The sequence below is a fragment of the Aphelocoma coerulescens genome, chromosome 2, assembly GCF_041296385.1.
Source record: "Aphelocoma coerulescens isolate FSJ_1873_10779 chromosome 2, UR_Acoe_1.0, whole genome shotgun sequence".
Lineage (NCBI taxonomy): Eukaryota > Metazoa > Chordata > Aves > Passeriformes > Corvidae > Aphelocoma > Aphelocoma coerulescens.
Window position 1 is genome coordinate 24,260,992 of NC_091015.1, and position 288,358 is coordinate 24,549,349.

Sequence of the window (288,358 nt, forward strand, 5' to 3'; positions counted from 1 at the left end):
ACTACGAAGATTCTAAAATGTCTAGTCTCCTAGCTGAACAAACAAGTCCAAGAATGTAGGCAAAAAGCACTAAGAATACAGAAGTTGTAAAAAAGGTGTAATGAGTATAAAAGAAAAGGCAAAAAATCTTCGTGGCATCAGTGCGTTGTGCTCTTTGCTTGTTATTGTGTCACAAAATGCACAAAATTATAAGGATCCCCTCTTCTTACTATGAAAGTGATTGATCTATTTGGGGTCTTTCCCTGTGTAAGACCTGCTATATTGTAAATGACACAAATGGAGGTGGACAAAAATTGCAGATTTATTGTGGTTTTGATGGTATCTATTTTTTTATAACCACTGCTTGAAACAGCATAGCATAAAGGCTAAATGTACCAACAGTGGGATTATGGTGCAAATATGGAAATAATGCAGTTTGCAAGCAGCGAGGTTTATGTGCTTGCTGGCTATTTAAGGATATTTGTGAGTGTGTTGTTTTTGCACTGCCAGAGCCGGTTTTCATCACAGCAGAGACTTGATTTTTAAGGATCTTCTGCTCATCCATGAGATCATGAAGTGTTATGTGGAGCAGCATCTTTAAGTAATACTCAGGACTTCACAAACACGTGTTGTGTTTTGGTTTTTTTGAAGTAGGCAGAAGTCAGTACCATGCCATATGATAAAATACATGCTTGAGAAACAAATGATGACATGAGTAACCTTGGTTTTTGTGTTGTGACTCCACTGCTTAATTTTGTGGAGTATTCTGTCCAGTCCCAAAGAGTTTACACATATAAGCTAAATTAAAAATAGTTGTATGTGAACTAAACTCGAGTCTACTTGGCTATTCTGCTAAACAAAATCTCTACAGTATCTCTCAGCTGTGCTGGTTTGGTCTGAAACTCTGGATCTGGATACATATGTGAGAAAAATCTACTTTCAGAGTGGAGATGTACAGATATGTGTTTGTAGATTATCTTGCACAGATTTCAATATTGCCAGATTTAAAGTTGTCAAATAACTGTCTAAATGTGTTGAGCTTTGAAAAACAAAGTATACGAGCAAGTTGAAGATCCAGGGGAAGAGATGCAGTGAGGTACCTCTTGTCACTAAGCACAAAATGAATGATCAGATGTGCAAAATGACTGCAGGTATTTCTGAAGATCTTTTTTTGGTTTGTACCTGTATGTATTTCCTACCCTATATCACTAGTAATTTTTATTCATACATAAAAAGTCATCCCATTCATTGCATTTCAGTAAACAATAAAAAAGAAATGTCACTTGAGCCTTAAAATAAAAAGGATCCTTGTACAGAATAATCATCCTGGGGCTGCTGTCTGAGAGCTGCAGGGGTGGCACGTGAGATATGCACCATAAAATTGTGTTCCTTGAAATTCATCCATACAATATAGCATAAATATGTACACACACAGAGCTTTGTGTGCAATGTAAGGAACTACCAAAAAAGAATGGCAAAACTGAACAGGCCACATGCTATTGATTTCTTTGCCATCATTGACACTGACCCTAAAGCCTGGGTAGGTAGAGCAGAAGTGTTTCTTTGTGGGAGTAATGGGTGTTCATTGAGGATAAGGTCATAATCTGGGTTTGAATTCTGAGCTTTGAGTGCACCTGAGCTACCATTCTGCTCCTGCTGCCACTGCCTGTGTGTGCTGCTGCTGTGTGCTCTACAGGAAGCACCATGCGTGAGCTGGCTGAAGAGGAGCTCCAGCACAGCCCAAAACATTGAAAGCAGCAGGTTGGACACTTGGTGGAGCAGGTTGCTCCTGCCCTGAAGGAAAGCTCATGGATAGTCATGCTTGCTGTCCTGGCTGCTCGGGGAGGATACTTGTTTGAGATGCACAGCACTCCTGGGTCAGGGCATGGGCAGATCGAGCTGAAATACAGTGGAAGGGCACCCTGGTGAAAATGTAGCTTGCTCTGGGGCAGCTTGCTGTTCTCTTGAAACCTCAGACCCCAATAAATGCAGGAATTTAGACGCCTGATGCAGTTATTAGTGCAGTACTAAGCATCTGTGATTTTTCAGGACCATTTATTTCTAGAAGTGTAGGAAAATGTCATTTATGTAAATGAATTTGACCTGGGGCTGATTCCTGGCCCTGAGCAGCTAGTTCAGCTGTCTCCTCCAGCACAGTTAGAATATTTAAGCAGCCAAATAGTCTAACCAGCTGGGTGGTCGTGGTTGGTTTATAACGTGCTACATTTCACTAGAGAAAATTTTTGCCATGAATAGTAGTGGTGCATCATGGCTGTAATGCCATTAGCCCTTCCTTCCCCCTTGCAGACGCAGCCCAGCACTGGGCTGCTGTCTCTGCTGTTCAAAAAGGCATCTCCTTCTCAGACCTTTATGCTGAGTTCTATGTATTTTTAGTGAGGTGTTTACTTCTGCCTTCAATTGCTCAAAATACCTGCAGTGAGATGCAGGGCTCTGGGTGATGCACAAGTGCTTTTGCCTCGTGTGCTAGGAGAGCTCTTGGCGTTCATGGCTACCCTGGCCGGGAGGAAGGATGCCCCCGTGGGTGGCACATCAGGGAACATGTTAGAACTGCTGCATACCACAGCAGCCGGGTCACAGACTCGTCCTGAGCTTTGATTCAGGTTCTGCTGTGTCTCAGCGCCTGATGTAGGGAAGTTTGTTATATTTTCCTGTTCTTTACTCTCCTACACATAGAAGAAATGACATTATCTGTCATGTTTTGTGAGGTGCTGTCAGGCTCTGGTTCATTAGGCACGAGCTGTACTTTTAGCGGCCATTGGTGACTTAACCCCAGGGAAGATGAACTGATTCTTTTCACGGGGTAACAACAGGCGAACAGCCAGTGTGGATCACCTTTTTGTTTTTCCTGAAACTCAAGTTAGTTTTCTTAAGGTACTGAGTTAAGACCTAAGTACCAGAATTAATATGCAAAAAAGCTAGACCGGGAGGTACGAAGAGAGTGTAGATGAGATTTAAGATCTTGTTCGCTCACAAGAAAACTAAGACATAAAATTACTGGGCATTTATTTTTTTCTTAAAAATAATATTTTTTTGTGAAGCCCAAATCTGAGACTCTTACAAATAAAATAATCAGGTAAAGAGGTTGGGGAACATTTTTTCAATGCTTATCCATGCTTTTTTAGATCTATGTCTTCAATAATGGGAAATGATGGGATATCTCTAGGGGCTTTTTTTTTTGATGCTGTAAATTGATTAGCTTTGGTTGCCTGGGTGAGTATGCAGACTCTGAGCTGGTAGGTTCTGTTTAAGATTCTGTATGATTAGTTCCCATGAACTCTGGTGCTCTTATCTCATCTCTTTAGGTTGAGACTCATTTCTGTATTAAGTTTCAGTTTTCTGCATTTGAAAGGAGGGAATAGTGTGAATAATTAAAACACATTTATTAACCTCTAATGAATGGTCAGTAAAGCTGGGAACTGGACTGAGTGGCACTCATGCAGAACGCTTTGAACCATGCTCTTTGTAGGAATGAGAAGAAAAATCTTGAAGTAGATAAATAATTTTCTGGAGGTCAGTATGTGCCTGTATCACAACCTGAAAAATAGAAATATAGTATTCTCTGGGGTTATCCAGTACTTCATGATGAACCTTTCTGCTCTCACTATTTCGTGAGGTCAGTGAAGGATTTTCAGACTGGGCTCTTCTACTTTGTACTCTCACGTTTTCCTGAAAGTGGGGTAGTGTTCATATTTGCTCTTTTATAAACATTGATTTCTTAGGAAAAGAAAATTACAAAAAATGCAGAACACTGGGCTTCTTTAAATATTTTAGTAATATGTTTACCTTGCTTATACAGTATGGAGGAGAATAGAGATTAAAGCATTAGCTTCTTTTGCACACAATTGACAGGTGAATTTTTGGCATTTTTTTTCTTTTGCATTCTACTACACACTGCAAGACCAAAAATAGCATACTAATGGTCAGTGGCAGCCTGGGGGGAAGCCCTTTCCCTGTGCTTTACTTCCAACTTATATGAGTCCTGCCAGCAGCACTCGGGAGCTCTGTTCATGGGCCCCATCATCACCCTGCTGGGGTTTCAGTTAAAATATGGAATTAATGATTTCTGTTGCCTCAGTAGGGCTTGAATCTAAGAATAATATAGGTTGCAGCTGAGTTTGGCTAGTCTCTGCTAGCTTGTGTATGCCCACAGCACAGAATTCTACCTCATTTCTCCTTCCAAAGGGATGCAAAGTCACCCAGTGGAGACACTTCTCTCCCCTGTCCCCAGAGACTAACCCTGAGAACACCTTCTGTCGAGATACCCAGGTGAGCAGTGGTGTCAGCGAGGCTGGAGACATCAGCCCTTGGAGTGGAAAGCAGAATCCAGCCCTCCAATTGTCGAGGTGTTGGGCCACACCTTCATGGGACCTCTGTGACCTGCATTTTGCCACCCATCCTGGCTGTGTGGATCTTCCAAGGAGAGGGCTGGAAGTTGTGGTGGCAGCCAGCCAAAGAAACCTTGGGAGAAACTGGGCAAAACCCCCAGGCTGGATGACAAGGACCCAGGGGCTATTGGCAAGAGAAGACCTGCCTGCCAAGAGAAAGTAATCTGGTTTGTTTTACTGCCTTCCCCATGCTGTTGAAGCAGGGGAGCGGCCTGGGGGACCACACAGAGGGCTGCCTCTCTCTCTTGGGGTCACAGCTCTCGGTCACAGTGCCCAGGGAGGACATTCCTCCTAATGAAATCACCAGCCAGTCTCTGCTGCCTGCCCTTTGTATTAGTGGAGTTTGAATTAGGCCATCACTCTGAAACACCAGCCTTTCTTTGGTAGTGATGGATGAGGAGGTGCAAGTACAATCAGAGGAGGAAATTAATCTGATCTGATTCATCTAATCTTGGTTTTAATGGAACGTTCCACGGAGACAATAGGGACCTGTCTTTCAGCACATGTTGGAACTTGGGCTCTGGTTACAGAAGAATTCCCATGCCAGCCCTGGAGGGAGGCTGATGGAGGGTATCAGCAGGGTCTAGGATACAGACTGAGAAGAGTAGCTAGGCTGCAGGCTGAACAGTCACCACCTTGCAGAGACCATATTTTCAATGTGTTCCTGGGCTGAAGAGAGGAACAAATGGTAAAAATCCCACTACAAAATGGATGACTTTTTATATAGATTTTGTGGTGATCAGATTCAGGACTAAAACAATGAGGGACCAGAGAAATGCAAAATGCTCTGCACTTTTGACGGAATCTCCCATTGTCTACCCCAATATATGGAGAGGAGTAGGAGGACAAATGAGCAAAGTGGCCTCTGTCACCTGCCATGGAGAGGGAACAATAGCCCTTCTAACTCCTCCCCTCTGACCTGTTAAGCCAGCCTAATACCTAGTTTTTCCTGTTCATCTCAAATCATTATTTTGTATTCAAACCTACTGAATGAAAATGACGAATATGTTGAACAGTTTCTTCTAGAAGATACAGAAAACATTGTGTTTATATAAGCAGTCATTCTTCACCGTTCATTAAATACCTGTCTGGGTGTCAGTGAAAAGTCATTTGCAGAATTGGTGTATATGTATTGCCTATTGTTTAGAATGCCTATTTTGTGAAAATTAGGCTGGTCCAAATAATTGGGTGTAATGAAGAGGAAGCATATTGGTGCTACAAAAAGGCTGAATGTGCTTTTGAAGAAAAGTTAGAGTTTCATTACTCCTCCTGCAGTCTCTAAGAGCAAGATAATCTGAAAAAGAAAGGGACTACTCTGACAAATCACTTTTATTTTTGCTTCTCACAATAGCTCACGGACAAAAGACAGACTGGGTTTTTTATGCATTGTGCCAGATCATTCTCTCTTCTGACTCAGCCACCCTCCCCCAACCTTCATTTTACCCAAATGTCAGTTTGGTTGTACATGTATACATCCCACCATCTTCCTTAATGTGATCTCAAGGTTTATCTGAAGCACCATGGCCTGTATTTTCCCTGTGAAATTTAAAGGTCCCAAACAGTTCTATGAGTACAGGAGGAGAGGTGGGATCAAGTAGGTGGTGTTGCCCTTGCAACCAGCAGGAACCAGGCCATTGCCAGTGTCCCCTCATGTTCCAATCACGTGCCCTTAACTGGAAGGGCTGAGGAAGAAACCTGAGCAAGGTATAAAGCGTCTGAAAACAGGAGGTTTTTAGAACATTGGGGCATTTCTTTCAATATAAAAATGCACAAAGGCAGCTAGAAGTTAAATAATTCCATCAGCCAGCTTGGAAGACAAATTCCCACTGTAAGGGATAGGAAGGCCCACAAATGTGAAGGCCAGAGGAAATGCTGAGGGTCTCTGTTTCCAGCAATCTTGTAAACAAGGTTATCAGGTTTTCTTCACAGAGATTTCCTGTGATGTTAACCATCTGCTGGGATACAGTATAGCCTCAGTGTCACTGTGCTGGTTTAGGCTAGAAAGGAATATGAAGCTTTTGCAGTTTCTCAAAGGTAGGAAGGAATAAATCCCAAAAGACAGAGGATACTGTCATGACTGAGGTAAAGGGAAGAGGACTGAAGCAATGGAAGTCCAAAATTGTTTCTCCATAACACCAATGGATCACAGAAGGAGTAGGAAGGTGGCAGAGCCTGGCTTCAGCCACCAAAAAGGCAGTGAGGGAAAAACTGACAGTGCAAGGAAGGATTGGTGAGAAACACCCTGAACAAAATGCTGAGATCCAACCTTCCATAAAAATATGCTTTGAAATAGTAAATCAAACACGGAGTTCCAATTAGATACAAAAAACTCTGAAATAAGCTTTTGAGATGAAACCCATTAGTAAAGTGAGAAGTAAATAGTTTCTTCCATGGAAAGTGAAATGTACTTTTTATTCCATAGAGACATGTATGTGCTCAGGGCCACTGCTATGTGTGAACTCTGTCAGAAAGACACTTTTCTCCATCATCATCCATTTGCAAATCGGGTTAGTGAAGTACCAATTAACCTTAGGTCATTAATTTTAAATACACTATCAATTTTCTTTCTTTTTTTTTCCCTTGCTTTTTCTTTTTTTTTAACTTATGTAATGACCTGTGGGGAGTCTCGGGTCCTTAGCCTTCAATAAATCTTTTTTAATGTACCAGTATCATGGCTAAGATTACCATTATCCTTGGCCTTAGAGCTGCTGAAGACATTTCTATACCTTTAGTTTCAGTCTCTCTCCATCCTCTACTTCCCCAGGTGGGGTGTTTCGTGAAGGGCAGGAATTAGTTCCAGCCCTTTTATTGGTTGAGAATATGAGTCTATTTTGGGTTTTTTTGGGAAACACAGAAGGAGCAAGAGTTCAGGATCCATAAAAAAACCCTGCTTTTGTTTCTTTGGTTTCATTACTTCATTTTATTTGATTTTTCTTCTTATTACTTGAAAGTAATTTCCTTATTGTTAGGTTTTATATTTCACTTTTACTTTCAGATTTTTTTAAATTTTAATTGAAGGCTCAAAAGAACAGGGTGTGTGTTGTTTTTTATAATTTGCCAAGAGATCCTCTGCTGCGAGTTTCTTAGGCAGATTTGGAAGATTTGGCCATGGCTAAGTTTGCTCTAGGAGGGGCTTCATGAGACTGACCTGGCTGTTCTGCCTATGTTAAGCCATACTTAACAGCACCTTTAGTAGTGCTGGTAGAGGAATTGCTGAATATTATGGGAAACTACACACTCCTTTGATTAGGCAGGAGCTCTATTTATTACCCTTAGGAGACCATCCAGTGGGTTTCTAAGTGCTCAGCTCAGTTGCATGCATATCTAACATCATGAGGAGTTTCATTATGCATCTCCTGAGCACAGTCAAACATAAACCCTGTGACTGAAGAGCTTCCCTGGAATGGATCCTGATTTTATGCTACCTGATTTTACTCATTTTCAAAGCAGCTATTTAAAAAGCCCAGGTATTTAATCTTTAAAATTGACCACATCAAAAACTGGAAAAATACTAAAACTCCAAAGCCCCTCCAGAATAGACAAAACCCATATATTTATTCTGAAATTTTACCTGCATTCAATTTAGTAGAATAAACCATTCATGGAACAATGTCATAGGAATTGAAACGTATGATGTCTAAAAAGGTGGGGTCAAAATGATTAAATTCACTACACCAAGTGGGAGTTGGGGGTCCTAAGCTTCTGGAAGGTGCTGGACTTAGCATGCACAAGATTTCTAAAATATACATGTCTACATGGGGGCTTTGGCAACCCTGTGCAAATCAAAATGACTCCCTGTGAGCTAAACTACATGCTAACCTTCAATGACTCTTCCATGGCTGTGAAAGAGAGCTGGCTCAGACCTGCCAGCCTTGCATACACATTTCCTGAAACTATCAGCAAAACTTCTGGGTGATCTAGAATGTGTAGTTGTTTCTAAATGAATTTATGTTAGCAGAAAGAGCATATGGAACCGATCTACCCTTTGATTTAGGAGCTTACAAGGTTGTTCCTCAGAAATGTATCTTTCTTAGAACTGTTGGTGTTGTTCTACCTGGCGTGGGAAGGATTCCTACTTACAATACTTCAAGGAATTACTGCTTGTCTAATTCCAGACTTACATTAGGAACTGTATCATGTTGTCTCAGTCTAAAATTGTTAAAACACTTCTGAATATAAATAGTTCATCAATACTTTGAAATAAGCAGTGCTTTAAAAAAAGCCCAAACCACTTAATTTATGCATATTTCTCTGCTTCCTGCTTACAGTTCAAACCCCTAACTTTTATGGTGGTATTTTTACATTTTTATTAATTCATATTATAGTTTCCAGTTGCTTGGAAACGGGTGACAGGCTTATGCTTGTCAAATTCATGAAGAATGTAGGAGAATACATAATACCAGCACTAGTCAAATGTACTGCCATCTACTCAAGACATGCTGTCCAGGGCAATTTGTCAAACTGCTCTACAGTTTATTTCTCTATTGTATTTTTCCTACCCCCTTTTCTGGATTCTACTTCCATGCTCTGCTCCTCTTATCTTTCTCCTTTTCTCTCCACTTTGTTTACCAGGAATAAAACTCCTGAAATGGCTGATTGCACTCAGGTCCTGTGTGCGTAGTGAGTAATTCTTAACTCTGACTTTGACTGCAGTGTGACAAAAGCTTCGCTTGCCCAGTGCCTGCCAACACGCACCTTTGGCTTTTTCAGACACATTTGCTATGCAGTGCAAATGAGTCATTCTCTGCAATACAGTGACATTTGAGAGTCTGAGACAACACAAAATTGATCCAATAACAATCTAATAACAGATTACTATTTGTAAGACATGCTGTATAATTTGCCTGGATGGGAGATCAACTAAGGTAAGCAACTCGGTGGCCAGGAGGGAAGCATTTAGGAAGATTTTATGCTTACACTCAAGTTCCTTTTATAGGCAAAAAGGAGAATATAACCACATGAGAAAATAAGAATTTGTTGTTGCTTTAATGATAAGGTTTTAGCGTTTAATAATAAAATAACATTATTAGTCTAGTTACAATATTATATCTTCATATTCCATATATCTAATTCAAATTAGCACTTGATAATAAAGCTAAAATGTGATAAAATAAAATCTCCTTCCTAGTACATTTCTTATATTCACCCTTGCAGTGCTTCTCCAGTTGACAGGCCTTAAATTTCAGTGTGTGTACCTGTGGGTGGGTTATAAAGAGCTGCCAGTACCCTGCAGCATTCACCAGGGAAGAGAAAGGTGTCCTGTCTCCCTCCTCTTTGCCAGGACAAACACAGTGGTAAGGTTTCGTGCACAATTCTCTTGGGTTCTACTTGGGTTTATTTTGTTTGCTTTTTGTAGCAGTTTGTTTCTGTGCTCTGTTCACTGCTTTCCATTTACTTAGTTTTTCTATTTTTTTTCTTACTGCTAGAATGTTTTTTACCAGAGCAATGCAAGGTTGCACTCCTGTAGGGACTGCTGACTTTATCCACATGATTTGTTTTATAATCTGTGACCTCCAGTATGATCCTGCACCTGCCATCTTCCACACCAATTTCATGCCAGGCACTTCTGAGGCACTTTGGTCCACACAATACAGGTATTCATCAAACTATAAGTCAACCAAAATAAGCTTAGGCCACAAGTACCAGACATTGGACTGTTGTCATAGTTAAACAGCTAAATTCAGGCCTGACCAAGTCAAGGCCTCAGGCTATGCATTTTCAGTCATATAGGCCTTCAGTATAGAGCCTGTAAGTTGTAATGGCAAAAATCCCATTTACTGCCCTGTGTTACTTGGATTCTTGTTCAGTCTTAGCAAAATACATTGATTTTGTTAGAAACTACATTGGAAGGCTTAGGTAGATCCAGCTGTGGCTTTCAGGCAGGCCACAGTAAATAGACTGACTAGTTTTTATTGATGTTTGGAGGGGCTTTTTAGTTGTGCATGATATATTGCACAGGATAATTAGCTGTCAGATGGATAAGAATGGCATGTTCTGGAGTCCTGTGCAACATCTCCATACTCACACAACAGACACATTCTCTTTTACCAGAGAAAAACAATTAGTTTTTTGTATTTCAGCCATTCTTCTCACAAAACCAGCAAGTTTTAGTAGAGTATGGGCTCTGAATGTTCCAGTGTCCAGGGCTGAGTAAAGAAAGGAGCCTTGAAATGTCCTGGTCCTCACATCTTGGTTGATTCCTCAGCATTGTTGGAAATCACAAAATCAGTTAGGTTGGAAAAGACCTCTGAGATCATTGTGTCCAACCTAAAGTCAAACACCACCATGTCGATTAGACCATGGCACTCAGTGCTACGTCCAGGCTTTCCTTGAACACCTCCAGGGACTGTGACTTCACCACCTCCCTGGTCAGCCCATTCTGAAGCCCAATCACCCTTCCTGTAAAGAAATTCTTCTTGTCCAACTTAAACCTCACCTGGCACAGCTTAAGACTGTGTCCTCTTTCCTCTCGCTGGTTGTCTGGGAGGAGGCCAACCCTCACCTTGCCAACCCTCCTTTAATGCAGTTGTAGAGAGTGATAAGGTCTCCCCTGAGCCTCCTCTTCTCCAGGCTAAACATCCCCAGCTCCGGCAGCTGCTCCTTGCAAGACTTGTGCTCCTTCACCATCTTCACTGCTCTTCTCTAGACATGCTCCAGCACCTCGGTGTCCTTCGTGAAGTGAGGGGTCCAGAACTGAACACAGGACTCAAAGTGCTTCACCAGTCCTGAGTACAGGGAGAATCACCTCCCTGGTCCTGCTGGCCACAATAATGCTCATCCAGGCCAGGATGCCCTTGGCCTTCTTGGCCACCTGGGCACATGCTGGCTTGTGTTCAGCTGCTGTTGTCCAGCACCCCCTGGTTCTTTTCCACTGGGACATTTTCCAGCCACTTTTCCCCCAGCCTGTAGCACTGCATGGGGTTGTGACCCAAGAGCAGGACATGGCACTTGGCCCTTGTTGAATCTTACACAATTAGCCTTGGCCCATGCAGGCAGCCAGTCCAGGTCCTTCTGCAGAGCATTCCTACCCTCCAGCAGATCAACACTTCTGCCCAGTTTGGTGTTGTCCACAAGTTTACCAAGAGTAAACTAGATGCCCTCACCCAGATCATTGATAAAAATATTGAATAGTACTGGGCCGAACACTGATCCCTGGAGAACACCACGAGTGACCACATGTCAACTGGATGTAGCACCATTCACCGCCGCTCTCTGGGCCTGGACGTCCAGCCAAGGGTGGAATTGAGGGAATTCAGAAAAGGAGAAAATTGTTGCAAAAATTTGGTGCCAGTGCTGCTAGAAACTGGGACATTGTTATGTCAAATTCATTAGAAGTCCATTTTGCTCCTGGCAGCAGGGGCCATTCAGGTCTGGAGAAGGTTGGTATGAAGTAATTTTCTAGGAATGATCTTCAGTATAATGTGACTACTGCACAGGGCTCATATTTACCTTTTAAAGTATGGATATTTTATCTCTTTCAAGCACAGGTTGACAGTTTCCATCCTCTTGGGTCAGTCCAAGTCAGTCTGAAATTTGAGGGTAAATTTGTATGTGCATAGTGGATTGCATAATTCTATGGGCTACTGTTGCATTTCTTCCAAAAATGGTTATTTATGTGTGCAAGCTGCATGGTAGCATTGAAATAGGCCCAGTCCCTTGAGTACATAATACCATTAAATCTTTGTGTTGGTGGTGTTTTAGATAACCACTGCTTAGGTTGGTCTAAAATACATGGAGTCAATGGACTTCAAATCTTAAATCCTTAAATCCTCAAAGTCTTTGCCTTTGCCTGTAGAAGTCAGGTTCTGCGCACTGTTTCACTTAGGGGAGTAATACAGGGAGTTCATACAAAGGAAGAACAATACACCCAGAGCAAGCTCTTGTGAGCAGTGGTGTCTAGAGCTGACTCTTATTTCCCATTCTGCAATCCCAATTGCTTCTGCTGAAGCAGATAGATTGATTCATTTTCTTATGTAAAGGCATGCTTACTCTTCTGGGTCCATTTCCCTGACAAGTTGTTTGGGTGTTTTGTGTGTGTTTACTGAGAGTAAATAAGTTGGGACCAGACAGACCATAAGATGCTTTATGTTTCTGCTAGCAATGCAACTCTTGTTGGATTTCAGACTGGAACCTCCTGTGGAGCCCCAGAGAGAGAAACTAACTCTGGCAGCTCAGGCATGGCAAAGGCATCAGGCAAAAAACCAAACCACAAAGCAGCAGATTTGTGGGAAAAAGCCTTCCCAGAAACCTTCCTTATATTAAAGACAACATAGCTTCATATTGCTTATTTCTCAAATAAAAAATGGTTCCTTTTAAGACAAAAATTCAGAAGTATAAATTAGTTCCAATTTTTTTTTTTATGCTTTGTGTGAAAGTGCTTCAAGTACACACATTTGTATAAAATGTGAATGTTTCATATCATACTATTTCCCTCACTATAGGAGTACATTCTTCTCTGTTTCCAGTTCATGGAAAGAACGAGTAGCTCTGATGGACACCAGCAGAGAAGCGGCTTTTGTTATTCATTTGCACTTAGCCACAAATTATTGCAGTGTTTGTTTCAAAATCTTTTGACATTGGGCTGAAAGACATGCAATCATTCAAGCAATGAAATGTTTCTTTAGGTCCTTTGCTGAATCAGAGTATAGTTTGAATGAGAAAATGTTATGTAATGATTGATCTTTGCTGCAAAATATGTAGGCAGTATAAAGCACTGGTATATTAAACACAGGTAACCGGTGACCTAGGGTGAGTCAGGAGGCAAAACTGAGTGAGGGCAGTGGCAGCAGCCCAGGACTTAGGCACTGCTGGGCAGAAGCAGCTTCCCTAGTCCTCTACTATGAGTTTTATCTGTAAAATGCTACATGGACACAGGATGCCTTAATGCCCCATATGGCTAAGCCAGGCAGGAGTAAAATGTCCTGGAAGAGGGCTGGACTCAGATTGTAAGCCCTGGGGCCAGTCTGTGCTGTCCTCTTTTTCTTATTGCTGTGCTCCTCTCCTGGTGTTATGTACCTAATCCAAATCTTTCTGTTTATGAAGGACAAATGCAGAGTGTGTTGCATTAAAGGACCCAAATATCAATATGCATTGTATACAAAAGCCTACAGTAATTTATCAGAGAGCACCCCTGAGGAACAGACAGCAGCTCCCCGTTCAGGTGAGAGCAGGTCCCTGTTCCACCTGCTTCAACCCAAGGACTCGAAGGTGCTGCTGCCAGCACCTGCTCTCAGGCAGGGTTTCTGATGCTGTGGTAGCAGGTAACATACAGGGAAAGGCCTGGCTGAAGTAATTGTGGGTAAAAATTGGGTGTAGATTTATCCTGTGAAACACAATGGCAGCAAATAGCGTCAGAGTCCTCTAATAGTAGCTTCCATTGGAATGCTTACCGTGGGGAATGGACTTACATGATGCATTTTGATGACAATTTTCTGAGGTCATCTCTCATATAGAAATGCAACCTTTTCAGTTTTGCTAGGAGTTAGAAAGATAATTTCTGCAAACAATGGCCGTTTTTCAACTCATCCTGCATATCCAGAGCGTCCTTCCCCTAATGTTGTTTGTTGTCATTCACAGATGCCCTTAAAATATTCTCATTTCATATCTAGGAGTTGTGGGTGTCTTAAAACTAGCCTCATCTATTTTGTCAGTCAACAGCAGGAATGAGGCTCTGGGGTCTTGGAGTGTAATTATGGGTGAGATTAGCCCAGCAAATGAAAAACATGCACATGCTTTCTGTAAAGAGGCGCTGCTTTTCTGTGGCAACTTGGATCATAATTTCAATAATGAATCTCCTGTCATCTAACCAGAGTTTTGTTTACTGCATTTCATCTCTTTATTTTCAAGGAGATTTTAAAATGATGATTTGTTGGTGTCTCTGAGACCAGGTTGAGCATTTTTCATTCAGTTTTTCTCAATAGCAGCTGTTAAGGACCAAAATAAAGAGACTTTAACTACATTTAATACATAACTGACAGTAAATGATATCTGAAATAAATTACTCTGAACAATCTAAATAATAGCAAAATCCATCAGGTTCTGTAGTACTAAATACAGACTCAGCACAGAAGTAAAGGGAACTTGTCTGAAAGGGTCAGACACAGTTAGCCTACAACCCATGTTCAGAAATTAGTGAAAGTGAATGAATAAGGACCAACTCCAAATCTTTCAAATATATCAACAGCAGTTTTTCCTTGATGTGCTTGGAGGTCATAATTTTTGATTTTCTTCTGGCCCTCCTAAAATCTGCATCAGAAACCTTTCTGAGTCAGTGACTCAGAAACTTGTGGCAGAGGTCCTGTTCAAAAATTAAACACAAACTCTTGCCATTTAATTTAGAGTAAAATATCCAGAACTAGATGGACAATGAGGATGTAAGATCATGACCACAGCCTTTAGCTTTTAGCAGTTCTTCTGCTCTGTTTAATTCACAGCCCTGAAGTGTTGGAAAGGTTTGCTTGTCTGGCTCCTGGGTTACTGTGCACATAAATACTTGAAGAAATTTAAGCTTTTAAAATCATTTGCTGCCAACAATTCAGCGTGTAATCATGAAGAATCTTCAGGACAAGATGGGTTTTCAGGTTCTGCTCTTTGAACTTAGGTGCTTAAAGTGGAGCTTAAAGAGCTGCAGCAAGTTTTATAATTGATGCTTTCTTTTCTTACTGATAGTGACAATAATATAGTCCTTAGTTAGTTCATATGCCTGAAGAAATGCTAATGTATTACAACTCAAAGAATTACATGATGTGTTTATGTAGAACACTACATTGCACTGTTTTGCACATCCTGAGATTCATATTGTAAATATAAATGCTTCTGTCATTAAACCCATTAAATTTCAAACCTACGGCAATAAAAATAATCAACAATTTTTATGAGTCATAACATTCATAGTTGCTACGAATATTAATGAAAAAATGGAATGAAGAAACTGCATCAGTGATGAAATTCATAACTTTTACCAGATTTAATTTGTGCATTCACTATAAACACAGCCTTTTATGGATCCATCAGTTCTGTCTGCTCTGTTCTGAGAAACATCTTCAGATGTTGGCAGTATTGCCATACTGCTGCTCCAAACACTGCTACTGCCATTGTGGGGCCACTCTCTGTGGACATAAATAGCTTGGCTCAGACCTGAAGCTGTTAGCAACTGATTAACAAAACTAGAAATCTAAGGGCTTGTGCTGTTGGAACTGAGACTTCCCTGGGGATAAAAGCTGCCCAGAGATTTGGGTTGTGTTTGCAGATTTGTGGGTTTTTGAAGACTGCCTTGTGCTATGATCCTGAAACATGAACTAATGAGGGCTGGAAGAAATATCTTGCCAATTTAGCCAAATTTTGAATCAAATGACTGGTAAAAGCTCTTTGAGAACACCATCAGGCTCAGATTTTTCTTTTCATGGAGCTGAGAATGAAGGAGATGACTGATGAGGCTTTGGGGTGAAATTACCAAAGGTGTGTCTCCTGTCTTCTGGAACACTTCCAGAGGAACTTTAGAGATGATTTACATGCCCAGAAGTTTTTAAAAGGAAAAATATTCCCAAATCAAGAGAAAATGCCACAGTGTCAGAAGTGAAATGGAACTATAGGCAATGTTTTCATGATGTGGAATAAAGGGTATTGATCCAGACTCATACAGTAAAATTCACATATAATCTATTTCTGAGAGGTGTGAGTGCCACATCCTCACATGGAGGAAGAGTAGTTTCCCTACATAAATGTGAAGTAACATTCACAGATTTTTTTCTGTGAAAAGGACTTAACACCAACTACTAAAACTCTGGTATTTTACAATGACCATAATTTTTTGGATGCACAGGGAGTTCACTGGCAGATTAGAGGTACCAGCTCAAAGAAAATGTGGAAGATTTCTCTTTGTTACCTTGCCAGTCAAATGAAAATTTCATGCCAGACTTGTAACTTCAGTGGGAGATCTAATATTTGTGATTTTGATATTTTTTGATGTTCTCTCTATTTAAAGGACTGTGCTGAAAAGAGACAATCTGGGTTGAAAGCAAATCTCTCCCAGCTCAAAAATGGAATATTTTCTAGTTCAAATACATTTGTACGCTTTATTGATATAAATTGGGGAGAACAGGTGTGACTAAACATTAAAAAAGTTAACTAAGTTGTTTTTCCATAAGCTAAAGCATATTTGGACTCTGGCATATCACGTTTATTAACAGCTTAAGACCTACCAATTACCCCAACTCTCACAAAATTGCCCTTGAGGTACTGTATTTGAAAGTCTGATAGGTAAGTATTTAGCTAATCTAAGTGAAAATAACCAAAAAGGAGAAGTGCTGTTTCCAGGAGTTTTGAATGCTTTTGAAACCTCAGGGCTACTTTATGATTAAATATTGAGGAAAAATACTTCTAGAAAACTTCTCCATAAATCACTGTGGTATGAGAGCTGGCAAGGACTGCTGGCTCTCAGGCACTGAGTTATTTCATGGCTCCCCAGCTTACCCACCACAGTGCTGCGTTCACTCTGGTTTCATGTGGTGTTTCCATAGGTCACTGCTCTGTTTCTCTGGCTGTAAAGCACCTCAGCAGTGAGCACCAGCCTTGTGTGAGAACTGGTGCATGCAGAAATGTCTAAGAAAGTCCTTATCAGTACATGCAGCCTACCACTGGGCTGCCAGCGCAGTTTTTAGACATGCTATCCTGCATCAAAACACATCAGCAGTGGCCTTTCTTTCATGAAATCCCTTTATCCCTTCAGCAGAGGTCTCCAGGACAGACCCTGCCTTATTTTTTCTGTGAGCTGTATCCTCACTTCAGAGTTCAGTCCGTGTAGCTGTGTGAGTCAGGACAGCAGGACAGGGTATGTGCAGAATGAGACCCCCACAGCTGTGTCCTAGACCTTGCCTCCGGTGCCAACATTTACATATGCAAAGAGCTGCATGGAGGATCTGCACTGAGCAGGCAACTTCTCTCTGTCTCCATACTTTGCTGTGTCCCAGTCCTCTAAAACATCAAATCTGAATTGTCTGTCTTCTCTTTGAGCCCAAGAAGCTCTCCCTGGCCTACATCCTGCCCACAGTGCCAACTGTCCTACTCATACTGACTGAATTTCAAATGACAATCGTTGTGCTTTCTCCTATTCTGTGCCTCATGTCTAGGGAAAAATGACTTACCAATAACACCCTCCTGCTGACCACGCTGCTCTTCTGCAAATCACTCCTTAAAATTCTTTCCTTTGCTTTGACATTTTCAAACATAAGAATTGTATGAAGTTCTTTATATGCCAAGACTAGTGTCTGTCATGGTGACCAGCACTGGCTCCCTGGCTTCCTGAACTCCTTTTCTGCCTGTATTTGCCTTTCTATAGCATTGAGAGCAGTGAATTCTTGTGGCACCTACAAAACACAACAACACAGAGACACTAACGATTGTAAAAACTAGTAATTCACTAAAACATTATAAAATAATGAAAGAGCAGTTAAGATAAAAGCAGCTATTAAGGAAGTTGAAGAAAAAAATGGAAGAGCTTAGGTGTTTGGCGTGATTCAATAGCAAGTGGATAATACAGAGAAGAGGACAAACAACTTGAGAACATTTATGGAAGAATGACCATGTGATGCACATTAAAGGCATGTACTTTTCTGGGACAACTGTCACAGATTTTTCTGGAGGAAGGCAAGTTCTTAAGAATGCTGGGAGCCTTGTTGAGTAAGTTCAGTCTTTGTATACCATCCTTTTGCTACAGCTTAGTCACCATTTCTGACTATAAATCTCACACTTGAGTACCTTGTGGAAGCCCTTTTCTAGGTAGACGCTGCTACAAGCCCACCTCTGTGCCATGAGCATGATTATGCACTGTGGTCCCTTCACCACAGGGACAGGGTAGAGATAAAATGGAGATGCTTCATGTCAAGCTGTGCAATTGAAGGCTGAGGTCTGTGGATACAAAAATGCTGTTAGCAAGGAATTTTCCTGCTGCTTTCTAAGCCGTGGGATACTTTTTCTCTTTCATGAAGAGATTAGCAGAAGTTCTGTAAACCCTGAACACCTGCGACCTTGTAGAACTATGTTTATGGTATGGTAGAAAAATATTTTGACAATGGATGTTTAGGATTTTTAGCCAATCCACCCAGGGGGTTGCTGATCCTTTGTCCAATTAGACTATGAAGAAAAAAGTCTATAAAAGAGTTTGTAAAATAATTAAATAAATCAGTCTTGCTGCACAATTCCTGCCTGCTGGATTTCTCTCCTTCTCCCTACGGCTGTGGGATATGGTGATATTTACTGTGCTACTAGAGGTCAATCTGTAAAAATGGAATTGTAGATAGAAAAGAAAAAACCCATATGGCTGAAAAGGCATGAATGAAATGTATCATTAGAGAGATTTGTGGAACCCCAGCAAAACTGAGATGTCTGACTGGGCCTGGCAGCGGGGGACATGGAATCTACAGAAAATCCTTGTCTTTCAGGGAGGAGCACCCCTGACCACCAGGGTGTCTAACTTAGTGCTAGGTATGACTCATGCAATGAACAATAGACTTGCTTTCTTTTTTCTAGACCTCAGTTTTGGGTTTTAAGCAAACAGGAGGTTTTACAGAAAAAACCCAGATCTTTCTGTGAAATTGCCTTGGCAGTAAGGTTTTCAATCCACCAATATCTGCATGTTATTGTCATCTTTGATGAATACTGTTTTCATGTGCCAATCATTAAAAGGCAATTTCAGGATGTTGTGATTTTTAGCTGAACAAAATATGTATGATACTGAACATTGCTTCCTATGTGTGTATGCCCAGTTAAAAAATGCTTGCTGTCACTTTTTGAATCCCTCTATATCCCCTTAGGTTTTTCTCAACTTTTTTTTTTTTTTTAATATTATTTTACTATTGGATAATTATTTAAAACACTTCACTGAATCTGCTGAACGTGATAAATGACTTCCAGGACAAATCATAGGTCTATTAAATGCCTGATTTAGCAATAGCTGTAATAATGGGAAGCTTAGTTTCACGCAGGTTTAGGCAGGGAATTAGGCAGCTGATTGAAAAGATTCCTCTAGGACCCTGACACAGAATAAAAGGGCAATTTATATTTCGGTTTATTTTACTCTGTGTGTATCAGTGTGTACAGAAGTGGCAGAAGAAGCAGAGAAATGGTAAGAAGACATACAGAGCAGATGCATTGATGGCAACCTGGAAGCATTGACTGAGAGAGTAAGGGACTAACTAACTTTTTGGGATAAGATGTTGTTGAAAGAGACATAGAATTAGGCAGCAAGGATATTGCCATGTCCATGAAAAGAGGGGTAGTCAGTCATCTTGCTTTATGAGAATGAATAGAAATTCTTCTTAAACCACATAAGCTGAGGCTGGTGCTTTCTAAAGGGAGTGAGGGAATGAATTCTGATCTTCTGGTAATATAAGGAAAAAAAAAAAAGCAGCATCAATATCCTCTAACTTTAGCCATGTGACTTTAGGGGCCATGAGTAACCTCTAGTAACCTCTAGAAATATCTTTTCACTCACTGTGAATGAAAGCTAGGTGGTTAATTTAGATTAGGTACAAAATGAAGTGAACAGAGAGCTACTGTGAGGTGAAGATAGATCTCACATATGCCTCTTGCATATGTGAAAGGATGATGTAAATCAGTAAGATCCTCTGGGTGGAGGAGTTTTATTCTCTCCAGCAAGGTCTGAAGGATTATTTTTCTGTGTAAAGAAACATCACTTTGAATGTTTGTTTTCTTTTCAAGTTTCACTGTTCTATTTGCAAGGTAAATATATATGATGAAGTCTATCAGACTAGGCACTGCTTGCTTCTGCATTGCCATGCTTTGTTTGTTCCTGAGGGGAGGGAAAACTGAGTTATGATGGTACATCCTAAGGCTGTCTTCAATATTTGTGAAAATGTACTCAGGAAAATGAATTTTTAAGAGCTGGTGGCCATCAGACTGTATACACTTCAACCTGACCAAGTCAGGCAAACACTTGCCACTGTCTGTATGCTGTGTGTGATGCTCTGACAGCTGTGGCAAATTAATCTGCAGAAAAGATTATCGCTAGGAGCCATGGGGGACTGGCCAAGGTGAGCCAGAGATACGCCCTGACTGCCACTTCTGCCATGAAGGATTTCCCTAGATTGCATATTGGTGAAAGCAGGGTCTGGCTTTGTGGAATTTTCAAATAAACATTTTTATTTGAATGTACATTAAAATACTGATAAATGTCCAGTCATGTGGCCGTGTCATGCCGGTTTGAGACAAAATTTGGAGAAACATCCAAATTTGAACGTCCTCCAATAAAAGGCAGGTTACAGTTGCCCCTCCTCCACCAGGTTTGGGAAAAAATACTCCTTGGAAGAAAGTGAATGGGGAAAAAAACCCTATTTATTTAACAAACACACAGGAAAAGAATAATAACCATTAAATAATAAAACCTCTCAGTGTGGAGAGAAACCTGGGAAGATTTAAAGTCCTTTCTGTGGGTGTGGTCTCTCTCCTCCTCTTCAGAGCTGGGTTTTCTGTGGAGCCCCCCCAGGCCGGAGATGTAAGGTCTCCCAGGTAAGTTTTGGTGTTGCCAAACAGTTCCAGAAGAAAAGAAGAAGAAGAAGAAGAAGAAGAACCCAAAGTCCCAGAGAAACAAAGGAGTTTAACTCTCTGTCTCCCTCTTTCCAAGAAAAGGAGCCAAGAGCTGGGAAAAAGCCAGAAGCTGCTTTTCTCTGCTCTGCCACAGAAGCTGCTATCGCTGTGGCCTTGAACACAAACTGCCCTGAAAAGTTCATCTGGCTTTTTTTTTCTTTCTCTTGCAGCCAGTTTTAAAGACACAGAAAGGCACAGAATTCATTTCTGGGCAAGCGATACACATCATAAAGTCACCCCAAGACAGGTGTGCAAGGCTGTAATTCTGTGAGACATTAACAACCACTTTTGCACGCAGGAGTGACCCACAACTGGTACAATTTATTTCTGAGAGGAAAGTGCATTGCTTTCCCAGGTTTTACAGTTACATACTCAGCAGCCTGTGCCCCATGATGTGCTGCTTAATTGCAGGGAGGAAGGTGACCAAATAAATGCCAGACCTGTTGGCAAGGAGGATGCAGCACCTGCATGACCTGCTGGAGTCACACCTTGTTCCCGCCCAAACTGTTGCTGCCTTTGCAAACAGCTGCTGGGTCAGGCATGGCTTTTGTGAATAAGGGCACAAAAATTAATTTCATATTTGAGGCAGTCATGTTGGAAGAGTGTCCTCTATCAGCCCTGAGAGGCAGAGAAGAGTTTAGGCAGCTTCTTCTTTTCCTCTGGCCACATGGCACAGAAATGGACTTGCTGCATTAGATAAGTCCAAACTGGAGTGGCTGTCCTGTTGAATGGCAGCCCTCAGGAGGAAAGAGTTATAAGCAAATAATGATAACTTTTAGGATATTCCCAGTTTAAGTGGTGGAACCAATGAGAGGAAGGCAGATCTAATGGAAAATTAGAAAATGCATTATTTGGCCCTGAGATAGAAGGAATAGTAAAAGATTTCTCTTAACAAACCAGAAGCACCTGGGATTTCTTTTCTCCTACATTTAAAAATAATTATTCCTTCTAAGCCTTTCATCATATGGTGAAAAAATGAAATTAGTAAATATTGCTTTTCACATCAAATTTCAACCTTTCAACCCATTTTTATAGGAAAAATATTTGCTAGGGTAAGCAGTTCTGGCTGACAGTTGCATGATTTATATTTCCTTTGTTTTATCCAGCATTTCTGCTCTGCAGATGTCAGATAGATGAAGTAAAATTGTCTCTCCTTTCAGCAAATATCTTGTGACAATGCAATGATGAAGAAGACAATTCACAAGAGTAATATCACTGTAAAAACCTCTATAGTTTCAGCAGAGTCCCTGTAGATTTACCAGATGAGTCTTTGGACAGTTCCAGAGGTCTTCACCTGTTTACTAAATATTTTTTTACTGTTAATTTTGGGAACATTTTATGTGAACCATATGGGCTGTACCCATATGTACGGCCACACAGGACCACTGCTGAAGTTAAGGGTGACTTAGTCCCTTCTTGGAATAAGTAAACATTTCAGGGCATGAACAACAGCAATTTCTTTCACTTGCCTGTAGGCAGGAAAACTTAGCACATTTTACAGTACAACCAGTCTATTTTGAAAAATAGTCATGAGAGCTTCACTTTATTGGAGCACTTGGGAAAATGCTTAGCTAAGCTTTAAACAGAGAAAAAAAAAAGATTGTTTAAGGGCCACAACATTTTTTATCTGAACCAAACTATTAAATGAGCACCTTCTTTGAGTGGCAGGGTCAGTTTTCAAACCTGTGGCTTCAGATATATTGAATGAAGAACCAAACTGGGTGGGTGTTCAAAGGAACAATTCAGATAATTGAAGTCTTTTTCATCAACTACCTATTTTTTTTTTAGGTCAATGAGTATTATTCAGCTTAAGGATTGCAGCTCTATCATTTTTCCTTACAGTCTTGCTGCACCAAGGGAACTGCCTTCCCAGGGCTTAACAGCTCTGGAAGCTGGAATGTGTCCCCTTGTGCTCTTTGTTGCTAGAGCTATCAATCGTGATCAGAGCTGGCAAACACACCAGGCCTTTGTACAACTGTCTGAAATAATATTCTGCACTGATTCAGTAACAGAGCCACCCGGGAAAATTTCTTGGGGACAAAATAATTTGATTTTTATTATTATCATTTATTATTATTTATAATTTATTATCATTATTTATCATTTATTATCATTTGTTATTATTAATTAATATTGTCACATTCTGCCTGTTAAGATGCTCTTTGAAGGCAATGGAAAATGGAAAGCTGATTTTTGTCTAAGGATGTATTCGATCCAACACAATGTATTTCTGCAATTGCAGAGTGTTTCAGTCCTAAGGGTCTGTCCACTTGGCTGATTGTACAGTCAGGAAATAGAAACATTTTTCCTACACCTTGTCACTGAGTTTATCTATAAATGATCCAAAGACAGTAAACTTTCCCTATTCTTGGTAACTTTTGTGAAGCATATAAATTTTGCAAAGTTTCAGGGAAAGCCATAGCTTGTCCTTAAAATGCTCTTCTGTTTTCATTTATCCTGTTGGTTATGGAATAGTTATTAAGGCTGTTTGTCCTGGTATGATGTGTTTTTTACATAGGCACCAGAAGATATATTATCCCCTCCTGTAAGCAAGAAAATAAAAGCAATAAAACAGGCAGTTGGATATAAAGCCAATGTAAAAAGGAATTTTTTCGCTTTTCACTGGTGTCATTCCCACTTGGTGCTTTATCCCACTCCACTCCGGTGCCTGTGTTCCTGCACTCCTTTGCTTTAGGGAAACCTGTGGTCTGACTACAGATGAGGGTGAACACGGCCATATTATCTTCAAGCAGATCCCAGGTCAGAAGGAAACAGCAGGGGATGCTGCCATAGAAGCAGCTGTAGCACGGTCTGCTCGTGTGTCTGGTGTTTTAGTTACAGTCACAGTTTTGGGAAAGAATTGGCACAGCAAGAGCTCCACTGAACTAGTTAGATAGCTCCCATAATCATTGTTTTTTTCCTGACACTAATGAACGCTAACATTTGGTGCTGAATCTAGTGGATTTTTGAAGTGCGTTGCCAGGAGCGGAGCTAATTCTGCTTGGTAAGACTCCTGTGTTTGCACCACTCTTAAGCCCCCCCTGGTGTTTGGCCAAATAAAACCTTCAAAAGTGTATGTTTCTCTCTTCTTAGGTATCCGCTTTCATTCTGTCTTTTTTGCGGGATAACATGTTAATTTCTCTTAAAGGTGGGGAAATATTGTCAAGATTTTCTTAAGAATAATTGAGCTCTTGAAGTAATGTTAAGTAGTCACAGAAGATTTTTTTTGCAGGCACAAATGTTCTACTTCTCCTTGATACAAAGAAAATCAGTTAATTGTTAAAGCAGATTTAAACCTGTTCTGCTGAAGAAAGGGTAGCATAGGTGTTACTGCCATGAAACCTGCACTGACAATTTGGTCATCTCATCCATCTGGTTTTCTGCTCACACTGCTGCACCAAACTCCCTCTATGTCTGTGGCTCCTAAAACCTTGTCAGGTTTATGAGGAGATATTTGCTCAAGGTGCATCCAAGAGCTTTCTAGAGATTTTGAATAAAGCCACTGGGATCCTATGGGGATGTTACACTGAAAAGATGTCTCGCCTGCTTTCAGACAAGAGATAGTATGTGTTCTTCAACTTAAATAAAGCTGCAAAGACCTGCAATAGCAGGGTGAGAGTTTAAGTAGTAAGAATTGTGAATCCAGAGAGTCCATCACTTTTATTACTTACTCCTTGAAGCCTGAGATGAAAGCCCCTTTGCTGAGGTGGAACAATGGGCTCCTGGACTTCTCTAACTCCCAGGCAGGGACCTCTTAGCTCTGGACAGCTTTGCAGCCCATTGGGTAAAAGATCAAATGTGCTCTTCCTCTTCTGTCAGCCCCATCCCCAAAGCAGGAGATACCACTACCACTTCTATGTGCCTGTGTGACACTGTGTGTCTCTCCTGTAGGGCTAAGCGCTCTGAGTCTCAGCAAAGATAACTTCCTGTGTTTTTACTGCCCTTTCCTATTTTTCCCACCAGATTTCAGAGGCACTCACTTTTGCCATGGACTAGCTGGCATAATGTGTATGGGTCAGCAGGGATGGGAACAACTGCTGGCAGTCAAAGATGGACTGGCTTGTTTGTAAATCACAGTGAGCTGATACGAGTTGCCTGTGACCATGAAGCAGTTTTGGAGGGTTGTGGAGCATTGCACGCAAGCTGCTTTGCCATGTCCCCTGATGGGATGTGTTTCCAGCTCCATACCTGTCTCCGAGTCAGTGCAGCCATCCTAGCTGTGCTCCCTAGTCTCCCATATGTTGGATTGAGTCAGGAATCTGCTTGCTCTGCTTTGTTGTAATAAAGCTTTAAGCTCCTGTGAGACGCGACTTTCATCTCAGGTGCAGTGCTGCTATCCAAACCTCTTTTTTCCTCTCTTACTGAACTCAGTGCATTGCGGTACAGCTGTAGATATTGGATCCTAATCTAACAATCTCCTTTCAAGCATGTGGAATACTCACACTCTATCCTTTCTCAGCTTGTTGGAAAACAGGAGTCCAAGCAAGGAAGTTCATCTCCAAAGGCCTAGGTGGGTACAGGCAAAGGGAAAGTGGCTTGGACACAATACTCCTCTTCATGTGTTTGAAGTGGATTTCTTTTCTATGGGCAATTTATCCCAGATTATTTTACAACACTTCTGCTTCCTGTTCTACTGACTCGACACTTTGAGGCCATGCCTGTGAAATAAAATACTCTAATTTTTATGCGTGTTTTCATTTCCCCATAAAAACTGCAATACAGATTTATGGACTTTTTTCCTCCTCAATATCATTTGTGATACTTTTCCCTGATGGTAGCCAGAAGCCTTACATAAGGCAGCAAACCCTCCAGGCTTCAGCAACCAAGTAAAGTGCTGGTGCTTATTTTCACCTGCCCAGAAACAGCTCAGAAATTGCTCATGGATACACTTGCCCCACATGCAGCAAAGCAGGATTTGAGCAGGGAGCTGCTGAGAATGTTGCCAGCTTGCTGAGAGAGCTGCTTGGGCAGAGAGGCTTGGGGGGGCACTGTGGCAAGGTTGGATGGGGCCCTGAGCAACCTGGTCTAGTGAAAGGGAGGTGGGAGCTAGGTGATCTCTAAAGTCCCTTCCCACCCAACCATTCCATGATTCTGTGATTCCGAGGAAATCCTGATTCTCACTTTAATTGCAGCTGCTGTTCCTCTCCCTTGGTAGCATGGTGAATTACTCTGCAGTTCTTTTCCTTACCTTATCCTAGCTCTCTCTCTGGATATCGTCCTCCAAAGTGAAATTCTTGCTGGAATTTGATGAGGGTTTTTTCCACTGGTTTTGCAAATGTTTGTTCCAAATATTATAGCATATTGTAATTACAAATTATGTTATTATAATACATAATAATACCATATTCATACATAGTATATTGAAAATTTATATTATATTATATTGTATTGTATTATATTATATTATATTATATTATATTATATTATATATATTATTTATATTATATTATATTATATTATATTATATTATATTATATTATATTATATTATATTATATTAATGTTTATATTATATCTTCCTTAAGACACCCTTCAAAGCAGATGTACTCAACCTAGACCCTGTTGAGAATTTGACATATGAAAACTGTAGTTCTTTTAAGGTAAAATCCAAGTCTGGGAATTCTAATTGCAGTAATCCAAAGTCACTAATAACTTCTGGAAAAAAACCCTTTCTTGTTCTTCTTTCTAAGACCTGCACAAATATTTTCCCTTTATTTACATAAGGCAATCACACAAGAATTTTCATTTGTTGTTTAGCTTCATGGTAAGCACATTTTTGTGGTGAATACTGTGTGTTTTGTTACCAAGGATAAAATACTGTTTATTGGCTTCCTTAGAAATATTTTTTAGTAAGAGTAGTTGCTACTATTTATTTTCCAAATTATAGAGTTTTGGACCATATGACCAAAATAATTATTGTATCAGCCTTCTGGCACAGGATTAAGAGTTTTCCAGTTTGGTAAAATGATTAAAAATACATTCATAGAATATTATTCTCTCATAGCATATACTAAACAATGTACGTTTTTATTTCTAAAATTACATATTTTGTGTATGCTATTTGTACCTGTAGCAAAATGACTGAAAAAAATATAATTACACATGTACATAGCTTCAGTTTTCTTGAACCTCATTTGACAGAAAATTCATAGAATACAATTTTATCCCAGGTATCACTTAGAGTGCTGACAATAAATTTTCAGACCTGAAGGGTGCAGTCCCTAAATCAAAGAAAGTTCTTGCAACTCAGCCTGAGACCTGAAATTGATAGCAGTTTGATTTAATGGTGACCAGGAAAAGGATATATTGATGTATCAGCTGTGGGGGCAGCCACATCTGGCAGAAGGAGGGGTAGGCAACATGGGAATAATAATTTATAGGGCTCTTCCAACAATTTCCTTGGTTTCAGTGCTTGAAAGCTGAACTAATTTTGGTCCTGTCTGTTCTGAATCTTCAGTGAACTTATAACATGGCTCTTACAGGGAGACATGTTTCAGTTAACTTGGACTCCTGAAAATGGAGAGAGCAGCAAGCTGCAGACAGCCAATCAATCAAGAGGATAATTGAGAGGGTCATTCAGACTGAGTCTCAGCCTTTCAGTCCTGATGGATCCTCACTGTTTCAGCCTTCAGTTGCAGAGATGTAAAATTCCTGTGCATCACTGTTATGGGAACCAATAGTTTTTTATCTCTGAGGCTTACTTTGCTGAGATTGGCAGCCATAAGTGTTTGGAAGCATAGATTTGAAGGCATAACTAAGAGATTTTTAATTAGAACAATTGCTGAAGTTTTCATGTCATAGTGAAATTCTGGAGAGTGAGGCCTTTTGCCATAAAGCGTAGAACATTTATGTTAGAAATTAATCTTGGAACATCTATGTAGAAATTTATGTTAGAAATCAACCTAGACAGCATCCAGACTTCATGCTAGTGGGAAATGGAGAATGAGTGGTCTGCTGGGGTTTTCAACTGGACAAGAAATTAAAAGAGAAAGCTTAGAAAAAACAACACATTTTATTTTTGGGGAGAAAAACTAGTTTCCAAGTCCTTAGTGCTAAATTTATAACCCTGTCTTCCTGATGACCATGTAACAGGTGCTCCCTTCCTCTTTGCTACATGGGTTTTCAGTGCCGAGAGCCTGTGAAACTCCTTTTCTCTTTGTAACCTGTATGATTAGAGTATGAAATATCTTCAGAATCTGAGCTGGAGGATTAGAGTATTAAACACTAAACAAAATGCCTTAACAGAAGCAGAGGTTTCAATTTACCATGCATTTTTCTTCATGCTCATCTTCTGTGACCCCATCTTCCCTTTCACAGGTGGAATCAGCTCTTCTCTTGCTGCCATTCCCCTTGGATCTATTGGTGTGAAGTGTTTTTTCCTCACCATAACTGAGTAAAGATGTTCACCAGTTCATTACTCAGTACAAAGGAAATTAAACACAAGAAGTGGATCTATTTTGCATTTTCTCTGGAAGCAAAGCCAAAGCCAGGGTCTTCCTCTTTCCCCTCCTTTCCCTTTTACATTGCCTTTTACCACCTCCTCATTGCACTGTCCTCAATCAAATCTATCAAATGACTGAGATAGATAAAGGAAAAAAAAAATACCATTTTTGGAGTGTGAAATTTATCTATTTATTTATTTGTAGTTAGGGAAAGTAGTCAAATTTCTATGAATAAAACTGGATGTGTAGAAATGGCTATCTAACATGCAGAGAGAGGAGAGGAAGCACTTTACAAACTTTTATAATTGCCTTTGATCTGTGTATTAACAAATGATGTTATTTCTAGATAAGAAATCTTGCCTAAGAGGAGGGTGGACTAGTTTAACACAAACCAGAATTAAATATCCAATATACCTGGAGCCCTAAGACAAAAATAAGATGTTGTTTAATACATTAAAGACTATACTCCCCTGGCTGAGGCACTGTGAAAAAAAGATGACAGAGAAATTAATTAGGAAGTGAGAGATCTTAGAAAATAACCAAAATGCTTCGTAAAGAAGATGTGGAATATGTTAATGAGGTGTTAACATCTGCTGGCACTTTTGTGAAACAAATCGTGTCCGGTGGAAAAACACCAAGCCTCGTGCAGGGTGGGAAGGCTCTCCTCCTTCCACTGCAGGGGCTCTGAGCTCCTTGATCCCAAGGTGCAGAACAAGTAAGAACAGTCCCAAACAAAACCAACAGAAACAAACAAACAAACCTCTCCTAAAATAGTTATTGTCAAAAAAAAAAAAAAATATATTCATTACACTGAAATACTGTTTTAGTCAAACCAAAGCTGGCTGCTCATTCTGAGGATAGTTGGCTGCATAGCAGCCTAATTGCCTCCTGGTTTCTTTGCCTGCTACAAACACAGCAGGTTCCTGACATCTATTATCATTGGTGTGCATGCAGAGAATAGTTTACATGGGGCCTCAATGAAATTTGCTCAAGTCTTAAGAGGCACACACATTTACAACTAAATATACATATATTTGTAACAAAACATATCCTTTTTCTTTTTTTCACCTGCATTACTCCTGCATTTTGCAAGCTGAATTCCTCAAAGTAGGAAGTACCCCATGCCCAGGCATCAGCCCTTTGCTCACTTGCCCTGTATAATTTCAGCATGTGGTGTGAAAACAGTGTCTGTGGGCAGACCCCTGAGCTCTTCATAGAGCAGACTCTCCTCTTGACTTTGCCTTGCTGTACCCAGATAACAGCATTTTAGCCATTGCTGAGGACCTTTTGGCAATGAAAACCCTTAAATAAGTAAGAATCATAATAAAGACTATTGAGATTGTCTCAATTACATCTTAGATGGAACCTGAAAGATTTGCTGTGAAGGGCTCTGTGAGCTCCATGTTTGGGAGGAGCACAGCAAATTTTATAATTTTCTGTTCCAACTGGCCATCAGTATAAAGACCGAAACCAAAGCAGTTAAGTTGAGAGTAAACATGAATAACTCTGCTAAAAAATTTGGATGCACAGAAGTGTTTTCTGGATTCTTCAGAGACATTTCTAACTCAAACAAAAGAGAAACAGAACAACACAAGCTTTGTCAACACTGTTTTCACGCAAGCCAAATTGTCTCTAGACAGCAGTAATGCTACTGGGACTTGAGAGCTTTCTAGCCTGGCTTTTTTATATATAGGAAACAGGCTCCATTTGAAGCCCATGTGTTTTCAAAGGTAGATTAATTCAAACAGGCTACCTCCTATATGTTCAGTTACAGCTGGATTGTCAGAAAAATTATAACCTTCCAAATCCCTCTGCATCTGGCTCAGTGAGGTTTCCTCAGATTTAGGGAGACTACTTATGATGCCTGCTTGGGCTCTGATGCTTTTTTTATGAAACCCTTCCAAGCCTAAGAAAGGAAGTAACCTCATAACACACAATATGCTGCCCCACAGCACGTATTTAAGAGCTAGAAAAGCTAGAAAAGTTGTTTGCAATAGTTTCTTTCTTGTTTTGTGGTTCTGTAATTAAAGGGGCATATACCATCTCTAGAGAAAACTTGTAGCTTGCAGGGATTTCATATACATCCCCAGCTTTTTTTTTTTTTTGGCCTAGTCACTCTAATCTGTGTTGTTTGGGGCTGTGAGGGAAACTTTCTGCCTTTCACATTTTGCTCTACAGCTAAGACCAGAACCATCACCAGCAAAGAAATAACAGCAATCCCAACCCAACCCTTCCCTTAGGGCAGTGAGAACCTGAAACCAGAACCAAGCCAACAGGAAGACACGTTTCCTCCACTATCAACACCTTCTTTCAATATCAGAAGAAAAATGAAGCTAATATGAACATGCTCAGCAAGAAATCTGAGGAGTGAGGTGACCCTACTCATGTACAAGGCCTCCGGAAATCCCGGCACTTTCAAACCACATTTTGAGAGAGTCAGTTGTAGCAGAGAATTAGAATGAGAATGAAAGTTTTCTGAAAGACAGAGATGAAGGAATGAAAAATTATTCTGTAAGAAAAATGTCTGAAGTGTGATTCTAGTATGAATTTTGCATTTTGAATTCTTTGCAAAAATGGAACTAGAATACATATATTCTACCACCACAGTGCATCGTGGCTCCTCTTTAATTCCAGTTTCTTCTTAGTATCAAGGGCAGCATTGTATTTTGCGTATTGTAATTTCCATCTTGGAAACTTAGGTTTAATATTTCAGCTGCTTCTAATTTGACCACACCAAACCTTGGCTTTAATCAGCTATGTTTCCTAAGGAATCCAGTGAGCTGTGTTTTTTGAAGTGCAACAATAATAGCAAAACTCTGTTGATTTCAGATATATTTTCCAAGGTGCTACATCCAGCACAACTTGGTTTTGAGAAAACAGAGAAGTGCAAGAAAATTTCTCTTAGTCCATGTCTATTCTGGATCTCTCACAACACAAAAACAGTGGAGACAGACTCTAAACCTAAAGAAAGCTGATGGACATTAACCAAAATTTTACTGCTGGGGTTCTTGCCAGCAAAGGACAAAACCACACTTTCCATCAGAGATAAAATGCCCCATTCATTTCACGTTAAATTAGCCAGAGAATGGCAATGGGATGGAGACTTTCCAGCATGAAGCAGTGGGAATTTTCAAGGCTTTCATGAAAAGGAATAGTTTAGGCTTTTAGGAGAAATAAGGTGGCTATTTGGGGGCAGTGGGCAATGGCTGCAGTCACAACAGGAGTATGGATCTATTATGAATACATCTTGCTATAGCAGATTATTTGGGGTGTGTAAAATTTAGTCTTGCAGAAGTATTCACTGCTTTGCTCCTACACCATTAATGACCAGAGTCTTGGTTTGGAATTTATTACTCTGACATAACGTTGATAACCTTTTCAAGCTGTGCCACGTGGCATTGTGAAATTATGTAATACTTAGCATAAGAATACAGATATTTGACCTACCAGAGGCAGAGGGAAAATTTTCTAAGATTGAGACTATCCTTAAAAGAATCTTAGAAATCCATGGTACTAAAACACCTTTGAATATCTAGGCTTTCTCTGTTGCTGAAAGACTTCATGTCCATTCTAAATATCAGTGTCATACAGTCTGAACACAAACCATTCCTTACCTGTGTTCTTGAAATTCATATGAGTGAAAATACTTGGTAGCGATTCTTTGTCATTACAAAATCCATTCACACTCAAGAGCCATGCAGAGAAGAATCTCACAGCAATATCTGAAAACAGCAGAAAAATGTACAAAATTCTGTGTGAAGCAGAGTGGTTTTTGATTTGTAAATGGAGCAATCATTTTTGGCTGTTACTTTTAAACTGCATAGACACACACCATTATTCTGCTTTTCAGCTCAGAACTACAAGCAACATTATGAAAAAGTATCCTTAGGCATGAAACCTGTTTTGATGGGCAGTGAGTGCTTTGCTACCAGGAGAAATAAGCACCCCTCCAGAAGTAAAGTAAGTGTCTGAAGAGTTGGAGGAGAGTTCCCACACAAAAAATGGAATATTGTTAACAAGCAATTAGTTTTTACCACAATATTATCAAAGTTTGGTACTTGTCTATCAGACCTAAGTTTGTTCATCTGATGTCCTTAAACACCTCCCAAGACAGACACTCAGGTCTCTCTTGGACTATTGTCCCCCAGATGAGGAAGACTTCTATTTCTAAGATAGATAATGAGTAACTGCAAATGCTTTAGTCTTGTAATTTGTTCAAGGAATATGAAAATAAAAAGGTTTCTCCCCTATTTCCTTGCAGATGTTGTTTAGGTACAGAAGGTTCCATTAAATAGATATACACTTGATGCCAAAAAAACATGTATCTATGAAATAAATTTGCCAGCCCAGTGAATCTGATGGGTAGCAATGGTCCAGACTCTCCTGGGCAGCTTTTTAATGCACTGAGCAAAATAACAAATGCAACTATATTTGGGAAGCGCCACTGAAAGGTTTTGTGCCTTGGCTGAATGAAAATATTCTTAGGATACATTTGAACACCACAGTGCCCCATGCAGGTAGAATTGCTTAACATTATTTGGCTACATTGCTAATCACCTCCCTGCCCAGCAACACTTGGAATTGCATCACTTAAACCCCAATCAGATGACTGGAATTATAGGTGTAGAGTCTATGTAGGTATTTTGCATTATATGTGAATGTATAAATATATGTTTGTGTGTGGTCTCTACATCAGGGTGTGCTAGAGGGTTCTCTAAGACAGGGCTCTTTCAGAAGAAATTGTTGAACGTATTTCCTTCTAACTCTTTAAAATGTTTTAAATATTTCACAAAATTCACTAACCAGAGGGAAGAAACTAATTAGAGCTCATGAGTGAGCACTATGGCAAAGGAGGAGATTTTGGTACAAAAATCCCATCAGAAAGTAGAAACCCAGGTCAGTCAGGAATACGTTGTTTGCAGCTATGAAGGGCCAGCTTTTCCCCACTGACCTTTATGGGAATATTGGTTAGGAGTTAGAGACAGTTTAGATGCATCTACGATAAAATTATCTGACAGGCTGGGAATTCTCACCAACAAAAACATGCTTGGAGGAAAAGTCTCAATTTTGAGTGTAGGCACCTAAATCTGTCAGTGGAAGTTTCAGCAGATTCAGTGAGTCTGGCACTTGGTTCGCAATCATTTTCTCAGGACCACACAGTGAGTCTGTGGCAGGGACATGACCCAAATGTAAGTCTGCTGAGTCCATGCAGTCCAGTACCTTAACCACAGGTTTTTGCTTGATTTTAGTAGGTATTTCTGTGACCTGTAATGCTATTATTCTACTAGCTCATAGCTGTCAGAGATTTTAAGAAAGCTTTTGAGGGAGTGAGGGTTATTCAACTGTTTAAGAACCAGTGGTTTGGTATTCATTTATATCAGAACATCTTAAGAGAAGAAGACATCCCAACAGTTTTAAAATGAATTTGACTTTAATTGCAAAAAATAGAAGCCTCTCACAAAGCCAAGATTTCCCAAAGGTTCTACACCAAAGGAATTTCATCTAAACCACTGCTGTGCAACATGTAAAATAAACTAAGAAAGGGTGATTGACTGGCACTCAGCTCAACATGGATCCCACCAGGCAGTGCCTGACCCAAGGGCTGGAGCAGACCAAGCTTTGCAGAGTATCTGAAAATCCTTTCCAGAGCTACATCTTTGTGTATCTGCTGTGAAAGGAAATGTCAGAGCAAGGCTTAACTTCTGCATTGTTCCCTCCAGCCTTGCTCTCTGATCAGCCTCCTCTTTGAGGGGAAGGAGCGGCAAAGACAACAGCAGCCCCCACTTATTTGCAGTCCCTGTGGGTGACATGGGTTTTACAGAGTCGGTACCAAGCACCCCTTTCCCTGATCCCTCCATAGCCATTAACACTGGGAAAATAGAATCTGTAAACAATGGAATCCTCGTTACCACAGAACTAATTTAGCTGATACTTTTGATTTCAGTAAGGTCGAGATTTCACTCACATCTTTGGTCAGTGTTTCTTTGTAAGAAGGTTTTCTACATGTGGTGGATTCCTTACAGCAAAGTGCAGCTTATGTACAGCACACAAGGCAACAGAACAATTGGTTTACAATCAAAAATATACATCTCCTGGTGTAGATAATCATCAGGATATTTTTTACACCATAAAAACACATGTAACAAATACTAAACCAGGCAATTAATTTCTTGGCTTGTATAAAAAGAAAGGGGTAATTCAATTATAACTGTCTTTTCATTCATATCAGTCATGAACAATGAATTTGTGACTTATGAATGTGCCTCAAATCTGCCAACATGGGAAGTCTTACTACATTTTCAAGCCTTTTCAATTCTGTGAACCATGCATTTCAAACATCATCCAATAAAACTTTATTGCATAACACTTTCCTGCCATGAACATACAGTAATAGTCTATCTAGACAATATTACAAAAAAGTGAAAACTTCTTATGTCTCATGGAATTGTTTAAATTATACCCAGATTTTATTGTATATGTTTTGATTACTGGAGGTACATTGCTAATTTATGGTGACTGTATATGCTGATTATCAAATATAATTATTTTGTTTCTTTGTCCTGATCGCATTTATTTCTTTTGCTGAAGTGCATTGTCGGTAACTGATGCACCATTCTGCACTGAAGAGTGCTAGTGCTTGTGTAAAGTAAAACAAATGTCTGAAAAACAAAGATCTTCGTTCAGGCTATCCTGATGTATAAGAAAAGTTGATATCAAATTTCTTATGCATGGGCTATACTTACAAAGGAGAAACATGATCTATTTTTTGGTTTGGGTTTTTTTTTTGCATTTACCAAAACTTGACAAGTCATAACAAACTGTTTGTCATGTAAGTGGCAGTGATGGCACATGTGGAGTGATCTGTTGTCCTTCCACATCCTTTCTAACTCTGACTTCCCATGGAATCTGCCATAGGGAAGAAATTTTACAGCAGAGGATTAAAATGAAAAATCTCTGAAGTTTCTTCTTTCACAATTGAAGGCTACTTTATGTTGGATACACTTTCACCATAATTCTTATGAAGACTTCAAATTGCTGCCAGTTCAAAGCTGCAGCCTCCCCAGAGGGGCACGTCCCTTCTGCTGCTGGAGGGGCAATTCTGAGCTCAGTGGCTGGGTCCTTGGGAGTTAAATATTTGCTATATGCCAAAAGAATAAAAGAAAAAAGCCTGTAGCATAATGTAATAAGAAGAAACTTTTCTTAAGCTATGTCCTCTTCCTTTATTGTGGACCTGAACTTGTTAAACTTGCCTACACAGCCTGCAGCAAGCAGAATATGGGCTCTGACCATTTGTAGAGTGACACTCATTAAAGGCAGTTATGTTATGTAACTTCCTTCCCTGTGGAAGCCTATAGGTGCAATGCTGTCTCTGAACCTGAGATACAGCCTTTCTTCTTGAATCTTATTTCACAGACTGTTTAAATTCTGCAGAACTCTCTCCCACCCCTTCTTAGCAGGGATGTGAATTGTGACGGTACATATACCTAAAGGTATCTTGCATGCATGTGCACACACACTGGGAGAAGTTCATCTCCTTGCAATGATGAGTGGGAAAAGCTGTACATCTCCTTGTGTACCTCCCAGAAGTGCTTATCCATACAACACAGTGCTGATCGCCCTCGTGCTGCCATCTGGACTGAGGCATGTTGGCCTTCTTGCTCAAAAGTAAAGAAATAACTAGGAGACAAGTGAGGAGAGTAGGATACAAGGGGTTCCTACCTCTCAGGTTTTTCTGTATGGTCAGCATGAACTGGGAGGGCCTTTTACATGCTTTTTATTTTGATCTTCTAGAACTGCTATATAATAAGCCTTTCATATAAGCGACTGTACTTATAAATAAAACAAGTAAAATATATGTTAGTGGCCAAGTAATCTGTGAAGTTTGTCAAATACATGTAACACATATAAACATGGTGCTAATAGAGATCACACATTTTACTAAAAAAACCCAGGCAGATATGAAAATAGTATCTTGTTACCTTAAGGCATCTCTATGTAGCGTAATACAAATGAACTGAGACTTTGATGTCAGATATGCAGGTGATACTCTATTACACCAAGCATTTTTCAGTGTTTGCTTGATATTTAGATAACCTCTAAAGTTGGAGAAGGAGAAGTCCTGCCTTTAGCCACACTGCTAAAGTCAGTGAGAATTACAGGCGTGTTACCCAGGGTAAAGTGAAATTAAAAGGTTTTCCATACCAAGGAGCTGTCTGGTCAAAGGTCAGTCTTCTCCACAACAGTGGGTCTTATGCTAGTGAGATAACCCAGCATCACCATGCAACTGGGAAAGAGGTTGCTCCTGCTCACCTCCCAGCTGGTCCCTTTTGTCAGCTCAGTGTTGGTCTATGAAGCTGAGAAATGCAGAGTAGCCAATGTCCCAGTCATTCCCATCATGAACACATCTGGTATGGGAGTGGGATGATGGGTGACCTTGGTTGTCTGTGTTCCATATGGAGCCTCCAGAAAGCGTTAAGGCACTTAATGGAGGCTACAAATCTTCTCTGCCCCACAGTCTCTCCTGCTCATGACTTAGATTTTGTGCATTTTGGAATGATAGGTCACTTTCTACCTGAACACAGCTCTCATAATAATTCACTGTACATATATTCATATGCATGTATGCCGTCTAGGCTTTCCAGATGGTTGGGTTTTGGTGCCTTTTGTATAAATTTCAACTTCTCAAGATCTTTTTAGATTTTTTCTATTTTTTTTTATTTTTAATTTTTTTTCATAACAGGATTGTATTCTGTCAAAAGTAGAAAGGTAATGTTACTCTGCTTCTAAAGATACTTGGTTTGTGTGCTCAGAATTTTGTTCTTAACTTAGCTTTAAATCAGCACCTACCATTTCTGTAATTCCAGTGGGTAGTTTTAAAAAACGTGTGGGCCAAGCACCTAAATTCTATAATCTGGTTTGGAACAAATGCACATTTTCCAGTCTGGTTTCAGTGAATACATCTTGGGCCAAGAGCAAGTCAACATAAGTTGCAAACTGTAAAGAAAAAAATGTTTCTCCTGAAAATGTGTAGAATGCACAGTTTGGGAAATATACACTTCTTATGGTGGTGATACTGAGGGGGAGAAAAATGCAAAGCATATGAGGGAAGGAGCTGTATCTATTTGACCATATTATGCAAACCAACATCACCAGCATTTGGGAATGGGGGGCATGTTGTCACACATCAGCACACATTGCACGTTGCACGTTTTAACTTCCTGTAGTGTGCTCACTGCTCAGAGTTGCTTTTGCTTGCAGTGAGAGAAAAAGGACCAGGTTCTTAAAATCAGTGCTGATGTCCTTTAAAAATTGGCTGAAGATAATTGTTTCTTTTAAAGAGAGGCTTGTGAGGTTCTGAAGTTGGATTATGAAGAAAATGTTACATGGCATATAAGTACCTTCCTGCCCCAGCAGAGCACAGCGCCCATCTTTGCTGCTGTGAAATCCTAGAAAATAAATTTCGACAGGAATTCAACAGGTCATCTAAATGGTCCCTAAGCCAAGGCAGGTGAGCCAGGCCTAAATCATCCCCAGTACTGACTGTGCCAATTTGTGTTTCCTGAGACTCACAACAGCACATCTTGGTTAGTCATTTTACTACAATGCTTCCTTTCCCTGCAGCACTATGACATGGTCAGCAATGGGAGCCTGCTCAGCACTTAATTTCACTGGTTAAAACAGCTGGTTAAAACAGCTGGCCTTTATTAGGATGAGGGCAACATCGTGATCTGTATTTGTGATGCTGAGAATTAATTTATTTTCTCAATTATTCTCTGAATGCTCAATAAAGGAGTTCTTAAATACAGATTTGGAATCCATATGGAAGTACGTGAGAAGTTCTGTAGGGGGCAGAGAGGGCATGTTCACACTGCAGAATCTCACTGGCTTGGGATCAACTACTGTTTCAGTGCAAATGACTTTTAGGTTACAAATCCTCATATTTTTAAGCAGTATTTAGCTTCACAAAGACACACCAAACTTTTAAGATTCCAAGCAGTGGAAATATAGGTACCTTTTTAGTGTTTCAGATTTCCATCTTTGGATGTCTGCTCATATTTTGTTTATTGAGGCTGGCAAAGGATGGGAGAAGAGAACAGAAATTCATCACATTTGCAGAATTGTTCTTATTGCAAAGCAGTTATTTTGCTACATGAGCACTCTGTAGCGTTTTAATTAAGGTAGCATAATTGCTAAGAATTTTAATACAGATAAAATTGTCTGTTCTGCTTTTGTTGCTGTTTTATTTCAGATAAAATATATTTATTAAGTAAATAAAATAAAAATAAAGTCTTACTTTCAACATCCCATGCCACAAAAGTTATTTTAATTTGTGCTGTGTTTCTGTACCTCGTAAAGAATAACAACCAGCATCCATCTAAATCTATCTTCCTGATAGATTTGGTTGCTCAGAGCAACGACACAAAACCTTCTGCCAGAGCAAATACTCACTAAACTGGGTTTTCATGTGTTGGGTGTTGTGTTTGAGAGGAAACAGATACTGCAGATGTGATAAATGGAAGGTTGGTTTCCTCTTAAAATACACCTCGAATCCACTGCTTCAAGTGTCATCTTCCTCCCTACTTTTTGATACACTGATACATTAATTATGTGTTTCTGCTGTTCTTGTGAAATCTATTAGAGTCAAACCACTTTCATAATTAAAATTATTGAGGTTGTAGCAGCATTCCCAATATTGCTGTCACTAGTGTAAGGTGATATTTATAAAATAGAGAATGAAATGTACCTTATGTGTGCAATGATGACATTTCAAACCATCTTAAGATGAAGAAAAATAGCATTTCCCATGGGAAATTATTTTGATTAGAAATTACTCAGTAAGTGCCTTTAAAACTCAACCTTTCCTACAAAACCCAAGTGTGATGACAGCCCTAAACTCAGTATGTATGTTAGACCAAATTTTTTGTGGCTGCAAATCATCATCCCTTGACTGAAACCAAAGCTTCCATAAAGACTGACACAAACACACTGAAGCTGCAAACAATATCCTAAACCTCAGATCCTGAATTTGACTTTTCAGAGTACTCTACTAAACAGAGCAAGAAAATATCATTAGCGAAGGAAGAAAACAATCAATATAACGGCAAAGCATTTCCATTTTGTACATCCACATGAACATAACTGACTGTGAAACAACTTGCACTTACATGTTGTAAACATGTACATTATTAAAACCATCATGTTCATTATTAAACTCTCTATATTATGCACACTTCTTTTACGATCAGCTCATCTGTGCCTTTAGAAACCAGGAATGCCTTCTGCAGCACTCCTGGGAAGTGCAGTGTGCCCCAAAGCTATTCAGAATAATGCAGACTCATAGCAGAGCCACTTTATTGTCTTTAGCAACTGACTCCTGCATTTCCTATTGTTCACAGGTGAAAGTAGAAATAGCAATATGAGAAATACTGTTGTTTGAAAAAATAACTGTCTTTGTATTCCTTGAAGTCTGAAAAATAGGTATGTGGCTTGAACAAACACATATGATGGTATTTTCTTGTAAGTGTTCCGCTGGATTGACCATGTGATGATCTGCACCGCCAGCAGACAATTCCTTCTTGTTCCCCAGCTCCTCTTTTGTTCCATGGTGGCAGAGCCAGCAGCTCCCTCCTCGCCCTGGGGACACGTGTTGTGGTGCACAGCTGGTGTGTGTGCTGGTGGTGAACACAGAGCAGCTCGCTTCCCTGCAAGGCATTGACTCATGTATGGATAGTGGGAATCTGGTCCTTTCTCATAGTGCTGGGTTTACAGCTATTCGTCATGAACTCATTCCTGGAAGGGACTTTTCCAGTGAGATGGTGACTAATGTAGGTAGACATGTACATTATATCTCCATTTAAAATCTACAGATTGAGAGTAAAGCTTAGGGTCTGGTTATGTCAGGGAAGGAAAATCAGCCTGTCTGGACACAATTTTAAAAAATGGTTTCAATTCACTGTGGAGGAAATGGCCTCATGTTTTTGAAGTCTACACTGAACTGTATTGTATAACTCATTCCTGAACACTGAAGAGAGTTGTTCAGTGCTTATCCAAATTAACAGGGATTCGTCTGCTAATTTCAGTATAAACTGAAATAGCTTATAAAGGTTTTTGGAGGAATATCTAATGATTAGGAACTCAGGAGAGCAACCAGATTCTAAAAGTAGGTTCTTCCTGTGCTAAGACATTAGTTTCTGATTTCTTTCATGGAAACATTTACTGCCACAATTTTGTAACAGAGAGAAGCTTTCATCTAGCATTCATCTCAGAATGTCTATTAAATAAAACCATAGTTTCCAAACAAATACCACAGTTTATTCAGGGTGAGAGAACTGTGATTTAATTATGAGTTTCTGGGCAGAGTAGTAGGGTGACAATTTTTCCTACTAAATAAATATTCTTGAACTACCAGTATTGTTAAATGAAATCTCTTTTGAGATGCCTTCAGGACTTGTGTCATTAAGCCCGAAGGGTTGATCTGTTTTTCTGAGGGTATTTGAGATCTTGGCATGCAATGGCTATTTCACCTTGGTTTGCTTTATGCACCTGCTAATGGGTAATATTTTGATATTAATTTGGGGTATCCTTTGGGGATGGTAATATTTTGTGGCATTCTTTGGAAAGCATCAAGATTTCAATATTTTGGAATGACTTTCTGCTGTTCATATGTTTGATCTGTCTTGCAATGTGTGAAATCTTTTAAGCAGTCATCAAGCTCATTAAAAGGGAAAAATAAAGGACTCCAAGTCAGTTACACTTTGTGAAAGTTGATGGTTTAAAATCTAGTGTTAAGGAAAAGTACCAAAAGCAAAAAGTGCCGAAAGTTTCCAATTGCCACATACTGGTTCTTTCTTTCCTATTTGCTCTTGGCTACCTGGGGTTGTTACAGATGTCAGATGGTCACTTCACACATGAGATACAGAGATTACACAGCCTGGTGAGCAGGTCTCTGTTCACTCTCTGTTGCAGTGCTCAGGAAGAAATGCTACTCCAGGTCTGCATCACACTCCCTCTACATCGTTGCTGTCAGAGGTTGATGTGGTTCAAGCAGGTTGTGTCCTTCCAACTGGGCCTGCACTCTGACACAACATCTTGGATTTCCACACTCCCACCCTTCTCCCCAATTTTTTCACAAGCAGAACATGAAACGATGTGTTTGCAATGGCTGGTGCTGAGCTAAGCAGATGTCTCTCCAGATTTTAATGCAACGAGTTCAGAGTCCTCTGCATATCTTCCATTTAACTGTTCATTGTTGGTGTCATGGGGGTACAGGTAAACAGGGACCTCTGTGATTGACGTGGCGGTGTAGGAGGTAGATCGAGTGGAACAGTGCTCTCGGCGCCTTTGGCCCCACTGCGTTTTGTACTGTGCCCATTGCCTCTTCAAAGCTCCTTGTACCTGTTAGAGAAACACACAGCTAGGGTGAGACATGATGTACATACACCCTTGTGACAGGGAAGGGAAGGGAAGGGAAGGGAAGGGAAGGGAAGGGAAGGGAAGGGAAGGGAAGGGAAGGGAAGGGAAGGGAAGGGAAGGGAAGGGAAGGGAAGGGAAGGGAAGGGAAGGGAAGGGAAGGGAAGGGAAGGGAAGGGAAGGGAAGGGAAGGGAAGGGAAGGGAAGGGAAGGGAAGGGAAGGGAAGGGAAGGGAAGGGAAGGGAAGGGAAGGGAAGGGAAGGGAAGGGAAGGGAAGGGAAGGGAAATATCCAGGTCTAATTCCATCAGAATCTGACATCCAGTCAGCCTCTCTCCTCCTGTCTGTTCCAGAAGCAGTTCAGCTCTCAGTCTAAACTTCCTCCCTGCCTACACTAGGGCAGTTGCCTATAGGTTAGCTAAATGTGAAAGAGATTGCTGCACAGGGACACAGCATGATGCTATGGTGGAAGAGGAGAGGAGAATGGGGACTAAAACCCACCTGATGCTGCAGCTGGATTCTTGTCCCTGAAATACCCGATGCATTTTGATATCTGAAGAAGCTCAGCCTTGAGTAATGAGCCTTTGCCATGAAGGGTAAAGGGTAAATACACTTCAAGAGCTTGCCAGGACTAATGTAGAAAGAGTTAGAGGATTAGGATATCTAAATAGGGATTTTGTTCTGGTAATTTAAAAACAGGTTCCGTGCTCACAAAATGTAACATTGGTCATAGCCCTCTGCATGGCAGAGGATTCCAACCTTTGAACATTCATCTGCTAGGAATAAGACATTTTATTCTACATTCACATTAAGAGTGATGTTATACATGGCACTAGGAAATGATTTAAACTGTTGAGTCTTGCCAGGGAATAAGAACCACTTCTCCAGCTGCATTTCCATGCATGGCAGCTCTTGATAGCACTGTGACATGAGCAGGAATTGGGCAAATCCAGGCTCTTTTTGTTTGGATCAGTGATTCTGAGCAACACAAAGTGGGAATAGGAGCAGTTTGACAGAATAATCTGATGTAAATGACCCTCTCCTCCAGAGGAAGGCAGGTGCATGTGAGGCACCGTGATCACAGGAGTCCGCAAGTTTCTGTCCACAGGTTTCAGGAAACCTCCTGCTGAGGTGGGCACTGTTTGTTATTTGGAGAATGTATTGCTATTCACCTTGTCCTAACACATGAGGAAAAGAAAACAAATGACTGTGCACAGGCTAATTAGATATTGAGCACAGGAAAGGCATACAGTCACAATGGAACTTCAAGTACTTGGGCTATGAGCAAGGTTTACGATGCCCATATTGAGAATTAAAGTGAAATTGCTGCATGCAGGGATGTTTTATCACACTATCCCAAGTTTATTAGTGAGAAAGAGTTACTGGGTCAAAGACTAATGCAGTGGCAGCACTTGATACAGAAATATTACACCAGTTAAACTTTGTAAAGATTTTAGTCACTCTAAAATTGCCTTTTGATGTTACAGTATGAATATTGTAGCTTAGTCACCCCAGAAGCTATGGGGAGGGACTGGAAGAAGAAATCTTCAGAAGTACTAGGACAGTGACTTTCCCCATATCTCACTGGGGTGGTGGCATCTAGGGCAGACACAGTGAGGACAATGGAGAAACCTGGGCTGTGCACAGGGGCTCTGCCTGCCTGCAGCCACCTCTCCCCCACCACACCATGGTCACCAGCCATTGCACACCCCTGGTCTTCACCTCTGCCCCAAGCTGACCATGTTCGCATTTCACAGCACGTCATCCATCTGGATTCATGTCAGCATCTTTAGTGAAGGCAGCAAGAGCCTGCTCTTAGAGTCCTGTTCCTCTCCTAGCCCTCTCCTTCCCCTACCCCCTACACAGACCCCAAGGCTTTGATCACTCTTGCATGGGGAGAAGAGCTGCTGCGCAGGTGAGAAGCTCCTGACAAGCTCCCCAACTGCTCTCAGCTGAACTGGAGTCTGACAGTCCACCAGGGCAACCACAGATCTGGAGATGATAGATGGTTAACTGGAGAGGGAAGAACAATGTCCCTGAGTCTTACAGAGTCTGTCATGAGGAGCTTATCATTTTCTTCTTCAGAGGGAGTGGCGCTTACATTGTATGTATGATGGGTAGACAACAGACACATCCCTTCCAGTTCAGCCCATGATTAGAAGTGCCATTATACAGGTCTAAAAGGCTCCACAGAGCAGTGAGAACACAAGGTCAAAGCATCTTTGTTTTTGTTCTCTGCTGAACTGCTTGTCTGTACAAGGATCTGGCTACAAATGGATAATGGATTGTACAAGTTGCTGCATTTGAGAAAAACTCGCTGATCTAGTTTTCTTCCGTGATTCCAAGAATCTCAGATGATCATAGCTCAGTGCCAACTAAAACCATTTAGGCATGGATTTTAAATATGTAAGCAGCATTACTGAAAGTCACATGCACAGCCACGACACATTAATGACTGAGGAGGTGCCTGGGGACCAGGAGGTGCAGAGCGATGCCTGCCATGTTTTCCACTGTGATGGCAGGTAAAAAAAGCAAAGACTGAAGCAATGAAGAGCCCAAGTTTATTTACTCTGCTCTTCAAGACTTTAAAGGTTTTTTTGTTCACTGTTAGCCATTCACGCCTCATTGGCACATAAGATACATGGCTGTTTTTTTCCCCAAATAGACTTTCCATTCTGTTGTCCAGCCTTTCAGTCTAGAAGCAATCCCAGGCCTGAAAATGTGGTCTGGTGAGCAGATTATTGCAGAGGCCTTGTATCATCTGTACTACACTATTGCTGTTGGACAGAGAAACTACAGCACTGCTGGACACCAAGATTTTATATGAGTATGTACAAGAAGACTTGTCATTTTAAAAGTAGAAAAAACACCCCATTGTTTATGTGTTCTTCCCCATGAATGCAGACATTGGTACAGCTTCTTCTTATTATTTTTAGATTTCTTTCTATATATGGGCTCATGGTACTAAAGTGAGGTTAGTGAGGCTGCAGTTATGAATGCTCTATAAAGCACAGTCAAGTGCTCCTGAGATTAGCATTGTTTGCCCTGGCTAAGTTTCATGTATTTCAGTCTTGAAGTTAAATATTCCAGTAGGAAAAAAATCTCAGATTAGCCAAGCTTCTGCAGTAGTAAAATTAATCTCCTTGCTCCACAATGAATTTTCTCATGAGAAAATTCTGGCCTCTATTGCAGCAGATGTAGGCAGCAGCTTGGAAACAATCTTATATCACAACTGAAGACCAGACTGTGTCTTTGCTCTGTGTTCTTCTGCACACACCAGGACCGGGGGAAGTTATCTCAGCTCAGTTTTGTTGGTCAAACTCAGACTAGTGCTCCCTTTGGAAGGCCCCAATACAAGTTTACCCTTAGTCCGTTGTTGCTCTTCTATAGGTTTTGTGCCTTATATATCTACAGATTGTGTAACTGCAGAAATAAAGGGGAAGAAGGGGTCATAATCCTTTCATCCTCTCCTGGCCTAGCTCAGCTCAGCCCAGCTACTCTAGTGCATAAACTTTGCTGGATGTTTATGGGTAACGTGCTATTGCAAGTAGCACCAAAATGTCTTGATTCTGTATTAGAGAGGTGTCATCATTGACACTGTTCACCTTAACGGGAAGCTCTAAAAAAAGCTTCCGTATATAAAATTCCGTATATAAAATAGAAGAAAATAATGAGATGGTTTTTCAGCACTCCTGCCACTGACAGTCTGTAAATCTGAAGCAGATGCAATAATTTTGAAAAGGGGTGTAATGGTGAAAAGTACCCAAGCACCAACAAAATCACTCTCAACCTGTCCGAGAAACCTGCATCCTCACAGTCATTTGTTCTTACTGCCTGACATTGATCCATGCTTCTGATCAGCCTCTCCACCAAGGAATCATCAATTATACATATTGGCAAGCAGATGCTTCAGATATATTCAGTAGTGCATAACTTGAGAATTGTATTCCTGGGGTTGTAAGGATAGATATGCTCTTCTGACACTGTAGCATTGCCAAAAGTACTTTGGAATTAGAGCTAGTTGACGAAATTAAGAAACTAATAGCCTTTAAGATACTTAATGCTTTCAGTGCATTTTATTGTGACCTTTCCTAATTTTTAACATTGCTACAACCTTTAATCTAGACATAAATCCAGGTGTTCTCATTAGAGCTGGAGAATTAACCTTTTGCACTAAAGCTATAAAATATTAAGGGAATTTGTTTTGCAAAATCTAATCTGAAAACAATGGAAGGTGACACTGGGGAGAATGAAGAAGGCAATGTTCAAGACCAGGATTCTGGGGTAACACATTGTTTGGAGGCCAGTGAGGAGACACTGGAGTACTGCTTGCACACAGCAATGCAGCCATTCTTACAGGGAGAGGATGCTTCAGAAACTGCCTGACTGGTCTCTACTTTCTTCACAGCAGGTCCCCCATACTAGGGAGTACCAGAAGTTTTTCTTTGTTTCCAGGGCATGGATATTCAGCTGTGTCAGAGTGATGACAGTGAGACAGATGGAGAAAGGTGATAGTAGCCTGCAGATACCGGGGACAGAATTGTGTTAGGAAAAGATCTGTTCATGTCTTCAGCTTCGTTTAGTTGGATGCATGAAACTGTGAACTTCTGTAGCATGATCTTTACAGCTCTCATTTCATGTTAGGTTCTGATATCATTAGCTGCTCACATTTTGCCATTCTCTTTCATGTCTCCTGAGGAGCCATGCTACAGAACTGTGGTGGGATGCCTCTCATCTTTTTATTCTTGAGTTTCTCTGTACATTTACACAGGGAGCCAGCCAGAGGCAAATGTACAGAGATGTTGACAAGTGGTGGCAGAATTTAACACTCTCTGCTATCCTGAATGTTATCAAATGAGCCAGTAACACCTTATCAATAAGATAACTTGCTTTCAGTCTCTATCAAAACATCAGTGTGGTCACATCATTGTATGGAATTTTCTGTTTTCTAATGATATACAGGGATAAACAGGACCACAAATATCTCTCTAGGTTGAAATGCTGAGCGTTGGCATCACCAAGTTTGTTCTGTATCTAATTCACCTGCTCTGGATTGAAAATGAACTTCTTAATGGATTTCTCAGCTTTGCTAAGATATATGGTGTTTTATTTTGCTACAGTTGAATGCTCTTGATGTGTTGAAAAAGCTTTTTTCTGCCAACCATCTCTGGAAAACGGCTTGCTGTAGGAATTTAAATGGTTCTTGACATATTTTAACGTGCTACTTTTTGGAAAAAAACCCCAAAAAAGTAAAGTGGATCTAAAACCTGCTGTACGTGTATATACATATATATGATCCAGATGTAAGAGAATGGGAGAGATCTCTGCCTCAAAGGTTTTTATTTCTCAATTACTAGATAAGAAACATTGACTGTAAAAAGGCCAGTGGTAATCCTCAAAGGGGTGCAAGTAACTGCACTATTCCACCTCTGACAATGCTACCAGGGATGGATTTGCCATGGCTCTGGCCTGAGCTCAGCACAGCATTCTCCAAACAGATCCCTGAATGTCCCCTCTGCTTCTTATGGAGTATTGTGGTCGTTCCTGCTGTTCTGGGGCAGGAAGGGGAGTAAAGCATTTCTCTCCTTTACTTAGACTTCCATCTCAAGCTTGCAGGTTGTAGGGGGAGAGTGTCATGCCTGTACCTCGTTAAGTGCCATCTGCTTTGTAATGGCAACACACCTGATTTATCTGCTCAGAGATATTCCAGTCACACTCTGCACAGAGCTGTCAGAAATGCACACCACTGCTTGTGTGTAGAGAGTAAAAGTGACTTTGTGTAGCTTCAAAGTTTGTAGTGTGACATGCTTCACATCTGCATTAATGAACAGCAGAATGACTGTTTTTCAAGTTCTGCTCATTTTCTGCATTCCATGTACTTACCTCACCATTGAAGAAGCAGAATATGGTAGCCACAAGCAAGCCCTAAGAGAAGGAAAAAGAGTTTAGGGATCAGAATATATAGACTTCAACATATTTTGGAAATTCAGACTTGATGGATATAAGGTAAAAACATTAATCCACTTCCTCTGCATCACAGACACTCCCCATCTTTCATAGGTGTGCTATTAAATGGATTTTTTTGTCTTTTCATAATGTTTCACCATTTTCCCCCCCTATATTACTAGATTTTCTAGATTATCTGTTATGGCTATGAAGTTATTTATATACAAGAGATGTAGAGAAGGAAAATGAAAGGTAGATATATATTTTGCTTACAGAGGAGAGCCACACTGCCACTGAATTTGCTGAAGAGTATTTGTGTCCTATATGTTGCTACTCATTCATCAGAGTGTAGCTATCCAATCAAAACTGTCAGCCACAGAGAATCCAGCTGTCCCAAGAAGGCTTTAAATTGAACTGTATGTCAGGATAAGTGAACTGGTATGCTGGGCATCATGATGGATGGACAGGATGTGAGAAGAGGTGTAAGTGGTCAGAAAAAGAAAAAAACCCACCCAGCACATGAGTTAGAAGGTAGGGAGGAAGAAAAAAGAGATGCTGCAGATCATAGCTTGGTCATAAATGGTTTTAAATTAATTTAATCATCACCACAGTTGTTCAGATAGCATTTCACTACTGCTATAAGATTAAACAGGGCCAAGGCAGGAATATGAGATGAGAAAGTGTGAAATTAATAAGAGAGAAAATTCTTGCACATACAGCCTGCCATTCAGGATTATGTAGTTACACTGGTCCATGTCCTAACTGCACTCACTCTTATTAAAACAGCATTACAAAGCATCACTGGGAGCCAAATGCCTCCATTTTAAATGAGTTAAAGCATTTATTATAAACTAAATGTATGGCAGTTTGTGAAATTGAGGGGAAAACTGCAATGCAGCTTATGTTCCCAAGGGCTGCTTTGAAGAACTTTACAGCTGTATCTTTTCTATAAAACCTTTATTTAAATGATTACCAGTTGAGTTGTAGATAATGCTTTGCAAAATGTCTTTGCCTCTCAGATGTATGTTTTGGGCCACAAACGTGATAAGCAATAACTTTTTAACAAAATGCTCATATAGAGATACACAGGCTGGTTTGGACAAGTGCTGACAGCTTCAATTTTAACAATTATTTTTCTCTAACAGATTTTCTCTGATGCAGAATTTGTAATTTGACACAAATTCAAATATAAACACAGGAAAGCATGTAGGAGGAAGATGAAGGGTAGACATAGTGAGAAAAAAACTTTCTTTTCCCATTTTGACAAAGCAATGAATATTCTCAAAAAACTCAAATCCCAGTGTGCAGTAAGCAACACACAATAACTTGTCCATAAGTTTTGGGCTGAGAAGCACCACAAGTCAAACAAAACCTTACAACTCTAAAGCAGGACTTTTCCAGATCAGACACTTCTAAACCAAAATTTTTGCAAGGGTAGAAAGTTCTCCAGTTCCGCATAGTTCTCCACACAGAAACGTGTGTAGTCGTGCAAAACCTCTGCTCTTGAGCTGTAATGTAAATTTCAGCAGGGGCCTTGCTATTGTGCTAAATGTGTTTTCACTAACAGCAGTCAGCCATAATGGCAAATGAGATGGATCTTGATCTCCTCTGGGAGCAGGGATGCTCAATGGACAGTCTACATGAGGCACGGCAAATCAGAAGACAGCAGGGGGAGAGAAAGAAGCAGAGAAATTTTTTTCCAAGTCTGCTCTTCTGTGAGAGTGTTTAGGGGGAATTTGGGAACCTCAGTTCCCCTAAAGACAGGAATTGAACCTGAACTACTGAAGTGAAGCCATTTTTCATTTCAGTTCCTCTATGGTATTGGAATTCTGCTGTTACATCCTGCAATAGCTCCAGTTTTCTGCTATTCAAGAGTGTAGTTCCCTTACCTAATGTTTTCTCCAGACAATTTCTGGCAGAAAAGCTAAAGAGGAAGCTGTGGTGATGCCTCATATCCCTTCCAGGTTCTCTTCTAGTTCAGAGTGAGCTGAAAGCACACCTGGCTTCTTGTTATTTTGAGACCATGCATGTTGTACATGTTCTGGCTGAAGAAATTATTTTCTCTAGTCCGTTCCATGTATATCCCATTGCTCTTCTTCCACCTGCCATGGTCCTCTGGACTCTGCCATCTGTATTTTAATTTCTTCCATTTTATACATAAAGTTTGGCCCATTGTTCAGAGGGCTATTGTTATCTTCAGTTGTAAAGCTACAGAGATATGAGTAGCAGACACCAGCTTTGTCTGTTTGGAGCCAGGAGGGCTTGGAATGACCATAATTCTACAGTGGATCTATTAAAACCTGTGATAGACTACATGTAGGTTAATTATTTAAGTTCAGGCCCATGGTTTATTTCTCATATCTCTTTGATGTTTATCTTCCAAATTCTGACTGCTGCTGATTTTTGCTGGGGATACAGTTCTCGCTGAGGACGAAATGTCTAGGTCAATTATATCTCTCTGCCACTGTGTGGAGTTGCTAAACTAACCTGTGATATATTGCCTGCTCCCAGCAAGATAATGTTGGCAGTGGTATTGAAAGAAGAAATGAAGAACATATTTATTTTAAGATTCAGGCCTTTAATGACTTTTGAAATTCTTTACTTCTGAAACTATGTGAAGAACAAATGAATGTGCCTTTCAGCTGAATCATGCCATAGGGATTGTCCAGAGTCAGCAGCTCTCAGACCTTCACGTACCTTAGTAACACTGTGGTGAGTTTTTCCTGTGTTTTAGTGACTATACTGGTCTAAATAAATTCTTTGCTTGACAGGTATTTAATTTGTATCTCACTTTCCTAGAAGACATGAGTGTCTTGAACAGAAGTTTGAGTAATTTGCTCACATTAAAGAGAAACAAAAGAAAAATGCAGATACTGCAAATTTACATAGATTTCTCATATCTCTTTTTACTTTTTTATTTGAGGTTATGTCTCCATTAAACCAAAAAAACATAAATAGATATACTTATTCCTGCTATTCCTGACTGTGTCCAGGGCCTTAATTTGTGCCCTAATCAAATACAGACTGTGTTGCTGTTCAGACTTTAGTGGTATGATATATTCATTATTGATGCTAGAAGATGATGTCATATGTAATTGTACAGATGGTCATAACAAAAAAATCAGTTTTTGGTTCTCTATGTGGGCTTTGTTCCATGTCCATTCACTTCTCACTTCTGGATCTGAATGGACAGCAAAAAAAAGGAAAGCATGGCTGAGGTTGTTCTTAGAAGTACATCTCATTCCCACCTCTTTCATTTTGGCAAAGATAAAAAAGCTTTGAGGAAAACAGCAGTGTGTTTCTCACCATCTTCATTCACTGCACACTCATACAGAATCTCTGCGGTAAATTACTGGGTTATCAATTGTTCATTTAAGTTACATAAAAAAAAAAAAAAAAAACAAAGAATGTGTCTGTGCAGTTTCTGCTGCCACTGAGGTGGGGAGATTGCCAGGAGAGGGCTGAAGACAGCAGCCCACCTGCTGCAAAATGATAGAGACATCCCATCAGCCAAAGCTCATGCTTTGCTTCTTCTCCTGCTCTCTATGGAGGTTTCATTACTGTCTTTTTTTTTTGCATGTATTTTTCATACAAAAATGGTACTTTATTATATCTGGCTTGCAAAAAAGTATTTTCCATAGCTTTAATTGGTTCAAAATATTAAAAAGTTTTTAAAGTACTAACAATCCAAAGAGAAATAAAAAGAACAGAAAATATAAAAAAAGAACACTTATGTTGTCAAAAGCAGTCCTAAAACCTTGACTCTGAACAGAAGGAGAAAATATTTCTGCCTGGTTTGGCATTACAAAAGATATTTATTTCCTTTTAAAGTGAGAAACAGATGGAATGAATACCTTCTGAAATACCTTGAAATATCTCATTATGTTTAAGAGGCTACTTTTAAATGGGTTAATTGTGTTCTGTGTAAGGCTGCATAGACAGCTAAATTTAAAACTTGGAGGCAGTGTAGATATATATGCAGTCCAAACCCAGGCCTAAAAGATTCAATATATCCTTGTACCAGACATGGTCCCTCTGAGCTGCATCCTCCTGCCTGGCAGGGTGCTGCAGTCCTGAGGGTGCTGCTTGGAAGCTGCTGGATGGCACACAAGGGATCTCACTTGTGGAGAAAAAAACCCGTGATTATTCTCTGTTCAGCAGAAAAAACCCTTTTCATTTGCCAATAAAAACTAAGGCCCTTATGCTGAATCGCTTTTTATCTTCTCATTAGAGGGAGACTTATACATTTAGAGCCACAGTCCCCAAGGTATTGAGAAGAGCAGCTTTACCTGCTTGTGTATTGCTGCTGATTCTGGGGCTGATCCTCCACCCCTCCCTCACAGACCTTCATGGCTCTCTCTTCTCTGGAACAGCAACAGTGCTATTTTATGTAAACTGACAGCCTCTAAAAACCCAGCTTGAAGGTGCTGGAGATAGAATTCAGTGAGATAGAATTCAGGTGGAGGGAGCTTGAAAGCAGAGGCTTGTTCATCCCTAGGCTGGTTTGAGAGCTCTGGGAGGACTGTGTGTAGGTCAGTTAGTGGGACTAATTGGTGCATCACGCAGGTTTTTTTCTACTCTTCCTTTTTTCTTGTGAGGAATTTGCTATGGGCTACTGTCAGAAATCAGAGGTTAGGGTAGTGGTTTTTTGTAGCAGAACCTCTGACAGAAGCACAGCACCCCAATCTCTTTACAGCCTGGGATTTCTCAAAAGATTTTCAATGGTTCCAAGGATGGAGGAAGTGTCAGCTGCAGCCCCAGCACCAGCAGAGGTGCAGGAGGCTGTGCCAGGTTGTCAGGCAGAGGCCACATCTCTTGCTCTATCTTGGAATGGAGATCTGAGTGCAGCTACGTGCAGGACCGAGGACTGTTGCTGTCCACTCCTTCACAGGAGGCATTCCCTTTGCCCAGGTGTACAGTTTTGTCTTCACTGGGCAGCATGATGGGGTTTTCAGGCTTTTGACATGTGTGTTTTAATGCCAGAGATGTGCAAGGAGTCAGCATATCCTGTACCCTAATGCTTGACAACCCAAGGAAGTTTGCATCTTCCATCTGCTTTCAGCATCACCTACCAGGTTCTGAAAGTCAGGCCCTTTAATGTAGATCTGCAACTCACTGGCTCTTCTGGAGTGAAAACGTTTGCTTTGTGGTGCCTAATTTAGGAGCTCTTTTAGATAAGATAGCTGTGTGTGTTCAGCAATGCGCCTACAGCATCCCAATCTATGCATGTCTTTCCAATTAAGGTGTGCTGGTTTTGTATAGAGTAGAGTTAATTTTCTTCATAGTGGCTAGTATGAGGCTCTCATTTGGATGTGGGCTGGAAACAGTGTTGATAATGCAGGGATGTTTTAGCTGTGGCTGAGCAGGGCTTCCAAAAATCATGGCCTTTGCTGCTTTTCATCTCACCCCACCATGAGCGGGCAGGGAGCGCACAAGGAGCTGGGAGGGAACACAGCCAGGATAGCTGAACCCAGCTGATCCAAGGAATATCCCAGATCATATGGCACCATGATCAGCATATAAAGTGGGAGAAGAAGAAAAAGGGGGCTGTTTGGAGCACTGGCTTTTTCAGTCACAGGTAATTTTTATGTATGATGGAGCCCTACTTCCCGGAGGATAGCTGAACACCTGCCTGGCCACGAGAAGGTGTGAATGGATTATGTATTTTGCTTTTCTTGTGTATGTGGCTTTTGCTTTATCTACTGAACTGTCTTTATCTCAGCCCATGAGTTTTCCCAATTTTACCCTTCCAATTCTCTTCTTCATCCCACTGTGGGGAGTGCGCAAGTGGCTCTGTGGGGCTGAGTCACCAGCTGGGGTTAAACCACAACATAAGGGTTGAAATGTCTTTCTTTTGCTTGGTGTACTTTTCATTTCAACCTTCTGGAGACTAAAGAGCTGATATTGGTGGTGGTGAGAAGAGATATGAACCTCTTCATTTAGAGGATTAATGGGAAGTTGGCTAGGTGGGCTGGAAAAGTATATGCATTCCCATTTGCAGCACAAAATCCAGCCTTCCATTTTTTTTATCATTTACGTATCTTTTCTTCAGATCTGTTAAGAAGAATCTGGTGTATTGTGTGAAATATACATGCAGTAGACATACAGTGTTCTTACAGGCATATTTGAAAAACCACTTCCACTTAAAATGGTGAACATTGATGATACCATCACAAAAAGAGTGGGACAGGTCAAAACCAGACTTCTGCTGTTATTCAAAAGTGACTGCAGCAGAGGAAACCTAGCTTGTTGATAAATAAAATAAAATACTGACATGTTGTTTTTCAACTGGGAAAACCATTCTCTGAAAGAAATACCATTACATGATTTCTTTTGGGAACAGATTCTTTATCTTCAATCCTCTGAGTTTTACAATAGAATGCATTGCTTGTTTGCACTATTTCTATGTACAAGAACTATACAATTAATGTACCAATCCTTCACATTCACTTAAAGCAGTGATGTACTGTGAGAACCTGTCTCTGTTCTAGAAAAGGCATAAAAATTACTCATTTAAGCAGTGCAGAAATGAAGAATTTATTACATTTTCCACCAAAAAAAGATTGGTAATTGTTCCCACGATGCCTGCTTGTATACAACTGACATGCCCTGAGCTGCAAAACCCCACAGACTCTTGCTGGTGTCTGCATAGGCTGGCTGTGCTGTGGGTCACAGGAGTGCAATAACTAGAGGGAAACACAGACATTAAACAAACGAGTAGAGTATCTGCTAATTACAGAACTAGCCCTAGAAGAAAATGAGCACCAGAGGAGTGATTGTATGGCTGGCAGTCTTAAATATGCCTACAAGAAATCTTTGGGAAAGGATTAAGAATGTTTATTTTAGGTTTCAATTAAAAATCCACTCCAAGTGGAAAAGGGAGGATTGCAGTCGGCTGCAGCCAGCAGGACAACTGCACAGTCCGTCCAAAAGACCAAATTTTAGCAGGAAGCACACCAAGATTATACTGCAGAGTTGTCAAGAGCTCTTCTGTGAGAGCAGAAGGAACCCATCAGGGATGAAACTTTCCTGCCTTGGATCCCTCCCTCACCCAGCCCCCTTCATCAGTACAGACTCCATTTTAACCTCAGTTTGGTGATTTTCTATTCCATACTGATCACAATTAGAATTTTTAATTGAGAAAATTATAATTGGTTTTGCAATTCTGAAACAGCTGCACAGGATTTAAAAGGTATTTTAATAGTAAATTGGTTATTGTAACAGTGTGTCTTATCCTAACTTACTAAAACTGTAAGCAAATAACTTGTCTCCTAAAAGCTAATTTGGAGATATTCCTTTATAGCTCTTGTGAATGAAAAAGTTACAATACAGGCAACAATAGAAGAAACAAGGCTCTCATTCCTTTTAAGCAGAACTGTAATATAAGATGGCATACACTTCAAAAGCAGACCTGTAAGTTCAGTTATTCTATCCATGAAGCAGCAAGAACAACTGCAGTTATGAAGGGGTAAGGGTGATAAGCAGGATATATAATCTGACAGAATACATAGATTTTGGTAGCCTTGTTTATAACTTCATTTAAGGAAAAAGCACTACCGATTTTTTAAGCTCTCTTCTTATTATGGCATTAAAATGATTTCTTCACTTAGCTTCCATATGAAAGGAAGCAAGAAGTAGGTTACCTTATTCACTTGTGTTGACCACTATTCACAAATGCATTGTAAAACTTAGGACTGGATATATTCCAGTCAGTAAACCAGATAACCCAGCATTTAAAGTTATTTAGGTTCGGCTTGTTTTGTTTCAAAAGAAAATAAACTAGACTTACTGAATGATGTAAAAGCATTTTTGAAATCAAAATGTTAGTCTTGTAATTTAAACTGCCTAATAATGGAATTCTAACTCCTAAATGAAGCTTAGTTGTCTCTGTTTTTTCGTTTGTGTGTTGGCATTCTCTCTGTAAAACAGTTTGTGAACACTGCTAATTTTAATATTAAGGTCACAGCACTAGTTTCAGTCAATTTGAGCATGTCAACAGAAATTGTGTTGGAACATAAAAGCCCTCTGTGAACTCATTTTTCTCTCCATAGTTTAGAAATAGCATAAACTGATAATTACATGTTTCCCCTATCTTGTCTCTGTTCTTTACACAGTGGTGCTGCTTGTGTAAATGCAGATAATCAAATAGTGTGAAATGGTTGGAAAAGAACTGAAAACCCAGCTTTTTTCAGTTTCAGGGCAAAACCCCTGGCAACAGTATCTTTGAGCAAATTAGCTTAACATCAAACAATTCAACTTCTCTGAAGCTGTTACTATTTAACATACCTGGTAATGCATTAATATATGCATGATGTAATCGTATATTTCTCCAGCAAGTCGGTTTTCTGGTCTCCAGGGAATAATAACAAACTGAATTCCTAGTAAGGGCACCAGGATTAAAGTGGCTCTGACAGCTTTCATATACATGTTGGACTCAGCACGGTGGGTATCTCTCAGCTTTGTCACCAAAACTCGGACAATGTTAAGCAAAAAGAAAAAATTGACCTGCAAAACCAAAGCTATTGTAGGTGAAAGCATTCAAATTAAACAGACTTTCAAAATACAAATACGGAGCACATCAATGGCAGTAAAGTGTAGCTTTCTAGCTTTATTGTATCTCATAATGGGCAGCTCCTGGGCAGTCAGGTCTTGGAAAGTATCTTGACTATTTTCAGAAAAGATAAGTGAAGCAGCTCTTTACTGTGGGGTATGCCCAGCCCCTGCCCTGGAGGGGCATCTGCTGAGATAAGGAGAGTGCCTACACCTCCCAGCAGATCTCCCCTGGAAAGGGAGCTACTCTTCAGTTACGGCGAGAAGACAAACCCAGAATCCTCTGGGAAACCCTGTGCAGATCCTCTGTAACCCATTGGCCCTTACCTTCTGATACCCACCCCCTGTATCCCTATAAAGCCAGCCCCCTGCCCCTGCGAGGGCAGAGAGTTGCTCATCCCTGGTTCCCCTCAGCCGGAGTACGGACCAATAAAGCTGCCTCATGTGGAACAGCCACACGAGCCTCTCGTCTCTCTCCCTGCTCTGCCCTGGAGGTGCCCTGCAGAGCTGAGCTGAAATCACGAGCTGACAATCACTAAAGAGCTGACAGGCTCTGCACGGGCCCTCCTGCCAGCAGCTGAGGGAAGACACCAGGCCTCGGGAAGACGATCCTCCATGGGACCGTCTCTCCGGATCGGTCACAGCTTCCTCAGTCAGAGCTACTCACCCCTCACCAGCTGCCATACTCTACATGCTTTGGAGTCTGCATGGGTGTTTCAGGTGGGCAGGGGTCAGTTCTAGGATGAACTGTCTCTTTTGACACTGATGTGGGCAAATTTAGGGTTTCCAGGGAACATTTAATATTATTTTTATGTCTGAAGTTTATACGGGGTGGACGAATTGTCCCCTAGAAATAACCATGTCTTTGTGCTGAGTCTGACAGTTGCCAAGCTATCTTGCCAGGTGAGACAAACCCTGGCATGTCCCCTGGGCATGTGGGACCTATGGGAGCACACAATTTCCCCAAGGAATCTGCTCCATGGACTAATGCTTCAGGCTTGTGTGTGATCAGGTGTGTAAGGTTGCTCTTGAGGAAAACCTAGGCCACTCCTCGCCTCCACCAGACTGCAGGGACCCCGTGGTACTCTACCCACAGGGAACAGGTAACAGTCGCTGTCCCAGGGCAGAAACTCCAGACACCAGAAAATTTTGCCCCTGACCCTTATGATCAGTGATGCTAAGTAGTTCAGCACCTTCTCTCCTCAATTATTTCTGGAAATCTGATCCCAGAATCAAGTAACCTGCCCTTGGCTGTGGCTTCACAGAGAGCTCCTTGTGGGATATGCTGAGAACCTGCAGGAAGAGGGAGGGCAGACCCAGGCTGATGATGAGCTCAGTGGTTACCCTGTGGACATCCCTGACATCACAGACCTCCTCCGTCTCCAGTGTACCCAGATCACTCTTTTCTAGTCTGCTACAGTAAAATCAGGCTTGGAGCTTTGGAGCTTTAACAGACTTTCTTTTTCCTGCTAATTTTTTGAAATAAGTATGTAAGTTGTATAACTTCCATAGATATTTCAAGAGCTCAAATCACATCTATGTACCAGAAATTTCAGCTGATTTTTTCAGAACGGTGAATCAGAAAGCTCTGGTAAAGCATTTTACCACTTCTAAACTACACTGGGAGACCTTTCAACTGTTTTACATTTGTGCTCTACTGGAAAAGAGGAGTAATAAATTACTTCTGAGGTCCCATTCAGCATTAAATGTAAACCTTATTCTCCCTCCAATTCTGACTTCACTCACTCTGTTTAACCTCCACTTCTAGATTTTCTAAAAGTAACTGTGAAAACTCAAAGAAAGACTTAAAAAAGCTAAAAATCCTCAACTCTTCTGAATCAAACTGTCACTATGGGATTTTTGTAGCAAATCAAGCAGGACTTTCTGTAGACATTGACATCTTCACAAGAAAGATGACTGGAAATGACATAAATACGATACAGAAATTATAATGTCTTACTTTGAAAACAGCTAAAGATTGCTCTTTTTCCATTAAAAAACAGTTGCTTCTTTTTTCTTTGTGGCAAATATGGGATCACAATGACAAAAATAAAGGCTAAATGGCCTCTCTCAGATGGTAATTGGCATTACAATAGGAGATACAATCAAGATTGAACCAAAAAACCCACAATAAATGTGCTTCTATGGGACCAACAAACAACCTATATGGCAGGGAAGGATGCTTCACATAGCTAATGTTAGACTGCTGCTCCAGAAAGGGTGGAAAGGTTTTTGTTTTTTTAAACTATTAGATGGCAGGTCGTTTATTCAAAGGCGTTCCCACTACTCACTGCGCTACTCTTTGATTTCTGAGGGAATAATTGCAGATATGTCCACACAGTTGTTTGCAAGTAAGAGGCAGATCAAAAGCTGAAAGTGCATCTTGGATGACACACTGAGATGAGCTTGGGGCTTGGGTTGACTAAAACCCTTTCTGCACCTTTCAGGAAGGTCAGGGTTACCACGCCAAACTGCACGACTGGCATACCAGATGTTATACGTGTGCACATTGCCAAGCTGCATTTTGAATCTTGTCCTCCTACTCAGACAGCCCAGTCCAGTTCTTCCCCTGGACTCTTTTAGCTCCCTGCCTTTGGACATACCAGGTCAGTGACCGGCAAAACTTATGCTGAGCCACAGCTAAGACACAGCTAAATAATTGATGTCACATAAATGCAGTGTATTCAGTCCCAAATAAGTCTCACTGGAATAAAGTGTTGTGAGCCTGTCCTTTGTAAGACTGAAGAGAGAAAACCTCTAGTTTCTTCTGAGTTTTGACCAAAATACTTATAGTACAGAAGCTTCTATTTTGTTCAGGTTAGCATCACTTCTAAAATAATTATTATACTGCTGATAGCAAATAATATTCTTACCAATAAAGCTGCCATTACAGGTCCATGAACAATATAAAGCAAGTATGTGTCTACACTCATCCAGCAGCTGGAGGAGAAATACAACATTAGCATTTATTATTGACTTGAATAAAATTTTCTGCACAGTTAAATAATGCTAAGTTCCTTCAAAAACAGACATGCTACTCACTTATCATTGAAGTATCTGGCTCTTGCAACTGCATGAATGGATGCTGGCACTAAAGGGAACCCTGAAATGATTAAAGTTATAGATCAGTCTTGGTGTTTGTTTAGCTTGAATTTCATGTGTCTCACACACTAAAAAGTCTCTTGTTCACAAAACATATGGATGTGAAATCACATGTTTCAGGGAAGAACTGTTAGTCCATCACACTCAGACCATGGCAGCACCTCAGTGGTGAGATGCAAAAGGGATTAACACTCAAGGCAGGCCAAAAGGAGAAGAAAAGCCCACAGACCATGCTCTCCTTGAATGTCTCAAAGCTGCTGCCAGGCTCCCCTGCATTGCTGTGGCTTGTGTAGGGAAGGGTGTGAGCAGGCAGTGTGGGAAGGCTGTAGAGATCATTCTGTTCTCAGAGCAGTATTCCCTCAGGAAACCGGGGACACTTGTTAAAATCATGTAAATAACTGTTGAGCAAGAGAGAGGTACACTGACTTGCATGCCAGATTATGGAGCAATAAAAAACAGAGTGAGGAGTTTCTCTTTTGGAGCCAATGGCATGAGAAAGTGTTTGGAACCAGGAGGTTTTTGGGGGATGGAGATTTGTGATATCTCCTGTAGGTTCCCAGCCTTTGTGCAGCCAAGCCCACTCCATGCAGCTTTATCTCTGCAGGGAGAGGAGCTGTGAATACCATAAATTCACACATCCTGACTTATTTGTGACACCTCAGAGGAGGCTTTGACAGGGAGCTGATGGGAGTAAATTTGCACTGGGCTTGGCAACATGCCATGCTTAACAAAGTGGAAAGCTCAAGTTCTTATTTCCAGCCTGACACTGAGAGTGACAGTCTGGTCCACTCCTGTTCATTTCCCTTCAGCTTGCTTAACTGCCATGTCCCTCTCTGACAGGTTAGAAACCTGGAACTGGGGAGCCTGCACCGCAGTGCTGACCCCAGTTTGTACTGCCTTGCACATACAGAGAGCTGGACATGATCTACTGCCTTGTCTGTCCTGTGCAGAGAGCTTGGTGCACACCTTTGGTGCTACTGCTGCCTGTTCCCTCTAAACCATGGACCTTTCTACTGAGCTTTGGATATTCTATAATTGTAAATGAAAACGTGTGAAAATATCCTGTCAATACCATGATTAATCACAGAGGGAAGAACACAGCTCCTGTTTTTTTCATGTCAGTGATTTTATAAAAATGTTTAGAAGAGATGGATGATCCTTAGTCACATTGTGGGGAGTGAGAATAAGGTCCAAAAATACATAAATAGGGCACTCTTATGTCTCCAGGTATCTTTAAGCAATAGCTACTTACTCTACTGCCAAAAAAAAAAAGTTCTTGTAGCAGTTTACCTTGGGAGGACAATGCAGCTGTGGGAGAACAAACTGGATTGCCTTCTCCTTTATATGTTTTTAGAAAATGATGACTTGGCCTCTGTCTGAAGAATGCGTTTTTTGGTTGATGATGCACAGCAAAACAAAAAAAAAGCTCAGAATAAAAAAGAAAGGAGCTTATGACCTCAGGGTGAGCCGATGGGGTTGACAGCTTGAAAACATAGTTTTGATGGGGAAATGGAGCAAGTCTGGGTCAGTTTTGTTAAAAGATTGAAATGCAATTTTTAAGGGGCCTTTCTGATACAGCAAAAATGCTTCAGCTGAAAACTGTGGCCTGAAGTATTGCAAGTAGAGCATGCCACATGGTGCAAAAAGAGCTTTTTTCTTCTGTTAAATGCATTAGCCTAGGATATTTGGCTCAACAAACCCAAAGCAAATCCCAAGAATGCAATGGAAAGTCTTCATTAGCCAGTTACAGGCTAAGAAGCTCATGACTCTGTATGGCTCAGATTTCCAGCTGCAGGCTGGATGGACTCTTCTAGGGCTAAATGTTGCTCTTCTCTTGTAAAGGGCCAAAAGGCAAAGAGTTACTGAGAAGTGGAGCATCAAGGACTGTGTGGTCATGGTGACAGGTGTCACTACAGAGTCCCAGCTACACATGGTGAGCAGTGAATAACGCAGGGCAGTGTTACCCCAGCTGTCCCAGGAGCAGATATAACATATCCCTTTAGGTCATGCCAGGTCCTTTACAGCATAAACTAGCAACTAGGTCAGTATTCCCAGTACAACTTGGAAGGCACTCAGCTCCAGCACTGTCCAAATTAATGATTCTCCCTTTTCACTTTTATGTGGGTGAAGCTGCCTGAAGCAGCCAGAACAGACTATATTGTTGCACACAGTTGATACTGTTTTATTGTCCTGACTGATGGTGATTTCCTGACCTGGTGAAATAATAACAAACAAGAAATGACATCCCCAGCAGCAGTTCCCAGAGAAGGGGTCAACTGATGGCATCAGCCTTGAAATACATCTGCCCATGTCAGATTCCATTCAGTCACCTCAAACCTTTTGTAGATGTTTTTATATTTGCTCAGATTTTATTTTTTTTAATAAAGCTATTTTACAATTATCATTAGTGATTTTTCCAAATAAAATAAGCCAGATCTTCTTGCATAGGGATTAGCAATAGCAATGAATAATGAATAACTCTATCTTGTACGTTTGCCTTTATCTCTTGAATTGTAATTCAGAGCACAGACTGCCCTGGTTCCTTTGTCTTGCACTTTGGAGAAGCATATCTCTCTCCACTGATTAACATAGCTGGATGTTTAAAGTTAGATTGTGTTACTACTCCTTCTGGAATCAGTGGAATTACACTGATTCATGCTGACTTAAGGGGTCACCAGATAGTCCTAACTAGACCATTTTGCTATTAATAATATTTCTACTATAGTTAGGAGGTGCTAACCATTACCTTTTTTTTTGTGGAAGTATTCACATGGTTTCATTAAAAAGGCTGCAGACACCATTGTCAAGAGTTATGCTCATTTAAAATAACTTTTTCCTTCTCAAGATATCAAGGCCCTATTACCATAGCCACTACCCTCTTCATTTTTTGGGCAGTGCTGCAGATACGGATGTGTGTCTTATCAGGTAACTTCACTGAATTACCCATCACGCTGCTGGTGTCATTCTCAGCACTACTACTGCTTTCATTGCAGGCTGGATGCCAGAGTTGCATTAAATTGCACTGCCTAAATTGAATGTCACGAGGAAAAAAAATGTCTATGACCATATTCCTCTTGCAAATTGGATATGGAGTGACACTATTTTGGGAAGCCTTGTTCTGCAAGACATGAAATGGAAAAAGCTTTGTCTGGAAGCAAATGTTTAAAATGACTCTTCATATCAGGCTACTGTTTCAGAGCCCTATGAGACTTTTTATATTCAAATATTCTGAGCAATGAGATTTTTGTGATAACACAGTTCCTCTCTCCAAGAGGACTCAGCTATTTGGATTGACGAAGTCTAGAAACTTTAACTTGATTTAGAATTCTTCAGGAAGGTTGTCTTCATTTAAGAGCTGATAATGTTCTACATACTTTTAATTCCAAAAGCATGACAGGTGCCCCTCTTCTTAGAAAAGATGCCATTCTCATTAGAAAAAAGAGTGCATGCTGGTGTTGTCATTAAAAAACCCCAAGAACCCCAGCAAAACCAGCCAAAGACAAATTCTTACATGCCTGGAGACGGCTGTCTGGCACTACAATCTATATAAACTAGAAAATCATGCTAATTTTCTTGGTATCTAATGTAGGTATCCAGAGAGCACTAAGCCTTGTATCAGAAAAGAAAAATAAATTACCAGACTTTAAAATGAAAATCCAAATAGGGGATAACTTTGCTGTTACTGCCTATTTAGGATCAACTATTGGATGCTTAATTTGTGTTTGAAGATAGTGTTTTAAGTTTTTTCAGAACATGTAGAATTGGGTAATTTTCCTCTCATCTAATTACTTAATTATCTGATTATCTGTTAATCTAATCTAAAAATTCCTAATTTTTCTTGGTTTAAGCAATAGGGCTATGTTTCTGTTTTCCTGCTGTAAATGAAATAATCTTGAAAAAGTACAACTTCACCAAAAAGGATGGCAAATATAGAATAAATTGTATCTGCTTCAGACAGGGATTGCAAGAACATCCCTATGTGCAGTGGGCCAATGGATAAAGGTCCATCATTTGCTGCTTTGCTGCACCAGTGGTTTCAAGACATGGGAACTGCCTTACCAGAAATTGGAATGAGGCCAGAGATTCATGGTTGCCAAATTGGAAAAAAGCTCTTGATATTGATTTTCTGTCAACACTGATGTGGACTGGATTTACAGTAGTGATTTAAATGTAAAAGAAACTTCATTGTAATATACTGGTTATATTTATATGGTCTTCTATTGGACCAGACAGTCCAAAGGAAAAATATCTGCTGCTGCTACCCATTAAAAAGGCAAGGGGCCCCTTAGTGAAAAAAGAAGAGTTTGCATATCTGGAGATGAAGAACCAGACCTAGTCATCGTTCCTTGGGCAATATGCATGTGACCACATGCAGTTTGTATCCATTGTGCACAAATTTGTAACCACTCTCGTAGAACATCATTGAGATTTGCTTTTTGACACCTGTATGTTTCTCTGAAATGCTTTAGAGATCTCTTGTCTCTTGTTGGACAAAAACAGTCCTGACAGCAAAGCCACTATTTATGCAGTAGGCAAAATCAAATTTTTTCCTCTAAAACAACATATTCTAAAATATATATGATACTGCATTCACTTCCAGAGAAATTGTGGTTCCTCTTTTTGTATGCTGTGTTTGCTTCACTTTGTGAGACATAGATATTGATCCTTCCTCTTGATTCTAGGAAAATTTTACTTTCTAGGAACTGTCACACATCCCTGTTTTTGCATATAAGTGACAAAAAGAAACAACTTTTTTTTAGACAAGAGATATATTTGAATAGAAACATATTTTCTCCCATGGCTTTTCTTAATAGAACATAAGCATTTCTTTCTGCAAATCCCAAGATGCAGCAAATAAAAAACACACTTCTTTCTGTTTTTTGTAAGTCTCTAAGCCTGTGCAACTATATGCAGTCAAATTTAGGATCCAATAACTCAATCTTAAGCTGTGATCTAGTGATATAAACTAGAAGATATAAACTGTAAGTGATAGAAGAATTTAAAGATCTGAAAGTATTGACCCTCTTGCTACAAATGGTGACATACATACCCCAGCCCAAGAGGTAATACCAGTGCAAACGCTGTTCCTCAGCAAACACTGCCACCACGATCAGCGTGTGAAGATAAATGCCTTCGCAGAGCATCCAGAAGTAGTTGCAGCCCAGCATGTACTGATGAAAGAATTGCAGCACCTTGCAGCTTACCTGTCAGATAAATGAGAGAAAGTCACACACTTGACCAGCATTTTGCATTTAAGTAGGCAATGACAAATGTTACTAGTATGCTATAAAAAAGCAAAGGGGAACAAAAATTCCCAGGTCTTTCTGTTTTTCGGGGCTTTTTTTTCAGCACCCACCAGTGAGAGGGATTTTTAACTTTTATAAAAGATGAATTAAAGGAAGACCCTCACAATGTAGAAGAGAATTATGATAACAGCACTCCAAAAGGTACCAAAAAATAAAAAAATTCCTTCAAAAGTCAGTAATCTGATGGTTTCTTTAGAACTGAAACAAACAACTTGTTCAAGAGGTCAAAGGAGGGCTGTGAAAAAGACTATAAGATCGAGCTCCAATTTGGGTGATTTCCTTTTGACCAAACTTAGAAAAGTTTTTTTTCAGGTCTGTCTTCTAAGCCAGAGTCATTTATGCTTTAAACAGCCCCCAGCTCTGAAATAATTCCTTTGGAAAGTGCAAGTTTTGGTGTCAGCAGAGATTCTTTTTGTAGGGTACCAGGGGTACTGTCTTTGCTGCTTTGTGAGGTGAGAGCTTTGCTCTATTTTTATGAACTAACGAACTGACACGTGGAGCTAAATGGAGCTGGTGAAGTGGTTGCCACGCACGGTTCAGACGAGGTTGCAGACTTAGACCTTGACAAGGGATTGTGTCTTCAAATTGCTGGGAAGCAGTGGGCAGATGCTGGACGGAAGCATGTTGTGTCCACTACTGGAGTGCCAGCTGGTGAGGGATAGTGCTGCTGCTCTTCTGAATGGTTCTCATGTCCATTTGCTTTCTTAGGGAGGGGCAGTGAGGTCCTCTACTTGGACTTCCTTGCCACCACCACCCAGGAGGGCCAGGAGGAGTGGGCAGGCATTGCTGTGCTGACACAGACCCACTGCTTCTGAGGAGCGCCACATGCTACCTGGAAACCTGAGGTCACAGCAGTGATGGCAAACTAACAGTCATCATCTGTGGCCAAAGGTAAATACTCCTTTCCCTTAACTTCTGAAGATGTTTTTCAAGCTGACTACCTAGGCTCCACAAGATGTTATTGGGATTCACTTGTCTCTTGCAAGAGACATTTCAGCAGTTCAGCAGACAGGGGACTGCATGTTCTGCATCTGTCTGGGCCGCCCCTCTGGATCAGAAAAGCTTCTTAGCCATCCAGTCCACCAACTTCAGCTGCTGAAAAACATTCCCAGTTGCCTGAACATGTGTATTAACTCTGTTTCAATATTTACAATGCAGCTTGGTGTTCATGAAAATATAGGTTTATTGATAGGTTAGGATATAGGATTCTGACAAGATTAGTGCAAAGAACTGATTTTTATTTTCTGGTAATTCATTTTTTCTGCTCACCACATAAGACAGAACAGACTGTTCTTTCTTCCACACTGTACCTGAACAGTTCTTAAAAATGTGTCCAAAAAGGGTTGTATACTGAACCCAACCCAACCAACCACCACCACAACCACCAAAACAAGTGAAAAGGGAAGATATATTTGCTCCTTCTTCTGTAGGCAAAAGTATTCATTAAGGCTCTTATATCATGGACTGTTTTCCACAGGTCTGGGTCAATATGTTTCCTTCCTTGTTCCCTTGCCCATGCTCAGTGCAGCCTCCTAGCTGATAGCTTACCTTTCTCCCTTCTCCCCTTATGGATCACCCATGCCTGCAAGGACTGCCTTGCCTGACAGGAAGTTTTCTCAGTCTGCACAGAGATTCAGGTGACACCCTCCCTGGCATCAGCCAGCCACCCTGGCCTCTAAAATGTAAGCAACTTCCTGAACCATCACAGAAGTTTTCTGTGTCTGAGATTTGGGCTGGTCCAGCAACATGTCCCTTGTGGAGGTCTCCTGTCCCTTGCAGGAGGAGCTGCAGGTCAGGGGGGCCACCTGAGGGCTCAAGGCATCATTTTCCTGGTGGCTTCAGTGCGAGTGACTCAGGGTGCCTGCATGTCGCACACAGGCTGGTCCCGCTCCTGCCAGGGCCAAATTGTCCCAGTGTTCCATCCAGTCACCTGGGCTCTAGGAACAACTTTGCCTTCAGCTTGGCAGGTGGAGGGGAGCTGAGCACAGATGGTGAGTTCTGCAATAAAATCCATGGTACTTCTCAAATCTGTCATTTTGACTTAATGCTTTCCCTGTTTCAACTGAAAGGAAGGTTACTGTGGATGATCCTTGCTTCTCTTTGCCAGCTGTATGCACTGCTCACCAACCCTCTGAGCAGACACTGACTGAACTTGCCTTCCACAAGAATCAAGTCAGTCTTTGCTGGAACTTTTATCTGTAGCTCAAAGAAATGCACACATAGAAACACATTCCCTGACAGCTGCAGAGCTGAGCTCCCTTTGCTTCATTTCCCAACATTTCTTTCTTCCGTGTACCCCCCATCTGAACTATGACTTTTGGCTTTAAAAATGAAATCTTTTACTTATCCTTTTGGAGCAATGGACATGCAGACAACACATGACTCTTGAGGAATGTAATCACTTCTGATGTAATAAGTTAAAGAAGTAAGAAAACCCTTGGCAAAGAATAAAGGACTGGTGTGACAAGTACTTTGATACACATCACATTAATTTGAGAATTTATCTGCAAAAGTTATTATAAGGAGTTTAAGCACAACAGTGCATTAAGATAAATTATGTTAAATTCATATTATTCAAAGGGAAAAAAGAATCAGTCTTTGCTTTGCATGAGCTAACAAATGCAGCCTGTTTCAGCTGGGGCTAAGTGATGCAATGGAAGTATTTTCCTACTATAAAGAAACTGTTTTTCTAAGGTCAGAGCAAGAAAAAGAGATGACCCTTTTACTGATAAGAATTGGATTGGTACAAATAAAATATGACAAATGTAACCAACACCTTGGTGTACATTAGTCTTAACTGAGAAAATTGCAAAAATAGTAAGTTTTATATATTGTTTATTCTTACAGAAACAAGTAAAATAAAACAGCAAGATGATACAGAAGGAAATCTTCCGCCTGCTTACTGCTTGATAACTGATTGTTTTCTTTACTATAATTGATAAATCTTTACTGTAATATATAAAGACTGGTATCTATAATTTATAAAGACTGATATTTTTACTATAAGGGTGGTGAGGCACTGGAACAGGTTGCCCAGAGACGTTGTAGACTCCTTGCTCCTGGAAGTGCTCAAGACCACGTTGGATGGGGCTCTGAGTAGCCTGGTCTAAGAGAAGGTGTCCATGCCCACAACAGGGCTGTTGGAACTAGATGATCTTTAAGGTCCCTTCCAACCAAACCATTCCATGATTCTATAATTTTATGACTGTTAACTTTGAGATAAAAACATGTGTAGGGAGTTTGTTTTCTGCTGAAGACAAAAGTTTTGTTGTAAGTTCTTTGAGGCAGAGGCTCTGTTCTGCCGTGTCTTGTACAATAAGCAGCACAGTCAAACCCAGGAAAGGATTATTGCAGTACCTTCACATTCTGAAGCAGAGTTAAAAGTCATGAGCTTTTCAGTCTGAAGGTGTGCAGGTGACTGAAGCTAGTGGGTTTTAACTCACGAGCAGCACAGGCTGAGACGAAACAGCAGGTCCTTTGTAGTGCAGTCCCATTACTGCTGCGCCGGTTGGTGTGCCTGTCTCCTGAGCAAAGGAATAAACAAATGCTCCTCTTTTTGAGAGTCTGGAAACAGATAGCACTGTCCTGCACAAGTTGGTGGCTACAGAAAGAGGAAGTGTGAAAAAACTATCAGGAAAAAACTACCAGCCCTCGGGGTCAGGTAGCCACCTGAGAAAGCAGCTCCTTTTGTGCTTCTGGAAGGATGTCCTAGAATTAACTATTTTTTTTGGCAGAATGCAACGTAGAAAAGAAACTCAACCTGCAAGCAAAGAGGCTGCTTCTGGCCATGTGTTTGCATTGCATTGATGGACACAGAAGATGAGAAAGGTTCTTTACAGATCTGCAGGACAGCACCCAAGAAAAAAGATCTCAATCTTCCTCATAAAAACAACCTGCAATGACCTTAAATTGTGGCCTAACTACTCAGGGGCTAAAGGGGTCAATAGGAATACAGCCAGTCATATTCTTCTCACTTGCAAATCTTGCAGAGAGTTATGGAACTCTTGTAAACACCACAGCTGCAGTATGCAACAAAAGCACTTCAAAAGGATTCTGGAACATTTCCCAGAGGAGAAATAAAACAATTTACTCTCCTTTTACAAGAAAGAGCTAGAAACGGTGTCTGTGATGTTTTGCAGGATATATTGGCATATTGTAAACATAGTTAATGTTCCAGTCCTGCCAAAAGAGTCCCAAAGGTCCATCTGCCTATGCAGGACCCTGCAATTGCACAATAATGTAATTGGCATAGTGCTCTCCTCAGCTAATCTCATCAGCAGCCTCTCATCATATGTGCTTGTCATTTCTCTGTTCAGGCTCTCCTTGGTTATTGGTTAATAGCTTATGGACAGAAAACTGCACCGTTATTTACCATCATTACTCATCAGGGCAATTCAAGACAAAACTCTCGAACTCCATAAACCCCAGAAGTTCACTTTCAATAGTAACAAAATGTAATATGAAATAAACCTGCTAATTGTTTGAGGAGGTTGTCCTAGTAATTCAGCCAGAGCAAAAGGCCTGACTCTCTTTTGGCATAGTAAAGTCGTACGGATTCCCATGTGTGCTCATTCTTGCAGTGCTTTCCTCGGTAAAGGAACTCAGGTTGGCAGGTTGGGAGGTCTGTGTTTTACACCAGTCCTTGTCAACCCCAGAGAGCCTGCTCTATGGAAAGCAAGTGTGGGAAAGTCTCTCAGCATGCATAATGAAATGTGTCTTCTCCTGTGCTCTCTGTCCATTGAAATGCCCCCGACTGGCATTTCAAATAAATTGCTGAGAAAAGGCCAGTCAAGGTTATCGATTTTAAACCAAGCCAGCTATATGAGCCTTCACTACAGCTGTACACTTTGTTTAAAGGGAAATAAACATATTTGACCTTACTATTCTAGTTCCTCTTCACCTCTGGGAAACCTCACCAGTGCATGGCAGCAAAGGACCCCCCTCCAAGAGATTCCTGCTTGCCATGGAGGCCAGACATGATTTATTCAAATTCAGCTTGAAGGCAATACAGTATATTCTCAAACATTCTAAACTTAGCATTTTAAAGGAGTAGCTTCAAGTTTGATTAGTGCTCTGCCATTAAACGTTTTGGGTTTTTTTTCTGATTATTAGAACACTATTCTATGAAAATATTCTTAAATTCCGAGTATCCATATGTTACACAAATAAGCAATAAAAGGATTTTCCAAAGCAGGACAGTGCTAAGTATTGCAGCTGTAAATCACTGGCTATCAGAACATCACACCATTATACAATGTATCTGCAATGAGTCATCCATTAAGCTGTGTTCTAGTCAGAAACCTGGCATACTGGGGCTTGGAAGAAGATTAATGCTTTAATATACTTTTAAACAATTTACAGAACGAAATGTACAGAGTTGCTCAGAGGGCTCTTAGGTTTTGTGTTACAAGAAAGGAAAATTTGAAATTAAAATAGAGGATATTCTTAACAGCATGTGTGTCCATGTCTATGCTATAGCAAAGCAGCCAGCCCTGATTTACATATTCAGGACAGTAATTAATACAGCTACATCTGCACATACTTGAGTCCTGGCTGCTGTAGCAGTAGTTCTCCCTGGACTGCAGCTTTGAGCTCTGCAGAGCCCGAGGGGTTATTGTGTCACATCTGGCACTGTCTCAGTGTGCAGAAGCCACTGGCTCCTCACCTGCAGGATGCACCATGGCAAGTGTGATGCAGGGTGTGAGGCAAAGCAAAACAGCCTCATCATTCCCAAGGGGTTTTATCAGCCTGGTTTCTGAGTGGTGCTGCCACTTGCCAGAGGGAGGCAGCTTTTCAGGGAGTCATTGTAGATATGAGCCTGACTGATGGAGGAGAGCAGAGAGGCCAGCAAAGAGGGAGAGAAAACAAGGGTTTCGTAAAAATAACACAAAATGGTGTGACCTGCTCTTCATTTGAACAGGATCTGCTGCCACCTTCTCACCGTGGAGGGAGGTAATTGCTGATAAAAATCCTGTTATTCCAGGCACCGGTCCTCCACCATCACCCCAGGAGGAAGAGCCATCAGGCACAGGAGGATAGAACAAGGCAGAGGTTACTCAAATCTATATCCAGGCATAGCCAGGGTAGTTTAAGTTTACATGAAATATATCTAACAGCCATGTGTACCTACCTTATGTTTGAGGTGCAAGATCTAGACCTGCAAAAGGATTTCCTGGGGACTAGGTACACATATAGCTTTGATGACATGGATATATCCACTCCACGATTCAGTTAAATGCTCCAAGAGTTTTCTAATGATATGACTGGGATTTGCGATACTAAATATAGACACCCAATCTGTCTCTCCAGTAATCAAAAGATAACAAGAGAGGTGATGGAGATTATAGTAAAAATTACCTCATCCTAAGGGATATATCTTAAATAAGCCAGATGGATAGCACCCTGAATGTAACTTTGTCTATCTTTAGCATGGGGTGACTAGGTCGGCTGTATGTGTCTACAAAACAGGTGTGCAAATGTAAGACATGTCTGACTTTAAATGTTTATGAGTGTTTTAATTCTCTAGATGTACTCAGATGCTGTTCCAGTGTCTTTCCCAGGGTAACCTGCTGCTAGGTAGAGCTCCCAGCCCTTCAAAGGATGTTGGGCCAAGGGGACGCCAGAGAATTCTGAAGTCAGTCGGTTTGGTGTATGCAAGCATAAGCCACTCAGAGGTGAAATGGTGAGCAAAGGAGCTCAATTATCCAAACAACTGGCCTATTATTGGCCAATAGCTCATTCTGCCAGCTAAATTTAAAGGTCATGTACATAACTAACCCAAGCCTCTTGATTTTTAACTCCTGATGGAAGTCATTACTGTTTCTTCTTCCATACCCTTATTTCACATGTTTGGCTGTCATCTGTAAAGGCACTTTGATATTCTTTCATTTTTTTCTCATCTGATTCAGGCTACTTCTAGTCTTAGATACCTCCAAGAAGCACAGGGTAGCAGGATCATGGCTGAAAATGGGCAATACCTCTGGTCTGCACAGCAGTCATTGAAGGGCAGGTCTGATTTCATAGTATAGGTGTGCAGCATGATGTAGTCCCTGGAGAAGAATGGGCACTCTGCATTTAATTCACCTGGCCTGATTTAGACACCTGCTTTAGAGTGAGGTAAGTGGTCTCTTGGACTGAGATGCAGCTGCCTCCACAGGAAGCACTGCCATTTAATCAGACAAATCCCAGTGAGGAAAATAGCTGTGGCAGCATGGTACCAGGGAGAATACCGTGTTTTGGAAATATTATGGTACTGTCCTTCTGAGGGTAATTCCTTTACAAAGAATTCATGTTTTGAAAAATTTTCAAAAATCTTTTTGGGCAATTCATACTCAAATTTCTCACATTTCAGTTAGACCCTTTCAAAGACATGTGGCAAGGAAAACTTGGAGAGACACCTTGGGAAAATGATGGGAGTTACTGCTCTGCTTCATGCCATTTAGACACTGAGAGGTCTGTCTTAAATGAATCCAGGTATTCTTTAAGCCTGAAAATTTGTGAGAATTTATTGAATTTGTCTGGTTCTGAATTCACAACCTGCCTTACTCTGCACTAATCTCACTGAACTTGGTAGGAGGGGAAAGACTTGATCTTTCCTAGGATGGAGGAAGATATTCTGATTTACAGCTGTATTACCACAGTGTTTGCTAGTGCAACCCAGTGATTTCAGTGAGAGTGAAACTGGTGCAGCACAGTCCTGGTGTTGGTCATGAGCCATGAGCTTACTGTTGGCAAAAACTTCATTTGCAAATGATTCACCAGCATAAAACAAATTCTGACTCTGAAAGGTGAACACATGTTCCTGAATCAAAGTGACAGTCAGTCCTTGCGTCCAAGGAAGGTCACACAGCTCTCTGCTCACAGGCATAGGACTCTGTCAGTGATTCCACACTGGTTGTGCCTGGGTGCCAGAGCTGGACAGTAGGATATCCTATGCCTGTGCATCCTGTACAGTACTGCTCCATTTTCCTCACCCCTGCAGCTTAGAAGGACTGGACAGGTCTGGTAAGGGAGAGTCTAGACAGCAAATACTGTTAGGCAAAGAATTACACCCTGAGAAGTGTGATTGTGCTGATACGAGAGGAGTGCAATGGCAGCACTGTCCTCTCCATATATCAGTTTTCCTTTATGGATGGGGGCATAGACAGATAGAGTAGGAATTTCCTTTCCCTGTCACCTCCTGTGGTCACCCCTCCGTACACACATGAACACCAGGAATTGTGCTTGCTTGCACCTCACAGGCTCAGCCACCCTACCTGTGAACCTCAGAAATATGATATGGTGCTTTGTTCAATTCAGAAATTCTTCTTAGAGGGGACAACTTCTCTCAAACTCTCAACATTAGTGCCAAATCTTCATGTTCTCTCTCTCATTCTATTGATTTCACAATTGCCCAGGCTCTGTGTCACCTCTTTGTGGCTAAATTGGCTGCTGAGGCTCCTACAACTAATCTAATGGAAGCGGGATGGAGGAGGAGATGTACTAAGATAAAAGGTTTCAGAGACGCTTTGAGAGCCACAGGAAAGTTCTGGAAATAGCCACATTAAAAAAAAAATCAAATTATTTAAGAAAAATGGCACCTCTTGAAGCTCTACCCCAAGTATAATACGTGAAACCACTCAGAAGATCGAAGTGTCCCTTTCCTTTGTGGATTTCCACCTTTGCTGTTTCCACCTTTGCTGCTCTATGCGGGGGACTGCTGGGGCAACTAAGGAAGATAAGTCACATGGAGCAGCAGTTTTGCCATTTATCTTCACTGGTATTATCTATGACCACCACGTTTGATAAAAATATGTTTTAAACCCCCCAGGCTCTGCCAGGCTAGATCAGCAAGAACTGAAAGCAAGAAGAGACGAGAAGGTAGCATTGGTATGGTAAAAAAATCCTAAAATTGACACTCTTTCTGAAATGCTGCGAATCTCCTTTGTTTTCTTGTCTTACATTGTCTCTCTATTCCTTTAGCAACAGGGGAATACCAATACTGGAACCCCTGGAACCCCATAAATCACAGTAACTGTGCTTTATGCACTCCTCATCTGCCCACACAGCTCAATGTTATATTTCTACTGTTTTGCTGTAACTGTGATAGGGAGGAAAACCTAACACAATTGGGCAGTCACAGTTTTCACTTGAATTTTTTAATGGAGAGATTATTTATAGTGTTCTAGTGTCCATGAGAAAGCTAGGTTTTTTAATATTGCTACTACCATGGCCTTGTTTTAAAAATTTTAATGTTAGTGGGCACCAGCCTTTGTGCTCTCTTGCTCTAACTAGTAATGCTGAATGGGAAGGGTCTTACTGGTTAGAAGGCTTGCTTGTTCCAGGAGGTGGGTTTTGGGCAGTTCAGATAACAAAGTGCCCCTTGTTCATCATCCCACCTCATACCCACAGCATCAGCAACCTTAGTGAAACACAAAGGGAAAGGGACTACGTGCTCCTGCCAGAGACACAGAGTGCATGTTGCACCATCAGCTAGAGTGGCAAAATAGCTCAAGATCTTTAAAATATATCTACATCTACACAAGGAGGGAAAAACAGCCTCCATTCTCTCATCCCCATGTTCAAGAGCTAAGTTAGTTACAGATGCTGCCAGGAGGAAAAGAAATCACTCTGTGTGTAATTAAACAGGGATTGCTTTGGGTTCTTCCTTACCAGCTCTGCTACTGAACCCATCCATATAAGAGAGTGTACAGATTGTTTATGCAGTAAGGCCTAAAGAAGCTGTGTGGAAATGAGATGGGACTTGACAGTGAGATTGGAGTGTTCCTGAATAGATGCTGTGTCCTTACTCTCTGACATAACATGGCCAAGCATGAGACCCCACACAGGGCTCCTAGGAACTACCAGTGGAGGACTGGCCCTTGCCATAGCCTCTATAAAACTGCAATTGAAATATAAACTTTCACACCATACAATGACAGAAGCAAGGGTGAAACTACTACATAAAATGTGAAGAGGCTACAGAAGAACTCGCAGAAAGAAGAGAACAGGTATCTCTAGTAGAACAGGAAAGTGAACAAAATTCAGTAAAATCTCTAAAAGCTTTTGTGGAAGAGGTTCTAATTACTGAGACATTACAAATTGGTGACCAAACTTAGCCTCACCTAAAAGCATATTTATATTGGTGCCCATGGAGCTGATGAATTTGCTGTTTCTCATTGGCAGAGCTGCCCCTTCAGGCATTAACTGTAGCTTCCTTTTACCCTCATCAATACTTAGTATTAAAATTACTAGCCTTGTGGAATACAGAAAATGAAAAATACAAATCTGATGAGTAAGATTATATTGAGGGATTTGGCAGCAAGAGTTTTATTTATATTTCTGGAGGTTTTAATGGAAAACATGAAGTGCTGTCCACAGATCACCCTTCTACTGTGGGTCAGTCTCATTTAGGAAGGTGATGGATGATACGTCTTCCTATAAACACTGTTTCCAGTAAGAGCATAATTCCTAATTCAGATACAACAATCAAAATTTTCAGTATATGTAAATAAGTGTTTATTCACGTGTCCTGTTTATTTTTGTTTAAATATCTTTGAACCTCATCCATTGCTTCTTCATTTCTTGTATGGCCACGTGGACTAGGATCTTTCTTTTCCATGATTTCAGATCCAGATAAATCCGACAGAAAGAGAGAGAGAAAGAGAGAGAGAAAATTGTATAACCAGAAAACATGAAGTAAATAAGCAAATTAAGATTATCATAAAAGCAGCTTGACTTACCATTTTACATGAGCAGAACGATCATCAAAGGATTTAACTCTTAGCAGCAGTGTGAGTAAGGATGCGGTACAGACTCTCCTCATGTAAATGATGCTTTGGATTGTCTCACATCGTTTCTCCCTGGGTCACAGGGAGAATGGGGGTCTCTTGGTGTTAGGAAGGAATTTCCTCTCTTGATCCTCCTGACTTTTCTCCTTGTTATTAACAGACCATTCTTTCTTCCTTCAAAATTATGTGGATTTGTTGATATCCTCATAAATTATGCATCACTGAAAGTATTTTCCCATGGCATTTCATATTTAAAATCTATTGTGAAACTTTAGGTAGGAAAAAAAAAAGGCAGGAACTATTGGGGTGGAAACACATTTATTATTTTTCAGAATAAATACCACCAACTTCATCTCTGTATATGGCTGTTACCTGAGTGGTATCTGTGATTGCTTGAAATTCAATCTTCAATATCTTGAAATTCACTTCAATATTTCTGTGTGTGCTAAAGGTGAGAGCCATACATACATGAGCCTGTGAAGCTCCAAAGATGCACATGTGGAAAGTGGACAAATGCAGCGAACTACTGGAAGTCAGAAGCAGTAATCTTCAAATGGACTTATTAAAACAGAGGGTGCAGTAGGAGTAGAAAAAAACCAAGCTGTAAAACTGTCATTTGCTCTGTTAATACGCATCAGCATAAAAATATTATGGGAATTTTTGTATATTTTTTTAACATTTTAAACATAAATCCCTATAGTTTTCATATACTCACATAGAGATTTTCTGTAATTTCATCATATGTTAAAAATGTGCTCCTGTCTGTTCATTTTCTTTTCGCAATCACGAACTTGTAAGTTTATTATGTTACTAAGGTAGCATGGTACACTTTCTAGTAATGTCAGGAGACTTTAAACAGATTAACAGGTCACCTCACCTCCTTTTTATTCTTTTTCAGTTTTTTGGAAGGGAAATCTAGAACATGAGGCAGTGAGTTTACCCTCGTGCCATACTTGATGGTGGAACAAAAATGAAAGACCCAAGATCTTTTGGCCTTGTTCCTCTTCTATAGACAGCCTTTCACTGCTGTGTCAAAGACCAATCTGGTTTGGAAGAAGAAATTGCAAAACAGAGGCTTTGCTCATCAAAACATCTGCTTAGCCAATAGCTGGAGCCAGTTTTGTTAACAGGACATCAGCTGGGTCATTTCCATGACTATATTGAGCACTTAGGCTCCTCTTCATTTTCTGACCAGAGGCCTGAGAGCTATGTGCAGTACATGAACCTCTGTAGCACTTTGGGCTCCATGGCCTCCAAAGGTAACCACCAGTGTCAGTTTTATACTGTCTGTGCCATAGCAGTGGAGGTTGGGGTTTTCATCAGGTGATGCTCAGTGGGCTGGTACCTGTTCTGTGGCTACATGGCTCTATGGGAGCCCCTGAGAGCTTTGTCATTGGTGTCAAGATTTCATTTCAAATAAAGATCAGGCCAAAAGGCACTAGATACAGTTTTTTAGAGAAATCTTACAACACAAGACTCCTTCCCGTGTCCTCAAATTTTAGTTTAAACCATTTCAGATAGTTTATTTGCGCTGTCAGAAAGAACCATTCTTAACCCTGAGGTAATGATTTTAGTTCAATTTAGATGCCTGATACCATCTGCCAGATTTTTATCTTCAAATATCAAGTGAATTTTCATTGCATCTCTTGCACAGGCTATGTACGCATTATGCTATGCAATGAGGAGAAACAAAATGTGTGATTTTAAAATTATTCTTCTGCTCTCCTATTTTTTAATCTCCAGATGGTCCCTGAGACTGGTGATGTCTTCTTTAGGCTATATATTTTCTGCTTTAATTAACTTAATCAGCACACATTTGAGAGACACACATGTGATCAGATAATATCAGGTGCTAATATTTAATTGCTTTCATGAAATTAGAAGCAGATAAATGGCTGAATCATAATTGAACGATCTTATTAGGCTACAGGGTGATCAGTGTTAAAATGAAACTTGAGATTACCACGTTTGCATTAATTTCACATTGGCTGGGGCTGCTGTTAGGACTGAGCACAATGTGATTGCTGGGTTAGGGAGCAAGATCAGAGCTGGATGAGATCTGCCGTACATATTTATCAGCTGAGGGAATGGCACAATTCGTATCACTACGTGATAAGGAAAGTGAAGGAAACTAATTCTTTGATTTACCACCTCCCAAGTTAAAAAATGCAGCAAATAGACCTTTTTGTGTGTAACATTGAAATAAGCTGTCTCTCTCTCCACCCTGTCCCTCCCCAGTGGGTGTGCTTGTGAAGAAGGACAGGCATCTACCACCTCAGGGGCTTTGCTGGGAATCATCAGGTGCTTATGGCCGGGAGCAGTAGAGGTCTGACACATAGTTTTATGGATGGGCTGGCTGGAACAAGTCTGGGGCTTGTACAAGATTCAAAGAGTTTTATTGCTTGGTAACAGAACTGAGCAAGGTTGAGTGAAATTCTCAGAATCTGCACCCTCTGTGTGTGTTTTCCCAGATGGCTATCATTAGCTGCTGAATGGGAATTCTTGGTTCATTGGCCATAGTAATTTTACTTGGGTGTTAAGATGGAGAGAAGTCATGCAGTACTTACAGGATCCCTTTTTACAAGGCCCGGGTTAGGGACAACAGCAATGAGGTGGGCAATTGTAAACATGGAGTTCAGCACATAGGAAAAAAACAAATTCTTATGCAGTGTTATCCTTTGACAGCTGAGGCTCCTGAAAAATATACAACACATGTTGTAAATTAGTGTTTTTCTTCTGATGTCACTTTAACAAGCTCTTTCTGGCGAGAGTCTCTCAAAAATGTCTTTTGGCAAGGCATAATTGGAAAATACATGCCTTGCATTGCAGCCATAACCTCTGAAAAATTTGTGGGTTTGTTTTTACACCTGTTTAGCACCACATGCTTTTTAAACCATGCTGTAAAGACCTATCCAGCTGCATTCTTAGCTCTTGATGCTTTTCTTTATTTCATGGTAATTGAGATATTTAGTGGTGAAGCAGAACCCTGAGAATTATTGGATGCGCATGATACAAGTAATGAATATCAGGAATACAGCTTTCTTTATAAGTAACTGTTTCCTGGAGACTCAATTTCTCAAATACTCAGATGAAAATTATTTTCTACTTCAGGATTAGTAGTGAGACAGGATGGGAATTTGGGCAGGAATCTCCTTAAATTACAGGGGGATTTGGGTTGGTATCCTGCATATTTCTAACTCCAGCTGAGATTCTAAAGCAGAGGAGGTTGTTTTCCTGCTCAAAAGAAGACAAATCTATTGAAATGGCTGGTTTTGGGGAGGGTAGGAGTTATGCTATTGTGGGTGGCAGTTTCACAAGAGAAGTTTTCAGAATTCTTGTGAAACCAAATCACGACTACTGTTTCCAACCCAAACCATCTTCCCCATTTCTAATTCATGCCCAAATCCTCATATCACCTCCTCATACATCTCTGAGGCAGAGAAAAAAGCCCCTGCAGCCCTCCATGCCCTGGAGCATAGCAACAGGCTGACAGAAGGTGTCTGCAGAAAGGCCCTCATGGAGCTGTTGGATAATGCTGTGATGTCCAGTGATCACTGAGAGCAAGAAGGCAAAACTGCTAGGTAAAGAACAGCCAAGAAATACTGCTGTCTTGGTGGGGTAAGCTCAGCACTAGGAGTCTTTTGCAGTCTGGAATGGAGCACAGGCTGTGGCTTTCTGTTCCTCTGCATGTGGAGGCCAATGCAGAATGCATTGTCTTCAATAAGAAAGAGCTAATCTAGCTAGTTGAACCCTTTTCTGCTTATTTTGCTTGCTTGCTTGCTTATTTCCCTTCTTTAGCTCTTTGGTCACCTGCCATTTATTCTTTGTTTTCTTACACCTGCTTTCTGAGTCATTGCATGGAATTCTTTCTTTAGCTTGAGCTCATCTTTCTGGTTATGGTTATCACCATCCAGCAATGCTTATCACTTCTTTTCACCTTCTTATTTATCAAGGCACCTTCTTTGGTTCAGGGTGTCCTTGAGATGCAGATCCTGGTGTCTAGGAACAAGAGTGTTTCTGTACACTTGCCCTGATTTTATTGTCTTCTTTTAGCGTCAGCTATTGGCAAATATTGAGCACCAGATACAGGGCTGGGTTCATGAACTTCCAGTTTGATTCACTGTAGGACAGGGTATTGAGAAAATGGACCATTCTTTGGAGCTATTTTTGCTACACTATGTACCTGTGCGTACCCCACCTCTATTTGTCCCCATCACAAATCTAGTCTGACATTCCTTTTCTTCTCCTAAGCTCTGGTGACATTTATTCAGTCCTGAGTCTTCCTTTCTCCCCATACTCCATCACAATACTTTGCCTATGCTACTTAACCCCACTGTTCTTGGGACACTATGACATGCTTATCACTCTCTGTCTTTCTTTTGCAGCCCTGGGAACAGGACTGGTGTGACATCAATGTTGTTCCCAAGAAATAAAAAATTCCGTATTACCAGAAGCAGTCTCTTCAGCTCCTGGCCAAAGAAGTGCAGATGCTTTTCTTTTCAGCTGCCTTTCTATGTGGTTTCTGGTACAGAGAATCTTTAGTGATGATCTCAGCCAGGTACATGTCTCTCAACTCCCATTCCTGTCCTCCCTAATAGCTCTGCTTGACTTTTGGCAGTCTTATTCATCTATAAAATTGGACTGTCCCTCACTGCATGTTGCCTTTTTCTGCTGTCCAGCCTCCTTTATCTGCCTGACTTCCCCTCTTAGTTTTACTCTCTCCTCCTTTTCCCTTAGTGTTCCCCATCTTTTTTCCTTGATTCTGGCTTTCATGTTAAAGATCCACCTGTACCATTCAGCATGTATTTCCATATCCTCACTTTCTAATTTCACCTTCATTTTCTCATTTTTGAGTACTGAGAATACTGAATTTCACCCCTAGCCACTTATTTTCCTCTCCTACCCTGTTGTTTAGTTTTCAAATTATTTTCATGCTTTGTGCCATGTTCTCCCTTGCACCTGAGGAAAACCCCCCCAAATTTTCACAAATTATCCTTCCACCCATTACCCTTCAACTCCTTTTAAAATCCTTGGCAGCAATTAGACTGCAGGTGCATTCATAACACACCATCTATTATTTTGGCAAATCTAGATTTGTTGTACTCCCCATCTGGATTTATGCAAATGTCTTTGTTTTAATAATTCAATTGGAGTGATTTGGAGCTAGGAGTACCTCTTTTCTTTTGTGTTTTATTAAATAAGATAATGGGGTCTCAGTCTGCAAATATAGGAATACTGAAATAATGTAACGATGCATGTAGCTGTTAGACACACTACTCTGTGAATACTTTCTCCTGTTATGAGTTTGCAGTGCTTAGTGATGCTCACCACTACTGATTTATTATTCCATTCTGAATGTACTGCAGCATCTGTGATGCCAGATCATTATGAATCCTGATACCCAAAACTGAACCAAAAATAAATCTCTGCCGCAAAAACTTATATGTGGGAAACTGCAATCCCTCCAAGCTGCCTCTAAAGTCAAAGGCTATTATACAGTCCTGAAATCATCTCTTGCTATCTGATAGACTGTCTGACTGACAGCTTCCCTTCAGCTGAAGGTCAAATAATCTATTGCTGTCATAGCGAGATGATAGAAAACAAGTGAAGGTAACATGAGCCCTGCTCCCACACAGCTTCATTCTCACTTTCCTATGATTGTAGTTTGGTTTCCTCTTTTTCCTCCCATTATGAAGCCCTTTGGTTTAATTCCTTTCTCTCTTCTCCCTGTAACCTTTGTGTCATGGCTTAGTCATGGAAGGGGAAGGAGAAGTGGAGGAGGAAAGAGAGGAAGAGGTGTGTTACTGCCTGGAAGGCTGCTGCAAAGACCAGTCTTTCAGTGCGGCCTAGGACCAGTCAAGATCACGCGTTGTCCGTGACTCAGAGCTCAGAGTGAGTCAGACAGGCTGATCCTGACTCGCTTGCTGCAAGGAGTCACCTTTCTGATCCATTTAGCATACATAATTTGACCAGATCCCGTCTTTACTGGCCCAAAGAACTCAAACCAGCTTATGGGGTTCAAAATCAGATTAAATTGTGCTCTTTCAAGTCTTCTCAAAGCTTTACTGTGGCTATGGTTTTGTACTGTTTATCTACTTAGCTGGGAAGGGAATTCATCAGTCCATTGGGCAGAGTTTCTAGCTATCTCTGTATCTCATTAAGATGTGTTATCACAGGCACTCATCAAATTGCCTCTTTGGAAATTACCAGAATTCACATCCTGTATTTTGGATCCACCTGTGTGGAGTTTGCAATCTTACAGACTCTTATAATTGATGAAAAGTCCAACCATTTTGTTTTCCTGTGTTTCCTAGTCTTATTCTTGGTGGTGGTGATGTTGGGTGCTTGATCTTTTACTACTCTTCCCGTTTGACAGTTGAGGCAGAGGCATCTAACTGAGAGCAGACAGGTTCACGACAGAACAAGACTGAAATGCACTAGTGAAGCTGCCATACAGTAGCTGTAGTGCTTTCAGTGAATATCAGTTTAGTCTCCCTTAAAATACAGCACATCACTGTTTTCCTTTTAATGAGGGGAATAGGCCACACACTAATGCCCAATTCACTCTTAGGGCAGAGTCCTGTAAGCACCTACTCAGATTAATAGCTCAATCCTTCAGTCTCAGATGCAAGTAGTCTTGTTCTTCAGGAGCTTGGAGCTCTCAGCCACTGCCCCATACAGTCACTGTGCCTGGCAAGCTCTGGACATGCTCTTCAAGGAACATAAGGCAATAGGTAAATGAAAGGCCTTACTGCATCCCTAGTTGCATCATTTCCCCATGGGCTGCACTTTCACACCAGTCCTGACAACATAATAACATGGTCTTGGTTACATGCCACTGGGAGAGGTCCCAATAGTGAGAGGAGCCTGTGCTCAGACTTCTTTATCAGGATTATATAAAAAGACACTCAGAAGAGCTGCTTCTCACTGCCATGATGCCTTTCAAGATTTTCTTTGGTTGAGATGCCTCAGGGAAAGAAGAGAGAGTGTCTGTAAGAAACACTTACTTGAAATAGAAGAAAATTGCCAAGGAAATCAACAGGGATGTAATAGACAAAGCATGGCCAACGATTGCCATATAATAAAGTATGAACGCCATCTGCAATTTAACAAAAAGAAAAGGCAAGCATGAACAATTTGCAGGCACTTGGTTTGTTTTCTCATTAAGGAACAATCTACAAAAGCAACCTCCTATTTATATTTTTTTTCTTTCATTCTTTTTCTATATATTTTTAATATCAGCAATCTCTTAAATAGCATGACTCATGGTCTAAAGATAAAGTGTTTCTTACATATGTAGATCTGTTCCTGATGTACTGAAGTAACTGGTGAGATCCCTGCTCACACCATGTCACTAACATTCCCAAGCTCTAGGAGAGTGCAGCAGACTTAATACATTCAGATTTTCAGTACACCCATGACAAGTTTTCACATATATGCAAAAAATTGTTAAATAATAATAATTTAATAAAAAAATATTCAATAACATAGGTTACTGCAGGATTAGCAGAAAACTTTTATGGGTTGAAAGCAGCTTAAGCAACAAGGATTGAAAGCTTAATGGTCACTTTTGGAGATGAGTCAGTAGTTAACTGCCTTCAGGACTTGTATTAGGGCTCAGTTTTTTTCAGTGTATTCATCAATTCATGATGCAGAGAAACTTCTAAATTTCCAGGTGATACTTAGGTCTTCCAGACAATAGTGAGGCACTTACAGAGGTCCTCATTTAACTGAGAGGACAAGAAGATGCCGTATGAGCTTTAATACAAAAAGAAGTGGGCTGAAAAACCTAGGACAAGTGATCTAAATCCTGTCTACACAATGCTTAACTTAGGAAACCAAACTCAGGACAGGGATCTTGGAGTCATCCAGGCCACTTCTCTGAATCATTGTTTCACCGTGTAATGATAGCAAAAAAGCCAGCAAAATGCTGATTATGACCAAAAAAGGCACTGAGGGTAGAACATCAACATATGTTTGAAATTTACACCACAAGCCTTAAATGCACATGTGCTTCTGGTCTCCATACCCTATGGGCATAGCAGAGCAAGGAAAGGTGCAAAGAAGGCAACTAAAAGAGGTGAGGTTGGGTATCTGTGGGTAAATAGGCTGGGATTCTCCTCTTTGGAGAGGAGAAATCAGAGGGGGTTTATGACCAAGGTCTTCAGAGTCATGGGAGCAGCAGATGTGGTGAGCATTATCAACTCCCACCACACAAGAATAGCACACCCAGAGACACATTCTGGTTCTCATTAGTGTGAGCCTCGGTACTGGGCAACTCAATGATCTGACAGTGCCGTGAATCCAGTACCCATGGACAGATAACTGGGCTTTCAACTGTGACTTGTGGCAGTGAAATTTAAGAGCGGCTGATCCACATTTTTTAAGCCAGTTGTAAAATAAAATTGCAGGGCAGCACCTGGGCTTCAGAATGTTGAGGTATTTAAATGTCACACTTTGGTGTCAGCCAAGCTCTTAAGCATCAGCAATCTGTCAGAGGAGTGCAGGAGGCTAAATGTCATGCCAGGCTTCACCACTGTCTCTTTTCTTAAAGCAAGGACATAGTAGCAGCCCGTGCTGATAAAAAAGACTGGAAGTCTTAGTTTCTCTGCTGGGTTTATTTTCTTCTCAGCTCTACTTCATCCTTTTTTTTTTTTTTTCTTTTTTTTTTTTTTTTTTTTTTTTTTCGCTATGCATGAGCAATTTTCCATTTCTCAGTGATTAGATGAATTCCTTTTTGTAGCCTGAAGTTTTGACACCCACATCTTTTTGGTGGTACCAAGTAATTCTAAACTTTCACTTGAGAACAAATACAAACACAGCTCAGAAAGCAAAGTCATTCCTCTTAGTAAAGTTGCACATCTTATATAATTTGGTCTCGAGACATTTTACAGCTTTCAAATAAACTTCTGCATTCATTAACTTAGGTGGTGGTGGCCTGATCCAGATTTAAACCAAAGTCACATTTACACTGATCAGACCATGTAGAAGAGATGTGATCTGAGTATAAATACCATTCACCAAGTTATGGAAAACTATGCGTATTAATTGAAAATACCCTAGGTCTTCTAGTTTTCCTTCATGAAGACTAACCACTGCATTGCTAATGAGCACAAATGCTTGATAACTTGTTCTGAGAGCACCAGCAACCCCAGGCAGGACAGACCTGAGTGTGGAGAAGATGAGACGACTTTCTCCAATACAGAGTAGTGGGAGAGGTTTACCGGTGCATGTGACATTTCTTCCACTTCGTACTACACGGTTGCTGTGTTTTTTCATGACATTATATGGATATTTTCTTAAAGCCTGAATTTAATTTGAAGATGACTTGTTCAAAAATATTTTTTTCTGCCTATTACACAACTTATAGCCTGAAACAGCTAAAAGTAGGAAAGGCCTCGAGACAGCTACATGCAAGTTTATGTGCACCCTGGAGGATTCTTGGTTATTCAATCTATCTAACTTTCAGTTTTCAACTGCCAAATTAACTGTATATTTGGGACTCAGCCACTGCTTTTTTGATTGCATCCTGCAAACTTACTATGCCAAATGTTTAAAAAAGCCTTTGAAATATAACAATGATGACAGATCAAAATGGACAGAAATGTCAGCTAACAAACCATATGGTCTATCAGTACATTCTTAAGAGATGGCTAAAATTTTTTTTTAAGTGATCTGTCTCAAAAGTATAGCATATTGGTATTTTCAGTTAATTTCAAACAAATAATGAACACTTTTACTAATTTCTACATTCCTTGAACTGGCCACCTGTCATGTCCTTTTGACATATAGGACTTATATAACATGCTGACTCATTAAATTTTTTGTTTATTCAGACTTTTTATCCTGGATTTAGAGAACTTAAATGTTCTTCCTTGTTTCACTAGAATTCTTCACTTGAGGAAAGAGAATTCCTTCGACTCAGTTAATTATATTATGTGTAGGTAAGTGGAAAGAGTCTACAAATGAAGCACATTTCTGTTTACTGAAGAATTGGTTTAAAGGTCATAATCTAACTTGGCATTTCTATAAAGATAGATTCTTTCTGCATTTTCCATAATTTTTCATTTCAGAAAAATCATGATGTGCATATGATTTTCCTTTGCGTTCTATCTGTTCTCTGCATGAATGATGGTCAAAATTCTTCTTCTGGAAGGCATGGATAATAGGTAACAGAACTACATTTTTTGCCTCCTTACATGTGCCAACATCTGGAAAAATTATATTTTTATGGTGCTTCCACATAATGCCTCTGTAAGCTCATATTGTTACTATTATTCTTGTCATGTCACATAGGTGAGCACCATTTTACCATGATGGTTCATCATGCTGCAAAAACCTTTAGAATTCACCTCCTGCCTAGTCCAGTGGACTTTTCCAAGGCCCTTTGGGCTGAGTTACTACTGAGTATAACTACATACTGCTTTTTGGCTGCATAAAAAAAGGTCCTCCAACACAAACCCTAAATCAAATAGCTTCTTGAAACTTTTCCTTCCACTATTCCAAATAGTCACAAATTATTCTGTCACAAATCTGTAGTCAGATTTTCCTGGAGCTCCACCTGCATTCGAGAAATATATTTATTTTTATGAGCTTCCCTAACTTAATTTTTTAAAATTTTTCTCAGATTTCTCTCTCTTTGCTTCTTTTGGTGCTTTTATATTTAGTTCTTTTTCAGTTTAGCAACTTGATTATGGCATTACTGATGTAAATGCCTAATTCATTATTGTAAATAGTCTCAATTACTTCAGTAAAACTCAAAGTTAAATTTGTTCATGCTTGTAAGATTTTCTGTATTGATGGTACCTTCATAAATATTTATTTTCCAAGAGTGTGAATACAGGGTGATACTCTTTACTTAAGAAAAATAATTTTGACTTACATTAATAAATGTAATAAAAATAATTTAACTTACATAGCCCTGCAGAGAAGACATCAACATCTTGGAATATTATTGTTACAGGAAGCAAAATTGAGACTCTAAAAGATTATTTTGTAACTGTTGGTCAATCAGGAAAAATCATAGGAATCAAAAATGCCTTTCAAAAATACTGCAAAACTTGTCACATGAATTACCACTAAATCATCCACCCCACAGCAAACTCATACTTAGGTTTGAGCACTCATTAAATAATTTGGATAAGATAAAGCCACAAGAAAAATGTTGTTTTTATCTTGTGCAGCAAATAAAGCTGAAAGATAGGGCTGTTCTGGTCTCTCTCAAGTCTTATTGCTAGCCCAGCCCAAAACCATTGCCAAACAACCTCTGCCTCTTTAACTTCAGCATACCTTCAATTTTTCAGAGGTGAAAGAGTTGCACAGGGTGTAGTTGGACCAAGTCCGGTTGCTCTCAGGGTGGCGGAACCAATTTCCAGTTTCATCACAATATTTTGAAGCCCTCTCTGATAATAAATTGCAATAATAGTTATTTTAACATAAACATATTATGCATAAAAAGCCCATTGAAAAGAATTTCTTTGTTTGGGAACAAAATGTCTGTGTAATAAAATCCAAATTCTTTTCAACCAGTGTAATTCATATGCATCTTGCTAGTTTGTTGTTTTAGTTTTTTTCTGAGACTTATCTGGTGGTAAAGTTGTTGTTTAGATGTCTCCTTTTGCCCTGAACCCACTAGAGTATACATCTCAACCTTCATTCAGATGCAACATTTAGCTGATAATAATCCATTTAAATAGGCTGTTGACAGCAACTTATGGAAGAGAAAATAACCTTAGGTGCTGATGCCAGACCTGAAGGAAGTGTGAGGGGTTTCAGGTGTCAGGGTTAAATGAGTTAAAAACACGGCATAGATAAAGGGCAGTCAGTAGTATATAAACCAGAGCCTGGGTGCTGGAGATGCCAACAGCCCCAAGCCAGTGCTCTCTTTGTGCAGAGTAGTGGAAGAGTCTTGCCCAACCTCCATGCTGGTGGAATCCTGACAGGGAGAGCAGGAGCATTTCTTGTTCTCCTCCGGGTCTGCACAACATGCAGGCACAGAGACAAGCAGCCTCACAAACATTTTGGCGCTGGTACCACTTGTCCAGTTTAATTTAAGATTACTGCAGAGTTCTCTGTTTAAATAATGTGATGTGTCTTTGGCCTCTACACAGGTGTCTCTGGTGCTGGTTTCTTAGCCCAGGTGTCTCTGGCATCCTTCCTGAAATCCCTGACATATGGATCACACTCCGGGCTCGTGCTCCTCTGCATGTCCTTTTGCTGTGGTGGGGGGATGGTGGGCCTTCAGCAGAACACAGCTCTGAGGGTGCCTGGAGCTGCAGATGTGTGCGTGTCCCCCACCACACTCATACTCCTGCTGGGGACACCTTGGATGCTGAGGCACAGACGGTCACTCCTAATTGCCTGTCAGGTTTTGGACCAGTTCCTTTGGCCTTCCCTCAAGCATTAGCCACATGGGAGCCACAGGAATGTTTGCTCAAGTAACAAAGAGAGGATAAGATCATAAACTTAAATTATTTGATGTTTTCTTACATAGTGACACAGACACATAAAAAAAAAAGGTTTTTCAAGTCTGACTTTTAAAATAGTCTAAGAAGTCTACCTTGAATTTCCTTTTCTCGCTCTATAATTTGTTTGGCTTTATACTTAGATTATCAGCATTTCCAGTCAATACACTTTTACAGAGCCCACACCCATTTGAACATACACATTTTCATTTTTTGTGGTCAACATTCCCAGTTACTTTTCCTCATCTGATGATTAATGGCTCTATTAATTTTGAAGATTCATATTCCCTCTATACAACCCAAAGCAAGGAACTGATCATATGGGTAAGGTAAGGATTGTACAGACTGAGTTATCTTACTCTGACTAGAAGTACACTTTATATAGTGCCATTGCAGCAAAAACCAAAAAAGACAATCCTCCAGAACAGCATAGTTTTGAAATGATTGTGGATTTCAAATCATTGTTTTGAGACACTTGTTAAAAATCAATACGTGCATCAACAATACCAAGAGGAACAGTACATGTTATTTGAGCCTTCCATTGCTGCAGCTCAGAGATAATCTCAGACTGCCCGTGTAGCAGAGTTCCCTTTTACTCATCGCCAGATGCTATCAAATGCTGGAAAAAGTTTTCAGTCATAGAGCAAAGATTAATGGTCATGCTACCATGGAGCACGGTGTGCAAACATTGCACTATCCCATGCACTCTGCAAAGTGCACAGCTTTGGTTAATCTGCTACAGAGTGCGTATGGCAAGGTCATCCATCATCTCTGTCCTTCAGTGCCTAGGTAGGCGCTCTGCCAGAGTGTAATGTGGCCTCTCTAAGTTAGAGACAAACCTTTCGCCTCATACTTTTCCTTGAAGCCAGACAAACACGGCTGATCCTACTCTGAAAGTGCCCATGCCCCGTGGATTCCTTGCTGTGATCTGAGAATACACAACTGGGGAATAAGCCCTCTTTACCGTCCATCCCAGAGACTCAAACAAGTCAAACATCTCTTCTAAATTTATTCTTTTATACAAAAACAAAGCTGCAATCCAACCACTGTTCTACTGCAAGTTATTCTAGAGTGGCCCAGTAGTGGGTACGGAATTATGAACCTGGGCATGTGTTGGTTCTTGTGCTAACCAGAAGATTATGGTGAAGTCTGAAAAAATACACACCTGCAAGGCTGGGTAGGACAACACTAGCAAGGCAAAATGGAAGTGTGGGCTTTTTGATTAAAATATTGTGTAAATACTAATTTTTAGGCTCTGTCTGTACCCTATCAGCTTGGATAGAACACCACTTGAGCATCACATTATTCAAAGTGGAAGATCAGTGACATCACATTGGACTGATCTCGCCTGACGGCAGCAACCTTAAAGTTACATAATTCACAGGAAGTTGGGCAGGATTTCTGCAGTTAACTGAGAGAGACAGACACTTCAAGAGCTGTCTGGGGAAAATGGGTGAGAGGAATTTCATCCACAAGGGAAGTTTCGTGGCATCAGTGAAGTATTTTGAAAGATTAGCCAGTAGCAATTATTTGCATGTGTATTTTTTGTTGCACTAATAATGCTTTTATAATTCATATTTTCATAAAAAAACCCTCAGTCATTTACATGTAACAAATATCTTAATATCTCTGGAACACTATGATAGCTCTTTCAATCAGGCTTTTCACAATTAGACCAGCTCTACAGCTAGCACATGTTAAAGGAGTCAACATAGGAGTCAAAATAAGCAAAGTTTTTTTTATTGCTGAGTTATAAGATGAAAGAAGAAAGAAGCTATCCCCTGTTGCAGTCATGCTCAGCACATACTAGATGTTGGATTCTTTGCCATTGTTTAGATAGACCTGTGCAGTGCTTAGTTTTGCTGATGAAGGAATAGTTGATATAACACATCTGATTTACTTACATCCTCAGTAAAATATTCTGGAAGAAACTTTTTCAAAAATGAAAAAAATAATCTCATATAATGCAATGGAGACCCTAGAAAACTTCAATTCCAGTGTCCTAGTAAATGAAGGATTATCACTGTCTTCAGAGCATCTTAGTCAGCAGAACTAGAATCTGTATAAGAGTCATATTGGGCACTATGGGAATAGGAATTGATTTTTAAAATATAGCTGTCAAACTTGCTAAGGAGCTGGACAGAAGTACACAGAAGGGTAAGGAGAAAAGAAGCAGCTGTACAAAGAGTTCAGATTTGTCTTATTTATAATTGTCTAAATTATATCACTTCAAGACAAGAAAATAGGACCAGCAGAAATGCAGAACTGCCTCTTTTAGTTAAATTCAGCCACAATCTGCATTTTGTGGCAGCAAGAGAAGGGCTCTCCCAGTGTCAGAGCAGGAAGGCAAGGCTGTACATGCGTGTTCTTCGATTGTGAGAGGCAACAACACATTAATTATCATCTGATTAATCATCATCTAATTGCTTATGGATGCATATGGATTTGTTTCCAAATTGCACTTCTAGAAAATCTCTTCCTGGAACTACATTAAGAGTTTTGAGTAATAGTTTACAAAAGGAAACTAAAGACAGAAACCCAACAAAGGAGAGAACTGAGAGGAGATTTGCTAAATGTGGCTTTGGCTCACAAAGTGGGGTGAATACTGCTCTTAAATGCTGCTTTCTGCCAAAAAGTAAAGAGAGTGAAAGTGAGGTGAAAAGGTGTGTCTGCCACAAAAATACTTGCACATCCGGCTCCCTTGCTATGTGACTGCACCAAACTAATCCTGACTAAATGCACTGTACAGGGACAATGAGGTGGGCAGTGTAACACTCCCCTGCCACAAACCAAACAGCCCATGGGTGGCACAGGGCAGGGCTCCGTTCATCCTGTTGCCCTCTACACACCTGCCTTAATAGAAGGCCATTATATCCACAATGCTTTTTCTTTTCTTTCATTTTTAAGAATATTGCCAGCAGGAAGTGCATATGGCATTCCTCAAAAGCTAAACTCCTACCAATCTCAGTGTGACCTGGAACCATTTCAGAGGATTATACCAAAGATTAACCTGTCTAAAATATGAATATAAAATACAATTCAAGAGGATTGAATCTTGCCTGAACAGGAGCATATAAAATAGCCCTGCTCAGAGCTTCACAGCCAGAAGTGGATGAGACAACGAGTTTCCTGCTGTCACTGGCATTAAAGCAGTAGGTCTTGTTACGTTTTCCAGACAAATTGATTTGTTTTTATGCATTATCACATTGCGCATGATGTGCACTGCAAGGAGGAGATTGTTTCTTTCAGAACACAGATTCCTATCTAGTAAGAACTGATCTAAGTTCAGTGAAATAAGTGGGACTACACTGGGTAGCTAACTGTGAAGTTGTCAGACAGAAAATGAACAGCACTGAGTATGTTCTTTTTCACTTTGTTTCTGTGTTCTTTTCTTCAGAATACGATTTCACCTTGTTTACTTTCTAACATACTCTATCAATTTCTTCTTGGCATCAATGCTGGATGTTGTTGGGGGTCAGATAGAGAGCTGGTATTTGGCACCCACAGATACAGATGGGAGAAGGACTCGATACTATGCTGACAATAATGTTTCACCTTTCCAATTATGAAGGATGTAAGTATCAAAGAACAAAAATAGAGAGGAAAGACATTATTTTATTACAGGTCTCAAAGCTATACATGGTCTCCTAATGAAGTGACATAGCTATCAATTAGCTGATACACAGTGGTTCTGCAGATCTTGGTGCAGCCCAAAGCAACACAGCATGAAATACTTGTTTCAGAATTCCATGGGGTTACTTGCATGCCTAAAATACCTACTGAGGTGCTTGGATATCACAGACTCAATGGGGAGGAAATCTGACAGTCACTACATTTTTCATGATGGGAAATTGCTATTCTTTAGGAGGAATTTTTTTGTTTCTCAGCAGAAAATCCAACTGTATTTTGTTTAACACGAAGAAGTTACCAAAGGAAAAAATGGCTTGTGACACAAAACCTGACAGACTTCTCAGGACAGTTCAGTCTGTGCTTTTGGCCACCTGTAAGTGGCAGCCATTTTCATTAGCAGTTGACAGACTTGTAGACACCCCCCTTATTTCTTGTCTCCCTCCTACTTTATTAAGTCTCCATGTGACAACCAGCCACCTGTAAAGCAAAGGCTGACTACCAACTGGTTTGATGCCACATCTGTAACACATGCTGGGTTACTCAACAGCTATTCTAGGAAAGCAGCTCTGCCTCAACCAGGAGATGCTGAGGTGCTGCTGAAACTGGGAAACAGGGTTGACTGACCAGGATGCAGGGAAAGAGGCTGATAGAGGTGCTGATGAGGAGAAGAGAAATGTGGCAGAGGAAAATATTGGGTCCAGAAGACCACAGGTATTGTTCTTAAAGAGGATAGCAGAGATAACAGCAGGAATTTAATTACTTGAGGGGGCTTTTCTTCCTACGGCTGTGTACAGAGAACAGGAATACCAAAATATTGCCAAATTTCAACTTTTAAATCTTGGCAGAAAGAGTAACTGGAGTATGCACACACTGTGGGCCAGATTCTGTGACAAGCACTTGTACATTAAGGAGTGATTTGCAATCACAGACCTTGGCATTAATAAGCATTAGTAAGTGGAGTGAGATGCTTCTCCATGGATGGCTTCAAGTGTTACCTTGAAGAGTGCTGTTGTAGCAGAGCAATTAGTTCAGAACGAGTCACTGGAGGCAAACAGACAAATGGAAAAGTGGAGAATAGGTGGCTTGGGAGTGAGCAGGAGAGTGGCTCTGAAATCATCCCCATCTGTGGAGGATGAGGACCTTCAGTCATAGGGAAACTTCCGTGATCACAAGGCTGCCCAACACCCACCTTTGCAGGTACAAGCTGAGCATTGCATGGAGAATGCACAAACTATGATTGTTAGTGCCACAATTTTTTTCTTCTATGAAAACCAGGGAAGCAGGGAAAGCAAAAGACTTGTAGTAAATCTTCCTGTTCATGAAGTGAGCTGTTGCTCTATGGGAAGGATATAATGAATAAAATGGGGTCTGACGCAGAAGGTACAGACCCCATCCTAGAAGCATTATTAACATGCATGCAGGAAAAGGCTTGTGTAACCTCAGGATCCAGAGCCTCAAGCTCTCTCCTGAACGTGGGCACTTCTGTCTGGGAACTGAACCAAGTTCTCCCAATTCTTCTAAAATGCTCTTTTGGAATCTTTTGTGCAAATAGTCTAATGGTTGAAGCATTTGTCCACAGAGAGGGAGATCTGAGTGAAAAGCAGTCCTGCAGCTGAGGGCCTCAGCTTCTCAGTCTGTTGTCCCCAGATGCGCCAATGATGAGCCATGAGCATGACGCTGCTGCAAGACTCCTCCTTGAAAACTATGGCACTGTACAGAAAAGGGGTCAAGTCCTGCATGTCAGACAGCAAAAAAAGGGCACAAAAGACAAGACCGTGCGATCTGGTTCCCATTGTCTGTCTCAGGAATGTCAGCTACTGTAAAGATTTGTGGGGTTGGTCTCAGGGTGTTTCCACAGGAAGTGGATAGTGACCTTGCCCCATGAGCTCACTTTCCAAGCACAGAATTGCTGAGCAAACAGATTTCCTTCAATCCATCCTGTCCAATGCCTTCTTCCACTGGAAAGAGGGATGTTTCTTCACCAAAGATTGAATGGAGGTTTGAATCCCCTCACACTCTGACATCGGAGATTTCCCACTTGCTGCGTGAATTCTGTAATTATGGACAGCTTGATTTATGAAGAGCAGAAATAACAATCAATCTGGCTGCTACTGTAAATAGGATTCAGCAAAATGCATACTGGGTTTGATCCAACCTGGAAACCCCTCAGTTTCTAAATAAGCAAAAAGCTCAAGAAAATAATCAATTTTAGCTAATGATGCTGGGTAATTAACTCACAGCTATGTAATAATCTGTTTCCTTCATTTCCAGTTTGGCACATACAGCTTGGTTTAAGCCTGTTGAAAATGTTTAGATTTATGTTCCCTCCCTCCCAAATGTTTAATTTAATTGATTTTAACTGTAATTGGTGCATTGTGACTATGTGGAATTTAGCACAGTGTAGCATCAAGCACCGCCTATAAGCAACATGTCCTGAGCATGGAGCACATGACTGTGTCTCTCTTCAAACGGTACTCTCTGCAGAGTTAAACTTGTGTCTCATATTTCCTCATATCTATTTAGAAATACTTCATTGATTTTTCATTTTTCCTTTTCAATGTTCTTCAATTACATCTCTCAGTCTGATTCTAGTATTTGTATGAAGAATTGATCTAACAACTGAAACTCAGAGACTGAAAGAACATTATTTCTGCTCATCTTCTTCCATAAAATGATATTTTCCAATAAAACCTGAATAAAGAACATACTGATACATATTGCAAGCACATAAGCATTTGCTCTTCATTATAAAAACTTAGAATGAGGTGTTAAGAATACATTGATGTTATAATTCAGAAGTCAACATTTTCATAAACTAGGTTCCATGAATCCATGGGTTATATTTACATAAATACATATAAAATATTTTTTAAATGAAAATATGTAAATTAGGGAACCCAAAATCTTGATGTGTTTTAATTTCAGCCAAACTTTTGGAGGTTTCACAATGCTGCAAAAATGCCACTGGATTGAGCACATCCACTCGATGGCACAGATGGCCTGAAGACATCCTTTGAAAGATAAAATGATAAAAAGAAATACTGTACCAGTTGGATCGAAGTCTGGAAAATAATCTGGACAATTCTGAGCAGTGAGCCTTCCAGCAGGTGTGTCATCCCAGCACAACCAGCCATCCCATGTTCGGTTGCAGAACAGACCTGGACATTTAAGACAATTGTAGGAGTTAATTCAACATAAAGTCCCTCCTGAACCACTCTGTTCTAGCCTCTTGAGGAATATTGCTGCCTGCAGACAATCAAGTTTTCTTTTTGTAATACACGCCTTTGTTATTGTTACACTTAGAGTGGCATTCAGTTGCTACAAGGTACTTGTTGCTGCTGACCTGATGTTAGTAGTGGTGTTCATTTTACCAGAAAGTCATGTTTTAAAGCCTGTTGAACTGAACTTTGAATGTAGGATCCAATCCTTCAAATTTCTCTCCTTGGTCCTCTTTCTGTCGTCAGCTCTAAGCATGCACACTAGTGGTACCATAGACTTATGAGACACCCACTTTTCATTTCACCTTTTGCTGCTCAGTAACTCTGAAAATCAGGTTTTTGAAATGTAAAGGTAAGAAGCATTTGTAGAGACATCCCAGCTAAAAGCAGCATGTGCAGAGACAGGTCCCTGTCAGGCTGTTGCCTTGTTCAACACCAGAGATCGGTGATGCAACTACAAAATCCAGTGAAGCAGGTGCAAGACTGATCTGTAACATGCAGATTCTGCCTGCTGATGTTGTCTAGGTAGGCATGCTGTGATCTCTTCACGCCCCTTCTGGGAAGGTGGTGCTGTTGAGTCTGTGGGATGTTTCCAGCCCCCAAACAGCAGCAATGCCGGGAGGCAGAATACAGCTCATTGCTGATCCCCATTACAGGGATTGTACGTGCTATGGTCCTTGAAACTTGTGCTGTAACATGACTCATTGTGGATTTATACAAGAAACACATTAAAACCCCACTACCCTTCCTAGTTATTTTCCATTCAAAACCAGTTTGTGTTGGGGAAAATGTATTTATCATCAAGACCATCAGGTTAAAGTGAAATAGAATGAAAAGATACATCTTAGCTTTTTGTTTGCTCTGGGCCTGAGGAAGTATCAAAAGGCTGTTTTTGAAAGAATCATATAGAAGGCATGTAATAACCACCGAAAGTTGTTAACATATGGCTAACTAATTGCTTCTAGAGCTTTTGAAACTATCCACAGCTAAACTTTCTTACTGAAGAAAGAAAGCTGTAAAAAGACATCTGAATTGCTCCAATTTGCACCAGTAACTGTTTGTAAGTCAAGCAGTTGTTGATTAATAATGGAAAGCATAAAAATTTCAAAATTAATTTTTTCCAGAGTAGATGTTGTTCAGAAAGGAAATTTTTATGTACACTTTTTCTTCGTTAGCTAAGATTTTATGCACATATATTTTTCAGTTATCAAGTTAAATGTGCTAATGGTACTCGTTTACTTAATTAACCAATCATCGTATCAGCAGTTTGTTATCTTTCCTTCAGGCATTGTCATGTTCTTCTATATCTTTGAAATGTATCTGAAAGACTTTTAGGAGTATTTTTGTAATATCAAAGAAAAAGAAGAGTAGAGAATGATTACAGCTTGAGCTTGTATTTGAAAAGTAGTGCCAAATGGAATTGGAGGGAATTTGTAGTTCTAAAACTTTAAATTCTTTGCCTGGTCTGATACAGAAAAATAATCACATAGGTCAATCTCTTCATCGTGGGCTTTCAAGGTAACTAACATGATGTATATGCACACATTTATCTATATCTATCTGTGCATACATATACACACACATATATATACACACACACTGTGCTGTTCTGGAGGGATGATGATGTGTTTCCATGTGCTTGAGATCCTCATTTTACTATGTCTTGAGTTCAGAATACTACTTCAGTGGTGCTGGCATCGTTCCTTAGTCACCCATTATCTCCATTCTGAGTTATAAAGGAATTAAGTGCATGTTGCTATGAAAACAAGAGCCCCCAATGGCATCACTTAAACCTAGCTGCCAGCTGAAGGAATGCAGAGACTGCCCTGCTTTCCTCCTGTGATAAGGCTGCCCTTGAGCACTCCTAGGAATTCATGTCTTGATACATACGAATTCCCAGCTCATGCTGGAAAACCCGCCGTTTGCAATTTATCACACCAGCAAAGTGCAAAAGAAAGGTGAATCCAGTGGTTACTAACAATGGATGCAAAAACTAGGTGTTTACAGAGCGGGAGACTAAAAGAGTAATCTAACAAGAAATATAAGTTATTTCCCCCACAAGTCCAGCAACTAAAAGGCTTTTTCATGCCTGAAACATCATTCTTTCTATCCCATAGCTGTGTTTAACTGCTTGTGTGTATTCCCCAACACTGTCCTGAATTAAAACCTATTTTAAGCAGTGGGAATCTCTATATTCATTCCCAAATATTTCTGCATCAAGACAACATCTAACCCATCTTTGAGTTGTACAGAGTCCAGTAAAACTTTTAAGATAAAGAGCTGTAGAAATGTCTTCATTCTTGTATTACAAAAATTCCCACATTATCAACACCTCTATTAGGTTGGGTGTTTTCGTTAATTTTTAAAAATATATTTTCCCTTTAAACTGTGTCCTCAGTATCTGTTGTTTACTTGCAGAAGTCTCACACTATGTGTCACACTGTGACATTTTTTTTCTCTAGCTACTCATATCTTCTTTCGTATCTTCTGTGAGAAAAAATGGCCAGAACACTCAGTCCCAAACAGAAATGCTGTTTTATATTATGCAATTGCAGCACTGCTATAACTTGTCTTCCCTTTTTATTAATTTTCATATATGCCTCATATTCAGTAAAGATGAGTGCTCAGTGCTTCATAAACTTCTTTTTCCTATTGTTGCTGCTGAATATAAGATACATGGAACTTGTGCTGGTACAGAGCATGACAGCCAGCAGTCAATACACAAATGACAAAAAAATTGAAACAGTGAGTGGAGCAAACAGAACAACATTTGTATTTAAGATTGTATTTAAGGTGTGACGTTGCTGAGAAGTTTAGGAAAATGCTATTCCCGAAGCAAGAACAACAATTTCATCTCCTTTCAAGCAGGAAAGCACTGTGCCAGAAATGTAGGTGAGAGGAAGGAAGAGCTGTTCATTTCCTTGGCCCCTTCCAGCCTTTTTTCTTTCTCTGCACTTCGGAGGATGCTAAGTAAGTGTGAATTTAATTACTGTTTGTGGAAAGGAAACTGCACCCTGAGGAAGACTATGGGTTAGTATAGAGAAGAATTTCTTTATAATTATATAACCACACATGGCAAAATAAAGATATTTTAAAAACCCTTTTTACCTTTTTTCTTGTATGGAGGAGCTCTGTTCATCCTCTCATAACATTTGAACTGCGAATCTATTATCTTCTGTCGTATGACTGAATTTTCAGTTACTACAGGCTCTAATGTAGGATCAGTATAATTTACAGTAGAAGAAAGACTTGGAACAATTCTCTGTACGGAAAGGAAAAGCTGTTAGTACAACTGAATAAACAGAGGATTAAATTAAAAAAAAAAAGTGAGGACCAGAAATTTCTATTATTCATTCTTCAAAGAATGAATTCTTCAAACTTGTAATATTTACAAAGTAAGTGTTGAATTTTATTAGTTTACCTCATTAAAACAGAAGATTTTAACCAAGACATTTTTCTTGGCAAAGAGAGGATTATTAAATACTTGATAAGATCTTCAAAATCCTTTCATTTAATTTAGTGTCTGCAAGAAAATTTTCTATCTTCCCAGAGTTAAACCCATGTATTTCTGCTTACTTGTGCTGATTTCTCTCTAGACTTTGCAGACAAAATACCTCAGTGACACAGCCTTTGCTTTGAACTGATTATTTCTTGTTTTATGTCACGTCTTGAGCTTCAGTAACTGTTAAGGTCATAGAAACACAGGGTAGAGTTTAAACCTCAATACCTGACCTTAGATTCTAGTTAAGTACCGAAGCAGACTCTAAATTTGATAGTCTAAAGAGCAAGGTCCTCTTTGATCTAATGGCATCTTCAGAATTATCCCATTCTGAGCTGCCTGCAGGTTAAAGGAAAGGATCATTGCCTCTGGAAGGCAAAGATCTCAGCTAGAGAGGTCAGTTATGTTCTTTTGCCATCCATCCATGCATCCATCCATCCATCCATCCATCCATCCATCCCTCCATCCATCCATCCATCCATCTATCCCTCCCTCCCTCCCTCCCTCCCTTGTACAGCAGAGGTGTGTGACCAGAAATTTGTGGGGCTTTAGTTTGTTCTGTTTTGCCTCAGTCCTGTATCAGGACTCTGCTTGAAGGTGATAGTAAATTATTAGTTCCTCTGCTTCCCCACAAAAAAGCAACATTTTTGTAGCACTTTCTTAGCATGACTCTCTGTTTTCCCTTATACTAAATGGTACCAAAGCCATCACAAGCACATTCAGACTCATTTGCAGGCCGCTTCAAAATCCAGGATTCTCATAAAGACTCAAACTTGACCTTTTTAACAGCAAATGCTAATACAGAGATCTTTAAGCATGCATTTATAGTTGTTTGAACTGAAAGCATGACAGGCTTGAAAGTTCAAATACCAGCTTACTTCTTACATTTTGCTCCCCCTTTTTTACTGCACATCCCAGGCTATTGTATCGCATCAATATTACTTTTTTCCCCATTTGCATGCTAAAACACCTTGGCAAAATACACAGAAAAACCACAGTATGTTTGACTTCATTGAAAAAGAAAGCCATTACTTTTATCCTGATACTTCTATGCCAAGCCATGTCAGTTTAATATTTTTATACTCTTATATCTAATAAATTATATTTTTCTAATCTAATCTAATTTGATCTCTTTTGACACAGACATTTTCAACTGCATACACCTGCTAGCTGGAGGACATGGAGGCAGTCAATCTTGCTTTACTTAAGTAGGTGCTTGAAATAAAATAGGAGGAGAAAGGAGGAAAATATTTTCTGGAAGAGATAATTTTATATAAATTTTAGGTGTATGTATACATCCAGCCCTCCCCTCCCCCCAGCCAGAAATATACTTGGACAATGAAGCCATTTGGAACATTTCTTCTGGCCATCCATGTGAAAAATTAAGTATCTAGAAAGTTAGGAAATATAGGAAATACAGAAGCAAAGCCAAACATCACAGATCCCTAACTTTTAAAAAGACTAAGGGGAACAGCTGGAGTCCCCAAGAACCATTTAAAAACCAGCCAAGCAAAATCCTAAATCCAGCACAGGAAAGTGCAGATAAGGTACTTCAGATACCCTCAGCTTTGCCTTAGCCCTTCATGTCCATATCCATGTCACAGGCTCTGGTGCTTCTCTGAAGTAATTAATAGATACTCCATGCTAATTTTTCCCATTCTTATCCTGAATAATACCTCAGTTCCAAGCTGTTTGTATTCAAGAGAGAAATAACAGTTTCATCACAGGAAGCTAGGAGGACTTCTGTGGCAACACCTTTCTTCTGCAATTCTGGGCCAGTTTGGGAACACATCCACATGTGGGATGATGGTTTTGAGGTGTGAAATACAATTCAGACACTAAAGTCATCCTACTCTTATAGATAGTTTCATTACTTGCAGTGTGTGCATGGTGGTGGATACACTAAATGTCCTGGATTGTGTACAATGTCAGAGTGCTCAACATGACCAGGAGGCCTATTCTACTGCCCCTGTACAAAGCAATCGTGGTACAGCTGAAATTGCCAGCAAAGTTTCTGCTGCCCACATTTAGGCCAGGAATTCACTCAGACAGATTAAAAATATGGATGAGTTGTGTCACTAAAGCTCATCAGTGGAAATCACTTAATGGCTTCCAGTAAAATGAAAAAAGCAAGTTTGGATAAAAATTGGAGTAATAATATTAGATTTACAGTTGTCTTTTAAATTATCTTTTTCTTTTATTGTTCTTTTATTTTTTAAATTTTTTCCCTTTCTTTTTTTTTCTTTCTACTGAACACAGAGACTCAGACACAAAACTCTTTCCAGGCACTTTTTATGTAATTGAATAGTTTGTGTGTGAAATCAAATTAAGGGGTTATACATAGGTATGTCACTGGTATTGTTCATCTGTGATATGCCTTTTAAATGTACCCTTTCCTTTGATTGCTATTACTCATTTCTGTTTGCCTAGATTTGAAAAGCTGGCCTTGGGAGCTTGAACACAATTTTCTTCTGCCTTAAAATCAGATTACTACTTCAGCAGATTAATGAAATATTAATTCTGTGGCTTGCTGGAGGTGGAGAAGTCATATCCATGTTTGAAACATTGGTTTTTTTACCATGTGTAAGAGAATCCCATGTCCATCACCCAGAATTTAAAGCCTGACATCACAAAGTCAGCCCAGTGGGGTGGTGATCTAGCCTTTATACACCTGCAGTTCAGTCAGACAAGAATCTTGATGCAGTTTGTGATGTCAGATGTAATTATTTGTTTTAGTCTTCCTCACTCCTTACTGTAGGGGTCAGACAAAGGCAAATGGGGCAGGAAGATATGTCTGGGTCATTATTCTCTTACCAGAAATAGCAGGAGCTTGGGTATGGCTACATGGGAGGGAAAGCTTAGTGTGTTGTGTTAATAGGAGAGGCTGGGAATGTTCCATCAATCTCTGTGTATCAGTGTTTGTATATGCTCTCATGGAGTTAATGATTAGGACTCATATCTGCTACTATGTTTTGATTGTTATATCAATGTATTTTAGGAATTAAGACTTAAAAGACACATTTGTACCACAAAAAAAACAAGGTCAATTAATCTTCACCTGGTAACTACCTACATATATTGAACCTACAAAATATGGAAGAAATTTTAAATGTTCAGGGTCCATTACTACACATTAAAAAGCCTTCCCATCCATTCATAAGATACTTCAGATGTAAATATAAATGATGTTTATACAATAACGGAATGCCTCATTCATTTATAAACATTCTTTATTAGGGAGAAATTAAAAATTCACAATAATTGATGTGATCATGGCCTGAAAATGCACTGAATTCTTCAGAAGAAAACAGTTTAAGTGATGTCCAATGCAGCAGTTTAGCAGCCGTACATATGATGTCACTCCTAAAAGTCCAAGTAAATGACGTCATACATACGACCACCAAGCCACCACGTGACAAATGACTGATATAAGAAAGTGAATTATCATTACAAAGAGAAATAACAGGCTGCTGGGAATGCTGAAGTTCACTTTATACCTAGAATGAATAAAGGATTCTGAGAAAGCAATTTGGCTTTATTATTAAATTATACAGGAATGAATAAACAGTGCCCTGGTTTCTGTAAGACAAACTGCTGTTAACCTGTGAAAGACTGTGCCCATTTCTGCAAGAGAGAATCCAGATAAAGTAAGCATAAAATTATTTCACTTTTTTCCCACAAAATATTGGACATGATGAACAAGCATCCCCAAATATTTTTCTTCTGCCATCAAGGAGCTTGCAGAACACTAACAGTACCTATACATGACATTTGGGAAAAGAAGGCATTTGTAGCAGTCTTTGATTGTAGCTGTCTTTTTCTTTTTCCCTCCTTCCACTAAATATAGTAATTTAGCAACAATTATTGGTGAGCTCAGACTAGTAGAAATTCTGAATGCTCTAACTTTTTGTTATTGATTTCAACAGCTCAAACATTCACTTGGTATAATTCTTTTAAAACTGCTGTGTGCAGTCATCACTTTGTGGATCACTAAACTCTGGTTCTTCAGTACGTCCCGTTTTAGAGAAAGAGCTCAGCATGATTTAGATGAGTTGCAGAGCCCCTCTCATACTTTGATTATGTTTGAACTACTTTTCACAACTGCTAGTGTTGCAACAGATAAGAAAACAACTGTGATACCTTAGGAAGGTCATTAGCATACGGTATTCAGTAAACATAATCATTTGTATCCATCACAAGTGTGCCAGCAGGCAGCAGGCAATTTCTTTGGGGAAATACTACAACATGGCATGTTTTACTTAATCACTAAATGTTAGAATTTTCCCATACTCTCTTGCTGTCGGAGCAGGATGGTGATTATCTCAGTGAGATCCCATATGACTACCATGCAGATTTTGGCAGCCGTTTAAACAAGCATGAGATTGTCAGGTACAGTAGATGAAGACAAGTTTGTTGTAATGAAAAGCAAGTCACAAATCTTACAGTCCTTTTCCATTCCTACAAGATTTGCTTACATGAAGAAGCTTTACTTGCATGTTACCCTGGTGAAAAGTGTGGGCTAATCCAGAATACTTCATGGATATTTCTTTTCAGCCCTGATTATCACCTTGTGAGAGGCCTCTTTACTGCAATTAGCTGCATAGCAACAGCCTTGTTTTTTAAGAAAAGCAGAGATGTAGTCAAAATGTCCTGATCATCCCTGAAACTGGGTGAATAGAACAGAATACAGCATTCCTATTTCTTGGGAAACCATGAGCTGCTTGAGTCTCAAATTCTCACACTAGTTCTTACCACCTTAAAATATCAGCAGTTTGCTTTCCAGAGCTTCCCTTGCTTGAGAACAGCTTCAGAAATTGTGAGTACACGTATTTACAGTGTGAAGCAACCCATAAATAGTTACACAGGGAAATGTGCATGCAGAACAACAGCTTCCAAAGACATGGTCTCAGGTGATGAGACCCTGGGGGATCTCACCATCCAAAGCTAGGGAGGACCCTGGGCTCACTGAGGTGCCAGACAGCAAGAAGGCTCAGAAGAAGCAAGACAAAGGAGTCTGTGACAGGTCTTCAGCAGCTCTTCTGCCATGGGAGGTCTTCTCTGGACCAGATAATGGAAGAGATGCTGTCTAAGCAGGAAAAGGCTTGTTCTCACAATACCTGCACAGGTATGTGTTTCAGAGATTCACAGTGAGAGCCACTGAGCTGGGCAGGAGCAGGAGCCCAGCAGGAGCCCAGGAGTTGGTGGCCACACCACCTTACCACCCCAGCTGTGAGGCTCAAACAGATGCCCCATGGGCAGCTCCCCCATCACAGTGACAAGTGCTTTGCTAATGGGTTCTGGAGGCTTGAACTGACTGTACCACAGCTGTATTCCAAAATACACCAGTTTGTGCAGTTACCAAAAAGTACATTTAGGTTTCCATATAATTAATTTTCAATGTTTTGTGAGCAGGAATTATTCACGAGTCTTTCAGGAGTTGGAAAGAAGTACCAGACTCTGCACAGCTTTATGACAGAGGCTTGGTAACAATTTGACAGATTTGGACTTAGTGAACACGTGCAATTGGTTTTTTGCTCGAAATAAATTTATTCTAAAATTCAGCATTGATCTAGTAGGCCTAATTGAAAATAGTATGGCTTTCAGCTGCAGCACCTATTTAGTCCTTACTATGCACGTTGTGGTTGGCTCAGGACACAAAATTGGAGTATATGGGGAAAACTGCTTCTTCAATCCTCATTTCCAGGGCCATTTGTAGGCACAGTTCTTACTTGACAAAATAAAGCAGACAATATGTATCTCTTCTCTCAGTGTCCTGAAAAATTGACTGGTCACACAGGAAAGAGACCCAAACCTTTTTCTTATTCCTCATTCTCAGCAGTTTGATGCTGCTGGGCACATTGTGCTGATGCTTCATCCTTCTTGTGAAGAGAAATGTGCACTGAGGAGAGGAACTAATTTCTTCAGCATACGGGCTCACGTACTTGAGGAAACAAACCTCAGCCAGATTCTGTGGCTCTCAATAACTGCCAAAAACTAGAGAGCATCAGGTATAAAGTGAACTAAGACATAATGAACAGATATATTTTCTAATGAAATTCCCTTTGTACTGTAGAGGGCTATCTGGTGATGCATTATTGTGCATCCAAAATCAAGGGAATCCATCAAAGAGGAAGAAAATAAAGAGTTGCTTTTATTTCTAAATTAGGTTTTGGAACAACTGACACTTCAGGTTTTGTTTGGCAAAGACGAGTTATTATGGATCTGTACATGGAAGTGCTATTTATTCTATGCAAAAAATTACACACATAAAGGACATAGTTTCTATCAGAAGGTACCAAACCCCCTTGGTGACAAGTCTAAAAGAGGTGGTGGAGAGGGAATGTCTGTGCACACCAAGTAAGCAGGGCCTGTGACAAGACATTGAAGGAGAAATACGAGATGAATCTGAGGAAGTCTTCTGCAAAGCACCAACATTGCATAGAAGGCTACACTGAGATTGTGTTAGGGGCTCACAGCTACCCTAAGAGACGAGATTTCAGGTAAAAGTCTCCCCAGCTCAGTAGGGGGACCACCGCAGGGGAACCACCAGCATCTTCAGTGGGACAAATGGCACAAACAGAGAGCCTGGAGCCCAAAGGAGAAAACAAGGACCACAAAAAGTTGTGCTGCTTTGCAGCAGCTTGCAGTAACCAACTGAGAGTGCAGATCACAAATGAGAGTATGACAGAAAACCATCAAAGTCATCAAAGAATGGAGATCTAGAGGATGCCTTGTGGGGTGGGTAGAGGAGAGGAATGGGAGATCACTCCTGCCTGTGTCACAAATCACTTTAATTACTATATTTTCCTCAGCCTCAGACAGTGGCTGATGTCTCACAGTTCTTGGAACACAGGAGTGATTTGAAGAACCAACAGAGTGGGAACAGTCTTTTTGAAAGAAGAGCACTCTTTACTCATTACAAATCATAAATAAAATGCAAAAAATGAATAGTTTCTACCATCTACAGATAGGGAAATTTTTGGAAAAATGGCTGAGACAAAATATTTTTCATATTTGATCTAACAACAGTGCTCTGGATAAATTTCGTGGAGGAAACAAAGCTTGTTTGTGGTCTAGTTCTGTGACTGTGGCTTCTTCCCTACTGAAAGGTAAATTAATCTAAGAGATGTCAAAGTAGAGAACAGAATGCCCACTGCAGTAGGGAAAGAAGGCACATAGAGATTGGAAGAGTGAAAATGTAAGGAAATTTGTGCTTAAATTATCCATTGAAGTCAGAAGCTGAAGCGCCCTTTGGTGCAAAGATATTTGAAATGAATGCAGATGCAGATCTCACTGAAGAGTTTTTTAAAGAAATCCTAGCCCTGGAGTACTGCAGGGATGAGCACAGAACTAACGTTGCACACATGCTCTCATGGGTGAGAGATTTAAAAGATCTGGGGACAACAGGGCAAGGATCAGTCCTTCAAGGTTGACCTACAAACCCATGCTGTAGGTCAAAGCACCTCAAGTGTTCAGAAGTGCTGTTGACATTTTAGTTATCAGAATATTTACAGTCCTGTCACTTGACTGGGAGCAAAATAAGCTGGATCTGTTTCTTCATTTGGCATTGGCTTTTCATAAGAAGAATCGCTATTCTTTGTCAAGACCCCTATCAAGCTATGCAGATCAAATGGGATTCAAACCAGAAGGAAGCTGGTCTGTCTCAGCCTCTTTGTTACAGACATCTCTGACCATGGGTGATTTCATAGCCAGTGCATTGTCACACGCACCCTTGCAGGATAGGTAGAACAGCCACCACAAATAGTCACAAATGCAAGAATACTCCAATATCCCTCAGGGTAGAACACTTCTCTCGAGCATGGAGATGATTCCTTAATTATAATTCTGGAAAAATTCTTTTGGGACCAAGTTAGCAGAAACGTATTAACTCTCTTCAATTCTTTCTCCTGCTCTTCAGCTCTTCTTTGATGGAGGATCCTAATCGTGGACCATAAATTCAATATTTTTCTGAACTAATGTGTTCTTTGCTGTTCTCCTGGGTTCTCCATGATCTCATTTAATTGTTTTCTTTTCACCTCCTTCCATCCATCATTCTCTTACTATTCTCTACTTTCCTTTCCATCTTTTTATGTCTATAAATTTAAGTGGCAAACAGCACTATGGACAAGTTATGCTAGGCTGAGAGGAGACACACAACCCAATGAGTAAACCAGGGAGAGCAGTCGCTTATGGTCTCCAACATATTTGCTACAACATGGGAGTTGATGAGGAGACGCACAGAGATATTTCACATCCAGATATTAAAAGAGAAGATGAGAAGCAGAGGGGCAGGAGGACCTAACCAACAAAACACAAGAAGAAGAAAGCTTTCTTCAGGAACATAGAGATAGAGTTAGATGGGGAATAAGTTGGCAGCCATCATGCAAGTTACTCATACCACACCAGCATAGTCCAGGTGCTTGTTCCTGATAGCAACAGTCAGACATATGTTACAGATCATTCTGTAACTGAGGTTTTGGGCAGTATTCTCAATTCTGACTACTTGTAATGTCTATGATTTTATGATACTCACTAATAATTTGAGGTTTTGCAAGTAGACATCAGCAAAAGGGTTCAATTTATGTGAGAGGTATTTAGCCAGGCAGAAATGAATTTACTGTGTATTTAGAACCACAATTACTCAGCCATGTTGCATACATTAAAATAAATGTAATTTTGATATGAAACAGTTGAAAACAGCCTTTGAACTAAATAAATGGACTTTATATCACTATTTTTAATTTCAGTTGCTTTCCTAATAGCAGATCAACTATAAACAGTGAAAATCAATCACTACTTAAGTCAGTTTGTCTCACAGAACAACATTAAGGGCAGTTTTCAACCACACATGTTCCCATGTCACTGATATGTTGTAGCCTGTAAAACACAGAAACGAAAAGATGGATGCATAAACTTCTTCAGACTTGCAGTTCTGTCTCACCAAGAAATAACACTTTCAAGTTCAAACATTTATTAGGTAATTTTATTAATCTCCTTTTGAAATTTATTACTGAGGAAACTCTTTTCTTCACCTGTGCAGTATAACAAATATAACTCGGTACTCGTTTTTCTTAACATAGTCACAAGTTTAAATAAGGCAGGTGTCATGAGCAGTTCAGTTTTCTTGTACTTACAGTTAGAAGGATGATGAGTAAGAAGCAACTCTGGGTTGTTTTTTTCATTGTGGAGTCTTCCTGGAGAGACACGTTGTAGATGACCCTTCTGGGAATTAAACAACAAAAACAAAAGCAGTATTGGACTTTATCTGTTATGATAAATTCCTTGTCTTTGTGTATGAGCATCTTTTTAGACTCAGAGTGGACTCTGTGTGCATGGTTATTTGAGCACCCCCAGCCTTACACGTGCTCAAGGTTGATTTAACTGGAGGTTGGTATGCTTTAAATTTAGTGTCCTTTGTGAATCTCTGGTTCACAGATGATTGAATGACGTGGGGTACAGCTCCATGTCACTGTGTCACCAGCGGCAGATCTGGGTTAAGTCCTGTTGTCTTTGCCAGCTGAGGCTACCTTTGTTGTCCTTTTTCACCTGCTTCTAACCTAATACAGAGCTGCAGACCTATGAATAATCCAGATATTTTAAACCTGACCTACAAAACCCAGAAAGAGCCAGTTTGCAGACAAGTATAATAGCAGCTCAAAACTCATATTTATGGGGCTTTCTGCCAGAGTTTGAGTAATCTCTAGCTAGGTGAACAAGCATGTGTGGCAGGAAATGAGAAACTGGGAACAACATTGTGGGATTACACTCTCCATAATGCAGCTGGGTGGCTGGGCTGTGGATAGACACACAGCAGTGTAAGCCTCAGGCCACTGAGCATGACTGCTTCAGCACAAGTACTGGAGAGGCAGAGCATGGACACGACTCCACAGGTTTGAAAGGAACTGGATCAACAACTTTTTGGTTTCCTGCTTTTTTCCTCAGAGCGTTTTACATCAACGCTCATCTGTCCTATCTGGGAAAAATATCCAGGGGCTACCAGGTATAATCTTATTGCTTCACAGTTGTGGGAGTTCAAGCAAGCAAAGCTCTTTGCATTAACACATCATTTTAAGTTTTATTAAAATGTAAATTCTGCATTAAAGTGAGAAATGCAGCTTTTGTCAAAATACATTGTGCCTTCTGATGTGCCACAGACCACTTGTGGTATATGTGCTGAGCAACATGTGGCTGAGATCACCTTCAGTTGCAGTAACACAGTGAGCACTCACACACCTTCATTTTTCAGACAGCTTAAAAACTAGAAGTTAGGTGTTTTCTACCTGGGCAAACAATCCTTTGAGCACCCTACACATTTGAAACCCATAAACTGAATGGGATAAAGCACAGGAACTTGAGCACTTAGTCTAGTTGACATGCAGTGAACAACACAATCACTTGTGTAACATTTGTCTCAGCAACAACATTGTAACAGCTTTTGTTGTCTTTAAATGGTCTGGAAGGTTAGCCATTTTCAGAGGGGAAATGAAATATAGTCCTCATCTAAAGCAGAAATATATAATGTCAAAATGTAATAAAGGTGTGGCACTTGCACTTCAATGTTACACATGTGATCCAGTGGGATCGTTGCAATTGTGTCACTGATACTACACAAAACATAAAGTGATTGCAAAGAGGGTTCAGAGGATTTGACTCTACTAAGAAGTAGTCTTATTATTGTCTGAATCTTGCCAGAACCATTCTGCTGTGACAGTGGTAATGTAACATGCATATGATACAGAAATAATATGTAATTACACTGTGAGCTACAAAGTTGCATTAGATTATGAGTGGTAGACAACACAACTGAAGCAAAAAATGGATAGCTGGATCAGAGAAAAATGCCCAGAATTTTGTTTTCTGCATGTTTTCCAGGCTCTTCCCTGAAGCCTGTATTGGTTCAAACTGACAATAAAGACTAATGAAGAGCATATCAACAGTGGCTCTTGGACAGCTGTACAGTGAGCAGAAATACAAGCACAACACGGTGTTCATCCAGTTACACACTGTACTGCAAGGTGTTCTACAGCACGGTGTAAAGCCAGTCTGGTGGGTGCCTCCATTCCTGTAAGCCTCCTCACTTCTGCTGCATCTGGATTTAGCATCAAGTAGGCAAATAGAGCCCTTTGCCTTACAAACTGTCAACAGCTTTAAAATACACAACAGTTTCTACAAATGGCACAGAGATTAACACAATATTGTGACCTAGGAAGCATAAGCAAAATCAATATCACCTGAATTTACCTGCTTTATGTCTGCTTTTCCTGCACTTTGTGCCTAGAGTGCCTGCAGCACCACATTGGGTTACAGCTATGGATGCAGGTAAATTTTACCCTCATGAGATTTTCTGAACATTTGTTATTATGTACTGAAAGAGATATTTAAAATGTTTCTTGAGCTTTTCTCTGTTAATTAAAAAAAAAAGCCATCTGTAAAATATTTAACACATTATTTTCGCCCGTGTGAACTAAATTGACTGCACCATATGATACTACATACGAGTAAATGAGTAAGAACTACTTCCCATGCTGAATCTTAGCTAGTCTATTTATTTCTAGTCATTTTTCTTTTAGCCAGCTGTAACCACAGGAACAGCTGACATGACAGATAAAATCCAGCACCTTTTTTGTCTTTCTCTTTCAGAGAAGCCTTTTCCAGTGGCAAAAATTTCAAGAATTGTTGAACTACAATATTTTAACAATCAAACTGTGAAGCCCCTGACTAAGAAGAGGTTTTTTTACTTTAACCACAAGACTTGCCCATAATGTTACAGCACACTTAGGCTGGCATCAGTACTGGATCAAGGATGATGATCTCATTGACATTAAAAGGTACATGCAAGTACAAAGTGTTGGTCAATGAGCAGGACACAAGCAACAGTGAGGCAGAAAGATTCACACAAGGGGAACCCCAGGAGATGGACTCTGTCAGCCTCCAGGCAGAGGAACAAACCAACACCTCCGTGGCTCTGCCCCCATCTCCAGTGATCCAGGTTCAGCTGTGACATGCCAGGCAAGCTGGGATGTGCAAAGCAGTATGTTCAAGTGCCTGCTGTTTTGGGTATTTTGTGCTGGAACAATCGCTTTTTTACACAGACACTACAGCCCAGCGTCAGTGTACTTGCAGCTGAAGGAAAGCTGGACAGCCCAGAGCACTGGAGCTGTGATATCAGGAACAGAGGGTGGAACCAGAAAAGAGTCTGCTCCCTGGTGCATACTCACACCATGACTCAACCACACATGGGCTTCCACAGCACTGCCCACAGGAGGCTGTTCTCCATGGCTTCTTCTGGCTGCTCAGTACCACCTGACTTGTGCTAACTCCACAGCCACACTATAGGACCACACTATGAAGAGGTCAGGAAATTAGTTTTCAACTACACAGTTTTAAAATAGATTTAAATGGGGTTTTTAATTTATTTTTTTTTTACCATTACAGATGGAGAAACAATAATATTTCACGCTGTTTTAAGAGTAGGTATTGCAGAGATTTTAAGGTATGCATGAGGTTTTCTTGAGATGATGCTTATTACAATAAACAACAGGAATTATAGAAAATGTGCTGATAGTTCTTGGGATCACCAGAGCTTTTATAAGAATGATTATTATGGCAATTTAATACTGTTTTGAATTACCTAAAAATTTGTTTCATTTGTTGAAGTTCCCAACATTTTTTAGGTGCTATGCTGGTTCCTGTTCCTATAGTATTTAGCCTTTTTCCATAAGTCCAACCATGTCCTTACTCGATATTAAGTTGGTATAACATGCTGCATGCATTTCAATTTTAGAATACCCATATTTAGGCATTAATCATAAGTAAATTGCTAAAGCCCCATAGTTTTCCATGATTGTATTAATTCCTCAGCCCCTGTTGTTTATAATTGTTACATACGACATCCCTGACTGTTATTTAAACTAGAGTGTTGTTCTTTCTTTCTTTGCAAATGTAGAATTTATGTACCTCATTATGTGCTTAATCCTGCTTTAGCTATAATACTAATATCACTGACACTGTGGAGTAAATCGTGAAACTTATCTGAGGATGAACACAGCATCCTACTCAGTAATGACATCTCTTTTATCTCTGTCCAGATGTCTACAGGTGTAGTACTGTGATGAACAGGGCTGTGATGAACAGATGAACAGTTACCACTGCATTATCCAGAAGGTGGGAAAATCCTCCATGCACAGACATTTGCACAAGGCCAACAAGGGAAGTCAAATTTAGTCAGACAGAAGGGTGTAAGATGGAAGATTTAAAAGGGCAGTAGAACAACAATTCTCTGCCAAGTTCTCAAGAAAAAGGAAGGAAGGAAGGAAGGAAGGAAGGAAGGAAGGAAGGAAGGAAGGAAGGAAGGAAGGAAGGAAGGAAGGAAGGAAGGAAGGAAGGAAGGAAGGAAGGAAGGAAGGGAAAGAAAGAAAGAAAGAAAGAAAGAAAGAAAGAAAGAAAGAAAGAAAGAAAGAAAGAAAGAAAGAAAGAAAGAAAGAAAGAAAGAAAGAAAGAAAGAAAGAAAGAAAGAAAGAAAGAAAGAAAGAAAGAAAGAAAGAAAAAAAAAGAAAACTGGAAAACCTTCTTTAATTATTCTGCTCTGATAAATCTGCAATGCCATCTGTCACAATACTGCCGACATACCTTTGGTTGAGGAAAATTATTTTAAAAATGGTTTTTAAAATAAGATTTTGAGGAATTGTGGCTAAGTACAGAGATGTGATGAAAAATCTCTTTCTCAGTGTGTTTATTATAGTCAGAAACTTTAAAAATTCACTTGCAACCTCCCTATTAGGCTGCAAGTTCCTTAGAGAGCTTCCTTCCCCCCCCATGCAGCTTTCTCGGGTGACTAGCTGGGTACACACCTCAGACTCCAAGGTCTCTGTGTTTTCTGACTTGGATAAGGCTTTCAGACCCTCCCGAGGAGTACCTTGCCACTCAGCACAGAAGGCAACAACCTGCTCTGCCTGCATTAACACTAGACTGGGAAACACCGGGCAGACACATCTGAGCAAGGCACAGGCAAGCCAGCAGATCCTGCTGCTGAGTGTTTTAGGTGTTTGGATCCAGGGAGGAGGTTGCAGGTCTGTTTGTGTAGCCAAAAATACAGATAGTTTTGAGGAAAGTATTAAAATTATCCCCTCACTCCCAGTGGGACATTTTACCCCTGGCTTCCTAATTTAGACTACTGCTTTGGGCCAGGAATGAGCTGTACATCACACTTCTACAATCCCAGGTCTTGTGCTGACCAACACTGTAGTTATAGCCCCATCAGGCAGAGGAAATGCCATGAGTTTAATCCCCACACCTGAGATGGGAGTAGAGCCACTCCCTCCTATTTCCCCAGCACATTCTCCAGTCATTAGCCAGCAGTAGTCTTGAGATGGTTTAAGTGGCACCAGAATCTTCTGGCATTTCCAGTAGAAATGGTGAGCTCTGCTCAGTTATTTCTCATATGCCAGAAAACTGGTGACCATCAGTCCCAGGCAGGGATGGGTCTCCTAACAGCCTCTAGTCAAGTGTCCAAGAAGACGAGACAAGGCAGAAGATGTATCTATTATGTCGTACTCCTGTACTCCTTATGGCTTACCTTCGCACAGTACCTCCATGTTTTGTCTAACCTTCCTTTTCATATGGGAATCCCCTGAGAAATAAAAATTCCAAATTCTCAGTTTCTGGTGTCAGGCACATAAAAACATCATGACATTAAAATTGCAGTTATCTAGGACACTTGCTGCTTATCTCATTCCTTTTGGGAGTCTTGGAGACCCAAATGTTAAGTTGTGTCATGACTACTCAGTTGTTATTGTAAGACATCACAGTTTCCATTAGATTGCCTGGTGAAGATTGTGAACTGCATCTCAAGTGTGTGCTGTTAACAAACTGAAACTATCAGTCCTGGCAAACAGGCAATTTCAGAGTTACACAGAGCAAATGACCAAATAATTCTACTTTATTGATTCATTTGGATTACATGGGAGCTGCAATGCTTGATATTTAATTTTTCCATTTAAAACCAGTCAACCAAAAGGGGTCATTTTACCTTAGGTTTCCCTTTAACCAAGTCCTTTGCAATAAACTGGACAAAAATAGGAAGAAAGTAGCTACAAACTTGTCTGTATCTATTTTTAAGGTAATCACAAAGTTTTGAAAGCCCCCACATTACATATCTGAGCAGCCGATGTGATCATACACACCAGAGAGAAAATTGAAGATGGTGGATCTTAGACTGGGTGATATGACAGAGGCAAGATTCTTTGAAAGAGACAAAAAAAGCCAAGAAATATGCTTTGAATAAGAGTTATTTATCTAGGACTTTAAAAATATATGAGCCAAATTATCCAGAAGATTTTCAGAAAGGCTGAACATTTTATGAAATAAAAGATAGTAAAGCCTCAAAGGAGTTGGATTCCTTCCACCTGCCAGAGCATAACTTAGGAAGGGAGTGCTGAGGTATCTGGCTGAGCAGAGGGACAAATCTCATTTGTATCACATGTAGGTATGGGTGTGTGTAGTACTTCTGCATCCTCTAATGACTGTAAATCAGGGGTGATGCCTGCTACATATTAGCCAAAAAAACCCCAGTAGCCAAAAAAACCCCTACTTCTGCAGTCTTTAGGAAGCCATTGCTAATGCCCCTCTTGGCTATTGGACAAGGGGTTTTATGAGGTTGCAAATAAAAACAAAGAAAATTTCAGGAAGAGACTAGCAAGGTATTTCAGGGGATTTGTTGGCCGACAAAGTTTGGAGTACTTACACAAACTGGATTGTGTAACTAGTTTCAAAAACTTAGTTTTAATCTTTTTCAAATATCTTCTATGAAGTATTTTATCCCAAAATGTTAACAGGATTATGTGAAGGGTCACACACTGAGCAATTCTGGAGCTCGGCATCTACAGGACCCTCTGTACCTTGTTGTATTTTTCTGAATTTGGCAGAATCATTCTGTTTTATGCAGAAATAGTGACTGAGGGACAAGGTTTTATGCCTCTCCACCACAGGCTCCGGTGACACAAAGAGTGGTTAAAGGAAGGGAGTTCAGAGATGGAGGAGATGGTGAGTAACAACAGCACATCTGCCCCTATATAGATCAATTTAAGCTTTTGTGGAATTGAAATTAAAAGAAAATCGACTTCTGTGCTTTGCAGTGAAAGAAGCAACACATGCAATTACACTTTTACTTCAGCCATAATGCAGTACAGAGAGTGGGTCACACTGTGACTCTGGAAAATGAGTTTATTGCCTTCTATCACTATGCAAAGGATACACTCTTGAAATAATCTCACTGTTACAAAACAATGATTGCTCACATAAGGATTATGTCAGGCTCTCAGGACCCATCAAATTATCATAGAACAGATTGGGCTGGAAGCAACTTTTAAATACCATCTAGTCCAAACCCCCTGTGCCATGGGAAGGGGCCTTCCACTAGACCAGGTTCCTCGGGGCCCCATCCAGCCTGGTCTTGAACACTTTGGGGGATGGGGCATCCAAAACTTCTGGGCAACATGTTCCAGGGTTTCATCTCCCTCACAGTAAAAAATTATTCCTAATATATAATCAAAATCTACCTTCTTTCAGTTTAAAACCATTGATCTTTTTCTGTGACTACAGACCCTGGTAAAAAAGTTTGTCCCCGTCTTTCTTTTAAGACCCTGTTAGCTACTGAAAGGCTACAATAAAGTGTACTTGGAGCCTTCTCTCCTCCAGGGTGAGCACTCTCAGCTGTCTCAGTTTGTCTCCATAGGAGACAGCTCCAGGCCTCTGATCATCCTCATAGCCTCCTCTGGACTCATTCTAACAGGTCCACATCCTTCTGACATTGGGGCCCCCGGAGCTGGTTGCAGCGCTGCAGGTGGGGTCTCACCAGAGTGAGTAGAGGGGCAGAATCACTTCCCTCAGTCTAATTGCCATGATGCTTTTAACACAGCCCAGGATACTATTGTCATGTCACAATGTTCATACTTGATGGCGAAGGCTTTAATTTTTTTTTATTTTTTTCGATCAAATTTGAAATGCGTAAGTTAAATGCAAACCTTACATTTCTGAAGGAACACTCAGGATTTTACTAGCTCTGCTTTCAGTAATGGATAACAAGATAAAACCAGCAATATTTCAAAAAAACTTACTAAGTGCCAGTAAATGTTACCATGTTAAAGTCAAATGTTTCCAATCTGTAGAACAAAGAAAGAAAGAAGCAGAAGAGAAACAGAAAGCCGTGTAACAAAGCAGAGGGATAAAATTTATAGCAGAGCATTCCTGCTGTTCTGAGTGCTCAAATAGTGGGGCTAAGTGAGGCAGCTTTGGCCACTGGTCCACCATTGAACAGATAAAAGCAGCCACACTGCAGGAATGCCTGGTTCATTACTGAATGTCCCTCCAAGCAGAACACGTCCTTGCCTTGCCATTTTGCTACATCATTATGAATCTCTGGTTTGGCATGTCACACATTAGCACAGTATAATTTTAGCCTTTTAGGCCCAGCTGTGAAAGGTCTTTTCAAAAATGCTTGCAATTTTTGGAGGACTTTGCAGCAATGCTTGTACAACAAGCAAATATGCAATTATCTTATCTTAGAGACAGTGCAGCTTGGACATAGCCAAAAGCTTGGTCATAGCCAAAAGCTTGGGATGAATACTACCCTGCTGTAAGACAAAGATTTCAAAAGAATTGCATACATTTATGTCAGACTCAAATCTTTCACATAGCCTGCAAAATTAAAGCAGAAATTTAGAATGATTCTCTCTATATATAATTTTTTAACAGAGAATACAGTTTTCACAGTCCTTATCACCTGCAAAATAACCTTTGTGGGTAAGATTAATAATATCAGTGTAATTTACAAGGAGAATTGTGAGGGTTGAGCTAAATATACATTGCTAAAGAAAATGAACCATACTACACAGCTTCAGTCAACAGTTTTGAGTCAAGGAAAAAAAACATATCCGTGGTTGCCTTTTTTTAACTGGAGCAGCATCCCAACTGTACTGTACATACAGCCTAGATCTTACATACCAAACATGCCTGTTAACGTATTTAAAAATACTCTAACAAATACTTGAGTTCAGTGAAGCAAGAGTATAAGGACAAGGCAGACCAGGATGGACTTTGGAAGCACACATAAAGAGTTAGGAAGAAGAAAGAAAAACTGCAGGATACAACTTGAATGTAAGGTAATTTTTCCAATTACCAAATTCTTTCTGTATCACCTTGGAAAAATCTTCATATAATTGTGCGAATGTAACCTCATATATGACATTCTTTGTTCTTGGATCAATACTTGTTCCAGTCAATACTTTGTTGATTCCATATATTAAGTTTTTTTGTTAAAAATTTTTCTTTCAGTTGCAGCATATACTGGGAAGAAAACTAGTAATTTAATATTTATTTGCTGCCAATTCCCTCTTGGTTTTCCATTCAATCCTTCCCCAGAAAAACTCCCACTGGTCTTTTTTTTTTTCCCTAACCATACATTTCTATAAATTATTTGAAGCAATTGAATATTTTATGGGGTTGGCAAAAAACCAAGAAAAATATTATAATTTCTTATTAAGTCAATGTTTTTATGTAAGTCATATGAAGTGCGAAAAATCCTGTGAGTAGATTGTGTTAAATCAAATGCACATGACATATATTTAAAGCATTTTTTTCCCACTTGGCAGAATAGCCCATGTTACAGCTGGATGTAGGTTTCAGTTCTACCTCAGCAAATATGAGCCTGTGTGGAAATAATGCATTTTCCTTGAGTCTGGTTCTAATTTTATGGCAGTTTTGTTAATAATGAATAAAAATCTTGATTTTGATTTGAAGTCAGGGTATATCATTGTTGATCTCTAAGGGTTGTATATAAGGTATTATTTTGGAGTATTTTAAATTCTTTAATAGAAGGAGAGGAGTTTTGGGACATGCAAACCCTCTTGTGACAGTCTCTGGAGAAGGCTTTGTATGCCTGAGGTCTCAGCTAACATTCACAGATACACCAGTTGGTTTACCTAAAGGATTTTTACTTCTGTTGATACATCTTTACCTATGCTCTGCTCTTAAACTATTGTATCTACTTCAATACTGATAGTTCTGTATCACATCTACCCTACAATGAATGGAAAAGTGACCCAAAACTGTCACTGCATTTTAAACTATTTTTACAGCTATTCTAAAGATGAAGAAAGATACAATAATGTAGTGATTGATGGGGATGTAAGGAAAGATGGATAAGTCAGTAATAATAAGATTATGTGCATCAGTTATTACAGATTATTTGAATATCACAGCTGTAGTGCTTGGATATTGTGTTGTCCCTGTCAGGAATTATGGCACCATTACAATAAAAAGTTAAATTGAATGTAACAGTCTAAATTTCCATTTTCAGTTAGAGAAAAATCTACACATTTCTCACTAAGGCATTATACATTCATTTCAGAAGTTCAACAGGGCCATTTACATACAGTAAATTACTATGAACTGACATTTTCCCAAGAGGTAACTATTAGCCACTAAAAATTCTGTGGAAAGCTTCCAGGCTGACGTACATGAAGATATGTACTTTCAATGATAACTAGGGAGGTGAGGTTCACAGTGCTGAGGATAAAACAGAGGGTAAAATGGGTCTTGGCCAAGACCTGCAGAGAGAAGGTTAGTGTTCTCTTCATGGTTTCTCTTTTTATCTGTAAATTAGAGTGGATTAGTGAAGAATACAGATGAGGCAACAGGAATTACCTGAACAGTGAGACAAGTTATTATTGGTGTAGCTCACTCATATACTCCAAGAAAAATTTGTAAAAAGCCTTGGTTCTTTGTCCTAAACATCCTTCCAGGCTTGTAGCCTGGAGTCCAGGGTTCATCCAAGTGTCCCAAAAGAACAGCTGAATCCAGATGAGACACTATGTATTTGCAGGAAAACAAGACCAGGAGATGGCTAAAATAGATGGTGGCTGAAACATGTGAATGTGCCTTGTGAGCTGAAAGGTCAGTCATTACCCGTTACCAACATTAACAATGACCTTTCAGGGACATCAGTGCCAGCCATGCAAACAGAATCTCTGGTGACCTCTTCCTCTGCTTATAAATATTATTGAGCAGAAGAATTTTCATAACCACTTGTGTGGCTCAGAGTCTCAGCAATACCTTCCACAGATCCTAAATACATGTGGTTATGGAGGATCAACCACTTGTCACAGAAGTTTCATTGGAACCCAAGTATTCAAGTCCATGGAAAAAAAGCTTTATTTTCTGACAGACTAGTAGTGGGTGTAATGTTAAAAATAAATAAATAAATAAAAATGGTGAAGCATAAGAAAGTCAGTAAAAAGCAAAACAAGCTCTTTCACCACAACCCTCCCAAACAGGAAGAGCAGAGCACAGTCGTTGGATCTGTCTTTGCCTCTTTCTGCTAAGATGAGCTATCATGAATAACTTCTTGAGAAGTTAGTAAAGCTCTGCTTGTATTAAGCTCCATTTATTGAAGATCTCTTCCTATCCTGCCTTCTGAGGACAAAAATGAGAGTTCATGCTGACTCTCACAGATTACAGGCTGACATTTTGCTTTTGCTGCCCACTGTGCTGGGGGGTAAGCTCCGAGCCGGATCCTCCAAAGTGTCAGAGTTCTCACTGCCTTCAGCAGAACTGCCCTTCTGTGAGCCCTGGCTTTTTCTTCTTCCATTACCCATGTTGAGTGGAGCTCTGAGACAGCACTGGAAAGTTAACATATATACCTTGAAAGGGAAAATGGCTTAACATGGAAATGATTTGTTGTCACTTACATTGGCTCCTCAGAGCCCATTAAATGGCATACTGGTTTCTTTCATTAGCTTCCTGGCAATGTCACTGTCCCATTTCATATTGTTGTTATTATTTTAAAGTTCATTTATATGATTTTGTTCTCTTTTCATGTGTTATTTTGGATGTGACATTCCAGTCTGACAGATAATGTGTAGCTTAATTTTGTGCTGGACAGGGCACCATTTTGTGCTGGGGAGCAGGGTCACTCCAAAGCATCTTGTTATGCAGGGCCAGTGAGATGGGTTGTGGGTAAAGCATCGTGTGGTCTGGCTCCCACCTGCTCCACTGGAAGCCTCTGGGGCCACTGCAATTCTCAAGCAAGTCAGTCAAAGTCCAATTACAATCACTTATATTTCTTGAGGATGCCAAAACTAACTCCAAATGCTTCCTTATGCCAAGGTTTGCTTTCAGTAAAGTTTTAATATACACTGGCTAAAGCATGTCTTTAGAAGGGTTTTATTTTGTTGGGGCAGATGAAATGAATTTCTGGCTCCAGTACCCAAAGAATTCAGAACCAACCCCAGAATGACATCTGAAGTCACTGAGGACAAGCCTCCAAGTTTTGAGTCAGCTGAAAATATAGAGACAATTTTCCTTTCTGAGCACATTCCAGACCCATGCATGTGCCAGGGGGCTGTTCTTAGTTTAGCCTATAGAGTTGGAACTTGGATGCCTATGTAACAGCTAAGCTTAGGGTTTCCCCAAATCTCCCTACCAAATCTGGCTTCAGAGACAAAGGATAATCTGGATCACAAATGGTAAAGTTAAACAAGAAAATAAATGACTCCAGTGTAGCAGCCTATTTGTAAGTCTTTTCAAAATAAACCCCTGGAAGTAGTCTGTAATTTTAGCAAGATTTTTCCTGTTACACTGTAGGCTGCCAACTTTAGTATTTATTTCACTGGCAATAAATTAAAAGACCTGAAACTTTAGACTCTCTGTGATGTTAAAAACTTCAATTATCCATCCATGATCTAAAGCTTCATGTGGAAAAATAATAGATGGTCTCTTCTATAAATTACATTGCCAGACGAAGTGCCTTCGTATGGAAAGTACTTTATATTGCAGAGAGAGGACAAAAGGGAAGCATATTTGGATGAGTACTGAGATCCAGAAAAGATTTCTGATGGATCTGGAAAGAAGTCAGAACAGTCTTTTCGACAGCAGCTACAGCTGACCTTGCTTGAAATCCTGAGTGTCTCATTGAATCCAAAGGGGGGGGTATGTGTGTGTATATATGGGTGTAAGCTTCTGCAGAGGTGTATAAAATCTCAAGATGTGGGGAATTTAACACAGCCTAGCTCTTATAAGATCTGTAGAGATCATGTCTTGAGGCCTTTTGCCCCTCCAGTGTTTACTTGGCCTTCTGGCAATGGAAACAGCTCAGGCTTTTACTTGCTTGTAAGTAACTTGGAGCTTTTGCTAAAGCTTGCCAAGTATTCATCCTGATGAAGCACTTGACCTTTCTATTAAGTATGTTTTTCAGGCACCACCAAATTAAAAAGCACCTAAAGAGTATTTTTTTCTTAAACAATCAAAATATTTTTAGTTATGTGTGCATTTTTAATCTTCTGCACCGTACTTAGTGCTTCATCAAGGAAGTGAGAGGGCCAGCTCTGGTTTCTTAGACTAAAATCTGGTTTTACATATTACATAGCTCACACGTTACACATATACAACCAAAAATGCAATGTAAAAGCCATATATTTTATTTGTGGATGGCAAACAGCATCTGCATATTTTTTCTTTATTAAGATAAAAACATCCTTCATATTTTAATTATTGGGAATTTTTATTAATTCATTGGTTATTAGTATGTGCAAAAAATACCACTTTTGTAGCCTTATTCAGTGATCTCATTTGAGCAGGTGTTTCAGATATCTACAAGGAAAAGAAAAAGCAATGCTTTAATAGAGGAAGACATCACTGTGAAACTACAAATGAGTTCAGGAGTAGGATTTGCACTGGAAAATAAAGTTGTAGGTTTGTGTAGCTCTGTAGACTGGATCTTACTGTGAATGGAAAATCTCCTTTGGGATGGAAGGAATGCAACTTTTTTGTAGAATAAGTCTTGCCAAATAAGCTGATAAATCAGCTGTGATCTTTGCTCTTCCTTTTTAATAGTTCAGTTCACAGCAATGACACAAGCAGCAGAACTTGTTTTACTGTGGCTATATGTCCTAAAACTTTTTCTTCCAGGCCTTATAGTCATAGTTCCCTTCCCTATATTTAGCATTTTCCCACTACCCTTCCTTTTCCCCCTGCATTTTTTTCCCAGAAGATACTGTTTCCATCTTCTTTAAATTTAGCCATAATGCTATAATGATAGCACAGAGTTCCACAGCAAAGAACGGTGCAATATTAATTTACTTTACTTTCAGTGAATATTGTGCTAACTGCTACCCATATTGTTTCAGTAAAACACTCATATGGAATTTGTCTCAAAATCTTTACCTCCCATCTAGATGACTGTATTATGTCTGCAAAATCCCCAACCCTTTGTTATGGAATTAGGATAGGCTTCTGGAGCTTTGGTTATATATTTCTGCTCCAGGGATCTCACCATGACAAACTCATTCAACTCTACTTTCCATCTTAATGAATAGAGTTGGTAATCCAGGTTCACTTGCTATCAATCAGGAATCCCACAATCCCTTTGAAAACAGTTCAAAAGAAACAGCAAAAATACCAACTGCAAAAAACCCAACCAAACAAAAATCCCCAAACCAAAACCAAAACAAACAAACCACCCAAAACCAAACAGAGACGTTAACAACTCCACAAAAGATGCTTTGGAAAGTGAGTTCTGAAAGAACCACTATAACAGGGATTAAATGCATTCACATTGTGCAGTTCAAACAGCTGCTAAGCAAAGAATGACTCAGCCCATGCATCCATCTGGGTCAGCCTTGTCTAGGCACAGCTTCTGAGATGCACCCCCAGCAGGCTGCATCTGGATACCCACTGCATCCCATCAGCAACATGCAATCACACATTGCCACACAGACAGAGGAGCTGCTGGGCAGGGGATGAGTACACGTTGGTGTATACCTTCATGTATCTTTTAATTTACTGCAACTGGTATAAAATAACAAACTTTCACTTTTTGTGGTTCCCGGGCAGTCTCAAACGCATGAAACTCCACTTTTACTCCAGTGTCATCAAAATATTGGGAGTGGTCAATGACATTAACCAAATTTATGGATTTTGCTGGTTTGAAGTGTTTTAATTATGACAATCATTTTTTCATCGATCTCCTATAATCATGCTGGTAGTAACAGGAGAGGGTGTGAAAAATCATACTGCTCCTATGATTGCTCCTTGAATTTTTACACAGTCTTGCCCAGCCATTCATCTCTATTGAATAATTCTACTAGATTAGCTTCCTTATTTGATATTTGAGTTAGAATAATGGGACAAAAAAAATCAAATAATGAACTAATTTCCTGACTGGCATAATATGGTTTTGTACTATTTCCTTCTCGTGTGATATGATCTATGTCCAGTAAAACCATCTTTTGGTGTAACACTCCAGTGGCACTTAAGCTAATGGGCAGATCTTGAATCCTGCTCTTGGTATCACTTTTCTCAGTGGCATCCAGATTTTGACTCAAACATTTTGATATCTGTAACTAGATCATTAACTTGGTTTTCGATCATTAGCAGCACAAACCTGGCTTTACTGTCATGAGTTCTGCCAGGAAAAGTAGAACATATGTGGAAAAAATAATCTGTGCATGAAACAAACTAAAAACCTTACCTTTGACATGAAAGGCAGAATAAAAGACAATACACTTATTCCATTCTGGCTGACAAACTGCAGAAGCCAGGAGAGGATTTCAAATATAAAGGAGAATCCTTGCCAAGAGCTGCTTTTACTTAATCGGAAAGGATTGGGCTAAAGGCAACACACTGACTTCCCCAGGGAAATTCATATGCATAAGTCATGGAAGATAATGATAGGAAGACAGATGCTTAGAGCTCTTGACACTAGGTCCCAGCTACTACCAGGAGTTCTGCTAGCAGATACTGAACCCACTCCTTAATCTGGTAACAGATACTGAACCAACTCCTCAATCTGATGATTCAGCCAAAAGGATGCAACACAGACTGGTAGCCTGATACTGCCAACATTCCTGTGCTGAAGAGGAATATACAGTATTTACCTGGTTTACAGTGTTCATATTTCAAGAGATGCAGGCATAGCACACAGGAGTGCTGTATCCTACGTTAGCCTTCTGAAGTGGCTGACCCCTAGTCCACATTATGAGTGCAATCCCTTTTGATCTATGTATTCACAGACCTTCTGGAGGCAGAGCAGCAGATCAGCAGCAGCAGGCCATTACACCCTGAACAGTTTGGCAGAAGGTGCTGTGGCTTCTGATGACCAGGTGTCACCAGAAAGCTCCTGATGACGTCTGGTGTCTCTTACCTGATGTCAATGGATGTGTATGTTGTGGGCTGCTCTCTCCTATTACTGGGTGGGACACCTCCCTTCTTAAATTCTTTGCCTACCAACGGGTCAACAGCAGGTTGACAGTGGTCAGGTGTCTATTACCAGGGTGGAAGAGCTTCAGTACTACTCTGCAGGACATTTAACTGAAGACACTGTGTGCTCATGAAATAAACCCTCTGTGTTTTGTCTTGGTATAGAAAGGTGCTGCAGTCAGGGGTCCCGCCTGTACCAAAGAGCTCCTGGTGAAAGACCCAAGTACATTAGGACAGTGCCAAAGCTCTGAACCCTGACCCTAGGCAATCATATTTCAGTCCCTCACTCACAAGGAAAGTATTAATCATGTACCATAACAAAATTAGCTGTTCGAGTTAATTTAAAATTTTGCATTTTCATTTTTATGTAATTTAGGTTCTCATTTAAGGTACAAGTACCATATATATCACGCAAATCTTACTAATATGTCCTACCTGAAAGACTAGAAAATGTTTGTTTCTATATGAGCAAATGCTGCAGATTAAAACAGAAGACGTGAAGCAAAGCTTAGACGAAAATAAAGATTCTACTTTTTACATCTCTTCTGGAACAGAGCAATAACACTCTTTTCTCTACACTTAAAGTAATGGCTTACAGGGTCTGTTTCTTGTTTCTACCAGGTGCAGCTTATTTTAATTTCTCTCTGTAACTATTGATTGGAAAACCATCAAATTGCTCTGCTCTGGTGAGATACTGAAGGAGATACCAGCAGATCTACAAAAGACCCTAAACCCCCATTTGCCTATTAAGGGACCTTGGAATTATGTTATGAAACTTCTGTTTGGATGTGTTGAAAATCAATGACCTGTATTTGGTGCTGTAATTTTAACTGTCATTACACTGCATTTGCATTTCAACTTTTTTTTTTTCAAAGGAAAGACAATGAAGCGATGATATTATTTTGGAGCTGGTCTTGGTGCTGGATACTCAGCAATGCATAGATCCTTCTTAGGAAAACTCACCAGTGCTCCATCTTTATTTAACACTGGGTCTCTTTTCAAACAGCTGCAGAGACAGTTTCTTGGAAAAAATGCTTATTTTATAGTACTCATTTTTTTGGAAGATCAGGACTGACTTTTCAGGCAGCAAGTCTGTATCTTTCTGTTTGCACAGGACTTAACCATTGCAAAAAAAGTGATACACTCAGCACTGGGTACAATAGGGTCTCACTGGGAACTCTTGTGCCAGGATAGAGGCCAGTGGTTCAAGCAGATGTTTGTAGATAAATAAATATCTCATAGGAAATTTTAATTATAGAAGTAACAGTTTTGTGAAAGATTGTTTGGCAACTTCATTTTTAACATCAGGTTCTTCAGTGTGGGTCTTTGAACATTGGATTGCAGCATTTATAACAAATGAACATTTAGAGCCAGCGAGATACAGACTGTGAGACATAAAATATCTGAAATAGACAAGGTTTTCTGGGACAAATTGTTGTTCAGCTTATTTTCATATGAACCAATATACTCAATTAAACTGATTTTAACCAAAAAATATTTTTAAGTAGCTTAATTTTTGAGTGTGGCTTCAAGGTTTAATTTCAGGCCTAAGTCATTATTAATATTATATACTGCTGATTAAATAGGAATAAACATCTAGCCCATAAATGTAAATTAAATGTAACAACGGTTTAATCACTATCAATTTTGAAGTAGTAAGAAGTATTTATTCTTATTTAACTTTGGCCTTACTTTGGGCCAATGGTACTGTTCAAACAAAGTCAACATTTGGTATTGATTTCAATGAAAAGAAGTTTGAAGTAGACAGAGGAAAAGAACACTGCTGCAAAGAGAAGGGCGGGCTCCCGCAGAGAGCAAAGCTGACAGAAAGACAAACCTCTTTACTCATCATGGATTTCTAGCTCAAACATCCTCCCAGATAATTGCAATTCTGAGCTGGGGCACACAGCACTGTCCACACAACCATGCCTTGCTTGAATCAAATTAAATAATGAGGGCTTGGAAATAAGTTCACTGCCCTGCTTAATTACAAGTTTTATAAAATTTAACAAAACCTCCATACAGACTTGTTACTACCACACTCTGACAGAACTTTTCTGCTCCAATCTCCTTCCACAGGCTGCACAAGTTGAAGTTCCAAAAAAAGCTCAACAGATGTTCTAAAGCCAAAAGAGATTTTCAATTCCACAGTTTGCTAAAATCATGAGATAAGCTGCTTCCAGGGATGCAGGTTCTGAGTCTATATGAATATAAGTCTATATGACACCAAAGTTAGCTGTCAGACATGGAAATAAATTTTTGTTCTGAAGAGACAGAATGAAAAACCCTGTGAATTGTGACACTGTAATACCAAAAAGAACAGTCATGATTTCTAATGCCACCACAGAAGATAAGCTGTTTCTTTTTGCTTTCCTTGATACAAATTAAGGACTTTTCTTTCACTTTACCATCTATGGCTTGAACAGGACATTGCACCTTACCTGAAGATAAGTTAGCAAAAAATAATGGAAAAACCCCCCTAACCAGACTTAAGATTGAAAAAAAGTACTAAAATGGGAATGAGGTAGTGTAAAAATTAAAGCAATTCTCTACTGATAAAGTTACATCAGATAATAGCATCAAACACACTCTATTGGTACTGGTAGTTAAAGCAATTTCACCTGAGCATTCTAAATTCATATGTATGAACTATTGTTTCTGCCTTCAGGTTTATTTTTTATTGAAACCATGCAAAATTTTTATATTCCATGGAAAAAAAGATTATTTTCATACTTGAAGTAAACATAACAACTGCACTTTCAAAAAACAGCCTGGCAAAACCAGTCAGACAGAGATATACATCTTGGTTACATACAGCAGCCTGCCTAGAGATTCTAGTCGCTAAACACATTTGAGGAATTAAATAATTGAAATTTGCGTCATTATAACACTATTTAGGGACTTCCAGAGATAAACTTTTGCTTTGTGATGCATAAGAATACATCAGGCAGCTCTTGTGCAATTGTTACAAAAGTTGCACTCTTGCAGAAAATACACAGGATTCAAGTACGATAAGAACAATAGTTCTTTGAAGTTATGAATGCTGACAGGAGAATGCTTCTCCGCTCTGGTGACAGGTATTTCACACCAAAGAATATGCCATTCTCCTTTCCCCACAGATCAAGTCATGCATGCTTTTTGTTTTACAAAATTTAAAAAAAAGGCTACTCCAGCAGTGTGCCGTACAGGTATCACAAACTGGTACACCCAAGGAGAGTAAACCTTAAAAACAAGTGTCATAATGGCATCTGCAAACTTCATTTTCAATTCATGTTTTCTACAGTGTTTTCTCACTTTTCCTGTTGTCTGTATGTGTGTAAGATCTGTATATCCTACCATCCTTGATGCCGTTAGAGAGCCAATGGTATGAAGAGGGGACTAGAGCCTAGATGTATAATATTCTGTATTCAGGAAAGAGCTATGTGGGGAAACTTAATACTCTCTCAAGCACAGTAAATGTCCTTGACTAGCACTGCCATAAATTACCACTCAAACATTTAATTCCCATTTATTTTAGTCAGAATGAGGGGAAACAGTTAAGGCCTACAGTGTCTTTGGCATCTGTAGATTTAGAAATTAATGTCAAGACAAGTGTAACCCCCTCTTTAAGCGTGCATGGAACTGAAGCAAGGCAATATTTGGCAGCCTAAGACCTGAATTGCAGCTTTCTGTACTCTGTGGAGAAGTGTTAACAGGTTTTTCATATAAAAACAAGAACAGTTTCTCCTTCATTATCTGAGCCACAATGAAATATGAAAGGAATTTGCAGTCTTGGGATGGAGCATGCAAACCATATGTAGCCTTCATAAAGCAACAGCCTTAAAGTTTTCACAATTCTTTGTACACAAAGAAAGCAATAGGCTCCTTCAGGATAGGATATTGGGGCACAGATCTAGCTCAAGGTTTTCACCGCGGAAGGAATAATGTTGGGAAGGTAGTATTTTTGTACATTTACAAGGACATTTGTTCAAAAATAAGGGACAGGATACAAAGAGTCATGAATTTTGACAACAAACCTAAAACTAAGACTAGAGAATACTGAAACAATCACTAATAATCAGCTCTCGATTAACTAGACATCTGTTACAAATAGCATTTCTATATTTTATGCAATGCAAGGAATACTTGCAAAATCTGTTTTCTATCCCTCCTTGAAAAAATATTCCAGCATACTCTTTAGAAGTAGTGAATGTCCTGGTTTTATTTGATTTAATCTTCTCACACTATACAAAACCTTATTTTTGTTTGATAAGACTGGAAAAGGCACAGGGAAAGACTGTGAAAAGAGATTTGGGGCTAATCTGAGAGGAAAGGATCCAGTTTACATTATGCTTACAGGTGTTCTGGTGAAGACTGCAGAGCAAGGCACAGACATCAGCAAGAATCTTGCCCTTTTGGACCCAATATGAACAAAATCAGAACGTCTTCAACTGTTTTCCTGGAGAATAGCAACCATTGCTTCCTCTGAAACAACTACTGCTGGTAAAAGGGGCAGACAAGCCACCGGAGCAGTGGAAACATGGATCTGAGCTAGTGCAGCAGAGTATGAATTACTAATCTTGATACAAATTGTTTTGTCTCCTTTGAGGGGACTATATGAGAATGACTCAATATGTAATGTACAGTCCTTCCTACTGCTGGCAAGAGAAATAATGGCCCAGATCACCTGCATCACTTTATACATGGAGGAAAACAGGATACACATCATAAGGGGCCTCAAGGACAAGAGGATAATCCAGTACTTTTGGGGACCAACCAAGTATCTTCTCCTTTTCCTCACCTGGAAAATTTGCCTCCTGATCTGGTTTCATCCCACATCATGTGATTAAGAAGATGCGAGCGAGCACTAGGGCGGAACATCTGTGTGTGGTATAAATTCATGTCTCATGGAAGCAGCTGATCAGTGCTTCTTCCCATAACAAGCAGTCCCAGAAGAGAGCTGTATAAGGAGAGTAAAAGCGTGCTGCCCATGCCATGGAAGTGAATGCAAACAGTGAGGCCACCCTGGGCTGACCACCATGTGGATTGGTACCACTGCAGCGGGGATGGAGAGCCTCTCACATGGAAGGGAGCCAAACTAAGAGAGGACTTCCTTCTGGTAGCAGATCAAAGGGAGTTGAAGAGAGTTACTAAAAATATTCATATTTTATTAACTTGATAAACAAATCTTTCTCACTAAGATTTTTTTCTAATTCATCTGTCAGAGTCTCAAGATCAATTTATTTATAAACGCAGATACAGTTATCAATCAGATAATTGTACTTTCTGCACGTCCAGGCTAAAGTGAATCACCAGCACAGAAATCTTGCTTCAGTGGGTTTATGAAACACACTAATGTGCTTTATTCAATTTCATGTCAGTATATCTGTCCAACCAAATTGCACTCTTCAGAAGCTACACAGTTCAATGTCAAAGCCTTTTTAAGCAAATCAATACTGCAACCTTTAAAAAAGACAAGTTCTTCAGTTCCATGTGGAATCCTTGCCTTGGAGACACAGAACATGAACAATTTAAAATACAACAGGACAGATCCTCATCCTTTACCGTAAGTGGGAGTTACTCCCATACATGGCAGCACTACCACTGCAGACATCCACTTTTGAAACTCAAGAGAAAAACAGCCAGGCTAATGCACACAGTCTCTTCATTAAACCCTGATTTCGCCTAAGTATATTCATATTCAGGCTGCCCTATCCCTGGAAGTGTTCAAGGCCGGGTTAGGTGGGGCTCTGAGCAACCTGGTTTAGTCAAAATGTCCCTGCACAAGGCAAGGGGTGTTGTAACTGGGTGATCTTTAAGGTCCCTTCCAAACAAAACCATTCTATGATTTTATGATTAATTAAAGTTTGATGAGCTGTCATCAAAAATCTTCCTTGGGGTTTAAATACAAACTCTGAAATGAAACTCTACATGGAGGCTGCTATTTCCCAGCCCAGTTTCTGCATTCCCCTGGAAACGTTAAGCACATTGTAACCCACTCATTATACACTGGAGGATTTTCCTGGCCAAGAAAGGAAATGGCTAAAACACTTTTTTTCAGAATAAAAATGTAAACCATGCTAGTTCAACATCTTGGTTACTGTATCAGAGCTATGGTATGTGTCCTATCCCAAATCCTTTTCATGCCAAATGCCCAGGAATTCACCTACTCATAAAATAATGGTGATTTTATATTACCCATCCCTTATTGCTAAATTGCGTAGGAGAGGGATAAAATTGACACTGGAATTCCTGACAGGAAGTCAGTGCACTGGTTTCATAGCAAGCAAAATCTTGGCAAATGGAATAGCCTAGCAATTTGTAACAGCAATGAAATGCAAATTAGTGTCAAAAGTTGGCTCTCACAACAGGCTCCATTATCTCAGTGGCAGGAAAACCTATGTGGCAACACTTGATTTTGGCAGACATATGAGGCTCTAATATGACTAATATTTTTATACCTCTTGCTCTTTTAAATGCTTTTTCATTTGCTTTCATTTTTAATGCTACCTCTGAAAACCTAGAGCTCTACTTCTTGTCATGCTGGTGGTGTTGGTACATCACTGCTCAGACACAGGCAGAAAAGACACATCAAACCCTTTCCTTTTAGAAGAGCTGAGTGTGGAACTTGGGGACTTAGCTAAAGCATTTCAGTGGACCAGCAGCAGCATCCTGACCATGATGAGGGAAAAAATACGCTCATGTGCAGGGTTACAACAAATCACTTCTCAAGAGCAAGCAAATTAGACTGGCAGGTATGGTTATCCTGAATCACTACTTTATCCCAAAGGTTCTCCCACTGTGAGACAACTCATGTTGTCCTTGCCCAGAGATAAATATACAGGTGTAACCTAATTTTTAATGAAGATGATTAATCAACATGATAAAACTGACCCTCAGTCTGAATTGTGACACTGCGACTTGTATTAAAGAGCCTTTTACTTCCCAAGAAGACACAGTGGCTTCAATGCCACCATTCAAGAGATAAAGGTCAGCTCAGCATGAACAAAAGCAGCACCTAGGCAGGGGTTCTTTTCTTTAGATGAATCAGAAATTCAGGATAATCAGATATTAGAACGAGCACAGTACCCTTCAATAAAAGCCCTTCTTAAACTGGTCTGACATCACTAGTGATACAAATTGCAGTAGTAAGCAAATAAAGAAAGCTGCTGCTTTCTTGAAAGTGCAGGTGGGAAATCATCCATTTCTCTCTGAGGAAAAGTAAAGTATTGTGAAAAAAAGAAATTATTCTTTTATTTTTGTAGCTTGTATGTTCTAGTATGTTAACACTCATTAGCAATTTAATATTTAGAACACAAAGCAACTATGCTGAGATTGTTATGCTAATAAGTTTGTGCCTGATCTTTTTAGAATGTTATGAGAACATGCTCTTTCCTCCTCAGCATATTCTCTTCTCTCTGCAAACACACTCTCAAAGGATGCCTGAAGGTAAGAGATGGGCCCAGGAACATTAAGTATCCCTCTCTGAATGATACTTGAAAAGTCTGGTCCTTTCATGTTATTCTTTTAAAAAATGGGCATGTTAAAAACACTGTATCTTCCAGGTGGTATCTGGGATACACACTCATCTTTCATTTCATACTCAGCAAGACAAACAGGTACTTGTAGGACATGATTCCTTCACATTCTCCTTTAAGTGTTTATTTTAGGGTGATACAAATTAATACATTTCCATGTCTGTTTCTACATAATCTATGCATTTCTCCATTGGTTCCACGAACACCCTATCATGATTTTGATGAAACTGCAGAAGATCTGCTACTGGGGAACATCAGCAACAAGCACTGCAAGCTTGTTCCTTGATACTTCAGGGTGCTTTAGTACCTTCCAAATCAATATCAAAATCGTGATGACATCAAACTGGAGCTTGTCCAAGTCAAAGACTCAGTCTGAAAGAATAACCCAAAAATCTGTGTCACCTGCATGGTTAGAAATACAGTCATGTGAGGTTGCATACAACTTCCCTATTGGGGCAACAAAGACAAATTCAGCACATCTCTCCAGTGGTGTTTACTTTCTACTACCTGCTGTCCTTAATTGCTGTCTCCTTGGACTGTGATACTATTATCTGAATGAGAAGGAGAAAATCCTTATGAGATGCAACTGGGGAAGGCAAAGCATCTATTTAATTTTTCTTTCTCTTAATCTGAATCATTATTGCTCTTGTGAATTTAAATGTTTTTACACTGAGTTTGAGCTCTAGAGCCAGCCAGCTCCCTGCAGCCCACAGCACAGCAATGCAGCCTGAGCATCTTTCAGGATGGATGGAAGAATAATGTGTCATAGAAACGTTAAGGTCACTTGAATGGAGAGTGATTGGGAGTATCTAGGCTTAGAAGCACTGGAATGGACAACTTCCAGGGCTTAAACTGCATCTCTTTACCTTTTTTTTTTGTTTGCAAATGGTCTGCCCTAAACCTGATTAACTTTTCCATATAAGAACTTACTGAAATGTATATGCTGCTGCATGCTTTTATTTCAAAAATTGGCATTTTCCCTCAAAATTATGAATCAGAAAAACCATTTTGATTCAAAAACCCCAAGCAACATTAGAAATAATAAAATGGGTCCTTGTCAGTTATGTCTGATTCAGACTAGAAATGCATTTCTAGTACGTAAATGTATATGTATACACAGTTTTTCAGAAAACACAAAATAAATTATAGTAATTTACTATAATGCAGTTTAATGATATTAAGTCCCTCAAATGAGCTTCCTGTAGATCACACATGAAAAAAAAAGAATGTTTTTTGTCACCAGTCTATTTTCAAAGGATTCAGCAACAATTTCTTTGTTGTTTACAGTAAAAATGCCTGTTTGATTTTTTATTAAAAATACTCTACACCACAGAAGCTGCATTTCTAGCAAAGATTTCCAATATCCTTGTGAAGAGTTTTGAACTGAGCTATTATTCATTCCTTTTACCTGGCCTATTATGTTCCTAGTGGAAACAATTTCTGTTGCAATTACCTTTTTACGAGTGTTGCAGGAAGGCAGCTCTGATAAACAAACAGCAGCCCAAATTTCTCGGTATCCATTCACAAGGTCAATTATTCCAATATTCTACAGATAATTCACATAAATACAGGAAAATTCATAACTTGGCAACATACTTTTTCATTATTTAATACAGTCATTGCATTGCAGTTATGTGCTGTATGTTTTTTGACAGTTTACCTTTCCTTTCACAGATATGTCCGTTTTCTGCAACAATGCATTAGGAACACACTGGAATTTGCAACATTGAAAAGGGGCACCATGGCATTGATGGCATTAAGTTTCTCAGGAAGGCCAAAATGTGCAAAAGGTGTGAAAATGATGGATCAAAGACAAGTTCAAAGACATGTCTGCCTTCCTCTGGGATAAATACTGTTGGATATTGCATTGATACCAGGAACAATTTGTGACTCCCCATTTATGAGGAAATTCTGGGGCCATTTGGCTGGGATCTCTCCAGTCATTCCTAGGATGGCAATGGCAGCTGAAGGAGTTTCAGCAGGTGCCCCATGGCACTAGCTTTCACACATCACACAGAAGCTGCTACAGTGACATGAGACTAAGGTGCATATCAGAACTCCAGTAAGAAAATTTAGCGCTACTTTTCTAGGCATGGTTCACGTTTTAGTTGACTGATCTCATTAAACACTATAGAAAAAGCAGCAAAACATATTACATCCATTTTTCAGGTGTGGAATGAGGTCCAACTAAAGAGCAACTTGATATACTAAACTATCATCAAGTAGAAGACAGAACAGCTGGCAAGACTGACTCCAGGAATGGTGTTTGGTTCTCACACACTTACTTCTTTTTCATGAGAGTCCTTATTGGGAGAGGGCTACAGTTTGGAAAGGCTTGCTAGCAATTTTGGAGGGAACACTTTAGTACAGAGAGCTCCACTGTGGAAGTATGGGCTTTAGATATGATTCAGTTTCTGGAATATGGCGCTTGAATACTAGAAGGATGCTGACTGGATTTTCAAGGACTGAAAAGGAAGGTTTGACAGACCATTAAAAATACATATATATATATATATATATAAAATCATCCTTTCTCATGAAACTTTCTTGCTGTTGTTCCCTTCTAAAACTGCCTTGTATGAATGGGACCTTTGAAAAGCATAACAATAATGCTGAACTTAAACAGACGCTGAAAAGACCTGAGAAAATAAATTGGCATTGCCTTCTGGTGATTTCCAACACCATTTCAGTCAGTCAACTGAGATCTCACTTGATGAAACATAAAAAAGTAAGCAAGCTCTTTCTGATTGTATTTCATGAAATTTGGAAAGCAAAACATTAAAGAAAAAATCTAAGACATAAATTGTCTTTTAATACTGCCATTTTTATTTGAGACTCAAGTGGCCTCTCTCTCACACTTTCACAATAAACTGTGACCAACAAACTCATGCTTTATCCAGCCTGCATGAGTAGGCAGCCTTTCCTGAATGCTCTGTTTTTATGAAAAAAGTGGTGTCTAGCTCTATTTGCCGCAGATGAAGACAATATAAGACAGCAGAACAACATGTCACAATAGCTGGGCAAACAGTTGTACATAAAGATATTGGCAGCCTTCAGATTTACTTTCATCTCGTGGTTGACAGATACAAGTGCATGACATTGATTATAGCACATTCTTTTGAGTACACTTGTGAGACCTCTCTGTGAATATGTGACTGGTTGTGAACAGCTTTTTTCACTCTGTCAGATCAGATCAAGAGCAAAAGTAAAGACTGTGCTGCTAACTTGTAGTAAAAATCTTTGTACTATATAGTAAAATCTACATACTGCTTCACACAAACCGGTATTGATTTGTGGCATGCTGCTCATCTCTGTAATTACATATCTCTAAAATTTGAGTTACAGATAGGACTCTATGATATACAGATAAGCAGTGTGCTACAATCTGCCACAAAATGTGTGGAAAACCTCAAATTCTGGATTTAAAATTGATGCTTACCCTCACTGCCAAATGAGTATGATCAGAGGTCTGCATTGCTCTAACTTCAGCACACTTGCAAGGATGCTATCTTTGCCCAAATATTACTTATAATTCAAGTGGGAGAGTTGCCTGTTATCTGAAGACACCTGTAGAAGAATGTGCAAGGCTTCAAAGAGCAAGATTTTGCAAGACAGCTGGTGTGAGCCCCTGCTAGCAGGGAGCTGACAAGACTGTGGCTCGAGCCATCAGCAGTGTTAGTTCCTCTTACCACAGAATTAGGCTCCAATACTTGATATTTCCCCTCAAGACACCTCAGTATTCCTCAGTGAAATCTGGTTCTGCATTCCCAGTTTTCCCCATAGATGCATGGGGAGCCATGCATGACACAGGACAACATGATGCCCTTCAGGGGTTCAGGTGTGAATCTCTCATGACATGTCTTGATAAGAACTACCCGAAAGCAGGCTTAAGATAAATGTCTTTCTTGCTCATTTGAATTGTTGTCATCTAGAGAATATTTGTGCAACATCTACATAGGCTATTGATTTACTTTCAAAGAATTATCTAACTCCTTCAAACAGTCCTTCTTCTTCACTGAGTTTGGGATGGTGGAGGTTATGACAAGAAATGTGGGACAATTATTTGATCACAGAGATAAGAATGTCTTCTCAAATATCCAGAGAGAAGACAGCTTTATCAGAAATTCTACCCAGTTACTTTGAGCCTTGTCTTGGAGTCAGTGGTGTGTAGTATACATAGATATTTGCAGTATGCACCCACCCTTATCTCTAGGCAGCAGTGTTTTTCTTTTATCCTGTTAGGATTTAATTAGGTGAAACACTAGACCAAAATTCTCTAGCACATAAACTCACCAATATATTTTCATCTGTAATTGGCTCTATCTCAGGAGAATTACAGGAACCCAAGAAGATACATCTATTCTTTTCTTGTTTGCTAATAAATGTATAAGGCTGAACTACCATACCAAGAATCAGTAAGTCAATTCTAACCTTCTTTCATCTTTAATCTTTAGTTTCCTCTTGAAATCCAACCTCTGCCTTTCAGAAATTTAATTTATGTCAAGAAGTTGCAAAGAGTGAAAGGTAAACACTGCTAACTGACAGCTGTACTCCAGAGAACTGCAATATCCATTCTGGAACCAGTCACTACATTTCAAGATTCGGTCAAGTACTCTCCCAGGAGCCCCTGGTTCAGTCTAGCTTTGGGTACATTTGTTTTGATGTAAACAAGAGAACATATGTTATGCTACTAAACAGCAGCACTTCCTAGCTGAACAGACTGTAACAGAAAACTCCTACTCATGCCCTCACGCTTGGGACTGAGCTGTAGTGTGGTAAAATGCCTGCAGCCTCTTCTCAGGGTGCTGCAAAGCCAGGCTGCCTTGAACTTACTTCAGTAGAGTGCCTGGCTTAGACCGAGAGTACCTGGCCATCATGTCTTTGTCCTGTAACCAGGAAAAATGAGAAAACATAAATAAAATCAGCCCATTTTTAACCAGGGTTTGACTGAACAATAATAAGTCTCAGGAAATATAAAAATACTGTATAGTAAATCTCTTGTTGATAATACCAATATGAGTCTCATTCATTAACACCATCTCTATTCTGAGTTCTTGAAATCATAGACTAACCTGTGCCCCAACTGGGAGCCTGGAAGGTAAAACCTCCAGTCATCTCAGTTCTCTAGGAATATGTTTGGATTCTCCTTTGAACAGAACAAATTCTGTAATGAAGTCCTAGTCTGGTTTTTGCATTCTGATTATTTAAAAGTAGATGTTCATAATGTCACATTGACAAAGAAGACTGTGTAACAAAGTCCAAATCCTAGTGTACTTTACTCAATGAAGCAGAGCCCAGCAGTAGTTCCACAAAACCTGTAAAGGATTAATAGAATTTAGCCAAGAGCATTTTTAGGCCTCAAATCTGCAAGCACTCTTCTATCTACTTAATATTATGAACATGAACAGTCATGGAGGTTACAAAAGTTAGTTGGAGTGGTTTTTTTTAGTTGTGGGTTTCACTTATTTCAAAGTATCAACTATTTCTGAACAGTGATTAGTACTACTCCTTAGTTTAAATCTTTGTCACTATGACCTGGTCATTATTAATTATTATTGGTGAACTTAATTTAATGGCATTTAAATTTAATTTAAATGAAACATGTTTTAATTTTTTTTCTCAATATTTTAATCCTCAACATATCATCAGCAAAATTTTTGTTGGTCCAAACTCCTGCAGTTCCTCATTAATCTATGTCATCTGAGAACTTGAAACCATAAATTAACTGAAATTACGTCCTTTATAAGAACAGATACTTATCACCAATTGCTGCAGCACTGTACTGATTACTGACTTCCTAGTTTTAATATAACTATATGTAGATTTATAATTATAATGCAATACTATAACAGTTTACCTGATATCTTTGCTAATTAAATATGGCATTTGTAATACAGTACTTTGATTAAATCATTTATAATAATGGATCCTCTCCAAATGGTTGGAAGCACTAAAGAAAATTAATTAAAAAATTAGTAAATTGATCTTCATTGAATAAACCCATTCAAATACACAGCTAATTTCCTGCTAGTTTTTCAGAGCCAATTTTAATAATCATAGCCATAAGCAAAATCTAAAAAGGGAAAGCATGAGAAATAAGAGGGTCCAAAGAAGAACAAGATTTTGCACATGGATATCCACAATGTCCCTAAGAATGCCAATGTAGTATTTTTGAGGTTTTTTGGCAGGGAATAATTAGTCTGTTGTTGGACTAATCATGTGAGGTGGATGACTACTAACAATTCCATGAAGTGTTAAAAAAATGACGGAAAAAGCTTAAAGCATTTCCAGAAAAACTGATGGTATATTTTTGTGCATAAACTACATGATCATACACATACCAGTTTCACGCAGGCTTGGCCACTAATCATCTAATTAGGAAATACTGGACTTGTGCCTGTTGTGTCCACCTGTATAGCCATCTTTGAAAAATGGAGGAGTTGTTTATTTCCTAGAAAGTACAGCTCAGAGGGATAAAAGCAGGTAATGAAATATTTGTATCCCATTATGTGGGAAGGTCATTTTACATGAACTCTTCTTCGGTCAAACAGCTCTTTGCCTCACTCTTTTTCTCTCTAGCCTATGACCAGCAGGACTGCCTCCTTCACTCATCCTTGCTTCTGGGCTTTTCCAGGGTCTGTGGGGCAATTCCTCCCTTGCAAAAACCTAGGTAGCTGGACTTGCCCATCAAGGTAAGGTAATCAGTGAAGGGAAGGAGGCATTCAAATTTTTAGCTGCCTCTAAGGCTCACTTTGGTTCCCCAATCCTCTTATTTTACCCTCAGAAAGAAGCACAATAAGAATATGAACTAGTAATCCCTTGAGAACCTTGAAATATTTGATAATAAAGCAAAATGAAATAGTCTGCCTTATTCCCAAAGACTGACTCCACCTTTCTTATTTTACCAGCCCAATGTACTCATAGAACAGAAAAATAATCAAATAACATAAATTAAATTAATTGCTTTATTTCTGGAAATAGCTTATCATTCTATTAAATATCCAATTTGTTATCTGCCCAAATGATAGACATTTAGCTCATGACTAAAGGAGGAAGGAAAGCAACAGAAGTAGGACAGGAATACTACTGGCTTATTAATTTTCACTACTTTAATGACATGGAGTCTCAAAATTAGGGCCACAGCCTCACCATGATAACTGCAATGCAAACTGGTAGAGCACCTTGTTCAAGAGAGTGCCAAGGCACACAGAGGACTCAGGTGGAAAAATGAAGGAAGAAAAGAGCATGATAAAACAACCACAGCTCACAGCCCACTAGATGCTTGCAACACAATTTATTTTACAGGAATATTCAGTTCTGGTCATTTGAATTGTTTAGTACTATACACAATGGACTCATTTCACAGCTGCTTGGAACAGTGTTATCCACACTGTCTTTGTATTTACTCTGCTGCCTTGGGAGACTTGAAGGATGGAGAGGCTAGATGAAATGAAATTAAATGTTTAGTTACAACTTTTATCTGTCTGGGTGTGCATAAAATTCCTTCAAGCTACAAAACTGACAAATTTGCTTAGATTATTTTCCTGAACTTCCTTTAATTTGTAATCAAACGGTATACAGAAAATGGAAGTGTGGCAGATCTCATTTTGAAAATAAAATCATAGCCTTCACAGATGATTTCATACTGAGACACAGTATCAGAATAAAGTTAGTCAGCTGACATATATTTGACAGAAAGAGTATCTCCCTCCAAACGCCCAGAGAAAGACAGAATGGTTTACAGAGAGAGAGAGCCCTCCCTGACAGTGCCTGTGAACACAGTTTAAGGGACTTTTTTGACCTCTGGAAGACCAGCTCCTGAGAGTGTGTGTCTGTGTGTGTGTGTGTGTGTGTGTGTGTGTGTGTTTGTGGCTCTGCCAGACAAGAATTTTCTCGCATTCATGAATTCAGGTTAACTCATAAGAAATTAGAATTCATGTCTTGTCTCAAAACTACAGCCAGCACAAGGTCTGAGTCACCTATTTCAGAGAAAAATCTCATAAAAAGTAATTGCTAACAGCATTACAAACATTTCCTTGTGCCAGACCTGTAGACATTTTCTTTGAGGTTGATTCCCAAAAAAAATTCCAGGTTAATATGGCTTAGCCTACTCCCTAGAAGAGCATTGGAGCAGATAGCAGAATGATGTAAAAGAACAAAAATGAGATTTGCTTAGTACATTATCCTTCTTTTGACACTTTTGGGGACTTGGTGGGAATCTGTGGAGAGGTATAATAGCAGCAGAATATGGCAGTAAAGCTGAGTTTCCAACAGCTATTGATCTGTGCCTTCGAGTTCAGCTCTAAGGCTTCTATTTTGAAAACATCCTGCCCCCTAAGGACTCTTTTCCAGCACCTAAACACCCCTGAAAAAAGGAAGAGAAGTGTCTCAGCAGCAGGTTAAGATGAGGTTTCAAGGGAAAAGGGGTGGATGACAGCCCTCAGAAAAGGTACAAATGGGTGAAGTAGAAGCAATGCATCTGGCTGTTCATGCTTTAAAACACCTAAATCCTTTTTCCAGAATTAGCTCTTCTAACTTAGGCCACTAAAGTCAATGGTATTTTACATTACTTTGTCTGAGTTTGCACTTGTAACCTGTAGCACAGCAGGGAAATAGGTCTTCACCTTCACAGGTCCAATCAACCCCTCTGCTACAAGACTATCTTTCACTGTACACTGAGATAAACTTCACCCTTTTCCTACTCCCATCTCAGACCAATTCAGTCCTATTGCAATAGGCACATTTAAAAGACTGAATTGCTGGAACATATTGCAGCTCAGTATATTTAGACTGATGTCTTTTGAGTCTGGTACCCTGTTATTTTTGAATGTCATAGAAATACTTTACTGCACCACTTAGTCTGTAATTTTAGTACTAAATATGACAGCAATAATTCTAGGAATGAGATATATTTACTGTAAACAAATCCAAAGAATAATAAGATCTACCATCCTCCAGAATCCATTTTTCTATCAGTTATGCATATATTACTGACAGTATAATCAGAAGCTATGGAGTGTGTACCATCTGCAGAGCTGGAAGCAGCAGAAGGGACACTTCTGTCAAGTTGGAGTCCTAGGAGCAGGATTCAGCTCCTCAAAGCAGATGCACTCATCTACTTCTCCAGCTACAGGGAGAGCCCAGGGTGTCCTTGAGCCTGAAGCTGGAGGAATGGCCCCAACAGCAGGAAGCTCAAGCCCTGCTGAGGCAGGAGAGCAGACTGGGTGGCACAAGTGTGTTTGCACCAGAGATTGATAGGTTCTGCAGGAACCAGAGCCTCACACAGGAGGAGGTATGGCCGGAGGTTGAGAATGGGAACTTCAAGCACAACTGGAGATGAAAATCTGTGACTTCTGAAAGCAAGGATGCTCCGTCTCCAACTTCAGATGTTTATTGCAAAACTGTTGAAGCCAATAGGAAAACTTTCTTAAAGCAGAGAAGTTGGATGGAAGAGGAAGGGAACATGACTGTAACTTATGAGCTGGAAGAGATGACTGTTAGAGATACTAAAATCATAAGGGGAAGAGAATTAGGAAAGAAGTCCAGGTGTAAGCATTATATGAAGTTACGTAGCCAGACAGTAAAAACAGGACATACTAAAGACTGATATCAAAACAAGCTGACCACCATGGGCTAACTAAAGAACCAGTCACAACACCTGGAGGTCTGCAGCAAGCAGTGGAGGACGCAAAGCCACTGCTTGTCCTCTGTTGTCCTCCCACACTGACTTGTGAGGATAAACAACAGCTTGGTGTTGGCCCAGAGTCACCACAAAAGCTCAATGCATTTCCCCTCGGCACTGTAACAAGCTTCTTTCTCCTGGAAACCACTTACTGCTGTCCTGACACCAAGGCCAAAGGGCATTCAGAAAGTTGTAATTTCCGCCATCTTTGAAGATTATGCTGGTCCTGAGGATTGAGGCAGACTGAGGGCTGCTGCCAGCTGTGTTTGGGTGCCTTTCAACCACAACTTCCATGTTCTCTATCCCTCTTCTCTTCTCTGCTGTCTGCAGAACATCCTCACCTGTGAGGCTCCAGCATGGCTTCCTGGTGCATACCCTGCTGAATGCCTGCAGCAGCATGGAGACAACATGCTGAAGCAAGAAAAAGGGGAAGTGCAGCTCCTTTGACACTACTCTCCATCAGCGAGAGAGAAAAGAAAGCTGGTCTATCCTTGAGTGTCTTATGGACTGCACAGCATTCCTCTACTGGTTGCTTGCACACGTTGCTGAACAGATCCCAGGTTATCCAGGACTCAGTTCAGGCAGGGTGGGGTCCACTGCTTCTGCCATACCCAGCTGGTGTGAAGGGCAGATGGAGTTTGGCTCCAAACAAGCAACTTTCTCCCCCTCATCCCCCACAGCAGGAATGGGCAATGAGCAGCTACCAGCAGACTGCTGTGCCCCAGGGACTCTGTATTCTATGACCTGCTGCCCTCTGCAGCAGCCAGAAGGGAAGGAGCAGCCCCAGGTGCTAGAGTGGTGAAGAACAGCAGGGTAAAAAGGTCATGCTAAGCAGTGAGAGTGGAAGGAGCAGGCTCCTAGAGGGAAATTGCTCCCTCATGTTGAGGTTTTTTGGAGAGCGGGCCAGAGCTTTCTGCTGCTCCAAGAGCCCTGGGGCAGCTGATGAGGCCTGAGCACAGCAGACAGGTTCCATGACACTGCTCTCACCCTTGGCTGCCTGTCCAAACTGAGGAACAACTGGGTTCCTGAGCTACACAGGCTCTGCACAACACTGGGATGACCCACAGTTTGGTGGGTATGCCAACCCAGACGACAGTTTGTCTTCATCCCCTGCTCTTCAGGGAGATGAGAGAAGATGATAAGTGCCTTCCCATGAAACCCCAGCTCCACTGCCATGACTATTCTCTGCCAAGCAAGATCCCTAGGAGTGTGGGAATAGGTGAGGAAGCCTCTGGAACAGGACTGCAACTTTTCTGCACAAATTCAGCCGCAAGCTAAAGGCAGGCAACCGTGGTACTTTCCAACAGGGTGCTATTTGGGCCACTCTATCTGCTCAGCACTCTGAAACAGAAGAAACCCTCTGAAACTGCTTGTTTCTCTGGATGTTCATGGGGCAAGACAGGGTCTGAAGTATAACTGTATGTTGTGTCATGTCATCAGCCCTTTGTGCTATGCTCCCTGCCAAAGGCATCTTCAAACTCTCCATAACTGGCATATCTGCTATTTCAGCCCAAAAGTGTGGTGCAATGTTTCATCTTCAAGAATGCATCTCTCTCTCTTTATCTATCAGATATCAGATATGAAGGCTGTGAATAGACTGTCCTGAAGTGCTAGACCTTGGCCTTTTTCCTACATTCAGTGAAGTCAGTGAAAGCCTGTAAATTGCAGTAGGCCCCAGGTTTCATGCTCACTCCTTCTGAGGCCAGCATCCATCCCTGTGTAACTGATCCAAAGCAGTTATGCCACAGATGGCAATGTAGTTTGGGGAAGTGGACATGTCTTCACAGTGTGACAACAGCCATGAACAGAGATAGAGCCTCTTGTTGACTAAACACAGATTAATATAAAAGCAGATCTACAAAGTTATTTGCATATTCCAGCAGCCAAATCACTCTTGCAGTCAAAAGATGAGCTCAAGTCTTCTTCTTACCTCGTTAATTCACTGATCACTGGCCACAAAGAAATCCATATGCAAAAATTCCTCGCTCCAAGATCAAGTCTTTTAGGAATCACATAATTTATAGTAGAGGATGGATCAGGATTATAGATTTTAGTTTCACAAAGCCAGTTTCTGCATACTGCGACTAACAGTCCTTTTCAGGAAAATTTTATTCAGAAGAAGATATAAATATGTATGTAAATCTGAGTGTGCATTGAAGCCTTATCGCAATCAGCAAAGCCAGAGATTATTTAAAGGGGTATGATTTAGGCCTGCATTTTCATGTTTTCCTAAATTGAAACCAATGGGAGACAAATTTTAATGGGACCATTGACCATGAATTGGGCCATTATTGTATATTTTGGAACTCTTCATTGTCTGCTGTGCACTTTAGGTTCTTATCAAATTTACTCTGCATCTCTTTCCTTCCACATGCACCATGAGGACTTTTAAGCATCAATTAATAGATAAGTAGAGGAGATGACAGATGGCTTAATTTAGAAACAGGAAATATTTAACATCCACATACAGCAGTATTCTGCTCAGCTGTCACTCTTCATCACTCCTCTCTGTGTGCATCTTAATTATTACAGTTACATATACCTGCTTGTCTTAACTAGCAGACATGCACACTGTTGATATTAGCTAAACCCAAGCCAGTTTTTAAACTAGTGGCAACTCAGGGTGCTAATCATGAATCAGATTTCTGTGCTGTCTCTCACAGACTCCCAGATTTCTGTGCTGTCTCTCATAGACTCCCAGACTCCCAGATTCAATGCAGGATTTCTCTGTGTTAGGTAGTAACTCGATCATCTAACAGTAGTAGTAGTAACTAGTATTAAAAGTGTCAACAAGTGCAGCTTCAAGAGAATGCTTTCCTATTGATCCCTAATCACACTCTCAGATCCTCTATCACTTTCTCAGAAGAACACTGGCAACGATTTTGCTTTCACAATTTCAGGTCACCACAAACCCTTATTTGCTAGATAGAAGCACTTAGTGCACAAAGCAATGGTGAGCCTGTGGAGACGCCAGCTGCAGCTTTGGGGTGCAGGTGTGCTCAGGCAGAGAACAGTTCTTCTCAAAATGCCTCTCATTAGTCCTTATCAACAGTTTAAAATATCACATTTGTGGACAATAGCTAAATGACACCAGATAAAATCAGTTATTTTCAAAAATTGTCATAGAAGCATTAAGAAAAGGTTAGAATTTGATGCTCGAGGTGTAGCAAGTTTCTGCTGAAGTTATAACCAAGTCACTTAAGCTCTAACTTGCTTTCAAATACAAACCATGATGTTAGATGGGCACTTGACCTACATCTTCCACATTTAAAGTCTCAAACTAAATGCGTGCATTTTCAATATGTGATGAAACAAAACAAAATGAAATTAGCTCTATGCACAGCATTTAAGTACAAATCTTGATTCAGGTTTTTCATATCCTGTTATTAAGGATATGTAAGATCTGGGTTCCAGTTTGCAGGGCAATCTGATCACACAGTAACATCTAGTCCACCACCTACCTAGAAAATAACCCACTTATTTTCAAGTATATTCTTTTTATCAAGCTACTGAAACCAATTGTTTCCTATATACTACTTCACCTTAGATGTTTCCTCAGGATTTGATGGGGAGCTGATTACTGAGACACACAATGAAGTGGGAACAGTTTTCAGTGAATGCCACATGCTATAGGATGTTTTTTATTTCTGTTTTCATATTGCTTTCTTTTTATTTCCACTACCAAAAGGTAAAATTGTGCACAGAGGCATGACTGAGGGACTTGTATTTACAATTACATATTTATATGAAAAGGAATATATATTAGAAAGGAAATTGGCAGATTTCAGGCCACTTTAGCTTAGATACACCTAGAAACAAGTATTTCCTTTTTTAATGCTAAAGCTAACTGAAGAAGAAAGCTTCCTTTTTAACTAGATTCCTCATACCAATTTTATTAATAGTTTGATATCCTTAGTGCCCATAGTACTGTAATAAATGTAAATTTAGAAATGGCTAACACACTTCAGGAGGCTGAATCGTTGTTGACAAAGTACTTGCACAGATTTGCATGATTCTATGTTTCTGTGAGAGCACTTAAAGAGAAAAAAAGAGAGCTATGAAGTCCATTAAAACTTCAAAATGACTTAAACAGAAGCAAATATTGATACTAAATGACATAAGTGAGATTACAAATGGAAGAAAGGACAAAGGCAAAGGAAATGGATTTAATATCTTCTGCTTGCAAATCACAAGGTCAGCTGAATTCTCAAGGAAAAAACTGTCATTTCTGTCACATGGTGAACTAGGAGGAGGCAAATGATTACCCCACTAGAGACTTCAACTAGCTCTTTTTAGTCAAATGATCTCCTCCTCTCCTCTTCATTGGCATGCTTTTCTTTCAAGACTTGCACCTCCACAGGTGCCAGTTGACCTACAGTCCAGGTGGGAAGGAAGGAATGGCCACAAGGGAAGGGCTCAGCTGTGGCACACATCCTAGCTCTGGCAATGGGGAGTCCATCATTGCTCACACAGCCAAAGAGAACAACAAACTTGCCCCATGCACTTGCTGTTTATATATCCAGTGGTATCTTTCTATTGAAGTTGTGCAGTTCTTGTAAATCTTCCTGCTTCTCAGGACGAACACAACAATGTTGAAATTGACAGATTACACTAAGTCCTTGACATTGCTCCCCAAGCAATCCAAAACATGTTTCCTGTTTTCAGTAGAAAGGAATGGAATAAATTAAAGAGAATTTTAAACTTCTCATTTTAGTGTGGGAAGCTGAGATCAGAATGCTGTTCAACAGCATGACGTTTAGGAAAAGACAGGAATGCTGCTGAGAGGACTAGTGAAAGACTCTGCTAAAACAAAATATTATTAATCCTTTACCCTTCTGAAACGGAGCATGGATTTAGAATTTATTTATTATTGTGAGCAGGGAGCACTGTAATTGACTTCTCTTGTGATGAATACTGAGTTTGCGACCAGAGGATTTGGGCGGAGAATAGAAAGAAAATTTTAGCTGAAAATAAATTTGCTAAAATTGCACAACATTAATCACTAATCAAAAATTCACCAGAAATATGAGTTTTGGTTCTCTGAAACTTCATGCAAAACTGTTATTTAGTTTGGGCTGAAAAAAATGGGAAATGTAAGATTTTGCCCTTTTTTATAGAAAATGGTATTTTTTCTCCACCATTTGCCTAGAGATCATGATAATAAGCCACCGTCCCCCCCCAAAACCCACAAAAGCCAGGAAAATAAAAGTTTTCATCATTCTGCCACAATGTGTTAGCTCTGTTGGGGTTCCTTTTTTATTCTCAGGTCAATCTCAAACATTTTTTAAGTATTATTTTCTAAGGACTGTGACTGATTTCTTTGTGTGCCAACATTTAGGATAAAATCACGTATGTCTGCAGGTAACACAGATTTTAGTACACTGACAAAAGAAACGAATTTGAAAATAACTGGCCTGTATTTCAGGGGATGTGGTAAGGATACCAACTATCACTGTCTAGCTGAAATGTTCTACAGACTGGACCCCAGATAAAACAGATATAACCTGTCTGTAACAGGAACTGCAAAGAGCCTGGAAGATCTACTTTTGAATCTTGTGTCTGGGGCCCTTTTCAGCTGGCCTGGAGATGTAGCTTTCCATTCCTAAGTTTCATCATTGCTGATAGTCTGCCTCAGAAGAAAGATGAAAAGAATGGTTCATCAAGGAGACACAGGCACAACTCGGTTTCCAGTACCTGTCTGGCTTGCAGCAGCAGAACCTCTTTTTACATTTCCAGTCTCTACTTTTACTAAAAGCCCTATCCTTCAGAAGTGTGGCTGCTGCTTCAGCACATGCCATGGAATTTTCTGAAATCCTGTGTTTCAACACCTCTGCTGGAAAAACAACATAAATGAAGAATCAGACTAGACTAGTATTTCACCAGGAAACCTGCAGTCAGGCAGGGGAACCAACAGACTAGGTATGGCACAACAGGAGCACAGGCATAACCAGTGTAGTTAATTTTCACTGCTGTTCCTGGGAGTGACGCTGGTGAATGACTCATTTCAGCCATTCCTGATGCCTTCTACAGAGCATTGACTGGGAATGAGAACTGTTCTCTTCTGACAGGCACCCCAGGGAAGCAGAAGTGAGAATCTCAGAGTCATTCCATGCAAAGAATTAAAACTTAGGTCAGGGTTTATGTCTGAATTGGAGTGATTCAGTCTTTGGACTACAAATGTAGTCCAATGACCAATATCAGTCATGTGTGTAGAACTCAGAAACATATATTTGATTGAAAATGGAAATCCTGACTAAAGCTGACCTAAAACCAGTAAGGAACGGCACTAAATAATTTTGAAAAATTCCTCACACTAATGAATCAGAGGCACTCCATATTTTTCCTCATTAACTTGTTGTGGAGACTGAAAAAAACATTCTTAATACTGCCATGGCAGTACGTTCAAATAATTTGTCAGCAATGCCACTTCCATTCTGTAACAAATTTGCATGCTATTTGCAATTGCTCTATACATAGGAATTTAAAAACTGTAATCCATGCTTCTCTATTACAAGGGAAAAAGGAATATATTTCTCACATAAAAACAAAATAAACAAAGCAAAAACTTCTGGAATATATTTGCTTTTGAAATGAAAATCTCTGAGATGGGTAATAAATTCAAGTGTTCAAGGATCTTTCCAGCTGAGTATTTTTTAATTACACAAATAATTTTCTTCTTAATTTCCATAAGGAGAGGTCATTTTTTACAAAGGATAATCAAGAAATTTGGATTGGCCAATCCAAACCTGCCATTGTTCACACACCACCATGAATTTAAAGAACGAGAGCGACTGGAACCCGTGGCATGCTTGACAACTCTCAGTTAAGTCTGTCAAGAGAATACAGTTCCATAAATATTTTGATTCAAATGATGTAAAATTTTCTTAACAGAGAGGTACTTCATGAAAAATGTTTAAGGCAGGCCCACAAAAACCTTTAATCCAACTGTTTCTTAGATCACATGACTCATAATATTTTTTAAATCAAACCACAACAGTGTTATAAAGGTTTTAAAATTTTTAAAAGAACTTATTAAGGAATAAAAAAAATCTTGAGGAATAAATGAACAGCTTTACTTTTCAACATTAGCATTGAATAGCAGCAGAACAGACACTGAAGAATGAAAACACTGCAGAAAAAATTGTTCAAGCTACCCTCTTAGTTTCAGTTCTGTTTGCAGTGCTTTTATCTCAAAATCAATGAATTTAAAACAGCCTGCAATAGTAAATAATTGGAAATTCATTCTATGTTTAAATGACTATTAGAGGAGACACAGCTGTGTTGGAAACAAGTCTTACTGATATTGTATTCTTATTTTTGCAATGCTTCAAAAGATACAGAACAATCATTTATTTTCTCTCTTTCTGGGAGATTAATTTGTGCTCTTTTAAGAAAAGTGAAAGAACTATTTTACTTAGAACAGTGAAGCACAGTGTTTTGTGCCATCTTTGACATTTAGCAAAGGATGGAAAGATTGTGTTTCTAGAACTGCAAAGTGCCAAAACCCAGAAAAAATGTCAATGGTGATGGATAGATTTTAGAAGGAATGTTTACTTTAAGGACTATCACAACAATTCTTGGAAGCAAAAGTACAGATAGGAAATGAGATTAAACATAAATGTCATAAGAAGGACAAACAGAAAGAAAACATTTTTCTTCTCAGGAATATTGCTAAATTTGTGTATTTCAGTGAGATATTTTAGTACTGTTAGGAGATGATTTTCTTAAGTTACATAGAAGCTTGAAATGTCATGTCATATCTCACTTAACTGATTTATAGACCTGAAGTCTTATGTTAGGAAGATAGTCTGCTTTATTCAGAGCAATTAGGTATTATTGGAATCTAGAACAATTGTGAAAGAACTCAAAAGATATTTTTCAAGAAAGAGAGAGGTATTATGGTTAGCACTGTATTTTTAACACACACTGGAGCAATTAATCAACACCTCTGCTTTGAATATGAATTTTATTTGTATTTTGTTTTTTCTTTTACTATGAAACTATGAGAACTAAAATATTAAGAAAGTTACCACAACTATATTTTTTTTAACCATGTAGACTGATTCCTCAACTCCTACTCTGTCATTACCCATTATGTGTACTATGACAATATCCAGGACACCTTGTCGCAGATCAGTAACCCCTTGTGTTCAGCAAAGTAAGAAAACATGCAAAGGAAAATATACCTGTGCAAGGAAACTTAGCTATATGACAAGAGAAATGGGTCAATATAGAGGGAGAATGGAGTAAAAGGAAGAAGATCTCCAGACAACCATCTCAACTGAGGTCAATAAACGTCACAGAAAAAGTGGGTTTGTAGGGGAACAGAGAAGTGGTTATTCACCAGGGACTACTCCCAATGATCCGAGGCAGTCCAGGAAAGAGAACGAAGGGGTTTTCTCTAACAAGTGGTTGGTGCATTAGTGAGATACACCAGGGTTATTTAGAAACAGAAAGAGAGGCTGACTAACTCATAATGCCTGAGATATATGACTGTCATGCGACTCAGCACAGTGCAGACTAGAAGAGCCCCATGAGTGAAGGAAAAGAGACTGTGAGCATGAGGATGGTGAGCTTCCAGTGGGATACAGGCGCATGGCTGATGCCCCGAAGATGATGGATGACCCAGTCATAAAGAAAGGACATGAGATGGTATTGGAGAAATTAAACAACTCAGCCTAACTTCAACATACAAAACGATACCAAACTGTGATAGGGGACAAACCATTTATGACTACCTAGTAAACAACACAATGATAAGAAACAATCTTTGTGAGTATGTGAAGAAGAAATTGTATTGAGCCAGACTAATTTCATGCCAGCTTATCTAACTGTGGAGACTGCTGTCAGTGTGACTTGAACATGATTTTTCTAACACAGTCTCCACAACATTCTCACACAAAAATCTGGGAAACATGGTCTAGATGACAGCAATGTAAGATGGATGCAGACTCAATTGAGAAATAAGATTTAACAACTTGGTGCAAAAGATTTCCTGTCAGCAAAGTGAGGCACATCAATGTTGTGAGGCTCTCTCCAGAGCCTGATATTATCTCACTTTTTAAAATTCAAACTTTCTCCTTTCCAGTATGTGAGGTTTTGTATGGAGTATAATGTCCCCTTTTGAACACTTTTGAAATCAGCTTTTCAGTAAAGGTGAGGACAAATTAATGTCCAGAGGAGAGTAACATAAAATCTGGGTGAGAAAGCTGTCACATGAGATGTGGCAGAAGATGTCTAAATAAAGGAAAGATTCAGCAGTGTTTTGAAATATGGGAAAGAGGATAGATTTCTGTTGTTCATGAATGACAGGATAAGAGACAACCTGCATAGCATTCCAGAGGGAAGATCTGGTTGCACATCAGAAAAATAGTCCACCTGCACATGTAGAAAGCACTCAGATAGCACCCTGGTGTCTTTACAGAAAATCTTTTACTATTCTGCAGCAGTAGTAAGGAGGTATTTGCTCATGACAGAAGGTGATGACTTGGTATCTGAGAAGTAAGTCAGTGAAAGACTGTGTAAATGGTATTTTTTGATGGCTTACGGAAATTCATCACTCACAAATGTCATGAAGGAAGAATCTTCATGACGTAGGCGAAAACCTGGAAACAGATATTAGACCACAAGAAATGGCCTTTGGGGTCACAATGATAGTACATCTAGCTCAGCTCTACCTTATTTCTTTCTCCCTTCCATCCAGTGTCCATAGTTACTGGAGTAAGGCAGTTTAGAGCAGATCTCCTCATCCCTGTCTGTCTAATTCCCAATAGCGTCTATCAGCTCACTGTCTGTTAATTTGTCCAATCCTTTTTGGAAAACCTGCCAATACTCTGCTCTTCACAGATTCCTGTGGCAACTGAACTTCCACTGGTTCACCAGTAGCTTTTATCTGTTTTAAATCACAGCTGCCTCTTTCCAGTTTTGTGGGACTTGGTGAACAAGTGTTTGGCACGCATTCATCTTATTAACCACCTTCATGATTTTGTAAACCTTGAGTACATCCCCATGGCTTTCTCCTCTCCAAACTGAAGACTTGTAACCACTTCTGCTTCTTTATAAAAGATGGCTACTTCTGCCATTTAGGTCTTACACTAACTTCTGTGGGGTAATGGATTTTAATGACAGGCAGGAAGGGAGCACAGCTCACATTTACCATCTAATTTTGTACTACAGGTAAAGCCTGACAAGCAAAAAATGGTGCCACAGCCCCACTGATACTGCCAATGAATGCAAATCTGTTTGTTTGTTATCTAATATCTACTGGTTTTTTTTTTAAAAATGCTTTTTTTAATCTTCTGTTTAACTGCACTATTGCCTTGTACCTGCATGTCAGAGGAACATCTTATATAATCCATTCCAACAGTTGCCTTTGTGGTTGAGAGCTGAAAGTTATTTGCTTTTGGCCTTTTGTTTGCAATACCAATTGAGCCACCTTCCTGAAGAGCAAATGGCCATTTGTGTTCCTTCTAGGACATGGTAGGTGAGGTGGCTGCAGGATTATAACTAGATGCAGAATTACACATGGACAACGGGAGTGAGGCTAATGGGAACCACAACAGCCCTCCCCACTAACATTTCTGGTTCAGACAAGGAAATGGCTAACTCTTTTCCTGCATTCCCTGGAAATTTAATGTGGTTCTGTTCATGGCTTCCATTTTCATTGTAGTTTTATGTTCAGCTTCATACACTACATATTTCAGTTCTTTGGTAAGCAGTTCAGATATTACATGAAAGGTGCCTTTAGGTAGTGACTTCTCAGTATACAAGGGGATGACACCAGTTACTTAAAGTTTAGGAGATTTTATGCTAAATGAAAATCAAATCCCAAAACTGATATGAGAAAAAAGCACTAGAATAACAAGCAACTGTGTTAGAAAATATCTTATAAAATTACTGAAGTATTCACTCTTATACAAAGGGTCTGACAGTGAAAGGAGATATTGTTATGATAACATATTGGGATAATGTTGACTACTCCATGAAGAAACAAAACCAGAAGTTTAAAGTATTGTCTCTAAAAGTTTACTAAGAGAAAGGTAAACAGTAAAAGGAAGTGTATATATCACTACAGTTACGGAGGGTCCCATAAAAAAAGCACGGGTCTATTGGGATAGGCAGTTCAGACAACTGACAGGGTTCTGGTTTTCCTGGCTGAGATCACAGTCAGCTCCATCTCACATGTTGGAAGGAGGAGACAGCACTGCTGTGCAAGTCCCTTTCAGGAGCAGGCGTTAGACTATCAGTGGTGGTGTACATTTTCTTTCTGTTCCCTATTGTGATGACAGCTGTAGCAGAGCATCTTTGTGATGGCTGAATGCACAGAGATGACATCATATTTTGTTTATCTCTGTTGTCCTTTGATAAATGATAGATAAATGTAACAGATTGTGAGAGATTCCCTTAGCAGCAGTAGCAGCTTATAAACAACATTAGGTCTACCAGAATATCAGGTTTCTATCTCTCAAAATTACTAAGCAGAATGTAATTAACTAACTCTGTTATACTTAGTATAAACTAGTACATACAGACATGGCAATTTTACTCCTAATTTACAGGACCGCCTCTTTAAGTATCTGCATTTTTTTAAAATTGCCAATGACACAAGTATGTAATCATACTCAGTGATTTTGTGCCAGTTCCTAAGGGTTGAAAGTATTTGAATCCTGTTCTCATGGTGAAATATCTACAACTGTGGAGGTGAGTGATCAAGCAAAGGACTCAAACAGACTGACGAGGACTAAAGCATGAAGCCTTACACAGTTCTAAAATAAAGGCAAAATAATTTTCTGTCTCCAGAGGTGGAAGACAGTTGTTCAGTTCTTCGGTTGTGTGGATGCTTTAGAAGCCCAGAGGTTATGCACAATACCTAAGCTAAAATAAACCAGGTGAATAATAAAATGTTTGCCACTGCTAGCATATACAGGGAGATATTTTGTAATGTTAAAAGATTCCCAGTGATCAGGCATGAAGGTATGTCTAGCACCAAAAGATCATAGTAAGGGTCAATTAAAGATGTTTTTAAAAGAAACAAAAATATTGTGCTTCTAGGCCTAATTTACTTGTCTTCTCTTAAAAAGCTGAGGGGCAGGCAGGTAGAAAGAAGCCCAATGATGCTACACAGTAACTGCGACGTTTTGAACAGTATTAAAATTCTTAAAAATCAGTAATTTCAGAAACATTAAATTGCCAGTTTGGTCCACAAAAACAAGCTGCAACAATTATTAGCAACTATTTGATCTAACAACATTTAGGAAGTATGAAATACAGAAAGACAATCTGCTGTCCTGCTGTCCTAATCTTCTGTGAGCATTATTTTTACTGGATATGTTTTATGGAATTTCGTAATGATAAAATATTTGGCTTTGGAAGCACAGAAAACACAAACCAATTTTTGTTTCATCTTATGATTTAGTACTTCACATCTTTCATCAATCTTCACATAATTGCATTTTAGCCACTGTGCATATTCTTTGAGGTATGTGTATCTTTAACCTATAACTGTGATGGAAAGACACATAGCTGTAAAGCTAAATACCAAATAATACCCAAACACAACACATTTACAAAGATGGACTCATGGAATCATTAAGGTTGGAAAAGACATCAAAGAAGACTGAGTCCAACCATTAACCCACCACTGCTGTGTTCACCATTAAAGCATATCACCAAGTGCCACATCCACATGCCAATTGAACACTTCCAGGGACGGACAACCCACTCTGGGCAGCCTAATCCAGTGCTTGTTAAGAGAACCTTTGACAGATTTCATGGTTTGCAGAGTCCTATTTGGCTGAGGCTTTTATTCTGTGGCAGATGGTTTAAATGCTCTCCTTATCTAATTGTCTTTTGCCCAGTAAGAGTTATTGCACTCAAAGTCTTGTCATCTTCTGTTTCATAAATGACAACTGGCAATTTAGAAATATATCTGTTATTGGCTGAGACCTGTAAATGCTTTTCCATGCTCAAGTTCATAAAGATGCACAAAACGCTGAAGCAGTAGGAAAAGTAAACCGTGAGCAAGGTCCTTATCCAAAGCTCTCCCAGGTGAGCTGGAAAACTTTCTCTGATTTTAAATCTGATGTTTTTAACAAGCACACTTTCCCTGTCTCTACTGCTACTCATATTGGGGAAAAAAACAGTAACAGAAGTGTCAGAAAAGGATTTAGATAACCAAATAAGGATCCAGTTGGAATTTAAATACTTTATTTTTTGGCACATAAAAAATTGCCTTTCCAAGAAGTACATAAATGTCATATTCATATGTACTTTACAAGTTCCCACACGCCTAAAACTGTCAGCCTGTGCCTGCCACTGACTATCTAACTCTTGACATGCCTGAGAAACCCAGTGACTATCTCAGGGCTAAACCTCAAAAATTATCAATTCCTCTGTCAGAATCCACTGAACTATATCTGTACTTTCAATTAAAATAGTATTAAGAGTACGGTGCAAGCAACAAGTTTGCAACCATTTTTCCTCTTATCTGTTTGAAAGTGCGCTGGCATGATTTTGAGCCACATTAACTAATATTATCTTTGAGACTGTCTTGGTGCAGATGACATTGCAGTTCAGACCCAAAGCAATTTTCAGTAGGCAGTGCAGGAATAAATACGTAGTTTTATGGGAAAGAAAAACAGAAAAAACCCCATTCATTTCCCCCATTTTTTTTTTCATAGGGAAATCTAAATACCTACTTTCTTAGCCTGCAGACCTTTTTGGATATACATTCTATTCTTCCTACAGAAATATGCCACTGTGTGCACTGCTTAGTAGTGAGGTCACCTACTTGGCTATTCTAGAATCCTAGGTATTTCCTACATTTCTGCCTTCTACACAATCCTAGTGTTTATGGACTGCCCAAAAGAGTAAAACAAAAAATATGCACAGACTAAAAACTAGGACTGGTTTTTATTGCTCCCCAAGTGGTAGGCATGAAGGTTCACCTTTGATTCTTGTGTTCTTTGCATGGGGATCCAGCCTCAACATCAGACCTGGAGTGCACCTTTACTGTCATCACCACCCCCAAATGGGTGATATGACACTTTATTGCAACACCATAAGCACAAACCTTTACAAGGAGAGGCCAGTAAAAAGTCTGGACCCTTTGCAATGCAGAAATGATACAGAAATTTTGAAGAAATCTAACATTTTAAAGGGTATTAGCCACAACCAATTCTTGAATGACAGAGGAGAAAAAAGAGTGAACTGGAATTTGTACCTGAAGAAAGCATCCCATATGCCCACTGGGAAGCAATTCCCGCCTGCACATTCTTACATTCAGTGTGCAGACTGAACCTAGCCCTAAGAAGGCTGACTGTTCATCCTACATTATTTTTAAGGGCAACTTTTCATAATCAAGCCTTTCCACATTGTCTCTAGTAACCAAACTAGAACTTTATAGCCTGGATGAGAGGAGAGTTAGATGGGCAAAAAACAGCTTGGACAGTCAGGAAGTCAGCAGTTAATGGCTCACACACTACAAGAAGCCTGCAACAAGTGCACTGCTGCATGGCTCTGCACCAGGACCTCTCTTGTCCAGCATCTTGCTCAGTGACCTGGAGGAGGTGATTGAGTGCAGTTCCATCAAACTTGCAGATGATATCAAATCAGGAAGAACAAGACTCAGGGGCAGGTCTGTCATGCAGAGGGAGCCACACAGGCTGGAGGAACAGGCTGACAGAGGAACATTATGAAATTTTATGATAATCTTTGCAAAGTTCTGCACCTGGGAATCTTGACAGACAGCAAGATGAGCCAGCATGAGCTAGCAGCATGCTCTGGCAGCCAAGATGGACAACAGTATCCTGGGCTGTACTAAGCACAGACAGAAGATTCACTTTCTACTTGGCACTTCTTAGATCACATCTGGAACACTGCATACAGTTTCAGGTTCTCTGCAAAAAAATGCAGTGTTAATGACATGAAGTGAGTTCAGCAGAGAGCCACCAAATCTGTAGGAGGACAAGAGACAATGAACATAAATTGAAACAAAAAATTTCTGACAGGATATAAGAAAAAAATTTTCACAATAAGGACAGTCACTCATTGGAGCAGGTTTTCTAGAGAGGTTTTACAGTCTCCATCCTTGCATATTTTCAAGACTCAGCTGAAGAAAGCCACAAGCAACGTGGTTTGATCTCCTAGCTGATATGACTTCAGATTCAAAGATGTTGGACTGGAGACCTTCTTATGTCTTCAGCATCAACTCAGCTGTGATTCTGTGGTTCTATGACTCCTGGTTCCTTTAAAGCTAAAGTTTTACAGTGCAATTTTTCAGGCGTTACTGAAATAATTCAACATTCTTCTGGTTTCTTTTGGGTCATGCACTTTGAATTAGAGCTACCTTGTTGTTCTGAGGCTCATCTGAACTATTCATTGTCTCAAAGATGACTGGAAGTGGTAATTAAGTTGATGAGCTGTGAATTGTTGGTTTGCATCTCTCAGCCATCACAGTTATGTTGAAATAAATTATATGCATTATTAAAGGGTGAATATCATCACACCCATGTTATAACTAAGGAAGTCTCAGAAGGGAAGACTTAATTTTCTCATTTTCCTGAAGAAAATTAGTTGTATTCCCATACCACAAAACATGAATTTTAAACCGCTAACACAATTTATCAAACTTAAATACGTCAAGGGTAGTGGGAAAGAACTGAAGAGTGTTTTCTTAGTAGTTCTGGCATATTTTTTAAAGTAACAAAACCTGCTAATAATAGCACATGTATTTATGTAGAAAATTTGTGTCACCTAACAATCAGTATCTGGGGAATAAAAAACTAAAGTTTTTCTCAATGCAAATCTGACAGACATCATGACATCTAGGAAATAAAAATATTTTTCAAGTTTTTCATTAGTGAATTCAACATGTAAAAAATCCAGTGTTGACCATGTGAACAGAATTGTGTGTAAGACTGTAAGAGTGTTACTTTCTTTAGTGTGATATTATTTCTATTATTTATCTATGAGAAAAGAAGTAAGGCCAGCAGTACAAAATAGCTTCTCCACAATTTTGCAATGAGACAGCTCATTCAACCAGTAATTACAACCACGCGAGAATCCAATAAAGATATCACATACAGCCCTGTCATCAGGAGAGTCTGCACTGGACTTGTCTGTGGTGAAAGAACTGTCCTCGTGGCTTGTTCAGCTGCAGATTACAGGGTACGTGTTGTGGATCCAGTTTGCAGAGCACTCTGAGAGTTGTATGTCGCAAGTACAAACAAGACCTTACAGGTAAGATATTAAAAAAAAAAGATAAAAACATCAGACAGCAAGCAAGCAGTTAATTAATGGGTCTAAGTGAGGGAGCCAGGCTATTCCACACAAAATGTTTAAAACAGCAAACAGATATTGAACATAGGAACCCCTTACACAGAGGGCAGTAAAGACATGTCTTTGACTTATGTCCTTTTCTTTAAAAGAGAGAGACAGGGAAGAAAAATAATGTCAGTTAAGGTAACAGCAGATGAGACCAAATAATTGCAAATGGCTGAATGCAGAAGCTGCAGGATGTACTTTACCATCAAGTGGGCACTTGTTAGAAGCTATTTATGTATCAAGTGTTGCATGAGAGGACCCACAGGGAAAAAAGTGCCTGAGCACTAGAGATGCAGCTGGAAATCATGATGGAATTCAGGCAAGACTCGAGGACAGGATGGATGAAGGGAAAGAGAAGGTTCAGCAAAGAATACCTCATGAGAATGGCTGAACACCATTATGAGGAAGAAGAGATGGGCATTGAAGAAGGAATTAAAAAAAACCAAAACCTTTCAGAAGAGGCTTGTTGTTCCAGAAGACAAAAATAAAAAAAGAAGAAGAAACAGAGGGGAGAAGGAGAGGGAGAACTAGTGTGCCGAGAAGAGCAGACAGGGATATTGGGAGACTAGAAAAGTATGTGGAAATAGGATAATACAGTGAAGAATCTGCAGGAGAATTGAAAAAAAATTAAAAAGGGAAAAAAGAACGGCATGAAAAGGCAATTTTCAAAGGCCCTATCTATATTGGCATTTTGGTTTAGAGCATAGGAGTTCTGAAACAGATGACTTCAAAGTTTCCATTTAGTGCATGTCAGTTTTGTTGGTGGAGCTGCTTGGCTTCCACCTTTGGAAGAAAACTGTTCCAGGAGTTGTGCTCTGAAGTGTAAATGAAAAGCATGCTTACCCTGAAGAGGAACTAAAGGGCCAATCCAAAGTGGGCTGTATTGTCACAAATTTCTACCCCAAAAGCATGAACATCAAAAAGTTCTTAAACCACCAAGTGTTTCTGTCACAATCTGAGGTCTTTTGGGACCTATAAAATGAACCAAATGCTGTGTATCTGCTGCCATAATTATTGTCAACAGTCAGCCCCTGACTTTGAATCTCTAGCACTCCTTCACCTTCATCTTCTCTAATCCTAGCCTGGAACCCTTATTTAACTTCCCTATGACAATTGCTGTCCATCCACCCTTTCTGATCTTTTACTATTGACTTTTAATCTCTTTTGCAATGGTGAGGTGCAAAATTCCAGAAGGTGCAAATTATACTGTGCCATGAAAGGGTTGAAGGTTTCTTCAGCAGCAGCCTAGCACTGGCAGTCTCAGAGGGGTGCATCATGGTTGATGAGTGAAGGGGACTGATGAGCCAAATAACCTTATATTTGAAGGATGAAAATCATTCTTGAAGAGTAAGGGAAACAACCACCCTTTGGGGGCAGCACAGCAATAGTATCCATGTTCTGGAGAGCTGAAATTGGTCTCCTGGTGAGATCTGTCATTGATTATGTTGCCCATTTGGCTGTCTGTGCTCCGGGATACAGGACCATATATCTGCAAGCACACTCTTCAGCCACTCTGGAATCCTGTCCATGCATCCCACTGAAGAACACTACCAAAGCAGAAACAGGAGTGTTTCTCTGGCTTGTTTCTGCAAAGCAAATCTGTGCCAGTGTTACAGAGTCCAGTTCAGGCCAGTATACTGTTTCTGTGCAGCTCATTATAGTGGAATGGGAGTAACATGATGTTTCTGACACTTGGGTCATGATGGAGAGGAGATGACAAAGGCTGTTGTGCCTTGACAAATGTCTCTGGTTATGAGCTGTGGGGGAACTCCTCGATGCTACTACGACAGCTAACTACATCAGAAGGTCCCCTCCTAGTCCCTGTCTGTACAAGTATCAAGCTGTGTGCCAGTGACTGTCCAGCTGTGGAGGCAGCATGCCATAGCACAGCTCTGCTAGGGTCCCAGACAGAGACTTGTGCCATTCAGCACCCAGGGAGATGGGAATGGAGGAAATCTTGTGTGCTGGGTGGAATACTAGATAGCTGATTGCATGGGAGCCATGGAGAGCCAGCCCAGGCTGATGCAGACTCTCTATAGAACATGACATCTGCTGCTCCTCAGTGTGGACAGGCAGTCAGGCATAGGAGTGGAGTCACAGCAAACACCTGCTGGGACATCTCCACTGTGCTCAGGCCTCGACTGCTACCTCAGGGGCTCTTGGAACTGCAGGAAGCTCTGGCCCACTGTCCATTCAGTAAAAAAAAAAAAAAAAAAAAAAAAAAAATTAACATAAGGGAGCAATTTCCCTCTAGGAGCCTTCTCCTCCCTCTGCCACTGCTAAATGTCACCTCCACCTTGCTGTGCTCCACCTGTAGCCAGTCTTGGTGATCATGCATAGGAACCGAGGCATCAGTTTTGGTCAAGGAACCAGAGTAACTCTAGGCTGGAGTAAAATACTCAAATGTGCATAATGAGTATGTGACAAACATAAGCACCAAGTGCTTTGATCTACTGCTTTGCTCCTGTTGTACCAAATTACACGCTAGGATAGACACAGATAGCAGTACAAGAACTGACAGGTCTGTTGCTGCAGTGGATGCAGGAAATGGAAGCATAGGTTTGTTGTGTGTCAGAAGCAAAGATAAGAAATGGAGGTTTTTTAGAGAAGTTAGTAATTCCTATAGCTGCAAAACATAACTGGTAAGAAAAACAGCTGTAATTGCTGTTCTTCTTAAGGTATTTAAACAATACTTTACTTATCTGTTTGTTTAGACAGAAAGAAAACACAGCTCTACACCTGTATCCTCTGCAAACATAAACCAGAATGAAAGTCAATACAGCTATATAGATATACACCTGTTGTCCATTTTCAGCAATCCTGTCAGGGACAACTATAAATTATAGAGAACTTTTCTACAAATATGTTGGAAAGTGATCAATTTAATGTTTGTGCCAGTATCAGGAAGAAATAAAGAGGGAGTGGATGGAGGAAAGTGAGGGCTGGCAGAGAATGCTGAAATATCAGTTGTAATTATAAAAAGAAAAAATTTTCACATGCATTACAGAATTTAGTCACAGAGCTAGTGCATTTTTATTTTATGAGCTTCCCTATTATCAAGCTGTGCAACACAGCCATGAAATTAGCAGTCAAATAAGGAACTTAATCCTGACAAAAATTACATTCCCATAGACAGTACTGGGAGATTTTTCAGAAAAGTGTGTTCAGAACTTGACCTCTAAAATGAATACAGTGATGGTGGATTCCTAATTATAACATCTCGTTTAGCTACCACAGTAAGGCAACTGAAGCAGTAAGGAGTACAAAGAAATCAGTCGTTGCCAGATGGCTTGGTCTTTGCAGCCGTTACTCACAGAAATAATATTTGCTCACACAAGGTGGCCCACAGGACTCACTGGAGTGTAACACAACTTATCAGAGGAATTCAAGTTTCATGATAAATCTTCCTCAAAACAAGTTGTGGCAGAGAATCAATCTTTTTTTTTCCAAGCACAGAGTTTTTGTGGGTAAAATCACTAATTTTCACTAAAGTAATCATGGACAAATTACTCGTTTCAGCAACTTTAGGAGCCCGTAATTAATTCAGGAAAACCTTAAGTGTCCTTTTAAACTAAACAGCTAGCTTGCAATCCGAAGTCATGAACAACAAAAGTTCACCAAAAATATGGGTGTTTTAATGATCATCAAATGAGTTTTTATGTTTTGTAAGCAGTTTTCTAACATATATGAAAGTTGTTATTTGGCTTTATGCTGGAACTGCTCAAACCTGATTCAAAGCCTACTGATGTCAGTAGGAATATTTTCTCTGACTTCGGTAGCTTTCAGATTACAGACAGTATTTCTGCAGGAATAATAGGACCACTCCCCCCCAAAAAGCAATGAGACCTCACCAGTTGAAGGATGAAGACCATAGTTCTGGACAGGGATCAAATTTTGCTAAGAAAGCTACCACAGCTGTCAGAAAGAGACTTTAGCTGACTAGTATGTCCCAGGTACAGGAAAACAAAAATATCAGAGGCTTCTGATATTGCCCATGAAACCTATTTAATAATGGACATACAGAAATGCACAACACCTCCATTGCATGGACAGTTTCTGAGGTTCTGTTTTTTGCGGTTTCTGTTTTTTAACTGATACCAAAAAACTAAAGCCAACTAGTCAAAGCAACTTAATTAATTAAGAAAGCCACACTCATAGGAAGGCTTTGTTATCTTATTGGTCCTAGAAAATTAATTATGTGTAGTCAATAGAACTGTAACTATAGTGCTGTCAGGAGCAGTAGAAGAAAACAGAGCAACCAATGAGTGCAGCAGTTTCAGTAGTTGCAAATTTGAAGCACATTTGTTTCTCATTATGTTTGAATATGCAAACTACTGTGCAGTAAATTTGGAGTTTAGGCATTATGTCACAATCTTGCTTCTCTTTTACAGAGAACTATTCCATTCAGTATCAGTATAGGAAGAACAAATACTATTCTCTTCAGTGAGATATGAACATCAGAATGTGATTAAAGCATTACTTCTTGAATTCATTCTAAAGGAATGCAGTAGAGTAGACACAAGATTCTTTCCCAGTGCAGTAGAATGCCTGCATACTTGAAACAGGAATGGACAGGAAAAGCAAAAGTTACCATTCCAAACCTTCTTCAACCCCATTGCCCATTACGTATTTTATTTTCTTGTGTACAGTTATGCTGCAAACAGAGATTCAGCAGCAGTATAACTGAAACTCAGCAGCACTGCATTTTGTCCTGATGCCTATATAATTTCTAGAGGAAGGTATTTTATTTACACAGCTGTGATGTGTTTTGTAAACAGGTTGATTCTGACTTCTGAAAGCTCATGGAGAATTATTGCAAAGGAAAGAAAGAAAAACTGACACAAGCTTGCACGTGTTTGACTTCTTGCCATGTTTACAGACAGGACCACAAAACAGTGTTTCTGTCTGTTTTTTTCTGGAAAGAGGCCAAAGCTACTTAAGGACAAGCAGCCCAACAGGTTCCTATCTGAGCACAGCTGCTCTGAGCACTGCTTTATAGTCCCAAAGTACTGTGACAAGTCCCAAAGCAGTGAGACTGGTTCCCTCTCTGGAATTAATAAAGCTCCTGTATTGAACATCATTTAATACATTTTTAAAAAAAATAAGCAAAGTTAATTTACAAAGCAAAGGCAGCTTCTCCATCACTTTTATAATGGCACTGTTATGGCAGATACTGCTGTCATTACTTCTGCTGTCAACACAGGTTCCAAGTGGAAAAGCAAGATTTTCATCTCAAGTTACATGTGCTTTCCTCAGATAACCACATTCTTTATCAGAATTGCTTTCTTTTCATCATGCATTATCAATAATCTTACATTAATTACCTCACAGCAGTTTATGCACAAAAAATACTCTGATCTCACAAAATCCCCAGGTATATTTGTTTAGCATATTGCATCAGTGGAAAGTTTTATCTCGATCTGTTAGCTGAAGGTCTTTTGGACTGCTGAGTCACACACGATTAATTCTAACAATATTTTAATTTCCGTCATGATTAGGTAACTAATGATTTGAAATTAGATTGGCTGCTCTAAACTGAATAAGAATTAGCTTTTTTTTTTTGATGAATGAATTATACTTGATTTATGAAGTCCGACTCTCTAGGGCCTGACTTTGTAGTGCTTATTGATGAGGCTAAATTCCCATTGAAACCAATGAGCAATTTCCCTGAACAAGCATTGAAGGATCTGCCCTTAATACGCAGAAGTTATCACTAGCTCTAGCTTCTGAGCCACTCTTAGGACTGCAGTTACAAACACTACAGAGCCATAATCCCCAAAATAAATTTTGCTAAGAACTACACCAGGGTTTCTTAGTAATGTGCATGAGGAGTTATCCCATTTTATGTCTTTCCATGACTTGTATTTTGCTAGCATAATAAACACAGAAACATGAGTTGGAAGTACATGGGCAGTATACTCCTAAAGTGTTCACCAAAACAACTCTGGATACACTATGCAGATGCAATTCAGTTTTTCCATAATAATCATTCCTCTTTATCTTTTCCTTGTGATTTCTCAGTGAGTTCTCACAAAAAAATGAAGAAGCTGTCTGTATTTGGAGGTCTAGGAAGGGATTAAAAATCACACAAATGCGATGTTTTGGTCTTTTCTTAATGGATTGATTCTCATTATGAAATAAAACTATTTGTTTTTTCCAGAACAAATGCACAAGTGTTATTTTTTTCCAACAAATAATTTTAAAACCTTCAGTTTTGTGTTTCAATGAAATATTTAGTGGCTTTTTCTTTTTTCTATTTTTTTTTAAATCAAGATGTTGGTGTTTCAAGATCCTCTTCTTTATAGACTTATGTATCAAGAAGCAAGTCTCTCAAAAATGCACACATTTTAGAAACATTTTGCTGAGATATTTCCACATTGCTTTTTAAAGCAATTTGGCAAGTATTTTTGATGAAAAATCTTCTGAACCAAAGTGCTTGCACTTCTAACATTACAACTTGAGAACAACTTTAAAAGTTGTTCTCAAAAGGCAGTTTGAAAAGGCAGTTTATTAGATATTAGTACATACTCATTTTTGAAGCAGCTGTTTTATTAAATCTGCACAAGTTGTAGCACCTGTCATCTCCTGATGTCATGAAGTTGCTATGTAAGAATTTGAATATTCTTTTCTCTGCTGGCATCAGTGAGAGCTGAATCAGCCATGAAGCCTCTGTCCTGTCAGAGCTGAGTTTCAGTAGACTAAGAATCAACCCTCATGTCTGAACACAGCTTTAATTTGAGTTTCAAAGCCTTAAGAGATTTCAGCTTTTATAGGATTTCGCTGGGAGAGAGGCAGGGTTTTCACTAATATTTCATAAGGGTATGTCAAGGAGTTTTAGGAAAAGATGGAATATCTACTAGTTCTCTGCAAGAAACAACTATTTCAATAGTGACCTTGAAAACCAAATTAGGAAAGAGAGGTATCTCCCTGTTGAGAGGGAATGAATGAGGAAAGCACCTGAAACTGGAAGTGAATAATTTTCTGAACCTCCAATGTCAATATTTTATGTAAAATAAGAGTCTTCTAGAACCTTCCATGAAGAATTAACATTTTTCCTGTTGTTCATCATGTAACCAAGTATTTTTCCCTTGTTTTCAGAAAAATACAGTTATTGCTGTTCATTTCTACAGAAACACTCATATCACATAGCAGTAGATAGCTTTGCAAGCACTGCTAAGGTAGTAATTTTCTGACAACACTAGTCTCAAACCCAGTAGTATATTTAAAGATATAATCTTATATTCTCTGATAAAAACAGTCTTACATCACATCAAAAATATAATCCAGAAAATCTTCTGAAATATACCACGAAGCTGCAAAGAAGAGTCCACAAATGCCTCAGTTTTGTGATGTTACTGTCCTTTTTGGAGAGGCATAACTTCAGTCCACTCTCCCAAGATGTGGAAGAATCCTTTATCGTATCCCTCTGGGTGGTGCTGATTGACTGCCTCCTTGCACCAAGTGATGCACAAACAGAAAAATCTTTTGTCTCTTTACTTGTGTAAGAAAGAGATTAAGTTTTATGCTCTTTTCCCTAACAGATCAGAGACTACCCCCAAGTAAAACAAAGGACCAAAAGCTGGCTATAGTAGCCAGTTCAAGCCAGATTTTACTAGTCTTCCATGTTAAACCAGTAGTATCATATTCTGTCTGAAACCAGCGGCACTTGCACACAGGGACACTGCTCAGTAAGAGCTCTGGGATCTAGGAAAACCACAACTAAGTTCTCTCAGGGGTGCCAACATCAACCAGAGCTCCCCTGCCTGCAACCATGTCCCCAGGGAGTACAGGCAGAGTGAACTGCAGCACTGAGGACACGAGTTTGCCTTTGCTGGGATCTCCCAACACTTATTCAGAAAGAATTAAGAACTCTGCTGTTGAACTACCTATCTCACTGCAGCTGCAGGTTCACTCAGGTGAACTTTATTTACCATCCCGTTTCTGATAGAGACAGGGCTGTGCTGGCTGGTTTCTCCACACTAATGTACAGGTGTGCAGTCTTGCCACTTGCCAAGAGCTATTTGCCTTGCAATTGTAACAGTACTGTCCTGGCCATGGCACAGGACTGAGCTGAGACCTCAGGAATCAGATGAAAAAGTCCACTACAAGGAACTATAACAATTCATGCTCTCTGTAAACTAGACCACAAACTCAGCAGATGGTGACACATCTTCCCATTTAAAAAAAATCCCTTGTCCCAAGTATCTATGGCAAACTGATAAATACCAAATAAGTCCCAACTAATGGGAATGGCTGTTTTCTTGGCCAACACATCAGGCGTTGAATCTGGGGTGGTGAAGGCCAAGAAAAAGAGGAAAAGTTTAAAAACGACTTCTGAGTAGTAAACTGCAGAAATTACTACCTGGCACAGCAAATGTTGAGCTCTGAAAATGTTGTCAGAAAAGCATTTCAGGAACTCTGAAGAGGATCCTACTTAAATGCCATACAGATTGGGGAAGCTTGTTCCATACCTACAGTTCGTATGCTTTCTGTCGCAAGATGAAAGAAAACCTCCATTATCTAGATGTCTCCTTTTCTTGGGTTTTGCGTGATTTAGATATTATTCTGAGTACTGAAATTTAACATCTACAGCATGAGTTGTGCTTTAATATTCCAAACATTCAAGGAAAAGTATCGGGCTCTCTAATTCAAATGTTAATTTGGCTTTCTGAAAAGCATCAGGATGAATTCTGATCAGCACTCTGCATTAGCTTCAGGGTTGAGTTTTATAACTGTATGTAAAGATGAAAGGACTGATCAAATGTAGAAAGTACCAGCTGATTTAGAAGGTTAGTATTACAATGGGTAAGATGTCTATGAACAAATTTACTTTTTCAAACTTTCATTGGTCTGCAAAATCAGTACAAGCATGAATAAAGCACATTCTCCCAGTAGTCTGTTTGTTGAGTAAAGCTGGCTGAAGAGTAGCATTTCTGATTTGTGAAAAAGTTTTGGTTGGAAGCAAGGAGGGTTATTTGGTTTTACTCCGAATAAAAAAACTCCATTTTTTAATTTCCCACGAACTGGAAACTGAGAGAATATTTCATTCTTAAATCCCAGCACATGAAACTTCCTCCAGGAAATAACCTCACTGCATGCAGCAGCTGCTCAGTGAAATCAGCATTCTCTGTACTTTCACGCTTGCTAATCACCCACCTTGCTTTCCCCAGCAGCTGCCAGGGCGCTCCAGCCCCATGCCCGCACCACCGCCCTGGCTCCCTGCTCACAGCCCTGCCTCCCGATCCTGCCCTGCAGCTACACCCAGCCATTCCTCCACAACTGGCCACAAATCCCTCATTTCCACAGCTTTCAAGCTCCAGCCTATGGAGACAGAACCTGCCAAGCCTCTCAGCTCTACAGCAGAAGGGTGGGAAGCCCTGAAACACATGGTTTTCTCAGGGCCTTGGCTATTGGAAGTCCTGGTCCACCATGGTCCACCAGCGCACCTGACTGAAAGTTTATTTAGCATAAATATTTGCAGAAAACCATTTTGATTTTAGGAAAAATTATTAGTTCCCTGGTCTCTGCTGTGCACAAGTCATTCCTATGGAGAATACAAAAAATGAGAAACCATAAGTTGCAGGCTGACCTCTCTGTCTCACCATGTCCTCATTTACCCTGAAGGCAGGTATCCATATGGACATGGAGAAGAGAAATGGATCCTCATTATTGTTGCCTTATGAGTGAAATAGACTCCCACTAAATGCAATGTTTTTTGTAGGATTCCAGGGTATGATTTATTCCAGCATGGAAAAATCTGCCTTTCCTAAGCTCATGACAAAAATATTATCAGTGTAGTCCTTGATTTAGAATCACATACTGCTGTATTTCATGGGATGCTTAAGACCGACTTCAAATTAGTATTAGCAAGATGCACTTAAAGTGATGAATTAACCCATACATATTGTAAAACAATACTACAATTGTTCTTTTCTAAAGTACAGCCAATAGAAATAGAAAATGATTAATGAAATTGCTGAATGAGCACAATACAAAACGTAGCACATTCAAGACACTGAGATTGCATTTGTATAAGTGATCCAAACATGCCCAAACCAGTTCTCTGGCACTAAGGCATGCAATAACCCCCACACATACTATTCAAATGTCCTCTCTTTGAAAACAGGGTATCCACACCCCAGCTACCTGTTGTGCCCATCCCAGGCCCATGCCAGCTCCCAAACTTCATCCAGTGAGCCTTGGGAGACCTCTAAATTAGCTGAGGAGAGGAGTGTGCCAGAGATTTCTCCAACAGTTTTGAAGTATGATGATATTGCTGTGATTGGGAATGTAGCCTGAGATACACACACACTTACAAAGCCTTAAAAACTCTGAGTAACTTACTTGACAGAACTGTATCAATACCACTCAAGTATGCAATCCTTTTATCATATGAGAAAGCCACTGGAGTGTGGTATGTGTAATCTGGGTCAGTAACTAATGAGGATAAGCCAAATGAGAGTTTAATTATGGCATGTTGACTAGGAACCTTAATTCCAGTCTTTCAGTATTTTTCCTGCCATGTAAAGGCAGTTACCCACAAAACACTAGGTGTATTCTAGAATGACAAGTCTTGAATATGTATTCAAGTTTTTGGCCAAAAGAAAATAATTATTTCACTGAAGTATTTTGGGTTTTCACTGGAAAGCATCATGATTCCATTAAGAAAAGTGTTGCTTTTTTTTGTGGGAACACATGAAGGAAAAGAATTATCATATTATTTCTGCTGTTAAATTGAGAGGACACATTTTTGTATTTTGTCCTTAGACAATTTTCTGTAGCTTCCTGAGCTGCTATAGTCTCATGTGAGCTGTCTGCATTCCCCCATCCACATTTTCCTCTATCAGATAATTAATATCGTTCAAAAAATGATTAAAAAATCTTATAGATTCAATACAAAATGCTTTATATCTGCCTAAAATTTCTTATTTGGGATACTTTTGAACTTTTTATTCCCTATAAACTTCTGGTTATATTCTAAATCAACAGAATTTTCCTCTACAGAAATTGATTATAGAACATCTTTATGACCCCATTTTTCTTATTCCTCAAGTGAAACCAAAAAATGAAATTAACCCATTTCAAAATTATTGATTCTATTATGACACTATACATTGTTTAAAATTATGATTTTTGCTATACCTGTGACAGTTCAGAAAAGTCAATGATAAGGTTTGTATTTTCAGCCCAAGTGAAATATAGAAATACTACTGCAAAATTTTCCCACATAAAGACGTAGCGATCATTTGGAGGAAAGACAAGAAGGCATCAAAATTGACAAAGGAAATCCAGTTTTACTCACAGAACTTCCAACAGCCTATTAAGTACATGGTCACAAGTCCTCTTTCACCACAAGGAATAACTGACAGTCTTGATGTAACGAAATGATTTGTGTAAAGTGATAAAGCAAGTCAAGAGCAGAGTCTAAATCCTGTTACTCTTAATCCCAATCAGATATGATGGCATCCAGTATATTCACTGTCTATGCAAGCACACAAAAGTCATAAGGAAGACAAACAACTCCACACATTTAGCTAGTCATTAATGACAACTTTTATTGGATTCTATGACATATGAAATTCATCAAAGTAACTTTTTTGCTCTGCAGTTTTACAAGGACATGAGCACAAACCTGTACAGAAGCCTTTTTGTCTATGCTGCCCACAACCTATATATTAAAAAAAAAAAAGGAAAGAAAAATCTTTCACCATGGTAAATTTAACATCTTGTACCTTTTATTATGAAGATATGTTCATTTCATTGATACCACTATGTACAATGCAAATCTTCTACAATGCCTGCAGACTCTTTTAGTATTCTTGTCAGAGCAACATATATAATTACATAATAAACAGCAGGATAATGATAAGGGATACAAGCTTTGCACTAATAGTAGTCATTAGAGAAATACTAGCCATAGGGCCTCTTGATACTCCAATAATATTACACTCAGTACACAATGTCAAACACTTTGCAACCCATTTCCCTAGAGAATCTTCTTAAAATCAAGGCTGCATTAGATATTCTGAATTTATTAATTTTGCCTTCCTGTGTATTATGTTCTCTTTATACAGTTCCTTTTTATCCTATAATGGGATTTTAGGAAACTATAGCCACATTCTGGTAATGCCATTTCAAAAAACTAGTTTGTAATTAAATGCTCAGTCAAACCTGAGTGCAAATGCTACTACTGAGAAATGTTTATCACAGTCACAATAAATTTAACCAGCAGAGTTTGCTGAGGGAAAAATTGTTCTTATTATCTGAAAATGAAGGATCCTGTCAAGCAGGAAGTATAGCTATAATCCTAGATGTGATGATTACTTCTTCAGTACAGAACTGCTTAGACTACACCACTGCTCCTCTGTGTCATCAATATCGAGAAAAAATTGTGATTTTTTTGCTATATAGCCATTACACTAACAACCAACATTATATCCCAACATTAAACATGCTTACATAGTTTTGATCTGAAATTCTAAACTACTTATCCCTTAATTATTCTACTGCATAATATTAATTCAATAAATTTTCACTGAATTGTATTTAAGACTAAGTTTTGATACACAATCAAAAGGAAGTTATGAGTAATATGAAATGTTTTCATTCTAATTGTACTGATTATAAAATAGGAAATGGTCAGGCTCCCATTTCCCACCTTGCATAAATAACAAAATCATATTTTTCAAGGCAAAGGATGTCCTGCATAAGTAGTACAGGAATATGATTAATGAACAACTTTGTAGAAACGTTTTCAGAAGAGTTCGCTCAAAAATCTGTATGTGGAAACAGTCGCCACAACAAAATTATTCTCCAAGTTTGTTGTTTTCTTGGTGGGTTTTTGGTAAAAAATGATCATCAGAGTCATGTCCTTGTAAATGTGAGAGCACAGCTTACAACAAAAGCCACTGAAATATTCTAAGCATATTTTTGTTATTTTATTAAAACTCGTCCTAAGAAGTCAATGTGAATTCAATCTGTCATTAGATTTCAGTAACCAACAAACATTGTTGGGTTGTAATGATTTATACCAGAAGAGTAGAATACAGTATAGATGCAATACAATGCTTTATAATGGAGCTAACAAATAAAAGAATGAAGGGAATGCAGACTAGAAGGGAGAGACAGGAGTCAAAAAATATAGGATACACATGCAGATTAGGAGTCCATAGAACAAAGAGGAACTATTCATATAGCCATCTTCATGAATAAAACATATAGGCAGGCATGACAGGCTAGAAGGAGGTAGCATTACGCAGACTGACCCTCAAGTTAGGGATCAACTGGTCATATGGAAGGTAAGCTGTTCACACACATCCTTTAATTTCTAAATAATATTGTATTTTCAAAATGGAAAGGAATCCAGTTGAGTTTGAATTGCACCAGAGTCCCTAGTTAGGATGATCTGGTGCAAGACTTGAACTGATTTGCACTCTTGGTCGGCAAAGGAGCACTAAGGTTCAAGACTTACGAGCCACCATAAGAGCACCTTTATGACAAGACACAGAGCAATTCCCTCTGGCAGATAAGAAAATTTAACCCCTTATACATAAACAGGAAGGTCCAAACTTAGACTGACAGAAGTTTTCAGAAAGGATGACTACAAGAGGCTAATTATAATTTCTCTAAGTTTTGCTAAAGGAGTACTTTTTGTACTGCTGTGCATCATTTGAACACAACTGCAAAATGATGCAATAATGCCCAGGTTGTTTCTAACGGAGGTTTTGATGGGAACAGCTTGTTATTAATTAAGACTCAATTACAACCTAACACCCAAAACAGATGCCAGAAATACACCAGAATTTCCCTTCTGATCAGGAACCAGTCTGAATTTTATTGCTCCAGTGACTGAATCATAAAGAACTACATGCATTAATATGGTAGCATAGAAGCAGGTCTCTTGATGCAACCCCAAACTGAAGCAGAGCAGGGGAAGAACTTCCCTTCCCCCAGTGCAGCCACAACAGCTACTGCTTGGAGGTTGAACAAGGCCTTTCTTCTTCACACAAATCAACTGACACTTTTGATTTCAGGTTATTATGTCACAACAATAATTACCTTTTACCTAAACAAATTTTAACAAAAAGAGAATCTGCACACATCTTCCCTTTCCCTGTGTGATCAGAAACAAAAACTATCTTCCCCTGAAGGACTTCACAGACCTCATTTTCCTTAATTTCTGAGATCTGAGATCTACATTACAACTCTGTTTTCAATATCAAAACCCAGTTCTGTTCCTCCTCAGAGTCCCATTTTACCACAAATCAGTTGCTTATATGAAAAGAACTAATACCAGGAAACTAATATATTTTTAGCTGACTCTAATGTGACTTAGCAGCTGGAAACAAGAACAGCTTGTTCTGTGAGAACACCACACAGTACTCCATGGACACCAGTTTGGAAAGTAGAACTTTAAATAACCTTCTCCAGCTAGACTTGTTTTCCAGGAACCTTTTCCACCTCCATAGCTCCATTCGGCCTTCACATGCCTTGTAATTTTGGTTGTAACAGCTCTTTCACACTCAGAACTGAGCTGTCAGAAAGAAGAAGCTCCCCCATCAAAAAGGGGAGATGCCCCCAGCTAGCAGAAGCAGTGGGAGGTACTGCAGGCTATCCATTGTAGTGATGCAAGGAGATGCAGAAAACAAGAAAATGTAACAAGAGTCATGCGCTTAATTTTTCTCTAAAGAGAATAAAAAGTATCTGTTCACAATTGTTCCCAACCAAAAGTACACATAATATTTTCAGTGTGCAGTTGTATTAATGATAAGGCAGTGAGAAACTGGAGCAAGTTTCTGTGGATGCCCCATCCCTGGAAGTGTTTAAGGCCAGGTTGGATGGAGCTCTGAGCAACCTGGTGCAGAGAAAGGTGTCCCTGCCCATGGCAAGGGGTTTGGAACTAGATGATCTTTAAGGTCCCTTCCAACAAAAACCTTTCTGTGATTCTATGATTCTACAACTTTATATCTCCAAACTCACTTAATTGAAAAAACTGTGTTGTGGAGTGTATAGCAGCATTTCTCAACCCATGTTAAACAAAGGACCACTTCACTCTTTCCAAAATTACCTGTAGAGCATCTTTCATTCTACAGTGAAAAATAGCAGTAAATTTGCATGTGCATGCATTTTTTCCAGTTGGCTTCCACTATGTGTGTGGGACTCTGGTATAGGGTTAAGTGGTTTTTTAAGAGTTTGAGGAACTGTAAGACATAGGCTTCAATTAATTTCACAAACACAGAAACAGTCATAAGCCCACAAAATAACTTTTGCAATGTCCCATAGCAATATACAACATGCAAAGTACTAACCAGTCAAGTCATCTATACCATTGAAGTGAGGCCTTTGTAAATTACTCCTGATGCCAAGTTAAGAAGTACAAAAAACCAAAGCATAATAAAACAATCATGTAGGAAGGATCACTTCCATTTCTATGGCATTTCTATTGGGGTTTTTTTGTTTCTATGATTTGGAAAATTTCTCACATTAGTCATAGTCTGAAAGCAGCGAGATTTTCCGTTTCATGCCCTAAAAATGTTGACATTTAATATTCCCATTTTCCTGACATTCATTAAATTCACCAGTGTAAGTTTAAAACTACATGCTGGCTGCTAGAAATGAGCACAACAGAAAAGTCATTCTGGTTGATTACTGGTTTCGTCCTGATACAGGTTAGTGCCAACACTAGTCAACACTCCCCACATCATGGAGAAAAGTGTACATCAAACCCAACAGTAACTTCAGTGGGATTTGTCTTTCCATCATATAAGCAGAGTTGGTTTCCTCATTAGCTGGGGTACCTGCAGCACCGTGAGAATGCAAAGCATTCTGTAGAGCTGAGCTGCACCATTACTTGCAAGGGCAGGGAGTGTTGTGTTTTGCAGACCTTTGAGCAGTACATCAGATTAAAACAAAATGCCTTTCCTCCTTATATTTGTTTATTTTTATACTATAAATATAGTAAGTTCTCTGGCGAACTTTTGAGTTCACCTTCACTTCACTTCAAGTGATTGAGCTCCCATGCAACTTAAGTAAAGCCAGAGATAATAGAAAGGCTGTCATTGTGTGATATCTGCCTGGTAGATATGTATGGGTTACTTCTGGTGGCATTAAGACCCAGAGAAGTTTCAGGAAACAACCTAAAGGTGATGTTCACAAAGGTAACCATATAAACCAATTTTAGCGGAATATGCAGTCATATTTCAAGCTTGCATTACTGTACAGTAGAGCTAAAGAGCATATTAACTTCTCTCTAGTGAGCCTAATTTTATTTTCAACTGCTTTTCCTCACTTGAAATTTGCAATTCAATGCAATCAATTTCACTTTGGTTAAACAGTTTAATGTGCTCTAATAAAAACAGGCAATTGATATTCTAATTCTGTTGTATTGAAACTAGCACTGTATTATGAACACACATGACAAAATATAGCAAGCACTATGGCAGCTACCTAAGGATGTTTTTTCTTCAGTTGTTTGTATGACATATATCAGCAGCCTTTATGGCACTTTTAATTTCAAAGAGCTAGAAGATACTTTAAAAATTACATCTTTAAATAATAAATCATATTAATTTCTGTTTCTGGGATGCATCAGGGTAGTCTTCTAACACTTCACAGCTGTACCACATCATAATTTAAGGACCAGTCTTGTAAATATTTTTTGTGCATGAAATGTTTCACTGGGACAAGATCTAGGACAGCAGAGAAAGACTGCAATTTTCATTTTATTGAAGTTGCATGGAGAAAGAATATATAGAGGTACAATGTAATTAAAAGACCTGGATTCTATAGTTTTTCAGAAAATAATTTCTGAGAAAGTCTCAAAAAGTTCCTGCCTTCTATTGACTGAATCAGAGGAAGCCAGGGGAGGAATGAAGCATTTTCTAAGTTTTTGTTGTGTGCTCCCTTGCTGGAAATTGTTTTTAGACAGCATAGTTATCACCAACAATCTCACAAAGAAATAAACAAATGGAAACACTAAGTAATGTCCTTAGTTACCGTTAACTAATGAGTAGAATCTTGTTTTTGACTGCTTGCTGTGTTTAGTCATCAAACATCCCTGCAGTATGGGTTCAATATTGATTCTGGACAAAGACTATCATCTAAGAAACCACCCATTACACTCTTGTATTCCTGGCTGTCTTTCCAGCATGATTTCAGCAATCTTGAAGCTTACAAGTCTTGAAATCTGATGAAATCACCATCTGATACATCAGATGTCAGATCAGGCCAGTCCTTTACCTTCTGAGGCTTGACTTTTCCTGACAAATTTTCATTACTGGCAGAGGCAATCCTTCTAGTTAAAAGGCTGAAGAAACATGGAGCACTACAATGCTGAAAGGAAAGCTGAAAGAGAGTGTACCTATCACTTAATGCATTTGGATGAGTCCCTCAATTTATATGCTTGAAGCCAGGTATTCAGAGAATCTAAATCGACTTCCACTGTAATTTTCAAAAAAAATTTTCTAACGCATTCCTTTCTTGCCCTCGGAAATCATGAAAGCTCATGCAAACATCATCTAGGAATAGATTTAGGGTTGGTTTACTTGTTTGCGTTTTTCCAGGCAGATCATTATATTCAAGGCAAAGGTTTTTGAATTACATTTGCAAATGCGAGCAGGATCACCTTCAGAAGGATTAGTGGATTTGCATTGATGAAATACTGAACACACAAGACATGTAATTATTAGTCTTACAGTTGATACTTCTCTCCCTTACAAGAGCTACCTTCCAGGACTGACTTACTAATTTTTTATTCCGAATTAAGGTCAGACCAATTATCTCACAGAAAGCCAAGCTTATTTTTTAATCAATTACCTCCTACGTGTGTTTTATACTCTTATTTTTCAGTATTTCTCAATAAATGAGAAGCTATTAAATTTGGACAAACATTTTTACAGATCAGTTGGTAGGCAAGCAACAATAGCAATATTGAATTATTTCCATAGAAATGAGTTCATTGCATCTGTCTGTTTGTGATGAAATGGTTTTAAATGTGTTTTGCATACGTGTTGTCAATCTGGTAGGCAGAGATATTTGCAGGAAATGTAATTAATAGATAAACATGAAACAAAGTATGGGGACAGAACAGTTGCATTCTGAACTGCTCAGTTATTTTTGTTAACTTAGCCCTTGTCTAATTCTTGATTGATAAATCAGGAATAATATCAATCATTTCTTCTCAGAATTACCCACTCTGGGTATGTCACAGGATTATTAAGAACTTGCCTGATCTGTTACAACTGTGTTGGTTTTAGTGGTGATTTCAGCTGAAGGACAATTAGATCCTGAGGGTATGTTCAAATATCAAGCCAGGTATGTAAGCAGGAATCACATAAATCATGCCTAAAAAAGGAGCATGACCTACCCAAGTTGGTATAGTACGCAATAATTATTGAACACCCAGACTGTGTCGCAATATGAAAAAAAAATGCACTTGCTCAAGCAAATATTTGCCTCTCCAAACCACGCATTGCTTTGCAACTTCACCACCAGTCACTCTCTTCTGTGAGTCAAGACCACACCGTTTTCTGTAACAAGACGAGCAACTGAAAGGTGCTTCGAGTTAGTAGGTTCCAAAGCAAAACCAGGATCAAATGCTAATTATAAAGCAGAAGCTACTACACACGTGAATTTTGCTTTCTTTTACAAGTTTTATATTTTAAAGGACATAACATAGGGCAAAAATTTGGGGGACATTTACAAACAAACAAAATAGAAACAAACCAAGTAATCTACTGTGTAACCAAACAACAATCCAGCCACAAACCTGTCGGGGGGATCACCAAATACAGATGTAATCTAAAGAAATATTACCATCAAGCAAAAACTATAAAAGGAAAACCCGTTAAGTAAGAAGAAAATATGCTGGACTGCAGACATAAAAGGGCCTTCACAGTTTCTTTTTCGGTCAGCTTATCCAGTGCAGCTATTTATTGCAACCCATTACAAGACTCAAGCTCCAGGACTGAGTTGTCTAGAGACTTTTGCCAACTTGAAGACTCATACTTATTTATCCGTTCTCTTTTAACTTCACCAACATACAATTCTTTTCTGAATTTTTTTAAAAATTAATTTCAAACTTGCCATGTACTTGCTCCAATCTATCTTCTGGATCTCTTCCATACTTTCTCTTTTTTAATATCAGCATTTCTTTTGAATCCACGTTTTCTTCTACTATCTAATATCTATGTGTGCCATATCTTCTTTATTCATACTGGACAATGCTGTGTTAAAAGCCTGCTTGGCTCATTCTACTGTCTCTTTTCCTGCTCTCTTGTCTCTCAGCTTTACTCACACTTCTGTTTTCAAAGTTGATCTATAAAAAACTTTCCCTTTCTGATTATAGATCCTAATTTCACTCTGTGCCTGCTATAATTTCGTAATTAACTAACTATATAATTAAACTTTGCTGCATTTTTTGAAACATCTGCAATGAAAGAAGTGCTCCAAATAAACTTGTAGTATTACTGAATAGGTTGCTATTAACTACAGCCTCTCATCCAACTATCTCCATTTCCATCCACATTGAGTACATCTTCCTCTTGGCTTAGCAGTAAATCTTCTGGGATGGGAACAGTGTTTTGGTTTGGTGTTTGAAGAGCCCTGAAGAGTAGTTTCCAACTATTCTGACACAGATGATAGTTTATTTTAAAGAAACTTTAATAATATATAGGGATAAATGTTCCCTATAGAATCTGACATAATTAATTCTGCATTGAGGCATTCAGTAATTCTTCCTTTCTTCAAACTGGACCTCAGTTTGCTTAAATATGTGGGGAGTCTGTCCTACAGACCACTTATTAGCAGTCAAGAGTACCTTTATTGGAAAGAAAAGAAACTTCCCTATATGGCCCTCCTCAGGTACCTTCTCAGCAGTGTTGGGCTCTGCACACCTCTCAGCCAGATCTAGAACCAAGTTGCAACATTCAAAGATGAGAAACATCCCTGGGGGCTGTGTGAGCACAGCTCTCCATGCCTGCACATTAAGCTGTGACAGATACACTGAATAGGCTGCCGACTTGTTAAGCAATTTCCACACAGCTCGAGTTATGATTACAGGCAGTCCTTGCTACCAGACACCGACTGCTTTAACACCAACAATGAAGATGAGTCACTAAAGCAAATCGGGAACATCATTGTGCAAGGGCTGAGACAAATATCTCTTTCTGCTGCGAGTGTGTGCTGTGACATCTGAGAGAGCACTGCCCCAGGGTGTTCTCTGCATTATTATCTCTCTCTCCCATGTCTATCTCAAGTATTGAAACTCCATTCCTGTTGTCAGTTCAAAGGAAGAAGGAATTTTGCCCTTTCACTTCCTTCAGCAGCCTGCCTATTTCAGAAGATTTTATCAGTCTATCCAGGCCTGAAAATTTATTTACTGGGGTCTTTCCCCTGACCCTACTAATTCAGCTCCTCTGAGCTTTTTCCAAGCAGTTTTATAAAGTGGCATGATTCATACACTGCCACTTACACTCTGAAGGGTGGGTATGATCCTATCATGTGAATTTCAGTCTGGTACAACCTGGGAAAGTTGTGGTTGGCAGCAGATAAACAGGGATAGTCTGTCTGCAGACTTGGGAAGATGACTTTGCACTTCACATTTGGTTAGAAAGTTATCCTTGTAGTCCTCTGGCATATTCATTTAATGTGGTACTACTTTTTGACAATTGCACCAAAAAAAGTTTTCCCATACTTTTACTTTAAATGGAATTTTCTAGCTCTGGAAATAATGTTTCTATTTATATATGTACCAGCAATAATCCACATCATTTTTTTTTACTTTTTGTCTTTTGGGGAGTTTTGCCTGGGATAGATCGTCTCAGCCAAAGTAGACAGGGATGGAAGAAGTTACAGAGATGGACTCTTTGATTGGTGTGTACGTGAAAAGAGCAACACTGAGCGCACATGTATAGAGAATATAAAAACACCTGTATTCCCCTTAAAACAACATCTTCAACACAATTTTGGGTTAAATATATATTCAGAACAAATAACAGAAGAAATGAAAATAGGCCAGTGTCTCAACCTTGCTTTTTTTAAACTTCACTTCTCAGTGATCTGTCAATCTGAGGCAAATTGACAGGATAATTGATTTGTTACAGTACTAGGACTTTGAGATACAACTAGACCAATTGCAGCTAGGCAGAGGACACTATGACATCTTTATCCCCATGGTAATTCACAAATCTCAGAGCAGTAAATTGCAGAAAAATGTTTGGAAGCCCCCGCTGTCTATGTTCCATTTGATACAGATCTGTCAATCCTATTCTGTGCAAGGACAGCTTCAGAACTAGTGAGACTTGTTCAGCTACCATGTATGTTTATTTCAGATCCTGTCTTATTAGACAGTGGCTGAGAAATTTTTTTTGATCTTGTTTCCAGACACAATAAACTTCTGCTTCTTTTCTCCTCCAAGCCAGGTGAGCCTTCAAGCAGACCAGGAGATGAAGTTTGAATTGAAGAACAGCTTTTTGGAAATACTTTCTCAAGACATCCCCAGATATCCCTGGCTGCTCAACATCCTTATCCACTACACATTCTTAAACATGCTAGGCAGATTTGTTTTCCACCTGCAATCAGCCTGTGAATTATCTGAGTGCTTTCAGAGGGGGCACTGCTTTAACTGAATGGATAGCTGGCACCTGATAGTGATGTCCTGTGCCAAACACTAACAGACTGAAGCATGTGCCTGTTCAAACTACATCCCATGATATCGTTCATATGTAGAACTGTGTGCAAACACTGAAGCAGAGATGGGTTTGTAATAACACAGACTTCCCCAGCTATCATGAGGATTATTTCTTAGGAAGAAAAAAATGAATACACTTCAAAAATGAACAAGATGTAACAGAGGCAAATTAAATGCAGGTGGTAAGATGTCACAATTTCAAACAACAATTGCTCAAATGCAAATACGATATCCTAATCACCATGTTCTGAAAACGAGTATTTAATTTAGACCAGAGTCCTTAAGTCAGAAAACACAGATTTCAGTAGGTAATGGGAACATGTAGCCCTTTGTAAACTCCCTCAGAAACTTGCCCTGAACCAATGAGGGAAAACAATTTCTCTTTCTCTCTCTTCCATTTAGATTCCTAAATAAAGATTTTTTTGAAGCTTGGGAATGCCAAATATGCAAGCCTTGAATAAAAGTCCTCACAACAATATAACTTCTGCATGTGCCAATTCTGTGATAATCCATTTAAATTCTGCAGAAAAAATGCTTTTAACTAAAAAAAAAAAAAAAAAAAAAAATTACAAAAGCCCAAACCAACTCATACCAGCAGTGTGTTAAAAGGATGCCACCTACCGGGCACCGCATCAACCTCCAGCAAGAGTCCTGGAGAGGTAGGTGAAGTAGATCTGAGAAAAATGAAAAAGGCTGCTTTATAGGGTAGCTCTCTAAAACCGGCATAAGAAAATTAAAAATTAATACCTCTTGGTGCTCTTTAAGCTCGGGGTTTCCCATAAGCTCAGAGTTTTATTTCTTTTCTGAGAGCTTTCTAATGCCTCTTTTGTTATCTTGTAGTAGTAGCAGCAGCAATAACCATGTTTCATGAACATTTATTCTTTCTATTTTCCTATTAAATCTTCCCCTCGTGGTGCTTCTACTCCTGATGAGAGGGCTGCATCTTAGCAATCTGTTTACCATTTTTTCCTGTTCTCCTTCATTAGACTAACAGGTACTGTCAAGGCTTTCCACTGAAAACAATTAAAATATGCAATATATGCACACATATGCAGAGATGCACACAAGCAAACATGATGGAATTCATATCATGTTTTAGGGGAAAATCAGGCTGTGCTTTAGGCTCTGCTTGATGTGGTCAAAAAGAAAAGTTAAAAAGAAGTTTCAGCTTTGAGTTTATATTTCCTGAGTTTGTGAGATTATTTCAGCCCTGTTATTTAATTGTTCAGCCACTATATTCTGCTTCAACTATCAGGTCTCCTTGTTATTTACAGTATTGCTTTCTAGCAGGAAATTGTCAGGTATATTTATGTCTAACATCCCTTCCAATTGTGGAGTGCAAGATACCAGAAAAATCCTCAGAACTGGAATGAGTGCATAGTCTCCATTAAACATAAACTTTCAGAAAAGTGTGTAGCTCTTGCCCATGTCTTGTTACAGAGTACAAAGAAAACAGAGGGACACGTTCTTATTTACCACTCAGACCAATTTATTCTATTATAGCAGAGTTAAAAGACTTTGAAACAAACATGGATTGCATTTATTCCTACCTTATCCAGATTCCTTTTCACTAACAGATTAATACAAAGTAATATTAATTATATAAATAGATTGTAAGTCTTCGCATTGGATCCTATTCTCATTTTCACTATGTTCATTGTTTGCTACATTGGCAGTACAAAAAGGACTTCATATGAATCAACCCTTTTCAAGTAAGGGTTAAGGCTTTAATATAACAACAGTGTGATGTACAAGGGGTCACAGTGTTGGTTTACATAGTTTTAAAAGAAGTATCAATACGCCTTCTTAGACTATCCTCTTTTTGGAATTGGAAGAAGTATTTGGTGCAGTATCTGATGTGGTAACAGTACAGATGTGCTTTTTATCCATCAACACACAGTTCCTTCTTCTCACCCAAACTAGGGTGTGCCTACTTACCTTGTTCTAACTTTGCACTCCATGGTAGCTCTATAATTTTTTACTAGTTCACTCCTACTACCACAGCACAGCAATCCGAGCCTAACCAGCACCTGGATGTCAGCAAGTCAAGACCACTCTTTAAATCCGTGTTCACAGAGCTTTCATGCCTGTGATTCTCAAAAGGAAAAACTGTGTTACAAGAATCTCAGAGCATATCTGCACAGTGGAGGGACAAGGCATCACACTGGTGGCAGGTTTGAGCGCAGGTACGTGTGCGTGCCCGTCCGAGAGCGGCACTGAGGCAGCCTGAGACAGCAAGTGGAGAGCGGGATCATCAGTCTGCAATGTCAGTCTGGCCCCCACCAGCACGGCTTGGAGCTGCACTGCTGCACCAGGCAAACCCCTGTCCCACATGTCTGCTAGCCAGGAAAGGTGAAAGGGGTGCTGGCATCTAACTTCCCGAGATTACACTTTCTAAGGCCACCACACACAGCATCCATACTAGGAGTACCTGGGATCAGTCCAGTCTCCTCACTAGACACCCAGATTAACTTTGTCAAGTATTTTTATTGTATTTTACCATTTACTTCCAGGCATAAAAAGACAGATGCTCTGATTCCAGTCTGCACAAGCACTGACTTAAATGCATGAATTCAGGCTAGTGATTCAAGTGATTATGACTTATTTATGGAAATACCCATTTTTCACTGTTTCACAATCCCTGAATAAAGAGTTCTGCCCAAGGGTAGCAGAAACTATGGGAAGAAAAATGCAAAAGAGACGGTTTCTTTAATTATTAGCCAACCAGACTGGCTCTAAGCAGAATGGCAAAATAAGGTCTGTAAGCAGATGGGATAGGGGCCTTGTTTCAACGTGACAGGCATTGAATCATGCACACAGACCATACTTTAAGAGTGCATCTCCTAGACACAGAAACTCCTAGTTCTACCTAAAAAAACAAATGTAGAGAGATTTTCCTTTTTCTCCTCTTGAGAAAAGTCGCATCACACAAGTCAGCTTGTATACTCAAGAAGTACTACATTTTTCCTGTCTGTATGGCAGTGCTTCTCACTCGCTCTATTTGCCTTGAAAAGTTCACTTAGGATGAGGATACTATAGAAAATAATTTGTGAAATGCTGCTTTATTAAATTATAAGAAAAAATATAAATTACTGATTTTAGGAACAGCAAATCTGTCTTCTCAAATTTTCCACCCTCAAGCTTTGACCATACCCAAGGATCATCCTGAAATATCAAAGAGAATTAAGAAGGAAGAAACTACTCAGGAATAATCATGTACAAATAAAGCAAAAAAGAGGAAGAGAAAAGACAGTTTTCTACTAGATCTCTCTCAAAAAAATGTGTGGATGGGTACCTGATCTGATCTCCAAGTCTCCCTCTCTTTTTTTACTTTTAACTGGGAGTTCTGTCATACATAATCCCATTGCTTTGTGATTCAGCAGATTTTGAGGAACTCAGCGTACCAAACAGGATTTCACCAGTCTGATATTCCTCTTTTTATATATAGACATTGACAGAGGTATGAAATGCTATGAGAATACTAGAGGTGTCTTAAGTATAGTAAACAAGTATCTTAGATATTTTACAGGATCCAATATTTTAACTACTTTGAATAGCAGATCACATCTTATATTAGTTCCTATCACAGAAAAACCTGCCCCTGACATGTTTCAGTCTCTCTGACAGTGATGGCAGTGCTTCCAGCTACGGGAGCTAACTCATGTCCTAGCACCACTTCATTTCTCCCGCAGCGTGTAAAACTTGTTCTTAAAAAAATACCTTAAAAGGAATCAAAGTATGAAGAATAGAGTTGTACCCCTTTTGTCAGGCTAATGGTAATGATCTACAGAGAAAATGCGAGTTCTTCATGGACTAGCATTAAACCTGAATGCTAACAGACTGACTGTCAGGCTGCCAGCTCCCTGAAGAATGATGAGCTTTATTCAGCAGCATTAAGATCACCTTAACATTAGCTCTCAACAGTATTCCAAGTATAACAGCGTTAGCTTTCTGGTGTTTGGTTTTTTTGTGTTGTTGTTGTTGTTGTTTCTGCAGTCTAAGGCACTTAAATTTCTTCATTGTTTTTACTTTCCACCTTTGCTTTTACTAATGGATGAAATTTTTAACCAAAGACTCTGAGTTCAATGGTGTTAAAAGATCTTCTAAAGAAAAACTTGGCCCTTTCCTCTGTTTGTAAATCACTTGTGTCCCTATGTCATATAAGGTCATTTGGAATCAAATTAATAAAACCAAATTCATGTAATAAAGTCATAATTAAAGCCTCCCCAGATTATAAAGGTAATTCCAAAGTTAGAAACTACTAGCATAACCCTTATTTAGCCTTTTTGGGAATAGTTACTACAGTTTTAATTGCTAGTCCTCACACTTCCTTCTCCCTTGGAATCCTTCCCTGGGTTTTTAAGGATGAACAGTGCCCACTTGCTGAAAAGTGATTCAGTACTTTATCACTGGTAGTCAGTGGATTTCATTTATTGTACATACATAAAACCTTTCATGGTAAACAGATTTATTCATTTTTTTACATGGCTTTTTCCTTGGTGCTCATTACTGCAGTATAAATGCTTCACTGACAAATAATTAACCTCCAAACTACTGCTGTTTGGTGAGATAGCATTATCGTGATTCCACAGATGAGGAGCCAGTGCAGCATTGATGGGTTGGCATTTTTTTCCTTAACCAAAGACTTTTAAAACTTACTACCTGCTTTCAGTAGCTCAGCATATCATACACATGAAGGATATAGAAGCAATATCCAAGACATGGAAGGAAAAACATTTAAAAGATAGCTGACAGTGAATTCTGGTTTTGTGAATGTTGCATAAATGTACATCACCATTACAATGTCCACAGCTCCTGCAGCACATCCTGTAGAGGTGTTTTCCCATGGAATGTTGCCTTTTATTTCAAGGTAAACTGTGTCTCTTCTAAATTTCCTAGGCCATTTCTGAATTGCACACAAAAGCCTGTTCCTCCTTCAAGTTCTTACAGAGATGAAATAATTTCTGCTGTTTAGCAGGTGAGTTGCTGACCCTACTCTGAGTTTAATTTCCTTTGGGAAGATCAGTGCTTTCAGCTCTTTTCCTTTCTTCCATTTTTGGACATGCCTGGATGCCTCCTTTTGAGACCACAGTAATTCCCTGAGTCATAGAATAAAATTGGCTGTAAAGGACCTCTGGAGATTATTTAGTAAGCCCCCTGCTCAAAGCAGGGCTAACTTCAAAGATAGATCTACTTATTCAGGGACATATCCAGGCTAGATTGAATCTCCCAAGGATGGGAATTCCACAGTTTCTCTGGGAAATCTGTTCCAGTGCTCTACTGTTACCACTCATCTACTTGCTAATGATTAAGATCTGACTGTGATTTCAAAATGCTCCCACTATCATGTGATTAACACGATTGGATTTTAGTGACATTCACTCTGGTAAGAGTGTGAGACATTCTGTTATTTCAAGACCTTTCTCCTTCAATATATCTTGTGCAGACAATTTGCCAGCAGATTTTCTGAAACAGTGCCTTCTGGATAAAGTGTTGGAAAGCACTAATTAGCCACTCTCCTTGTCCTATCTGACTTTCCAGTATCAAACCGTGCATCTAACATAATGAATTTGGTTGTTAGTGAAGGCCTGAAAGTGATGACATTTAGCATGAGTGGATTGTTTTGTTTCTGTCTCATTGCATGATTGTTCTTGTGTTGATTTGTTCTTGATTCATCACCTTAAAGATCTTTAATATCTATGCACACATGGAATACTCTATCATCTTTCCTCTCCACTGCCATCATCAAGTGCACCTCTTCCCATGGCTTCTTCACTTTTCTAATCAACATCTTTATTGCCAAGGGGCTCGCAGTGGAAATAGCTCTCACAGTGCAGTGCACTTCTGGTACCGCCTTCTAGGTAGATTCTGCAGCAAGCAGTTGACATCCTCTCTCTTCAAACCCACTCATAAACTTAGTATTACACAGGCCTGCCAGGCTACATATTCTTTTCCAGTTTTCACTGCTTTTAATGTATTTATCAAATTTAATGTATAGCTAAACTTTACATGCAAAATTATTTCTGCAGGAGTGTATATTATAGAGATATCTGGAGGTTTACTTGCATCTTTGGACTTTTATCTGCATAGAATAAATGTTCTTGTATACTACTAGCCATTTTTTGTGCCACAGTTTCAATTTTTCCTGAAATCAGTCCCAAAACTTGTACCCCAATACTGATGCTCATTTTTATAGCTATTTTTTCTTAATTTATTTGAAAAGATGTATGTTTCACCACTATATCCCTTTTTTAACAGAAACACTGCTGCTGGCTGCTTTCCCCAGTGACATTCTTCAGCTGCACACTTTTCACCTTTGATCTCCTCAGTTTGCTTTGCAGTATTTAGCATACATATTCTTAAACACCTGCTTTTCATTTTTCATTTTATGATACTTCCATGCTCACTGGCAACTTGCTGGGTTTGTGGCTCTGGAGCATGCTTCTAATGTGAACTGTGGCTGGTGCTTCTCTGGGACTGTGCACACAAATGATGACTGACCCACATTTTATCATCTACATGTCATCACCACTACTGAAATGCCCTCTCATCTGATCTGTATCTTCTCTGGATATTCTAGTGGTATTCTAGGATATTCAAGTCTCCTCCACTAACATACATATTTTTATTTCATTTTCACCTCTCCTCAGCAAAACCAGTCATTTTATAATTAGTTTCAGCTGGCTGATTCACTCACACCAAAGGACTCAGTAGGTACTCCGCTTTCCTAAGATTTCTTTGCTCAACAGAGAACTTCTCTCTCTGAAACCACGTACTTCAAATTGCTCCAACTGTCTATCCACATTTCTTCTGTCAGCTTCAGAACTTTTGCCTTATAGACATCTATAAATCTTCGCATTTCTCTGTACAAAAGAATATGAGAAACAGGATCTTCCTCATTCTTTGCCTGAAGTCCAGCAAAAAGAAAAAAAATATTCCATCAACCAAACTTGTGCATTAAATGAAGCTTTCTTCTTTCAAAAGGTCTATGCTTCTTGCTTTTGTCTTGTGGGGAACATAAAATTTCTCCAGTTTCTGTCTATGAGCTTGGTTTAGATTATTGCCATAAAGACTGGTACATGGCTCACAGTCCACAAGCCCTGCCCACACACTAAATGCCCTGAACTAAACAGAGCTGCTTAAGTTAATAAGCTTTTCAGATAGTTTCTGTACCCTACCCACTGAAGCTTGGCACAATAAACCCATGAAGAATAAATACCACTATCTTAAGATCATTATACCAGTGTTTTAACTACACATGGTGAAAATGGTTCATGAAAGAGCCTTTAAACTCTGCTGCAAAAGTTCCTCACCAGAAATCTTCACAGATGTGGGCTGACAGCAGAATACGGGTGAGACTCTGGCAGGTCATGTATGACTGGTGCATTGTCAAGGGTATTGCCTCTTTCTACTCTGAGCTTCTCCATTGTAAACTTTTTTTATGTTGTACTCCTCTCTCCTCCCAGATATTAGCTGTTTCTTCCCACCTATTTCCACTCTCCATTCTTTCAGTACCATTTACAATTCCTAGTCAGATGAAGTCCCTGCCAAGCTTTCTGCCACTGCAGTTCAAATGTCTTTTCCAGGCCTTCAGTTTCTCCCCTTAACTCTCTCATTTTCCTGGCTTCATGACTCCAGTATATATAGTGGGGAAGGGGAAAGATAATTCTGTCTCTTCCAATGCATCTTCCTCCTGATGTTCTGATGTCCTGCAAGCTCCTACCCTGGGTAGCCTCTAAATGGAAATGTCAGTGGTGTTCAGGTATCAGTTTCTCCCAGAGCATCCAACATGTTGTTCAAGCCTGTCCTTCTCAAATGACTCCTGCCTCAAACTCCACTGGTCCTCAGTACTAACTCCTAATTCCAGCATGCCTCTTCCATGTATGAAACCATTTCCATTTTTCCACACTGTTTATACCTCTTCCTGCTTCTCTTTTGTACTTTAGATGTGTTCCATCTGCTCTGTCTTAGGCAGCACAAACTGGCTTATGCTACCTCAAAACTGCGCCTGCAGACAAAAGCTCTAGAAGATCTGGGCTGTACATGTGTGGGTGTGTTCTTACACAAATGTAGAAGGTTCAGTCTTGACTCAGAAGCCATCTACTGCCAAGTCCATTTTCCACCACATGGTAGCACAAGAACTTCTCAGGCAAAAAGAGCGACCAGAACTTGCGAACGTAAGCAAAGCAATATATCACGCACTGGAGGAGATCTTCAGAGGTCGTGAAAATTATCTGGCTAAAACTTTCCAAATAAGTCCAACAGACTGAAGATAGAGACACTTTTTTTTTTAAAGTAATTATGCACTGTGAATAGGGCTGTTTTCTCTCCCAATATCTCCTCTAGTCTGTTGCATCCTTGTCTGTCCAAACCATGTCTGCTGTTGAGTTCAAGACACTTATTGTACTACAGTGAAATTTTAAAAATTAAAATAGTATTTAATATAAAATTTTTTATACATAACTGAAATTTTGATCACTTGTGGAAGTATTTTTATAATGATGGTAAAACCCAGATTTTATTTTTAAAATCCTGTAATTAATTTATATGTTTAATTTTCACTTTAAAAAAATTTGAACATTTTCAACAGTAAAATCAGTTCTGAAATGCAATTTCTTAAATTATACACTAAAGTAATTGGCATAAATAACTGTCTTTAAATATTAAACTCGTGGTTTTTCCATGTGGAATTACACATCAATTGAAAAAAACATAATTCATCACTTCAAGAAACCTCTCATCAAATATGTTCCTTGATGTGGTGTGATATGTCTGCAACATTTGATGATCCCCATTGTAGTATATAATATACTGACCATACATTGCAAGTTATTTACATAAGTAGATAAATTATAGGCTTTGAGACTAATAAAGCACTGTCCCAATATTTTGCAAGAGGATGGAGATACCTTCAGTTAGTTTTTGAGGTTCCTCAGGATCCTTTCTGCCCACAGTGCATACACACCTCCTTCTGGCTTAATCATACTCATTTCTCACGCACTATAGGCCATTAAGCCCCACTTCTTTTCCTCTTGTTAAAGGGGAGGCTGCTAGTTTAAATACAAAGATTTGTGTATTTCTGTCACTGTGCAGACAACTCAAACAGTTACAGCAATGACAAAATGCTGGAGTGGGCTTGGATTATTATTCTGCATGTAAATCTGAGCAGCAGACGAAAAAGAAGTGATAAATTTATTGGGTGACTACCTACTGGCTTCTCCAGTGATGACCTCTGATTACATCAGGCATTTGATGGGATAAACACTTTTCTTCCAAAACACTGCAGATCTGATTGCCAATAAGTCAGCAGGCATTTAAGCACTTATCAATCTACACATACTTGTTTTCTTTTCAGTGCTGAAATTACTCCAGTCTTTAGGAAGCATACACTATCAAATACCCTGAGACAAAACCAAAAAATGCAAGAAAAAACAGCTGACAAGAAAATATTGGGTTTGCTTTACCTGTGAGAACATATGGTAACAATGATTATTATTTATTACTTGATCCTGCTTCAACCCAAAATGTTCTTGGCAACATTTGAACGCAGAAGAAAACATTGTATTGTAACAAAAAACAGCTCAAAGGCTTAAAAGTCAGGCCCTTCAGCAGTCTGTAGTAGTGGAAATGATCCCTAGAACATTAAAGGAAGTCTCCACTCACACAATTTGTTCCCCATCACTGAGTTTTAATCAAGACCAGGGCTTAAAAGACTTGCTAAACTCCAAGCACTACAACTCTGCACAGTCAGGAGCCCGTGATCAGCTGCCTATGGGTTACTCTTTCAGTTTCTCAATGTTCTTAAACACTCAAGCAAAGCCAAAGATTTACCAGAGATTCTCTAAGCTAGTTTGACTAAACTGCCCTCTGAAATGTAAATGGAATTTCCCCTGATGCAATATGGGTAAATGGAGGACAGACCTGTCTATTGGTTAATGAGGCATTTCGTAGGATAACTTCCCAGCTCATCTCTACCACTAAATGCTCAGGTGCATATAGCATTCAAAACACCTCGTCCTTCTGAGTTTTCCCTTTCCTCCAAAACATTTCATTCTTTAAATTTTGTGTTATTTGATGCAATTTCTGCATCCCATACCCTTCAGTCCTGATAGTGTTTCCACCTCTGCAGCAACAGCACAGCTGAGGATAACAGCAGTAAACCTTCTGTTCTCCTTCTGTATGGTTTTGCAGATAGAAGAAAATGAAGATCCCATTAGGTGCTGGATTGACTGGTGAGAACAGGAGTTCTTATCAAGACGGATCCAACTTTTAGTCATATGAGGACATTCATCAGTCTTAGACACCTTTTTTTACCAAATCCAAGAAACTTCAGAAAGTTTCTCTCAGCAGTCTGAGTAGTGAAGGTGTGAGCATCCTCTATCTCCTGTCCTTCAATATTCAAGGCTGGATGAGATTGCACACAGCATGTTTAAGAGTATGAAATGCTCACCCTGTTTCAGGCTGCATAGTATAGTCTGGAAAGAGACTATCACAACAATAGAATGATCATTTAACATCTTTTGGTCTTCATTTTAATCCGGTGGATGTTGACAGTCCATAACATAAAAAGAACTGTAACTTCATGGGACAGCATTCATACCTCTTGCATGAAGAATCATACTTTTCCATTAAGACATGCTTACATCTGCTTGTTAGCTGGCATAAGGCAAATTATACCATCACTTTTCAACAGTGAAAAGGGAGTGCAATGCAAGAGAAGGGCCTAGTGATGAAGCACCTGCGCAGCACAGGTAATTAAGACTACAGAACACAGGCTACAGACTAAGGCTACAGGTCACTAAGATTATGTGAATAGAGACAGCAATCAAAAAATAAAGTTGGAAAAAATCAAATGGTGATAGGTCTGCTCAAAAGAATGTAGCTTGTGCAAAATAAAGTGAGACATAAAGAGATGCCGTACTGAAGGAAGTGTAAAACATCACCAGTTTGTCAGTTTACCCCCATTACCAGTGGGGGCAAATTTAAACAGAAAAATCATTTTTAGGGCTCATGTTGCTTCTTCACAGATCACAAACCATATCTAGCATGGTCTCGAGCACTTCCAAGTATGCAGCACCCACAACTTCTCTGGGCAGCCTGCTTTAGTTTCTCACCACCCTCATCATAAAGTTTTTTCCTGTTACACAATCTAAACATGCCCTTTTTCAGTTTAAAGCCATTCCCCTTTGTCCTATCACTACACGCCCTTGTAAAATGTCAGTCTCCAGCCCTCTTGTTTTAGGTACTGGACCTGTTTTAGGTACTGGAGGGTGGCTATAAGGTCTCCCTGGAGCTTTCTCTTTTCCAGGCTGAACAGTCCCAACTCTCAGTCTATCTTCATGGCAGAGATGTTCCAGACCTCTGATCAACTTCACATCCCTCCTCCATAACAGCTCCAACAGGTTCACATCCTTCTTGTGTTGGTGGTCCAAGAGCTGGATGCAGCACTGCACGTGGGGTCTCACAAGAGCAGGACAGAGTGGGAGAATCACCTCCCTTGACCTGTTGGTCACGCTGCTTTCTGTGCAGCCCAGGACATGTCTGGCTTTCTGGGCTGCAGAGAACATCGCCAGCTCATGTTGAGGTTCTCTCCAACCTGGTATTCTATGATTCACTTTAATCATGATATCTAGATTTGCTATAGAACTGCTCTGGCACACAAAACTTGTAGGGAAGATAAAGATACAAACAAAATACAACTGCAGAGCTACCCGTGATTTTTCTAAGCAGTTAACACTCACTGCTGATATCAGCTGGAGGAAAATCAAGACTGAAAATGGAGTCATCCATCTGCATACATCATAGCTTAGATGCTACAGTCACTTGAGCTTTCTGATGTTAGAGTATGCCTCAGCGCTGCCTGAGAGAAACAGAAGTGGCTAATTCACTCCATGAATTTATTAAGTCTTTGGTTACCTTTCTCTCTCTTTCATTGAGCTCTAAACAGTGCCATGAATTACAGCAGTTTTTGTTATGTGAGCATTGAAAAGCAAGTAAATATTTCATTATTAAAAAACACAAGCAGAAAATGTAGTTGACCTTTGAAGGGACACTGTGCCAAATGTGGAGTCTCATTCCAGTCACTAATAAAAGGTAAAACAGAAGTTCAGTTTAACAAGTATACCTCAGCACAGTCTTAATCATGAAGCTTTGACATCTCTGTAATGGCAATACTACATTTTCAGAGGCATTTAATATATTTAAAAGAGATATTTTAAATTGTCAGCTTAATTCTGAGAAGACTGAAGATAAGGCACAATTCATCTTGACTCAAGCAACCTCCAAATATGTCTGTAAACTCACTTGGCATTGCCTGCAGACTGTTTAATTTCTAGAAGAAGTAACCAGAATAAAAATCTTTTTTTTCTAATTGTGGAGGGGCAGTTAGTCACTTTGTAGAGCACCCAGGAAGAGAAAGGCATTTGAAACACCTCCTTTTGAATAATAGCAATTTTATAACCCCTGCTTTACCCCAAAGTAATGAGGACATCACAAAATAAACATGTCAAAGCCACCAACAAGTTTACATCCTGTCTTAATGCTCCTTAAAAGTACAAACCACTAGAGCTATCTTGAATAAAATACAGTGAAACCATAGATTTAGAAATTCTGCAGAATTTATCAAATGTATTATTCATCTATCTCTTGGCAATAGTTAACGTTATTCATCAAAAACCACAGGCAAAGTGATTTGGTTCTTATATACACTGCTGGATACGACCAAATAAGAAGTTATTTGCTAAACAGTGTCACATAAAACTGCAATACTGAAATGTGACATATTATACAGAAATGCATGCTTATTAAAAAAAGAAACAACACTCCTAAGAGTGTGGTGAGAACAGCTATTTCTGCCAAATCCTTGTCAGGTCTTCTATATCATAAATGACAAAAAAGCCAGGGTCCAGATGCCACTGCATGTTACCTTTCCTGAACCCCACACAGTTACTGTGGAAAAAGGAGTATGGCCATCATGTTGAGATGCAGTAGATAAGATGCACCTACATGAACTGCATTTTTCTGTTGGTTTTGTGTACAATATCTACCAGTAAGAAAATTAGTACTGCCCCATCAGTCCACCTCCTGGACCCAGGAGTCCTCCTCCCCACTAGGTTCCCTTGGTCTCTGGTGCACGGGTTAATCTGATCCTTGTGGAAAGCCACCTTTCAGGACTACTCTTCAGTATGTAACCTGCTAAAACCAGTTCTAGTTCTCCTGTCTACCATATGACCCTAATTCAGAAGGCATTTTGGGAACCATGGAAAAACATATGGCAGCATACCTCTGATGTGCTTTGTATCTACTCTTGTTCCCAGTGCTATTCTCTGTCAACTATGACCAATGACTCCACTTTCTTCTTATGGCTGAACACCCAAATTTCTGGTACTTCCTTGGTTTAGTGGTAAATCTTTGCATACATCCATACAAAGCAGCACAAAGAGTCAAAAGGAGCTCACTGCCAGAGGGCAACTACCACCCCCAGGTCCTTCCCACTCTCCCCAGCTGAGAGCCGCCTCAAAAGCATGGAGCCAATGGAACAGCTCACAGGCTCTCTGGTAAGGCAAGACCATAGCCTTGGTTTGTTCAGAAGATGGCCTGAAGGATTCCTGTGGTATCTTATGGATACCACCTTGACTAAAAAGGTGTCCAGCTGAAACATGGCTGTAACTACACTTGGCAGGAAACACGTATTTTCCAGATGTAACTTCCAGGTGACTATCAAGCCCAATGTTGTTAGCAGTGCTCCTTCTTAAATGAGATGTGGCCAATTACCTCTGCCATTGTTATCTTATATTAGGCAGTTCGTCACATGAGCAATTCAGTGTGTCTCTTCACTTAAGTTACTAAGTAATGCACTCCATTGAAGTGACTAAAAGCACTATCAAATAGAAATTGAGCAAAACCCAATATCAAACAATGTGTAATTATGTGCTGTTCTATGGAAGGCCAATGCTAGTAAATATGGAGATTAATACTGAAGAAAATGAGATCAGAGGAAAATAACATACAACCTTAAGGCATTGGTCATTCATTTCTGGATACCTTTATCAAAGAATAAACTAACATTCAATCCTGTTAAAAGGTGTTCATTCTACCATTGTGAGGTACAGAGTATTCATGTTTCAGACTGAGATCATGATCTGGCCTTCAGCTAGATGTCTTAGACCTTCATGACTATTTACACTGCAAAATTTTCAAGGGAGTGAATTTAACTCTGTGTTTGCAGTTCTAGGTAGGGACCTGACTGGATGCCACTCTAACACAAACAATGGTTGAAAGTGCTCAGCGCATAACAGCGTCGCTCCTGAAAGGCCAAGGTAAGATCTGTGCTGGCATTAATATGAGTTTCAATATTGACTGCAATGGCAACAGTTAGGGCCCTAACATTTATTACCAGAAATAAAACAAAACTGAGTTTACCAGCTTACTAATATGCAGAACCAATTATCACTTTCAAAACTGAATTTCATGGTATTTGCTAGCATAACTTTCTGTCAAGTAAAGCTCAATTATTTAGTTGCTTATTTTCCCAAAACTTCTATTTGCATGTATTATTTTTAAAATAAGCATAGAAGAGTATTTTTTTTTTATCTACTGATTTTTAAGGAACTTTGAGTCACGATACACTGTCTCTTCCTCCATTTTCACTTATACAAAACTAGTAGGAATTACTGGCAGCTATGTTGGTCATGCCAATATTATTATGTAATGGGACTTGCATGTAGCTTCTTATAGGTCCACATATACAGATTTAAAATTAACTGGCTATGTTTTAAACATTGTTTCATTTTATCTTGATCTAGAAGAGACCTGAAATAAAAATAATTCAGCAAACCCTCTGTAGAACATTGTTTTCATCTTTAATGAAAATTCTCAACTTTTTTAGATGCTTTTCAAAACCATTCAGCTGTAGACAAGCAAAGAAAAAGGTTTGCTAAACTAGATTCTGTCAGTTTATTAAGCTAATGTTTGTGAACACATTATTCATTAATATTTCAACAAGGTTTTTAGAAAAGATGCTTCTGTTCATTCATCTCCCAACAAAGCCTATGAACTGCAGAGAACTAAACTGTAACATGGCTCAGTTGTTTGCTGACATTTTTATAGTAAGTCAAATATTTAGCAGTTTACTTCTTTGCCACAAACAACATAATCAGAAAACATCCCTGTGCTGCCAGAATATCTCGGTTAAAATGTGGTGCACATGCAAACTGCAATCCAACTTTTTTATGATTGAGTGATCGAGTCTGATGAAACATAAAAATCGGAGTGTAAGACAAATCTGAACTGCCTACTCCTCTTGAAAGCGCAATACAGTTTATTCTATATTTTTTTTTAAACAAGTATTAAGACCTATGTGGCTCTTATCCATGATTCTAAAGCAGTACTATGTAGAGTAGTTTGAAGTGCCATCACCAGTGAAATTTAAACATTGCCACTTGAATTTCTAACTAAATTTGGCTGGCACTCACTATACATTATAATGAAGACCTACAGTGAAACCCACCCTTTGAAGGGGTTAATTGGGATTTTGCCATTGATCTTAACAGGACCAACATCTACTCAAGATTTCTAGGTTTTTCATACTCTAATACATGCCAGTAGGTACAGAAACACAGTATTCTAATTAATTTAAAACTATTTCATCCCAGCTAGCATATGACAGCCACAGTAAGCATCAGAGGGATAGCTCAGCAAAAGTTGCCTACGGGTAAAGGTTGTCATATGTCTGAAGAAATTAAAATGAAGTATTAGCTCTCCTGTATTTAATTTACCTACTTGACAATTATGCCTAGGATTCTGAGTGGTGAATTAAATTTCCTGTTCAGCTCAATACCACCTGCACTTTGAACTGTTGGTAGCACAGAAATGTTATTCTGGGCAGACGTGATACACACAGCCCTAGAGCAGCATAGGGACCCTTTCACTGACCAAATACAAGGGTTCCCCCCACAATATCATCCTTCAACCACTGAAGAGGAAAAGGAGAAGAAGCAAGACCTTAATTTCATTCAGTGCCTATAAAAAAGCAAAGGCATTATAATGTGATGCCTCGTTTAATTCATTCTAAACTCCCTCTAATCAGACTACTTAACTCTAAAGTGCACAGTCCTGAGAAGAATATCACACACCACATTACCCTTAAGTTCAAGTGAGCCAGTGTATGTAAAAGCTTGGCAGGAAGACATCTGTTACATATCGACAACATTCACTTCAAGAGGTCTTAGGATACACATCTTTCTATTTACTCTTCTTATGAATGATTTTTTCATTCATCATTTCAGCTACAATTGCCATTCTGTTACTAAAATAAACCAGAAGGTTTCCTCTTTCCTTTGCATAATTGTCAACTACATTAACCTTGTCAAAAAAAACGCTCAAGAAATGAAATTAATATAGCAGTTTAAAGACAAAATTGGCAGGTACTATATTGTACTTGGACACATCAAGTAAATAGCCTCATACATCAATCTACCGTCATCAATGGCAATATTCTGCAACCTACTAATGTTGTTTATTACATTTGTGGTGTGAAACGCCAAAGTAAGTACAGATATCGGTCCAGCAGATGAAAACATGGAAATGATATCTGATATGCCTGAGGAGCACGAACTAGTGACTCAGGTGTCATTTAATCGCCCTGTACTTCCAGTACGGAGAGTGGCTGCTCTCTGTACAATACGGTACCGGCAGCGACCTGCTCGCCAGTGCAGAAACTGCAGTGGAAACTCCGGGGTCCACCGTGCCCCGTCCCCGCGCTGCGCCCCGACCGCCGGCGCCGGGCAGCGGCGGCCGGCCGCCCCTCGCCCCTTGCCCCGGGGTGCACCGCACACGCCGTCGCAGCGGGTCGGAGCTCCTACAACCCAGTCCCTCTTTCCCCCCTGTTTTTGGGTGCACTGCCAGCCAGGGGCTGTGTTCCCCCGGTACCCCGCTCCCTGCCTGCCCCGCGGGTTCGCTGGACCCGGCGCCTCTCCCGCCCCTCCTGCCCCGCGGTTTCGCTGTCCCGGAGGCGGCGGGTGGGGAAGGGCAGGCGGCGAAGTTGCCGGGACTTACGGTGGCAGCGCTACCGGCGCTGGCGCGGCACCTCTCCCGGCCTCCCGTCACCTCGGGCCACCTCCGCGGCGGCTCCGCGCCCGCACCGGAGCAGCCCGGACGTCCCTTCACTCCTCGGAGCGGCGCATGGCGCTGCCCGCTCCCCGACACCCACCCGGTGGGTTCCCGCGGCCCGGAGGGGGCGGACAGGCACTAGCCAGGGTCGAGCCCCTCCGGCGGGGCTGCGCCTCGGGAAGCATCTGCCTCCTCTCTCCCGCGACGCGCCCAGCCCCCGCTCCACCCCGGGCGCGGCGGGGCTTCGCGCCGACGTCGGTGCGGGGCGGCCGGAGCCCGCCCGGCGGCGGCGGCAGCGCCTCCCCCGCCCCCGCCTCCCCGCGGCTCCCGGCGCTGCTGCCGGCGGGGCGGCCGTGCCGGAGCCGGCGCTGCGGGGGCGGCGGGGAGCCGGGGCCGCGCAGCGCCTGAGGAACGGCGGTCCCGCTGCGCGGGGCCGAGGGACACCCGGCCCAGGGGCGGGGGCGCGTCCCCCACGCCCCTCGTCCCCGCGGGGCAGGCGGAGGCGGCAGCGCGGCCGACTGCCCTTTGTCCCGGCGGTCCTTTCCGTGCGGGGCCGGGAGTTCCCGGTCCGCCGTCGGCCGCGCTCTGTCCGCAGCGAGGGTGCGTCGCCCCGCAGGAGCTCGGACCCTGCGGTGTCAGAGGCCCGGCCGGGGACCTCACGTCCTCCTCTTCCTCCTCCTCTTGGAGGAGACGGTCTCCAGACCCGAGCCAGCGTTGAGGTTTCATCGCGGGCATCTTTCGGAAAGGAATGCCGGGGGAATGCAGGGCGTGGAGCGTGGGACCCTTGCGATCCGGCACCTGGGCGGGTGGGGCGCTACTCCCGCAGCGGATCGAGGGTTGCAGTGGCCCCTGGCCGCCCCGGGGATGCTGTCCCGCGTCCTCCCGTCTGCCCTGTCTCCTCTGATGCTTTTCCAGCTTGCATGAACCATCTACCTACCGTCCACCAAGCTGGGGAGGATGAACAAGGGATGGCCGCAGCATTCATCGGACGGCAGAGTCATCTAAATTCTCGTTTCTCCTCCAGAAGCCATGTAAGCGTTTCAAACTAACTAACTCTAAGAAGAGGCCGAGAAAGACCTGGTTCCAAGCACCCCTGGGCACCTCTGGTCTCCTCAGAAAAGCAGACCCCAGCTACACGGGCACGCAGGGGCAACTGAGCCAACACCCCCCACCTCGCGGAAGAACGTCGAGTGGTTGTGCATGAAGTAGTGCAGGGAAGGACTTCTCTGCTATGACTGTTCCAAGCTGCCCGACATTTAAACATCCAGAGAGCCACAGTGAGGGCGGGAGACCGAGCGAACGCACGGTGATTCACCTCAGCACTCCTGACAGACATGTCAGGGCGGATAGCAGGTAGTGGAGTGTCTTCCCAGCAGGTGGAGTCAGGAAGCAAACAAACTTGTTCAAAAGGTACCACCACCCGGCTGAGAGCTTTTTTTCTTTCGTCTTTCTGTGTGAAGGCTGTTGCTGCCATAAAATAAAAGAAACTGGCTTTAAAGTCGCCTCGCTTACTTCTGAATGGAAAGTTAGCTCATACTGAAGCGGTTCTCAGGTGGTTTTTTTTCCACCTGCCACTTTCTCTTATAGACTACAGTCAAATTTTACAGCTTGCCTTTCTCACAGAAACCTGCATGCAAAAGCAGCTGGCTGCCTTCCTGCAGCTCAAGCCGTGCTGAGAAGGGTGGGAGAGACGGGAGCAAGGGAGCTTAGTGTTCAGAAGTAGGTGCTGGGCTTAGCATGCACCAAGGTCCAAGAAAAAAGAACTTGCAACTTTTCCCAGGAGCTGATAAAAGAGTTCCTCTAGATAATACCACTGAAGAAATTTTTCCTCCTTCCTCCTTGATATTGGGGGGAGTGGGGGCAAGCTGGGGCCAACTGTAATAAGAATTGAGACACTCAAGGAATACTGATGTAAATTGTTATCCCTTTAGGATTTAAACTTTCACTGTAGGTTTTATCCTTTACTATTCTGGAGACAGCAAAGAGAAACGTGGAAGCTGCTTTTATGAGCTCTCAGTGTGCCACAATTGCTTCACTCTTCACAGCATTCTCTGGTAGGAACAGTGAAGTTAGGGGAGGTTCTCATTAGCTGCACTAGGTCTGGCACCATGGAGCAGCACCCCTATGGACTCACTGCAGTCGTGTCCCTCTCATGCTACAGCTGCCCCGAGGTGGGCTTGGGTGAGTCACTGTTCTAAGTGCTTCAGATGTTTGTGGAAGAGGAACTGCTGAGAAGCAAAACCTCATGCTGAAGCCTAGGGAAAGCAGGAGAATCCCTATTCCTGACACTGCAGCAGTAAATTGAAAGAGGTAAAATAGAGAGCTAGTTTCTCCCAAGGTCCACCTATTTAGGAAATTTTTGTGTGTTACCCAGCTAATACTGTTCATTCTATGATTGGAATGCATCACATTTTCACTGACTGGTTTTATATTTATTTCAAAACAGATTGCATGTTGCTCTGTTTTCTTAGTGAATAGTATTCATCTGCTTAAGTATAAATCTGTTGTCCCATAATCTGGAAATAGCTTTCCTAAGGTTTGGGTGGTTTTTTTATAAACTCCTGTTGGTTGACCATTATCTTGCACACAGAAGCAGCACTTTCTCTTTTGTTCTGCTGCAAGCAATTCCACTGTGCCCCATAGGACTGCAAGCATGAGGAGTTACTATTTAGCATGTATGTGAAATACTGGTCATGCCCATAAATAACAACTGGAAAATTATTATTAACTGTACCTTGATGGTTTTATTTCTTCTTATGCTCACGAGTCATTACAACACTGACTTCTGTGGAAATGAGGCTGAGCTAGTGTTTTATGTTGTGATGTTATAGTTTTACTTTGTATGTGAAAAGTGAAGAAAGCCCAAACCTTCCAAAATTTCAGTGATTTTATTCTGTTAGTAGGGAAAACATTTTTTCACATAGTATGGAAAGTTGTGCAGTTGTGTAGTTTGTCTCATTTACACCACCTTTTATTCTTTTATAAACAAAAATATATTTTGTTTACCTTTAATGGTACTAGAAGTGAGGATGCCACTTATGAAACAGGCACTAGTCTAATTTTCTTGGTCAGGTGAAGAATTTGAAAGAAAAATTCCCAGCTGGGCCTATAAGCTTTCCATGGATTGGGTAGAGAAATTTCCACAATCTTTTGCAGATGCCTGCATTGCAAGCTGCTGGGAGACAAATTATTTCCTGTCATAGTTTGTGCATCTTTCCTGCTTGGCATGGTATACCCCATAGGAATTACCCAGAGCACAGTATTATTAAAGAAGAGTTTGTTCAGATTTAGGTCGTTTGAAGCACGGGAAGTGTGAGCACTGAGCTGTTTAGAGAAGACTGTGGGGCATGCTGTATCCTTTGATAAAAGGATTGTAAATAATGTGCTTGAGTGAGGGCTGCATTCACAATCTGGATAAAAAATTGGAATGAATAAAAGCATTTAAACAAAAAGGGTAAGACATTCACCCTAATCCAGTACAGGGTCAAAAGAATGGGAATTTGCCATTAGCTTCAGCAGAAGTTACATCAGTCCCTATAAGGCTTCCATAGGAGTATTTAATTCTTTTGCATACAACTTGGTAATCTTCAGTCCTGGACGTGACCTGATTGAAAACTCTGAGAATAGTTACAGAACTATCAGCAGCAATGCAGGCTTCCAAACCCTGCCCGCTGGAAAACACATCAGCTCTGTGAGGGGAAATTCATGGAGCGGCTATAGCTGCTGTTCCAATCATGCATCTCTAATGAGACAATGTTTCTTCTAATTTTCAGAAAAAGAGGCCACTCCAGAATTAGGGATTTGCAGAGTGACCGGTAAACATATTTATAAGGCTACTGCCAGTTGCAGAAGTCCATTCCAAACAAGAAAGGCAACATCAGGAGAAGTATAGAAATGCTCAAGTGGCTGGAAGACATATGAAGGGTTTAGACTAGGATTATTAGAGAATTATAACAGTGTTTTATTTCTAATCTCAGAAGCTATCAAGTTATCAAAGAACTGTGTTTTTTAAACAGCTCTTTCCAAAATTAAGGCTTGTGTTAAATTTTTTGTTAGTTTTGTTTGTAGAAACCTGAAAAATCAAGATTTACATGTTTATCCAACAGCAGATGTTTCATTAGAATGATGTACAAATTGTTCTTATGTCACAATAGATTTATTTAAATCAGTTGCTTAATGTACAACAATCTCAGTAAGTTTCTTAATGCACAAAAAAGGCGTGGGTAATTGCATTTGCCTCCTTGCTTAAATTTCTGTTTTTAATTTATGTTACGTTACGTAATGTATCCAAGTATTGATTCTTCAGTTCACATCTCAGGACTTTCTAAGAGGATCTCCAAAACATTTTGAAGTGAAGGGAAAAAGTCCCAACATATGCCTCTAAAAGATAATTTTTGGGTTTTAGTGGTTTTTTGGGCTTTTTAAAGAACAATACATTAAGTCAGTAATTCAGAGATACAAAAGCAAAGAAATAGAAAATGAAAAATATAAGAAAATTACTTGTATTCAAGTTTTCAAAGAATAAACAAAAATGAATAGAGACATTCCAGTTGCTAGTATTTATACCATGTTCAATTTTCTCTAGAAGAAACTATTTTAATTTAGCTACACATGTTTTCATTAGTACAGCACTCAGTAATTATCCATCTTGGTAGCAGAAACACAGTGGGCTTTGCTTGCTCTGTGTAGAGGAGGGAAAGGGAAAGCAAACAAGATAATGAAAATCTAGGGAATGTTTCCAAAGAGTGGGCACCTGATTCCCTCAGAATGAGCAAGTATTTTCCATCTTCATTTGGAACCCAGTACCCCAGGCTTCATTAAGCCAGTGTGTAGCTGTACATGATTCTAGAATGAACCTCAGCCAAGCATCAAAAAGAAGAGCTCTTCAGGAGAATTAAAGGCACTGACAGTTGCAAGAAATTTCCTCTCTGGTGTTTGTACAGTGTATAAATCATTACATATTCTAGATCACACAAAATTTCCCTGGAAACTATTTTAAGAGCTTATGAACTGTCTACAAACCACCAGCAGGCATATTTAATAAATCATACATACTTACAAGGTTCCATCAACGTAAATTTTACCTTAAGTCAAAAATGTAGTTACAGGTAATCTAAGAATCTATTAAAACTCAAGACTCATCTATGTATTTTCATACGGATAAAATTTTCTGTCTTGCAAACTGGCCTGGGGCCTATGTATCATTAAGGCTTTGCTTACCCCCTCAGTATATGTTTTAAGTGAAACTAAAGCAGTGCTAAAAGGTCATATTAGTTTTGTGAAAAAAGGTGAATTTTAGATGAAATCCTTGCTCTGCTAGACAGAAATTATTTCTGATTAGCATGGTATTTCAAAAAGTCTTGTTACCTGAAAAATATAACTGTAATAGACACACAACTGATTAAACCCCAGCTCTTGACAGTAAATGTAGGCTTAATCATTCTCATTATCATCATTTGTTTGTCACTCAGTTTGACACGTCTAAAATTAAGTTCTGCCCCTCCAAACAAGTTGGTGTGGAGAAATCTCCTTGTGTTGGGTGTGAAAATTCTCCCACAGCAACACGACGAGTGACTGACATAGAGTTCCTTGGGTGCAGAGATGTTTGCAGGGTGGAGGTGTTAATCAAAGTCTTTAGAGGGAGGCACTGCTGTCTCCCATCAACAGAATGCCTGGCAGAGCCTTGGTGAATATACTAGAGCAGTGAGGGGCCTTACACATACTTGGCCATAATGACACGTAGTACAGGGAAGCTGGGAAATGTTTCAGCTGCCTTTAGGGCTGAATATCAGTATCACAAAAAAGACATTAGAGAAGAAGTCTAATCAATTTTTCTCAGCTTTTAAAGATGAAATTGGCAGAATTCATTTCAAATGGGTAACAACCTTTATGCAATATTTAGACTCAGAGCAGCTGAAGAGGCAAAAGTTCAGATAGTTTTCTCCAGATACATCTGAATCCCCTTACAGTCTTTTCTTCTCCTTGTCTCTGAAGTCTGTAAGGAATCTGTGGAGTAGGGATAATTTTCAGTATTTCATCTAGCATCATAATTATAACCCATGCGAGTCTAGAGGGTTTGATGAGCATGAGAACATCAGCTACTACTTTTATATTTAACCTTACTGTAAGGAATGAGGAGCATAATTATGAGTAGATTTCTAAATATACAGCTCATATTAAAGGAAGTAGGATGAGAATGTTTGCATCTCAAAGGACTTAAATTTAGGTTCTGATGACAAAACAAGTAGGTGATTGCATGCAGTTGGGGACAAACACTAGCCTGGAAAAGGGAGCTAGCAGGAAAGCACTAAAGAGACAAAATGCATGCTTATCATGTTGATTCACGTAAAAAAATTCACCTTCTCACTTCCAGTGTTATTCTCCTCTCACTTCTCTTCACACATGCACACAAGAACAAGCACATATTTATTCCAGTATGGTTAGTAATTGAATATCTTTGACACTGTTTTTCCTGTAACAGCTGCCCATTTAAATCTCACCAACCAAACTTGTAATAGAAACTAAATGTAGTTATTGAGGGTCAGATGCTCAAAGAGAGCTGCAAATCACAGAACACAAGTCTTCAGGGAAATGTCTGAGTGTAAAAAATGTTGCTTACCTTTGTCTGAACCTAATGATTCACTTTGTACAGCAGAGGCACAGATAGCTGTGCATCTGAGGTCTCCCTTAGCTGCATTTCCTTTCCTCCTGATACATAAGTGAAATCACATGAAGAGGTCCTACATCAGGCCTGCATTTCTGAAAGAGCACTGGTGCCAGGCTCTAGAGGGTCCAGACATTTAAATGCAACAAGATCTCCCAGAGGAAAGTAATTTTGTCTGCCACTTTTCTTTTCTTTTCTATTCTTGATATGTTTTATCACTTTCTCAAGCCCTAAAAGCCTCTCCTTAGTTCTTCTTATCATCATGAAGTCTTTGGAGGTAGTCATGTCTAAAATACTCCTCTGTGTTCTGTTTTTGAACACACTGCTATTTCAAAGGGAAAAATAAATGCTAGAAAGGCAGGAGATGCAGGAGTTGACACCTGCCTAAGTCCAAACCAGTCCTTTTAGTTATTGCTGAATTTCAGAAAGCAAGAATATTAGAAGTTTTCAATCAGAAGACTGCCAATGCATTTTAGTCTTGGCCAATAACACCTTTTCTGTTTGTGTTTTGGACCTTGTCTGTAGAGAGATTTGGAAAAAGATTTAAAGGTTTCTTTCAAATGCCAGTAAGTGAAAAATCTGAAATTTTTACATAAATAACAAATGTCTCAGACAATAAATTGCAACTGGAAAGAAGAAGAAAAGCATTCTTCTGTTGAAACTTCCTGTATGATGTGGTTTTAGCAGTTTTTTAAGCTGAAACCTTTTTTAAACTGTTAGTTTTTGCTGACAAGTCCTAAAAATAAAAATGTGGCATAGTTTTCCATACTGTTATGTTCTGAGCTGTGATTCACCTCACAGGAGTTTAACAAGGTTCCTTTCAAATTCTTCATAGCCTGATTTTTGTCACTCGCAGTTTTACAGAATGTGAAAATACATCAAATTTGGGCAGCAAATATACCCAGGACTCTCACTTCTCTCCACACTACTCAGGCATAAACATGTACACATTTACATCTTTATTCTAGCAGTAATATGAATCCATTTGTTGTCCAGTGTAATCTCCCCCGCAAACTGTGAACACAAGTTAAATGTTAGCAGGATACTCAAAGAAGACTGCAAATCACAGAAGAAAATTTGAGAGAGTTGTGCTTAAAATTTCTGGTTCCAGTTTGAGCACATGGTGTGAATTCAATAGTTATAATTTCCATATACTCTTTCTAAAGAGGGTGAATTCTAAGGACATCATTAGAGATGTGGTGGGACCAGTTTCATTGCGTGTTAATCTAATGAAAATCCTGATCTTTTGTGATGCTGGCATCATTTTTCTCAATGTAACATCTCTGAACTCACTTTGCAAGATGAGTTTTCCTAGTGATTAATGAATTTTTTTGAGGCGTGGAACCTGGCTCACCACGTCTAAACAAGTGTGGGTCCTTAGAAGTTGAGTTGGAAACTGAGGGTCAGTAACTTTTAATACATAAATGAAGTGTTTAACACTCATATTATTTCCATATTTATTAAACCATAATGAAAACTGAAGCACTTGTGCATTTCATTCTTTCTAACAGTGATTCTATTTACTGCAAGAGCATTAGATGGTGTGTGGTATGAGTCATATATTTCAGATGACACAATTCTTGTTAAAGATCTAGGACATTCATTTAAAGGTGTTTCCAATCCTTTCCAAGGAAAGTCAGACAGGACATAATTCCCTTCTTCCCAGAGTAGCTTCAGCCACACATCACAGTGTCATATATACAATTTAATAACAACAAGCACATAACATCCAGTGGGCTGAACTTGTTTCTGCAAGTTCATTTTGCCTTCCAGTATAAAATGCTCATGAGATATTCTTTCAGCTGTTCAAGATTTAATAAACCTTTTTCCTGTAAGGTGAAGTGTTACAGTGGGGATTCTGTAACACGATGTACCAAACAAGGAAGCCCATGGGAAAGAACTATATATGGACTGACTCTTGACAGATGTTTCAGAGATGTTTATTTCTCCAGCCACATGGCCGGAGCTCTGCCGAGGAGCTGCTCAATCCCGGGACCCGAGGGTCCTTGCCCGTGCAGGGGAGCACAAAACAACCAATGGGGAACGAGGCTGAGCAGGGGCAGGGAAACCCCGTGCCTCCCCCCCAGGGCCCCTCTCCCAGGACCACATGGCAGGGGGAGGGACCCCAACAGTGAAGGACTTTGCTCTTTTTGCTGCTGTTGCTGCGTGTTTTGAATTTTTTTCAGGATGAGGTCGAGAACGCAAAAATATTTGAAAGAGAAGGCTACAGATTTTGTTTTTCTTTTTCATTTTTGTAGCTATTATGAAGCTGATAGAGATCTTTGTGCCCAGAGAAAAGCCATTATATCAAGATGAATTTTCTTACTGTAGGATGTATTTAATTCAGACTATAAAGCAATCCAAATAGTGAAGGTTTGTTTAGTGGAACCATGTCTACAGTCTCTTGGAGAGGATTCTTTCCTCTGAGTTCACTACATTCAGGTCAGGAGGCGATCTTTTGATTTAGCAAGATTTGATTTAACAAGAAGGATGTAGCATCAGCCACATGAGGCAAAATGAGAAATATCTAACTGGGATAGCTTAGTGCAAGATGGTAGCAATGCTTTCATTGACATCACTGCTAGATAACCTCTGAAAACACATGGCACTTACTTGGTGGCCTAAAACTCGGTCTGAGTACCCTACTGAATATTTGCTCAAGAACATAACTCCTGATGTTCTTTTATATCTGTAGAAAAGAGTAAAGAGAGCCAAGCAGAAATGCTGGGCAGAGTTTTACTATACTTTTTTGTATATTATGCTGTTTCTAGGGAACCGATGACAGGATGGGTTGGATTTTTTTTTGTGAAACTGAATATATCTTACCAACTTGTTGCTGAGTGTTCTGACTGCATACATGCTTTACTATCCAGTTGTCTATGTAACTGAAAGAATAGTTGTAACAAAGAATTGTACTGAGGTTGCTAATTTCATAATTCATGAGGAATATGAGTAGTAGATGAGGAACTGGACAAAATACCACAATGAGAAGGAAGACTGGGGAGAAGAGAAATCTCCCCCTACTCCACTCTCTAGGCTGATGGAATGTAGTCATTTTGGAGGTATTCTTGCCTAGTAAAAAGTCCACTAGTACTTGTTTTCTTTTCAAGATTTTGGGGTATATATTTGTGGGTGTTCGGGGGAGAAAGCACCAAACCAACTAACCAAAAAATACCAGCCCCAAAATACAAGAAAAATGCAGTTCCCAGTGCCTTACCCCACCAACTTTAACAGCATTCAAAGATTTTTCAGACATTTTACAGTACAATATTGCTTTAGAAGTGTCTATTCCAAAGTGAGTGAACATTTTTGAAGCTTGATATATAGTGCACCATAAAAAATAATTTAGTTTAATTAAAACATGGTTCTGTTTTCTTTTTCCTTAAACTGATAGGACTGGGGATTGTATCAGTGATGTTCCTTGTTACTTAATACCAGATCCCCAAATGAGGTTATGCATCCAATCTCTCCAGCCCCAATTCTCCTGAAGCACATGCCCAGCCTAACACTGAGTTCATTTGGAACAGAATATATTCATCAGTCACCATTTTGTTGCTTCATAACTTTGAAATGAAATCAAAACACTTCTGGTAATTTCTAAGACACAGGATAATGTGGGATGCTGCCCTGGCCCCATCATGCAGGAAAGTTCATCTGATGTACCTGTTGTGCTAAATACCCCTGGTTTTAGATACACTGATTTCCTCAAGACTCCTTTAGACCACACAATGGCAAGAAATGCTCTCTGTTATAAAAACACAGTAAGTTATCTGGCAAAAAGGTTTAGTTGTCTCAGTCATCTGTATTTTCCTGCAAGATAGTTAAAGGCTGATTCACACTGAGGAGAGTGAAGATGATGGCTCCCTGTTTATCTTCTCATCTGCTTTGGCTCACCATTCCGAAGGTCCTAACCTGGACGTGTTAGAAAGGATGTTGCATGAGTACTGGCTCCAGAACACTAAAAGTCCTTCACTGATTCTACTTTCAGCATTTTTGAGGTAGATTTTGATATGGTTTTAAAATAAAAGTTTTTTTCCTTCCAATTTGGCACTCATAGATTGAAAACTCATCATGTTTCTTTTTTTTCCTCCTAATAAGTCTCTAGAATCTTTTTGTCATTGTATTTGAATTCTTTTTTATTTAATTGTCTTTATACACTTTTTTCTCCCCTACTGTCCTTTGGAGCTACTTGAGATAGATAGAAACACTGTGCTAGCAATGAGCAAGTGAAGCTCTTGGGAAAGTTAAGAATTAAGAGAAGATTTTTTTTCATGGCTTAAGTCTTTTTTTTTCCTACGTGAAGATGATTTGTGATTCCTGACCCACAATGACTCTGTGTGTCCTGCTATGGGCACTTAGTGTGGAAACTACCAGGGAGAGCACAGCTAAATCAAGGAGAGCCCAAGAAATGCTTCAGTCAGCCTGTATTTGCCTCTATAGGTCTTCCAACTTTTCTTACTTTTGAAAGCCCAAATGAATGCACTTGTCACCTCTGCCAGCTGCCTTCAGCACATGGTCTCTCCCTTTCTGGCCATCCCATCATGCCCTGGCCCTCAAAATTGGCTGCGTAGCATTTGTGTTTTGTGGTTGACAAATACAATTCTTCCTTGTCAACTGACTTGTCAACTGTACCCTGTCAACTGACTTCAGTACAGCTCATGCAAAAGATTTGTTATTGCTATTTTGATGACAAGTACTGGGTAATGCAGACAGTTTGTGCCATAGTAAAAGCTGGTGACTTTAAATGACCATTTAGTTGGTGTACTCCATGAACACATTCCCAGGCAAAGTGTATGCAAAACTGAGTGGTATTAAAATGTCCTTGCAGTACTTGTTAGCAGGAATATGGAATTCCCATGAACATTTGGTAATGGTCTTGCTCCGCTCCTTGTAGCACCTCAGAATGTGTCAGCTGGAAAAGCATCTCTGCCAGGTTTCTTTCTTTCTTGGTGCTGATGACTGGGTGACTGTCCCAGCTTTTGCAAATGGAATTCAGGAGTTATGTTGTAGGGGTTTCTCATCCTGCTTCATATTGTTGTTTTATTGAGGTGTGACTTCCAAGTGTTTTTGTCTAATTTGCATCAGTGAGAAGACAGATTCACTCCCTGAATCAGTGCAGTATAACACTTCCCTGTTAGCATGATCCGGGAGCAGACTGAAGCAGAATAGGGTGGCATATCGTACCACCCATTTCAATGTGAATTTAGACCTATTTTCACCCTCTGTGGGAGAAGAACATGGCTGCATTCAGCATGCCAGCAGGAACTCAGCAGGAGCTGCTGCTCTCAGGCACAAGATAGAGGCAATCAGGTGCTTCCTGCAGGTGCTGTGGAGCTGCTTCGTTTGGATTGCTTCCTCTCACACCAGCAGGATGCTCTTGGTCCTGTCCTGAGAAAAGGAAGTGAGTGCTGGCTCACAGCCAGGGACCTGGCAGGAGCAAGTATCTCTCATGCACCTTGTCCCTCGGAATGAAGGGTTTCTGCTCACTCTCATATTTTAAAGACCAAATGTAAAAGATTAAAATGGCCAGCCTAATTTAAACCAAGCAGACTCTGAGGCATCCAGGCAATTAAAAAAAAAAAAAAGGAAGACTAAATTCAAAGGGCAGTTAGCTAGGGAACCAACCTTCACAGGAAAAGCTTTTTTTATGAAAAATTGGAGGAAAACAGGAGCATGGATCATGTATCTCAAACACACAGTCAGTAATGCTGTTGTACCCCAACTGATGTCTCATATCTAGAGCCCTGGGCTGGAGAGAGATTTGGTTAGCTAATGACTGTGTGGGGAGTGAGAAAATGCTATTTATAAATATCCATCCTGTTTCAGTGGAAAATAATCAGAAATTTGGAGACATTAGGGTTTTTCATAGGGTGCAACATGCTATGAACAAAATTAGTTCCCAAGTCACTAGAAAATGTGCATAACTCATATGATAAGTCTTTAAAATAATATAATACTATTCTAAAAATGTATCTATTGGATTTTTAAAGAATGACATTTGAAATTTGTTTCAGAACTAATTTTGTGGCTAAGAATATCCTAGATTTTTAAATTTTTTCATTAAAATATTAAGAGGCATGTGGCCATGGCCATTTCTGGTTTAGTGCAAATAAATCAAAAGATTTCCTGTTTTCCAATTTTGGTGGTTAGTTAACTATATTTTAAAGCAGGATTTTTCTTGGTGAGTGGATTTGGGTGGGCACTTTAAATTTTGAATGACCCCTAAAATTTGTAATACTTGTTTTAACTTAAGGAAAATTACATTAAGTGAAAAAGTGGGTTTAAACCTGTCTGCAACAAGGAAAAGGGGCTGCTAAGTAACTGTTACTATAAGATTACTGTAGCAAGGAATTCTCACTTTTCCATGTTCATTTAGCTTTCAAATTTCAGACCCAGATGGGAAGCAATGAGGACTGTGGCTCATGCTTTAAATAAGACAGATGCTTCTTTCTGAAGAACTGTATTCAACCATCAAGCAGCAGCTGGATAAAAAAGAGACCAACAATAAGCTGTAAGAGTGATCAGCTGCCAAACAAGCATGGCCTAAGAAGATGTAAGGAAATCTGTTCAGTCTGAAAAATACCAAGAGAAGACGTAAGGGATCCTTAAAAAGGAAAGCAGATTCTGATGACTTAGTTGCTGCAGGTAAGAAGGCAGATGTCATTAGCTTTGAGTAACCAAGATTTAGGATTCACATCAGGGAGGTTTTAATGGTGGTAAGGAGGGTGAAAGAGAGGAATAGATTATCTGTAATGTTTCATATCTTTCTCATTGGGAGATCTGAAGAGGACCCCATAGAGTACAAAATAGTTTGTATTGCAGGACAGTCTGGTCTTCTATGACTGGGTAAGTCCTTGCTGTGCCCCAGTTATCCAGACAAAATAATCATCTCCTTCCCATTCCTGAACATTTTCCCATTCCCTACCGTATTTTCCAGGCAAAGTAAAACAAGGTGTAGGCCACAAAGAAGATAAAAATTTCTTGCAGCAGATCCCTGGTTCAGCTGATATGGGGGTGCAGTGGTGAACTTCCATCACAGATTGCAGCTATTTGGCAGCTGCCATCAGGGATTAGGCAGGCAGATAAGATGTCTGGCTTCTCTTCAGATTCTTTTCAGTCCTATTTTTTGGTGATCTGCTGCAGAAAATAATCAGAGACAGGTTTGAGCTGACAGCGAAACTGGTTGGTCATCATCATGCCCCTTCATACGGAGGAAGTGTGGAAAACACATCCTAGGACAATATTGGTACCCCATAATGTAGCTGTGTAGAGGTGACAAGGCACTGTCAGTTGTAGAATTAGATACCTGGTACCACAGGTGTGATTCTGACCCACCAGTCCAGAATGCCAAATATTATGTGAATCTTTGACAGCCCTGGGGATGATGTGATAGGAACAGAAAGAAGGTAACTGCAAACTTTATCAAGTGTTTGCCTGAGTAAGGAAACACTTGGTAAAAAAATTTCAGATTCTCCTGTTAGAACTCTACCTCTTGAATGAGAAATTAATTCAGTTCCAATGAAGATGGGAAGATAGTCATTGGGCTGCTTAACCTTTTTTCTCTTGCTCCCTTTCTTTCCCCTGATAAACTTGTGTCTGCCCACTAGCTCTAGCGGGATGAATATATGAAGTATTTAGATACGTCAGCAATGGCATCATCCCCTAATGCCCTTGGAAATGTCTCCAAGGGCTTTCTCCTTCATTGTCCTCCTTACTTCAGGAGTTGTCTCCAAACATAGCAAATTCTTGGGACTCTAAATTGAAAAATCTGTGCCAAAGCAGTAAAATTCTATCTTCAGAGCTGGTGTCAGTATCTGCTCTTGGAGACTTCTCCATACCCATGTCATAGGTAAAAAATAAGGCACCAAAGAAACACTCAGAATAATATTCTCATTTCCTAGCTATCCTTTTAAAAACAGCTCTGAGTATTGTGCATCACATGTTAGATATAAGCAAAAAAAATCATCTGCCAGCAGAATTTAGAGAAGTTGATTAGTTTAACGACTTTCAACACAGAGCTGCCACTGGTAAAAACTTGCTGTGACTCAGCTATGCTTTGCGTAAGAGCAGGTCATTTTGCTACTTACTGTTGATTACTGCAGTTAAACCCCTCTGAGATCTTCCAAAGGTCTGTGAACTGTCAGGAAGTGAATGGTAAATTGGGGCTCTATTAACAGAAAAAGTGATTTTCAAGGACTGGTTGATAAAATCTAAAATATAATTAAAGATGCTCAGGTTCACGTATATAATAAATGGCCCATATTTTTTCTTATTCTACTGTAAAGTACAACAGCATTCAAGTTCAGGGTAAAACCAGGTGAAAATATTTTATTCACCTAAGGCTATAAAAGGTTTACCTACTTCTATATACAAAGCAGGAGAGTTTATCTGCTTTTGTGTTCAGTATTACAGCAAAGAGTAAAGCAAGAATGTTGAGTGAGTAAAGTCATAAAAAGGCTCCAGAAAAAAAGATTTTTTCCAAATCAATATTATATACAGACTATTCCATACTACATATATTTAATAAATGCATGTGAATAATTCCATACTAGACAGAATAATGCAGCTGGGTGCAAACTGGGCTGACAGGGACCAGGCCTGGGTGCCTTGGTGCCAGCAGGTTTAACACCAGTCAGTAGCTAGTCCTTGCAAGCAATGAACATAACCAGCAGGTCAAGGAATAGGCTCCTTGCTGGAAGGCACTTCCAAGGCCACATTGGGAGTGCTCTGTCCAGATCTGTCTCTCACAAGATGGGACTAACAAGAGATGGAATGGCAAGTTTGAGAGTCCAGCAGAAAACCTCTACAATGGTCTGGAGATGGAGCACTGAGGGAGCTGGTGTTGCTCAGCCCAGAGAAGACAAGACTACAGAGGGACCTGATATTTGTCTCCAACTACCTAAAGGTGTGTTACAGAGAAGATGAAACTAGACTTTCCTCCGATTGGCACATCAAGAAAACGAGAGGCAACAGTTGCAATCTACAAGAAGATAAATTCTCACAGGCTGTAAGGAAGAATTTTTTCAATGTGGAAGAGAATAAATGCTGGAGCATTTTTCCGAAAGAGGTTATGAAACCTCCAGCCTTGGAGGTCTTCAAAACTCAGTCAGGATCCTGCAAAACCAGGTCTGAAGTGGAAATTACACTTCCTGTGAAAAATTCTATGATTCTGTTGTATTCATCTAGTCCATTTTTAAAGTTTTCTTATGATGGACACTCTACTATCTCCCCAGAAAATCTTTTGCAGTGCTTCCCATGGGAGTGAAAAAAAAATACTCAAAGCACCTGTACATTTTGAGTGGACTAAATCAGCTTCTTGAAATATTTGCAACCTTTAAATTGCAGTGCTGTGACAATGCCTGCCAGCCAGAGGGTGAGACTGAATACACTGTATTTCTTCTAGCTGACTGGAAGGAAATGGAAATAGTTAAGCATTTAAATCATGGCACTGCATTATCTAAAGCAGGAGTTAGCAGTCTATTCCTTGCTAGAGATTGGATATGTATTTCAAACCCCTTTGTTAGCCCCCATATAAAAGCTTTACAAAATTAATGATTAAAATAGATATGGCTGTAGAACATATGAAACTATTTCATTCCTTCAAGTAGTTGTCCATCTCTATTTTTGTAAGACGGGTAAGAATATACATGAAATACATTATTCCTGATTTATGATATTCTAGGAAGTTAATTGCCAAAAATCCACTGTTGTATTGCCCAAAGATTGTTGTATCTGGACATTTAGGATGAACCCCAAAAGCACATGCTTCTGAAAAAGAAGCTGTGGAATCTTAATCTTAAGCACTACCGTTTTTTCCTCTTTTTTTTTTTTTTCCTTTCCACTTCATTAGATGGTATCCCAGCACAAAATTTTGTTGTTCTGCCAGGAGTACTAACAAATCTTTCATAAACTTCCAGCTAATTTTGAATTCATTGCCCATCCTCTTGCTCACTTTATTTTCATATTTGTTTTAAAAGTAATGCAGACCAACCTCTTTCTGCATAAGAATAACTTTTATTTACATCATTATATTTGGAGCATGTAGTTCGTTCTTTTGCCCTCAGTAACAGCCACATGCCATCAGCTCAGTGGTCTCCAGAGTCTCATATTCAGTATGTAAGTTGAAATGCCTTTTTAAACAACACAGAAATGTTGTTGAACAGAGAACAGTGCCGTAGAGAAAGCGAGTGTATGAAGTGTGTATCTTCTGTAAACACGACGTTTATGTTCATCACATGTATGTATGTCATCTCTTTGTACTTCCAAGTCTCACTTCTACTCTTAGTGACTGCAGCTCAAAGGTTTTTGTCTGTAGTCACTGAAAGGACATTGTTTTTGCAGAGGATCAAGGCTCATCTTTTCAAGGTGTCCAGTTGTGTGCTTAAATTCAGTAGTATTGTTCTGCCAAATAAAATACTTATATTAAGAATGGTAGAAGCAAGTTGTCAGTTCCCAATAGATATCAGATAGCTGATCAGGTTTTTTTTCTAACAAATCCAGCTCTGACACTCCCAGGATTTAAAGTATTATCCTAGTCTGTGGCTCAATCCACCCAAACATCCTGTGTGCCATGCAAGATTTTGAGGTTAAGCTCACCCTTCACAGTGTGTTCTTCTCTGTTCATACAGGGTAATCATGAAGTGCTGGCACAGCACTAGCAAGATGAGGAATTGATACCTCTAAAACTGAATCTTACCTTTGCCTGTTGTATTAACTACTAAAATATTTTTTCCTAAGGCTGCTACATATCTAGATTTTACATTTCTTGGAATTGTTCTCATGAACAGGAACACATTCAACCTAACTTTCAAAAATGTACAAAGACTAAATGCAAATAAATCTTACAGTCCTTGAAGTGGCAACAAAGTAGATATATCCTACAAACAGGGAAAAATTCCCTTTCCAGGATAGCATTTCTACACTTTAGAGAGAAACTAAAAAAAAACTATTTTGGTTTATGGATAGAATCCTCTCTGCTTAGTTTATACCCAGGACATGGTGTGACTGGAAAACTAGTCTGTGGTGGCCCCAGAGACTTTCTGACCATTGGATTGTAACCTATTATGTTCCACAAAAGGTAGGTAAAGTGCTTAATGAGAACACGGTGCACATCTTCCCTCATGTCTCCTAAATTCTCTTCAGGGTATTTCTATGAGTGTAGGTCTATAAGATCTGCAGAGGCTCATATGTGGCTTTGCTGAAGGCTGATGTCTCTTTGCATCAGAATCATGCTCTAGAGCTGCTCTGGGAAATGTGTGCATTTGCATGGAGAGGCAGAGGAACTGTATGCAGGAGAGGTGTGAAGGTAATGTTTCTGCAGGTTTTATATTTCAACCCTCAACACAACTAAACTGAGGATAAAACTGGGAATTACATTGATTATTTTGTATGTTACTGAAGTTAATTCAACATGACTGGATCTCATTTCTCATAAGAGCTGCATGAGTCAGACCTGTCAGATTGAAATATATCTAAGTATATAAGGCATTTTTCCAAACAAATTGATTTGACTGTGAATGTCCAAGTCAAAGCATCACAGATAGGACACCTCTTCACATGATTTTAAATGCCTGTTTCTAACAAGCATCCTAGAAAATTAGTGTAGTTTCTCTTACAACTCATGATAGGAATGTGGTGGGTTGACCCTGTCTGGATACCACCTGCACACCAAAGCTGCTCTATCTCTCCCCTCCTCAGCTGGACAGAGAAGAGACAATATAATGAAAGGCTTGTGGGTCAAGAAAGGCAGGGAGAGATCACCCAGCAGTTATGGTCATGGGCAAAACAGACTTGACTGGGGAAATTGGCTTAATTTACTACCAATCTAATCAGAGTAGTTAATGAGAAGTAAAACCAAACATTAAAGTCGTCTTTCCCCACCCCTCTTCTCTCCCCAGGCTTTACTTTATTCCTGATTCTCTGTCTCCTCCTCTCAGCAGTGCAGGGGATGAGGAATGGAGGCTGGAGTCAATGCATGACAGTTTCTGCTGCTACTTCCTCCCCTCAATCTTCCCCTGCTCCAACCTGGGTCCTTCCCATGGGCTCTGGTTCTTCAGAAACAGACTGCTCCAGCTCCGGTCGCTTCCACAGGGTCGCAAGTCCTGCCAACAAATCTCCTCCAGCATGGAGTCCTGTCTCTACAGGTTCACAGGTCCAGCCAGCAGCCTGCCCCAGCACGGGCTTCCCGGGGGATCACCACCTCCTTTGGGCATTCACTTGTTCCACAGTGGGGTCCTCCACTGGCTGCAGGTGGATATCTGCTCCACCATGGGCCTCCATGGGCTGGGCTCTGGGGGGACTGCTGCTCCACCGTGATCTTCACCACTGACTGCAGGGGAGTCTCTGCTCTGGTGCCCAGAGTACTTCCTCCTCCTTCTCTTTCCTTGCTATAAATTTATATACATTGAAGCTATGATCTGACCCATTTCAGACTTAATTTCCAGTGAAATAAGTTGCCCACAAGAGCCTCCTGACAAGATCTTGATTAACGATAGTCAGGGCTCCCCCTGCTGAACTGGGATGTCGGTAGTCAGTGTTCTTTGCACAGGGCTTGCTGGTCAGTGGAGCCCCTTTCTCAACAGGCTCATTTAGGTTTATGATTTTTTTCTCAGAGCTGATTTAAGGCTTTGAGCTGTTTCCCACTTTGATGCATACATTTGCTCTCTTCTCAGCTTTATGCACTGATTCACCTCTTAGAATCCTCAGCCTGAAAAGCAGACAAAAGGCTTAACTAAAAGATTTTTATTTATTTCATCTTTGTGGGAATTCCATAAGGAAGAAGCAGGGCTTGAGCTGTAGCAGGACCTTGATGGCAGATGAAGAATTGCACATGGCCCAGAGTCCCACTTTTACATACTCTGGCTTCTCACTAAAATGCTTAGGTCTATCAATAGAGATGAAACTGCTCTGGCAGCAAAAGTCCCCTTCTCCGAGCAAAAAGAACTCTCTTTATTGCATTATTGGAATTTGTACCTGGCGTTAGGCAGTTAAATACTTACCTGGTGGTGATATGCTAGTGTCACCAGTAGCACAAGGCACATAGTCTGACCCATTGATGCATGTAGCACTAAAGGAGATATTCAGAGCTCATACCTTTGTGATCAGAGACCTTTCCATGGCCCTAGCTCTATCTAGGTACTTTCAGCCACCTTCAGTTTATTTATTATCATTTCATTTCACATGTCACCCTTCCTTTTCCCACAAGTACTTCTGAGCCTTTCTCCATGCTACTGTACTCTAATGAGCCCTCTGCCATTACAGTTTCCATTCCGTACTTCAAAGTACTGTCATCAAACCCCTTTTATCACTTATTTTTTTATGTTCAGGATATGCTACTTTCTCAAGAAAATAGAAAAAATAGCATAATCAAGAAAATACTAAGCGAAACATCCTCTATACAAATCTGTAAATGTCACCATATTTTCTTTTTCTTTGGAAATTTTACCTCCAGCTGGTGTTCTGTCTTCATTTTCTCCGTTACAGGGTACTCAGTGAGGCCAGGGCCTATTTTTGCTGTGCCAGTAAGACATCTTGTACATCTGAACCTTGAACTTAGGAAGTGCTTGGCCCTCAGTCAACTTTGGCATTTTTTATATTTTAGATATCCAGTCAGTAATTGTTTTGCAAGATCAGCAATGTATAAACAACAATTAATGCTGTCTGGCCCTCAGCCTCTGTCCTTGACCTAGCAACCACAAATTACTTTGAAGGGTAAGTATTTTCTATGGGATGAAGATGTGAAAACTGTTGGTGCCTGAACCCGTCAGGTGGACACCAAAGAGTGCTTGCAGCTTTTTGAGGTCTCCTGTGCTGATGATGGGGAGGTGCACTTACAATCAGAGGAAGTGAATTGTAACAGGAAAGAGTGAAAATGACTGAGCATATTTTGTGTAACTTCTCTGCTTAGCTCCCTAAGAGAAGACTTCAGCTTCTCAGTTTGTTAGCCCATTTCTCCACCTTAGGTAGTATTTAAAGTAATTAGTTAATTTCAACCAAAATTGACAGTAGACAGGATGTTCCAAAATGTTCAGTTCTAAAAACTCTGATGAGGATCAGTGACTGGATAGACAGGCAAGATCCAAGTTCATCATACCACTGAAGAAAATGATGATTTGGTTGTGTCAAATATAAATCCCTAAGAGGACCAGCAGACCATTTAGTAGCTCGAGCTTTGAACTAGTCCTAACCTTGTTGCCACTTACTCATCTCAGTAGTTGTGGAGCATTTGATGGAGCTGGAGGCACCCTGGGAGGGAGGACACAGAAAAGCTTCAGTGATACTGCGTGTGGGTGGAGATGCACAGGAGGTGCAGGACATGGAATCAGTAGGAGCTGGGATCTGTTGCTACCACTGACTGTAGACAGCTGGTGGTACATTTTTGATAGTTCAACCCTGGAGCAGTGAAGGAGTAATACTTTGAAGGAGAAATCCTTTAAAGGAGAAATACAGGAAGCATAATGTTGCTTTAAATGTCATTGTTGTTACTACTGTTTTTCTTTGGGTTACTTTAAGCATCCTTCTCTGTAGTTTTTTAAATTCCTTTAACACAAATACCTTTGAGAATGACATCTGAGAGTCAATCAGCTAGTGGCACTGAATTCTGCCTGTCTGGATCTTAATGTAGAATCAAATCCTATTCAGCTATATGAGTTAAAGAAATCCGTAAATATTTATGATATTAGGCATTCAAAGTTTTGTAATAAATGTGTCACAATATGTTCTCTCCTGGCCAGTTGGAAATGTATGGAGTAGGATACACTTTAAAAGGATTGGGAAGTCTTCCTGTCCAGCCATATTTATTAAATACATGGAGCAAGTCAGAAAGGGATTTGATAACTTGCAGAACAGTTTTTGCAATATAAATTTATCTAATCTGTCACAGGTTTATATAACCCACACTTCCTGCAGCAGAAATGATACATGAAGTAACTCAGTTTTGCAATTGCTTTCAGAATTCATTAAAGTTACCAAAAAAAAAAAAAAAAGAGATAAAACTGTTAGTGGTTGAGAGCTCTGCTTTCATACAACTCCATGAAACTCTACCTTCTAATTACTTTTAATCCAGTAGTTCGTGAATTTTGCCCCAAAATTAAAATGTTGAATGAGGATGGGAATCTCACTTTGTTTATACCTGAGACTAAAGCTGACTTCACAGATTTCAAGTAAGTGAGATCATATAATCTTGTTCAATGGGTTTATTCTCTTGGGATATAGCAAGTATTGTTATGATATACTTTTATAAAAATATCATAATAGAATTATGCATAAGTGCCTTTTTCTGTGAGATGAACAGTTTGGGAGTTCAACTCTGGATAAATTTAATATATAAATTACTACATCCTGTGGTCCCACAGGGTTTACTGTGTAAAAGCTACATTCTTTTTTTTTTTTTTCTGTAAACCATATCTACTCCATCTCCAGAAATGCTTGTTATCCTTCTCTCTCAAGCTGTCTTAATTTGATTAACATCATCCCTTCAACTCAGAATAATTTGTGCTTTGCTCAAAAAATGTTTCTTCTATCAAATAATATGTGATTTTCTTTAAATGTAGAAAAACCTTCTCCTTTTTCTGACTGTATTATCTAGTCTATTATAAAACACAGTTTACACAGGTTGCCTTAGAAGGGTTCTCTAAGCATTTTAATAATTATTATTAATTTTCCCTTCAAAATTAGATTTTCTGAAAGCCATTTTTCACTAAGTGTTTATAAAACTTAAAAACGACTGGTCAATTAATAATGTTTTATTTAGTACTTGTACTTTTATAAGTGAATCATCTTGTAAACACAATAACATGAGAAACAAACCCTCACAGACTGCACCCCTCACTCCCACTTGTATCTCTAATCATAAACACTGGGAATCAGGGTTATCATACACATTGCCAATGCATACCTGCTGCCACTTATTCAATGTACTAATTCTAATGTGCTTTTCCAAGTAAGCAAACTAGTCTGCAGCTACTAGTATGGATTTCCACTCACAGCACAGGCCAGGAAGCAGCTCACCACTTTGAGAAGGAACACTGAAATAATGACCCTTTTGCTTTTAGAACGATTTTGTAGGGTATTTGTAAGCTTTCAATTAACTTTCACATGTCTGACAACATTACCTTGGCAGTTTTAAAATCTCAGATTAAAATGCCAGTTGAATACAAATGCCACTCCTCAAATAAAGGCTTTCTCTCATCATTTAGGAAAAAAACCCCAAAATATTTATGTTTATGTACATTTTATCTTCTGTTAATCTCATTTTGTTAAGAAACCCTGTGCCATGACAGCATCATGCTGCTCATGGTATTGTGTGATCAGTTTGATGAAGGAAAAAAAGCAGGTGAGCCAACAAAAAGGATGTCTTTGAAATGCCTTTTTTCTCATGTTACATTAATTTTAAATAAATATTTACAGCTTCCCTTTGACACATGCTGTTATGGTGTGCCAATTCCCTCCTTTGTCTCTTGTGTGAGCATCCTGCTGACAGCTGGCCCTGCTAACTCTGTGCAGGTTTGATGGCTCTGAGCTAAGGACCATGTGCAGGTTCTGTTTCTGCAGAGCTGGTTGCATTTTATCAGTAGATTTTATCATTGAAAAGGATGGAACTGTGTTGCAACACACCACAATATTTACTTGCATTCTTCCATTTTTCAATATTCAACTACTTCCTTTTGGCTTTCAGGGTCAGATCAGCAAAGAGCTGTAAATCTGAACAGTCTCATCAAATACAATGGAAGAAAAGATTGATTTCTCAAGCTTCTGTTTAAATTACAAAGAACAAAATTTTTCAGGGCTACTGCCCTCTGCTTATTCCCTTGACAAGCTTTAATCAATGAAGGGACACATCTTGCTCCTTAATGCAAACAGTGACATTGATCATAAAGGAACAAATCTCAAATTAGAGAAATTAAAAAGAATATCAGCTGTAAACTGGTGCAAACAGGGATTTGCTTCTTTTTACTTAGCAGCTTTCTTTGCTACCATGTCCTCAGATAACAATTACTGTGTTGGATATTGCTTATATTGTTGGATATTCCAGTGCCTGTGGTGAGGCACTGAAACAGGTTGCCCAGAAAAGTTGTGGATACCCCATCCCTGGAAGTGTTCAAGTCCAGGCTGGATGGGGCTTTGAGCATCTAGTTGAAGATGTCCCTGCTTACGTCAGGGGGCTTGGAACTAGATGATCTTTAAGATCCCTTCCAACCCAAACCATTCCACAATTCTGTGATTCTCTGATATATTATCTGAAACATAATATTATGCAGTGTTATCTGAAAGTTGATAGCCCGTCATATTTCTCTTCTGAGGTACAGTTGTATCTAGACTGCATTTTTCTTCCAGCCTGTTCTCTGCAGTTTTCTAAACTACTCCTTTAATGACATGCAAATGCCTGAACATTTATTGCAGAGGAGGAAGTATTTCATTTCAGGGGTCAGGGGATTTTATTATTTTATTTTGTTGATTCATGATTTTATGTATGCATTAACTAAGAACAAATATTTTATTACCAGTTTGTTCCTTCGTTGGTTTATTAATTTTTAATTGATTTTATATCTCAAAAGTATTTGCTTTAATATAAAAGATACAGTGGAGCAATTTTCACATTATATCAATTTGCTCTGGTCTATCTTTGGAAAAATCAATAAAATAAGGTGAAAATAAAGGCTGTGACTCACTGGCTGATATACACAGAAAAATGGCACTTTGCAGTACATTTATTTAAAATAACAATGTAAAAATTCAGTATGGTTTGGTTCAGATTTGACCTCTCAACATATCTAAAATCCTTGGTGACCACTTTGTCACAGGGAAATTCCACGCAAACCAGCGGCCCGTGGTGTTCCTGGAGCAGGATGCCACAGTGTCTCTTTTTCAGTTTTAGACTGCATTTCCACGGAAGGAGCTTTCAGATGCTGCAAGCTGACACTAATACCCAAGAACTGAAAGCCTCTTTATGCTCTGGAAGCTCAGAATCTCCTCTGGCAGGTTTCTGTCCTGCTGCTGAGGGGAAGTTGGGCCTGGGTGGGGGCAGAGTGGAGTGATGGTGTCTGCTTGCATCATCAATCCACCTACAAAGCTTGTGGAGCAACGTGTGCTCATTTTAAAAGTCACAGACATTCTCGGGGCGGGTTTAATATGGATGAATTTCCTGCTTGTCTTTAGGTGGGGCAATGAGTAATTTGATTTTATCTTTTCCTGTAGATGTTAAAACGAAATGCATATTTTATGGCAAGGCTGTGGGATCCTTTCAAAATTGCTATTTTTCATCACAGCTCATCTTGATCCTAATAGGAGCGTGTTGCTCCTAATAAAACATTGACATTTTATTAACCAGAGTCTTTGCAGTCTTCAAAAGACAGATTCATTGGCTCTTAGCCACTCTTTGGCTCTGCACTACTTGCCCTTACGTTGCTATTATGTATAGCGTTATACATTATATATATATTATTATCTACCATGATTATCACTGCTCAGACATGAGACTCACTAGATTATAGACCGACTGTATTAAGGGCTGTCTATTACAGACTAATGTAAGGTCTCTGACTTCAAATATTCTGCAGTAATTAGACGTTTTAATCAAAGTTTTTGTTTTACCTTTCAAAGAACATTATGCTCTAAACATTAATGAACCATGGATATTTTAACTTCTGCTTTGATGTCTTCAAAAATATCCTCTTTTCTGTTTCTTGATCTTGTTTTTGGTCTCAGAATTACTTTCCTCTTCATTACTCCCTGTGGAGGGTGAATTATTTCTTCGCAGGTCTGTCTTGTCCCACAGGCTCTTCCATTCATCAGGTATTCACAGTGGGTTTGTATCTCTTCTCCTTCATCCAACAACTAGACTTCCTGTAATTTCTCAAATTTTGCTTTAACGACATTGATTGCCAATCAAGAATGCAAGGAGTATAGGCTGTGATTAGACACATGGAGATCAGACCCACAAATATAAGTGTGCTTAGACTATACTTGTATAATCAAGATACTCTGTGAAACATCAAGTAGATCTTAGAGCAGCAGTGGCAATTTCTGTGAGAAATGTTATATGAGCTATTAAAAACGTTCCTAAACAGGGCCTGATACAACACAGCAGCTGCCCCATGATGCTCCATCCTACCCCTGTAATTTTTAAAAGATATTGTTACCATTTAGGAAATAGAGCAAGAAACAAAAAATAGGTATAGCAAGATACCAACAAAGACTTTCTATATTGAATTAGATTCAGCATTAGATTAGATTCTTTGACTCTGGATGCATTTGTACTTCAGTATCTGTAACAGAAGTTTTTGACTCAGAGGTCAGGTTGGGATGGATTTTGTTCACATTTTGCACTAGACTTTGAAAAACATTTTAAATCCTGAATTCCATAGCAAAGGACAAGGAGCCCACATATTTCCCTTCTTGAGCACTTTATTCTCAAGCTACAGACCAGCTTTCAAAAGGGACAGGCATGCAGTTGCACATGTGCAATTACATATATGTATAAATTTATTATGTACACATATATCCTGTAAGTGCAGGCTATATTAAAAAATATAGCATTTACTGCTATACTATTCTGCTATTTATTCTAGCACATCCAGCATCTTCCACAGAAAAACTATGAATTTTTTAAAGTGTCAACTTAAAAACTGCTGATGAGAGACTACCTCTGTGTAATCACTACTGTGATTTGCAAAGGTAAAAGAAATTGAGTGATAGGGAAAATAAATGTAAGGTCACTGAAATTATTGGGGTAAGACACACTGCAGTAGCCTCTCCAAATTGCAACTCAGTGGTGCTGTCAGCATCACAAGTGCCTCCCTTGGCAATAAGACCTTGTGAACAACTCCTGTGGGAGGAAATGGGTATGGCAGAAATGTAACCTCTAGTTCTGACCTGTGAGACAATAAATTAATTCAAATTGGCACAGGGAAATAAGTTGTTAAAATGTGGGAGGCCTGAACTTCTTAAAGCAAGACACTGATTTTATACCCATAGCTGCCTCAACAATATCTCAATGGTAGATCCCTAAGTGTCAAGAGAAGGCATGGAAAACAAGAAAAAAAGCAGGGAGTGGAAGGTTATGCTTTCCTGTGCTGACTGAATTTTTTATAGCCATCTGTGTTGAAAGAAATAATCTAGAGATTCATGGAGGATTGGAACAGGAAAGAAATGAAAATACTAATAAATTGCTGAACTGTATATTTCTGAATGGTCTTTTTATTTCGTGCCTATTTTCCTTCCTGTCTCAAGTTTCCATTCTGCAATGAGTCTGTATCCTAATTAAGAGAGGGAGGAATAGTTATATGTCTTTGAATCAAAGAGGAAGTTTGTGCAATTCAGAATAGGATGCTGTGATTTAGATTGATTTTCTCTGCTGTAATTTTATTTTAGCATGATGGAGCCTTGGTTCTGGTTTGAGTGCTTAGTGATAGACTGGGCTGGAAGGAGCTTACAAATAGCATTACTCTTTTGTATAATAATGGGTATGTCATGCATGAGCTCTTTTTACATGTTGAGGATTTTGATAGCTCAACAGGTGTTCCAGTCTCATATTTCTGTGGCAGAGGAAAAAAAATGCAAATTAACTGCAAGTTCCCATTGTAATTGGAGTGTTTCTGTGAGTTACAGTTAGTCCATAAGGCAATCCTAAATAATTTTGTTTGCGAGAAAAAGTATTTGAATGTTTATTGTCTTTTATCTTTTGTTCTTTGTCATGCTCTTGTGTTTTCCTCTCTGTCACTTCCTGATTACAGTGTTGTTAAAGTAAGGCATGAAGTCTAAGCTTTCAGTTCAGTGATTTATGGGGATGTATATACAGATTATAGTCAATATGGAAATTCAATATAAAAGCAATTACAGATAAGCATGTCTGCCTGCTTCTGCTTGCAAGCTGTAAATAGCTGATCAGAGACTTATTTCATCTAGTGAGTCAGATGCTTTTCTTACAGTTAGTTCAGATAATATTTTTTGTAGGATGAATCTCACTCCCCAAATGGAATGAGAGAATTGTTCCATTTTGACAAGACCTCGAACCTCTGCTTACCATTTTATGCTGGTTTTGGCTGGGGTAGAATCAACTGTCTTCACAGTGGCTGGCACGGGGCTGTGATTTGGGTTTGTCCTGGACACAGTGGCGATAATACAGAGATGATTTTGTTATTGCTGAGCAGAGTTTATGCAGAGCCCAGGCCTTTTCTGCTCTTCATTCTGCCATGCTGGCAGGGGGACTGGGGGTGAATGGGAAGTTGGGAGGAGGCACAGCCAGGACAGGTGACCCCAACTGACCAAAGGAATATTCCATACCATATGGCGTCATGCTCAGTATACAAAGAGGGGGGAAGAAGGAGGAACTGGAGGGACATTTGGAGTGATGGTGTTTGTCATTACAAGTCACTGTTACCTATGATGGGGCCCTGCTCTCCTGGGGATGGCTGAACACCTGCCTGCCCCTGGGAAGCAGTGACTGAATTCCTTGTTCTTAACTGCTTGTGTGCATGGCTTTTGCTTTCCTTATTAAACTGTTCTTATCTCAACCTACATGTTTTATTTTGATTCTCCTCCCTATTCCATCAGGTTGGATGGGGAGAGGAGGGTTGAGTGAGCTGCTATGTGGTGCTTAATTTCCAGCTAGGCTTAAACCGTGACGTATTTCCAGAGATACTGTAGAAAGCTTTATTGAAAGGGCTTAATTCAGTTTTAGGGGTTTCGCTGATTGCACCATCTGCATTGTAATCTATTTAATCTCTATCTGGATTAAAGAAGGTCCTGAGCAAGATCATCATCTCTGCACGAGGTTACTAGCAAGGACAAACTTAAGACTTTTGGTGCCAGCTTCAGCATCTGAAAGCTGCATGTCCTCATCTGAGCTGAAAGCTCTTTTCCAAGTGTCACTCATGTTCTTCTCACTGTACTATCTGTTGAAAGGAAGCTCAGTTTGAGATTTCCCAGCCATGTATTTTGCACATGATATTATATAACCATATCTATGGGTTATGTAACAAATAAAGACACTAGTAAACATCTAGGAGCAGGTAAGTGTGTTTCCATTCCAAATTATTTAACAACTCACTACATAATTTTACTAGTAGAATTTACCTCATGTTGGTTTCATTGCCTTTTAGAGATCCTTAACCTTCAAACACTGAATTTTTATTGATCATATTGCCTGCAGCTCATTGTTTGCTTTGTTTCAGCTAGGCCCTTCATATCCAGTGTATAGAATTTGATTGAAAATATGGAAGATAAATCTGAAAAAAACCCACTTACATGTTCTGTGACTTTAGAATAAGAACTGAAACTCAGTAATTGTTTGACCTGTTTTATCCGCTTGTAAGGCAGGAAGTTATATTTCTAAGTAAAGATTTGGTTATCAAGGATGAAGTTGAGATTGAGCTCGCTGGAAGAGAATAAACATTTTTGTTTCTCCTTCATCTTACATGTTTATGGCTGGTTGCCTACAGCTAGAAGAAATATTTTTTTTCCTTTTGGGCTTTATTAGATCTGGCAACCAAAGGCATTTTACAGATTTATCATAAAAATTGCTGCCATTTATCAAAGAAGCTGACAGCTGTCTCCTAATGATACTGATATGGGTGTTAAAAGTCACTGACCCCCAAGTGATAATCTGGTTCTAGGAAATTATTGGGAAAATGCAAAAGCATGACAACTTCTTTCCTCCACACAGAATGTCATGGATCAAAGCAACTAAAGTCCCTGCTCCATTTAAATGTATGCAAAGAAAACAAATGGCACTTTTTTTCTCTCTTTTTTTTTTTTTTAAATCAGGTAATTTAATGAGTTTTTACCTGTAAAACTAGCAGAGAAGTAAACAAAATACTTTCACAAGTACAAGTGGTTGAAAGACTCCAGTCAATTTATTGCATCCTACACTTCAGAAACTCATTCAAATCATGACAAACATTGGATGCTCAATTTGGGCCTTACACTGAAGCCTGCTGGCAGAAATTTATTGTAGCTGGCCCTTATACAGCTATTGACAGAAGGATTCTTTCCTTAGCTGTAACAAATAGAGCCTTTTCGGCAGCATATAGATAAATAGATAAAATACGTTTCCTGGCTTGAACAGGCTACAGGATCAGTTTTCAAATATCAATGCCTAAATTCTGCACAGATAGGCCAGTGTAAAAACTAGGTATGCTTTGTGCACTTAATATAGAGAACTCCAAGCAAAAAATTCATATTGCAGACACGAAGCTGGTGTTTCTGTAACAACCCACTAATGAATAGTTTCATTAACAACACATGAGGTTCATTCAGGTGAAATGAATAATATTTTCTTGATACAGGCTGCTAACATATTTTCTAAGGGCTAATCTACTTTTTTAATTCAAAGTCTCCATCATATGCAGCTATTTGCTCCTTCTTGATCTCTGTTCAGGCGAGAAGAACACTGAGCACCTCATGCAGCATTAATGAAGTCAAAGCCATAATTGAATTTCACATTTTTGACAAAATTTTGCAGGGGATAAAGCCCACTTTGTGACTAGTTTTAATAATAAATTCTTGAAGAAGTTGCAGAGCTTTTAGGAACAGATAAATTTCTTGACATCCTACAGGAACTAGTTTTTGCATCTGTTTATCTGTAACTTGGGGATGTCTTTCTACTCTATGGACAAACTGTAGCTTTCTGGGGAGGGGGAGTGGGGTGGAACCATAACAGAGCAAGCAAAAACCCCACACTACAAAAAAAACCCCAAGATGACTAATAGTTTATTGTTCTACATTACTGTCGAGTTTTTCTGTGTTCATGATCATTATCCACCTTCAAAACTTGTTCGTCCTCCAGACGAAAATCCAGACATGAAATCTTTCAGAAAGAAGACTCCAAATGGCAGTGGAATGTCGGGGTTCAAGTACCTCATGGTGTGGAATGAATGAATGCTCACTTACAGGTCCCTTTAGTTGCTAATTTCTTCTTCTTATGAAGGTTTGTTTCACAGGTCACCATGCTCAAAGTTCCCTTTATTATCATCCTGATCCATTCTTTTTGAAAACACAAACTCATTTCTTGCTGGTTTAACCTTCACAGACCCTTTTATAAGTTTTTCTTTATATAGTGCCTTGCTTTTCCACAGTAGGAAAAGTATGACTTCTGTGGCTGTGAGTGTTTAGAACCTGACAAAGGTGCAGCAGCATCTTTGCCAAGCTGCTCACAGTCACTACACCCCAAAAGAGTTGCTCCAACAGCAGTCTTTTCCTTTAATTACTTCAAATGTCTGGAGGCTAATATAATATTTTAGGCTTATAAAATACATCAATACCAAATGCTTCTCAGGGGGTCTGAGTAGCAGAAGATGTGTATAGCCACATCAGTCAGAAATCATGGGATGAGAATAAAAAAGAGCTCTATGAGAACTGCCTGTTAAACAAGATGATGCCCTGGCTTTCCTGAAACCCACAAGAAATCTAAAATATGTCCTCAGTAAAAGGAAAGACAAATCTAGACTTCACAGGGATCAGTGCACAATATGTATTTCTTTTGTTACTTTCACAATGGAAACTGGGAAAGAATATTATATTTTAAAATACTAATTTCCATAAAGTCATAGAAAAAATGTGGAAAAGGACTTTTCCATAATGAAAGAAAATTGAAACTGAGATTCTCACACAGATATAAATGGGAAAAAGTTAATAATGAGTGGGCACTGTTCAGAATTCTTTAGCGAATTTCGTTTATTCATAAATTCAGCCTAAAATACAGTGAAACTAAGAACCTTTAGAAGTCTTTTGATTGCTCCTATTTAAATTAGCAAAAGACAACTAAAACATGTTATGTATATGTGTACAAATATTCAGATATTCAATTGTAGAGCATAGATTGTTGACAGTATCTTATTCTTCAAAGGGATTTCTGAAAACAGCCACAGTTTTGTTAGTATGGATTTGAGAATTTGCTTGTAAAGGAACCAACACAAAAGGAAGTCACTCTTTCAAATGTTAATCTTTCTAGGTACCTTTGGGTACATTTCAAAGTGGAAAAAACATCCTCATACTTTGCGTTTTTACCTTCTCGCCAAAAAAAAGCGTCTGAAAAATTTTATTAGCCCTAGTTGAAAAAAAATTCCCTATTCATTACTATTCACTGATGGCTATTAAAATTCATTGATATTCATCCAATGACAATTTTATTAATAAAATATCAAAACAAGGAAGCTTGGTCATCTCTCATCCTCAGCCACCATCATGATTTCAGCAAGACTCAGTAGGGATTGAATCATAAGTTCACATGGAACTTGTAATAGGGCAGGGTCCAGAGTGGAGAGAACTGTGATCCAAGTGCATATGGTTAAGGTCTACAACCAAAGTGCTGATAGCAGCATGGCCACTGCTTCAGATGCTAAGACTGGAGCTTGGAAGGAAAGCATCTGATTCACCAGCTACTTAACTGGTGAGCTTTTTCCTGAAAAGTGAATTTCGAGTTAGAACAGTCAACTATCAACGTTTTAAGAATATTGTATAATTACCAGGTAAAATCAAAGGTCCCAGTCATGCCAAAAGCATTTGCTCAGACAAGAAAGTGAGAGAAAGTTATAAGTAAGCTTGTTTTTTGTTTCTTTACAATGTCATCTCATTGCATGGAGCAGGTTTTCCAAATCCAAGAGAGATTATCAATATAGCTGCCACCAGGGATCCTTGCATGAAGTAGTTATTGACTGTGTTTTCTTTCTGATGAATTGATTGTAGAATTAAGCTTGAATCGAGAAAAGATTTTTGTATACTGACACCAATATTGGTTCTGAGGAGAAATGCTGCTCCTCAGTTGGTATAAGATGTCTCTGCTCTCAGAATTGTTGCCATACAGATTTGAGAGCTACTCCTATTATAAAGCCCAACATACCTGTACTTGTCATTACTAGAAAGTGAATGAAGATCACTTTATGTTCAGGCATTTTGTGTTCATAGAGTGCAATTTTACTGACAGGGCAACCTTTTCAAATTATGTTTATCCATCATTTCACTCAGTGCATTTCTCGTCTGGGGTTGTTTTTTGCAGACAAACACAGAAAATAAAAGAAAAATTCATTGAAGAATCTAAATGAAATACAGAATTCTGGAAAAAAACCTGTGGTTCCCTGCAAAATACACAGGAAAAGATTGTTGTCTCAGAATATGAGCAGAGCATCCATCCCCCACTGAATTGGATGATCATAAAAATTAAGCACCAAGACTTATACTACTGCTGCCTCAGTTGTACAGTATCTAGCCACTGTATGGATGATGAAGGTTCATGTTGAGACAGTTCAGACCCAGCTTTTTCACCCTGCAGGACAATGTGTTGGTCAGCAGGCTGTCCTCTATGGGTTCTCCTTCCCTTTCCTCTGGGGTCACCAGCAATGCAGAAAATGTAAGGTCTACTGAGCCAGCATGAGAACATGCAAGAGGGGACTGGGTTCTGGAAATTTCAGTTAGGAAGTGAAGCAAGAGAGCTACATCAAAAAGAAAATATGTCAGACAGGTTCTTGTACAAACTGTTCTAAGAGGAAGGATCTCCATATACCCCCTTAAGACACATGATATGTAGCTACTCAGCCACATTATCTTGCAGAAAATATGTTGCTACAGATTCAGAGGAGCCTGATGGCTGTATGTGGGGTGCTGTCTGGCAACACCTTCTGGGTCTGATCTAGATCTGATCCCACAGGGAGCTTAGAGGGTGGGCCATTATCTGTGCTTAGGGGTAGGCTACAAAGTGGTCTGACTGGGGACATTTTGGAGAGTAGGTCTAGGTACCCAGAGAGCCTTAGTCAGGGGGGTATCCAAGGAGTTAATTTCCTAGCTGCATGGTGTCTGTCTGGGATGACAATATTTTTCATGTGCCTTAAATTCCCCTTCTACCTTGTTCCAGGCACTGGCGTGGAATATAAACCCAAGATTTGTATGTTTTAAGGTTTCAACATCACATCATGCAAGTAAGGATTGACAAATTCCTGCCACTATCATTCAGAAGGTTTTGCTTAATATTTCTGACTGCATTCCCAACTGTGCAGTTAGGAGACATAGCAAGGAATTCAGATGTTCTCTTCAGCCATCAGAGACACACTAGAGTGAATTACTAATCTCCCTAGACACCTGGAATGCAGATAATGAATTTGTATGTACAGCCTGATCATCCACCAGAGCAAATGAAATCATTCCTCACTCTGCTGTGGCAGGAGGATTTTAAAGTTCCTATTCTGAAATTCCCCTCTTGTTATTGGCATGTCTAGATCCTCCAGAGCACTCACAGCTGTGCTGCCTTTCAAAAGCCTTTCCTTCCAAAAGGGAGAAATGACAGATTTAACAACACTGGACTAAGCTGATAAAACATACAGGCATACATGGCAGTCCAAAAACATTCTTAAAAGCAGCAACTGATTTATGATTCATGATAAAAAGCCCAGAGGCTTGGCTGCGTGGGATTTCTAATTGTTGTGGATTTGGTCAGGTCTCCCAGCTTTGGGCCAGCACTATGGCAGGCTGGGACACTCAGCTTTCAGTAAAAGGAGCACTTCAGCAACATCGACATGTATATAAGATAAGAGATATCATGTTCCTCTAGGGCTGGCAGGATCCTGCACTCCTCTCACTTTGAGTGATAGCTGTTAGCATTGCCAGGAGCTTCCTCTGCCTCCAGCAGCAGCCTGGTTCTTTGCTGGGATTTGCTCCCAGATGGGCCAGAGCATACCTGCAGCACACCATGCTGTCCCCAAACATCACCCTTGAGTCCTGCAGGTGTTGTAATTTTGTGTTGATTGAGAAGCAAATTCTGCGGATGGCTAAAGCTATCTCCAGCAAGCACACAGTACTAGAAACAGATCTTCTAGAAGTCCCTTTTCCTGTGCATGACTGTAAGTCTGGAGGAACAAAGAGGCACTATAAAACAGCTGGCCAAAGAGGGGAAAAGTGCGCACTGAGAGAGTGGTGAAAATCTCCCCAATGTGCTAAGCTGCAGAGTCTGCTGTGTCTGGAGAAACCAATAAGCACACACCACCAAGAAACTGCTGGATCTGCACAAGGCCACGAACACATATTAGTGTCAACAGAGACTTGTTTGCATCCACATGGGCAATGCCTGCTGTGTGCAAACAAAAGCTGCAGGATGATGCACATATATCATAGAAAAAAGGATCCTCTGAAAGGCTTTCCAAAATCTGACCTCAAAGCCACTAGTGTGGCAGTCCAGCCCACCTCTCCTGAATATAGAGCTGGAGCTGTCTCCCAGCTCCTGCTCCAGATGGGCAACAACAACAAATGTATGATTGAATTAGATCACCTCCACCCCCTCTCCTTGAAAATGGAGTTTTCAACAGGGAGAATGACTTGTCCAAACTTCCATGTTTGCTCAGAAAATAGAATGATGAGGACTGCTCACAGTTCTTACACCTTGCCTTATTGCTTCACTTTTTTATTGTAGAATGCCATACTTGATCCCAACATTTCCTTTTTATCTTTCCAGCAAATTTGGCATCCTGCAACTTTATCACTGCATCAGAAATGAAGGATCATGCAGTTGAGGTTGTGGACAGTCTCCTTTGCTTTGAAGAGATATAACTTTTTTTCACTATTTGTTTATACAATCATTATGTTTCTTATTGCTGACGGCAAAGTGAGAACATTTTGTAGGTTACAAGTCATGTATGAGAACAAGAGAGGAAGAAATCAGTAGTATTGTGCTTTCCTTATATCTCAAAGAACTTAATTTCTGCTAAAACTCAGGCAAGACCCAGGGGTGAAATTGAATGAGACACAACTAATAAATAACCTTAATAAGCCTTTTACATTTACCTTTCAAGTAGGTATTCAAGCAGTTCACACAAAAGTCCTTTTTAGTCTACCCTTAAAATACCCAATTTTCCTCTGCTCTATCCTAGACCTGAGGTTTGAAAGTGTTTTTGCAAACCTATGCAAGGAGGAAATGTGGTCAGTTCTAGTGTTCTGTTTGTCTTTTTTGCAGGTCCTTATATTTGCCAAGTAGAAACCAACAACTGGCAAAGGTGCAAAGACCATCCATCTTCCACTCTGGATAAATCACTTGAAATGAAAGAGTGTTTCTTTGGTTTCCTTTTTTTAAAAGATCTTAAACTAGCTTTTCTTTTCAAGTGTGTTTTGAAGAGGAGGCCATCATTAGGGAATTCTGCGTGAGTTTATTTTATGTTTGTTTATCAGAAGTTTTCTGTAAGAAACTGCTAATTAATTGTTGATTGATAAAAATTAAATAGGCAGCCAGAATTCCCTGAAGCAGCAAGCAACAGCTGAATCCAGTGCTTTGGGGAAGAAGCTTTTCCAGGGACTGTAGGTCTAATGAATACATTGACACAGCAGGTCAATTGCCTCTACTCTTGTGGGATTTTGTTCATTGCTCTAACACTGCCTAAACTCTGTGAAGGATGCATGTGCTTCCCCCTAATGTTTCTGTTCTCATCCACTCCAGCAGTTTGCTTCTGAATATATCAGCATTTTGGTGAAAGATTTGACTATGTGATTTATTTTGGTGGTATCATTTTGATTATTTTGTCCTGTTGACCAAATGGGGCTAATGGCAGCCAGTTAAAAATGGGTGATCTCTATGCTGTGACAAAAGATCTTCCAAAGGTACAAAGTTCACCTATTATTAAAAGGGCTTAGTTTGGTTTGGGTTGTTTGGGGTTTTTTTATTCTCTTTCCCTTTTCAGTAGAATAAAATTACATGAAGCCATTCCTTTAAGTGAGACTCCAGAGGGAGAGAAACCTTTACAAGAACAGCTGTTCCTTTAGTGCAGAAACCTCTGCCAAATAACATCATGGGCTCAACCTCCTTCTTTTTGGCTTAATAGGAATTAAATCAGTGCCATGCCAAATTGTCACAGGTTCATCAGCCTATCCTGAAATAAGTGTCCGTTTTCTGTTTGCTGGAAGTGTTTTGATTTTTAGGATAACAATGGGAGGCCACAGCTTTAAAAAAACCATTCTGGAGCACTTTTCCTTCCTCATCTACTTTAAGATTTAAATTTGAAGAGGACCTAATCATGTGCTAAAACCATGCAGGTACTTTGTGAATAAAGATGTAATTATATATGTATTACAATATATGTATTACATATGAAATTATGTTCTGATTGGATCAGGGCCAAAATGTGTTACCTGTTCACTTTCAGATTTTTAAATGGAAGTGGACAAATGAGGGAATGATCAGGATGACACTTATTTAGAGGTGTATGGGTGATTATTTTCCAACTTGGTAAGCAGGCAAAAGAATGATTCCTGAAGATCTGACCTGAAAAAAAACTAAACTTTCACTCCTGAAATGGAAAGGTAAACCACCTCCTACCTTCTTTTTTTTTTTTGACTTTCAAATTTATGCAAATCACTTGTCAAAATGTCACGTCAAGAGAGTAAAAGAAAAAATTTCAATAAGTGTTAAGAAATGCTCCTCAATTGCATTGTGAAGTTATTTCTCTTGTTGACAAAAGATCAAAATATAGCATGAATTTATGAATAATTTGCCTAAGCTGGTATGTGTATTAGTTTTGAAACAAAAGCAGTGAAATAGAATTTTTACTTCCAGAGCCAGCTTCATTTTAAACCTACTCAGTATTTCTCACTATTAATCCTTTTTCAGTTATATAACTTTTGTAGAATTTAAGCATTTGAAAATAAATTCTCTTTTTAAGCATCTACCACAGACTGAATATTTTAATTTTATTTCTGATTACATACTTTACCCATTTTTTAAGATGTAGGTCAATGTAAAATATGCTATCCTGATTACCTAAAAAAAAAAGTTGTCATTTTGGTTAAGGTTTGGGGTTTTCTGTTTATTTTGCTTGTTTTAAAACCAAAAATAGAAACATGGAAAAGACCACAATGGAGATATACCTTTTCTTACCACTGTTCATGTATTTTTTACAGACTAGTTGTTTACTAAAGCTTGCCAGATATATTTCCCTGAAAGTAAAATATATAATAAAGTTTAGCAAGAGTTTCTATGGGGGAGCACATGGCCAGGTACACTTCATTTGGACACAGAATTTACCATTTGCGTCCCAAAATGCATTTACCTGTCAATCTCAGCATCAAAGCTCAGCTGGTGCAAAGGAACTGCCCAATACAAAGGGAACAAGAGGCAGAGCTGGGAAGGGCTGGATTGAGGATGACTTTATAGTGTCTGTATTTTGCCATTCCTTTGGAAAAAAAAAAGAGTTTCCAAAGTTCATTTCTTTCTGGTAGAAGACTTGTACATGACTTGGTCTCAGAACATCTCTTTCCCTCTTTACGGCTGGTCCTCAAGGAGGAAGACAACGCATTAATGAAGGCTCATTAGCTCAAGCACCAGTGAATCAGAATGTTTCCATGGGGAAAGATATTCATCAATATGATGAAGTTATGGGATTTTCTCCAGTTTGCTCCACTGAACAAGCAAAAGATGACATGCCCAGATTTCAGAATCTGCAACTCATTTGTATTAAACAGCTACTGTGTTTTTGTCTGGTTGGGGTTTTTCGTTTCTCATATAGTAAGAAATTTTTTTTCAAAACATAGAGAAGTTGTGGAGAAAATGACACATTTAGAAATTGCATTGTGCATGGTCATTCTTGTCTTTAACCTCAGGACTCCCTTGTATGCTGCCTAGTGTAGAGCTGGTCTGGGAATGCATCAGGAGCTTAATTTGTTTTAGAACACAGGCACAGAGCTGAGGATCAGATAGCTTACTAAAGGGAGAGGTGTCACCATATGCAAAGAACATTGCCCCAGAAACTGGGGCCTAGTTCTAACTTACCCACTGAGGCTTTGAGTAGACCTGGAGAGATCAGGTAAGCCAACATTTTCACAGGCAGTCTTTGGGTTTGTTTTCTTTTTACCCATTTTCCAGCTGTCTGACTTGGGAGCTCTGGTTTATAAAAACATAGAAAAATAGCAACCACAGCTGGAGTCTCTGCAGTTCGTCTTATTTTGAACACATATATCTAAATAGCACAAAGATTTTTGGAAATTCCGACCCTACTTCTTCAAACAGGACATTCAAATTAATAAATATTTATCTTTTCTCCTCCAAGCCTAAATTCCCCCTTTTATATCAGGAATAATACCATCTGTCCCTGTTCTCCCTGCCAACTCACACACAGAAGGAAAGGAATTATCCTGTTGGGAGAACAGGGCTCAAATGACACCTGCAAAATGCAAAATATAAGTTTTACATGCAAAGGAGTTTCTGGCCCTCCCTGTCTTATAAGATGGCAGTTGTTATCCAGGATAGAAATTTGGGGAAGAAAGGTACAGCTCTCCAGGCTGCAGGGGTGGTTCTCCTGGTAGGTGCTGGATGTGATTGTTTGAGTCTGTTGAAAGTAAAGCAAATCTACTGAATTTGGCCTGGGTTCAGAGAAGGGGTTTCTTTCTAAGGCTTCTAATTCTTGTTTAGTGACACAGGTTAACAAGTTCCTGTTGGATACACTCTTTTAATCAAATCTTTGATTGTGAATGGTCTAAGTGGAGCCGGCTGCAATGGTTCAGGGAGAAGAGTTTTTAAGCTGCCTCTGGAGGACATTTGGTGTAATGTCTCGTTCATCACCTCCTGCTATGAACCCGCGAGCTGCCGCAAGGACCACGTAACAAACAGAAGAGGAGTCATTCTGCTGTCCTTACCAAAGTTGTATGGCACTTCACTCTGAGTATATAATTATTTTCAGAGTGAAAAAGAGGACTAAATAAGGCTCTAGAGAAATACTTTATATGTTTTAGAAGAGAATTATTGCATGTCCATTTTGTCTAATGAGCATACTTTGTAAAGATGGGTTTGAAATGCTTTATCAACCTCACTGGAGGTGAAAATCTCTGGTTAATTTACAGAACAGATGTTTGGGTAACAGCCATGTGATGAGCAACTTTTGTCTTCAGAAAGCTGAAGCTAGTAAAGAGGATTAAAGTCGTACAGAAGTTGCCTCCTTTGTGTTGTGATGTTGCTCTAATTTTAGACTACTCACATGTCAGGCTACATATGATTTGTCTTCTCTCATCCTATACTTCTACTTTGCAAAATAGCCACTGATTCACTCTGTAAAGTTAATATCTAATGTCTTGTCTTACCCTCTGCTAATATACAGTAGTGTTCAAGTAGTGCTGAGAGCAAGGAAGGAAGGGACCACTTCAGTCAATGCAGACCGGGAAAATCAATTCTGTTGCCAAGCCTCAAATGAAGACAAGCAAAAAATAGCTGAAAGCAGAACAGAGAAAAACACGTGCTCTGTTTCATTACAAGATACAGTATCAGAAATAAAAAAATACACTTTTCTTCCTCTGAAGAAGGATGGCTGACTCTGTATATTAGGTGTATCTCCCTAAAGATTTTGCAAAGGTTTTTTGCAAAACCCAAATAAAAATGATGCAGATCTAGGATCATTTTAGATGTGTTATTAAAACTTGTATAATTTTTTCTCTGGCCAAAAGACAACATCTTTGTCTTAACTCTGTAATAGACAAAGGTCAGTTTTGTAAGATCAGATTTACTTGGTAACTGAGTTTTATTTTTACCTGGACTACATAAACCAGAAAATATTCAAACATACCTTGGGTTTGCCATCCCTCAAATAGGTATTCTGTCATAAGGGGATCGTGATGCTCTGATACAATTAATAACTGGTATTTGCAAGTTAGAGACATGCAGGTGGATTTGCATGTCATATTCATGTGCCTCATTTTATACTCTGGTCTTAATCCACAGCTACTCATGTTGTCTATATGATTGTGTCCTTTTTCTATCTGTTTTCACATGAAGTGAGAGCTTCCTTTGCCAAAGGCTCTTGAGTGCAGAAAAATCCCCACACTAAAACCTTGTCATTGCATGCAATATGGGCAGTGTCATTTCAGTTTCTTGCTCCTTGTTCTCCAGATCTGTGGTGGGATCTTGGTGCCCTGCTAGCTCCATGTCACTGTAGCCTTTCTTGCACAGAGCTCCAGCAGCAGTGCTGGAGTGCATTCTCCAGGGATTACATGTGCTGCAGTGAGAACTCACACCAGAGTATAAATAAGTGCAGATCTGCAGGATCTGCCGGATATGGGAGGCAGGAGGAGAGAGGGTGAGTGGGCAGCTGCCTTGTGTCTTCCAGGTGGAAGATATAAGCAGATGAACAGAAGACTTTGGCTGTAGCAGGTCATTCTCCTATGGCAACTTGTTTTCCCAAGAAATAATTGAAGGGATACAAGGTTAGAGCCACTCACCCTCAGGTTTGATCGCTTTGCTCTAAGTAGTTATATGGATGAATTTAAAAGTTTATACAATTGGAGAAATGGCAGATTTGAAAAATCTCCAAAGGATTTGCAAGATGCAGCAATTCCACTCACATTTGCTTATGTTGCCCACTGTAAATAAGCAATGTTGATGCTAACTTTTGGACCACATATCATGCTTGGATCATGTTCTGGACTGGGACCATCTGTAGTTTCTGTTAGTAAAACACCTGTTTTATGCTGCAATTTTTTTAGAAGTACAGTCTTCAACACTTGATATGGGTCCTTGTTTCATAGATCTACTTGGAGCATACTGTGTTTGGGGTATTTAATATGCCATTGATTTTATCCTGATATTTGACGTTCTGTTTACAATCAGCTCATGACCATCAAAGCATTTAATGAAAACATATTCAGATTTTCTGATTTTACACTTTGTGAAATTGTTTATCATATGCTCCAGATATACTGCATCTGCTTCCCACAGTTTTACAGCGCAGAGGGCTGCTAATAAAACATTATTGTTGGCAGTTCAGTCACAATATAAAATTCTTACAGCTTTTAAACATTTAAAGATGTTTAATTGGTTTTTAATGAGTATTTTAGTGCTTAACTTTTAATAGGATTTTTTGAAATGTACTTATCTTGCAAAGCAAACTGAAATAATGGGCTTTAATTGTAGACGCTTTGGGTGCTAGAAGTTTCATCAGTGCTGCTGTGCAGCTACTGGCTTATTCTTTCAGGAGTACTGCTAAGTAAGTTTTCTAGGAAAAAAAACAAAACCACCACCACAACAAAATATAAAATATTAGCAGTAAAATATCTGATAAAAAACCCAAACCTGCAGTAGTACCAGAAGCAACAAACAAAGCTGGATCTAAAACTTAGGTTGGCAAGACAATGTTATGTGCCCTTAACTGTACTAAGGCAATCAAACCTGACAGCAGGATTTTGTCTTGTTAATATATCTAGCCACTAAAGAAAAAGGGCAAAAATCTTGATTTGACTTTGTAGTTGCCCACATGATGTCAGCACTTTAAAACTTCTCAGGTCCAGCACCAGTATCCTGCAGCCTGGCTGTCCTTCATCCACCCAGCACATGTGGCACATGTGAGACCAGCCCAGCCCTGCACTGAGCTTCTTGGCACCTCCGAGGGCAGCTGGGGCTCTCCAGCTGGGACAGCCACCTGGGGCCAGCTTCTTCCTCCTGGCTTTTGTCCCAGTCTGTTGCTTTGTTGTTCAGGTCATAATGCCACATTTTCACATTTTCATTGTACCTTTCTGCTTCAGCCTGCACATCTATTTTGGGTAAGCCATCTGAAGAATTGCTATTGGTTATCTCCTTTCTGCCCAGGTGGCTGTAAGCTGAGAGACATGGTGGAATGCTGCATCCATCATTTTTCACCCTGGTGGAATTCAGAACCATTATTTTTCTAGCAAAAGTTTTTCATTTGTATCCTGGTTCCAGCCAGGACAGGGTTAATTTTAACCCTGTTCCTGGCTGGAACCAGGGCACTGACACAAATCACTGCACTCACATTCCATATTTAAACTAAATAGACACCATAAGTGGAATATTAGATAAGTATATCTTTGAAAAGAGACAGATGCTCTGAAAATTAGATAAGGGACATGCTTAAAAGAGTTCAGAAACTGAAAGTAAATGGGTCAGATATCACAGAGTGAGATAACGAAACGGAAAGGAGTAAACTAGGTGTAAATCAGTGGGTAATTTTCATCAGTGGGACATTTTTCATATGTATTTTTTTGTTGCCTATGCCTGACAACATGACCTAGGGCAACTCTTTGTGCAGCCTGGAAGTTTGAAAAACCTCATTTAGAAATGGAAATTAGAACTTGGTTTTTTTAAGTGTGTAAACAAAACATGTGAAGTTTTGAAATTTGTTTACTTTCTATCAAAAAATATTTAAAGGTATTCTTGGATTCCCAAATAGTTTTGGTTGAAGATAGATCAATAATTTTAATTCTATTATTTTCAAAAAACCACAGTATCTATACACCTAAGTACATGAAAATTCTAAAGGTATCCACACCTTAACTGCAGAATGTTTTATAATGCTACTAAATTAGTAAATTTTGAAAATTATTGGAAGAGGAGAAGATTAATCCAGTTGACTCTTATGTCAGCTGGGGGCTTGACAATAGAGGAAGCCATAATACAAGGATTGCAGAACAAGTATGGTGGTGAAGAGTGGGTAAAAGAATTAGTCTTCCTTTATGCAATCTCCAAAAAAAACTTTAAAGTGCGACTTTTTGTGTCACCTGGAGATCAGCCTCTCAATGACAATTCTCTATTTCTGTTTTAAATATGCAATCAATTACAGTTCATGTTAGTACTATCAGGTAACATAAATTCCACAATGCATTGGAAAATAAATTCCAAAGTAAGTTATGTATTTCTAAGAAATGATCCTACATTTTATTTTAAAGATGATTTGGACCTCCCTTCATTGCTGTTGTTCACAGAGATGTATATTTATACTGCGTTACCTCATGGCTAGAAGAAGAGAAGCAGGCCCAAAATGTAAAACTGAAATATATTGCTGTGGGTGGTTTTTAAAAGACATTGATTTTTATTCAGCATCTGTCACATTGGTTCACAGCCAATATCCATCAGTGAGCTGTGTGATTAATGGGGTATTGAAGAAGCAATGAACAATTTCACAGTTGTTTAACTTGTTGCTTTATTTCTCCTTTTGCATTAGTATTATCATCCTACAGCATCTGTTGTTAATATTAAGCATAATAAGTGTGCTGGATGTAGCACACATTGCTATCAATAGTAATAATAACAAGATAATACACCACACACTTCTGAAAAAATGAGGCAAAGCCTCTCTGCCTATAACTTTGCAAATTCTTCGTTCTCTTGAGGCTGTCCCAGAGACACACGTGGCTCCTTAGGAGCCAAGGAAAGCCAGCAGCATCTCTTCTACAAACATTTCAGCTCCAGGTCTGTCCCCTGCCCTTTGTCTCCAGCTGCAGCCAGCTGCAACCCAGCTGTTGTTACCTGACAGGTTATCCAAATCTGAGCATCTTTATCCAGTGAAGGTCTTCCAGCCCTCCTCAGCAGAAATTTGCTGCTTATTCATAGTATTCCAGATTTCCAAATTAATAAAAACAAAATTCAAAATCATGGTGGTTGAAACACATAACATTGATATAACAGCAAATAATGATGCAATACTCATTCAAAACCTTGTTGATGACAGATGGTATCCCTACCAAATATAAAAGAGCAAATTTTCCATAATGACTCCATACATCATAAATTACAAAATTATCCCAAATTGTCCTTCCCTGTTCTTCTCCATAATGCCTTCAGTTTCCACATTGTATGTCAGAGCAACCATCCAACAACAACAACCATCTAATCAAATATTTCTGTCCTCAGTTGCCCCACCTGCTTTGCACCTCAGATGAATCACATGGATACCTCAGTGCTACACAGAAGCTCTAAAAATGTCAGCAAGCCTTTGGAGTTGCCATAATTTTGGGGGATTTGGAGAATAATGCTTGAAAATGTTTTCAAAGTATATTCAAACCTTGTGAGATTCATAATAGCAAGCAATACAAGATGATAGAAAGGTTTTTTTGGTTGAAAGATGGCCTGTGAACTATTAGAACATGCATCGCTTTCTCTAACTAGAGGTGGAGTTAATCAATTCAGGCTCTTTTATAACACTAAGCATCTAGACTCCAAAATATCCTAAAAAGTAGCACATCTTCAGCTTTACATGGTACAATGTAGTTTTGATAAATAAATCAAATATATGACTTTTGTGTCTGCAGTTAACGGGAATTTTCACAGTCCTTCATCATATTTAGAAATCTGAACCATATGAAGCTGGCAAGCAGTGGATTTTTGTCTCCTCTCACAGAAAGCAAATGAAAGGTTTGTTGTTTTGCATGTGTGCATGTGTTTGTGCTTTCCTGCAGTTCACTAACAAAAATAGATTCTAAAAATTTTATACCTAGAAAGGAATATATCTTCATATGTTACCCATACGACTGTGTCCAAAGCCACTAGAGAACAATCCATTGAAGGGACTGACATTATTGCTAATTACAATCTTCTCTTTAAATTTTTGAGAACAGGAAGCCTGCTCCACAGTAATTTCTGTAGAATAAAATTCCAGCATTCCAGAAATTTGAAACTCCATAAAGTCATGAAGGGCACAAGGAGAAAGTGAATCAGGGACTATTGATTTTTTGTCTTTCTCAGTAAAAGAACAGGGGGAATCAAAGGAAACCAAAAGGAGACCTATTCAAAACGCACTTTCAAAAGCTTGGGATGTGGATGATCTGGCTGCAGTGTTGTGATGCTAAAAGTTTACATGGGGTCATGGGAGACTGGATGAGTCTAGGAAAAACAAGCTTATTAAGGGTTACTGAAGACACAGAAGCCACACTGGTCTGCTAAGCCCTGAGACCCATGACTGTGCTTGGCACACCCAACATGGTTGTGTGCTCTCCTGTGTCTGTGCTGCCGTTCAGTCACTTGCTCTGGGACCCAGTTAGAGAGAGGACATTGAACTGTACAGACTTTCAGAATCATCTGCTGTGGCCTTTCATTCTTATCTTCCTTCTAGTACTTCTAGATTATGGTGAAAAACAACTGATATTGCAAAACTTCCAATAAGCTAAAATATGACATGGTAACTTTCTCTTGTACAGAGAAATCACACGTTTTATATAAATACCTATATATAATATATAGCCTAGGTTATCTTTTATAGGCAAACAGCATCTATATAGGTGAATAATAATGATTTCTAAAAATGCTGTATGAATATAGAAGCATGTATTTTGTTAAGTTTAAGAAGCTTCCATTAATTTTACTTAGATTAACATTGAAATGCAAAAGATTGTATGCTTATAACATTAGGTATGAAGTTAAAATCAGTATTTCATATAGTAATAAGGTAAGAAGAAATGGATCAAGATGACTCTGCAGAAATTAAAACTTCCAATTATTATATCAAGACCTTTCATTACAACTAACTTAATTGTAAAATGTATTCAAAATTTTATGAAACTGCACATATTCTCAGAATTATTTAATGTTGGCATGCTTTAAATAGGACTTATTATCAGGGTCCATTTTTTGTGAAACTCTGTTTTTGGAGGTGTTTAAACAGCTTAAACATGAAACCTATGATTTGTGTCCACCTTGAAGTGCTTTTTTTTTTTTCAGGGAATATTGGGCAAGAGCTTTTCCAGGCTGTGATTCAGGGCAGGACCCTGAATTGCTTCTTGTATCCTCCCCACCATCCAGTGACTGTAGAGTGAAATTAGTCTCCTAAACCTCAGCACATGGACTAAGTTTTTCATGTGAATATGACTTTGTGCCATTTTCATGAGTTACTCCACACCATGCTTATATATTTCACAGGCTAAATTGCCCTAGGTTCTACTAGTGTAAGTCTGTAAATTATTATAATCAGGATTATTGCTGAGAGGTCCATGAATCCTTCAGAGCAGGACTTTCCAGCTGTGCTTGTTCAACACCCATCACAATCAGGCCTGATTCTTGCCTTGAATTTTTGGGCACTGTAACAATACAGAAAGTAATGCTAATAGCCTTTGGCTGCTGCCTGCAGAAGCTGAACCCAGGAGGCAAGGCTCTGCATGCAGGAAGTACTATAATACCCCATTTTCCTAGGACAGCAGTGACAGATTGTTGAGCTCATGTGTTCCCAGACCTGAAAGGCACAGAAAAATGCTGAACAGGGGAGGGGAAACCAGAAACCAATGTGGCTGAAAGACTTCAGCCAGTTTCTGTTTCCCACTAAGCTGCCAAAAGTACCATCACTGGTGGGATCCAGGGAACTTTTAGAAGCTTTCTAGTATGATGCTGAGTGAAAAGACATTCACACATTTCTACTATGCTTTTTGGAAAAGTCTTTAGTGCTGAGTAAGAGCACCTTCTGTTATGGCTGTTGCAACAGCTGCTTGCAACCCTCTTCATTCAAATGTAACCAGCAGGTAAGAGAATAATATTTATCAGCCTCTTTCTTTCTTTCTTTCTTTGCCAGGTATGAAAAAAACTGTTAATGTTATGTACAATGACACTTCTGGTCAGATTAGTCAGAACAAGCTGCCTCTGTTTCAAACCAGGCAATCGGTAGCTTTCATTTCTGGATCAGCAGAGGAAGCTCACCAGCAAGGCTTAGAATGTCAGCTAAGAGCCAAAAAAACCCAAAAAAGGTCTGAAAAAGTTTGCACATTTTTTAAGAGAGACTCAGACACTCTTGTCTTAATAACAGGACTGAAAATGGCTCAGTTTTTGTCCAGGAGGTAGGATATCAGCACCTCTTCAAGCACTTAGCTTGCAGATACTGAAGAGCACAGATAGGCTAAGGGGCATGAAAAGGGGAGAAATGTTTCTATCCTGCAAGAGTAAAGAGGTATCCTTGGAGTAGCTTTACAAACATCCAAGAAAGGCAGAAAACTTGCAAGATCAGCCAGCTCTGGGGCACCATGCACAGTTCTGAGAGTGAACTCAAAATACTGAATCACAGCTGTGGCAATGGTAGGTGAATTGAAAATCAGCTTCCAGCATCCTGGTTTTACTGTTGTGTTTAAGAAAGACAAGCATTTGTCTCCAGCTTGAGACAGTTGTAGAAAACAACATAAGTCATTTTTCCAGTGGCTTATACAAACATTTTTCCATTTGCCACATTCATTTTCATCATCTTCAACTGGCCATGTATCTCCAATCAAAACCAAGTTAGAGCTTCTCTACAAAACTCAGACAAAACTAGAAAGTCATCATAGTTTTAGAAGGACACTGTCAGGTCCCTCTGCATTGACTTGTTTTGTTGTGAGAATAGTGACTTTTTAAGAACAGTTTGAATTTCCGCTTCTTTCCTGGGCTGTGTGTTCCACACAGTAAGACAAGAGAAGCACATCCTGTCTAGGGAGCACAAAATCACGTGAACCCTTTCTCTGGGAGCCTCCATCCTGACACGCAGAGAGTGATACAAGTACTGGCTACTTCATGGAAGTTGAAAGACACTGGCTTGGCAGTAGGTAGAAAATCCCTAATATCAGGTCACTCAAAGATATCCCTAATCACAGGTCACTCAAAGATATCCCTAATCACAGGTCACTCAAAGATATTACATCAATGATCTTAATGATACCTTGATGCTTTATCCCCTCTCAGCTGCCAGAAAAACTGATCGATGCTGGACACCTCTTTCTAATGAAAACTCGGTCTAGTTCTATATTCTTTCCTTCAAAGGAAACTGTTTAATTTCAAACTTTTTTTATTCCATAGCAGGAAGTCTTGGAGAATAAATGAGACTTTGAATCAATCAAGTTATTTCCAGGTATGATTGAACCAAACAGTCATGGATTAGCATTAGATACTCAGGATTCTCCTACATTTTGACCAAATGACATTAAAAGGGACAATGAAAAATTAAACAATACTTTGGTCAACAAAGACTAGAGCACACCATTTCAAAATGTTTTATGCTCTTCAGTTTTTCTTTTTGTATAAATTTTTGTCAAAAAATTTCTTTCCAATGTGTTCAAGAAACTTATGAATTAAAACAGAATCTCCTTTTTTGTTCCTTTTTTTCCTAGAAGTTGTGATTCCAAAATCCTTGGTCTTCTGGGGCTTCATGGTTGATTGACATGGTTCAGCTGCTGAAACAAACAAAAATCACAACTGCTTCATTTTGTGTGATGCATTTTAATAAAAGTATATTGTCTGAGGTTGTACACTGTCTGGAGATGCCAATAACCTCGTTGGGTGTTTATACAGATTGAGAATCCAGGCATACGTTTTCTTGCTGTTTGTGTTTACAGGTCTGAACTCATTTACTAAATAGTCCAAGAGTATATCAGTAGCAGATGATATAACTGCAGATCCCAAGTTGCACTGTCATGTTCATGCTACTGGTGGTCTCTTTTCCTGCAAAGACAGAAGTGTGCTCCCCAGCTGGGGACTTTTATGAACTAGTAAAAAAACTAGATTTGATTTTTAAAATGTACATAAGGGTCACACAAAAACATCCTGGCTATTAAATACCATTGGAATAAAAGCATTTTATTCCTTACAAACAAATCATTGTAGAGCCTGCATCACCAGCTAGTAAACAGAATGAAATATATCTTCAAACTCTATCCTTTTTTTAAAAAAAACCAATTCTGCCATTTTCTTTCTTTTTAAGGGGTGCTTATCTGTTATAGACAAAAAGAGCTGGAGGATTTTCTGCTTTGAAGATATATCCATTTTGTTTGCATGAAACCAAGAACATCTGGATCTTATCAAGGCTACATCAAAGAGTTTTTCATGTTCATATATCAAGAAAGTAATGATAGAGGTGTACTTTTTAAGAGCAAAGCCTGTAGCTTCATTTTTGTCTTTATATTTGAATGGGACTTTCAAAAGGAGGAAAAATTGCAAGCAAAGGCAATTTTTTCTCAAAAGGAAACTACTTGTCTTTAAAATGACTCTTCAATTCAACTGAAAATTAAATATATCTATCTAAAATAAAGCATTCCAATTAGGAATAAAAAAATCCATTCGGCATTCTATGATTATGCTTTGAAGAACAGTAAATGTTTTTTCCTTGAATAATGAAAGAATATTTCATTTTTCTGTTTAAAGAAAACCAAGTTTTAATTGTCTCTTAATCCAATCCATAGCCTAAAGAGGCCATGTGAGAGCAATCCTGTGATACCCTGTGGTATCTACCAAAGCAACATTACCTCGTTCTACGCCAACTCACTGCCTTGTACAGACCTTTTATCATTGATTCTTTTGCTTGAGAGGGTTACAGCCACTAATCTCCAAAGCCTTCTCTTTCCCAAGGGAGACATCACACAAAATTGAGTCAAACATTTCAGACTCTTTTTTTCCTCTCATTTCCTTTCTCATTCATCACTGCCTTTCGAAGTCCTGCCAGTAGCATTTCCATTAGTGATGGGTTAGTTTGTTGGTTCAGGCAATCACTTTCAGTTTGATTGTCTACTGATGTTTATAAGGAAGCATTAAACAACTGATCTCAGTTGACACATGAATATTGAGTGGACAAGGGTTCTTTTTGGCCTCTGTCTCTAATCCCTAATGTTGTTTGAAATCTCATGACCTTGACAGCAATGTGATTGTGAATAAATTCTGCCAACTTCCTCAAAGTCTGAAGGAAAGGCAGTCCTGGAAAACTTATCTAGGTGCTAAAAGTGCTTTCCCAGTCCTGCCAGTATTCATAAGTTGTGTTTGCAAATAGGACTGATAGAATCAAAGTTTCGGAATTATTTGTTGGGCTACAATTAAATTATAGGGCTTATTTTTGCAGGATACTTCAGTGGCCAAAATTATTAATGCGAGAGTTCTTTTACTGCTTAGTAAACAAAATATCTCACATTCTACTTTTAGCTTAAGAACCCCTCATCCACTGGCTGGACATACCTCCATTCACATTATCCATAAAGTACCATGGCTACTCACTGGTGGAGACTTAAGAGTTGAGTAAAATGACCTTTGGTGTGATATTGGTCAGACAGTCATTTTGTTCTTATATTTATGTCATGATGACTGTTTATATCATCTCTTTATTTGTGTGCAGAGATGAAATAATGCCATCGTTATCCTCAGATCCACTCTAATATCTTTTCATAAAAGATTATAAGGATTCATTTAATACACAGCTAAAGAAATTAATTGAATTACACTTTAAACTATGAAATCTAGTATGTATCTAAGTTTCAACTCTCCAGAGAACTGACACCACTGTGATTAATGCTATAATTTTTCTCATTTTCCATGTTGTTGGGTGCAGAAGTTGTCCCTAATTATCACAGACATATAACATGGTGATAAGTGGAAACAATGCATGATTCTCAGCTTGTTTCACACTTTCTGCTCTCAGCTGAATCGATTTGTCTCCTCTGGAAAATCTAGATTCAAAGATCTAGTTCTGAAAATCTTGTTACTGCTAAGCAGCTGCAGATGAATGGCATATCATTATATTCTTCTTGTCTGCGTAACTTTTACTAATGGTCAAATAAAATGCCACTGATGTTTTCATTTTTCTGATTTTCTTCACTTGCATCCTGGTTTCAAGGCTGCTACCTGGTCGTGATGGCTGGGCAGGCTACAGAAAAGAGTTATGTACAGTCACCCTGGCAGCCTATAAGAACTTCTAATTTCTTCATCCCACTTTTGCAGATTAAGGATATCCTGAGTTTCCCTGGATGCTCTGAAGGAGGATTGCAGAGGAGACAGCTCAGCTTACACATGATGCTGTTGTTTGAGGAAGCAGCCTTGCCTTTCTGTGTCTTTTCTGATGCACCACCCCTGCTCCTAGAGCAGTGACAATAGTGCTGGAGCTGTCATTTCTTGAGCACCAAACCTCCAGAACAGAGAAGGTGAATATGCATAGTAGTGGTTGCAGATTAACCTGTAATTACAAATTCTTGAAAGGTTTAGATGTAGCTGTCATGCTTACATGTGTTTCTCTGTTTAGTCATGACAAACAGGCCCAGCACTGCATTCATGTGAGCACCCTAGCAGCCCCCAGGCATTCACTACAAAGGGAAAGAAAATGTCCATATGCTCCAGGACTCCCAATCAGCAATTACCTGGGATGGAGGTGGAGTCTCCAAGTCACCTCACTCTCCTCTATGTCCTGTTTTGGCATGTCACAGTTCCTTTGCATACTCTCTGAGCTTCCTGAAAATAAAACCACAGCCTATTTTTCTGCCTCATAGAGACCAGGCAGTTTAACAGGTCCATTTTCAGTGAAACACTGTTGTTAGCAAGGGAATTTGGTACTTCAGCTGAAGTAGTTCTTGGACCTTTTCCTCTGTCCTTTAAAAAATGAGAGTACTTAAGCTGGTGATCAGTCATAATCTCTGCTGGTTTTGCGCAAAGATCTTTGTCTATGAGGTCAACTAAAGTGATAGTTTTATGGAAGAAACTCCTTTTAAGTATGCACTGAATTCCCAGCAGGAATTACATCTTATTATGAAAGGTTAATATCTCTTTGAATAGGGAGCTGGATTTGTCTCATATTACTTCTTGCAGAGTTTCAGACTGCCAAATACCTGCTACATGGGGATGGGCTTCCCTCAAATGCAATAGGAGTTTATTTAGGAAAAAAATCATTAGCAAAAACATTTATTATTATAAACCAGAAAAACTTTGGGATGTGTTGTTTCTGTTCCAAGCTAGTAAACTCAATAGCTGCCGATTAGGCTTAAGCGTACCCAAGATAATACAGAGGAATGCAGTTGCATCTTCATCTGTCTTTTGTGCCTTAGGATTTCACAAAATCTAACTTGGAACATATTTTTGGCACATAGTACCGAGAGGAGAATAAAACTACTCCCAGTAATTGCTCAATGTTTGTACCTCCAGCCTCTCTCTTAACACTGTCGTCATGGCTGTAACAAGACACATATAGGATTTACCAGCACATCCTATAGGGACACTAGTCTGGCAAGAATTACACAGCCTTCATAAACAGTTCAAGACAGCAGTAAAAAATATGTAACATTGTATTTGGCATGAAAGAGTGCCATGGTTTAACCCAAGCTGCCAACTAAGCACCAGACATCTCCATCAACCTTCACCCAGGCTGTATGGGGGCAAAAAAATTGGAAGGGACAAAATGGGAAACCTCTTGCGCTGGGAAGAGTATACTACTACTGCTACTACTGCTACTACTACTACTACTACTACTACGAGTAATTAAAAGGGAAATAACAGAGATAAATAAAACTCTAGAAAGACAAGTGATAAAAATTATTGCTCACCACCAACTGACTGATGCCCAGCCAGTGCCTGAGCAGTGAACTCCTGAACAACCTTCCCTCCACTTTACTGGTCATGATGCCACATGGTCTGAAATATCCCTGAGGTCAGTTGGGGTCAGCTGTCCTGGCTGTGTCCCTTCCCAGCTCCTTGTGTACCCCCAGCCCCCTGTCTGGTGGGGTGGTGTGAGAAGCAGAAAAGGCCTTGACTCTGTTAAGCGCTGGTCAGCAATAACAAAATCATCCCTGAACTGCAAACCCTGTGTTCAGCAGAAATCCAGAACAGCCCCAAAACAGCTACTGTGAAGAAAATTACCTCTACCATAGCCAAAAACAGTGCAAAAAGTTGCCCAACAAGCTTAATCAGTTCAGCTACATCCAACAGAGTTCTTGAAGTCTTGTATTTTTAAAATCAAAAAATGAACTTCTTATGTGGATTGCTTTTATTTAGTCATTGAACCTAATTTCACCTTCCATCAAAAATTACTGGCATGGGGAAAAGACTACTGACCACATTTTACCATCCTCATTCAAGCTGAGTACTGGCTTGTCCCACTGTTCTCCTCATTTGTCTTTACTGACCTGCCCCAGAAATAAGTGAATGAGCCCATAGCACTGCTGTAAAAGCAGACAGGGCAAGACTCAAAGTCAGGGATACAACATCTTGGTAATTTTTAACATGGTCTCACCTTCTCCTTCCCCAGCACAAATAGATTATTAATAAATCAATTGTAAAACATAAACCCTGTTCTTTTCATGCTTGATTGCCTGTTCTGTTTGTTACATATAAAGCCATCCCTCCTACTTAGCTATACTCATGCAGTGAAGATTGATTATGACTTCAATTGCCAAAGGACTTTTATGGATCCACAATGAACGCATATTTGAGTTTTGTTTGCAAGCACTGTGAGAAGTATTCCTCTTTTAAAATCTCTGTACTCCCCTTTAAAAATGTAGATGAATTCTGTGCAAAGATAATGACAAAATTAGTTGAAAAATGCCATAACAACAATGTCTTACATTATCTAGTGACCCTTCCTCCTTAACTTGGCTCACAGTGCTGTGTGTTTGCAGAATATGATGCAGAATACGGAGCAGTTTTCAGATATTATCCTTCTAATTTTCCCATCTCTTAGAAACATGCAAAAATCTTCCATTGGAGCCTCTAGCATCTTAAAACACCATTTCAAGCCAGTGATAGTTGCTGTGTGGTCCCTCACTTCCCCCAAATCATACACACAGAATGATAATCACTGCACTTCTGCCTGTATTTCATATTACAGCCAGGTTCCAACAGGGAAAATCCTCCCTGTCTGTCAACAAAATAGATCTATGTTATGCATTCTGTGAAAAAAGTGGGATGAAAGCAGTGGGGGAACAATGTAGGAGACAGAATGGGCTTTTAAGTGTTCTTTTGCAGTGATACAGGTGTGTGTGTCAAGCCTCCTACCACACAGCACCTCAGACATCTACCAACATGACCAGACCATCCCAGGCTCAAATATGGCTTTGCTCACAGCAGAGCAATCAGTGAATCAGAGTCTGGCTCTAATATTCATTTTAAACTTTGTAAGACCCATGATGGAAAGGTTATAAAGGCCAGCATGGAAACTTGCTTTAAATTGAATATATAGATTTATGACTAAAAAAATTCCACAGTCGCATCACTGGTAATGTATCTTATTTGCTCGTCATTTAAGAAAACCTTAAAAATTCAAACTGTCCAGGACTAGAGACTTTTTCCACGTTTTTATTTGTACAACATCTGAAAGATCAATATCTGAAACATTTCACAAGCTTGGATAAATGCATGAAACCCAGAGTATTTCTATCAGATTTAGTTCTTACCCAGAAACAAGTATCCAAGCCAGTAAATCAACCATTAAGCGTGCCACAGTTTTATGGGTAGTTTTTATCTTTTTTTTTTTTTTTCTTTTGAGGACTGCTTTTTTCATTCATTACCACAAATGGGTTAACAAGGGGAGCCAAGCCTCTCATACTAGATCTCTGAAGGCAGCTCTGCTAATTCATGTGCCTTTCCCAGGGCCTCAGTACGGCACTCCACTTGCTGTTCCCAGCCAAAGCAATTCTGCAACACACTTGTCTAGCCACAGACCATCTGTGAAGAGCAGAATGGAATCTTCCTCATTCATGGAGGTGAGTCTGAGGAACAAACTGCAGTGGTCTGGTTGTTTTGGGGGTTGATTATTCAGAAGTCATTGCATCATAACCAAAGCAATCCTTTCTCTCAGCTGTAAAACTACCCCAAAGTGATTGCTATCTGACCCTAAGAGCTGGAAAGAAAGCAGTGGGTTTCAGATAAACAAGCCTTCTCAGATACCCTGAACATCCTGACTTTGGGTGGTGAGGGAAGCTAAAAGGTCTCTCATTTAGAGGTAACGTCTGAAAAGCTCTGACATAACACTTTCCAAGGTGACTGTCAGAAACCTTGAAGGATTTTTCAAGCTAATATAAATCTTGGAGATGTTTTTTGTGTTCTGTAAATAAATGCAAGAAATCCATTCTTTCAGAGAGGAAAAAAGTAGCTACCATTCTAATTTGGCTTTTTGGTGTTTTTTTTGTTTCTCTTCTGTTTTTTTCTCACAGTAGGGTGATTAATGCCTGCTGGTGATCCTGTGGTAATGTCTCTGTGCCAGTAGCAAGATGATAAAGGTGAAGTCAGACATGGACACACAGATAGACCCAGCTATTCTCTGTTGTCTTCTCTGCTGTCTTTATGTGTCCCACAGCAATGTGAGGCACCTTACCTGCCAGCACACCTTCCCACCAGCATTAGGGTTGTACAGCAGGACTACCCCATGTCAAACTCCATCACTTTTCTAATCTAAGATATATCACTTAATCATTTTACACATTTTAAAGGAGGTTTTAAACCATTATATTTACCTTTGTCTGCAATATGCAAACACTAGAAAACCAAAATAGAGTGAAACAACAGAAGGATGGAGAAGACAAGCTCCAGGACTGGATCCTCTTCATAATCAGTGATGGGAGAAGTGCTGAACAGCTGAGACTCACTGCAGTTTCAGCTGGTGCTTAAACAGCTGAAAAAGTGGTGAAGAGCTACTGAAAAACGTGAGATGCTCAACCAGCTGCAATCCTTGTGCAGGGGAGGATTGAGAGTATTACAGCTGGAGGTGGGCATACCCCACATGAGAGTATAATTTATCCTGTGGATCCACAGCTGCCTTCAGAAGACTTAACCTCTAGGATCATCCTTCCCCAGATGCCATTCCCTGTTAGGAAATGGTCTGGAGGCAGAGCTGTTCTCTACAGCTTGGGCATTGATCCACAGCTCCACAGGGCAGTGGATAAGATTTGCGGGAGGATGGCAGGAGCAGCAACGAGGACACTGTAGGACCTGGCTGGGTTATAAAACAGCATGCTACATTCTTCGACTGATGAAAAGCTTTCTCTCAAAACTGATTTTGATGTGAAATTAAGTTTTCAGCAAAACAATATTTTTGTAAGTATTGCCTGTGTTCTGCAGGCAGCTTTGATTTCCTTATCACTCAAAGAACTACTTAGAAGTTTCCATTTTTGTAGCTAAAAATATGCCTAGAATCTTACTTTCTGGGTGTTTTAACTGAAAAATGTATTTTTCTCTAGCAAAAAAACCCAAAAAAGAATTCTAACTTTTTCTGCTGTCTACTTGTATTCTATTTTACAGCAGAAAAAGTAAATTTATTTGCTTTTCAAGGCATGTATAAGCATGAATAAAATAAATGCAAAATAGGATGAATAGAGTTTACCTTACTTACAAATAAGGCAGTAGTTCTGCAAGAAAAAAGCTCTTCCTTAGATCCTATTAAATGCAATGAAATGGCCAGCCCCTGTGTTACTGCTAAAGGTTTGGATCACTCTTCTCAGTAATACACTTCACATTTTCCCTTAACCTTTAGATAACTGGATTACCCTCTGGCTTTTCCTTTCAAAGTTATTTAGGTGCTGGATAGAATGACTGAGGTTTTCTGTCCTAAATGTTTCCATATATAGAAAATGAACCCGTGAGATTCTGATCTGCTTTCTCTCACTGTCTAAATATACATTATTTTTACATTTGTGACTTTTTTTTACTATCAGGAGACCTGGGAGTTTTGGAGCTCTTTATCCACAGAGCAGGAGTGTATTTCCATGGACAAGGTGTAGAGATGCTGCTGGCCAGGTCCCTGCTGTGTGCTATCAAGGCTTAGAGCACGCAGGCCATGTTGCAGAAGTTCTGATTTTCAGCAACAGAACTATGAGATCAGCCTGTAATTTAAAGGTATTCCTATACTGCAGAAGGATTTCACCCACTTTTTCCATATTTACTGCATTTTTTCATAACTTTTCTCCCCTCCCATTTCATCACTGCCCCATTCTGCTGCACTCTTTGATAGCTCTGATTTTCCAGCCTTGCCTACAAATGCCGTTGTAAACTTTTCTCTCTCTCCCTCCCTCATCACAGAGGGCTCCAGGCAGCAGCCAGCCCTAGATTACAAAGCCAAAGGAAAAAAACAGTAAAAGCTCCAATTTTTTCCCATAGGAAATCTAGCAGAAATGTAACATCTAACTACAACATGGCAGAAATGTTGCTTGAAAGATGTTCAAACCTGATGCAGGGAAAACAACAGACTAGATGCATCCCTTTAGTCTTAAATACAACCCCAGGATCCCCCGCTAGCACACCTCAGCTCAGTGTTCCCCAACTTCCCCGTCCCAAAAGTTCAAAATCCTACTGTCTGTACTACGAGCCTTGGTTTACACACCACATTTCTCTGATCTCAACCTGTAATTGGCTTGGGGAAAAAAAAACATCAGAAAGAGGCCTTTCTAACTGAAGAGACTTAATATTCTCTGGCTTCTTATTTTGGGGTTGCAAAGCAGTGTGATGCTCTTTTCTATGTGTTCAATATTTTGCGGTTATATCATCTGAGAAAATAGAAATGCAACAGTGACGGCAGCAGTCACACTGCCTCTGATACAACAAAGAAACAAAAATTAATGAGTACTAATGAAAAATTTAAAAAATGTGGCACAATGAAAAAAACTGAAAAACAACCCTTTGGATGGAAAGAAAGGTCCTGCAGAAATTTCCCAGTGTGAACACCAAGTGACACCCTGGGAATTAAATTTCCCTCTCTGGCACAGCAAGGGCACATTATGTGCTTTGTCCAGGCTTCCTTTTCAGTGCAATTCACACCAGCATCAGCCCTAGGAGAAATCCTGGCCTGGTCCCTCCATGGAAACACTTTCTTTGAAAGCTGGTACTGCAAATTCACTCCAGCCATTGAAACTTGGCTTTGCAACCTGTGCTGGATAACTTTCACCCATAGTTACAGCCCCATCACTTTTTTATTTTCTGCCCCGCTAACTCCTGCTTTAGCCAGCAGCAGGGAGGGTAGAAAAAAGAAAAGAATAGGTCTCCTCAGTGCCTTTATGTGGCCTAAGAGCAGAAGATGGCATTACAGGCAATGGATGGGTCTCCCTTCTTTGCCAGGTCAGCAGCAGGCCGAGCTGGGTCCTGAAGAGTTACAGGGGTGGTCTCAGGAATCAAACTGCCTCCCCACAGATTTGGATATTGGGAAATAAAGCACCTGGTTCCTCAGGAGAAAAGAGAAGACATATGACACCCAATTTTAAGTCCTTTTTGAGAAATGGAGTAGTATTTTTTGTTGAAAATATAGGTATCCATTTTATTTTCCATATTTTTGGGCATGTTTTTTTTCTAGGCAGTTGATCATCAAAGAGTGTCCTTTGTGTCTGTTGTTGTCTCCTCTTGTTTCCTCTAATGGAAAGCTTCTCTGAACTCTCAGCCAAGATGGGGATAGTAAATACCTCCAAATGATCATTCTTTTCTCAGGTGCAGGCAGGAGCTCAGTGTTCCAGCACATAGTGTCTGCTAATAATTTTATGCTGCATGTATGGTATTCACATAAAAAAAAGGTGGGATAATAGTGTTCAGTGCACTTTGTGGGATCAGTCCTATAGACTGGAAAAATAAATGTATTTGCACTGCTCATAGTACTGATTTGATTATTCTGTTAAGTCATAGCTGCTAACCTTGTACTATGCCTGTACACTTGGACCCTGGATTACCACCAGGAATATAAGGAGAAATGGGAATTTTTCAATCCTTCAAATTAGCTATAAGGCTGGTTTTAAATAACTGACCCTCTCTAATGCTACTTGAACATTATACAAGAATATCTCTGCATTGATTTAAAAAATAAAGCAAGACCAAGGAATACTGGTTAAAAAGATGTTTATTCTTGCCATAATACATAGTTGAAAATACAGTGTATAATCCCATACAAATAGATGGTCTGTAGCATTTTACTATGGTGTCTGGATTTCAGCTGGGATAAAGTCAACTTCTTCTCAGCAGCTGTTACAGTGCTGTGTTTTGGATTTGGAATGAGAATGGTGTTGGTGGCATAGTGGTGTTTTGGTTTTCTGCTAAGTTGTCTTTATTCTGAGTCAAGAACTTTTTTTTGTGTCTCCTGCTGGGCCAGTGAGGAGGTGTGCAAAACAAACTGGGAGGGAGCATAGCTGGGACAGGTGACCTGAGCTGACCAAAGGGATGTTCCACACCATAGAAAGTCATGCCTGTCATACATGAAATCCCTATTTGTGCTTGGTCTTTGCATATTAAGTGCTTTAATTAATTAATTTTGAGTTAAATATTTTTAAATTGAATGTTAAAATTAACCCATCAGCCCAGGTACCAAAAAAAATCAAGTTCCATTAATCACTTGTACACCATATGAGCTATCTTTCCTGTGTTTACTGTATACTTTTACAAGTGTTTTAAGATGTTGGATGTATTTTAGTACTTTTTTTAGGTGTTTTTACTTGTACTTTGGTTCCAAGGCAGATTTCAAAACCCCAGTTCCAACAAACAGCCCAGCCCCCATAGCCATTACCCTGTAGGCAAGTACCACAGCAACCTGAATTTTAATGACCCTTATCTCAACTAATACCACCCCTCTGACAAGGATGAGCCATTGGTGGACAGAGATAATCTGTCAAAGGGAAAGCACCAATCACCTTAAACCGAAGGGGCAGGCTGTGGGCGGGCTGTGGGTGGACTGGGGCAGAGCAAAGGCACTATAAACAAGGGGTCAGAGAAAGACACGCCCCTCTCTGTCTCCAGCCTTGCTGAGGTGGAGTTCAGTGCTGGGAATGCCTACTCCTATTAAGGAGCTTCTGGAAATTTTTTTTGGCTTTTGGACCAGCCAAAAGCCAGCCTAGCACTGCAAGCCCTTTTTCTCTACCTGAGGTCGAGTGCTGTTTCAGCCAAAAGATCTAAAATCCCTGCGCTCCTGCGGCATACCATCTATCGAGCCATAGGATCCCAAATTTTTAAATTTTGCTAATTTCTGTAATTTTTCAATTTTTCCATTTTTAATAAATTATTTTAATTTTTAACTAAGAGTTGTATCTTTTCTCACATGCCCAGTATATAAACTGGGAGGAGTTGCCTGGAAGGGTGGCTGATCTGGGCTCAGGAAGGGGTGTCTGGCATTGTGCATCACTTGTTTTTTATTTTTTTACTATCATTATTATTATTATAATCAATCACCATTATTACTGTATTTTCTTTTATTTCCAATTATTAAATTGTTCTTATCTCAACATACAAGTTTTGCTTTAATTCTCCTCCCTATTCCACCAGGGTGAGGGAGAGAGGGAGTGAGTGACTGCATGGTGCTTATTTTTCACCTGACCTTAAAACCACGACATACGGTTAAATGAAATTATATCAGAAGAAATCTTCTTTTTGCAGATACTTATGATGTATGATTCTGTCCAGCGAATGTCATGGTTTAAAGTTGATCATGGTTTGAATTTTAAAAAACTCTATCATGAATTCATAGTAATAAAGACTAGGGATTCTTCGCATTTCTCACAAATTTTGCGCTTTGTTTCCTATTAAAGGCATATTTCTCCCTGTCCTGTTTATTTGAGCAATGTTCTTCAAATCTTTGCTTTGCCTAATGTTCTTCATGGCTTTGCTTTGCCTTCACAGGATTGCCAAAGCAGCACCTATGTTTGCAAAAACTGGATGTTTTGCAAACTGTGCTGTAACTCTGCTACTCTTTCCAGCAGCAGTGTTAGTATATTTTCCTAAGTCTCCAAAATACGACAGATGCAATTCCACATTTCGTACTCTAATTTCGCACTCCAAACTCACAGTTACACCATTCTGATAAATGCACCAGGTTTTCAACACCCTTCCATGTTAGCTCGTATATTAAAAATACAGCATTGCAATAATCTTAACATTTTTTTGTCTCCAGTAATGACAAAATGAAAACAGCTGATTCATAGAAGATATATTTTTCTAGAACATAGATTTCATATATAGCCTCACTAAAAGGGAGGTGATGATAAAAAATACCATAAAGAGGATACTATCGGCCATAAAGAGCAATAAAATGAGGGAGCTGTTTCTATTTTTTTCCTTTTATTCTCTCCCTACAGCAATCTCATTACCTGCTTTCATTGTCTTGGAATTCTTTTTAAAACCTCTAAATCATGGAAAAGAATAGTCATATTCTTTCCCATGTCTGATAATTCTGTGGCAACATTATCAGCACCTGGTGTTTTGTTGTTCCTGAGCTCCTGATTGCCTCTTGAATCACTTCAAAATTTAATCCTTCCACAAATAGCTCGTGTGTCTAGAAGACAGATTTTTATTCACTATTAAACATCTCCCTGTAGTGGACTCATAGACGTACTTTCCATGCTCTTTTGTAATTGAGTTTTTTATAATGAAAAGGATTCCTTATTTGTTCTTTATCAGACATAGACGTGGTTAATATCCTCTCTTCCATGCATCGATACCCTTATAAAATGTGTTTATTTTGCTAAACTTCCTAACCTAATTCATCTTTTTCCTCAAGTCATGGAAGTATTGCCTTTCTCCTTGTACTGCTGGGCTCACGAGTTGCCCTCTGGCTTTAGAGACTTTCTCATCCAGAGTTCGATTCTGATTCTGAAGGCTACAGCTCTGCTATATGTCAATCTCAGCTGCTTTCCTGCAATTTTATCAAAACATTCTTTCTGCTCCTATGATCTGTTCTAATGGTTTCTTTGCCATCTCCTTGTAGGGGTCCCACCTGGTATCAGTTTCCTCATAAACACCCAAAATTTTTGGAAGACTGCAAACACTTTTAACTTCTGGCCAATATTCCTGTCCTTATTCTGGATTCTCCAAAGAGTTTGTATTTTCTTCTATGTCTCATCTGCTTTATTTCATTTTGGTCAATTCTCAGTAGGAGACAATCATTTTCCTACAGTACAGAGAGCTCACCAGCAGCCAGCTCCCCCTCTCTTTCTGCTGTGTCTTTAACACTCTCATCTGGACCCCATAAATCTTCCTTCTCTTACTTAGGGTATCAATCATCCAGGAAAACACTGGCAATTGAAATAAACTTATCTTTAGTTCTTCAGAGAACCATTCTTGTATTTTATGATCAGTGAGCTTCATCAGAGTGACACAAGTATTTCCTGGTGCCTTCCCTTAAACCACAGACGGGAGTGCAGAGAGAACAGCAAACCCAGCTGCTGCTGACAGCACAGTGTTCAACAGTCATCTAGGTCCCATTTCATTCTCTGCAATTGCTCCTCCATTCCAAAATAGTGCCAAACTCCCAACTTCAAGAGATCTGTTTCCTAGTCCTACTGGTTATTTCACAGCTGAGACAATCACAACTAAGATGTTCCTATGTAAAGTTGAAATGCTAGATGTTAATATTCTCCTGTATTATTTCCACAGCTCAGAACATTCAGCACAAAAAATTAAGTGGGTATATGAATATTTTGGTATTTTTTCCATTTCAATTTTCCTGTTGAAGGGACCAACAATGTGCATAACAGCCAATTTGCAGGAACAATTTCCTTAGACTGATCACTGTTCTTCTGTACATCTGACCTGCTGACTTTGGGCATACCTGTTGCAATCCAAAGTACAGGGAATAGGTACTGGTAAACAAAAACCTAAGGACTATTTCAAACATTGGATAGCACATGCTTTTGCACAATACTTTGTCCTATTTAATAACTGAAGAACTAATTCACTCTGTAACTTAATGTATTAAAGTTCTAAACATACACAAGTCAGCAAAATGTGAATAAGAAAACAACTAAGCTGAAAGAGGAAGGACAAGCAAATTTAAAGCAAATAATAAAGAGCAACCTCACACCTATTAAATTTGTGTAAACAAAATTTAACTTAAAATGCATCGCTTTGAGCCATATTTAAAGTCAGACTGAGTGTGTAACTATGACTAAATCACGTCAACTGAAAAAATTGTGTCCACTTATAAAGCTGAACCTAAACCTTGATGTTAATGGAAGTCTCCATACTGAGATTATTGAAAATTATGTTCAACACAAACAGGATGATGATCTGCCCACTTGCACACAGTGGGGCTTCAGAGAAAGCCTCCCAAGGAAGGTGAGTTCAGTGTGCCACGGCACAGGGGACTGTGATCTCTGTACCTAAGAACTCATGGTCTTTGTCCACCGTGGATTGATCCTGCTCATTCCTCCACAGCTCCCATCAGCACAATGGAAAGACAGGCACATTGCCTCACCTGCCTCATGTTGTGTCCTAACAGAGTTGCCATGGGAAGAGATGCTGAATGGTGTCTTAGCGAGCTCTTCCAAGCACCTCTCTAAACGGGTAAGATGTAACAGTCAACAGCCAATAAGAAAACAAAGTCTTACACTTGAAATCTAGGCAGCAAATAAAAGACCAAAAGCCAGTTTCTGGCCAAAGAACATCACAGGATGAGGCACTCACCTGTCAAGGCACCAGGGCAGCAAACACATCATCTCTTGCATTACAGAATTCTACGCCAAATCCTGCAAACCACAGAAGCTGTCCGAGCCTCCTTTGGAAGTCATTGTCGGAGCCTGCAGGACCTTTGCCATACTCAAACCATCTTCAGCCAAGCTTTCAACTGGGTGAAGAGCAGTGAAACCAGGCCAAGATGGGCCCAGAGGAGGGGGCTGGGGGAGCTGGGTGGGCTCTGGACCCCATCACCCTCAGAGTTGCCTTTCTGTACTAACACCTGGTGGGGGCAGCTGGCTCATCCAGCCCACAGCTTGTGTCCAGCATGAGGAAGAGTGGCACGGAGAAAAAAGCCCTGCAGAACTTCTTCCAAACACCACTTCTTTGGCCCTGGAAGGTCCTTCTTATTTTTCTAACTAAAAACCAGCTCATGTTACTCAGAAGGAAGAGTGCTTAGAAGAGGGATATACCCTCTAAAAACCAGTTTGTGGACTAGTTGAGCCTATTTCTTTGCAGGGGACTTTTCTCAGGGATTTAAGAATTAAGTATAGCAGATGTGATATCCTGGGAATGCTATTTGACTGGTAAATATGTGTTAGTGTGGTAAAACTATACAGTTATCTTATTCTAGTGTGTTTTCAGGGTGATGCTTCAAGTTGAGGACTGGAAACTGTATTTAGGAAATGAAAAAATGCAGGGTGTCTTTTTTTTACCTCTCCCAGTGGAATAAACCTAAAACTGGAAAACAGATTTGTGCTAATGTAGCTATTTGAAGGGACTGTACCAAAGAGACTGAGTGCTGAAGACCTCCTTTCCCAGAGCAGAAGATATCCTTCACTCCTCAGCATAAGAGAAAGCTCTACATATTTATCTAATTCTACACTACTTTGAGGAAGTCACAGGAAAATAAACACAGAAGCATCCCTGGCTTTACTTATTTCTAGTAAAGCTTATATTCTGCTGTGTATCACTCTTATCCACACACAGGCATTAAAGAGTAAACACTTTCCTTAAGACAGCACTAACTACAAATGAAAGAAGAAAATATTCTTAAAATATTTTTAAAATACTTTTCTTTAGCGATGGAGATTCCTGAAAGCATTGTCTGCAAGGTACAGGAAATACTCACTTTGCATTAGGTCTCACTGTGCTCCTAACTCATATAAAGTTATGCTTGGGAAAATATTATTTCTAATGAAAATTAATAAACACTATGCCAAGACCTCTTTCTCTCTTTTCTATAAACACACATAAAAATTTATTTCTAGTAGTGGAATACACAATTTTCAAGAGTGTAGTACAAGATCATAAAGAAATAAGGCAAATATTTTCATGAATGTCTCTAATTATGCTTCCAATTTTGTGCTTAGCTTTCCAGACTTGAGACTTTAGGTTCCTAAAATAGAAACACATTAAACAAAATATGATCTTTATCATTAATTAAAACACTGCAGTATTAGAAAATGAGCATTGTTGTGGTTTTCTATCAACTTTCATAGCTAAGCAAACATTAAATATTATGGTAATATTTGTTCATTTCAGGCAACAGGCAGAAAAAGTGATCTATTCTTACAGCAGCTTGGATAAAGTCCAGAATGTCTGATTTCCAGCTCACTGTAACAACACTCCAAAAGGCCAGCTGTTTTTGATAAACACTGGTATCTTAATATTTATTTTCCATATAACCTCATCTGCAGCTCTTTTGATTTCAGAATTATCTCAGTGAATTGAAAACTTCTTGTTTTGGTGCACAGACATCAAACAATTCATATTGTTCAGTTTCTAACAGTGTCTCTTCTGGTAAGTCAAGCCCAAAGATAACCCATATGTTAAACTTCAGGCTAAAACACTGTGTGTCAACGCAGCCTGCTCGCCAGGAGGTTGTGTTTCCTCTTCTGCTTAGGTGATAACAAATCCAAATATAGCCCAGGCTATCTGCTGGCAGATGCAAACCCCTCATTCTGCTCCTCAAGTACTTCCCCTCCAGCTTTCATCTGTCTTTTCCGTTTAGGCAGTAACCTCTTCATTGCAGGGTCCCTCCTCCAGCCCCTCTTTTCCTATTGCCAGGAAGAAGGAATCCCAGTCCCAGGATGGGTCTCTAGGTGCTGCTCTAACACCAATAATAATAAATGCTGCTGCAACTATTTTTCCAGGTATTAAATCCATGCTGAGACTGCCTGGTGTCCTGTCTTGGAAAGAGATGGACAGAAATGTTTCCATATTTTCTGTTGTCTGTGGTTCTGACACTGCAGGGCTGATGTCCAACCCATGCCGTATCCCACCAATGTGACCAGCTTTCCTCACCTGTACTGGGGCATGAGGAGGATCTGCCTGCCTGCTCCAGAACCTGCACCCATATTGCAGGACATTAATGCTTTGACTGAAGCATGGCACATTATATCAGATGGCAGTTGGAGTTTTATACTGTTAATCTAAGGAGACATTTGGAAACAAATAACCACAGTTCCTCAAAGTGATTTTGGCTACTGCATGCACATAGTAACAGCCAGTCTGAATTCCACCCACTTAATATGGATGTTTTAGTTCGTATAATTAAAATTAAATCAGTTTTTAAATTCAGTCAAATTAAAATGGAGATTTTAGGTTCACAGAGAAGAGAAAATCACTGTCATGCAAGAAGTGGTCAGTGAAAATCAGTGATAACTAGAGGTACTTACTGCTTCTTGATGTTTAGGGCAGAATGCTTCTGAGAGTCTGCTGGGCAGACTGTGGTGCTCAAATGCTCATAAGAGCAATGAATTTATAAAAATTCCTCTGAAGTCAAAAAACTCACCGTAAGAATTTTTATTGCTGTAGATGGAGCACAAAAAAATAAAGAACTAGAAGGCTTTAAAAGCAAACAACTACAAAGCAACAAATGAGAGATCAAACAAATTTAAAAAGGGGAGGAAAAAATCCCACCAAAACAAGTGACAGGTTATTAAGCAGGGAAGCAAGCATTTTGCTTTTAAACTACTTTGTTCTGATATAAAAAACTGGTGGTGATACAGCCACCAGAAAAGTATTTTTATACTCTACTTTTCAGTGCAATTTTAGGCATTAAAAACCAAAGTGGTAAACAGAAGATTTGAGGGAAAAATTGTAGCTGGGTTCAATTTTGGAGGATCCTTAGGGACAAGAAAATTGACCTACAGGAACAATTTAGTATTCAGTGTGTTTTCATACCTTGTTTCTGGAGAGGACTAGCTACTTTCTGAGGAGAAGTGCAGGAACGCTCAGGTAAATAATTACCAAATCAGCTGCCCACAAATTTTTTCCCAACTCTTCCACACTCTCCCCCATTCACCTGCTCACAGAAATAGCATGATATTTACCGCATTTCCAAAGTTTTTAAAGTTTAATGCAACCAAAAATCCAATGGCTTCTAGAATTTCAAGTCCAGTTTGAATTGTATTTAGTTCTTGCCTTTGTTAATACTTTTCAACAGTGAGTTCTAGTGGTTTAAAAAGCATTAAACCCATTTCTATTTATGTGGATCTTATATATTCTGCCTCACTTGAATGGTCACTTGGTCTGGTGTTGAGTAAGGCAGGAGACAACCTTTCCTTCGCCTCTCTGAGCCACTGCCAGACATGGAAGTGCTGAGTGCTGGGACATTTGTAGCTCTATTTGTCCAGCCCAAGCTCTGGCTGCCCTGACACCTGGTTTGCCCATTGGTCAGTGATGTTCTCTGCTTGACACCAGCCATGCACTATCACCAGAAGCACTGATGGGGTAAGAGTGCCAACCTGCTGGCACCCCACCCACAGTGGGCCCATGCTGCCCCTTCTGACACACCTTTGGATTCAGCAATCTCTTGTTGTCACCCATGGAGAGTAACTCCAGCATGGAGTTGGCTGTATCCATGTGCTCAGTTGTAAATTTTGGCATACCAACACTTACACCTTCTGACTTGGAAGCTGCTGTGTTTCTCTGACCTCGTTCATCAAAGCATCCTATTTTGTATTTAGAGGTTCATCGGTTCTTGCTGCTTCCTTGGCATTCAATGAAGTTATAATCCTGTAAAAGGTGAAATTCTCAATGGTTGCAAGGTGGTCTTCAAGGAATCAGCAAAGTACTTTGGGGAGAAGGTGGGAAATAAATGCAAATTAATGTGTTAGCGTGGCAAACAGTGGTCCTAGTTTTAATAACAATTCACTTTTTATTCTTTGCAACTGAAGATGATACTGCTGTTTCTCATTTTTAATTAATGGAAGAAAATATAATCAGAATATTCATTCTCTCCATGCATAGTTCTGATTATAAACAGCTGCAGAAGAAAAGGGAACAAATCAGACCTGTTCAACCCTATCTGTGAATCTGAAAAGCATGTTCATCTAAAAATGTCTTTTCCTCTCACCTGTATCTCCAAGATAGACATCAGGTGCTGGTATTTAATCAGCTCACTGACACTGGAGAAGCTGTCCAAAAAGTGTAAAGTCCCTTTATTCACTGATACCAAAAGCTACCAGTCAGTCCCAAAACTGGCTATTAATTACAGGGATCAGAGAAGGGACAAGGTCCAAAGACCTGTGCAGGACCTGCTGTGCTCACAAAGGTGGTTTTGCAATCACACCTACATTTGTGGAAGCTGCAGCAATCTACTCCACAATAATTAATACTTGGGAAGGAGAGACTCATAAGAGGTGTTGTCCTCAGATCTGTGCCATGCTCAGAGCTGTACTTATTCATGAATACCTCAATTGCCTTTGAACTCTCTTTCTTTGGCCTTTAAATCTGTTCACAAAACAAGTGGCATAATCAACAATTCAGCCTTGGCACAGGCACAGAAGTTGATCAGAATGAACAACAAAACCGTCTGTATTGTGAGCTAGATAACTTTAGCCCCTCACCTGTTCATGGTAGGGGAGCCCATTTATTTGAATTTCTTTCCCAATTATTTTACTGGCATGTTAAACTCTTCATAAATTAAGCTAAGTTATAATAGAATTTTGTAGTGTCATGTGCCTAAAGCAGCATCTGGAAGCTGAATTGGTCAGTCATGGATTTTAATTCTTGGTTTTCCTTATTGGTTTAATTTTAATTAAATGTGAATTGTTTATCACTCTGTTAAGAGTCAGTGTGGCAGAGGAAGTGAACAGAAGCAGAGCCCCTGCTCTGAAAGTGTAGAGGAAGCACCATACAGATCAAGAGCTGGCAGCTTAGATCTGCAGAGGCTGCACTTCAAATTAGTTGAAGGTGCAGACCACATACTTTTTAGAGAAGAATGTGTAAGTAGAAATCTGTCTGAAGGCTGACCTGTCCTGTTTGGATCATGTTGATGAAGGCACTGGCTTTTGTTTCCTGTTTGGCTTATTTTGGCAGGTTACCTGAGGCTTTGATGCCTTTTCCCCATTTAGCAACAAGTTTCCTGGTCAATAGGAATCACCAAGCCCAGTTACAATCTCAGTAACATCTGTGTTTCCCAGCAGGTTCTAGCTCATATGCAAGCCCCAGCATCTTTCCTTCATCAGTGATTTTTGTGAGTGTGGGGGATACTACAGCTGAAGAAAGGCAGAGGAGCAGCTGGAGCAATATCAGGCTTGGCAGCCTCAGAGGAGATGCTGCAGCCATGGAGAGGCTTCACCTTGATGCCTGCAGTGCTGAGAGCCTTTGGAGATGCACTGAGTGTGAAATGGGAATTTTTTGTGTCCCAGGGAGGAAAAGGGTCTTTTTATGAGAGGCAATGAGTGCAGAAACACTCTTAGCAGCACTCGTAACTGAAATGCTGTTTCATGACACCATTTTTCGCAGCCAACACTACTTGTTTATTCACTGTCACACTCAACCCTTGCTACATGATGTACTTGGCACCTTTTATGATTTTTCTACCTCTGCAACTTCTGTACTGCTCCCCATTGACCTAAGTGATGTAGATAGTGGAGGGTCGTAGCAGCACTCCAAACTATGGATATTAATCTCTTATATACTAAAAAAAGCCATAATCTTAACAGAGCATGGAAGAAGAGACAGTGAGGCCCCATCTCTTCACCTGAAGGAGCAGATAGTAAATGGTATATAAGGGAAAGAGGAGCTGCAAAGTGAGAAAGATGGAAAGAGCCATAAACCCAATTATTGCCTTTTGTGGATGAAAACATTACAAAACCTGTAGCTTTATTAAGACTCCTCTGGGGCCTATGCTATAGAAAATGTTGGTTAATGTTCACTCATGGGATTTTTTTGACACAGCATCTTGAAAGGACTGTGGCTGCTAGAGACCTGTAATGATGGGATGGCCCAATTGCCGTGCACAGGGTAGGGCTCCATAGCTGGGTTTCCAGAGGCAAACTCCAGCATTGGTATTCAACTAGTGGTGGAGAAAATTTCAGGGGCTCTTCCCCCCACCCCAGCCCCTCTTCTGCTGTAGGATTTTACATAAGAGGAGATGACCAAGACCTTGTGGCTTTTCCTGTTGGGGTATGAACATCCTTGAGAAAAGGAAGTGGTTGGTTTGTCTAGACAAGTCTCAGGGGACAGAACATGTAAAAGGCCCAGGCTTTTAACCCATTGTGAGGGTTGCCCAGCATCAAGTTTAGAATTTTTATTAGAGCAAAGACTGGAAACTTTTGACTCTCTGTTCACTTGATATGGCAAAGACGTATGTCCTGCAATAATACTTTACTAAGTGGTCAATTGTGTCAGCAAAGGTTTTATAATAATAGTTCTCTGATTATTCTCCTTTTTCATGATTATTACAACAGGAGGATTCAAACACAGACTCTGTGCATTTAAATCTTTCCTTTCTGTGCTCTGCATCTCTCAGCATCAACATGTGAGGAGATTCCTTCACAATGCTATGCCACTGTGCCCTTTCTAAAGCTGCTGGTACTGCACTGTCAGAATCATCCTCTCTTTAAATTTCTATTTACTGTGGACAGTACCAACAATCTTGGCTGTATATTTCAAAGAAGTATCTGTTTTAAAATGTATATTATCTATGTGTGTATATATATTCACATGTTTCTATTAACACCTAGTTACTAGTAATGGTTGAGAAAATGTCTGCATTTTATAAGAAAATTAGGGATTTTTCCTGCCTTTTTGAATTCTAGAAATAGGTCTCAGCACATTAACATAATGTACATAAAGCTGAAAGACCTACAAGGTCAGTTAAAAAATAACTTCTTAGATAGTATTTAGAGAACTAGCATAGATATTCTTCTTAGAAAAAGAATCCCTAATCTTCTATAGTCTTGTTTACTGTTTCAGTGCTTTTATAACAAAGCAAAGCTAATATCACAATACTTCTAAGTTATTAAAACTGAGAATAAATTGTGCTTCAGGGAACTTCCTTTGGCAAAAAGAGAACATTATTATCAGATTTTTGACTCCAAAGCAATACTGGTTAGCATTTTTTGTGGGCTTGTACTTCACATCTCTGTGTCTGCATTTCATGAATTGAGAGAAAAAAGGCACTGCTACCTGTCTCTCTGACACCAGGAGCAAAGCTATGAGTCCACCTCAGAGATTTCCCTGTGTCCTGGAGGATAAAACTGGTGTCACCAGAAGTTTAGGATATTCTCTGTGTCAAGAATGCATCTGAAATTTTTCCTCAGGGCTAACACTGGAAGGAAAATACTGCTGATGGAAAATTCCTATTGAATCAGTTGCAAATATCTGTCTTTCCTCAAAGAATTTTTGTTCTCACATACCCCAGCTATGGATGAGTCAGTCCTAGCAATCCTAGGCTAAATCCTAGGCCAATTTCCATGCCTAGGAATCCTAGGCCAAAACCAAAGTCTTTGTAATTCTCTTTATAGCTGTGTGGGTAACTGAAACAGATGAGATAGATCTCTGTATGCGCAGATGTGGAATACATTTAACTGCAAGAAGAGTATTCAGTCTGTTGCTTTGGCACTAGCAAAGGAGCCGCTGAGGTGAAAGTGATGTATGTCCAGCAGTCCCCAGAGTGCCACGCAGAGCTCTGGGGTGCCCCAAGAGGTTGAGGTTCCTGAGGGTGTGACCTGAAGTTGCCCGAAAAGAATCTCAGGCAGAAGAGTTAAATCTGGTAGGTCATTCTCCTCTAAGGTTTGAGACATTTTCTCATATTTCCTCATAAAAGTGGTGTTTAGGTCTCTCTTGAGCAGAAACAGGGATGAGATGTGTGTTCCCTCTCTAATGAGAAGCTCTCTCATGGTTCCGGCAGCATCTCCTGCACAAGGGCTGCCAGGTCTGGCCCTGGCAAAAGGGTGGGCTTTGCTCAGCCGAGTGAGCAGCAGATCAGCTGGAACCCTGAGTCACTCACCAGAAAACCAAATGCTCTAGGGGTGAATTCATCCTTTTGGGCAGAGCAGGATGTCACACCAGAACTGCCACCCATGGTGTTAAATGATGTCACCCAGAAGCTGGGGTCTCAGGGGAATGTGGGCACTCCCTCAGGTGAGATACCTTTGCCTGCAGAGCATGGGCTCCTGTCGCGGGTTGGGTTTGTAACCGGGCAGAAACACCAATTTAGTGTAGTGGTTTGGTCTAAAATACTCATTGCTGTTTATCTTCTGTGAGATAAGAATTAGGAGAAATGCAAAGCAGGCACCAACTTGAATGAATATAAAGAAGTTTATTAACAGACCTAAAAGAAGAAAAGAAAAAAATTATACCACCTTTAGAACTCTCCTCCTCCCCCCACCTTCCTCCCGTCTCCCACTGACAATGTAAAGACAACCCTTAAGATGTTCAGTCTGTTTACCACTTCCATAATAACCTGGTTCAGTCCATTTAGAAAGAGAAGTCTCTTTTTGCTCATGCTATGAAAACAGTATCACACCGAGACAGCCACCCACTTCCAAATATTGTTCAGTCCATTTAGGAAGAGGAGTCTCTCTGCTTGCGATGTGAGTCCCTTCCCCCGACTTGCAGCTTTTCCCGCAACTGCTTTCGAGGGTCCACTCTTGAAAGTTTTCTGGGGTACAATTTTAAGGTTGAGCTGTTCAGAAACAAAGAAAAACAGAGGCCCTTCTCCTTCCCTGGGAGCAAAGGGTCATCTTCATCTTTAAAACTATCTCTGGAAGCATCTCTAGGAATTGAGGTTTTTCTCCTTTCCTCTTTGGAGCAAAAAGTCCTCATCTGGTTCATCTGGTTCATCTCTCTCTGTCCAAACTTCTCATGAAATTACAGCTGCGTCAGCATCTGCCTATCTCAGCGCAGGTGCTTCTGCTTATGAGTTGAACACTCCACCCCCCATATCTTCATGAAATTACAACAGGATACTCTGATATATCATAGCTTCACAACAGACTTTCAGCTTTAAGCATCTCCTCTCTCTCTTCCCTCAGGTTTTCAGCTCTTCACAGCAATAAAAGGGTTAATCTCACCTCGGCCTTGCAGCTGGAATGTGGCTTATCGCTGTTGGTCACTGACCTCTGCCGGACAGAGGTGCCGCTTTGCTGAAATCTCGGCCGCAGTGGAGGGGGGGGTTCCGAGCCGCTCTGGCTGCCCACGGCAAGGCAGTGGGGGAGGGGGGGGGTTCCATGGCTGGAACAGGCCCATGGCTCCAGGCTGGCCGTGGCCCGGCCCGGCCTGGCCCAAGCAGGGCCTGGCCGGGCCTGCTGGCCCCTGCACGGGGCCTGCAGCCACCTGTGCCAGCGCCGGAAACGAGAGAGAGCTGGGGGGGGAGTTTGTCTATTCTTAAGTGTGTATCACAGAGGCGGTCACAACTTTAAGTGGCTTAAAGAATTGTCCATATTCAAACTGGCCAGCTGATAGGTTCTATCAGGTCCCAGAGGAAGCTGTAAGCACCCCTTAGCAAGGATATCCCTTCCGGGACTATGCTTGCTAACCTATGACAGCTCCCCAGGTGCTCTTTGCAGACTCCCACAACCCATTTGGAAGGGGATGGACACTCCTCCTTTGCCCCAGGAGCAGCCCTACTCTGCCTAAGCTCCAGACACCCACATCCTCCTGTGCATCTCAGTGTCTTGCAGTTGCTCCCTGCCTTGCAGATCATGGCGAGTTCTCTCTCCTTTCAGAGCTCTTGCTCTTGCTCTTGCTCACTCTCTCTCTCTTTATGAGGGTGTTGCCTGGGTGTTTTTTCAGACCCTCCAGGAGAAGGTTGTTTACAAACATTTACTATGGCAGCTGTGTGACTTGATAGACCCAACAAATGTGAAGTGGAACCAAAGAAACAGGAGCACTCACAGACTTTGAAACAAAACAATGCATTCAGGCCGGTTCAGTCTAGGCCTGCCAGACAAAGGGCTTCCCAGCATGGAGAAAGTTATTAGCCTTTGACTCCTGTTCATAAGCAGACTACAACCTCCAGTTTTACTATGCTCCTAGTGATTCATCTTCAAAAAACTTACTGACTGCAGCTTGAAAAAACAATGGATTTCCTGTATCCATCCTATATCCAGTGCTCTCTCTGCAGAGAGCATTAGGTGGCTTCTTAAACCTACCCTTTCCTGCTTGCATCTATTAATACTTCTTTGAAAGATAGGAGGGCAGCTGAGGAAATAGTCCTGGGGACAAAACTTGGAAATAATCTATTTTGCTCCAACAGTTCAGTAGCAGACTAGTCATATGAAAGCCTGGGAATTAGAGCTAATACCCTTAGACATCTCTGACTCCCTTGGCTCCTGGTGTGCATGGATGTAAGAGGGAAGAGAATAAGCACCCAGTTACTCTTCATTTCAGTCATGCCATATCTAATCACAAGTAGCACATATCAGAGGCACAAAAAAGCCTGGGGATATGCTGATCTGTCACCTGGTGAAATATAATGACTCACACAAGACTGTACTTGGAGTATTTCTCCTGCTTAGTCCATTGCATGTGCTGAGCATTTCTGTAATATGTGTGAGGTCTAATTTCCCTCCCTCCCTACATAGTTTTTTTCACCTCCCTACACTGAGTCAGTCTGTTCAGCCATCACTCTTTTCTATGCCTCCTGAATCAAGCTCAAGACATCTCCTACTGCGTTTTCTGAACACATACAGCTGAGCAGACAACCAAGTAAAGTCAATTTACACAGTGAAACTATTATGAAATTCTGAACCTTGTTATACAGTGGATGATCATCCTTGTACCCAAGGGATGGGAATAAGAATTTTCCCTTTTGTGAATGCTGTGAGTAAGTTTGACTGCAAAGATTACCATGGAAATTAAGCCATAATTTGTAGCCCCTGGAATACAAATGTCACCGTGCTATTATTTTCAGAATGCTGCACTTTGGTGTCTATACCTTCCTTTATAATGAGTGCATTCTTTTAACAAGTAAAATGTCAATAATAGTTCCCAGAATTCATTAAAAATGATACACAGCAAGAAATGATAGCATTTAACAAATCTGGTTCATTAGTCTGGGAACCTACTTTTAAAAACCTAATTTTCTTTTGTATCCATTCTCTGATGTGTCCTTCCACCTTCTGCCAGGGACAACCCAACACTCAGGCATTCAGTTTCTCATCCACTCTCAAGATTTATTTCCACATTAGCACCTCATTCCTGCCCTTCTGTTGTAGGATGTGACCTTTATAATTCTGCTTTTTTTCTGCCAGGCGTCTTCTGGAAAACAGACTGGGGATTGATCTGGGTTAAATACATAATATTATCTATTTTAAAATATTAGTTCTAATTCCTAACTTGATTTCCAGCACCAAGCAGCAGTGCAGGTGAGGGGAGCATGTGGTGAGGCAGCAGGAGCAAAGTACCTGGGAAGAAGTGAGAGCACCAAGGGAAGAGAAGGGCCAAGAACTTCTTAGTCTGACTTTGCCACCAGGTGCAAAAGCTAAAGAGTAAAATCTGGAGGTTTTGCCTGGATTGACAGAGAGAAATTAGTTTTTTCTTTCAGAAATGCAAGAACCTGGAGCTGTTTCTATAATGAATGAACTGCTAAACTCCAGAGGATGTATAACCCACAGTTAAATATTTCTGACATGGAGAGACACTAGGAAAGACATTTCAGATCAGTTTTACCCAGTCTTATTTAGGATGAGAGAATAAAGTGACCTGTTTTTCACAGAAAGTGTTCCAGAGCTTCTAGTGAAGAATAGTTTCTCTTTGCCAGAGAAAGACAGTATTTTATAGAGATTTTCTTAAAATTACTTTCTTTTAATGGTGACAATTGTCCATGAGGATGTACATAATTGTACATGAGGCATTATAATGAAAAGTTTAACCTTTCCTCCAGCATTGTGGTTTTACCAAGTCATTTCATCTTTCTAGGAAATGGGGATGAATCATGGCTATGTGTGTATATGTTATCTGACATGGAATTGCCCAGCAACTTTTCATCTGCCTAGGAGTTCCACAGAGCTCCTTTGTGTCCATCCTGAAAAATAAATCCTATTTAGACTTTGACAGTTGGCATCAATTTCCCACTAAAATCTAATTGTTTTTACCTGAAAAGTACAAAATTCCAAACATGACAAAAATTAACTTGAGAACTGATGTCTTTGTTCTGTTATTTTTTTGGTACCTGCAAAAAATAAAAGTGAAACTCTATTCTAAAGTCCAGAAAAAATTGTTTTCTTCAGGAAAATTTAATTTGCATATGAAATAGGTTCAACTCTAAAATTCTGCATGAATTACAAATTGAAATGGATGAATTTTGCTTTAAGCAAGAGAATGCTGCTTTTAGTTTCCTTTTCCTGAAAAATAACACTACCACATTGTTTAGAGCAATATTGCTGGAGATTGACTTCTGACTTCACATAGGAAAATTAATTTTAAAAAATTAAGCCTGTCTGTTGAGATATTACTGGAACAAAGCAGTAGGTATCAAAGGTATCAACAGCTTGAATGTGGCCCTGCTAGCAAATATCATTATTGGACAGTCTGAAAGTTGCAGTAAGCTGTGAATTAATGAGTGACCTACAGAAGGCTATGAGAGACTTTCATTTCTCAGTTTTCCTTACCTCAAAGAAAAGTTACAGGACCCTGCTCATTTGGTTAATGGAAAATTGGCTTAGTGGCTTCCTGATCTACTCCCTTCCTTCCTCTGCTGCTTCCAGCTTGCCTCAGGCTGGTAGTTAAAAGCCCTGTGCAAATGCAGAGGTTGGGTTAAGCCATGGATATCAAAAAAATAGGGAGGGAAGCAGGGAGCAAGGCAGGGAGGGAGGTAGAATAGGCTGTCTCAAGAATATGAGGACTATTTCAGCAGCTGAAAATGTTGCACAGAGGAATATGGGAGTGCTGAAAGAGGCTCCAATATCCTGACCAAAACAATACACTGTAAAACACACAAACCATTACCACCTGCCCTACTTCCTCATGAAGTAAAATACCCCACAGCAGCTGTTTCTGTCAAGGTGTAGTATATTGGATAGGTGATTAGTTGAACATCTCAACTTTGCTGTGAGTGTATTTAAGAATTCTGCAGACTGGGGAAAATTTGCAATGTAATTGGGGAAAATGGCAGATTTTAAACAAAACTTTGGGTGGGTGAGTTTTTCAGTGTTTATTCTGCTATTTAAAAAAGAAGGAAAACTTCCTTTCCTTTGTGTGTGATGTTGGGAGGAAAAAAGGCACTTCCTCTGTGATTGACTCCAGTGGCTTACAAAATGAAGGATTGATTAAAAAAATAATATCTTTTTAAAGTAATTTCTTTCAAACAAAAACAGCTTTCAGGACTCATTTAATTGCTGAAGCATGCAAGTTACTGCAATCATCAGCTAGACATGAGAAGATCAAAATAAATCTCAAATGTGAAATCTAGACTCTGGTGCTTATCAAGTAAAGAAACTTTTTGACACATGGTCTCAAGTCTGCTGTTTCTGTGGGCTGAGTTCGTATTTCTGATGTCAACTTTCTCCTATCACAGGCTGTCACATAAGTGAGTGAGTGAGGGACCTGTGCTGAAGACAGGGTATCTCATCTCATCTCACAGTCTCCTTTACATACACTAATGTCAGGCTTTTCATTCTTTGACACACAGTAATAATAGTTGCTCTCTGGGTTGTCTTTTCCCTCCCTCGACAGGACTGAGACAGTCTCCTGGGACCAAAGCTCAGCCATAACCTGCAGGAATGAGGCATCCTGGATCAATTCTTTAGGCTTTGTAGGACCTAAATTCCATTCTTTGCTCTTTGCACAGTGGTGGGGAGGAAGTGGCAGATGACATATTACTGATACATAGTTCATAAAATGAAGGAAGAAGAATGTTTTCCCATCTCTCCCATGCTTCAAAAATAGGAACCCTTTGTCCTGCCAAACACATACATAAATAACCTTTTTATCTCTGCTTCACAAAAATTGCTGTAGACAACTAAAATATAAGATTATTTGCTTATTTTTTCCCCAAGGTTCAATGGATGTTAAATAGTCAAAAGCAAATATACTTTCAGGTGTCAATTATCATTCCCAAAAACTTGCATTTGTAAAACCAGAGCAAAAGTACTCAGAAGAGATTGTGAAAAGAAAAAAATATTCACATGAAAGACACTGGAGAAGGGGGAAAAGCAAGGAATTTGGTAAAATGCAAGAGACCCTCTGCAAATATGGACCCTGGAAATAACAATGCTTTTGGGATAGGATTATGATACTGGAAGAGAACTTGCCCACCACAGTATGGCCTACAAGCTGGTGGGGGAATACAGCAACCTCTGTAGACCTGTGTCCACGAGGTACTTCTGAAAATGCCACCAGATGTCCTTTGAGAGACAGAAGCCTGCAGTAAACACCATTGAGAAGGTGACTTTTAGGAGACCAGACCTCGTCAAAGTTCAATGATATGCAGACAGACACCAGATTAGAAAATTCACTATTTTGATTTTTAAACTTGACAAAGTTTATTCTTTTTTGCTATTGAGTCACACTTTTATCCATCTGTAAGCCAGTAAGGTCTTCATCTTGTCATCTGGATAAAACCAGAATGTATGCAGCTACAATAGCCAGGAAAGAGTTTACTTTAGGGGCATGGTCCTTTCTGTTCTGTGTCAGGGTATGCTGCATGGTATATTTTACTCTTTCAAGGTAAATATTCAGTATGGGCATTTTGAACATTTTCTCTTTTTTTCTTTTTTTTTTCTTTTTTTTCTTAGCAGTTCACTTTACTGTGGTTGAAAGTTACTTTCCTTCATGCATACATATCTCTGTGGTATGAGAATTTTGCTGTACATCAGAATTGTAAGCAATGCCCAAGACACAGTTGGAATCTAACACTGAGCATTAAGATCTGTAGTCTAGTGCGGAGACAATGCAGACACGCAGAAACTATTGTGTAAAGGTAATCACATGAAAAAGAATTAATTTCCACCATTCCAGTTTAAAGCAGCAGTCCATCTTCCTTTTAAATATTTCCAACTTTCCCTAAGGTCTATGAAAATATTGTATTCACAGACATCCTTATTCTTCTTCTAAATGTTAGGATGCTTATTCTAAGAGGTTTGAAGCTGGAGACTGTAATGTGCATAAAATAATTTCTTATGCCAAAACATAAAATATCTTTAGCTGGACAAACAGCAGCATCAGCCACTTTGATAAATACATCTTAGGCATACACACATACAAGCTTATAAAAATCATTTATTCAACCAAATAAAAGCACCTGGATTGCATTCATGATGAAAAACACTGTGGTAATGGAGGTTTCACTGGGACAGTCTACTTATCTTACCCAGCTATAAAAAAAGCCTGGGTTGATATGTGCAGATACCTCCCTGCCTTGACAAAGTATGGCAGGTTTCCATTTACATGCTTTCTTTCTAGAAAAGATCTAAAAGAACTAAATGATAGGCTTTTGTAGCTGCATTAAGAATGTAAAATTATCCAATATCAATTTCCAGTAAAACAAAATAGAGATAAATGCAAGGCTTTCAGGCACTTCAGACTGTAGCAGGTGGGAAGGGTCTGCCTTGGTGTTATGCACCTCATGACTTTGCCAGCCAGCCATCACCAGAAAGGAAGCTCACAGAAGGCTTTCAGCAGTTTTCTTTGACTTTATGATCAGCTGTATCTGGTGCTGTTGCCAATGCTGGAGAAGTGACATTTTAAATTTAGAAATAAAACCAGAGAAAAAACCATCCAAGATCTATACTTTTTTACCTCCTATTTTTTTTCTCTGTATAACTTCCTGGTGGACAAGCATAGTTTTTCAATGCTGTTGACTGTACTCAGGTATCATGCAAATGAAGCTATGTAAAAACCAGAGTAAGAGAGAGTTCGTGCTGTGTTATCAAAGAACTGCCGTGTTACCTGCAGCCATGAAACAATTCCATGAGCAAAAAGTAAGGTATGGTAGTGGGAATGGAGGAAGAAGATTAGAAAGGAGACATCTGAGGAAGAAGAAAGATGCAAAACAGTGGCTACTGTTTATTCCAAATTTATATATTTGCTGCTTTCAACACTTCCTGAATGTAGTTTTTCCTTAGGTCTCTGCAATTGCTGATGGGGGGGGGGGGGGTGACCCAGTTTAGAAAAGGGTATTCCTTGAAGTAACAGATGAGTGCTTACCAGAGGGAAAAAAAAAGTTATCTGATGAAGATGACCTAATTCCAGCCTTTCGGTACCTGAAGGGACCCTACAAGAAAGATGGAGAGAGGCTACTTACACAAGAATATATAGAGACAGGACAAGGGGAAATAGCTTCAAACTGAAAGAGAGTAGGTTTAGATTAGATATATGGAGGAAATGCTTTACTGTGAGGGTGGTGAGGCACTGGAAGACGTTGTTCCAAGAAGCTGTGGATACACCATCCCTGGAAGTGTTCAAGGCCAGGTTGGATGGGGCTTTGAGAAACCTGGTCTAGTGAAAACTGTCCCTGCCCATGGCCAGGGTTTGGAACTGGATTGTCTGTAAGGTCCCTTCCAAACCGACCACTCTATGGCTTCCTTTCCCCAGGCCAGAACAAGCTGGGCTGCCAACACCCTGTGCATTTATAGTCAGCAGGACAATTAGCAACCCCTCCTAGAAGAGTGTTGAAGGACAGAAAAGGGGACTGGAAGAAGAAGAGAAAGGGTGAATGAACTGAGCATTGTCCAGTGGGACAACTGCCTGGCTTTGCCACGGGAGCTGGTGTTTCACCTGTGACAGGGAAGTCAGTTCTGCAAGGGAGACGGTGTTGCCCATAAAGCTGCTGCTGCTGTAGCCACTGTGCCACCCCTTTGCATTACCAGCACAAGTGTCCTGCATTTCTTAGCTGTTCTGAGAGTTGAATTCATGTAATAGCTATTCCTCTATTTAGTCAGCATACTTGCTCTGTGTTCCCTTTGTAATGTTGACAGCTGCAAAAACTGAACGTCTGTTTTTATTCTTGGCACATTTCCTCTTCCTTGGGGCACAGCTCACTGTCCTAGAATTCAGAGGCTCTAGAAGTGTCCCTGGTTGGCTTGGTTTTTTACTGTATTTGACCAGGATTTTTTAAAAAATCACAGAAAACAATCTGAGTGAAAATGATCTTGTTCTGATAGAGTTCATGGGTGTAAGAGAAAGGAATGAATCTGAGCAGATGATGATTATCAGCAGTGTACTTCAAAACAGCCAATTCAGCAGGCTGCAGACAGGGAGGCAAGGTGCTCACGGAGAAGAATCCCAAAGGGTAAAAATATTTCAGGAGAAATGCCAATTCTTATATGAAGCAATACCAAGGACACAACATAATTCTGTCTTCCTGTGGAATAAAACTAGGAAAATGCCATAGTGGGGCATTGATAAGGGCTGGATAAGGCATACCAGGAAAAACAGAAAAACCAAGAGAAATAAAAAGGGAAAACTGTGCTAATAACTATAAATATTTATAGCTGATTGCTACAAGCAGGGGGTAAAATTAATTTCAAAGAGGAAGGTGCAAAAGTGGCAAGTAAAACCAATGTTGGCTAAATGCATAAGAAATTAAATAATGTGCTACATTTTCACCCATGTATCTTTTATGAGGAAGGGAGAGAAAATAATCATCAGGAAGATTAATAAACTGCATAGAACCTATTAGGTGTCACTTTCACAAAAATATTAATAGTGACTGTTATTTAAACTGTTAAGGAACATTGAGGAGGAAAGTCCTCACCAGGAGAGGGGAAAGAGCAGATTAAAGACTGTTTAGGTGAGTGGGATATATTCAGAATGAAAGCACAAGATGAACATACCCTTGATTTCCTACAGAACTGGAAAAACTGTATGTGCTTAAATAATTATGATTTTTTAACCAAAAAAAAAAACCAAAACAACCATTTATCAAAAATTAGTGAAGTCCCAGAACACTGGAGAAGGAAAAATACTATAAAAAGAACAACGTTTTTTGAAAGTGGAAGAAACTGTGACCTAGAGAATTACACCTTAGGCAGCTTAGTTTTAGTACCCATAAAAACCAGAAGAAATTACATTTAAATAACAGTAGAAATTATTTGAAATTTAGAAAATATAAACCCAAAAAATGAGAAAATTAGGATGATTTTATATAGAAAAGAGATATCTAAATTAGGACATAACTGAACAATATGAAAAGATGGTGATTATCTAGGCAGCCTCTGGGGGTAGAGCAAGACAAAAAATCAGTTTAAGTAGAGGCAGAGAAGACTCATGTTAGATCTTAGGACAAAATTGCAAATAATAAATATGTTTGGGTAGTATCATTTACAAAATAGGTTGTAGAATTTGCAGTTGCAAAGTCCCTGAGGAAGACAATCGTGCCTTTTCCTACATAAAGTTTACCTTCAGACCTCCCAGCAGTGAACTTTGTTGTACGAGCAAGTTCCCACACACTGCCTGTGCAAGGCCAGCTTTGATGGGTTGCCTCTGCGTGTGGTTGCCTAATTTTAAAATGGGAATAGGTGGTTCATGGAGAATCTCTCTCAGATTTGAGTTGGCAAGATTCAAACAGACCAACACCTATTGGGAGTGGTCTGGACAGAGGTGAGCCTGTGAGGGTTTCTGAATCTGCTCAGAGAAATTGCCCTTGGCTTTCCTACATCAGAAACGGCCTGGCACCCCTATAGCTCTGCTGTGCAAGTCTTGAACTTAAGGAAAGTCCCAAGGGTGGTTTTTGCACAATAGGGCATCTCCTTTTTGGTCCTGAAATACTGCTACCAAAACGTACAAGAAGTGTTGCGTGGTTCATCTACACAGTTAGAAATGAGACTGACCTCAAGGTTAGGTGAATCAATATATACTTTAGAAAACATCAAAGAGTTATGACTTCTGCTAGGTAAATATTCCTACTGTGTACCAAATATAGAGGGCAATGGGTTTACTCTGACCCAGTTAAAAGAGGTACCTGAGAGGCAAGCACAAAATAATAGTCAACCCTTGTCAGCAGATTTACATCTAATTGAGCTCCTCTAAGGGAGGCTAAAGCTGTGCAAGAAGTGAGCAGCAGCATGACACATTTACAGTGATCAGGTCTGTGGCAGCCTTGGGTGTCTGGAGAACGTGCCATTTGTGCACATAAACAAAAGATTTATTGGACCACCAGGCAAACTTTCATCTAGAAAACAGCCATGTAAAAGTGGACATTGGGAGGGAAGAGAGATCTCCCAACACAGCACATCTGACTGGAAGTGACGGAGCCTCTGACTGCTCAGAAAACCACATCTTAAAATCTCTTTTATATAAAAAAGACTTAAATCCCTTTTAAAACAAGGACTTTTTGCTTCATTTTTTTTCTAGGCAGCTGTTCCAAAACCTCATTGATCTCATGATCCACACACACCACTTTTGAATTTCTATCATAAATGGACACTATTTTGCTATTTCATTTGTTCTTTTGCCAGCACTGTCATTCAATTGTCATGGTCAGGGAGAAGCCACATCCCATCTCAAGCTTTGTTTTGCTCTTTGTCTGAAAAAGGCAAGTATCCTTCACTTTCAGAGCCATACACAGAGAAATAATCCCCATGGTAATGCTTTAAGGAGCTGCTTGACAAAGCAGGACTGATGCTGCAGTGTCACTGGAAAGGGTACAGTGATGATAGTACTTCTGGGAGTATTCAGCTCTTCCTGGAGGATGTTATGAGGTAATTAACACATTAAGAATGAATTTGGGCTGTGTTTAGGGTTATGGTTAGGGTCTTCCCTGAGACACTGGGATGAGGGGAGCCATCAGCAGTCCACATGCTGTGGCTGAAACCCAGTCAACAACTTGTTGGCAGGAATTTGATCCAATATCCACATCTAGAGCAGCAGCTCTGTAATTCTCAGGGAAGATGCAGCATGGCTTTGGGTCAGTGACCAGCCACTATTATTAACAATGACAAATTAGGACAGAGAAAAAAATGCAGTTCTGCCCTGCTTCTAATTCTGCTTCATACTCCTTTGTGAACGGGTAACAGCCGGGGAGAAGTCAGCAATGAAGAAATGCTGCATTTCCGTGACCCTTGGCCTTATCCTGTGGATAGGGCTCTTCAGAGTGCATTGCTATAAGATCTAAGCAGTCCCTTACTACTTGATTTTTCATGAAATAATAAGGTCAATCTTTCAATTGCATCTCACTGATAACTCTGATATTTTCATCTCTACCTCTTGTCAGCAGCAATTTTTTCATTTCCAAAACTTTCACATTTGGCTGCTAAAAATGCATTCCAAAATCTAGACGTAGATACCCACATAAATAGAGGCTCAGACACAGAGCTCTGACTTCAGAGGGCTGTAGTCAGTTGATGTCTGAGAAAACCAGACCATTTTTTCTTAGCAATGAGTTCCACGTAGAGCAGCCTGATTTCTCTGAACACCTTTCCCCATACGTATAAGACCATTGCTAAAGCAGTGAAAATATTATTCAAAAGACACAGGATAAATGTTACAAATCCTGGATTTTTAAAACCTCTCTTCAAACCAAAACGTAACATTTATCTTAAAAAACTGACTATGTGTATTTGGACTAAGACTACCAAGCAATATTTTTCTTATAGGTTGTTTAAAGGGAGAGTTAATCTGAGTTTTTATTCTTTTCTTTTAGCCATTGGGAAAGAATAACACTATATATATACAGGGAGAGTAAAAGCACAGCAAGCTTTGCAGAGACATCATTTTTTCTCTTCAGGTATTTATTTTTGGTGATATCTTGGTGACAGAAAAGGCAAATGACAAACAGCAGCAAACAGTGCAGAGACTGGCAGCTGTGTGCATGAAATATGACAAGGTTTATGTAACCAGCTCTGGCTCATTTCTCAACCATTATTCAAGAAGTGCTACACACTGAACCCGCATGACTCTGATGACCAGCAGCATGCATACAGATCACCTCCAGGGCCTGAGCACCAGGGCTGCAAATCACCAGATCCAGGATGGCAGGTCGGGAAGTCAGTCAAATTGTGTTCTTACCCTTTCTGTGTGCTTGCAGTTTCTTGTGAATGAGAGTAAAATACAATAATTCTTGAGTAATTTGTGAACAAAGCTGAATTAAAATTACCATACCTTTATCAGTTGTGAGAAACTACAAAATATAGGGGTTTTTCTTTATTTACCATTTTTTCATGAAATAATATGTGTCCATCTCTACAGAACTTATTCCACCAGAGAATATACATAACCACTTTGGAAAGCTGAAAAGGCAGAGGAGAGAGCTGGGCTGACCTACCACAATCACAGAATAATTCAGGAAAAGACCTTTAAGGTCATTAACTCCACTGTTAACCCAGCACTTCCAGATATACCACAAATCATGACATCTAATAATGTTCCCAAGAAAACACCCCTGAGATAAAATATCAGCAAAATTTTCCTATGGAATGCCATTTGTAGACTGGCAGCTGAAGAATGAGTTCCCACATTTAAGTGTTGCAATATTCCAAGGAAGTACTTTGATATTTTGATAACTACTTGATGACTAAATGCAAGAATCTATCTGTACTTCCATCAGAAACCTGCCTTGTTTGGATGCAAATACAGTCCTAGCTGGACTCTAGCCCACAGAATTGTAAATAGGCCAAGTACTGGATCTGATGGGAAGCAAAACTTAGTATCTTTCCATCCTTTAACAAATAAAGATGTTCAGGAAAAAGCTCTGTAAGGTAACTAAGCCAAGCTTCTTCCTCAACATGTCTGGCATCCTGTCAGGAACTCTATGTTTTGTAGGCGATTGGCTGTTAAAGTGCATGTTCTTGTGCACTATGTGCTTTGTCATTCTCAGGCTCAGCTCAGTGTACACAGCCAACAGTAGCTTAATGCTGCTCTTGATGTGAGTCTCTGCTCCATCTTTAACATAGAATGCTTTCTTATCTATAAATGATTTCTAAAGATTTTTACACTGGTGTCAGCACAGATTACAGCTTGGGTGGCTTTAATATTTTCAGATTCTGCTCCTTTAAGCCAGCTGCAGTGTGAAATGCAAATGCAAACTGGGTGAACTGTTTGATCCCTATTTGCATATCTGGCACAGTGGTCAAGGACTGTGGTTCCAAGAACAGTAGTATTTTCAGGCTTTGCCCCAGAGCTGTTCAGCATCACTGAGTAGGTGGTGACACTACATTTATAACATCCAATTAGTGTTAGTAGTAGACAGCAAGACCCAAACAAATGCCCCAGAAAAGCAAAAGAGAATGACTTGCTTCTAAAGCCCAACAGGTCAAGGGCAGTGATTCCACCCCTCTTCCCTTTCCTGATGAGACCCCATCTGAAGTACTATGTCCAGCTCGGGGGTCATCACCACAGGAAGGACATGGACCTGTTGGAGTGGGTCTGGAGGAGGGTCACAAAAATGGTCAGAGGGCTGGAGCACCTTTCCCTGTGAGGAAAGACTGAGAGGGTTGGAGCTGTTTAACCTGGAGAAGGGAAGGTTCTAGGGAAGGTTCTAGGGAAACTTTACTGCAGCATTTCAATACTTTAAAGGGGGCTTATAAAAAAGATGGAGAAAGACTTTTTTTAGCAGGGCCTGTTGCAATAACACAATGGGTAATGGGTTTAAGCTAAAATACGGTAAATTTAGACTAGCTGTAAGGAAGAGGATTTTTGCAATGAGAGCAGTGAGACACTGGAACATGTTGCCCAGAGAAGTTGTGAATGCCTCATCCCCACAAGTGTTCGAGGTCAGGTTGATTTAGTTGTCCAGAGCAACTTGATCCTATTGAAGATGTCCCTGATCATTGCAGGAGAGTTGGACAAGATGACCTTTAGAAGTCCCTTCCAACCCAAACTGTTACATGATTCTGTGATAATGTCTGGGCCTAGAAAGATGCATAGTATAGACTTGGCCCATTAAAATTATTTTCCTTTGATAACAAAGAGGAAATTCATTTATGTATCTTCCCTTTCTTCTGTTCAAATCACTAATATAATAAAAAGTTGCTACATGAATAACATGAACCTAGTGGAACAGCTCCAAGCTCATTTTCTTTCTGCTCCAGCTATAATTAAAATAAAACATTTGATCTTCTTCTAGACAACACTTGGACTTGGTTTTCTACTATGGTTTAATTGGATTCTTGAAAACTTTTTATCCCACTGTTGTACAGATGAAAATTTCTATATGACAGTCTTTCACATTAATAGTATAAACCTCTATGTTTGCACTAGATAGTGTCTTTTCTACAGCTGAAATGACATGAAAAATATATATGTAGAGAAAATAGTATGAACTGTCAGTCATCTGCTAAGCAGAGAAAGCCCACAGACCTCTGGGCCTGGACAACACTACGTGAAGAACGAAATATTAGGTTTTGAGGTGGGGAGGAAGAACAGGTTCTATTTTATTGATGCATTTTCAGGTGCTGACTGGTCGCTGCTAAGCTTAAGCACATAAACATCATAGGCACAGGGAAGAGAGTCCCAAACATCCCTGTGAGATTGCCAGCTCTGTATTTCCTCCCAACCATCAAACTCTCCAGCAGCCCCTGACGCACAAGTTACTCCTTCTTCCAAATCCCTCCAGGGGTTGACTAACCATGATGTGCAGAAGGCAGCTCCTGACACAGATAGTAAATACCAGGATACATCACTGGGTTTGTACAAATATTTTTTATGTCTTGAAAGATTTTTTTTAAATTTTAATTGGCACTTGCACCATAATGTAGAAGAATTGCATTATGTTATTCTGTGTCCTCTATGTATCATCCAGGCTTGTCCTTCAACAGATCTGTAATACAGATCTGTAATACCACTAGCTGGTGTAACTGCTTCTAAGGAGATGCATGAAACTTCCTGGCTGTCCCTTGCTGTGGGTTTTTTAGATGACAAGAATTACTCCAGCTTTACATTTTCTTCAAGGTCAAAAGGCTGTTTTTCTTTTCAGAGTGCTTTTGCCAAGGAACCTGTTGCTCTCTGCTCACAAGTCTTTTGTTCTGTACCTATGAGAGAATTTCAACAACCAAAACAAACCTAGACAGCTTAGGCCACCAGAAGAATCTTTTCCAAATACCTAGTGGGACTGAGGAGGTAGTTCATGCTATAAAATGCTGGTGTAAAATGCTCATGCAGTCCAGTTTTCTCACACCTAAGCTAGCATGAACTGGACTGCATGAACCGGTGGTTCCTTACAGTCCCCAGTTAACAGAAGACTCCTAGCAGCTGCCAAACAAAAGCTGTGCTGACAGTGTGGCTGTAGTAATGCCTGAAGAGGCCACCTAAAAACAGAGAATAGACAAGAATAAGGGAATAAAGGTAGGTATTTATTTGAAAGGCCTTCAAAGGCACCCCCTGGGGAGCCAGAGGCTACTGCCAAGATATACCCCAAGTTGGACGGCAGGTCACGAGTTCTTCACACTTTTGTAAGTTTGGTTCATTTGCACATCAGGGTTAATTCTCCAATTAAAGCTTCAGTTAATGATGTGATTTCCCCAAGCTTGCCCCCCCCCCCCTCCTCTTTCAGAGGCTTTGTTTTACATTTTGGGCCTAGGACAGCCTGAGTGTCCTTGGAGAGCAGTCCTGGAGAGGCTTTGTTATGTCTGCCTAGCACGAGAGAGCAGAAGTGAACAGGCTACAAGAAACTTCAGAGTTACACACTAGGCAGTACAGGATTCGAAAAATATGGAAGTTAAAACCTAAGGCATCAATAGATCTTCTGACATGTATTTAGAGGGGTTTTTTGTGGGAAGAATCACATGAGGGAGAAGAATGACCAGGAGATGCCAGAGGAGAAATAATGAGTCATCATAACAACACTGCCAATTCTTTCTCTCCTTGCTGCTTTCCGACACAAAAGGAGCAAGTTCAGCCCTCGCAGCCCCCAAGACAGCTGCATTTTGTAGCAGCAGTATTTCCCTCCAACACTGAAGTTTTTATTCTGGAAAGTGGCACCCCACTTATTGCTGGTTTAAATGATGATTCTCTTCCAACTCTGATCCCTTTTCTGAAAACCTAAAATATTTTCCTGCCATGAGGGGACCAGCAATGACACCACTACATGTGACAGTCAAAACTCAAGTGAAGAATATAACCCATGTTCCGGATCCCAGCTATTCCAGCCAACTGCGATATATCACCTCTTAATTAATTTTTTAAAATTTACTTTGAAACTACTAAGGCTTCTTGACATGCTATTGACCTACCATTTCCCAGCAGGAGGCTGTTAAGGGTTGAATTTATGTACCAGGAAGCAATCTTTTAATCTCTAATCTGTCCTTTCAAGAACAAATTAAAATTACTACTGATAAGCCCCATCCTATCTTGATGAAACATTTTGGGATATGGGTAGATATGTATTTCACCCATAACTAGGCAGTAAAATTGTTTGCTTAATGAATTCTGCTTTTGCCCAGTTTGCTGCAACATCCAAACAATCTAAAGTTAAAGAACAATTTTATCTGATTTTGAAATATGCTGCACAATAAATAGCCTTATTTACAAAAAGGTTGGAATTCAGAACTTTCTAGAAGTTTGAGTGCTTTTACAATGTCCTACTTTTTCTTACTCAAAAGTCTGGAAGCGCATTTCTTCACAGACTTTCCTTGCATTGCTTATAGTTTTATTTGCAGTGGTTTTTTCATGCTTCCTGTGCATCTGTAAGTGCCTTCTGGGATACAATCCCTTTCCTATGTCAAGAATAATATGTGAAATTGCTCCTTTGGTGGTTCTTGCCCTTTAAGTCCTGTTTGTCTGCACCACTGGTGCTTGCTCACTATCCTCCACTTGCAAACCAAGGAAACAGCATTGATCCTGCGCTCCAACAAACCCCTGTAAATGAGTTCAGGAGAGATGCTGTAGGTTCTGCTCACACATATGGGAGCTTGGGCTCTTCTGAGGTCAGTAACACAGCACCCTTTGCACCAGAAGGCAAAAGCCACAGAACTCAACCCCATGGGCCAACCTTTCTAGCAGTTTGGGGGCAAAGAATCCAGTAGGTCACCACTTACCCTACAAACTGAGAGCATATGGCATGGGCACTGCGTCAGTGTCCCAAAAGGGTGACACAGTGATCAGAACCAGTGACAACAGCTGCCAGTTGAAGAGTTCAGAGCTTTTTGTTGCTTTCTTTTTTTCTTTTAAAAATAAAGCTAAGCATGGACTTGTGTCATCTCTCTCTTGGATCACTGGTGAAATTCTCCAGTTTTCAGATGTTAAAGCAAGGGGAGCAGCTTTCCCTCCTCCTGGGTTATGGAAATAGATGATGGATCTGAAAGGTAAGTGGTGCCCAGAAGAGAGTTTGCTGCCAAGGCTTTGCTGACAGGTGCAGTTACACCAACAGCTTCTGTCTGAAATTTGCAGGTGTCCTACTCCTTTTCAGAGGTTGCCTGATGGCTTACTTCTGCCTCATTTAATCTCATTTAATGCTGAAAATCATTTATCTCTATTTAACATAATTCACAGTCTCTTTAACTTGACAGTGGTAGTAGACACTCACCTGGCTAATCTTCATATAAAATTCCTAGTTTAGGTTTTATTTAACTTCTATCAGTTCGAATCTTTTTAAGGAATCTGAAGGAAATTTCCACCAAAATGCTCTTGTGAAAGATAAAATGTCTTTTTGAAAGATAAACTACCCTTTTTTCAACTTTCAGACATCCTACATAACTCACACGTCATCCAATGTAAATGTGATACTGAAATAAGCATAGAACAAAAGTTAAAAGGAAACTAAGCAACAACGTTTGCATATTAGAAAACATTTTGATATTTGCAGAATAAAAGGAAAAAGATAGAAATGAACTTCTGAAATTTTTTCTGAGAAAATACATTAAAATCTCATCATCTTCACTTTTAACCTTGCTGTGAATAATGTCAGCTCTGGGTCAGCTTTGCAGTAGTGACCCCCACACTCTCTCTTCTCCTCCACCAACTGCCTCCCTTCCTTTCTTGGATTCCACAGCAGAGCTGGTATTTCTCTTATCTCTGCTAGCTTTTCCCACATCTAAACACATAATTTCCTCCCCTAACTCCCCCAGTCACCAGCTCCTGATAGTGCATGTACTCTCCAAGTAATAATTCTTGCTGATCTTAGCAAGCCATGTTGCTCTTCTGGCTCCTTTGAGTGCTCTCCGGAGCAAAACTGGCTGCAGAGCAACCAGGCTTGTACCAAAGCACTTTCCTACATTCTCCTTCCTATGCCCTGTGTTGATGTAAAAAGCAGTCTGTAAAATGTCAAGTTATTCTCTATTATTTCAATAGTGGCCATGAAGTTTATTTGATTTTATAGAAGGAAACAAGTATTTTAACCTGCTCTTTCTCTGCTTTTGCAAAGGGCTTCAATTTCATATTACTATTTTTCTCTAATTCTTTCCTAACTGCTAGGGTATTACCACAACACATTGAACCTCCTCCACATGTTTGCTAGAAGCCTTTTTTCAGGAAACCTATAAAAATGAAGTAGAAAAGTGATCCCAGACCTAGTAGGTATAAGAAAGAATTGCCCAAGAATGCACTGATGTTTGCTGCCAAACAGGAATTAATTTGATATTTAACATTTCTATGACTGGTTTTGTAAGTCAAAACTCTGGAGTGCCTTGGAGCTCTCACCAGAGCATGGCACTGCTGTGGGAAGCACTGTGCAAGCAAAGGGGGGGTAAAAATGACACTTGAAAAACTAAGTCAAATGATAAACCACTTGGAATCTGCATAGATGTAATTGCTGAAGTAAAACCAGTCATTGTTCTGTCTGATTTTATCAAAATAAAATGCCAGCTGGTACAGAGGAATGCCTTTCTTCAAGAAAAGCAGTGTCTCAAAGTACCAGGCATGAACTTGTTAGACAAAATATCTAGCTCCTCATAGTCCAGCCTGAACTGTGAAATCCAGCAATTTATGTTTGCATTCTTGCAGTGGCTATCAAGATGACATTATAAAAGAACTCTGCAAGAAAATTAAGTGGGATAGAGGGGCAGCACTGCCGTGGAAACAAATGTAAGAGTGACATCAAAAGGTAGCTGTGCTTAGTCATGAGACCAGACTCCTTACAGGCCAAACGTGCTACCCTGGAGGCTGTGGTTTCCTACCTATCCAGCAGTAATAATGATGGGAAATGAAATGAATGCCACTTATATTTGGCAAACACTAGTAGAGGTACAATGCTGAGTATTTAAACAGCCTGGTCTGGTCTGGTTATTTCCTTGAGACCCAGAGCTAGAAGTGGGTGCTTAGACCTTTCTTGTCCAGCAAACAAGAAGTTCCTCTTCATTACAGGAACTTTTTGGTAGAAAAAGAATCTTTCTCAGCATTTTTTCCTCTTTTTTTTTTCTGCCTTCCTTGTGTAAGTGAGGACGCTCTACTCTAACTAGCTTTTTCCTGTAAAAAAGAAGAGATGAGAAAGGTTTTCTACATACACAAGTTTATTAGTAGCTGAGTGCAACCTTTCTTGAACGAGAAAACTTCACAAAAGCTTTGCATGCACAGGTTAACTCTCATTATTTATTTAAGACTGTCCAGCTGGCAGAAACACATCGAGAATTTAAGCCATTTTGTGTTGTATTTCTTTGTCCTCAAGCTTTAACAGATGACCCAACTGGAGTAAAAACATGATAGCATAAATGTGTATAAAACAAGGAGGAAAGGGTATAGAAAATTATTTTCTTCACACATCCAGGGCAGTCCAGAGCAATGACAGGGTACTACTGAGAGTCCTGCACACACTCTATTTCAGGCAGCTTGTGGGGCTCGAGGTATGGAGCAAAACAGAGAAGGATTTGGAGGTGCAAAAAAGTCTTTAGTAAGATATTTCAGTTTCTGACATTCCTCATCTTCTGAGATAATCACTGAATCACTTTTTGTCTATCAAATGCTGACCATTTTACACACAGA

The 288,358-nt window shown here is 39.7% G+C and overlaps 1 protein-coding gene across 1 annotated transcript; it reads right to left on the reverse strand.

Annotated features, from left to right (window-relative positions):
- Nucleotides 1-38,229: 38,229 nt before the first annotated feature.
- CALCR (calcitonin receptor) lies at nt 38,230-195,913 on the reverse strand. The gene is made up of 13 exons (XM_069006840.1): nt 195,837-195,913; nt 107,455-107,542; nt 97,930-98,083; nt 94,651-94,761; nt 86,799-86,911; nt 82,517-82,608; nt 78,077-78,203; nt 64,485-64,638; nt 59,375-59,435; nt 59,206-59,272; nt 56,069-56,287; nt 47,720-47,761; nt 38,230-41,823 (listed from the first exon to the last, which is right to left on the reverse strand). Exons 2-13 carry the CDS (start codon nt 107,500-107,502, stop codon nt 41,602-41,604), a joined length of 1,410 nt encoding a protein of 469 aa, XP_068862941.1. The 5' UTR covers nt 107,503-107,542; nt 195,837-195,913; the 3' UTR covers nt 38,230-41,601.
- Between the last annotated feature and the right edge of the window lie 92,445 nt (nt 195,914-288,358).

Excerpts from the sequence above, each read along its gene's own strand:
- CALCR (XM_069006840.1), bottom strand. The coding sequence starts at position 107,502 with ATGAAAAAAACAACCCAGAGTTGCTTCTTACTCATCATCCTTCTAACT. Across the intron at positions 78,204-82,516 it reads GCAATTTTCTTCTATTTCAA|GAGCCTCAGCTGTCAAAGGA; the intron begins GTAAGTGTTTCT and ends TATATTTTTCAG. Across the intron at positions 64,639-78,076 it reads GCCTTGTAAAAAGGGATCCT|GTAAGCTGCAAGGTGCTGCA; the intron begins GTAAGTACTGCA and ends TTTATCTGACAG.